This window comes from Ictalurus punctatus, chromosome 14 (genome assembly GCF_001660625.3).
Source record: "Ictalurus punctatus breed USDA103 chromosome 14, Coco_2.0, whole genome shotgun sequence".
In the NCBI taxonomy this organism is placed as follows: Eukaryota; Metazoa; Chordata; class Actinopteri; order Siluriformes; family Ictaluridae; genus Ictalurus; species Ictalurus punctatus.
This window is the reverse complement of record NC_030429.2, coordinates 21,568,618-21,856,975: the sequence shown is the minus strand read 5'-3', so window position 1 is coordinate 21,856,975 and position 288,358 is coordinate 21,568,618. Positions and strand designations below refer to the sequence as shown.

The window sequence follows — 288,358 nt, the reverse complement described above, 5'->3', positions numbered from 1 at the left end:
AGCCGCATAACCTGGAACACAGAGGACGGCCAATTTATATCCATTGTTGTGAGGTTATTCTCTTTCGTAATGAAGGAGACTGGATATATACTGGATATAGCTACTCACAATATGTAAGAAATAACTCCAATAGACCAACAATCTACTGCTTTACTGTAGGGCTTCTGTGCCAGGACCTCTGGAGCTAGTGATACAGAAGAAGAATACTCAATACTCAAGCATACAAATGCCAGTGAACAACAAAACGAACATCTGAAATATCTGACCTCATACTGCCACCTAGTGGCAGATTGTTTTCAATCTTACAGGAGGAAATGGTGCTACTACATTGGAGCAGAAAGAGTACAAGCTACAGCAAATGTTTGACAACCTCACCGACATATCCTGGAGTCCCACAGGCGGTGGACATGATGTCATTTGCTGCTCCTTCCATCTTTGACAGGCCAAAGTCACTAATCATTATTTTAGACTCATCATGAGGGTTGAAATATAACAAATTCTCTGGCTGACAGACAGAAGACAGAATGAAAGACAGATGAAATTCTCCTGTTGATAACAACTTTATGTAAGTACATCCCTTGAATTTCATTTCTTTTGCTAACCTTCAGATCTCTGTGGACTATGCCCAGTGAGTGGAGGTAGTTGACCGCATCCAGAACTTGTCTGATCAAAGCACTGGCGTCTTTTTCAGTATAGAAGCCCTTCTCGACAATTCGATCAAACAGTTCTCCTCCAGACACGCTGGAAAAGACAGAGGACGCAGATTTATTCCTGAATACAACGGAGCTTTCTCTAATAAAACAAGTCATCTATGGATCTGTTTGTAAAGTATGTACTACTTTAAACTATAATCCACATGACAACGGCTGACAATCCATCTTTAATGTATGGAGTGAAAAGCTCTACTCGTTTAAGCGACCTGCTTTTATACTCTTTAGTATAAAGTAATCAGTATTCTGATAAGTTTTGCAATTTATTCTCGAAGAGTAAAGAGTGAAGCTGGTCTTATGTTGCTGGTAAGAGGAACGCCTCTTCTAAGACTGAGGCATAAGTGGCCACTTTCATTATGCTCACAGCTGCATGATGAGGTACAGATGGTTGGGGCTTTCATAGATGTCCTCAAGAGCAACAATGTTCTCATGCTTGATCCTGAAGAAAGAAAACAATAAACCTGATCAGCTTGTGCTACTGTACATGCATTGCTCGGCACTCTAAATGTTTTCACAAGTGGGAGGTAACTGAAGAAGAATATTTGGTAACAGTTTACTTAAGAATAGGGATCTTATAGCTAAATTCACAGCAACTGACTGACATAATGACTGCTTAAATACTTAAAATATACATCTCCCAGGTGCTATGTGAACATGACATCAGAGTAAGAGTTCACAATCATTTCTTCGCCATATACATTTATATGTATTAGGAATTTTTCTTGGTGTTTGGTCAGAACATGATACATTCAACACACACACACACACACACACACACACACACACACGCACACGCACACACACACACACACACACACCAGAGTGACTGTTATGAATCAACCGATAAAGATTTTTATCCTTATCTTGCAAAAAACTTATTCATTAATTTTGACTAACAGCACATTCATGGCACTCAAAAAGCATATAATAGGTACTAGTATAATAGTACACAGTGCTTCACTAATGTAAATACACATTTGATTACTATTATAGCTGTTGAGGGAATTAAAATGATTCATTTGACATTTGGAATATGCACTTCTTGGTATTTCATAATAGTTTTTAATGCAAAAGGATAGATGACATAGACGTTTTCTCAGTGCTTCATAAATGTGCTGTTTGTGAAGGCAAAATGAGGTTAAAATGACAGATGCGACAGTCTCAAACAGTTGAATTATAATGGCATAATGGATTGAGGTTCTTCTCTGTTCTGTCATCTCACGGGATTTAAAATATGTTGTAATCATAGTTGGTACTTCAATTCAATTCAATTCAATTCAATTTTATCTGTATAGCGCTTTTAACAATGGACATTGTCTCAAAGCAGCTTTACAGAAACATATAAACACAGGATAGAGATTTTAAGTGTGTGAATTTATCCCTATTGAGCGAGCCGGTGGTGACGGTGGTGAGGAAAAACTCCCTAAGATGAAATGAGGAAGAAACCTTGAGAGGAACCGGACTCAGAAGGGAACCCATCCTCATCTGGGTCACGACGGATAGTGTGAAAGTTAAAGAAAGTTCAATATGGTGTTTATATGAAGTCTGTTTGTTGAACTAGTCCACTGTTCACTAAAGGAGACCCGAATGCAAAACTGAACGTTGTAATTGCAGTCTCAAGGCCATCGCAGCAACCGTAGTCCCAGCAACCACAGCGAGAACGTCCATGTGGAATTGAGGTCCAAAACTATTTCCATGGTACTTCAAGTGGTACCATCCTAAGCAATGCAGCCTTATATAACTGGACCGTGGTATACTAAAACAATCCTGAGTCCATGATAAAGCTAGTGTGCAATGACATCTTTAAGTGAAGAGTACTATTTTTATGAATAGTCCTCTTCCAAGTGAAGTGAAGCAGCACAGCTCAGTGTTTTCCTGGCCTGTCGTGTGTCTCGGTATTGTTTGTTCAGACACAAATTAGCAAGAGATGTTTACTGTGGCGTTTGTTTGTAATGACGAAGTGACTGTTGAAGTGGACAGAAACATCCAATTTACGATCCAAGTTAACGCCAGCAGTACGAATAAATCTACATGCATTATCTCGCACCACTGAAATGCCAGGAAACCTGCTGCGATAATAACTATGGAGTTTTTCAGGGTTAAAAAGTGGAATGTGTAAAAATCTGAAATAGGCTGGAGTTGACAACGGTTACTTTACACAGACCAAGCACAGCATCATCATAAGAGACCCGTGATCTGATACGGTTTATGGCTCACAGATCTCTGGTAAGGAATTGCCATCCAACATAGTCACATGCACCGTTATCTATTATACACGTTCATTCCCTGATGATGTTACCAATATGATATCTAAAACAGGAAAAAATGCTAGCATGTGTACAGACAGCTTGCATTGTACACACTAGAGGTCGACTGATTCGTCGTGATAGTTGCTGGAACTATCGGTTATACGCAAAAATCCACACCGATAGTTTTTCCCAGGTGCATCCGTTGTGCGAGAGCGGCTGAGAAGGGTCCGCTGTCATTATTATACAGTACAAGAGCGGCCTCTAGAGGCAACATAAAAACTATCACTGGAAAATTTTGTTGTGTTATTTGAAGTGTTTTTTATTCATTTTGGATGCCTCTTTTTATTTGTTATTTGGAGTGTTACTTTTTGGTTCAGTTTGGATGTATATCTTTTATTTACTTTAATATTTATTAATAGTTAAAATATATATATATATTTTTTTATTTTAAAAAGTACAGTACATTTTCATGGTGCAGTCAGTACTGTTTACTTATATTGTATGTTCCATGTATATTGTAATAAAGCTCATCAGTATTTTACTTTCAGCATTATGCTTTCATTCAGTATCAATTTTAAAAACTATCGATAAAATGATCGATTCAAACATAATGATCTCCATGGTAACGCCTGAGGTGTCATTATAGCTGAAAATAAATCTCCAAAGTTGGCTAAAATGCCCCAAATCCGTGGCCTCTTTATCAGGCACAGTAGATCACAGAAGCGCACAGCTGCCATCGTTACTACTGAAGAGCTCTTTTATAACATGGCATGTGTCAGTTGTTGTCCTCAGGTGCTATGAGGCACTTCACAAGTGCAGAGGATTCCAATTTTGGTAATGACTCACGCTCTCCATGAAAGAACGTCATCGCGTGATCAGTTGCAACAGCGCTTAACAAGTCAATTAATTTATATTATCATTAACGATTATTATTTTGGTCAGTTGAAATGGGGCACTGTGTTTAAAAAGGCATATTATTTCTGTGGGGTTCATGCATGTAGATATACATTTAATACCTTTAATACTCAAAAGTTAACCACACAGCCATTGTTTCGCTATGAATCCTTTCATATAAAAGGTAAAGGAGTCAAACAACCAGAAAATCTGCACTCCGAAGTCGAATCCTTCCAGCAAATGATCACTCCTAGCTTTCCCAAGTATAAAATAAATAAATAAAACTCTTAGGTTTGTCTGCGGATGCGTTGTAGCCCTACAGCACTACACGCACACTGTTTTGAGCAGCTGATCCCCGGCTGTCTGCATAGGCCCTCGTCTTGATCATAACCAGCCCTGCTCCTCTTTTACCATGACAACCATCAGGTTGGACTCGGGCGCAAACGTGTGTAGAATAGCGAGGTCTGCAGAGCAGGCAGCATGAGTCACTGCTGAGGGAGGGAAATGGGCTGTGTGCAGGAGAGCACCACGCAGGTTCCCAAATAATAATAATAATAATAATAATGATAATAATAATAATAATAATAAACAATTACCTGCTGCAGTGTTGTAACCCTACTGCACTACATGCACACAGTGAATGATAAGCTACCAGCTAATGACAATATGTATAAAGAATGCGGTCCTTCATGTGGCCATTGCAGACTGTTAATAGAAGGTGGAGGTGGTTTTGGAGGACGGCCTGACTCATCTCTAGCTCTTAGAGGAGAATGGAAGCAAGAGCTAGCGAAACCAATTATCACTTCCATTCTCCTTGGGGTTTATTTTTGTGCAAGGATTTTAATTGTTTATTGGAAAATCACGGTAGTGTTTGATCGTGTTGTGCTCTCTTTACGTACATGTTGAGCAATACTTACTTCCTGAGCACAGCGATTTCGTTCTCTATGCTGCTCTCTTTCCCCCTTAAAGCTTTCTTCGGGATGCATTTGACCGCATACATCTTCCCTGTGGCCCTCTCCTGAGCAAGAACCACTTCTGAGAACGCGCCACTGAGAAAGGATCAGATGGAAAGAAAGAAAAAAACCTTCAGTGTTGTATCTACTGTGTGTGTGTGTGTGTGTGTGTGTTCAGTTGCTCACATGTTCTTAAGTGATCTGCAGTGTACAGTCTCCAGCTAAGCCTTCCGTGGGGACTGAAAATCCTCAGTAATCCCTCAGACCATGCACAGTGAAACATGCACACCTGACTATCAGCACAAGGTCACAGGAGTGCAGGTCAGACCTCACAAAAGGCCACTGCTCTGTTCACTCGTGTGTGTTGTATGTCATGACACCAGCAAGCTTGGAATTCTTCACAGTTCAAAGGCAATTTCTGAGTGCCTAACAAAATATCCATCTACATTGCGTAAAATATATTCCAAGGGTCACCTGAGACATTGACAGGTATGGGTATACAGTATGGGTAATCAATGTGGAACTCGTGCTAAGAATAAATCCCAAAAGATGGGAGAAAATAGGATGAAAACAAAGTAGAAATTACGCAATTTGTAGATTAAATAAGTAATAAATCACAATGGGGTGAGTGCTTATAGGAAAATGATCAACAACAGTTGATGATTTTCCAATAAATGGACATTACTGGAAAATAACTGTGCGCTAATTGCATATAATAAAACAAATGTTTTATTCCTCTAACACCACAGCAATCTACAAACAATTACAATGTTTATACATTTACAGTTACATTTAATGGTGTGGAATTTCTACAAAACAAGTTTGTTTCCTGTTATGACAGATAGTAACAGACGTTCTCTTTTTTTCTCTTACTTTTAAACTTAATAAGACACAAATGTGTAGGCTTAGTGGTTAGGACGTTTGCCTCGGACGTCCAGGGAGTTCGCATGTTCTCCCGGTGCTTCGGGGGTTTCCTCCGGGTACTCCGGTTTCCTCATCCAGTCCAAAGACATGCGTTATAGTCTGATTGGCATTTCCAATTTCTCTGTAGTTTGTGAATGGTTGTGTGTACAACTGCCCTGCGATGGGTTCCCCCAGGCTCCCTCGCAACCTTTGGTGTTATAAGTGGATGGATGGATGGATGGATGGAAGACACAAATGTTCCACAATATGAAATGTAATGATAAACAAATAAAAACTAATCACATGGGTTGATGAGAAAATAATCAAGTAGTAACCGTCATTGATTATTATCCTATAACAGCAACTTAAAGAACATTACACATGGCCTTCTCTGACGGATTTTAAGAGCTCAGCAGGTCAACAGAAGCTGACCTTCACAAGCACAGGAGATGAAGTCAGACAGATTAAAGGGAAATTTAGCAGCTTTCCTCAGCAGCCACAATACTCTAACCCGGATTTCAGAACACAAGGAATAACGTATTTAACAAAATTATACTGTCAGCGGGGTTCATTGTAGCTTCAGATGAGGATTCATAGATGTACGCCTGCATATGTACATCATTAGCGAATTCAGCAGTAAAATCTTTAGAGTAATGTCTTCTTTAACAACCAAAAAACTGGCAGGCCTTTTCGGTCTGTGTATTTGTTTTAAACAGTAGTTTAATACTTTAATGACATGTTTTGAGTTTGCACGCGGTAAAATACAGCCCTGTGCAGAGTACAAATAAGAGCTGTCATTTGTAAGATATGATCACTTCATAGGACCTGTTCCTACAATAGACTGAGAGCATATCATTTTATTTATTTATTATTAATCAGCCAGCTTATACCGCTTATCGTAACTTTAAAGAGTCGCGAGGGAGCCTGGAGCCTATCCCAGGGGACTCAGGACACAAAGTGGGGGACACCCTGGATCTCACACCCAGGATCTCACACACAACAGACAATTTGGAAATGCCAGTCTGCCTACAACACGTCTTTGGACTGGGGGAGGAAATCGGAGTACCCAGAGGAAACCCCCACAGCACAGGAAGGACATGCAAATGTCGTGCACACAGGGCGGAGGTGGGATTCGAACCCCCACTAAGCCACCGTGCCCCCGCAGCTACAATATAAGATAGATATATGACAATAAGTAAGTAAATAAATAGTGTAAATTAAAATCCCCGAAAATGAAATCAGCTTTTATCCTTCTATCTTCATAACGTTATATTTATTTACCCCTTCTTATGATACATTTACATATACACTATAAGATCATATCTTTCTATCCAACCATTATCCAAACATTAAAACTACACAAACTCTAAGAAAGGTTTGCTGTTCATATAACTGCTGTTGGAATTTCAATGAGCTGTATAACTGGCACTAAAGGCTCTATTGTTTCATAAAAGTTGAATCAATTCCCCGATTTGTTTGAAACACAGAGGGAAAACATTGTTATTTTAGGATACGGAGCACAATAAAACTACAGGAAGCTTCCATCTGTTGTCTCTGTGAGCAATGTGTATCCCAGTATGTTATACTGAAAACAGTCGGTATCTTACTGCAGTGAAGTACAGTCAAGTAGTTTAAATGGGATCTGAAAATGAGAACCAGGAGAGAAGTTTACAATGCACTATAGTGTACAATATACTATTGAAGTGATACTGTGAAGTAATTTTTTTATTTTTATTTATCCCCATATACCTGTACTCCTGGTTTTCCCAATTCCCACCCGCAAGCTAGCAATTACGTTTATGCATGCTAGCTTGTGCTAAGAGATTTACACATGAACATGCTGTCTTTGTAGTGCTACTGGAGATTATACTGGCTGAAATATGAATTAATGCAAGATGTCCATATGAATTCAATCTCAATCTGTCCATGCTGTGTGTCACTGTCTGTCTGTATTGGGTTCGATAGGGTTGGGTTTGTGTGTGAAATAAGACATGCAACATAGTTTAATTACTCTTATAACAAGAGTAACAACAGTCTGAACACAAACCTGCATATAGAAACACACTACTTGTACTAGACATGCTGTAAACGCAGGTGCCTTCTGCTACCAGCATAAACATACGATTAGGATTAAAAATAACAATCTAAACATGTTGCAGGATTAAAAGCTACCCCGATTAAGCAGCACATTTCAACATGCCAGAGGACATGGATGAGGAGGAGGTGTGTAAGTGTGTACTGGATTGAGAATAGATTTCTGTTGAGTCACCACTGCAGGGAACAAATGAGCTATTTTTGACAGGCGGACAAAGTTAGCCACATGCTACACGGGCTTTGTGTTTTAATCTGGACAAGACCGGATACAGGACATTAGATATGAGCGAGCAAGCAATAAATCTTTTGGAATATCAGTAGTTGGATATTTTGCATTGTTGCACAGTGATGCCACTGGCTTCTGCCACAGTTTGCTGAATAATCAGACTGAAGTATCTTGTATAGGACGCATTAACTGCACAGGGTCTTATATAAGAGACGGGACTGGAAATCCTCAGGACATAATCCCGAGTTCAATCCAGAGTTCTGTTGGCTCTTTATGTAACTTATGTAATTGACTTTAGAAACATATGGCTACTTCTGTATTTATGAGGCTGTGAAATGAATGTTTCGAGGAGAAAGAGAGGGAGAGAACTCGTATAATTATAGACCTCACAGCTCTAAAGCTTCTCATGCATCAGCATGATTCTAATCCACATTGGAGGCGGCACAGTGGAGCAGAGAGGGGGTGGTGTGGTCGGACGGTGGTGGGTGACTGGTGAACGGTGATTCATAACTTGAAGACTCAATTAGCAATGAATGAGGTGGTGATTTCCTGGAAATGTTTTCAAGCTACAGAGTATAAGCAAAGCAACACGTGAAAATACTCTCCAGGAGATACATAACTCACTTCTCACAAGATATAGAATGTTTCTACACTGGGAAAGCACCCAGTTCTTGCCAAAATTTTTGCACACATTTCTTTTTCAAAAGAATTATGTCGTACACTCTTATTTTGGTCTTATTGGAATAAAGCCAGATGTATCTGAAGGCCAAGGCTGGAAGCCGTGTACATGTACATTAGAGGGATATTGCTGGATACTGGATAAATAAACGCATCCAAACAACTGAAAAGAGCAGAAGTGAGTTGTCAATTAGGTCGCTAAGCATAAATGCCTTTTCTAGATGACAGAAAACAGTGCATTAGGAGACACATTAGGAGAAGGAAATGCTAATCGGTTGAAGAAATGACCCTTCATAACACGCTTAATGATAACAGAGATTAATCTCGTTATTACTGATGGTTTTGTGCGTGTTAGGCACAGCCAGAAAAAAAATATTGTTCAGAATTTCGTCCTCATAAATGAAGCTACCTATTGAAATCTATCTACAAATGCGTACATATAATATATGGCGATATCTTTGTGGACACCTGACAATAACACCTCGTCCTGTCCTTGAATATCCCATTCCAAAACTATGGGCTTGGTTCCACCTTTGCCGCTATAACAGCCTCCACTCTTTTGGAAAGGCTTTCCACAGGGTTTTGTAATGTGGCTGTGGGGATTTGTGTTCATTCAGCTACAAGGCAAGGCGCTGATGTGAGGCAAAGGAGGCATGGGATGCCGTCTGTATTCCAGTTCATCCCAAAAGATGTTCAGTGGGGTTGAGGTCAGGGCTCTGTGCAGGCCACTCACTCTTCCACTCCAACCTTGGCAAACCACGTGTTCGTGGAGCTCGGTTTGTGCACAGGCGCATTGTCATGCTGGAACACGTGAACAGTGAAGAAAAAAAATACCAAGACATCCTATACAACTGAATGCGTCCAAATTTGAGGAAGGTCAGCGTATGGATGCGACGGTCAGGTGTCCACAAACTTATGGTTACAGGATACGGGATAGTGTACATTAGCCGTACGTATCTGATCTGATATTTACCATGATTTATTTACCATGCAATTCACAAATCTTTGGGAAAAAAAAGAAAAGGGGGGGGGGGAGAGAAAGCATGAATGGACTAAGTGAATCTAATGTCAGTCAAAATGTCAACAGTGATCCCAGGTGATCTCAATCACAATCAGTTTGGATGCTATGGAATTGATTTATTTTTTTCCCCCTTCTGCAAAATATCCTCCAACACTATGGATACACAGAGCTCTGAATGCATGAATGAACATCAAGTACTTGTGTACAGTGGAGCAAATGCCATCATGCAGGAAACAATCAGAATACAGAATAAACAATAATAATTGTTCATGCCAATAAATACATTTTAAAAATTATATATATATACAAATCTGAGTTCTGCCTTGAATCAGAGTGAGGGGCAGACTGAAGTGCTGACATTCCTCAAGTGTGCAATTAGTCACTGCACAACTGATGTGATATTTAGCTTAAAACCAGGTCTTATTGCTCAACTACGAATGAATGAATCCAAGCGCGTGCGGTGTGCAATGTGTACAATGTGTAAATGATGGTGATGCAGCAGTATTGAGCTACTCACGTCCCGAGAATCTCCTTCAACTCGAAAATCCTCTTGATGTCATCGACTTGCTTTTTCCACGAGCCCTTTCCCGAGCCTTCGTTTCCCTTGGCCATGGGTTCAACCGTGCGTAAAGAAATAACCTTGTTACCAAGTAGGAATACAACCACGGTGGTCTTACCCAGAGGAAAACGAAACGGTGAATGCAAGTCAGACAGTGTGTGCGTGTGCATGTGCGTGTGCATGTGCGTGTAGGTGTGCGGGTGTGTACGTGTATGTGCGTGTAGGTGCGCGCTCGCGTGTCTATCTCACAGCTGATTTACGCAGAGCCGCAAACCTGCACTAATCCAACCGACTGGCTCTGCTGCAGCTAATGCATGTTTTCACTCAGAGCAAACTATCTCTCTCTCTCTCTCTTTTGATCATCCACAATGCATTCGGGTGCACAAGAGGTGAAAAACACTCTCACACTTTTATTCCACACACTCTATTATGAAGGATCTGCATCCCAGGTGAAGGAGAAGCAAAAGCAAAGATCAAGACTGCAACAGGGGAGGAAGCTGTTAACTGCAATATACTACTGTACAGCACAATGTCAGTCTCCAGTACACGACCTGGCACACGTATTAAGGTTAGACACAAATAGAAGCTTAAGCATGAAGAACCAGTTGAGGAAATTACTCTTCTTCACTCTGACATTTAGTTTAGTGACAACAGATTCAACATGCAGTAGATACATAAAAATAAAAGAACAGGCAGAAATAATAATAATAATAATAATAATAATAATAATAATAATAATAATAATAATAATAAAAACTTGAACTTGATCAGAATTTAATCCTGATAACCAAAGCAGATAAAAGCTATGTACATATGCATGCATTCACTATTATATTTTGTGAAAAGTCTGTGGACACCTGAAAAAAACAACCTGTTCTTATGTTTATCTTTGAACGGAACAGCTGCCACTCTTCTGGGAAAGCTTTCCACTAGATTTTGGAGAGTAGCTGTGGGGATTTGCTGTGATCATTCAGCTACAAGAGCGTTAATGAGGTCAGGTTGATGCCAGGTGAGGAGGTCTGGGTGCGGTCGGTGTTCCAGATCATCCCAAAGGTGTTCAGTAGGGTTGAAGTCAGGACACTCGAGTTTTTCCGCTCCAAACTATATCGTCATGGAGCTTGGCTAGGCTAGATGAAGATTTCAACATGAGAATACTGTAAACTGATCTATACAGTGAAGCGTCATATACTGAGAATGAAGGCAAAAACAAAACAAAACAAAACAAAAACAAAGGTTGCTTTTACATTACCAACCTATTGATTTTTTTTCATGGACTTGTTCTAAATCCAAAAGATCTCTCACATCTGGACACCCACATCCGATCTTCATTCATCGGTTAATTCAAAAGTTTACATTTATATTTAGTGGTGGCTCAGCCATTGGGATATTTATATCAATAATACAAATACACTACATGGCCAAAATTAAGTGGACACCTGACTAATCACACTCATCTACAAGCCTTAACAGACATCCCTAGGGACAAGATTTGCACTGTCCCATGCTCACTCTGTGGACATTTTCAGATTAGGAGAAGCGGACAGGACAGCTAAAGGCAGGGTTGCCAGATTGGCCTTGATTTAAAAAAAAAAAAATGCTCCATGGTAGAAAAGATTTTGTTTTATAGCAAATAATCTGGTAAAGCAAATTAGACAGACAATGTGTCTATGATGTACAGAATTTCTATTGTAAGATACATTGTAAAGATTGGAAGAGGGATTATGGATTGGATAATGTCCACACATCAGAAATGTGTGTGAAATACTTGTTGCCCCATGTAAAGACTCCATTTTTGCAGTTGTGCTGGAGGCGGGAAAATTTCAACAGTCCAGAACATGGGGTCCAGGGGAAATTTTCTGGGATGCAGGGGTGTGGAAAATAAACCCATCTGGGGTTAATCCCATCAGGATTCCTGTCTCATTGGACTTCTGCATGCTACTTTGCTGCTCATGAGAAGTCAACACTGACGTGAGTATCAGGATTATACCTGCAGAGTATAAATGCACCAAAGACGCATTTGAACGCATTTTCAAATGCAAAAGATGCATTTGAAACAAATTTAAAGTGATGGCTCAAACCACTTCACAAGAGGTCTGAGAAGCATTTTAGCCATGTTATGCAAGTGTAAATGCAACTGTGATACACAAATGTCAAATTTGCTGTCCTGCACACACACACACACACACACACACACACACACACACACACACACACACACACACACAAAATAAATAAATCAATCAAGATTTTTGATGCAGCAACCATCTTATTTCATAAAACTAAAAATAAGGAATGACATTAGAGGTTATATGAGTAATATCACAACTGGATTTCAGTCTGTCTGACTGGAGGCACATTTAAATAAAAGTGTACTGTAAATGTATGTGGTTAAAATATTACCAGAACACAGTCTAGATAGAGGACTCATGATCAATGAAAAGATGTAAACAGGGTCCCTAGGGATCTGATCAATTAAATACATTTGAACTTCGCAATCCAAGATTCACCCTTGTTTTACTGGATAATCCCAGTGTAGACTTGTACCGTCTTAGAAATTCTGTGCTGAACCCAGGACTCTTTCACACAGTAAGACTGAACATAACCATCATTTCAACACACTTAGTTCTTTCTGTTTTTACTTTTCTACAGCTGTATACTGTAATGATTTACAATCCCAATAGCTGGTGTGTCCTACAGAAGAAGATGGGTTTCCTTTTGATTCTAGTTCCTCTCAAGGCTTCCTCCTCTTGACGTCTCGGAGAGTTTTCCCTCACCACTGTTGCTTCAGGTTTATGTATCAGGGATATAAATCTGCATCTAGATTCCTGTAAAGCTGCTTTGTGACTATTTATATTGCTAAAAGCACTTTATAGATTAAAATAAAATGAAGTTAAATTTTGAAGTTTGGTAAAAATGGTACAGAACAAAATGCTATCAACCCACCAAAGTAATGGCAAGCCAAAGGTTAGCACGCATGCAAGAGTTCTGCAAGAACTCTTTCCTTTGGCCATTGTTTTCCTTTTGTAACCCAAATCTGAACTACCAGGTATGCAAATGCTACAAGCAAGGTCACATAAAATCTTTTTTTTTTTTTTTTTTTTTGAGTGTTCAATTCCTATAAATCTGCAGTAATGGTACTCAAAGAACAGGGAAGAGGAGGTCATAAGTCAAAGTGTAGTCAATTACAGCTGAACTGCAGATTTGCTAAGAAAATGAAATACTGTAATTACAGAGTGCTTGTTCCCTGTACTGGTAGGTAAATGAATGTTAACCTACATGTCTCACAAGTAAAATATTTGAAACAAAACCCAGATTGTTCACAATTCCACTGCCAGTTTGTTTCGAACAATTTATAAATATAATACACATACTATATAATATTTATAACATAACAATTGGCTGCACCCAAAGAAATATACATTTGTATATTTCAAATATGTACATTTGTCTCTTATACTTGTTGGTGAACAGACGTTTCAGTGATCAGTCCATCTCTGCCGTTTTATTAGGCACATACATACTGTATATTATACAAAGGATAAACATCATGGCAGTGAAAATCTACATTCATTAAGAAGTGATGTAGCCCTTTCTTATGAAACACATATTATATATATGTGTGTAATATATATATATATATATATATATATATATATATATATATATATATATATATATATATATATATATATATATATATATATATATATATATCACACAGTACTGTGCAGAAGTCTTAGTCATCCTACTTTTTTTTGTACAAATTGTGTCATAGATATTTATTTTATGAATTCAGCAATATTGAGTCCATACAAAACCATTTTAGATTTCCAAACATTACTTTTCCAAAAAATAATCTTACAGATAAATATTTTGTATGTCAGCAAAGAAAGCAACATATTATGTAAGAGACCATTTTTCAAACAAAAGCATAAAGAAGGCTGCTGGGCTTTGCTGCAAAAATAAGAATCAAGTGTGACAGTCAAAGTCTCCAGAAGAACTGTGTGTCAGATTCTCCAAGACTCTCAGTAAAACATACCAGCTCATTTCTTTATAAAATTGCACAAATTGTACCTGGGACTACTATTTAAGGGGGGAAAAAGCAAAAGCGTTGTCACACCAAATACTGACTTTGTTTAGTTTATTACTGCTTACTGCATGTTATAGTAATTTTGACGCATTGGTGGGGAAAGAGCCGGAGCTTGTGGAGGAGGTGGAAAGGTACCGACTAGATATAGTTGGTCTCACCTCCACGCATAGCTCTGGAACAAAAATTCTTGATCGGGGGTGGTCTCTCTCCTACTCCGGAGTGGACCTATGTGAGCGGCCCCAGGCAGGTGTGGGGATACTCACAAGTCCCAGGCTGGGTGCCACACAGTTGGAGTTTGTCCCTGTAGACGACAGGGTCGCCTGGATGAGGCTTCGTGTCTTTGACTGCTGTCTATGCATATGCGCCAAACAGCAGCTCAGAGTATCCGGCCTTCTTGGAGAAGGTAGGTATGGTGCTCGATGGGGTGCAGCCTACCGACATTGTAGTCTTACTAGGAGACTTCAACGCACACGTAGGGAACGATGGAGATACTTGGAGGGGGAAGGGGTGATTGGGAAGAACGGCCTCTCCAATCTCAAGCTGAGCGGTGAGTTGTAATTGGACTTCTGTGCTAGTCCATAACAAACACCATGTTCAAGCCCAAGGATACTCATAAGTGTACTTGGTACCATAGCACCTTGCACCGAAGGTCAATAATTGACTTTATAGCTGGTGGCGAGTTGGATCCAACGAACAGGACGCCGACCAGATAGATCCGGGAGACACAAATGAGCAGCGAGGGTTGCTGGAAATGTCTAGCTGACGATGCTGTATCCCAACTGAGGCCAAGGACATTGAGTCTGAATAGACCTTATTCAAGACCTCAATTGTGGAGGCGGCCTCAACAAGCTGTGGCATGAAAGTGACTGGTGCCTGTCAAGGTGGCAACCCCAGGACCCACTGGTGGACACCGGCGGTGAGGGAAGCGGTCAAGTCGAAAAAGGAGGCCTTCCAAGCAATGCTTGGGCATAGGTCTCCGGAGTCGATTGAGAGGTATAGGATGGCCAAGAGGGCTGCAGCAGGGGAGGTCACCAGAGTGAAAGCTTGAATATGGGAGGAGTTTGGAGAGGCCATGGAGAATTATTATTGGATGGCTTCAAAGTTGCTATGGCAACCTATTCGGGCCTTACGAGGGGACAGCAGGACAGCACCCAAGCTGTTCTCAGCAAAAGTGGGGAAACACTGTCCACTAATGAGGAGATCTTTGAGAGGTGGAAGGAACACTTTGTGGAACTCCTCAACCTGGTGGACACACCCTCCAACAGTGATGGATAGCTCTGGCAAGATCAGCTCCATCGTTGTAGCTGAGGTTGGTGCTGTGGTCAAGGGCCTCTATGGCGGTAAAGCTGCAGGGGTAGACGAGATTCGTCTGGAGATGTTGAAAGCGCTAGCCAATGTTGGGGTGAAGTGGCTGACGCACCTCTTCAATGTTGCGTGGAAGGTGGGTTCAGTTCCACTGGATTGGCAAACTGGGGTGGTTGTCCCCATCTTCAAGAAAGGGGACCAGAGGGTGTATTCCAACTACAGAGGTATCACACTTCTCAGTCTCCCTGGTAAAGCCTATGCCAGAGTGCTGGAGATGAGAATTCTTCCCATAGTTGAACTTCGGATTCAGGAGGAACAATGTGGATTCCGTCCAGGCCGTGGAACAATGGACTTGCTCTTTGTCCATTTACAGATATTTGAGGGGGCATGGGATTATGCTAATCCAGTCTACATGTGTTTTGTGGCCTTGTAGAAGGCATATGGCCGTGTTCCACGGGTCTCGTGGGAGTTGTTGAGGGAGTATGGGGTACCGGGGCCGCTTATGCGTGCCATCCAGTCCTTTTAATACCAAAGCGAGAGCTGTGTCTGTATTCTCTGTGTTAAATTGAGCCGTTCAACATGGGTGCTGGACTCCGCCAAGGGTGTCTTGTCCTCACTCCTGTTTGTGATTTTCACGGACAGGATATCATGGCGCAGCCAAGGTAGAGACAGTATGCACTTTGGGGGTTTGGAGGTGGCATCACTGCTGTATGCAGGTGATGTTGTGCTTCTTGCCCCATCCGACTGTGATCTCCAACACACACTCGAGCATTTTGCTGCTGAGTTTGAAGTGGCTAGGATGAGGATCAGTAATCAGTCTGTGACTATGGTTCTCTCTCTGAAAATCGGTTAGAGTGGGAGCAGCTGCCTTTAGTGAAGGGATTTACGTATCTCGGGGTGTTGTTCATGAGTGATGGAAAAGGGGAGCATGAGATTGACAGGAGGATCACTACAGTATTGCGGGCACTGTGTCTGTCCGTGGTGGTGAAGCGGGAGCTGTGCCCTCAGACAAGACTCACGGTTTACACGTCAGTCTACCTCCCCATCCTCACCTATGGTCATGAATGTTGGGTAATGACCAAAAGGACGGGATTGCAAGTGCAAGCGACAGAAATGAGGCTTCTCCGCGGGGTTGCTGGACTAACCTTTAGGGACAGGGTGAGGAGTTCAGTAATCCAGGAAAACCTCGGAGTAGAGTCGCTGCTTCTCCGGATCAAGAGGAGCCAGTTCCGGTGGTTCGGGCATCAAGTAAGGATGCCACCCAGGAGGCTGCCTGTACAGCTCTACCGGGCACACCCCACAGAGCGGAGACCCCGAGGCCGACTCAGGACACACTGGAAGGATTATATCTCCCGGCTGGGCTGGGAACGCCTGGGAATCCCCTAGGAGGAGGTGGAATCTGTCGCTGGGGAAAGGGAAGTCTGGTCTGCCCTGCTTAGTATTCTGCCACCGCCACCCTCACCAGGACAAAAGGTGTAGAAAATGGATGGATGAATGTAGTACTTTTCTTTAATTTCTTTGCATGTGCCTTTCACACAGTACTGTGCGTGTGTGTGTGTGTGTAATATGTAATGATTCTACATTTATTATAAACATTTCACGTTCTCGGTATGTAAACTACAAGAAGTCATCCTCTTAACACTATATCTAAAAATTCCCCTTTTGCTCTACATCATTTGCCAGTATTCAAGAAACGACTTTTACACAGTACAGCATACATTACAGCCTTCATTGACTTTTTACTGTAGATCTGATCATCATCTTAATATCCTTAAAATATAAATTAAAACTCATTAAAAGAATGTCGACTGAAAAATGATAACAGAAAATTTGCAGGGAATAAAAATGTGGCACAGATGCTGCTTGGGAGAGGTGCTCTGTGGCAGCTGTACCGTACACCAGGTGCTGCACTGCACTGGGCAGAGTCAGGTTAGTCTTTTATGTGTATCAGGAGAAGGAGGCCGTAAGAATGGCCTCGTGCTGCTGATGGTGAAGAGTACTGATGCCCACAGCAGGGGCAGCCAGAGGAGGCCTACTGACCAATCGCAGCTAGGAAGAGAAAACAAACAAAATAGCCCATTACTTAAAACTGTCCTGAATATAGTCCAAAAGACGACACAAGTGGAATAACCAAGAGAAAAAATTGCGTATCCTCACCTTACAGGCAAGCTGTTTTTCAAAACGAGGAGACACAAAAAACCAGCATCCCATGTTCTGTGGCTCTTCTTGGCTCCAGATAAACTCTAAGTAGAAAATTGTGATAAGCTTTAAAAGTGGATTAGAAATGATCGAGCTACTGCACAAGCACAAATCCATATACTATGCATTACAGATAATGCCAGTCACACTTTTTCAGCTGGTACACTATATGGCCAAAAGTTTGTGGACACCTGAGAATCAAACCCATATGTGTGTTCCTTCTCCAAACTGTTGCCACAAACTTGGAAGGAGACAAGTGTCTAGAATGTCTCTGTATGCTGTAGCATTACAGTTTCCCTTCGCTGGAACTAAGAAGCCCAAACCTGTTCCAGCATGACGATGTGCACAAAGCAAGCTCCATGAAGACATCGTTTGCCAAGGATGGACTGGAAGAACTTGAGTACCCTACACAGAGCTCTGACATCAACCCCACTGACCACTTTTTGGGATGAACTGGAACATTGACTGCACCCCAGACCTCCTCACCTGACATCAGCCTGACCTCACTAATACTCCTGTAGCTGAACGAACACAGATCCCCACAGCCACGCTCCAAAATCTAGCCTTCCCAGAAGAGTGGAGGTTATTATAACAGCAAGTAATGCAATTAAGGTGAAACGTCACAGGTCAAGACAATTTGTGTTCATGTACGATCTGTGTTATACCAGCCAGTAACACACACCATCATGTCGTAAAATATATCAAACACTGGCTCAAACACTCCATCACGCAGTAACACATTGGTACGTCGCCATCATATGTGTCATGGATACTGTTGTTTATCATAGAAATTAACATATTACTTACAAAAAAGCAAACACAAAGACCTGTGTTTGAGGGAAACTTAAGGAAAAGGCTTTTTTTTTATATAACAGCATAATGGAATACAATATGTAAATCCTCTCATTGTTCTATTGATATCATAGCAAGACCTCACCTTTGGCATTGCTGTATCTGTGGAGCTCCTGCTGTAAGGCGTCTGTGGGGAAAGGGCAAAGCTCCTCTACTCTGATCAGTGCCGTGTTCTTACATGCCTCAGGCAGGGTCTCTCTTTGTTTTAGCAGTGCATAATAGTGCTTGCCTGAGCAAAGGAGCACTCTCTGCACACTAGTGCCACACATCAGAGAAAATGTCGAGATTATTACAGGATTACAGACAGATATGATTATTATTCAGCATTAGAGTTGAACATCAACAAAATGCGCTTCTTCATTGCACGGCTTACCTCTCAGGATTAACAGAGGTGTCGCCTATTACAGGCTTGAAAGAAGTTCCAGGTCCCATTTCCTCCAAGCTCGACACTGCCCCCTAGTGTTACACAGAATAACACAATCAAGTCAAGTGTGTTTTTATTGGCATTCCTCTTTATAGCTCGTATACACTGGAAAGAAATGTCGTTTCTCCAGGACCAGGGTGCAACACATAATACGCAAGACTTCATAGAGTGCAAATAAACAACAGTGTGAGATGAGTGCAGGACAATAACACAGAACATAGGCTGTAAACCAGTCTCTCCAGGATTTTGCGTTGTAGAAATGAATGCAAAATCAAGGAAACGCTGCAAAATACGGAGGAGCTTATGGCAGATTTTCAGCCGATTTGGGTCATGTGACGTCATCACAACATGCATTCAGCCAAAGCCCCCTAAGATTCACGCGAGTCGAACGTGAGTACAAAATCAAGCGTGTTTATGGGCTGGTAAACTATAAAGTAGGGTAGCAGTAAAACGTTTAGTCTTCCATAAAGTGTCTAATATGCTGGCATAAACTGAGCCACCAGTGAAAATAAACAGACTAAATATAAAACAGTGTGCTCAACATGCATCATGTTGGAGAACTCACAGAAAAACGCAACAGAGTTTTGGGTGAGGCCACAATGAGTGGTTTGCGGAAGTTTCGGATCATTTGTCTCCTCAACAGGTGGAAGTACTGAGCCGGAGTTGTCGGATTCACCACGGCCATATTGACTACGTCACCGTCGATGCCTTCCTCCTTACTGTCACAGAGCTGTTAGGGGAAGAAAAAGGGGCTTAATAATAACGATCAATAAAGCAGGACTTGTACTTGAACAGAATTCAGTGTAATAAACCGCTCACTTGTAAGAAACGCTCGATGCGGCAGGACGAGTGCTCGGGTCCGGCTCCGTCGTAGCCGTGTGGAAGCAGGATGACCATGCCGCTCTGCAGCAACCACTTTGCCTCACCTAGAAGAAGAAAAATCACTTTTTTACAACAGGATATACTGAAATGCGAAAACCTTGGCTGGAAATCACTAGTCTTTAATTGCTGAAGAAGTAGTAGTTATGCACTTCAGTAGAATTGTGTGTGGGCCTGGGAAAACACATATACATACACAGCAGCTCTGTAAACTAGAGGCTTGGACAAACTGAAACATTTTGCTCTTTTGCACAAGTAAGCTCCCAAAAAGCGTATTTAAAGATTTCATTCCGAATGCAGTGCAGGAGCATCACAGACATTTTGTGACGGCCAGTATCTAATTAGAAACAGAATCGATTCATCCAAGTTCTGCTTTGCTACGGCATGTGGCGATCCAACAGGAATAGCTACATGGAGAATCACAGATAGCTAGCAGGTTTTTGGTGGAATATATTTATGGCTTCCTAAATATTACGGCATATATTGCAGTCCCTCTACGATCGCAGAGATTAACACGGAAATCGAGAAAAACTCTGATGTTCGGAGGAGCTCGCGATTTTTCAAAATAACCGCAGATTTTCCGCAGGTTTGGGCCAAGACGAGTCACGTGACGTCATCACGACACGCATTCGCCCGATTCACATGCTTCGAATATGAGTACAGCTAAAAGGTCTCATTTACCAACAAACATCACTGCGAAAGACTAGCACTAAAAAAAATCCCGTACAGACTGACAGTGTGTCCAAGTATGTCTATAGGCACACAAAAAATAACCCAAAAAACAATTTTGGCCAAATTTTTCGTCCAACTTTTTTCCAGAATACAACCATGGTGACATCCGACTGGTTTTCTCAGGCTCCCGCACAGTTACAATAATAATTACTGAGATGTTGAAATTATTTTCATTATTATTATTATTATTATTACCTCCAGAGATAAAGGTGTCAAAGATGATTTGCGCTCCATTGAAGAAATCCCCGAACTGAGCTTCCCATATTGGCAGCAGTTTTGGCTGTTCAATACTCATCCCGTACTCAAAACCTAACACTGCCTCTTCAGACAGTGCACTGTTACACACCTGAAACAAAAACACACGTACAACTCATACACAATGTCCACACCACTGACGCAGTACTGAAAATACAAATAATTCACCGTTATTCATTGTAAAGTGACGAAAGGATAAACCGGGGTAAAAGGCTACTCGATCATTTAAATCACAATCAGGGTTGTTTTATCAGACTGCGCTAATCTGACCTCCAGATGGCCTTTTTGTTGAGGGTCAATGTGATTGAGAGGGATATACATGTCATTGGACTCCTGGCACACAACCATGGCATGACGCTGACTAAATGTACCACGGCCAACATCCTGGCCGCTTATCCGCACGTCGAAACCTGCATTAAAGCAAGCAGGAAGAGAAAAAAAAAAAAAAAAAAAAAAAAAAAAAAAAAAAAAACACGTTTGCATCACAAACAACCTGTAAAATCAATTAAAAAATGAAATAAAACTAATGAAAGGATTAAACCTTCACAAGAGTGTGCGTAGTTTGAAAGCCTCATTTACTGACGGAGACTGCTTACCCTGACAGAGAAGTGTGCCGAACGCCAGCGCCTCAGCAGTGGACCAGTCCAGTGCAGTTCCCGCTTCAAGTTTCTGCAGTCTCGACTGTGAAGTTCAACAGAAAAGCAGATTCAATCAATTGCCACCAAACTCCAGAGACACAAACAAATGTAGTTTTCAAACAAATATAGATTAAATCCTTATCTTTCCTATTATTATATAATAATAACAGAGTATAATAAAAGGACACTGTCATGTATGCAAATAATCGCTGTTTTATAATAGCTCTTAATAAATTTGCAGATCAGATAAACAACAGATAATTAATAAGAAGTACTGGGGAGTTTTTCATATAGCCTTTACTGTGAAGGTCCTGGTGGGACGCAGTAGCTTGGCGACTAGCACCTCCGGAGTTGGCCAAGGCCGCAGAACCACCTGATGGTTTATTTTCCCCCGGACCACCACACATATTTTAAATGATTTGGGCTTGAACCTAAAATGTCATTCCTTTCTGCAACTTCCTTCATGTGATTTGCATTTTCTTTCAAAACTATTTACAATGTTCAATGCAACAGACATGATCTTATGCCCATATACAATAAAACACAATAGAATAACAAGCGATTGCGCACAAGTTTGAAGAGTTTAAACCAATGTAATAGATTCAAATGGTAATATGTATAGATTTCTTTATGGACGTGTATCAAATGTAGCAAAAATGGCCTAAAGAAATTGGAAAAACAAAAATGGCCTAAACAAGTATGACACACAGAAGGAAATGTTAGAAGAGCTATAAAACCGCTACCTTTACATGCGTCTTCACAAGGTGACTGTGCACCTGGACCTCCTCAGGGATCTCCACTGACTTTGCTCCGACATACTGAAGCAACGGAACAGCCACGCCAGTGTCCCAGGCTGAAACTCTGTTCTGTGGCTCCATCAGATCTCCCCAGCGGCCCTGCAGGTTGGTGGGTGGGGGGCTATAGAAGGTCATGTTGGCCAGACGATCACTGAGCAAGGAGTAGTAGGCTGTTTTAATCTGACTGCGTTCTTCCTCAGTCATCAATCCCTCAGAGATCAGCTGGTCAGCGTAGGAATCAGGGACGCTCTTCCTTGAGCTACCAAATGGAGGATACCAGTTAGCAGATCATTATAATGTATTCGTGGCCCAAATAACTGAAGTCAGGACAGAGTGAGAAGCTCACCGGATGATTTTGTACATGGCAGGGTTTGTGAAAAATGGCTCGTCCAGTTCGTTGTGACCCCACTGCCGGTAACACAGCAGCTCCACTATAACGTCTTTCCTGAAGCGTCTTTGATACTCCACAGCTAACCGTGTGGCTCTGAGAACGTCTTCAGCATCATCGCCGTTTACATGGATCACAGCACAACCCACCATTTTACCTGAAAGAAACACCAAAGCAGGCTTATAGCATGCAGTCATCAGTGTGTAACCCATGTCTCACGAGTGTGTGGTACAGTAGAGTACAAGCAAAGCTAAATCCTAAGAATAACAATAATAATAATAATAATAATAATAATAATAATAATAATAATAATAATAATAATAATAATTCCTTAGCTTTATATAGCTCTTTTCTAGGCACTCAAAGCGCTTTTACATTGTATGGGGAGGGAATCTCCTCAACCACCACTGGTGTGTAGCATCCACCTGGATGATACACACAGCCAGCCATAGTGCGCCAGAACACCCACCACACACCAGCTATTGGTAGAGAGGAGAGGAGAGTGATGGAGCCAATTAAAGAATGGTGATTATTAGGGGGCCGTGATAGATAAGGGCAAATGGGGGAATTTTAATAACCACAGGGAGTCAGGACCTCGGATTAACGTCTCATCCGAAAGAGTGTATTAAATGTATTCTATTATTAGTGTAATAAAGTGCTTTGTTGTTGTTGTTTTTTAACACTTTCACTCCATTACCAATGGCTGAGATTCAATCCGATGCTTGACTACTACATTCAGTACATTCACTACCCTGCAAGTTACACCTTTTAATTTTAGGAGTTACTAAACACAAATAATCATAATCATAATCATATAAACGAAACTAAAACTACACAAAAGCCAATCCAGATATATTTCATGTGTAAATTCATACCCGGCTCTTACATACTAGCACATTTGACATGAATCGATTTACTTCTTGCTGCTTATTTCTTTAACCCAAGTCGATTCTGGGATGCTTTCTGTTTATTTCCCACATAGTACTCACTAAAGAATTTGTACTTCTTTTCACAACTGACATACATTTTTCTTCAAATCGACTGCACTACACATCATAGAGTTGGTCCTCAAACATACCAATATCACTGCAGTACAAGGACGAGCGGGCTCTCTCAGAGGGAGTGGTATAGCCCACTTGATTGTTCACAATAAGATGGATGCTTCCACCAACTCTGAAGTGAGGGAGATTTGACAGGGTGAATGTTTCTGGCACAATTCCTTGCCCTGAGAATGAGGCATCACCGTGAACCTGAAGACATAACAAGAGATAACAGAATTAGGGCTGCAAAATTTCATTTATTTAAAATAAAATCCACAAACTGAGTGTTACAAATATAAACTTCAGACTAAAACTTTACACAACTGTTTGTCCAGTTATATAAGACCAATACACACACACACACACACACACACACACACACACACACACCAGAATATACATTATTCATTTAGGACTGCAGTTTAATTCAGTGCTTTTTGTGCATCCATAAACAATAATGCATAAATATTTATATAATATAAACTAATATATAAGTTTATTTTATATAATAATATTTATGCATTACTTTTTATAAAAAATAACGTTGACAAACAGTAACTGAAGAAAGTCATTGTCGGTGACGTTGGGTATCTGCTAAAGCTAGCGGGGTCACATTAAGTGCGTTTGACGTCATGCGCCATCGACTAGGAAGCGGCTTATACTTCCGGTTAGTAAAAGAAACCACTAATGTTCCTTTGGAGATGATATTACCTTTCTAATATTCATACACTAAACGGCAGAGTACATAGTGCAAGTGTGCTGTACGTCATTTGGGACATGACTTTAGTATTTGCTCTTCGAAGCGTGTTTTTGGAACAGAAGTAACGTAATGAGTAAATCTCCCTCGTGCCGCACGCAGACCGACTAATCGATAATGAGATTCGTCGACAACGATTTTCATAATCGATTATTATCGATTAGTTTTTGCAGCTCTAAACAGAGCATTCATTAAGTGGGGATTTGACCTAAAACATACACTGCACACCGTTTAGCTTACATAGTCAAAGCCAAACGTTTACATACACCCAGGCTAAAGATATTCAATCGCCATTTTTTCACAACGAGTAACGGCTTTATCCTTGTCAGTGTCACAGAGGTTTCCGTTATTCATTTGTTTACAAGCAGACAAACAGAACTACCCAAGTTAGTCAGAAAATATTGTGGGCAAATGTAAACAATATTAACTGCTAAAGCAGGTGGGATTGGAGAGAATTCCTTTAGGAGTGGGCGGAAATGGGATTTGAAAAAAAAATACACATCTACCTCTTAGAAAAGAATAATCACTATGGTTTGTGTCTGTGTATTAAGGACTTAACCAGCTATCTAGCCTGCCACATTTTATTACGTTATGTTAGCTACCATTTTTAAAACTTAGTCAATTAGGTTTCTGGGCAACCAAAACATGGGGCTGGGTTAGCACGTTACAGCTTACACTGTGTGTGTCAAGTCTTCCTGCTTTTGATTCACATCGAGGGTATAGGACGTCGATCCCAGAAAGAGTTGATTCCCTGATAATACAAATACATTTACATTTATGGCATTTAGCAGACACCCTTGTCCAGAGTGACTTACATTTTATTTCATTCATACATCTGAGCAGTTGAGGGTTAAGGGTCTTGCTCAAGGGCCCAACGTAGGCAGCTTGGTAGTAATCAGTAGATCACCATCTTAACCACTGAGCTAACACTTTAACATTTTGGAGCGAGCAAGCAAAATGCATTCAGCATCTGAGTGTTTCAGAGACGGACAGTGGAAACACAGGCAAGTCCCTCTTCCAGCAACTGAGAGCAATGCTCAATGAAATATATGAGAGAGAGTCAAATGAAAACCTCCCCCCCTTCTCAAATTTTGCATTGTTTATTGTAAACAGGTGTCACAAATGTGAATCATGTTTCTACATTAACTCCATTTCGTTCAATGCACGTGGTCTAGCACTTAACAAGTGTCCAGATTCCTCTATTTAAAAAAAATAAATAAAAAATCGTCCTGCTGTGTGTGCACCATCTGTTGTACTTCTTCATCCAACAGGAAGGTCTTTCCACCCAGTGCCTCCTTTCGTGGTCCAAAAACAGGATGTTGCTGATGATTCATGTACATCTGTGTAGAGTCTGTTTCTCGAATTTACGTTGCACTTTTAAGCTTTTCATTTGACTCACCCTTGTAGGTGCAAAAAGTCGTGCAGAGACAGTAAATAAATAAATAAAACCCTACGGAATATGTTATTTTGGGTAAACTGGTCGATCTAAGCGCATGAGGATATTCTCATGCAATAACAGACTGTCAGAAAAATATCAGTAATACTGCATGCCAGTTAAGGACTTGTTATATTTTTATAGTATTTAAAAAAACAACAACACAATACTAATACTAACAATACTAATAATACTAACAGATCATCAAAATACTCATTAGTTACAGCTCTAGTATCCAGGCAGGTTTTCTTCCACATACAAGCTCAGTTATTATCCATCCATCCATCTTCTATACCGCTTTATCCTTTTCAGGGTCACGGGGAAACCTGGAGCCTATCCCAGGGCGCATCGGGCACGAGGCGGGGTACACCCTGGACAGGGTGCCAATCCATCGCAGGGCACAATCACACACACACTCTCACACCCATTCATACACTACGGACACTTTGGACTCGCCAATCAGCCTACCATGCATGTCTTTGGACTGGGGGAGGAAACCGGAGTACCCGGGGAGAACACGCAAACTCGGCACACACAGGGCCACGGCGGGAATCAAACCCCCAACCCTGGAGGTGTGAGGCGAACGTGCTAACCTTATTACATATTTTGTTGCAAGCTGAAACATCCCTTGACCTTATGAGCAGCGCCTTAGAGATCAGTCCATCTAAAATCCATAATATCTGGTGATTCCATACCATTTGGAATCATTTCTGCCAATATGTTACCTTTTTGTTCCTGCAGCTACAAACTGAGCTAAATTCATCGAAAATTTTAAAAACGCAAGGTGATGCCGCGACACAAGCCTTTATACAAAAGCTTCAATGGTACCTGCAAACAGATGACTTTGTCTCCAGGCCTAGCTTGGCTGTCGTTAGAATAATCCCCATCCTGTTTGACTTGTTGTCGGCCACGCGTTTTCCCCTGAGCCACCGGGTTAATGGCCTCCAAATGGGATGGGTTGGGTAGCATGGTCACGTGGAGGGGGTGGTCAGTGCCCATTTCCAGGTCCACAGAAGAGGTGAGGTGAGAGAGGACATCTCCGATGGCGGGAGAGTTCTCGGGAAATTCGCTGAGACCTCTCATTTTACGAAACATCAACTAGAGTAAAAAAAGAAAGAAAAGAAAGAAAGAAAGAAAGAAAAGTGGAGAATGCAAATGAGCCGGTGTTGGAAGTGACTCACAGGAGTAGAATATTATCTATCAATAAAGGGCACAAAACCGTGATCTGCTTCATTATTCGATTTCTGAAAACACGGCATAAAAAAGTGTAAAAGGGCTTACACACACACACACACACGCACACACGCACACACGCACACACGCACACACGCACACACGCACACACACATATCCTGCAGTATGATATTTTCACGAAATTTTCATGTAAAAACAATGTAAATATTAAACCTCACCATAACCAGGCAATGACACAGCTTTGAATATTTGGCCCACATTATATTTTGACTGGTTACTGACTTATGTAGAATATGATAGTCTTCATCTTCAATTCTTGCTTTTACGTGCTCTATCCTGCTATCAGGCCTCACATGAACAGGCGATTCGTTCATTTTCTATGCACTGTTTCACAACCATACGTTTCTAAAACCTTTCCCTTGGTTATTTCAAGGCTTTCAAGACCATTGGAGGCTAAATGTTATACAAATTACACCAATACAGCATCAGCATTATCAACCTCATCAGAATCGGTGTACGGGGAAAAACAAACAAACACGGGTTTAAAACAAGCCATTAACTAGAACACTGACAAGCCCTCAACAGGAAAGTTTGTTAAAGCCCTGAAAGATGTTACATTATCTCATAAAAGTGAGTACACCGCTCACATTTTTGTAAATATTTGATGATATCTTTTCATGTGACAGCACTGAAGAAATGACACTTTGCTACAATGTAAAGTAGTGAGTGTACAGCTTGTGTAACAGTGTAAATTTGCCGTACTTTCAAAATAACTCAACACACAGACATTAATGTCTAAACCGCTGGCAACAAAAGTGAGTACAATTTAGTTACAACAAAGAAGATAATGTTCTCTGAGCATTTACTGATAACAGATTCAGGAACGTGCTTTTTTTTTTTTTTAAATTAAAAAAAAAAATGCTGAGCTGGACTTCTGGTCTGGAGTCAAAATTTAAAAATCCATCGTTCTGTCAGGTTCTGTGTCATTTCTAAATATCCACTAAGATACCTCCAAATCACCACAAGTAGCCTAGGTGTTCTTTATTTCTCTTCATATTTCACAATATATTGCTGCCAGTCTATTGTTTGCTTCTGTTGTTAAAAGTGTAGTAAGAAATTCGATTTCTGGCTTGTGTGAAACAGAAGAACACAGCTAGGGTTAGATAATATAGCTGGCTCAGACCAACCAACCAATGAGGAATTTGTGAAATCTGCTTAAAAGATGTTTTACATGCCAATGACCCCCCCCCCCCCCCCCCCATTTTATTTTACACATCCAATCTTCTTCCTGCTGAAATAAGTTGAGAGACGTTTTGTACTTTATTATATCATCTCCCCGAGTAAAACTAATCCAGCTTGAATAGGGTTCGTTTTTTAAAATAGACTTTCCTTTTGTTTTTGTAGTCATAGTGATAAGCTGAACCGAGGCGTATCACTCTTTCATCATAATGTTTTGTTATGGGCCTCTAATCTCCTCCTGGGTTCGGTGAGCATGTTGACAGACTTTGCCCGCTGTGCATGCCGGCATGCTAACTCATCGAATTCACAACGAGTCGCAAACTTTCTCTACAGGACTAGGGTGTTTCACTGCTCTGCAACTGTGCTTACCAGGCATGTACTGTTTCACATATAAAACCATTTCCGGAGCAACATTTAACTTGGATTAAAACGGTTTCTTTAATACCTCTGATGGATCTTATTACACTTATTACACTTCAGGAAAAGAACAGTGAATTACCCGTGCATGTATATTTATACGTAGCTACACTGGAACTAGACAAAATGGGCCTGATACACCCAGGATGTTCTACAGCTTTTCTGGTCTCCAACATCACCATTATTATAAAACATTCTGTAACTACTCCCAGGAAAGAAACCGACAGAGCATTCAAACAAAAGTCCTCGCTGTTCCCATTTAAATGTAAAAACATTCCCGATTTACATATCCATGAGGCACTACTTTTACTAAGGTTTTAGCACCGTTACGTTTTTGCTGTCATGGAGCTCAACGGATCCTGTGTGTGGATGAACGGACAAGGACAGTGAGATATAGAACGAACGGTTAAAACATTCACATCCCTTCCTTCCACTGTTTTTACTCACCTCGGGTGGGAAACGCAGAAGTCCAGTAAGCAAGTTAAGGCGTCCACGGTGAGGCATTCCCATTACAACATCTCTTACGCCACCCTTTGCTGCTGAACGAAAAAGCTCAAAGAAAAATCCCATCATGCTCTCTGCTCCCTCTCCTCCGTACCGCTTCACTGTGGCAAACTTGGTGCCTAGAAAGTGGTCAAATTCCTATAATGACAAAAAAACAACAACGACAGAGTTGCAGTTTTTCATTTCACATCAATGCTATAATCAATCTCATATTTAACCATCCTTTTGAGACTTGATTTTCCAAATCAAACAACAGTGCCGGCGTTTCCTTTCTGACTAGAATAACACTAAACGCACCAATATGAGACAGGCAGGATCTCACAATGCAGAAAAATCCCCGATAGAAACGGTTCCATGGCCGCTGATTACATGGTCAATGCTCGTTTCTGATTGGCTGGCAGGTGTCATAACAGATCTGTTATGCTCATGAACAAAACATGTACAAGGCCTCCGTTTTGGTAAACAGCCATGATATAAGCAAGATAAGAAGTGTTCTATACTACTGCATCCAGCTGATATCAGCAAGCCCTGGCACGTTCTCTTTTATTTATATCCCAATGCCAGACTTACTACACATGCCAAATTGCCTTTAGTAATACACCTATAAAATATAAAAGTATGTCCAGCATTGATTTCGACTAGTCCTTAGTCATTCAATTCATTTTAGGGGTTGGGGTACAGACAGGACGTAGTGTGTGACCAATGTGTGTGAGACACTTATCAGCTACCCTGGGAACACAGGACTCAAGGCAGGAATACATTCTGGTTGGGATGCCAGTCTATCACAGGGCATCATACACACAGATATCGAGTGACCAATCCACCTACTGGCAGGTTTAATACATGGCATTAGGAAACCGGAGAACCCAGAGGAAACTCACATGGACACGTGGAGAACATGCACTGAAACTTCACGCACACAATAACTCCAGTTCAGGATTGACTTTATTTTGAGTAGTAAAATCTCCCCCTAAGGACCAAGAGGTGGTTACCCGAAGATGGCACACATGTCTGTGTCAATGTACGTCAAATTACACCAGTTTCACTGGGGAAAGTCAACCACGTGTGTCCTTGTAATTGTGATACATCTGTGTACTCTCAAATTATTCATTGAGGTCAAAACACAAGTCATGCATCCTAAATGCAAGCGTGGCCTGTCTGGATATCTGCAGTGAAACATAATACCAAACAGCTTACTATGCTCCACTACAAAGGCGTTTGAAAGCCTGTATTCACACTCTATTAGTGCACATACAGCATGTTTTCGAGTACAGAATTCAGCCTTTAGTATAATTTGCACCTGGCAAACTACTGTTTAAAGGAACAACTCGTTCGTAAATCTGAGTACTGTTTGACACAATGTCTGTTTCCATCTACCCAACCAACACGGAGACTGAAGAGTACAGCGTTCACCACAAAAGCTTTCCACACTTCCCTTCAAGCCTGCATTAGATCGGTGGAACGAGATACAACACGTTCTCCGAGCGGTCACCTCCGTGATCAGCACATTGTGATAAATCTAAAGGGAAGCTGAATAGAGCTATAATTATAGAGCTAAACAATACTACACTAATACTAGTGCTATCATTAGCAGTATATCTAGCTGGTAAAAACGAGCAATATGTTAAACGCTAACACAAACTAATCGGTGTACGAATGAGTTGATGGAACATTAGTAAGAAAAGTTTTATAGTAGAGGCTTCGATAGCATAAAGGGTCCATATTTCATTATGAATTGCGGAGGAGCGAATGAAGCAGCCAAAATTACATTTATAATACATTTATTTTCATATAGATTTTTTTTTCACGGCAGGCACAGCGGCTTAGTGGTTTAGCATGTCTGCCTCGCGTGTCCAGGGTTGGGGGGGTTCAAATTCCACCTCCACAATGTGTGCATGAAGTTTGCATGTCCTCCTCGTGCTTCGGTTCAGGAGGTTTCCTCCTCCCAGTCCAACGACATGCACTGAATTTCCAAATTGTCCGTTGTGTGTGAATGTGTGCGATTGTGCCCTGCGATGGGTTGCCACGCCATTCAGGGTGTCCCCCAGCTTATGCCCCAAGTTCCTTGGATAGGCTCCAAGCTCTGTCTCCAGTATAAGTGGTATGGAAAATGGATGGATTGTTTACCGTGAACAAATCTCCCTTGTTCTAATAAAATACACCAATTATAGGTTGCATGAATTGCGTCTACAAATCAGATAATTTCATCTTGGCTTTACAAGACTACGTGCCGTATTGGCATGTCTACCTGTGATTCCAGCATGAGTTTCGCCAGCTGCCTCCTCTCTTCAGCAGTGAAGCTCTCCTTCTTGAGCTCCTCAAAGCGATCCGTGAGCCACACGCTCTCCTCCAGACTCTGCAGCTGACTGGTCTCCACAGAGACCCTCCCGCAATAGGTGTCCTCCAAGTACGCAACCACCTCCTCCGTCCTGGCCTCCACTTTCCCAAAGTGCCTCAAACCTGCAGGAGGAACCATAAACCCAAGGCACACATTGACGCAAGAGCGCAACGCCAAGCTACGGTTATCAGGAATATTTTGCGACCTCGAGCTTTACATGACACGATCAGCACAAACAACTAAGTGAACGACAAAACGGTGCGTACCAGATGTTCTAAGGGTTCCTGGGAGGCTGCCATTGAGGATGCTGATCTCTGGTACTTTGTCCAGAAGAGGTGCATTGGGCATTAAAGGGTTAATTTTAGCAGCTTTGTGCCCATGTGTGCGATAGGCCTCCACCAACCGAGCCAGGCCATGGTCTGTTTACACAAAGCAAGTGCACAAACTAACATTAACTGTAAACAAGCTGTAAAGTCAGACATGCCATAATTATTTTCGAGAAGCACGTGATTACATCACACACTGACACTTATGTCATAATACAGAGCATATTAATAATAATAATAATAATAATAATAATAATAATAATAAAATGCATGCACAGTAAACAGCAGCTACATAAGATAATGTGCCTAATATGATCTAATATGATTAATGCTCGTTGGCATCTCGCATTGTTTGATGTCAGTGTGTAAATAAGTAAAGAGTAAGCCACCCTGACCTTGATTGAGACAGGAGTGTGTGTTCAGCAGCGCGTGCAGCTCTGCGTCCGGGTCCTCCGAGTTTCCTCTCCGCGGTCTGTACCCAAAAACTCCTCTCTCCGTGTGGTAGGAAGCTACTAACGGCGCCCTCGACACCGCCAACGAATATCTACTAACCTTATGTAAACTCTTTAGCATAACACCGGCAGACATTTTGACATGGAGTCCTTCAAAACAACGCGATACTGAGCCGTTTAAAGTCTGTACACGCTATAGGAAGCGGCCATAGGCATGAACGAGGGGCGGTGACAGATTCCTCGACTCCTATTGGCTGCATGAAGAGGGCAAATTTGGTAAGTCGTTGCTGATTGGATCACGGACTCACCTGATCAACCAATGGTCCATTCATGTCGGAAGCAAGCAATGGTATAGCAAGGTATTGGGGTGACATTTGACTAATTAAGCCTCGGGTAAAAGATACACTATACGGACAAAATTATGTGGGCCCCCTTACAGTACCATCCATGCTGAAAAACAACAACAACAACAAACAATAGAAACCCTCATAGAATTTATTTTAATGGCTATAATGGGAATTCTATTGGTTTTAATGGAAACCAATACATTTAATGATCCCTGTGGGTCTCTACTGGTAATTTGTTGCCTTCTACTGGTGGCATGTTATAGTCTAGTGGATACCATTAAGGACCAATAATGGTTAGCTGATGGTTTGTAATGGTATTTGTAGTGGAAACCATTAGACTTGCGGATGTCGTGGTTTCTAATGTCATGGTTTCTGTTGTTTTTTGTTTTGTTTTGTTTTCTTCAGCAGGGATCACAGAAATAAATGGCTGGGATACACTCCCCAAAATGTTGGAGGCACAATATTGTCTAGAACAGTGGTTAACAACCTTCTTCCTCGAGATCTACCTTCCTGCAGGTTTCATGTCCAACCAAAATCGAACACACCTGTTTTAGTTGATCAAGAGCTTCTTATAGCAGTGATTAGATGGTCGGGTGGGCACGATTATGGTTGGAGCTAAAGTCTTCAGGAAGGTAGAGCTCCAGGAACACGGTTGGTGACCACGGGTCTAGAATGTCTTTGTATGTTGTAGGTTTAAGATTTCACTTCACTTCATGACACTTTTGATCATGTGGTGTAATAGATATTATTTGATGGTGATGGTGATGTTTAATATACATTAAAGATGCAGTACCTGACTTTTCACACTTAAAACGACTAATAAATAAAACAACAAAATGAATTAATTATTGAATTGTCTCAATAAATACAACAATAATATAACATTTGGAAAAAAAAAGTCACAAAGCTCCTCTGTTGGTCTCCTGCCAGATTCACACCCTAGGAGCAATTTTTAGCATATCATTTTTTGGTAGCTGAGAAGAAGCCAGAGACCCTGGAGGAAACACAAACACACACACACACACACACACACACACACACACACACACAAAATGCAAAACCGAGAACATACAAAACTCCACGCAGACAATAACCTGAGCTCAGGATCAAACTGACTGAAACAGTAACAGTACCCATAACCCAACTCATAGTTATTACATAGGAGTAACAAATATATCTTATTATTAATTTAAAAATAATTAACTAAGAATTAAACAAAACTCTAAATACCACAAGAAAGTATTTTCAGTGCTTTTTAAAGAGTGTGCCAAGCTTGACTGATACAATGTGGCATTGTGTGGTATTCCCAAAGTGCCTCAGAGAGGCACAGTTCAGTAATAAGCATAGTAATAACAACATCATATTATCATATATTGTAATGTATTCAGAATGGTGCTAGTGTTTTAAGGGAAATATGTGTTTAATGTATAAGGTTTCATTTTATTCAGTTAATGTTTGGGAACTGTTATTAAATGTTAAGTGAGGAGGAGGCCCTGCCCCCATGTGTGTGTGAGGGGCTCTGGGGAGGGGGAGGAGATAGGAGTTCACCGCTGTTCAAGTGAGGTTCTCTGAAACAAGCCGGGTGTGTAAGCGTGGCTGTGGCTGACAACAACCTTAATAAACACCCTTGTTCAGAACAGAAGCCGCATCGTAGAGAGCAGAGAATGAGCACACAAATACAAACACAATGACATGTAACTATATATATATATATATATATATATATATATATATATATATATATATATACACACACACACATATTCATATATATATATATAGATATAGATATAGATATAGATATAGATAGATAGATAGATATATTGGTCACCCTAATCTGTGCCTATTACTGCCATGTGGTGCACACCTCATGTGTCTCTTGGATCTTTTCTTAAACTGTATAACTGTATGAAGAATGACTTCCATTTCCCAGGTTCTGCTTTTCTTCTAGCCACAACTCATAGTTGCACACTGATGTGACTGAAGGGACAGCTGATACTTGCTCCTAACACCAATTGCACAATGGTGGAAATGTTTCTAAATGTGGGCAGTGCAAGAACTGAATCAGTGTTCAACTTTAGCAATAAAAATCACTGCACTATAGTGGTGTGATGAAAGTCACTATCTCATCCAGAGCTATTACTCTGTGTTAAATACCTCTATTTGCTCATTCACTACATGGTTGGGAGTAATAAAAAAGGCATTGTAGTATTTAAAAAAAAAAATCAAACAAACACTACAGTCATGCTTGAAAGTTTGTGAACCCTTCAAGGTAGTAGTTATTTATTATTTTTCTTCTTCTTCTTCTTCTTATTATTATTATTATTATAGAGATATGGTGGGTTGCAAAAGTACTCAACTCCCTTTAAAGCCATCAGACTGTTACACAGATTGTTTCAGCCAGTATTTTTTTTTTAATTACAGACCAATATGCCTGCAAAGTAAAATTTGTAAGTCAATCATCAGCTTAAAATACCTAAAAAATGCTGCTTGCATACATATTCAACTCCTTCAGAATAGTACTTGGTAGAACCACCTTTTGTTGCAACAACAGCTTCAAGTCTGTTGGAGCAGGTTTCTCCCAGCTTTGCATACCATTTGAGTTCATGGCAGGATCTTGGCTCTATTCACATCCTGCCACCACATCTCAGTAGGATTCAGGTCAGAGCATTGGTTTGGCCATTCCATTACCCAGAACCTCTTCTTCTAAGCCAGTATCTTGTGGACATACATGAATATATAGGATTAGGATTGAGTTTGTACTCAACCTGAGTTTCCGAATTGACATTATTCCAAAGAATTCTTCGATATTTCTCAGAGTTCATGATTCCTTTAATGATGTCAAGTTGCCCCATAGAAGGACACTCCCACCACCATACTTGACAATAGGGATAAGGTTTTGTTGGTGGTAAGCTGTGTTGGCTCTTTGCCAACTTGAGCCCTCTTTGTATGCTCAGAGAATTCAGTTTTGTACTGATCTGTTCAGCAAACAGACTTCCAGATCGCTTCAGGTTTTTTCGAGGTGGTTTCTGGAAAACGTCTGCCTTTTTTGAAAGGATAGGGTTCTTCCAGGAGACACTTGATGTTATTTTCCGATTAACTCTGACCTCTTCATGACCTTTGGAGGAGGTCAATTTCTTGGCAAGGTTACAATAGTACTGAATGCCTTCTACTTGTATACTATTTGTCTAAAGGTGGATTTATGGAGTTCAAAGGTTTTTGAAATGGCTCTACAACCTTGTCCAGCTTGTTGAGCAACCATTACTTTTTTCTTAGCTCTTCTTATATGTCCTTCGTTTGAGGCATGATGGCATAGACTGCCCTGCATTCTTCCAATTATTTATGTTTGCTCCTCCCTAACATATCACCTCAGAACTTGTTTCATTTGTTAGCGTCCTTAATTGTTTAAAGCTCTGTCATCGACTCACGTGATCTTGCTTTACCTTGATGTACATAAGAAAACTGAGGGTTCTCTTATTTTCCCACCAGAACGATTTCTGTATACTATGTGTATTACTTTGCTGAGTGAACATTGTCTCTCAAAACACTCAAGATGTTAAACATTTACACTTTGCTTCAATTAGGGAGCGACACACCGATTAAAATTATTAACAGTCGTACAGAGAAGGTACAACATTAGCTTAAAGTTACTAAAATAAAATATAACATTGTAACAGTGTTCTGAGTTTGGGCAGCATGGAGACACACCATATCCAACACTATGGTTATTTCTGTCCAGGTCTGATTACAGATGACATCGGTATTGGAGTTTTCAGGAGCTTGGTGTTTACTACAAAAACAGGTAACATTCTAGCTTGCTTAATTAGTTTGCTCCAACAATTATTAAAACTATAATGAACTTTCCTTTACTTTCACACTATCCGTTGTGACCCAGATGAGGACGGGTTCCCTTCTGAGTCTGGTTCCGCTCAAGGTTTCTTCCTCAGATCATCTTAGGGAGTTTTTCCTCACCACCGTCGCCACCAGCTCGCTCGATAGGGATAAATTCACACACTTCAAATCTGTCTCCTGTGTTTATATGTTTCTGTAAAGCTGCTATGAGACAATGTCCATCGCTACACACGATATAAAAATAGAATTGAATTGAATTGTATATTCTCCAAATATTATTATTATAACTTTTGCTTGTATCTTTCTCATTTGTAAGTCGCTTTGGATAAAAGCGTCTGCTAAGTGAATAAATGTAAATAAATGTAAACTATGCTACAAAGGTCGGGCTTCCATATACCCAGGTTGATTGTGCTTTCAGTGCTTCTGCTTATACCACAGCGATTTGCCAATGACTGCAATGTTTATTTTAAAGAATGACCCTTCGCACAATTTAACTGTTTATAGTTAGATTTAATGCTGTGGAACGTCTGCGAGAATAGTTGGTTCTTGTTTTCATTGACATTATAGCAACCATAAAACCATATTCTCCTGAAGACTTACCCGTGCTGGGAATCTTTGCAAAGCACTGTAACTGTTACAAAGCGCTGACACTGGAGACTACTTCCATAAATGTGTCCTAACAAAAAAAACAAACAAACTTATAAGTCTTAGATTATGAGGGGTATCCAGTATACAAGTCCCTGTGAATGAAGTGTTGCTAGAAACAATAACATATCGGAAGAAACGCATTAATATTAACTATTCACGCTGTTGCCACGCCACATCACACTACATGTAAATAAATACTGTAAAACAAAGATGCCTTCAAAAATAATGCAATTACATTTCGTCTACATTAAAAAAAAAAACTTCTATAAATAGCAGTTAACAGCATTAAACTAAACAAAGTCAATATTTGGTGACAACGCGTTGTCTTTAAAAATGTATCAGTAGCGTCACGGATATTTTGTGCAGTTTTATAAGGAAATTGGCTGCTCAGTTTTACTAAGCATCTTGGAGAACCTGACACAGCTCTTCTGGAGACTGCAACTGTAAAACTTGGTTTCGCCACAATCGCACACACATTCACACACTACGGACAATTTGGAAATGCCAATCAACCTACAACGCATGTCTTTCGACTGCAGGAGTAAACCACCCTGAGGAAACCCCTGAAGGACTGGGAGAACATGCAAACTTCACTCAAACAGGGTGGAGACAGGATTCGAACCCCAACACCCGGAGGTACGTGGCAAACCTGTGAAAACATGCTAACATGCTAAAAAGGGGGCCTAGGATTTTTGCACAGTACTGGCCAAACATTTATGAACACCTGACCATCACACCTGTATGTGCTTGGTGAACATCCCATTCCAGATTGAGTCCTTTCTTTGCTTTTATATCATCCTCCACTCTTCTGGGAAGGCTTTCAAATAGATTTTGGAGTGTGGCTGTGGGGATTTGTGTTCATTCAGCCACAAGAGCATTAATGAGGTCAGGCAGTGATGTTGGGTGAGGAGGCCTGGTGTTCCATTTCATCCAAAAGGTGTTCAATGGGGTTGAGGTCAGGGTTCTGTGCAGAACATTAGAGTTCTTCCACTCATTCAGTTACAAGAGCAAGGGGGCGAGAAGGCCTGGTGCAGTTGTTATAACACGTTGGCATATTTGCTTAAAGGTTTCTTGATGCTCGGAAATTTATTCCAAATGGTGAATGATGTTAATGTTTCGTAGCCAGTGAGATTTCAGATAGCAGGAATGCTTATATTCCCTGAGGCATTAGGATACACTATCTGGAGGGAATAACAGAGGGACTTTGTACCCAAAGAAGCTACTAGTGGGTCATGTTCATGGTGCCATCTGTAGACCTGCAGAAATCACAGAGTACTTCTTTGAAGATGTATTAATGATATGCAGTGGTAACTCTTATTTCACACATGGCATGAGTAGAAGAAATAGTCTATTTGTTTGTTACAGCATCCAGAAAAGCCAATTAACAGTATAATGAGGAGAATGCAGACAGAAAAACAACCTGGTGGTATTATCAGTAGTGACCACTGCTGTACTCCCTTTTGGCCTATGGTTTGTTTGTTTGTTTGTTTGTTTGTTTGTTTCAGTTTGCTTCTGGAGGTCAGGGAGTATTTCATCCCCTGTATATGTTTCATGTGTTTTCTAAAAGCTTTTGTAGTACAGTGTGACAAAGGAAAAAATATAACAGGAAATCTAACACGACTGATATTAGTGCTGAGATATTATTATCTCAGTTATGCAAACAATAAACGTATTACAGAGTAGAACTATACATCAACATGGTCTGGTCTGTTGCAGTAAAAACATCACCCCCTATTAATACTGAAAATTATATTTTACTGACTCCATTTTAGACATTGGAGGGTGATGACAGCAGCCAAACCTGCTCTCAGCTGAGAATCTCCAGGCTTATATCAGGTGGTCCAAAGACAGTACAAACAGTGTTCTAACTTTGACTCATATGCTGGAATGAATAATTGTGTGGTTAAAAAAAAACGTAATGCACTGGAAATTAGAAAGAGGGCATTGATGTAACTATAGAAGTTGCTTATAAAAGACTGTAGTTCAAGATCAGTACCACGGACAGCAACATGACAAAATATATGTACACACCTGACCATCACACCCATATAGGCTCGATGAACATCCCATTCCAGTTTTATTAACTCTTTGCTGTTATAATAACCTCCACTCTTCTGGGAAGTCTTTCCACTAGATTTTGGAGCATGGCTGTGGGAATTTGTGGGTGTGGATTCATTCAGCTAAAAGAGCATTAGTGGGGTCAGGCACTGACGTTGGACGAGAAGGTCTGGGGTGCAGAGTTTCAATTCATCCCATAGATGTTCAGTGGGGTTGGGCATTCAGGGCTCTGTGCAAGACACTCAAGTTCTTCAAGTCCAACCTTGGTACACCATGACTTCATGGAGCTCGCTTTGTGCACAGGGACATTGTCATACTGGAACAGGTTTGGGCCACTCAGTTCCAGTGAAGGGAAACTGTAATGCTACAACATAAAAAGACATTCAATCCAACCTTGCGCTAACAGTTTGGGGAAGGAACACACGTGCGTGATGGACAGGTGTCCACATACTTTTGGCCAGATGGTGTATCTAGAATTTTTCCAAATCAACGATGACAGCTCCTGAAAACATCTCATCCACTGCAGTATTTTTTTCTATTTTGATTTTCACGCACCTGAAGTCAAGGAAGAGACACACACATGCATTTGTGGTTAGCAAAACATAAAATAAGTCTTACGCAATAGTACACAAGAAGAACTTAAATACAATGAGCTTAAATGAACAATGAGAACCACAGTAAGCAGAATCAGTGGGTCATAGTCCTTGTAAGGATCTTCCACTGACATTATTACACTCTAAAAAACTGGGTAAAAAAAAAACAACAAACCAAATTGAGTTATTTTTAGCCCAAACGGCTGGGTAAATATAGGACAGAACACATTTTGGGCAAAACTAACCTGTCAAGTTGCACACTCAGAAAGGGTGTGTTAATATCCTACACACTTATTGTGTTATTACTATTTCAACACATGTTGTGTTAAATACTCCAATACATGTGTTTAAAAAAAAGACCAACACAACATGTTAAATTATTGTCCAATCACACTGCTGACGTCATCATCCAACTCTAAACTCGCCTCAAAGTGAATGTTTCTTGCTTTGACCTTTTGATTGTGACAGTGGAGTCGGAGTCCTGAGGCGAGGAAATCAAACGAACACAGGTAAGTTAGCCTTCATCACTATTTAGCGTTAAAGCTGCTGAAAATGCCTGGCTGAGTTTGTGATGTTTCAGCAGGGAGCTCTCGAAAATATATTCACTGGAAAACAATAACTCGGCAAGGGATAATTAACTTTACCTATCGCTATGGCTTCAAAAGTGAATATCATGTACTGCTTCCTCAGTGTTGCTGTTACGCTACTAGTGTCATGTGTTTATGTTGGCTGTGAAATATGGACTGAGGTTATTATATAAATCTCTGGGTCTGGATCTCATCTGAGGCTCCGAGTTGGGGTTAGCTAGCTGGATGCTGTCACCAATCACAGTAGGGAAGAGTGATGCTAAAGTAGACGCTCACTTGCTAACTTTAGTTTAGCATACAGCTCGCGGTAATGTTAGACAATCCCATTCCCTTTTTGAAAGTTAACGATAACCTAGCATTACAGTTATTCACCATGATGTAATACAGAGAGTGGGTTAACGTTAACTACATTTAGGAGGTGTTTTGGACAAGGCAAGCTGTAGTATTAGCATTAGGAGAATGGGTTAGAGCCGTGTTTTTTCCTGTATTCGGTGAATGTTAATGCTGGGTAACAGGTGCAGACAGTCAGTGACTAACAGAACTTAGCTAGCTCAGTAATGTCGAGGCCAAAAGTTCTACACAAGGTTAACGTGAGAAAACGAGAGGATGGGGTTAGAGTAGGTTTTAATTAGAGATGCACTGATGTGTCGGCCGATACGTTTTGTACACGTATCAGCCAGGCAATTTTTCCCGCTATCGGCTATCGTACGATAGTTTATAAACCTCCGATGATCGGGGCCGATTATATCCTGTCGATCAAAAGAGGGCGGGAAAACACATCGATTTTGTGCTGTGTGTAAAGATGATGTCTCTCGTGTGGTATGACGACAAAACTGCAGTTTGTAATCTCTGTAATCTCAGCACTGATAAAATTTTACACTCGGCGCTGCAGCAGTGAAGCAGGAGTTTGATCAGAGATGTTTAAAACATCCAAAAACAGCAGAAAAACTGAGTAACCAACGTACAACCCAGTGGCCATTACAAACAAGTCTAACGAAGATAGCGGTGCATTTAATGTCATGTAAACTGACTGTTTTCACACATTTTTGCTTTTTTTAGTGTACAGTAATGGTTTCATGGATAGATATATTGATACGAACGTAGTTTCTCCAAATAAATCTAACAGTCCGCGCTGAGTTGATTTGACCCCAGGAGCTGGGCTGATGGGTCGGGGTCGGGGTGGGGGAGGGGTGCATTGATTCAACTGTCAGTGAAAACGACCCAGCCAATAACTCAACAGTTGGGTTACACAAAACTATCCAAGACTGAGAAAATAACCCAATTAAATAATGGCATGTGTAATGTTATGGTAGGTTCTTAAATAAAAGGTGCCATTTTCTTTTTCTTTAAAAAAAAAAAAAAAAAAAAAAAAAAAAAAAAAAAAAAGGCCTACATGTTAATACTATCATTGCTATTCTCGTGGGAACATAAAATTTGATCCTCAACGAGATATATATACACACACACACACACACACACACACATACACACACACGCTACGCGTGCGCAAACATTGCAAAGGGACGCGCAGGTTTACACAAACACGTATCAGCAGACTGTTGCGCTCAGTGAACGGAGGATTTAAAAAAAATGAAACATCTCCATTCGGCTGGTCTTCAACCCCAGCGATCTGTTCTTTGTGTATCGCCTCGATTCCTAACGTAGTTCCAGCGATCACGTGACCGGCGGCGCTCGACCTGCTGCGGGAGGCTGAAGACGCGTCGCGGTGCGCGTTGTGTGAACGCGTGAACGCACTGGTGTAACATTTCATTTGAACATTTTCATCAAATTCCATACGAGGCGCGGATCCTTATTATTATTATTATTATTATTATTATTATTATTATTATTATTATTGTTGTTGTTGTTGTTGTTGTTGTTCTTGGGACGGGTTGAGAACAGAGGACACCTGCTTTAGAGAGGAGGACGGCGGGATGATGGAGACGCGACGGCAGCACCGCCACAGTCACCTTGCGCCGAGACGAGCGCGCAGTGATGCACAGCGCCTGCAGATAACGCGCCTTCATCCTCACGTTACCGACTACACGGCACTGTAGAGCTCAGATGAGGTTCGCGTTTGCGACGCTCGGTTGTCCTGTTCAGCGGTGAGAATTCACGCTTCGGAATCTGCGCGCTGAAGACGAGACTGGCACCGTCACCATCAGCACATCCTTACAGGTGTTACCTGTGTTCAGAAGAGTCGTGTGCTTTGTTTTCTTTGCACGGCTCTGTAGATGCGTGTCTTGCATAAATACGAGCTGCGCTGGCCTGTTGGCATTCTCCTCCTCAGCCCTGTTTCCCGGTAGCCATGCCCGAGGTAGGTGGAAGATAATGCCCAGGGCGTCGCGATGGGCCACCACGGCGACGAGAAGGACCGCATTGTGATCAACGTGGGCGGCATCAAGCACCAGACGTACCGCGGCACGCTGCGCACGCTGCCCGGCACGCGGCTCTCGTGGCTCGCTGAGCCCGACGCAGCAAGTCACTTCGACTACGACGCGACGGCTGGTGAGTTCTTCTTCGATCGGCACCCGGTTGTCTTCGCGCACATCCTGAACTACTACCGCACGGGCAAGCTGCACTGCCCAGCGGATGTGTGCGGTCCGCTCTACGAGGAGGAGCTCGCCTTCTGGGGCATCGACGAGACGGACGTGGAGCCGTGCTGCTGGATGACCTACCGGCAGCACCGCGAGGCCGAGGAGGCGCTGGTGAGTTTCGGCGGCGGCGCGTTGCTCGATGGCGGTGGCGCACACGATGATACAGAGGCAGAAGGCGGCACGCACGAGGCGCCCGCCGAAGGGGACGAGGGAGCGGAAATGACGCGGCGCCTCGCGCACGGAGACTCGCCCGAAAGCCGCTCAGGCCGCTGGAGCCGATGGCAGAGGAAGATGTGGGCGCTCTTCGAGGACCCCTATTCCTCCAAATACGCGCGGGTGAGTGAGTGCAGGATGAGCGTAACGCTGCAGCGTTTATTATCGCGAGTATATAACATAACCTGCCTATACGGTATGTCTCATGATGACTGAGAAATAATAATAAAAAAAGAGCTGTATCTGTTCATCACAAGATCATTAATGCTGTTGCTTAGGCAACTTCCAGAGCTCCCACTTCAGTAGCCTGGTGAATGACCTTGAAGAGGAAAACATCACTATTTCACCCTCTTCTGCCTGCTTAACTGAGACACCTAGGCTCCATAATGTTCATATTAACACACCATGAACGGATGGAGATAACTCATGAATGTATGTCCATCTTCTGTTTATGTTCTCCACGAGTTCCTAATGAGTAATTCCGACTCTTTCCCACGCTCGTTCTTGCCTAGCGACTGTCAGTAGTTTCAGGGTTCCTTTATGTTCGTGGAAGCATGTTGCATTTTGTTTAAAACATTGCAAATAAGTCCGTTATATCTATCATTGTGAAGACAAGGTGCATTCTCTCTTGTCACCGAGCACTGTGCGTTTACTTTGATGTCCTAAAAGCTGCAAACTCCACCCATGAAACACACACACACACACACACACACACACACACACACACACACACACCAAAAGATAAGACTGGCCCATATCCAGCCACTCTTCGTACTATGATCCCAACAGCATTCTCACCGTGTAGCCAATAAGCTTCTAAGTAGGTCTGAATGTGATCACAGGTTTCACACAAGTTTTGGCAGTAAGGTTAAAACAGGTTAGGTGAAATAGGTTGTCTATGACCTAAAGGTCTGGCACAGGAAAAGTACAAGATGGCAGGTTTCCAAACCCAAAATGAGCAGGCTCTGTGAAAGAGCTGAAGGGCATCTAATCAAAAAGCCAGTGTGTGAGAAAGCCTTGACTCGATGCCTTGACTCGATGCCGTCGTAGCTCTGTGGTTGTTTTGGACTACTGATTGGAAGGGCATGAGTTCAAACCCCAGCCCTGCCAAGCTGCCACTGTTGGGCCCTTGAGCAAGGCCCAGTTGTATAAAAAAATAATGAGATAATTGTAAGTCGCTCTGAATAAGGGTGCCTGCCAAATGCTGTAATTTAATGCTGTAATGTACTGCTCGGAAGGTCATGAGTTCAAACCCCTGCACCACTAAACTGTCGCTGCTGGGCCCTTGAGCAAGACCCCGTAACCCTCAGCTACTCAGATTTATAAATGAGATAAATGAAAGTTGCTCTGGATAAGGGCATCTGCCAAAATTCCACCAACACACACACTGCTGTTTGCATCTGCTTCTGAAGGATAGTGCTGCTGAAAGGAGATGTTTTATTCATTTGGCTGTGACCAGGGTTATCCTTCTCCACTGCCGCGAGTTAGGCTGGACTGTGTATCTGCCATGGCTGAGAGCTGCTGGAGCTGCCGATCCCACCACCAAGAATGATGAACATCCCGATCACTAGTATGCTAATGAAGTTTCTTATGTCTAGAAATGACTAGACACTTACTAGAAGACAGCACTGCTCACTACTCAGTGTTGTGTGCCTACTATAAGGAACGTTTCACTGAACGCGAACTATGAAAAGTGACTTCAGTTAAGCTGTGGGCGCTATCAAACGCACAAGGGTTCGAATCTGGATATTTTGCGTTGCCGATTCTATTCATGGATCGTTTTAAGACCTTGCGTGGAGCGTGCTGTGCTGCAAGCATCTGTGTTAATGCTTTAGGGTCTTTTTCTCCGCATGAAGGAACTGGACTGGGTGTGTTTTTCCCGAGCCAATTGAATTGTGTGCGAGCTATTTTTAGTCTCCCTCCATCAAACTGTAGATCTTAATTGCATTACCACTTGACAACTCAATTACTTGCTGCAATCACTGCCGATGTATCTTTTTATCTCTACTTAAAGAATGGAAGCCTCAGAGGGATGTCTCCAGTGAGGTGTGAGACTCATTTGGGCAATCAAGAGATCAGGGAAGAAAAAAAATTCAGGAGCGTGGATTATGGATTGAGGAGCGTCCTTCAAGGCTCCAGTGGTGACTGGTGCTGTCCTGATTCCACTTAAAACTCTTCTGCTTCAGGCAGAGCTTAGATACTCTTCAAGTACATTCATTCATTTACTTGTTCATTCGTTCATCTTCAGTAACTACTTCATCCTGATCAGGGTTGATAATGGATCCTAGGGGCAATTTAGTATAGCCAGTCTACCTACCAGCATGATTTTGGGAGGTCGAAGGAAACCAGAGAACCTTGAAGAAATCCAAAAGGACACAGGAGAACTTGTGACACGCCACACAGAGAGGAACCTGAGCTCAGGATTGAACTGTGGACTGTGGAGCTGTGAGGCAGCAATGTTACACCATGCCGCCCTATCCGAGTACAATATCACAGTCATTTGTAGGACATACATTCAAGGGCCACTTTATTAGGAACCCCAAAGTAGGTAGGACTCACCTTTGCCCATGAAACATCCTCACTTTTTCTGTGACATTTTCTGCGTCCTAATTCGCCTACTATCCGTCCTAAACAGTATCCGAGATTAGAAATAGTGTGTCCCAAATTGTAGGATGTTGAAACGAGGATGCCAGAGGTACCCGGATGGTCAACTATTTCCGGTAGGTTTCCGAAGTGTGGATCCTTGCGCGATGGAGGAGAAGTTCGTGACAGTTTGCTTCGTCGAATTCAACCTGCGAACGTGGTGACAGGTGTAAATGAAATGTGGAAATATAAATCAATGGAACAAAAAAAATTCAGTGTGCGTAACTTGGCAACAACGTTCTCTTCCGTTACACGACGTGTTAGTGTGTCCCAGTACTTGCGTACTCTTTTGCTACACATTCATACGTATGTACTTTTTCTTCACAAAAAGAGTACACACTTTCAGTGCATAGTATATGTCGGCGAATCGGGACACAGCAATTGATTCTAAAATAGTGGACCATCTGGCACCATAAACAGTCAGAGTCACTGAGGTCTTTTTTCTCCCACTCTGATGTTTGATGTGAACATTAAGTGAAGCTTATAATGTGGATCTGCATAATGTTTTTTTTTTTTTTGCCTTGGGCTGCTGCCACTTGATTGGATAACTGAGCATGTGTACAGGTGTTCCTAATAAAATGGTCGGTGAGTGTATTTAATAGCTTTAATGTTCTGAATGAGCAAATATGTTTACATATCCTAAACTAGGATTATTTCAGCATGTTAATCATCATGTATGGCAAACGAAGTGGCCAACAATTGAACGCGTCGCCTGAGTATTTAAATCACATAAAATATTTGAGTAGTACTTTATTCACGGTTCATGGTTCCTTTCTGGAGACAGCTGTTCAGTAAAGAATGTTGATATGGTGAAACACTGAAAGAACAGTACTACACGTGTGTAGCTCAGGTACAACCGCTATGCTGTGACAGTAATGGAGAATGAAAGGTGGCCTGGAATGTGATATGTGTTAAAGACATTTGACGTTGTTTTCTGATGTCTGCTTCTCTGTGCTCGGATTTATAATATACACAAGGTGTATTTTAGGTACTTATAACACTTGTACAGATGTTTTATTGTAGATTCTGAGTACAGAGATCAGTCCATTGTTGGTTTTGGATGCACGTGTAGAGGCCAGCTGACTGTAAATGTGTGTCGAGAAGATGGTTGATTGAACTGTGGGCCTGAGTGTAGGCTTGTCCAGACTCGCTTTCTCAGTAATTATCCTCCCACATGTCATTCATTAGCCTGCATTGATGTGGTGTGTGTGTGTGTGTGTGTGTGGTGAGGGGGTAAACAATACTCAGTATTAACAGCACAACATCAGCCTACAGGAGGCTCCATTCTTCATATATCACATAACAAATACGTAAGTTAAGATGACGCATGCATGTAAGGCTTACTCATCATAGTAATTTGGTTCTATTTTGGGTCTATGACTACAAATGAGAACTGGATTATAGTAGCTAAATTGAGTTTTCTGAGACTCTAAGGCAGGGGTGGGCAATCTTATTCGGAAAGGGCGGGTGTGGGTGCAGGTTTTCATTCCAACCGAGTACAAGCCACACCTCAATCTATTGAAAGCCGAGATTAACCGATTAAACTGGTGGAATCAGGTGTGGCTCCTGATTGGTTGGAATGAAAACCTGCACCCACACCCGCCCTTTCCGGATAAGATTGCCCACCCCTGCTCTAAGGTGATTGTGCGCATGTTGATTGGATAAGGCAGATACACTATATGGCTAAAGTTATGTGGACACGTGACCAGACCAAGCATATGTGGTTCTTCCCCAAACTGTTGCCACAGAATAGGAGACACACAACTGCATGCATTAGCATTACATTTTTCCCATCACTGAAACTAAGAGGTGCAAACGTGTTCCAGCATGACAGTGCTCCTGTGAACACAGCGAGGTTCATAAAGATAAGATTTAGCAAGTTTGGAAGTGGAAGAATGCGAGTGGTCTACACGGAGCTCTGACCTCAACCCCACGATTTTACATTTATTCATTTAGCAGACTCTTTTTATCCAAAGCGACTTACAAATGAGGAAATGCAAGCAGAGAACAATATAAGTAGTGCTACTGTAGCATACAAGATTTTTCAATGAGTGCTAGAGGAGCAAAGTGCACAGAGTAGAGGTGTAAGAGCCAGTGTAAGTGCAGATTTGTTTTGAGTTAGGGGTTGGTTATGTGTTCATGTAAGAGGTGGATCTTTAGCCGGATTTTGAAGATAGTGACGGATTCTGCTGTCCGGATTGAGGTTTGAAGTTCATTCCACCACTGAGGGACAGTCAGTTTGAAGGTTCTGGAAAGGGACCTCGCTGAGTAGGCACTACCAGGCGTCGGTCGTTAACCGATCGCAGGTTGCGAGAGGGAACGTAAACCTGAAGGAGAGTGTTGAGGTATGGCGGTGCTGTTCCAGACAAGGTCTTGTAGAGTATGTGAGACCTTGAATTTGATATGGGCGGCTACAGGAAGCCGGTGGAGGGAGACGAAGAGGGGTGTGAAGTGGGTCCGTTTGGGCTGGTTGAAAACAAGGTGTGAATCCCAAATTTGACTTTTGGAATGACCTGGAACCACGACTGCGCACCACGTCTCCTCATCTGTGCTCAACAGCCACTTTCCAAAATCTAGTGGAAAGCCTTCCCAGAAGAGTGGAGGTTATGACAGCAGCAAATGGGGGTTGGGAGAACAACCTCTATATTAATGCCCATGGTTTTAAAAAGGGACGTTCAGTGGTCAGGTGTCCACATACTTTTGGCCATGTAGTGTACATTGAGATTAAAAGCACGTCAATCGTTAGCTAATAGAAAGGCACAAAGCCATTGAGAGGCCACTGATGGGACAACTAAAAACTAAATCAAGGTCATGAAATGCGCACAATCTTCAGACGCTACAGAATATATTGACATGTTTCCCAGAAGACAAAACAATAAGAATTTACACCGATCATCATGTTTAAAAGTTTACACCCCCCTGGATCTTCATGTATCGTATGTTATCTTCTTGAGCATCAGTGAATGTTTGCACCTTTTGTAATAGTCGTGTACGAGTCCCTCAGTCGTCCTCGGTGTGAAAAGATGGATCTCAACATCATATAGTCGCTGTTGGAAAGGAGTCAGAAATGCAGAAGATGCTGGAAAAGTAAAGAATGTGCAGGACCTGGAGGATTTTTCTGAAGAACAGTGGGCAGTTTAACTGCTCAGGACAAACAAGGGCCTCATGAACAGCTCTCACAAAACATAAACACAGTCGCTGATCATCCAGGTAACGACACACAGGATTAATAATCAAGTGTATTTAAACTTCTGAACTGGTTCATTTGTGTAAATTCAGTTATCATTGTGTCTTGTGGACTTTATGTAAACATCTGTTATCTGAAACAGTTTATTCGGGGCAGATCTAAATAAACAACAAAATGCAATTTTAATTATTCCACTTTTTTTCCCCCAATGATTCACATTTAGCAGATTCTGCAAGGGGTGTGTAAATTTATGAGCACAACTGTGCCATCATTTTGGTCAATCTGTATTTTTCTATTAAAGAACATGTGCACACTACTGTATGTAATAGACAAACAGTTCAACAGCAGCATGTCTCTGTAACACGATCCCATGCCGAAGTTCATTTTCATCTCAAATCTCTATCCATATCAGAAAATGATGAAGTCCTTTTACTTAAACCGAACTGGAATCTGCTTGTTGAGTCTATTCGGGAAATGTGTGCACATTTTCAACATATGAGAGCACACTTTATACAAAAACGAGGGTACAATTTTATTAATTCGGGGACAATTGCATTCAATGAAGAATAGAAACTAGAGAGAGAACACATTGCCGTGTGTTATCGCTCCGATTTCATGTACAAAACACGTAAAACGCATACAGTAGTCTAAATCTAATTTTGTTTACATTGAGAAAAAACTCCTCCTGATCTGGTTACAGCTTTCAGACTACTTATTTTGGCCAATAGAAGCTTTTTGAAGAACCAAAAAATCTGGGATCATGTCACACCGGCTAACTCAGTAGTCCATGTAGAAGAACGAAGCCTAGCTTCTGCTATTAATACATAACAAGTGAGACAAGCATTTCAGCCTAGAATGATGCTACAGCTCGAACACAGTGGAGCTTTAACATGGTTTAAATATCTGCAGCTGACTGTAGTGACCAGTGGTCTGGGCACGTTTGTATCGTTCTGCTTCGAAATGAAAAAAGAAACGCAAATGAGATGTTTTTTGGCTTTTAAAATTATAAATATCAGGCATATAAACAGCTCTTTGATAGTTTTTCCATCATTTCAGATTCATTCGTCAAACAATCTTGAATGACCCGGATGTGTATCAGTAATTACCGGGTAGATTAAAGATTGCTGTTAGTTCCTGATGTAGTGCCAATACGGTTTCAAAAATAACTGTAAAGACGGATGATACGGTGGGTGAAAAAATCAGCAGCATCCTGTTTCTTATATAAAAATGTACAGTGTACTGCAATGGGCATTTTTAAAAAAAATTCAAAATTCAAATTCAAAAATTTTTGGATTCATGGATATTTGATTTCTAAACTGTGGTGAAATGTGGGCAGAAACGATTCGAAAAAAAACATGACAAGATTTCATTATTTATACATATTGTAATTTTTTTAGTTTGTGCAGAAGAAAACAAAACAAAAATAAAACCAAAAGACTGTTCCCTCAGTTTCCCATTTTCATTTTGAAACAAAAACGAAAGAAAGAAAGAAAAAACGAAGGTACACAAAGGCGAATCGTAGGTAAGATGGCATTCGTATTTTACATCTTACAAAGCATCAGTCCATTAGCTGAGCATCTCGGAAGTGTCTGACCTGTGATCATACTTAGTAATTCATCAGAGCATTAAGGTAACACCTGCTGAGGTCACTGCGGTGGCACAGCAAGGCAAAGAGCACTGAGAGATATCATATGACAACCCAGACGTGCGTGATCAAATAGTTCCTGTCTCACAATGTGATGCATTAGATTATAAGGTAATATTAGATAAGGTGAGATCACTAAGTGCTTTTGAAACTATACACACACACACACACACACACACACACACACATGTGACTGCATAGCCAACTTTGATCTATTACCTAATGAAAACACTCTCAGATGCTTGAGTATGTCTGGGGGGGGTCAAAAGTTAACAAACAGTCAAATATATATCTAACACATGATGGGCACGATGAAACCGCTCTTATCGACTCACGAGATTGAATACCGGGCTCTATTTATGCTGATGGTCATTAAGGCACTCTTTTCTTACTGGAATCAATTATTCAAAGCATTTTCTAGTCAGTGTGGTTACCCTACTACGCCGAGCTGTCGATATCAGCATGTTTCACAGTAAAAGTTATTTATCCGGAGTTTGTCTGCTGTCTCTGTAACGCTCGTCATTATATAAATCTCTCCCTCCTTTCCTATGTCATTCCTTCGTGAATTCTTCTCCACTCTCTTTCCCCCTTCCATTCAGACTTCACTTAATGCTTTCTTCCCTTAATTCCAAAAATAGCATAATTCTCCTTTCCATCTTCCATTTTTTACACGCTCCTCCTGCTTTGACATATTCGATGACGGGCGTTCCTTTGAGTCCTTTTCCCCCAGCAGATTGCTCCTCTGCTTTTCTCTCTCTGTCGCTGTCTCTCTCTCTTCATGAGAAACCTATCATCTCCCTTGTCCTTCAGTATACACGTCCTTCATTTCCCCCTCCTCATTATTCCTGATTTTGCACTCCATTTCATCCCCCTCCTCCCCTTTTAAAATCTAATGCAGTTTTCTCTCTGGCTATTCGGTTCCACAGTGCCGCCTTACAGAGCCACACAAGTCAGTCTCAGAGCAAACGCAGGCTTCCCGCCCCAGTGCGCAGAGGAAGGTGATCCTAATGAGAAATGATAAAAGCCCTGTTTGTGTGTTTGTATGTGTGTATGTGTGTTTTCACGGTGGCTGAAACAAAATATCCCAGCTCCCCACAAATGACTAACAAAGCAGATCCAAGGAATTTCGTCTGTTTGATTAAGTACTGGGTGACCCAGATATAAAGCTCCTGTGAAGAGACAGAGAGACCTAGTGAGATGCAATATGCTGTGGAAAGACTTTCAAACAGAGCAGTGGAGAATGGCATACAGGAGAATAGCTGTGTAAATGTTTGCAGGCCAATCCAGCTCTTGGATGATCCATTAAACTTTAATAAATAATTCAATCAATAGCTAATGCTTGCCATTTTGTTGCCAATGGCATGTAAATACCGGAGAAAGATTAGAGACTACCATTCCCATCAGGCACTGCACCTCACCTGATCATGTCACATGACTTTATCTTTACACATGATCCACGTTTGGGGTTAATGATCGCTTACATATATATAAAGCGCTATTAAAAACAACTACCGTTGACCAATGTGCTGTACAATACAGTAAAACATAAATTACCGTCAAATACAATCAGACAGGCACAAAGTCACACATGTAAAACAAAAACAGAGCATATACAGTAGAGTATCACATCACAAATTGTAGGCCGGATCAAATAGAAATGTTTTTAGCTTAGATTTAAAAATGGGTAGTGTGGGTACAGTTCTAATTTGGATTGGCAGGCTGTTCCAACGTTTAGGAGTGGCTACGGCGAATGCACGATCACCCCTAGACTTTAACCTAAATTCTGGAAGAACTAAAAGGCTTTGATCGGCAGACCTAAGAGCTCTCACTGGGCGGTGATCTGTCAGCAGGTCAGAGAGTTAAAAACCAATAAGAGCATTTTAAAAACAAATCTATCATGAACAAGTAGCCATTGTAAAGACTGTAAAACAGGGGTAATATGCCTACGCGCATTATCTCGTGATGGTCTCCTGTTGCCGTTGTTATGTTGTCTAGTCCGTGTTATTTCTCTCTGCCCATAGTTCATAGTTCATGTTTTATGTATTTAGTTTATTGTGTTAGTTCTTGCGTTTTGTTTGATTAAATTCATACCTGCACTTGCATCCGTCTTCGCCGTCTGACAGCCAATGACAATCTAATAAAATTGACAGACTGCACAGCTTAACTTGCTTCTACAAGAATAAAATACAGTTCATTGGGGGGAAAAAAATACCTTAATTGATTTTACTTAATTCAAATGCGCGCATTGGCTCCATGTATATGAAATGAGTTACAGTGACTACGTTTACATGCACATCAGTATTCTGATATCAATCTGAATTTGACAAGATTCTAGTCACGTAAACGCTGCAATCCGATTGCCCGATTCAGATTAAGACAATATTCTGGTTCTCCAAATTCTGATTCCCGTCCCTGGAATATGCCTGGTTTAATTGGAAGTTTATTGCATGTAAACACCTTATTCAGATAATCCACTGAAAGGAAATATATGCTCGGAAAGGAAAAGCGCATGTGTAGCTCGACATACTTACAACAAGCATGCAGGAATATTCTGATGCCTGTACGAATAGAAACATCATATTCGGAATATTGCTGCATCCCGAGTATAGCCATCCATCCATCTTCTACCGCTTACTCCTTTTCAGGGTCACGGGGAACCTGGATCCTATCCCAGGAAGCATCGGGTACAAGACAGGGTACACCCTGGACAGGATGCCAGTCCATCGCAGGGCACAATCACACACACACACAATGGACACTTTAGACATGCCAATCAGCCTACCATGCATGTCTTTGGACTGGGGGAGGAAACCGGAGCACCCGGAGGAAACCCCCGCAGCACGGGGAGAACATGCAAACTCCGCACACACAGGGCCACGGTGGGAATCGAACCCCCCGAGCCTGGAGGTGTGAGGCGAACGTGTTAACCACTAAGCCACCGTGTGGTTATTGACAGAGTTTTCGTACAGCAAACATTATTTGATCATGTATTTTCAAATCCCTGGAATAAAAAGTGAACTCCACACAGTCACCCAAGCTCAGGATCAAGCCCAGGACCCTGGCATTGTGAGGCAGCAGCGTGGTCATGGTGCACGGTCACGCCACACACAGTTTAATCAAATTAATTTAGTACTACAGTCATTTCTTCCAGTCAGGATCAACATCCTTGTGAGATTTTATAATGTAATCGTATCACGTTAATACTAAGTAAATTGATCACGATCACGCTACATAATTCAAACTAGTAGATTCGATATGTGTTTAAATTAAATTTATATAAGCAATAAAACCGTGTTTTGGAAGACAGAGAAAATATATACATTGTAGTTTCTCCTAAATCTGACTGACTGTATGTTCCCTTGTTTTGAGCGTAGTGTTGTATTGGATGGTTTAGTATCACTGCCTCACTGCTCTAGGGTCCTGGATCGACCGTGAGCTCGAGTTACTGTCTGTGTAGAGTTTTCTCATGTTCTCCGTGTGTCCACATGGGTTTCCCCTATACGTATTCTCCGGTTTCCTTCTAACATGCCAGTAGGTGGATTGGTTTCACTGAATTGCCTCTGGGTGTGAATGAGTGTGTGATACCCTGTGATGGAGTGGCGTTCTATACAGGGTGTAATCCTGTCTCGCGCCCAGTGTTTTGGGACTGGCTCCAGTTCCACTGCGACCTTGACCAGGATAAAACCGTTAGTAAAGATCAATTAATGTCTTCATTAAGTCTTTGTTTAAATAGACTATGACTAGGTTGATGCTAAACTGAGAGGCAGTTTTATGGAAGCTTTGGTAAAGCTTGATAATAATGATGGTGTAAAGGTTTTGTACTCTCCGAAACTACCGGAACAGCAAGGGCAAGTCTATTTTTTTTTGCAATACATTGAAGACATCTGGGTTTGAGATCAAACGATGGATATGAGACGATAGATCAGAATTTCAGCTTTGATTTCCTGATATTTACATTTAGATGTGTTAAACAATTTAAAACATGGTACATTTTGTATCAGACCACACAATTTTAGGTGAGCAAAAGTATAGGAACAGATAGTTAAAGTAAATAACACTTAATATTTGGTTGCATATCCCTTGCTTGGAATAACTGCATTAAGCCTGCGACTCACTGACCTCACCAAACTGTTGCTTTTCCAGGCTTTTATTGCAGCTTCTTTCAGTTGTTTTTTGTTTCAGGGCTTCTCCCTTCAGTCTCCTCTTCAGGAGGTGGAATGCTGCTCAAATGGGTTAAGGTCTGGGGATTGACTTGGTCAGTTTAAACCCTTCCACTTTCCCTCTTGATAAAGTCCTTTGTTGAGTTGGTAGTGTGTTTCGGATCATTGTCTTGCTGCGTGATGAAGTTCCTCCTAATTAAATTGGATTCATTTCTCTGTAAATTAGCAGACTGAACGTTTCTGTAAACTTCTGAATTCATTCTGCTGCTACCATGACGAGTTACATCATCAATAAAGATTAGTGAGTGTGTTCCAGAAGCAGCCATGCAAGCCCAAGCCATGACACTACCTCCACCATGCTTCACAGATGAGCTTGTATGTTTTGGATCATGAGTAGATCCTTTCTTTCTCCACACTTTGGTCTTTCCATCACTTTGGTACAGGTTAATCTTGGTTCCAGAACTTTTGTGGCTCATCTCTGTATTTCTTTGTGAATTCCAGTCTGGCTTTCTGATTCTTACTGCTGATGAGTGGTTTTTGCAACTTGTTGTATGGCCTCTATATTTCTGCTCTTGAAGTCTTCTCATGATAACTTCACCCCTGTCCTGTGGAGGTTGTTGGTGATGTCACTGACTGTTGTTTTTGTATTTTTCTTCACAGCTCTCACAATGTTTCTGTCATCAACTGTTGTTGTTTTCCTTGGCCCACCTGTTCCATGTCTGGTTGTTCAATACACCAGTGGTTTCTTTCTTTATCAGGACAAACCAAATTGTTGTACTGGCTATGCCCAATGCTTGTGCAAAGGCTTTGATTGATTTTTGATTTTTGATTGATTTTTCTCAGCTTCAAAATGTCTCATCAGCCGTCCTCCAGGATGAATCAATGTGCCCTTGCTGACCTTGCCTTAGGCAGCCTGCAGTCTCCAGTGAGAGGGGCTTACAGATCAAATTAGCCCAGAGAGCTGGGTTGGCACCACTTTCTCCATTGTCCTTGGGCTCAAGTAGTGACCTTGAGCTTCAGTAGCACTAGAAGAAGGCGAACGGCTTAAGTGACACACTCCTGTTGACACGACAGTATTGTATGACTCATAGAGAAACTGAAGCAGCAACATTATCCTTCTGAATTCTGCTGAAATAGCTGTTTAGTGGCAATTAGTATTGCTATGATGGTGCGTTTTGTCCTTTTACTCCACTGTCCTCTTCTCAGTTTGCAGAATATGAAGTGGATTCGAGGATCTGCAGGTTATCAACATGCAGCTGATAACCTGTACACATATACAGTATAGTAGCATGGTGCAGGGAAGTGACAGTGCAGGGCAATAAGTGCAATACAACAGGAAGTGATGTATGAAATAGCTGAGAATTGTAAGTAAGGAAGCATACTGCTTACACTGACTCCCTGAATAAACCATTTGATGTAATTGATTCCAATTCAGAACTCTAACTCCTCTCCACACACACACACACACACACACACACACACACATTTCTTTGTTTGGTAATTTCTTTCTTCTCTTTTTTTCCCCCACACAGCGGGTGGCTTTTGCATCTCTGTTCTTTATCCTGGTGTCCATCACTACATTTTGTCTGGAGACTCACGAGGCATTTAACCCCATCATCAACCGCACAGAGATCGAAATGGTGGACAATGAAACCGTGGTGCATATTTACCCAGAGACCGAGACCATGGTGCAGCTCACATACGTCGAGGGAGTCTGTGTGATCTGGTTCACCTTTGAGTTTTTAATAAGAATCACTTTCTGCCCTGACAAACTCAAATTCATAAAAAACGCCCTCAACATCATCGATTTTGTGGCCATCCTGCCTTTCTACCTGGAAGTAGGACTGAGTGGCCTGTCCTCCAAAGCCGCAAAAGACGTGCTGGGGTTCCTGCGCGTTGTGCGCTTTGTCCGGATTCTGCGCATCTTCAAACTGACGCGGCACTTTGTTGGTCTGCGGGTGCTGGGACACACACTTCGTGCCAGTACCAATGAATTCATCCTTCTCATCATCTTCCTGGCCCTTGGTGTCCTCATATTTGCCACCATGATTTACTACGCAGAACGTATCGGAGCCAACCCTAACGATCCCCGTGCTAGTGAACACACACATTTCAAAAACATCCCCATTGGTTTCTGGTGGGCTGTGGTCACCATGACAACACTTGGCTACGGTGACATGTTTCCTCAGACGACGTCAGGCATGTTGGTGGGGGCGCTTTGTGCACTGGCTGGTGTGCTGACCATTGCCATGCCTGTGCCTGTGATTGTCAACAACTTCGGCATGTATTATTCTTTGGCAATGGCTAAACAAAAACTACCAAAAAAAAAGAACAAGCATATCCCACGGGCACACCAACTGGGGTCCCCCAACTACTGTAAGTCAGCCATTAACTCGCCAAGACCCAGCACTCACAGTGATACCTGCCCTCTGGCCCAGGAAGAAGTCTCTGAGATTAGATACCAAGGTAGGACATCCAATAACATACCTGATTCACAAAAAACAATTTACCAAGCAGTGAGTACATCAATAACAATGCAAAAACAACAACAAAAACAACAAAAATTGGCCATTGCATTACATACATTACTGTCATTATCAGTAATTTAATTATAATTTATTTTATTATGTAATTATAAAACTTTATGTGATTGTGAATTATGTGATGAAATTGTAGGAATAGTTTTGCACGTCAGAATATTTCAGACTATTGAATATTATTACATTATTATTATTTAGGATGCTACTTAAATATGATGCAAACACTTTCTTACATCTAAATCAACAACTGTATTTGTGTCTTGACTAGGGCTGGGTGATCTACTATACTATAATTATATTATTCATTTTTTATGTTTAACTTTTCTTTTACATTTTAAAAAATAATTACAAACTGAATGGAAGCAGCTGATGTGATGTAAAAAAAAAAACAACTTAAATCTTTACAATTGGAAAATGTAAATTTTTGGGATTTCTATTAATTTGTTTCTTTTTCGGTGATAAATGTTTATATATATATAAACATGTATATGTTATTGAGCATCTTGCAGAACCAGAAACGGTTCTTCTGGAGACTTTGACAGTCGCACTCGCTTCTTATTTTTGCAGCGAAACCCAGCAGCCTTCATTGTGTTTTTTTTGTCTGAAAAGTGGTCTCTTATATAATATACTGCTTTCTTTACTGACATACAAACATTTTTCTGTAACATTTCATTATGTGCTGGAAATCTGTTTGGGGAATCTAAAATGTTTTTGTACTGACTCGAAAATGTAGACGTCATAATTAAAAAAAAAAAAAAAAAAAAAATATATATATATATATATATATATATATATATATATATATATATATATATATCATCGGCTGAACCTGGGCCTATGTGGTTCTTATGTGATTTCCCAGCCTTATGTACAATTTAATATTTATAGATAGTGGGTAAAATGGTTAGTTGAAGATTTTGGAGAAAACCAACCACTTACCTGAATTTGTTTCATCTCATATGATGAAGCTTTGCAATTATGATCAAACTCTTCACCTTGAGCAATTCATTCAATAGATTTATGAAGAACTAATCAGTTCTGTCTTTCTCCGTTCGGTCGTTCGGTCACTGCATTTAACACCCCAGGTCTGTCAAATCATATTGCTGCCTCTGTCATGAGAGTTTTGTAATTGTTATATAGGCTCTTCGGGTCAGGATTATATACAGTAGGTATTCAGAACCAATATACAGTGATGTCCAAAAGTCTGAAAGCACTAGTGAAAATGTTTCTATTTTGCATTCTTTTCTAATTTAATACAACGATTTTAATTACAAATTATATCACTGACAACAACTGAGGTGAAAAGTAGAATCTTTGAAATGTTTACACGAATTCCAGAGTCTCTAGTATTTGGTACGTCCCCTTTTTGATTTAAAGACAGTGTGCACTTGAGCTCCACGGGTTTGTGCAAAACCTGATGATCCGGTTTAGGTCAAATCCATAGGATTTGAACACGTGCTTCAATAGAAGAGATTAGACATGAGGAAAATCTGACCACAATCCGACAAAAATCAATATCACACATTTGCTGACATTTAAATAGGGACCTAGAAATAGTGCAGAATCTTGAATATTAAATATTCAAGATATTGAATATTTACTTTCTTTGTTTTAAATATTTCAAAATTCTAGTTACAGTTTTAATGAAAAAACCCTCCAAGACCCAGATTTTCAATGTGGTCTCAGACTTGTGGACCCACTCTAGGTTCTATAACAAACCGGATTTGAAATGACGCAATGCATACAAGTTCAAAGTACAGACTGTCAGCTTTAATTCAAAGAAATGTAAGCATGACCAAGAGTGTCATACAGTTGACATTAAGCTTAACTTGACCTTCTAATTCTTCTGTTGCCACCTATGAGCTGTAACTTAGTGAATGCTATTAGATGAAAGATGTCTGTGTCCGACCCGGAAGTGTACTGTCTGTCTCTGTTTGTAATTGCAGATTTTAAAGTGAACGGAGAGCCGTCTAAAGCGGCCCTGGCCAACGAAGACTGTCCCCACATCGACCAGGCTGTATCGCCGGAGGAAGTTTTCAGCCCTGTAGACCGTGAGAGACCCTGTTTCCTGCTCACCTCTGCAGATCGGGGCAATCACATAGGGGCAAGAGTCAGGAAGGGTACGTAACCAGCCAGTCCCTGTTGACCATGTCTAGATTAGAAAGAGCACGCAAGGTGCTTACTGTGAAACGGAGCAGCTGTCGATCAAGACGGCTTTTTCACTGCAGATAGATTAACTAACTAGCAGTCTCACAATGCAGTCTATGCCTCGGCCCTTCAGACCTTGCTCAGACTGGCAGTACGACCTGTAGTAGTAACAGAAATAGCATTCTGTTGACACATTTGCTTTTCTCTTCTCTGACCTAACTCGTTTGTGACATGGAAAAGGTACGACAATTTACTGTTACGAACTACTAGGGTTGATTTTTTAAAATATATATTACATTACTTCCTCAAGCGGAGGTGCAGGTCTTCAATGTCAATAAGATTCGAAATCAAATCAAAACTGGTTGGTAATATTAGAATTTTATCAAATTCTTATTTGAAAACTGCAGTTCATTACAGGGACCTTAATAGATGATCTTGCCTGGTAACAAGTCATGCATGCAGATTTACTATGGCAGATGGAATTGGTGATGGTGAACCTCAGAGAGGTCCAGCATGGGGTATAAGGCATGTGGTCACATGACAAGAACACAGCCAGTGCAAGGCTCTTAGGCTACATTGACATTATATCCACATTATAGGCTTGTTGCTCAATTCCGATGTTTTGCTCAAATCCAATCTTCTTGCATCAGTGGTTCATTTGTAAATAAGCCTGGTTTCCTAATGTAGTCTGATCTTGACATTGTAAAAAAAAAAAAAGAAAAAAAAAAAAAAGGAAAAAAGTTCTCATTCTAATTTCATGGCCACATAGGACATGGATTTGAGTGGGAGAAGTGGATCAAAACTTTTCATTCATTCATTCATTCTCAATAGCCACTTTATCCTGATTAGAGTCTATCTCTGGAAAACTGGACGCAAGGCAGGAGTACACCAATGATGAGATGCCAGACTTATATCTAATTGGGTTAAAAAAAAAAAAAAATCTGGGTTTTTTTGTGTTCACACACAAAAAAATCTGAAGTATCAAATTTTGTGACATTTAGGCAAAACATCGGATTTCTGTCACTTAAACCCTGTAATGTTGTGGTGATCTTAGCTTTTAGCCTCAATGGTAATATAAACTACAGTGGTGCTTGAAAGTTTGTGAACCCTTTAGAAAATTATATATATAGCTGCATAAATATGACCTAAAATGTCATCAGATTTTCACACAAGTCCTAAAAGTAGATAAAGAGAACCCAATTAAACAAATAAGACACAAATATTATACTTGGGGATTTATTTATTGAGGAAAATGACCCAATATTATATATCTGTGAGTGGCAAAAGTATGTGAACCTTTGATTTCAGTATCTGGTGTGACCCCTTTGTGCAGCAATAACTGAAATGTAAAGGTTTCTGGTAACTGTGGATCAGGACTGTTGATTTGTGACCTAATGTTTCAATTATGAGTGCGTTATTTCATTCTGGAGAACTACATAACTCCAAAGATGTGACCAAAAGCTGACTCAGACCACTTCCTGTTTCTTGAGCAGGATGACTGATATTATACAGTTCCGCATTTGATGCCAAGGTGAGATCGTTTTCACTATGAAACACAGTCAGCTCTGATGTTAGGATATAATTGGAGCAGACAGAGGCTTGATCAGAAACATTTTTACAAAAGCCTTCTGGCTTGTCCACGTGATTGTTAGCAAACTGCAGAAGGGCAGCGATGTTCTTTTTGGAGATCAGTAGCTTCCTCCTTGCAACCCTGCCATGCACACCATTGTTGTTCAGTGTTCTCCTGATGTTGGATTCATGAACATTCGCCAATGTGAGAGAGACCTTTAGACGCTCAGAAATTAACCTGGGTTCTTTTGTGACCTCATGGACTATTACACGTCTTGCTCATGGACTAGATCTTTGTTGGTCTCCACTCCTGGGGAGGGAAACAATGGTGTTAAATTTCCTCCATTTGTACACAATCTGTCTGACTGTGGATTGGTGGAGTCCAAACTCTTTAGAGATGGTTTTGTAACCTTTTCCAGCCTGAGGAGCATCAACAATTCTTTTACTGACATCCTCAGAAATCTCCTTTGTTCATGCCATGATGCACTTCCACAAACATCTGTCATAAAGATCTGACTTTGATAGATCCCTGTTCTTTAAATAAAACAGGATGCTCACTCACACCCGATTGTCATCCCATTGATTGAAATCACTTGACTCTAATTTCACCTTCAAATTAAACTGATAATCCTAGAGGTTCACCTACTGTTACCACTCATAGATATGTAATATTGGATCATTTTCCTTAATAAATAAATGACCAAGTATAATATTTGTCTCTTTTGTTTAATTGGGTTCTCTTTATCTACTTTTAGGACTTGTGTGAAAATCTGATGATGTTTTAAGTCATATTTATGCAGAAATTTAGAAAATTCTACCACTGTAACTCACTGCAGAGCCAAACCAGCAATCCTCTAAGGTAAGGTGACCTAATGTTTCACTTATGAGTGTGTTATTTCATTCTGGAGATTCACATAACTCCAAAGATGTGACCAAAAGCTGACTCAGACCACTTCCTGTTGCTTGAGCAGGATGACTGCAATTATACCGTACCTCGTTTGATGCCAAGGTGAGATTGTTTTCACTGTGAAACACAGTCAGCTCTGATGTTAGGATATAATTGGAGCAGACAGAAGCTTGATCATTCCAGTGAAATCCACAGAACAGCACACTGAACAACTGTGATGTATTTATTTCTTTTTAAATGCACATCGTAAACAAAATGACACGTACACATACAAGAGGACTATTTTGCCCTGATTTTTTTTTCATTCTGAACTTTAATAGCCTGATAAGTTGGCATGTAGTTTCATCAAGCTGATGTGTCTGGCTGTGTTCTTTGGTGTCTCTTTAAAGCTGTGTTGTTATGGTTAGCACTGTGATACCACCCCGTGCATGCAGTAGACAGTCTAATGCATAACGCATAACACGCATGGAGGATGATGCGGTTGACTTGGTGAATGGTCACTGTCAACTGGCTCACCAAGAGCATAACTACATGACGGGTCTAACACACTAATGCACCCCAAGTGCTTAAATATGCTCTTAGTCATTAATATGCCCATGAACACACATTACACACTCACACACATGTCTGGAGTTTGAGACTGCACTTTGGTGTACTGAAAGCCCTTTCTCTCTTCAAATGAAGGTTATGAAAAGCCATGGAGCCATAGCAGCATGTCTGGAGGCGTGGCCTCAGTGTCGGCCCTCCCCTGCAGCCCGCCCTGTCTCATGCAGCAGGCCCACTCCCCCATCCCATCCATCCTGTAGCATGGACAAGCAAACTAACCAATCAGAGGCTCCGCTCTGCAGCGCTGCGCTGAGACGCCCGCCCACACTGTGTACCATCCGTCTCTCATCAGTTCTTCAGTATCACTTTCCCAGCATTCCCATCATCTTCTTCTTCTTCTGTCTCTGTCATCACTCTTCTGGTTTTCTTATAGTTCGGATTCTGTTCTCTCAAACATCTACTGACATTGTGTTCTTTTTCCCTACATAGTCTTCCTCTTCTTTCGTTTTCTCTTCTTCCTCCTCCTCCTCTCATCATGTCTTTTCTCCTGTCCTCTCTCCAGGCCCTGCACTTCCTTTTAATGCTTTCCCTTTCTCTATCTCACTATCCCTTCTTTCTCCCAACCCTCCCTTCCCCTCTTTCACTGTTTATAACGCTGTGGTTTTTCATCAGGTGCTATCGGACACCAGTTTGAAAAAGAAAGAAAAAAAAGAAAAGATAAAGACAAGACAATGACCTTTTCATATAGTATTTCATAAAGCATTCAGAAAATAGCCATGGAATAAAAACAGCTAGTAACACTAACCACTAACCATGATTATAGTGATGCACACAATCACCAACATAAAACTATGACTGAAGAAAACTCATTTGCATTGCATGCCTTGCATGGGAAACTGAGAAAACAAATGTAAGTCTAATGAAATCATGTAAGGAAAATATTTTGTTTTACATTTAACATCCAGAGCTTCTTTACAACACACACACACACACACACACACACACACACACAAGAAAACCACGAATGCAGATACAGTGTATTATCATTTAAGATGATAGAAATGACATGTAGCAATGAGGACATTTTCTTTTGCTGACATTTCTATATATTTTTTTTTTGCCTTTCCCCAAACCGTGAGCTTGTGTGCGTTTGAGCACGCGCCATATTTCTAACAGTAGCAGCGGTCAGTTCGACCATACAGTTTTCCTTTTTTGGAAGAAAAAAAAAAAGGACTAAAAAAAAATGCAACTAGTGTAATAATGCACTTTAACTTTGATAAGCATCATTTTGACGTTTCTTAAAAGAGCAGACTTGTTCGACTGTACTCCAAATCTGAAGGAAATTACAATACGTTTTTGAGTTTGGCGTTTATTTTTCATAAATTCAGTTTCATACCATGGTATTTTGGAGTAATATTTGTTGTTCTCTGTAGCAAATCAAACATAAAAAAAAAGCATTACGTAAGAATATGTGCACTTCGCAGAAAAAACAAACAAACAGCTAAATATGTATGTACGTTTGGAGTTATTTGGGGAAAGGTAAATGCATGCACTTTTATGCAAACTAAGAATTACCCTATGCGAATGACACTGTAAATAAAAACATTGCATGAAATAAATTTTGTATTGAATCCATGTTTGGACTCTGTTTTTATTTGACAGAACACACATGCACATCACTCTCGTTGCCTGGCAACAAGCTCCGCACCTCCATTACGATGGCTTCTCTTTGACCTTTCACCTCTTTCATTCGTCGAATTGTTCTACGGCGGTGGTACACGCTAAATTCCGAAGAGCCGTAGTTGTAGTAGTGGTGCGAGAGATGTGCCATTAGATCTCGTAAGAGGTCAGCGAGGTCAAAGAGGACGTGACCTTTAGGCGGTGTATGAAGAGAGAGAAAGCAGGAGCGGTCGACGACTTTGCCCTGCTTCATACGCTAGCATGACTCCTGAGCATGCGAGAAACTAATGTGTAACGTCCCGTGAACGTTCGGTTCACAAAGCATGTTGAGATGCGATAGACTTTCGTACCATGATATACGTCTGTGTACACTGCCGGTGTGGTGAATGCTACTTTATTATTTATTTATTTGACCAAGCATGGTTAAAAACTCATGACATTTCCCATGAGTCTTTGGCAAAGCAGATTTCCGCTAGTGTCCATTTCACTGCCTTGGTACGTCCTCACTGTGTCCGCTTGCATGGTTCGCTCCCCGTTCCCCTCCATCTGTCTTCTTTTTTCCCCCGTTGTGCTCGTTTGGTGTATTAATATGATTTCTTTCCTTGTTGTTTGTTGTTGTTGTTTTCTCTTCTTTATGTGTTTTTTAGAAGCCAAGCGAGCGAGCCGAAGCAGACAACCGACAGAGTCAGTGTGTGTTATGAACCATGGTGTGCCAACCACTATGTGTGTCAACCATAAAGCCACCTCTCCCACCTGATAGTCCTGTAGCGTGTGTCGTTACGCATGTGGATGTAAGTGCGTGTGGATGCCTTTGTACGAGTGCGCGCGCGCGCACTAGATTACGCAGCATTATTTCTGAGTGACAGACATGAACTCAGCATAGATGTAGCACAGAGACGCTGTTGTCGTTCAGCCGTATGTACCTGTGTTCCGTGACTGTTTATTTATTGTGCTGTTGAATTGTGTGAAGTGCCTATTGTTTTGTGTGTGTGTGTGTCGGTGTTGTATATAGTGCTTGTGTGTGCTGGTGCATCAAAAATGTGACTTTTTTTTGTTGTTGTTGTTTTAACTAGCAAATATTATGATTTTGCTGTGTTTTAATGTTGTGAAATGTCGCTCCAGTACTTTTGAAATAATTAGACACGTAGTCCGTGTAGGAAAAAAAAAAAAAAAAACATCGAATAAAGCATTTAGAGAAAGACTTTTGTTTTGTACTAACGTAGCGATTATATAGTAAACGCATCTGTCCGCACCTGTTCCTTCGTCTAGAATAGATAAACAGTTGGAAACCTAAGCTCGTCATTCTGCAGTTTAAAGTGAAGCGGATCATGGAATTTGGCTCACAAAACCACAGGACCAAACTCCGTAAGGAATTTTTATTTTTTTTTCCAACGACGCTGTAGTGTGTCCGGATTGTTCTATCTGTACGAATTACTTTTAGACGTTTTTCACCTAACAATCCAGCACAATAAACCATGAAGCGCTTCTGGTACGCTCGTTTACCTATGGTCAGAAAGGAAACAATACTGCGTCTTAGGTTCAGTCCAATGTTTATTTTTCATGTTTGTGGAAATGTACAATGCGCCTAGTTCTTTGGGACCAATCTGAAACACTGCCAATCACAACTTTTTGGGGATGTGGAGATCACACTGTAACTGTAACAATATGCTGGACTATTTGTACACCCAACACCACAAGAGCATATGTATGACATGTGTCAGTGATGAGATGTTTCAGAGTGCTGTTCGATCGACATACTGTAATAGTGCGAATAGTGATTCAAAACACAAGATGTTGTTTTCATTGATGGTTTGATTTGTTGAAGCAAATTTGTGTCTTTTTCCTGAGGAAGAAAAAAAAAATGACAACGATCAAACTGAACAGAAATAAAATGTGAATAAAGTGTGTTTTGTGTGTGTTGTGTTTCTCAGATTTAAAAAAAAAATTGAAAAAATTGTTGGAAGATGATAAGCCGGAAAAAAAAAAAAAAAAAGGTTAGCACGTTCGCCTCACACCTCCAGGGTAGGGGGTTCGATTCCCACCATGGCCCTGTGTGTGTGGAGTTCGCAGGTTCTCCCCGGGTACGCCGGTTTCCTCCCCCAGTCCAAAGACATGCATGGTACATGATTGGCGTGTCTGAAGTGTCCGTAGTGTATGAATGGGTGTGTGTGTGTGTGTGTGTGATTGTGCCCTGCGATGGACTGGCACCCTGTCCAGCGTGTACCCCGCCTCGTGCCCGATGCTCCCTGGGATAGGCTCCAGGTTCCCCGTGACCCTGAAAAGGATAAAGCGGTATAGAAGATGGATGAATGGATGGATATATAGTACAATAAATATAGAAAAAAATATTAGAAGATTATTATGGCACAAAAATGTAAATAGAATAAATTTATTATTATTATTATTTTTTTTTTTACACATTTGTTTCTTGGTTGTTTTTTTGTACCACTGCTGAGACTTCTCCAGAATTATGGCTGAAAATGGTGTATCTTTATATGGTTAAAGAATTTCATTTAGACATACACTGTATAGCCAAAAGTACACGGACACCTGAAACTCCATATGGGGTCTCTTTTTTTTTTTTTTTAAACATCCCATTCCAGATTTATTCCTCATGTGCTGTTATAATAAGCTCCGCTCTTCTGGGAAGTCTTTCGACTAGATTTTGGAGCGTGGCTGTGTGGATTTGTGTTCATTCAGCCACAAGAGCATTAGTGAGAACAAGCACTGATGTTAGATGAGGAGGTCTGGGGTGCAGTCGGCGTTTCAGTTCATCCCAAAGGTGTTCAGTGGAGGTGAGGTCAGGGCTCTGTGCAAGACACTCGAGTTCTTCTACATTAAACCTTGTCTTCACAAACCATGTCTTCACTGTGCACAGGGGCGTTGCCATGCTTGGACAGGTTTGGGCCTCTTAGTTCCAGTGAAGAGGAATTGTAATGCTAGAGAACATGTAAAGACATCCTATACAATTGTGTGCTTCCAAGTTTGTGGCAACAGTTTGGAGAAAGAGCGCATATGGCTGCGATGGTCAGGTGTCCACAAACTTTTGACCACTGTGTACATATTAACATTCAGCTCACTTTCCTGAGTCAGACTGTGGGAAGAAGTTAATGAGCGCACAGATAACATTTGAGTTTTTATTTCGGCTAATCATCAGTAAGACAGCTATGAAATATTCAATACCATGTGGAGACTGGAATAAATAAAAAATCAGGTTGGATGAAATCATTGTGCCAGATATGTTGCACTTCCCCCAGAAAAGTGTCAAAAGTGTCAAAATGTCCAAGTCTACCCTCACTGTAGGAGGTCGGATACTGGAGATTTAAAATGACATTTTTATGTAAATATGATGATAAACAGTCTATCATTAAATGTCAAGATCAATACAGAAGATATTTCAGATAATACATATATCTACTGTATTTGGTGACTGGAGTGGCTTTAGCATAAAATTGGTTGCATATACAGCGCTCTCCACTAATATTGGCACCCTTGGTAAATATGTGCAAAGAATGTGAAACCTTTTGATCTTTGATCTGAGAAAAAAAAAATAAAAAATCACAAAAATGATCTGCTCTGATGGATACCAAAACTATTGCAAACAAAACACAGATATATATATATATATATATATATATATAAAGATCAAAAGGTTAAACAATAAAGACAATTTTCCACAGCCTTCTTTACTCATATTTACCAAGGGTGCCAATATTATTGGAGGGCCCTGTATAAGTGATAGCAGCAGTAGATTGAAGAGATGACATCATTTCTGGCTTTCTGAAGTGCTTCCTGAGAAGATGTAATCCTGGGCTGCTGTAGTGATATAAATCACAGTGGAATATGTATGTGAAGATGAGAAAATGATGGAGTTATTAAAAGATGCTCGGTCATTTGAGTGTCGCCACTCGAGCAGTTCAGCAGACTAGAGAAAGAGAGAGAGAGAGGTGGGGGGGGCGTAGGGAGAGATTTAGAGAGAGAGGTAGAGAGAGAGAGGGGTGGGGGGAGTGAGAGAGATGTAGAGTGAGAGGTAGAGGGAGACGTAGAGAGAGAGAGGTAGAGAGAGAGGGGGGAGAGGGAGAGAGACGGAGAGAGAGATGTAGAGGGAGACGTAGAGAGAGGGGGGGAAGAGGGAGAGAGATGTAGAGAGAGAGGTAGAGGGAGACGCAGAGCGAGAGGGGGGGAAGAGGGAGACGCAGAGCGAGAGGGGGGGAAGAGGGAGAGAGACGTAGAGAGAGATGTAGAGAGAGAGGTAGAGAGAGACGTAGAGAGAGACGTGGGGGGGGGGAGAGAGGCGTAGAGAGAGAGATGTAGAGAGAGAGGTAGAGGGAGACGTAGAGAGAGAGGGGGGGGAGAGGGAGAGAGACGTAGAGAGAGAGAGATGTAGAGAGTGAGGTAGGGGGGGGGAGGGAGAGAGGTGTAGAGAGAGAGATGTAGAGAGAGAGGTAGAGGGAGACGTAGAGAGGGGGGGAGGGAGAGAGAGGTAGAGAGAGAGGTAGAGAGAGAGAGGGGGGAGAGAGGTGTAGAGAGAGAGGTAGAGGGAGACGTAGAGAGGGGGGGAGGGAGAGAGGCGTAGAGAGAGAGACGTAGAGAGAGATGTAGAGAGAGAGGTAGAGAGAGAGGTAGAGAGAGGGGGGGGGGGGAGAGAGGCGTAGAGAGAGAGATGTAGAGAGAGAGGTAGAGGGAGACGTAGAGAGGGGGGGGGAGACGTAGAGAGAGAGATGTAGAGAGAGAGGTAGAGGGAGACGTAGAGAGAGAGGTAGAGGGAGACGTAGAGAGAGAGGGGGGGGAGGGAGAGGCGTAGAGAGAGAGATGTAGAGAGAGAGGTAGAGGGAGACGTAGAGAGGGGGGGGGGGGCGTAGAGAGAGAGAGAGATGTAGAGAGAGAGGTAGAGGGAGACGTAGAGAGAGAAAGAGAGAGGTACAGTGAGGGAAAAAAGTATTTGATCCCCTGATGATTTTGTACCTTTGCCCACTGACCAAGAAATGATCCGTCTATAACTTTAATGGTAGATTTATTTGAACAGTGAGAGACAGAATAACAACAAGAAAATCCAGAAAAACGCACGTCAAAAATGTTATAAATTAATTTGCATTTTAATGAGGGAAATAAGTATTTGACCCCTCTGCAAAACATGACTTAGTACTTGGTGGCAAAACCCTTGTTGGCAATTACAGAGGTCAGACGTTTCTTGTAGTTGGCCACCAGGTTTGCACACATCTCAGGAGGGATTTTGTCCCACTCCTCTTTGCAGATCTTCTCCAAGTCATTAAGGTTTTGAGGCTGACGTTTGGCAACTCGAACCTTCAGCTCCCTCCACAGATTTTCTATGGGATTAAGGTCTGGAGACTGGCTAGGCAACTCCAGGACCTTAATGTGCTTCTTCTTGAGCCACTCCTGTGTTGCCTTGGCCGTGTGTTTTGGGTCATTGTCATGCTGGAATACCCATCCATGACCCATGTTCAATGCCCTGGCTGAGGGAAGGAGGTTCTCACCCAAGATTTGACGGTACATGGCCCCGTCCATCGTCCCTTTGATGCGGTGAAGTTGTCCTGTCCCCTTAGCAGAAAAACACCCCCAAAGCATAATGTTTCCACCTCCATGTTTGACGGTGAGGATGGTGTTCTTGGGGTCATAGGCAGAATTCCTCCTCCTCCAAACACGGCGAGTTGAGTTGATGCCAAAGAGTTCCATTTTGGTCTCATCTGACCACAACACGTTCACCCAGTTGTCCTCTGAATCATTCAGATGTTCAGTGGCAAACTTCAGACGGGCATGTATATGTGCTTTCTTGAGCAGGGGGACCTTGCGCACGCTGCAGGATTTCAGTCCTTCACGGCGTAGTGCGTTACCAATTGTTTTCTTGGTGACTATGGTCCCAGCTGCCTTGAGATCATTGACAAGATCCTCCTGCGTAGTTCTGGGCTGATTCCTCACTGTTCTCATGATCATTGCAACTCCACGAGGTGAGATCTTGCATGGAGCCCCAGGCCGAGGGAGATTGTCAGTTCTTTTGTGTTTATTCCATTTGCGAAGAATCGCACCAACTGTTGTCACCTTCTCACCAAGCTGCTTGGCAATGGTCTTGTAGCCCATTCCAGACTTGTGTAGGTCTACAATCTTCTCCCTGACATCCTTGGAGAGCTCTTTGGTCTTGGCCATGGTGGCCAAATACTTCTTTCCCTCACTGTAGAGAGAGAGAGAGAGAATGCAAGAGAAAGAGAGAGGGGGGAGAGAGCGCAAGAGACAGAGAGGTAGAGAGAGGGAGAGAGATAACGAGAGAGAGGTAGAGGGAGACCTAGAGAGAGAGGGGGGAAAGGGGAGTGGGGGGAGGGGGAGAGAGGTATAGAGAGAGAAAATGCAAGAGAAAGAGAGAGGGGGGAGAGAGCGCAAGAGATAGAGAGGTAGAGAGAAAGATTAGAGAGAGAACGAGAGAGAGAGATAGAGGGAGATGTAGGGAAAGGGGGGGAGGGGAGCGGGGGGAGTGAGAGAGAGGTAGAGAGACGTAGAGAGAGGTAGAGGGAGAAGTAGAGAGAGAGAGAGAGAGAGAAAGAGAGAGAGGGAGGCATAGAGAGAGAGAGAAAGGTAGAGGTAGAGAGAGAGAATGCAAGAGAAAGAGAGGGGGGGTGAGAGCACAAGAGAGAGAGGGGGGGAGGGGGGGGGGGGGAGTGAGAGAGAGACCGATATCCTTAAAGGGGTAAAAGAACAGGCACTCTAGACCATAACGATCTGATACGTGATCAGTTTCTTCACTTCTTTAAACAACTCTAAAAAATCATATAGATTCAGTAAAACTTTCTTCAAGCTCATTAACGGCTCTTTTATCAAGACGTCTTTGCGCATGCCGTGAGAAACAAAAGACAAACAAAGGAAACAAAGAGGACGTAAAAACCTTTCTAAATACTGTTCAGCTTTCAGTATCCTCACTGGTCTTCAAACAACAAAGTGCCAAGGAATGTCCTGCTCCACAGCCAATCAGGAGAGCTTTGGCTTTCTGGAGATCAGGGATTGGCTGCGGCTGGATGACATCACAAAGAGAACCATCTCCACACATTCCATGCTCATTCCAACCCCAGGAAAAGACCCGATTTCCTAAAAAGAGAGATCAAATCAAATGTCCAGCATAAAAATCTACATTTTTTGATGTCTTTTAGTACGAATATGTTTGCCTTAAGGTTATCTGTAAGCTAGTGTGCTCCAAAACAGGCAATATATGGAGGTTTTATATAATAGGTTTTTTCTCCGACACCATCTTGTGTCCTACTGAGAATAATCCCGGAAAACTGGTGTGAACATTGTGAAATACTCCGATCTGTGAAGTGCTATTAATGAGCTGAAGTCATACATTTCATCAAGTACTTAATATTCAGTGTACATGCCTCATTTATTCATTCATTCTTCATGCAAAAACATGCAAAAATCCGCTCACCCATCACAAAGCCAAACCCCGGAGCTTAGAACAGGAAGACTTCCTGCTGCACCGCCATGCCATGCAGACTGGTGGGTTTGTTAAATGGAGGAATCACCGCTGTCTATCAGTACACGCCCTTGCTCACAGCACTACCAGTCAGCCAATCAAATTTACCAAACCAGGAGAACAGAAAGGATCTGTTTTTGCTCCATGACTTCTTAATTAAATTAAACTTAGGTATTGGTTTGGCCTCCTGTTTAATTCTCAGTCTCTCTAAGACGTTTCCAAAAGAAACCCGACAACATTAGGAGTCTCTGCCATGTCATGCCCATAAAAAAAAAAAAAAAAAAAGGCTAAAAGTACCTAAAAATTGTATTGAAGAACGTAATAACTACCTAAAAAAAAATAAACATCAAATTTCTGAAAAGAACACAAAAAGAACTTCATACTTACAACCTACTTAGAATATCTATAAATTAGGTTACTCGACCGATCACTACTAAAACTCTGAGCACTCTGAGGGTCTGCTGTTGACTTGTCAGTCACGTTCATTACCTTTTCCTGATTGGCGCTTGGCTACAGCGTTCAGCCCTTTTCAGAGGACTTCCCAAACACAATTACGGAGCGCGTACCGTCCAATAAACATTGAGGTACGTTTCCTACTCAAAAAACACCCGGGATACACTCGTCGACTCCCAGTGTAACTGTGCATCGCTGGCGCATCTATGGACCTTCTCATGCAGGCTGCGCCGTCCACCAAAACCAGTTTGCATTAAATAAACCGTAAGAGATCGGACTTTCCGATTCGCGAAACAACCAAGAGTAACGAAGAATGTACAGCAGGCACACTTGTAAACATTTCATAGCGGCATTTTAATGAGATTTTAGTATGGCTCCTGTGCTACTGTTCCATCACATGAAAAAGCTGACCAAATTTCATCAACTCAAACGATAAAGCTCTTTAAAATGATGGCACTTTAGCACATAAACCTTTGCTGATGATCAGTTATAACAGTCTGCAGCTGCTGATGCAACATCATATGATCTGCGATCCTGGTATCTAACAATACACTCAGCAAAACCATACAAAACTGCTCACTACCAGATAGAAGAAGGAGGTAATCCACTGGGTCCATTCAGCAATTGAAGTAAATACACACACACGAGCCTTCACACAATCGGGTACTGCTTCTTTGGTTAGAATTAAACGAACTGAGAAGTATTTTACACATACGAATACAGAAATATAGCATGAGTATAGTAAATGCTTTTGAATAAGCTGTATCTGGTATCTAGTACTCTAGTAAATAACTATAATGATCCTCTTGTGATCGAATTCATCCAGTTGGTGGGCGTGGTCAAGCCTGCGCCACCATGGAAACACGTGTCGTGGTAACACTGTTGCATAACTGCCTCGTTGCCGTGGCAACCTGAAGTGAGCTTGCTTTTCTCAAGGGGAGACTAGTTTTTCTCAGATTTCTCACTCTCGGTATTCATTCCGAAAACACGAACCGCACAACAAACTAGCATCTAAAAATCACACTCGTCCGACAACAAAGCAAACAAAACGTTTGCTTATGGCTGTCTGTTCCAGTCGTTAAGCAAATGTACTGGTAGTAGCAGCTAAGCGGTTAAGTGTGAAAGGATTAAAAGCTCATTGGGAGAGCTTTACCAAATAAAAAGATTAGAGCACACTTCATTCAGCAACAGGGCAGCATTCGGTCACTGAAAGGAAGTGCATGGCTGTTGCCATAGCAACAAACATATAGACTATAGCAAAATAAGGCATAATATATACTCATCTTCAATAATAGAGCCAAAAAAAAAAACAAAAAAAAACAACAACATGTTTCTCCCTTACAGTCACATGAGAGATCCTTTTCACTGGACAGGCTAGTGAACTAATCTGTAATGAATACACTGTTTCTATGAGTAAAATCAGCTGAAAATCACTGATCCTTCCCATCCACACAAATTTCAGTAATATCTCAAAAATATGAAACTTTGAAATATGGTCCTATGGTATCTAAACAGCACACAAAAAGGTTGTATATATGCAATGAAACATGTTGCCATCTTATGAAACTATGAACTTGAGAGACACTCTGAAGCCTGGTCCTTTAATCCCAAATCTGAAACACTTCCTGGTTGACAGACGGACTTGGACGCCACCTCCATGACAACAAGCTGTTTGTACTTGAAAATAGTACAAAAGTAGTCCTTTCTGAGAGCAACATGGGGTGGGTGATATGACAAGAAATATCATAATATTAAAAGACATTTACAGTCCCCTCTGAAACTACTGGAACTGCGAGGCCAGTTCGTCTGTTTGCGCTATACACCAAAGACATGACACGAGAGTTTAGGATTCCAGCTTTGATTTCCTGGTATTTACATCTAGACGTGTTAAACATCTCCCTCTTTTTCCAGCTTCAAAATGGCTTACTTCTCTCCCATAGACAGCTCTCTGACCTTCATGTTAGTATATTCTTTTTAACAAGAAATGCAGTCTTCACAGGTGAAACTGAAGGATAAAACCGAGACTAGATGCTCCGAGCTAGTTATTGTGTAAACAGTCAGTCTAACAGGTCACACCCGTCAGTCACGTTCCAATATTTTTGCAAAACTGGGTGGTCTGATACAAACTGGTCTATGTTCCATGTCGTTTAACACATCTAAAAATAAATACCAGGAAATAAAAAGCTGAAATGATAAACTCTCTTCTTATTTTCATCTTTTAATCTCAAACCCAAATGTCTTCAGAATGCAGCAAAAAATAATAAATTGGATTGGCTTTCCGTTTTAGATGGGACTATATACGATACAAGATATACATCATGATAGATAGGTTGGTTAAAAAAAAAACTGCGACATTAAAAAATCTGAATTAAAATTATATATACATATTATATATACACATATATATATATATACATATTATATATATATATATATATATATATATATATATATATATATATATACATACATATATATACATATATATATATATATATATATATATATATATATATATATATATATATATATATATATATATATATATATATATATATACATATACATATATATACATATATACATATATATATATATATATATATATATATATATATATATATATATAATTTAATCAATGAAAATGTAATCATTATTTAATTTCACATCATGACTTTGACTTTTTATTGTAATATTAAATGAACACTGAACCAGGAATTTATTTTAAATTTTAACATAAAATTGTAAGATTGCAGTTGTTTGTTTGTTTTTTTGCAAATAAAATGGTTATAAAAAGATATTCCAATACCTACAAAATCTCAGAAAAGAAAAGTATCATATTGCCTCCCAGCTCTAAGAGCAACCCACAAAATACAGCTCTTCAACTTTAACTTGGTTAAAATAAATACCTACATCCAAACCACTTATTTTACACATTTATTATATATTTGATATTTTAATTGGGATTATTTTTCAAAGCACGCTATTCTTGCCAGTAGTGCAGCCACTTATAGTCCAAACGGGCACGATTGGCACTGCTCTTTGAGTAATAAAGTTAGGTTTCGTCTTTTCCCCATCAACCGTGGGCTTCTATTAGGGTGCATACCTTCTAAAATCTGCATACAACAAAATAGCCTGTACATTAAAGCCTACATTACCTCAAAATATTTTTTCAAAGCCTGTTTAAAAGCTCATATTGATTCTGGTCCTGGCTATTATCCATAGCTCTTTATTCATCCCAAGGTCAACCCAGGAAATCCAGACATCAACGTCTCTAAGGCCTACAATAAGCCATTATGCTGCATTTGACTAGCGGGTGTAACTCGTAATTCCGGACCTGTGACCAGGAAAAACCACAGAAAATGCCTCCTAAACTAGGAATCCCTACTCGAGAACTTGGGATGGTCTCCTCAGCTGTGATTTCATCAGAGTTCAGCAAGTGACGTAATACCAATAAGGAAAAGTAGCACCACTTACCTGTAAATACAGTATATCCACGTATTTGCTTTAGATAAATCAACATACAGGCATACTGACTATACAGCTCACTGTTTCGAGGAGGAAAATATACAGGGTGTCCCATAAGTCTCTATACCTAGGGGAAGTTAAGGCTTTTTAGCAAAATATCTTCCAAAAGTTTCATACTTATTTACGGACGTCCACCACCATCCACACAACCGACACGGTGCTGGCGAGCACGGTCCTCATTTGTATGGAGACTTTTGGGACACCCTGTACATCACAGTTAGCTGGCTTGATAGTTGCTAAAATGACGCAATTCTGAGCTTCAAATTCTCACTTCCGAAGCGAGACAAACACCAGCTGTGTTATCTCTTCACACCTCCATCACATCAGTGCTCTCAATGCTCAAATCAGGCTTTATTAAATTACAATATACCACTAACTGTTTAGACAAGCCATAATTCCAGGAAGACACGGAGTGCTTCTTTTTAACATTAACATTATGAAGTGACAAGATGCGACACTGCATGAACACGTGAGAGAAATGTACTCACCGACGATGGCAAGGTTGTGCTCCGAGCCACATGCAATCTGTATCCAGAAAAGAAAACAAACACAAAACGTGAAGGAGTCATGTTCATCTCACTGGATTTACAGGATGCGAACGACTGTTTACAAATCTCCAGGAGTGCCGCTATTAAAGATTTTTCTCTGTGTACTCATAGCAAAAAAGTTTATCTGTGTACACAAAATGTGCAATTTTACAATGAGAGATTTTTTTTTTGGGGGGGGTTAAATTAGCGCTACATTACTCTAAGGCTGTATACACGCTACCCGAATCCCATGACACGGAGTCAGTAATGAAAATTCTAACCCAAAACTTCAGATTTTTGTACCATTGCAAAGATATGTAATATATTCGAATCATTGCATCTTAACCGTTGTAAAGATGGCACAATAGTACTTTATCAGCCGATACCGTTACCCACCCAATATTATTTTCTTTTTAAAACCACTAAGATTAAAAATAATAACAATAATAATTTAACTAAAGCACTTTAAAAATATAGGGGAAAAAACACAATACTGCAGCTTTCACACACACAAAAAAATCCCCTTAACATTCCAGATAAAGTACAAAGCACAGTCAAGTGTGTATATATATATATATATATATATATATATATATATATATATATATATATAAATAAAGAAAAGCATCTACAGTTTCAAAAAGTACTTTTCCAAACCCACTTCCAAACTTTTCCATTGGTTGCAAGATTTGATCAAATTCCCCCCCCTCCCCCCCAAAAAAAAATCCTCTCCACCATTTTTACCGATATCAGTTGGTGCCATCTCTAATTAACTGTATTATTTTAATTTCCAGTTCTTTAAAAAAAAAAAAAATCTTCATTGTAAATCTACACTTATGAAAAAAAAAACAGAACATTATGGATAATTATTATGTAATAAGTAGCATAAAACTCTAACCCAGCACTGCATCTACCCCTGCTGTGAAATGTTTACACGTGCATGGTACAAAGCAAGTATAAGAAGAAAATGCGATGGTTTTAAAGGTTGTTGTTTTTGTTTTTTTTAAACACATTGTTCAGAATTTGAGGGAAGGCATGGAGAAGCTCTGTCCTGAAACCTGTCTGTTTTTCTTAACATCAGTTACACAACAGGCTGTCCTTTCGACAAGCACACAGCTTTACAAAGCACAGCAGAAAAAAAAAAACATCACTGTACGTGTGTGTGTGTGTGTGTGTGTGTGTGAGTGTGTGTGAGAGAGAGAGAGAGACAGACAGAGAGAACAAGAACGACTGTCTGGAAAAGCTGACCACTGGTTCTGCCACCCTCGAGCAATTTACATTAGTCGTAAATTCCTTATTCTCGTAACTACAACCATTTCCTGTTACCTTTTCTGTAATTATTCAATCATTTCTAATAGTTAGTGAACAATATGTTTTTCACCAAAAACCTGTTTGAGTCGCCTTCCTACTCTAGCCTCGTTTCCCGTCCCTCACCCGCCGTTAAAGGACACACGTGCACTTTGTCTGCAGTAATATTCAGATGTATGCTTTAAAAAGAAAAACTAATTCTTAAATGGTTTCAAACGCCGCTTGACAGATCTCGAAAAACCTTGAAAACACCACCTCGACGCCAGCTAGCTGTTTAACAAGGAGGCAAAGCAGATTCTTAAGCACCTGGAATCACTGGAAGGTCTTTTTTTTTGCGCCCGATAAGAACAAAGGTTATTTTGGTCACAAATGTAGATTCGCATAAATATTCATTCATAGAAGGGTGTGCCCGATGCTCCCTGGGATAGGCTCCAGGTTCCCCCGTGACCCTGAAAAGGATTAAGCGGTATAGAAGATGGATGGAGAAGAACCTTCTCCAATGTCACAGACTGTATGGTGATTCTCGCTTTGTGCTCCGACCTTAAACTTGAATAACCACTCGAACAAGCAGCAGGACAATGATCCAAAGCCATGCACTTTTTGCAGTCCCATGTCCTACTTACACTTGAGGTCAGAAGTTTACGTAGGCGTTGCAGAATCTGCAAAACGTTAATAATTTGTTCAAAATTGCATTTCGTTGTTTATTAAGTTCATAACAGATGTTTACATGAAGTCCACAAGACACAATAGTAACTGAATTTACACAAATGAACCAGTTCAAAAGTTCACACACACTCGATTCTTAATGCCGCGTGTGTCGTTACCCGAGGATTACCGGGGGATTTTTCTGAAGAACAGTGGGCAGTTTAACTGCTCAGGAATCATCCAGGTATCCGTTGATCATCCAGGTAACGACACACAGTACTTACAAATCAAGTGTGTGGAAACTTCTGAACTGGTTCATTTGTGTAAATTCAGTTATTATTGTGTCTTGTGAAATAGCTTATTCAGGACTAAATAAACAACAAAATGCAAGTTTAATCATCCTTCTTGTTTTGCTTTTTCTTTTAAATGAAAAAAAAAAAATTACCACAACTGTAGATATCTACCTCACCTCAGAAAACTGTGGTATGAGCGAAAGCACAGAATCCACATGCAGGGATCTTAATACATTCTTTAGGAAGGCAATGTCTTATGGTTACATTTATACTACATTTTTCTCCCACTTTATCAAGATAACTAAAGACGCATTTAAAAAAAAATAAATAACAAAGAAGGGTGTGAAAAGGACTCGTTTCAGAAGTGTCAAATAATTGTGACATCCATTCCAAGGGAAAAACAAAAGACATCTCTTGTGAAATGATTAAAATTGCTGCGATCACAATAGAGCATTGTACTGCTAATTAACCAGACACACAATTATAGTACATTTTATGCATTGTTATAGACAGTGATGCAGATTAACTGCACATATACCCAAATTCCAGAGGTGGTAGAAGTACAGAAACTCATTACTTAAGTAAAACCCCTAATTTCTCCATCTGGGGATTAATAAAGTATGATCTTATCTTAAAAGTGGAAACGCTATCAAGTCTATATAAATATAAAAACTTTAAATTATTGAATCAAGTTACATTTACTCAAAATCTGAACGGAAAAGTACAAGAAAGAACCACAAGTGTGAAGACATCGGTGCCTCAAATCATACACTGATTTTCTTAACAACAATAAATAAATGCACCAAAGAACCAAGAAATGTGAGCAAACATCAACTAACGCTAACTAATGAAAGCTAAAGCTCTGATGGTCAACTAACATGCATGCTAACACAAACCGGCTAGATAAATTTGTTTTGTTTGTCTTTTTTTAATGAAAGAATTCCTTAAAGCTAAGCACTTTTGCTTAAAATAGGCCTGGACTATCATCACCATGTGATTCTAGGTCTTCTCTCAGCAGGTTAGCCCTGAAGATGTCAACCACCTGCTTATTTATAGCTTTAGTAGGTAGTTCATTTAGGTTAAGACCAGTATACAGTGCCCTCCAATAATATTGGCACCCTTGGTAAATATAAGCAAAGACGGCTGTGACAGATTGTCTTCATTGTTGAACCTTTTTTTGATCTTGACCTGTAATCTGCATTATTTTATGCACTGCCATATGCTTGGCTGATGAGATGACTACATGACTACAGATGTGGCTTTCTACTGATAAAAAAAAAATTATATATATATATATATAATAAATCATCTGCCAAAAGAATGTACATTAAAGTAAATGTCTAGATGCAGATCTAAGCCACCACTTAGATGCAATAAATCGTCTTTCTTTTGGACGCCCTTGCTGGAGTTGATGCATGAGATCTTACATAAAGCCCCAGGCAAGGACTTTCAGACAAAATGCATTAAGGATGGAAACTTCGCATTTCAGCACTGTGCTCCCTCGCTGACTGTACATGCGTCCTGAGGGCCGATTGTGCACTCCCCGGTCTCTCTGCCTCTCGCTTTCATTAAGAACAGCACACTTCGCAGCACGTTACAGCACGTTCTGCCCTTCACCGTTCCCTTTCTCAACAGCACAGGCCGTACAAGAAGACATCACCGAAAAGGGACAGTGTAGAATCAGCAGCTTTTCAAGATTAAATATGATAAGGGATAAAACCACACAATGCAGGGGAAAAAAAATTAAGAAGGACGTGGCGTACAAAAACAAGTCAGATCAGGACAGCTGCCCAAATCTTTGAGTAAGAAGGGAATGCTGAACTACAGAGACAGGATGTGGACAGATCCAACTCTGAAATCTCAGCAGGAAATAAATGCGGCATGGCACATGTCATGCCAGTCTGAAACTCGCATTGTCTTGCTTCTTTGCCTTATTACACGCTGTACTTTTCTCCCTTACACACACAGACACACACACACACACACACACCATGAATCCTCAAATCTAGCTTCATTCACATTCAAGGTCTAAGACTGACACAGTTTAAATAAATGATGTTTAGACACACACCAACAGGCACACACCCACACACACACACACCATGTACCCTGAAATCTAGTTTCTATTCACACTCAAGGTCTAAGAGTGGCACAGTTTAAATAAATGATGTTTAGACACACACACACACACACACACACACACACACACAAGCACTCATACATGCATGCATGCATGCACACACATACACACACAGATGCTTATTCAATATCAGTAATGAGTGTATGCTAACGTTCTTTCCCTGAGAAGGACACAAACAACAACAACAAGCGAGTATTGTGTTTATTGTGTCTGCTTATGCACCTGTAAGCCACATTTTATATTTATAATCATTTCAGGAACTGAAACTCAAACTTTTCAACTGAATATTGGTTTACACACACACACACACACACACACACACACACACACACACACCATCTCCAAGGTTAGTGGTGACCTTCAATGACTGAATGCTCTGTCTCTGGGCAGGATGCAAGAAACAATGAAAATATTCACACTGACGTCGCCACCTGCTGGCTCTGTTTGCACACTACATCTTACAATGAGATACAAGACCATTGCCAATTAACCAGAGAATAATGAAACGCTATTTTAGCATGTTGCAACAGCTCTGTTAAAGCTCTGTTTAAATAGCATAAACATTTCCCTTTAACACCACTGAGAAACCCATACCTGAGTGGCTCCATGAAGTGTCCTGACCTCTGAAGGAAGACTTGATTCGGTACCGTCATTGACGGTCACTTGTCTCCCAAGCTGTCCATAACTGGCTCTTCCCCATGTAAGGACTCTCCCACTCTCTAAAAGTTAGATAGGCCTGGGATAAAATCAAACGTTGACAGTACGAGCCTTTTCAAATATCTGCTGGTTTCACTACAGCCTTACAAGCACTCTGCTTCCACCTGAACAGTTCTGTTTATTGGAAACTTTGTGCACTATATTGAACTATAACCACCTCTACCTAGAACAGCCTTATACAACACTGAGCTTACAGAGCTCAATGGCTGAAATAGGAGAAATTTGACAGGAGCATTAGCTTTGATGCCTGGAGTTGATGATAGATCATATATGACAAAATCTGGGCGTTATGGAAAAAGATCTTGAGTCATTCTGTCCAAAAGCAAAATGTTATGCAAATACAGTCCAAAATACAGGTAACACCATTTCTACCATCAAGGATGGTGGTGTTAGCATCATGGCAAAACAGAAATAATCCCTAGGGGGTGTTTTATTTATAACTACTGGGCACACAGAAATGATGTTTATGTGATCCCAATCATTTCCTTGTCTCACGATACCACTATACCAGGAAGTCACTTAATAAGTCAGAACCAGAGATTAGAAATCAATGACATCAAGATCCAAATAATGCACTCAGTGCATGTGTGATTACTGAACTTGCATTCATACCTGTTTGGGCGATTAGGTGTGTCCAGCCACTGTGTATAGCTGAAACGCTTTCTCCATTTAATAGGGACCGGTCTAAAGCTGTAGGCAGAGGGAGGAAGGTCTCTTTTCTACACAGCTGGCCATGTTTATTGCTGCCCCATAGGAACAAATCACCGGACACTAGACAAACAACAACCCGTGATTTTTTTCAATCCAAACATTGATATTAAAACTACATGAGTAGAACCTGTTCCAACACCACAAGGTTAGCTAGAATAATGGTTTATTGCTGTGAATGTACCGCCCGCTGCAATGAGACTAGAGATCACATGACCTGTGCGTGGTCAGGCTTATAGACGAGACATTTTAAATGGAGGTTTTGCCTATATCTCTATGGCCTGGTTTAGAGGAATATGAACAATCAGTCAAATTACGAAGACTGTTCTAATCAGGAATCAGGACCTCACCTGTCAAACAGGCACAGTGCGCAGAGCCTGCAGTCACACTCTTGGCAGGTACCTGGTCCAGCCCTACAGGTGAAGAAGCAAGGTTTAATGAGGTGTTTAGTGTTAGAGTTTCCTGCAAAATCGCCATAAAGTCCACCGTAAAGTCTACCTGTGACTAAGCAGGGCTCCTTGGAGCTGAGGTGGGCCGGGACAGGCTGAGGATTCAGTGCTCGTTTCGCTCGACTTAACAGACCTGTACCCCACTGATACACACCACCTGAACCTTCACATAAACAAATGGAAATACAAACAAATGGAGTGTGGAGGGAGCGAGGGAAGGATGAAAGAAAACACAGAACGCATCGTGCGTGTACCTGTTACTGCGAGTGCATGTCTAAGACCCGCTGTTACACTGATGACAGGTTCCCTTAAAGACTAACGAGAAAGACAAGACATGCGATAGAATCATTTTAACTGAGACAGATTACAAGGCTGGAAGTACAAACGCTAAACATGTACGGACTTTTTCAGTGGCATGCATAACCCATATAGAGCAAAAATAGCATGCTCTTACCGTGATTAGCAGAGGCTGCGCCGTGTATCGTGTCTGTGGCGAGACGCCCAACTGACCAAAAGCATTTGAGCCACATGCCAGGACATGTCCGTCATCTGCTAGATAAAGCACAACGTTTCATGTTGAAATTCTATCTAAGGATTTGTGATCATTTGATCCAATTCCGTTTTGAAAAGCTGGATTGTATCAGATCAGATGACATATTATCCAATCCGATCTACAGATGTGGGTCATTCCTTGTGGTATTAGTAGCAGTATCGAGTATCCGTTGATACAGTACCAATAACAGGGCTCTGAGTATCAAAAATAGAGAAAGTGGTATTGATGAATCCCTAGCAGTAGGCTCGTACAACACTGATTTTTATTTCTTGTGATTTACCATTGTAAAAATAAAAATAAAAAACTGCAATAAATTATATAACTGTCCAGAAGTGATGGTGTAAAAAAGACAGGGAAAAAAACGAGCACTTCCACTATTTCAAGTTTAAGGAGTGTAGGGGAAGGTGTAATTATATTACCATCAGCTGTGGAGGCAGAAATTGCTTGCTGGCAGAGGCAATCACAAAAAACAGTATGTTTTCAACATACATACAGTCCCCTCTGAAAGTATGGGAACGGCAAGGCCAATTCTCTTTTCTTTTTCTTTTTGCTATACACTCAATTGTGTTTGAGATCAAAAGATGAATATGAGACGACAGAGCGGAATTTCAGCTATCGTGTTCTGGTATTTACGTCTAGACGTGTTAAACGACTTCGAACATGGCGCCTTTTGTTTGAACCCAACCATTGTTGTTTTCAAAAATATTGGAACACGTGACTGGCAGGCGTTGCTCAAAGTAACAATGAATAGCTCTGAACATCTACAATTGGTCTGAGACCTGGGTTTCGCCTGTGAAGACCGCAGTTGCTGTTAAAAAGGATAAACCAATATGAAGGACAGAGAGCTGTCCTTCACGAGAAAAGCACGAGGGAAAATCAATCAGAGCCACTGCAAAAGAATAAAACAATTTGGAATGTCCTGAAAAAAAAAAGAAAAAAGAAAAAAAAGAATCCACTGGTGTGCTGAGCAACAGACATCGAATGGGTCGACCAAGGAAAACAACAACAGCTGATGACAGAAACTTTGTGAGAGCTGTGAAGAAAAACCCAAAATCAACAGTTAGTGACATCACCAACAACCTCCACAGGACAGGGTGAAGGTATCACAATCCACCGTTCGAAGAAGACTTCAAGAGCAGAAATATAGAGGCCATACCACAAGATGCAAAAACCACTCATCAGCAGTACGAATCAGAAAGCCTGATTGGAATTCACAAAGAAATACAGAGATGAGTCACAAAAGTTCTGGAACCAAGATTAACTTCTACTAAAGTGATGGAAAGGCCAAAGTGTGGAGAAAGAAAGGATCTGCTCACGATCCAAAACATACAAGCTCATCTGTGAAGCATGGTGGAGGTAGTGTCATGGCTTCTGGAACAGGCTCACTAACCTGTCCTGGTAATATAATACAACCGGAGTAAATGGCTCTAAACATCGTAGCAGTGTAAAATTGTGTAGGGACTATTAGATTGTTATATCACACAAACCTACCTAGTGGTAAATAAGTCAAAGCCTGTAAAGCCGGTGGTAAAGGTTTATCATGACATCAATTTGTAGATTACATCACCTGTAAGAATGATGGTGAAGTCCCAGCCACATGACACTTGCTGAACAGTCCTGGCACCAGGTAACTGGCAAAGCTGAAAGGTTATGACCTCTGACACATGGCCAAGTCCAAGCTGGCCTTTGTGATTCTGTCCACATACCAGCAGCTCCCCAGACTCTGCAGAAGAGAGAAAAATATGTCGTCATTTTTGCACCAAGAGCCCCTAGACCGATAACGATACTGTATAAACTCACCTACAAGCAAAACAACTGAGCAGAACCGCCAGCTCTAGCAACTTATTTGGGGTGTTATTAAAGCTGTTTGGGAACTTTATAGACAAGTGACAAAGGTAGCAACATTCTGAGAAGACTTCAGAAGCAGCCTTTAGAACAACACTAGCTGGGTATATGATTAAATCAACACGTTTAACCAACACCACCACGGACACATGCAAAATCCTAAAATGCAACAACATGCTTATTTACGGAAAAAATAAATAAATAATATTCCCATCTTTGATATAACATTCTAAAGCAGAAGTTCTCATTCATATATATATATATATATATATATATATATATATATATATATATATATATATATATATATATATATATATATATATATATATATATATTTCTGAATCCTATTTATAGTAATAACTACTTTGAACAAGAGAACTAGGCTGTAATATACTGTACTATTTTACGTGTAAAACACGTTGCATTACATGCGTCTTGCGATCTAAAAACATTCGCATAAGAATGATGTAAATTGGGACGATGGTCGAGTCTCATTATCCATGACATTGTTAAATCTCCGGCTCTCAGACACTCGCTGAACAGAGTAGACGCAGAAAGAGGTGAGAGTGCAGTGGGAAAGCAAGAGCTCGCGCTTGCAAGACTGTACTAAGTTGTTAAAGTTTGTCCAAAAAGTCGCTAGGTACTATGTTGTTTTTTTTTTTTGAAAAAAAAAAGTCGCTAAAAGGGTCTGAAAAGTCGCTAAATTGGCAACACTGGTCTGCACTGACAGCTAGATTAAAGGCAGGCTAAGCTCCGCCTCTCCCCAGCAAAAAGAAAATGCAGAGGGAGAGGGAACACGGGGTTTTTGATTTATGCACACTCTATTTGAAAAGCAATAAAATACACTGAGAACACAAATGATGTACTGTCTGTGTTTTCTTTTCTTGAAAACAATTTGCACCCCTCTTCCGATCTCTCTGCGCCCCTCTAGAGGGGCGCCCCTACCCACCCCCTCCGGTTGAGAACCACTGTTTTAAATATTAATGTATTTTATATAGGTTTTTAATGCATTCCAAGAATCTGTTATCAACTACAGAACAGGAAATAGTTGAAATGTAACATTTTTTTCTTTTCTCAAATAAATAAATATGTACATAGATACATAAATAAATCTCACTCACCAGTAATGAACGCTGAATGTCCACCTCCGCCGGTGATGGCCCGTAATGTTCTTGCTTCCTCTCCATATTCTGCACGCTGCGGCTTCACCTGATCTTCAGCGTTCTTTAGCCCCAGCTGCCCAAAACTGTTAGCGCCCTGACAGAGGCCACAGAGGAAACTGAGCAGGACTAAAACATGATTTTTCTGTATTCCAGATTACGACATTTCAATCTGTGCATAACAACCTAATATCAAGACTCAGAATCTGCGGCTCCCAAAATGCCATGCTCTGCTTTTAAAGCCCAGTATCTTTCCTATCATAGCCAAATGTATTGTACACAGCAGTATTAAAAATAATGCTTGGTGGGGGTGCTATAATGGATGATTGTGTGGTTTGGGTAATTCCAACAAGAATATGAATAGACTGATGTTGTATGACCTGGTGTATTGCATATGCCTGTAAATTTCCCACCAATTATGATGTATTAGTTTTTTTGTTTGTTTTTTAAATCTCTGAATGCAGTAATCAGGTTTTTCCAACTTTTCATGTTCATCCCCATACAGCAGCGCTAGTTCTTTCAAGTGGAAGTACTACAAAAATTTCCTCACGACATGACCGCACCTTTTGGGGTCTATCTTCAGTCCAATTAACCAAGATATATGTCTGTCAAACAAACAGCTCTGCTGACCAGCTACTTATAACAGTATTTACCTCAATCTTTAGCACATATCAAGCTCAGTATCTGGTCCTCACATGCTTCAAGCAGTCCACCACTGTACCTGTGCCTAAGAACAACAAACCATCATGTCTGAATGACTACCATCCTGTAGCTCTGCTGATCAAATGCTTTGAAAGACTACTGAAGGACTACATTGGCTTCTCCTTCCTCAGCTCGCATTCGAGTTCACCTACAAACCCAACAGAAGTACCAACGATGCCATCTCCCAACTGCTGCACTCCACCTTATACTATCCAGACATGAGGAGGAAGAACGATCTGAGACTGCTATTCATCCATCGACTACAATTCGGCCTGATTGTAGAGTACCTGAGCCTCACAACCAGCTTTCAATGTACATATGCATGACAGGAGCTAACTTCCTGGGTCCTCCCGTCTGCAGTGATCTGATCCCATCATGCTTAACGACACTTGAACAAATGTTTAAAAAGCAACACTCATCATTCAAAATATCCGTAAAAGGGCCATGTTCCTAGATCTTTTCTAAGATTTCTTTGCACACAAAACGAGATGACAGTTTTGCAAAGCGTTATGGCTTGAACAAATTGCCTCCTACGTATGTTATGCTTTATTGTCGTGTTGTTCACTACCCCAATCTTCTAGCCCTACATCTTACACTCCTTGCTTGGACCAGGCTAAGCAACAAGAGTAGGAGAAAGACGTTTAAATAATAAAATAAAATAAAAAATATAGTGTTGTAATTCGCGTCGTCTTCCCTGTGAAGTGATTAGTAGACTGTCTGAAGCTTACCCAGGTGTACAGTGTGCATTTTCTCGTCGATGTTTCCATTTGTTTTGGTGGGCGCAGAGTGATGACGTCACGCAACGGCTGACTGAAGAGTCTTCATGTTTGGTGTGGCGTGTTTGTGTTGAGGTTTTATTTTGTATTTATTTATTAATTAAAAGCGAATCGTAAACCAGGCAGTGTACGTGGTGATTAGTTCTAAATTGAAAGTCTATAATATCAGAATATGTTTCATTTCAGCAAATGACTTGAGTTTTTAAATTGATATGGAAACGAGGTAACTACACTAATCAGCCATAACATTAAAACCACTGACAGGTGACGTGAATAACACTGATTATCACGTTACAATGGCACCTGCCAAGGGGTAGGATATATTTATTAGCAAGTGAACAGTCAGATCTCGAAGTTGATGTGTTGGAAGCAGGAAAAATGGGCAAGCGTAAGGATCTGAGTGACTTTGACAAGGGCCAAATAGTGATGGTTAGACGACTGGGTTAGAGCATCTCCAAAACAGCAGGTCTTGTGTGGTGTTCCAGCTATGCAGTGGTTAGTACACACCAAAAGTGGTTCAAGGAAGGACAACCGGTGAACCAGTAACAGGGTCATGGGCGTTCAAGGGTCACTGATTCGTGTGGGGAGTGAAGGCTAGCCTGTCTGGTACGATCCAACAGAAGAGCTACTGTAGCACAAACTGCTATGATGGTTAATGCTGGTTATGATAGAAAGGTGTCAGAACACACAGTGCATCTCTTATAAATCTTGAAGGTGTCATTTCTCATCCTAGCTGATGAATGTATGCTACAGTATCTCAATCAAATGGACTTTAGTTTAGCATCCAATCAAGTTTATCAATGTAGAATAAAACTAAAAAGAATTGCATTAATTTGTCATCTGCTGTGACTTTCTCATGCTACACAATGTAGTTCGAGTTATTCGTGTGTGTTTGAACATGGATAATCCACCAGGCTGCAGTGTTGAACTTGAGGATGAGTGCTCCTGCCACTACCTCAGTGAAATGTTTCATATGCCAGACTAAGCAAATACTATAAAATACGATGTCCTCTTTCATTTCCTAGAAGGCATCCTAGAACTCATCTAATAATAAAAAAAAAAAACCATGTTGATGTAAATTTAGCTAATTTGCTAATATCAGCTGCCTATAGTTAACTTTTATATAATATTTAATATAAGCTATATTTAAGTTTTCAAGTTTTCAATGCCAGAGTAGACTGGCATCAATTCCAAAAGATAAACATAAATTGGCAAGGCAGCAAGTCAAATTCGAGCTAGTGGTTATTTGCAGGATATATTACTTCTGATCAATCTTTAGCAAACTTAGAGTTAGTCAAGCATATGCCCTGCTAATTTAAAGAGACTCAGTCTGTGAGACTGAATGATGTTTACAGGCAAAACAGAATTTTTACTGCACTCGCTGGTAGTTTGGTGTGCACTGTGCAGGCTTTGGTTCACTTTCAGGATGGCCATGTTCACCTGTTTTGGGATTTATACTCGCCGTGTCCAAACCATGTCTAATAAACTAGCCATGCACTGGATTTGTTCACTTTAATCTGCATTCTGCTTCACAGAAGCCTGTTTCCCAGCCTTAGTTCCAGCCTGGTTCCCAACAACGCTTTCTCAGCTTGGCTTCTTAGTCATCGCTGGGATGGACATTTCTTATCAGCAGCTTTTTTATGGCTGCAGCAATTGGGTCAGGACTCAGAATTATGGTCTAAATAAACCAGCCGATCGTGCTGTGTTTGCATCGGCATCACTGTAAAGTCTGGAAGTTTATTTCAAAACTAGATTGCTTCTCTAAGATGGTTAATGCCAAGGCAGCAGACACATTGCTAGTGTTTGTCCTTGGCTTTCAGGAAGTCTACATATTCTAAGCATGAGTGCAAGTCTTGTAGCATTGCTCTTTGGAGCCACTCATTAGAGCAGAAGCTGTGTATAGTGGAGCTGTGTATAGTGGAACTGTATATAAAAATCGCTAGTTCTCAAACACAGGGGATGTAGAAACTCAGGAACTAATTGCAGTTGAGGGAATATAAAGAGGGGTTAGTGGAGAAGACTTGGCTCCAACCCCAGTTTGTGTTAACAAACTGGTTAATGTAGAACTCCAGTTATGAGCAGCTTCTCAACACACTAGCAACGCTTAGCTACAGGACCATAGGTTGGTTAGTTAGTGAAGTGAGGGTAGATAAAGAGGAATCATTTAGAGAGTGCAGCAGGCTGGCCAATGGAACAAGCTCCATTGTAGACATGGCAAGCCGCTTAATTGTGTTAGGTGTTCGGAGGCTGTGGGACTGAATCCAATCCCCAGCTGAGGTCTTACTCAATATGTGGGAATCAAGAGAAATTCAACTCCAACTCCTGTATGTGTGTTAGAGGAACCTGGCTGACTTTGAAAGCTCGGTGTTGGAGAGTGCAGTATGGTGAGAGAGAACTGCTATATTGAGCAAACACGTATTTCGTATTTAGCTAACACAAAAATCGTATGTGGTGCAACATTATAATTGCATCCCAGCCAGACCTAGAAAGGCTGCATATGGATGACTGTATGCATAATTGTGATGACACTACATGGCTTGCATGGTACGTAATCCAAGCCGAATGCCATTTAACATCTGAAATCTAGAGTCAAGTGACTGATTTTGTGAATGAATTTTAGTCCATCTGCATGATCAGGACATTTGTGTAGCTAAACACCTGCTGATGGGAATCTCTGCCCAGCAGCCAATTGTCCAGATAAAGGTGTATGCACAGACTCTGCCATTGCAGGGGGCTTAAGACATCAAGACATCAACTCACACAGACTTATGAACAACAAAGATGACCCAAAGGGAAGGGGAACATCGATCTGCTGATCTCAGAGCATTTGATATGTGGAAATGCATCTCCAAGACCTACAGCCATGACCGGTCATCTTTGTTTACAACTCGCATGAGATGATGTCTAATTACATCTAATAGCACTTGCATTAAGAGGACCTTAAAAAAACCATGGTATACTTTCAGTAAAATAAATTTTGTGAGGGATGTCAGAAGCTGAAACCACTGCAGCAAGCTTATAAGTTCGCAAACTGTCTGTGGTTTCATTCTGGCTGTTGGTATCATATACAATGCAGTCAAACCTAACTAAAATAAAAACCTAATACAGAAACTGTATCACAGTTCTGACATCTTGGAATTGTGGAAATCCCATCAGTGGAATAAGATGGAATATTTCAACAGAAAAAGAACATTTAAAGCTTGAAATTTGAAAAAGAAATGTCTAGAAATAGGTTTAATAATCGTATATTTGGTTTTGTGATATATTATAATAGGAAATACTAGAGAGATTTGTCTACAGGGTGTCCCGAAACTCTCTATACTTCAGGGAAATGAACACTTTTTAGAGAAATGTCATCCAAAATTTGCTTAGTTTATACTTAGTTTGTATTATTCTTACAGTTATGCCCAAAAGTTTGCATACCCCTTGCAGAATCTGCTAAATCGTAATACTGTTACCAAAATAAGAGGGATCATAAAAATCCCATGTTGTTTTTTTATTTAGTCCTGTCCTGAATAAGCGATCTCACATAACAGATGTTTACCCATAGTCCACAAGATAAGAAGATAAAAATTACCCCGTTCAAAAGTTTACACACCCTTGATTATTAATCCTGTGTGTCGTTACCTGGATGATCAGCGACTGTGTTTATGTTTTGTGAGAGTTCTTCTTGAGTACCTTGTTTGTCCTGAGCAATTAAACTGCCCACTGTTCTTCAGACAAATCCTCCAGGTCCTGCACATTCTTTACTTTTCCAGCATCTTCTGCATATTTGACCCCTTTCCAACAGCAGCTATGTGATGTTCAGATCCGTCTTTTCACACCGAGGACAACTGAAGGACTCGTACACGACTATTACAAAAGGAGCAAACATTCACTGATGCTCAAGAAGGCAACACGATACATTAAGAGCCAGGGGGGTGTAAACTTTTGAACAGGTTGATCAGTGTAAATTGTTATTATTTAGTTTAAAGATCTTTTTTTTTTTTCATTTAGTACCGCCCATCAGACGGTAAATAAGATAGTTACATATCTCCCAGAAGACAAAATAATAACAATTTACACCGAGCACAACTGTATATATTTTTTCAGATAGCCTTTAAGAATACCTTTGACAAAAGAAGAACGTATTGAAATCGTTCTCATTCATGGCTGGATCAGGAAACATAGCAAGGACATCACACACGACACTGCTGCCAAACTTATTAACCAATTCAAAAAGACTGAAAGTGTTGAGGACCGAGAAGTGGACGTCCACCAACATCTACTGATGAAGACAACCGATATTGTGCTGGAAAACACGGTCCCCATATGTATAGAGACTTTTGGGACACCGCTGTATATATATTTTTTGCAGTAATGGCCTGTTTGCGTTGCATTTTTGAGATTCAGAAAGATACACACATACACACACACAGACACAGTGTGGCATTGTTACAAAAATAAGGAATTTTATTTAATGACCTCTTCCGCGACTAAATTCACATTCATCTAGCAGTTTAAAACCTGCATTGTATTGCAGAAGGACTGTTTTACATCACTCATTTGGTTAGCTAAGCATTCTTGACACTCACTTGTAAAAATGACCCTTAAATTAACATTGACATATTTACACAAATAGTTGTCATTCTAAACGAGTGCAAGCTCGGACTGTATTAGTAGACAAGAGATCAGACATGACAAACAGCAATGCGAGATAGAACATATATAAATGTAGGAACATAGTATATAATCATCAGGTTCAATTGAGTTCACAGAGACAAAACATTACACATGCTCGTCATTTCCCTCACAGAGAAAAAGCCAAAAAATTATACGAACGCTATGAGATATACAGTAAGCTCATAATAAAGAATAGAAAATATCATTACACAAAGGAGTTCAATGACTTTTACACAAAAAGCTGTAATCGCAAACGCATAACTCTGAGCAGAGCCACCATAACGTTATCACAATGACATGTCCGGAGAGAAAATAATAGTCATGTGCAACGAAAAATACATTTTCTTTAATATCCTTGCATAAACCTTCAACACTGAAAGTACAATTAACAGCAAGGTGCGTCATTTTAACGGCTTTTGCTTCTTCTTTTTTTTACACACATAGTTAACAACAACTCGTGGAATTTCCTGTGATTGCCTTGAAAAGAATATAATAATGCTGAAGCATTTTGAAAAGTCTTATATAAAGATATAAAGCGGAATATATATTTCTACGGGAACAGTTATTCAAACGCCGGAGTGTTTATTGAGTCTGTTCAGAGCGTCTCCCACGATGTCCAGCTCGTGTCTCAGCTCCTCCACCACACAGTTGATGCTGGTCGTGTCCTTCAGCACATCCACACTCTGAGTGTAGGGGTTATAACGCACCGTAAATGGTCGCTTGACTGTCTTTGCAAACTCCCTGAAAGATGAAATCAATCAGAGTAAAGCATATTGACAGCATATAGATGCAAAGAACAAGTCAATGAAATTCAGTAACGTCAAGTCCAATGACGGACGATTCACTGCGGGAAATGTATCCGACATTTGCTATTATAAGATATAAAATAAACCAAATATAAGATTATATAAACAGACATTTACAGATATATTGTACTGGCAGATGATTCTCCTAATATTAGCTGCCAAAAGGACAAGACTATAGATTGAATAATCTTATTTTTGGTTTATTGTAATCTTATAATAGCAAATACTAGGTATATTCAAGATATTTTCCCGTGCTAAGATTGCAAAGTCATTTCGTTTCAAAGTCTGTTTTAATCTCTGCATCCTGCATACCTCATTTGGACTTTGGCCACCTCGAAGCTCTCTGATATAAAATAGACCTCCTGGAATGTTGTTATAATGCACTCCTGTTTGCATGTGACTTTGGGGTCAAAGGGCATGATGCAGGCGTTCCCTGACAAAGCATGCTGGGAGAGAAATGTTCTAATTAGACAAGCAGCATGTGCAGGTACTGGAACATCACAACAGCGTATTTAAAGACAGCTTGAAGAGTTGTCAGTGTAAAATAGTTTGAAAAAATGTATAGCGATCATATACATTTGATCGCTAGGACGAGACAGACAGTGAATAAGTCAAATATTACCTTTAGCTCACTGATGGAGGACAGCAGGCCTGCACCATATGCTCTCAGCTTCCCTTCCTGCTTACAGAGTCCAAACTCCACGGTGAAGAAGTAACACTGCGTTCAAAGAGAACGTTCAATAAATATTCATCTCTAGACATGGTACTATTAACATTGAAAGGATTTGCATATACAAAGCGTGACATAAAATGATCCTTAAGTATCCATAACTAGGCTTTTTACTCACAGTGGCTAGTTTCTGAATTTCCTCATCGGATACCCCAAGTGATGCAAGTCCAATCTCCTGACTGAACTGTGCGAAGCTGGGCTCTGCCAGAAGAGGCACGTGACCCAGCAATTCATGACACGTGTCCCTGAAAAACACATTGTCTTTAGTGCTATTCTAAACTCATACCTTCCAGACATAGTAGGACTGTTGTTTGTAATATTTCGTCCTCAGCGCTATGTGAACTTTCTTTACTTGCTTAATCATTTCGAACATCTGGAACGTGTTGTAGCAGGTAAAACAGTTTAGAAACATTTGGCTGGCTTCTTAACTAACTTGATCATCTAAGACCTCAGCATTTACCACTGTAAAGTCTTTTTTAATCACGTCCTTGTCTCGACCGCCCACAGATTCTCATCACCGGTAACTCCCATGATCCTCTACCAGGTTTCTACCAGGTTCTTTCCTGATCTTACCCACTCTTTATCACCTGCACCGTCCCTAATTTATAGATTCGTTAGCATAGTCTCTTAGTCCAGTACTCTCAGCATCCTATATTTTGATCGTTCGTTTATTTTTTCACTTACTTGCAACTAAACCCTGCCTGACTTATTGACTGCTTTGTTCTAGTCTTTAATAATGTGTTTGCCAGTGGGCCGTGACTAAGTCCGAGTTCTGGTTTGCCAATTTCAGTAAACTTTACCCCAACTTAAATTCAATTTTAGTGCTTTCATGGTCAATATTTACATACTGAGATATTAAATGATGCCGTGTGTACTCACGGTTCAGGTGTGTAGAGAGGGTCTGAGCTATGACGGACGTACTGTGTGCAGTGGAACACACGGAAAGCCAGTCCTGCCAGGAAGTCTCTTGGGGAGAGATATCCTGCCACTGGTCTTATGGTGAACCCTGTACGCTCTGAAGATGCAATAATACAGTCAAAATATTTCCAAATAAACTGTGGACAAACTCTCTCTTTCTCTCTCTGTCTGTCTGTCTGTGTTTAACTGTAAATACATTTAAATAAAAGTTTCAGAGTGCAATGACGTCTGTCTCACCTTTCAGGAAGCATGAGATGTCCTCCAGCTGTGGGATGTTGTCCTCGCGATAGCCACAGTACTTGGTGAGCAGAGGTAAGTTTTTCAGATACTCGCGGCAGGCGTGAGTGGGGTAGAGATTATTGAGCTCTCGGAACACCACCCCCCATGTCTTCACCTCCTCCTCTGTAAACTCAATTCGGGGAATGGGGTTTCCGCTGGTAAACGGCGACAGGGCAAAAAAAACAAAACAAAAAAGATAGATGTGTATAGTTAATATCTTAGTTAGATTCTCAAATTGACTGCTCAGAGCATGTTGTTCATTTTTTTTATACCTGCAGCTCTGATCGCAGGTTTCTATTATTCATTCTAAGAGACTTGTATAGCAAATGCTCTATGTAATCTAAGCCTAATAATAAATGCATTTTCAAATCCATTATTTAACAAAGAAAACATATCATTGTTGATTTCTGATTCAGAATGCAGCAGCATGTCTCATCTTCAACCAGCCCAAGAGAACCCATGTCACACCCCTCTTCATCTCCCTCCACTGGCTTCCTGTAGCCGCCCGTATCAAATTTAAGGCCTTGATGCTCACGTACAAGACCGTGTCTGGATCAGCACCCTCCTACCTCAACTCTCTCCTGAAGGCTTACGTTCCCTCACGCAATCTGCGATCAATCAACGACCGACGATTAGTAGTGCCGACTCCTCATGACTCAAGGTCCCTTTCCAGAACCTTCACACTAACCGTCCCTCAGTGGTGGAATGAACTTCCAACCTCAATCCGGACCGCAGAATCTCTCACCATCTTCAAAACACAGCTAAAGACCCACCTCTTCCGTGAACATCTAACTAACCCCTAAAACGCCAACCCCACATTATCCTAAAAAAACCTTACTCTGGGTGTTACACCTCTTCTCAGCGTACTTTGCTTCTTCTGGAACTCAATTAACAGATCTTGTATGATAGCACTAGTTGTATTGTTCTCCGCTTGATATATCGCTTTGCTTGTATTTCCTCATTTGTAAGTCGCTTTGGATAAAAGCGTCCGCTAAATGAATAAACGTAAATGTAAATTTCTATCTGTAACGAAATCTTTAAGAGAAAGTGAGGGGATGAGAGCGATAAGAGGAGCTGAATTGTTTCAAGGACATTCTACAAATGTAACTGAAAAAGGATTTAAAAAAACAGTGATGACTTGTACTTCTTGAATACATTTTTTAAAAATTGTTATCCTTGGCAACTTGCTGTGGTATAAGAGTAATAAAACATGATGGGGAGTGGTGATTTAAGAAAATAATCAAATAGATCATATTAGTAAAGAATAAGACACGTCAGGATGTGCTGTTAGAGTAAATTATTTAATATATTATTAATCACACCACCCTGTCATTGGTTATTTCCCTATAACAGCATGCCTTGTTGTGTTTTACTCCTTACTTATCGTATATCTACTGTAAATACTTCTTACATTAAATACATTACAAAATAATCCTTATCAAGACACTCACTGCTTGTAACTCATAGCCAGATCTGCAAAATATTTTCTCCTTTTGCGGTAGACGTTGTCCTTAAATCCCTGCAGAACAGAAGGATGACAGTGAGGGGAGGAACACTCTAAAGACCGATGTCTAGTTACTCGTAGTCGTAGTAGGTAGATTTTGATATTAAAGCAGCAGAGGATCGATAAAATACCAACACAAGACAGGAGCTAAAACGTACAGCGCATTTATTCGTTTGTGTTATCGTTTAGCAAATCATGCTTCTGTGTCAACTGATTAACAATGTTTACCGGGTGATCTGCATCCAGATCCGAGCCATACATCAACACACGGTTCGCGCACTTATCCAGGTCAGAGATCTTCCTGGGGAACCAGGGGACATTTTCCATTTCTGTGAAAGAATAATCATTTTCATTTATATTCAGTGTACATGTGTGTAATTGTAAACAGTGTCTGAATGAAGATACTGGTTAAAAAAAAAAAAAAAAAACCTGTGAAAATATGTCTTTACAATTAGCCTATTTATTATATGTATGTTGGAGAAAATGTTAAGACTGATTTGAAGAATAAATCGCTTCATTTGTTCAGTGTCCAAGCGGTTGAGCCATTGGAAATGGTCTGTATTTATTTAGCGCTTTTTTAACCTTAGCGGCTCTACAAAGCGCTTTACACTGGTCCTCATTCGCCCATTCACCCATTCACACACACACTCACACACCAATGGTAGCAGAGCCGCCACGCAAGGCGCTAACTTGCCATTGGGAGCAACTTGGGGTTCAGTGTCTTGCCCAAGGACACTTCGGCATGTGGAGTCACGTGGGCCGGGAATCGAACCGCCAACCCTACGATTAGTGGACAACCCGCTCTACCACCTGAACCACGGCCGCCTGCAATTGGTCTGTATCGTTCTTAGTAATAATTAATCATATATTCAGTCATCAGTTTACACAAAATGATGTAAAATGGTTAGAAATTGTAAAGGGGTCCACATAAGTGTACAGTTCGGTCAGACTGTTTACTGTGCTGTTTGGCGTGCAGCCATGATTTCCGGTTCGTACCGCTCTCTTCCGGTAGGCGGTTGTCGGGTGCGTCCAGCTCGAGCACGTTGACGTGTTTACTCAGCAGCTGGATGACGTCACCGAGCTGCTCACGGTTACTGTCACAATCCACCAAGATCTCAAACTCCGAGTTGCGCCTCTTGGACTTTCGGGATTCGATGTGCACAAGGTTGACGTGGTTTTCCTGTTGAGTAGAAATCAAGATTCAAGAACGTTACTTGAATCTTTCTTTGCACGATGAAATCCTCATGGATGGTGCAGTAAAAAAAATAAATAATAATAATAATAATAATAATAATAATAAAGGACAAATAATGGTAAAAAATAAAAAGGAACAACAATATTTTTTAAGAAAATGTGCAAAATCTTGTGCAGATTCAAACCAGGGAGGAACATAGTATAAAAGTAAGAAATATAAAAGACGATCCGATATAAATAACAGTTGTGGTTTAAAAAAATTTATACAGTAAGCCTAAAAGTACGCTTGGTCATATCTGACAGGATAATTTTTTTAAATAATAAGGGTTGCAAAATGGACTTAAATAAGCATTTGAAGACGATGTTTTAATATTATTATTATTATTATTATTATTATTATTATTATTTTAGGGAAATAATTTAAATAGGCCTACGGATGTCAGATGCTTTTCTTGGTTTGAACTCTATCGTACAGTATGACCTAAGTAAGTATTAAAAACAGCGACGGAATAGGATTACCTGGAACAGTTTCAGTGCTTTGACGAGCCCCCCGACTTCATTCTTCAGTGTGAATACTATAGCTGCACGACCCTTTTCTCCAGACACACTCTTGTTATCTTTGTTTTCATCGATCTTAGAAAAGGTTGATTTGTTCATCTGGAAAAGACACCAAAACAAAACATTGTCTGTCTTTATTTGGTTTTATTCTGTTTTCTATTTTACTTTTATTTACTCTGTTCAGCACTTTGGTCAGCTTCACTGTGTTAAATCTGCTTTATAAATAAAATTTACTTACTTACTTACTTAATAAGTACTTATCTTTCTCTCTCTCTCTCTCTCTCTCTCTCTCTCTCTCTCAACAAGACAAAACGTGAAACCTAAATGATAATCAGTTCTAATAGGTTATTTACTCCACGTAGTTCTCCAATAAAATACTTTCGATAAAATACATAATGTTTTTATTTTCATATATTTACTTTACATTTTGAGTAGTCAGAATTTAGTGTCAGTACTCAGTGTTCAGCACCATTTAATTAATTCATTACATAGCCTAATAAATACTTGTCGTCATCTCTCTCTCTCTCTCTCTCTCTCTCTGTCTCTCTCCCTGTCTGTCTGTCTCTCTCTCCCTATGTCTCTCTCTCTGTGTCTGTCTCTACAAACAAGACAAGGCGTTGCCTAAATGATATTCAGTTTCAATAGGTTTCAATTTTCTGCACCTAGTCTTCCAGTAAAACACTTTCAAGAAAATAAATACCATTTCTTCTTTTTTTTTTTTTTACATTTTGAGTTGTCACACTACAGTATCAGTACTCAGGGTTCAGCACGACGGACAGAGCTCACTCACACGCTGAACAGTCTCCAACATGTTGATTATTTTCCTATTCTTTTAGTTTTATCAAGATATATGGAGATTTCAAAAAAATATATATATTTAAGATGAGACACACAATTCAGAAACACGCAGCTCAGGTACTGACCGCTGTAGAGCGCGCAAGCGCGAGCTGAAGCAGCTGTCTGTGCGCGCGCTGTCCCGTCTGTAGCGTTGAGAGCATGAGGTTCACTTTAACCAGCACGAGTCTCCTTACCTCAATCCCATTTGGAGTGCGAAGAAGGCTATTAATAACATCGGCTTACCTTAATCTTAACACGGATTGTGGTGCAATTAATCACTGTTCTTACGCGCATTGCATTTACGCATGCTCCTTAATAGTCCGGATAAAGTAGATTTGGCTGAGTTGATAGGTTCTGACTTTTTATTTATTTATTTATTTATTTATTTATTTATTTATTTTGTAAGTACCCTCACCTAACAGCCTAAATTGCCTCTCCTTTGTTTTTTTGTTGTTGTTGTTGTTTTTGTCTCTCTAAGTTTATCCCCTGCGCTTTGACACTTCCATGTTCCATGTGAACCACAGGGTCTCATCCTAAAATCTGATCTAGCCCAGTGGTCTCCAGCACTCTTCCTTGAGATCTACCTTCCTACAGGTTTCATCTCCAACCAAAATCTAACGCACCTGTAATTTAGATGATCAAGATCTCCCTAAGGCGATGATGAGATGGTCAGGTGGGCACGATTATGGTTGGAGCTCAAGTCTTCAGGAAGGGAGATCTCCAGGAACAGGGTTGGTGACCACTGGACTATAGCCTAATTACCCCCAAAGTAGGTTAATTCGACATCTCGAGTGAAATGTGATGAGTCGTCAGTGCTGTTTTGTTTCTCAATGCATCGACCTTCTTAAAACCTGACGCACGAGGGGTCTGGCCCCAGTGGCTCGGCTTAACGACTTTATTAAAGCTCGTGTCTGGTTAATAATTCGACCACACACACACACACACACACACCAATGCGTGCGTGAGACATCTCAGGACCTACACATCGACTTGAAACGTAAAAATACTGCTTAAGAATAAAGTAGAGTTGACTTTCACGGTGCGTAAAAACCAACGTTCACAAATTGCATCAGTGCGCACAAACCAACCAAGGCAACTCAAACCCGTGCACAAGTCGGACCGCGGCGGAGTCTCACCTCATTGTTAAGTTGCTTTTCTTCCAAACACAAGCCGAGGTTCATGGAGTCGAATGACCTTCCTCTGCGTGGTCCCTCGCTTCTGCTGGAGTACATAGTGAGTTGGCTTGGACGCGCGCTTTTTATTCGGACCCCTGGGTCAGTGTGTTACTCTGCAGGATGGAGTGATGCAGTGGAGGAGTGAACGATGCTACTTATGGACGCCAGTGAGGAGGGACAGGAGGATGGATGATAATCTTCCCCCGCATAGCGAATGGAAAAACAGCAGCACGCTTCACGTCATGGGCCACAAGACCCACGCCTTTGTGTGTTTGTGTGTGTGTGTTTGTGTGTGTGTGTTTGTGTGTGTGTGTGTGCATTTTTAATTTTCTCTTCATACACAAAATGCGTAGTGTAAACGCAGAGGATTTCGTCACCAAATGAGTAATGAGCCACATCAAGAAACAAACAAACAAACAACAACAACAATACAGTCACGAGGACAGGCTATAGAAAATTGCCATAATAGTCAAAACCCTCATATATTCTCTGAATGCATCCTGTGTGACTATAAAAACAAGACCATACAAGTCCTTTATCTGTTTAAAGAGAAATTTGTGTCCTGCTCCATAAAGGTGCAATAGTCAATATTTGTCATTTCTGACTAGTATAAGCAATGGAGACAATTATGGACAGTAGAAATTATTTTTTAAATAATAATAATAATAATAATAATAATAATAATAATAATAGTTTAAGCCATTTTCACAGAAAAGGTTGTACTACAAAGCCGGGGGAGGGTGCAGTTTGGTAACCTGCCTTCCGGTCCGGAATGGTTGTTTGTATGTGCATCCTCTTTACATCCTCTTCAATCATTGTGAGGAGAACTTTGTTAAGAGCAGGTGTATAGCCTGCTGTATGTCATGAGGTGTAACTTGGCTTTAAAGCAGTTGGATGTCCGAGTTCATTTGAAAGTGATGACATGTTCAACATAGGTGAAATACAGTGGGGTGGGGGTGGGGCTGGGGCTGGGGGGGGGGGGGGGGGGCTTTGTGTGCATTGGTGGAAATGGGGGCATGCATTATTAAAAAAGAATAATAATTCAAACATCATTCCACTCCACATATTTAACGGTTAGAGCACTAACTTCTGTTTTCCATCCTGACCTATAGTGGTGCTTGAAAGATTGTGATCCCTTTAGAATTTTCTATATATCTGCATGAATCAGATTTTCACACAAGTCCTAAAAGTAGACCATTTCCTCAGAAATCTCCTTTGCTCGTGCCATGATACACTTCCACAAACATGTGTTGTGAAGATCAGACTTTGACAGATCCCTGTTCTTTAAATAAAACAGGACGCTCACTCACTCACACCTGATTGTCATCCCATTGATTAAAAACACCAGACTCTAATTTCACCTTCAAATTAAACTGATAATCCTAGAGGTTCACCTACTGTTACCACTCACAGGTATGTAATAATGGATCAATAAATTTTCCTCAATAACTAAATCACCAAATATAATATTTGTGTCTCATTTGTTTAATTAGGTTCTCTTTATCTACTTTTAGGACTTGTGTGAAAATCTGATGTTGTCTGAGGTCATATTGATTTACATTTACGTTTATTCATTTAGCGGACGCTTTTATCCAAAGCGACTTACAAATGAGAAAATATAAGCAAAGCGATATATCAAGCAGAGAACAATACAAGTAGTGCTACCATACAAGATCTATTAATTGAGTTCCAGAAGAAGCAAAGTGCCAGAGTAAATTTTTATTTATTTATTTATTTATTTATTTTATGGGTTAGTTAGCTGTTCACGGAAGAGGTGGGTCTTTAGCTGTGTTTTGAAGATAGTGACAGATTCTGCGGTCCGGATTGAGGTTGGAAGTTCATTCCACCACTGAGGGACGGTTAGTGTGAAGGTTCTGGAAAGGGAGCTTGAGCCACGCTGAGTCGGCACTACTAAGCGTCGGTCATTACTCGATCACAGGTTGCGTGAGGGAACGTAAGCCTTCAGGAGAGTTGAGGTAGGAGGGTGCTGATCCAGACAAGGTCTTGTAGGTGAGCATCAAGGCCTTGAATTTGATGCGGGCGGCTACAGGAAGCCAGTGGAGGGAGATGAAGAGGGGTGTGACATGGGTTCTCTTGGGCTGGTTGAAGACGAGGCGTGCTGCTGCATTCTGAATCATTTGAAGGAGTTTGATGGAGCTGGCCAGGAGGCCCGAGAGTAGTGAGTTGCGGTAGTCCAGTTTTGAGATAACAAGAGCCTGGACTAGTATCTGTGTAGCCTGTTCGGTGAGGTAGGGTCTGATTTTCTTGATGTTGTACAGGATGAACCTACAGGACCGTGCATTGTTGAGATGTGGTCTGTACAACTGCATGGTCCTGGAGGTTTTTTATGGAGGTATCTGCTTTTTATGCAGATACATAGAAAATTCTAAAGAGTTCACAAACATTCAAGCACCACTGTACACAATTATTCCATAGGTACGGTAGGTTCATATTCATTTGTTTTGCAATGGTACATGTACGCTTATCCTACACCGGGAGCCTATCCCAGGGAACTCGGGCCACAGGGCGGGGGACACCCTGGACGGCTGGGCACAATCGCATACACACTCACACACCCATTCGCACACTACGCACAATTTAGAGATGCCAGTCAGTCTACAATGCATATTTTTTCCTACATATCAGAAATGTAACATTCAGTTTTAATATCACAGATACTGTACGTTTGACCATAATACTGTACATTTATGCATCTCTTGAAAAGAACAGTATTTCAAAATGTCCTTTGCTCATGTAAAGTGTCGTATAAAGAGCATTAAAATAAAAGATCTGATGGGGTAAAAGTGTGGTACAGGACAGTCAGTGTGACCCATTTGATCCAGACACTCTGATGCACCGTGCAAATGTGGGGCAGTAATTTTTCAGACGTGATGCACATGTAGGGTAAAAGGCTAAGAGGATTATGTCTCGTCTTCACTGTACCTTTGTGGCCACAGCTCCCCAAGGCTTCATGTCTAACATAGTGACACATATCACATAGATGCTTCGTTTCAGTAAGATGAACTACAATAAAGAGTGTTCAGAAATCATGATCTCTCTTTCCCTTGCAAAGTCCTTTATAGCAGATGGATTTTTTTGTTCATGTTCAGATTTAATGGTGGGATGTTTCTCAAGGAGCTAGGATCAGAGCGATGCTGTCAAGCTTCTATAGCATGTAGAGAGAGAGAAAGAGAGAGAGAGAGAGGTAGTCAAGAGCACTTCCTCATACAGAGGAAGGGGAAGAAACACTCTATTGGAAATAACAGTGTAAAAACCCGAAAGCGTGATTATAGCCTAGTCGGGATTTTCCATTCATTTTCCTCTTCACTGATGTTAGAGTCATCGGTATATATCGTCAGGTCAAAATCAATCATAATGATTGAAAAAAAAAATCATCGGAATGACAAAATTATACTCATCAATTGAAGGACCATGTAAACTGTGCATTTTAGATGTCATAATTGTCCAATGAAAAACATGTATCTCCAAAAAAAAAAAGAAAAAAAAAAGGCTTGACCATGAAAAACTCTTTCTCATGGGTATCATACAAAATAAGTACAAAATAATAACATTTAGACATATTTCAGTCAGTAAACTATGAATGGAGATTAACAGAGACTGGGATTACTATTTATTTATTTATTTTTATTAAAACCACCATCTGCATATACACTGAGATTTTAACTGCCGCATTTATCCTAATATTTATCAAGTGTATTGTCAAATGCATGAGTTGGCACTGTAAATCCCAAAGTTCTACCTTGATGAAAACACAATTTGGTTACTAGGAAAATATTTTCTTTAAAAAAATAAAAAAATAAAAAAATAAAAAAGCAATATCCTTCACATAACTGGCAGTTGACAAAATTGTCCCACATGTCAGCCTGTCTAAATGTGCACCAATTGTTCACTATCAGTTTTGTTAAACATGATTGGGACATTAACCCACGACTGTGTATACTGGTATATTTGCTTAATTTATTAAGGACTTAATTTTCCTTCAACACACAGATCCATCATCGTGAGCAAATAACACACTCACACAGAGCGTTAGTGATTAATATATCTGATAACTTGAAACACATATCAGCAAACAAACCTGAGCTGTATAATGAGACTCTGAAATAGCATTTATGGGCAAACACAGGGGTTTTCATCCGGTGGGGCGTGGCATTGGGGTTAGGATATAAAATATACCAAACCTATAAAAATACAAATCATGTTAAATATTAGACCATACATTTACATTATGAATCTTATCTTTTTTTTCCCAGTAAAGATATTGACTAATATTTAACATGAATTGTATTTTATAGGCTGTGTGGTAATTTTATAATCCTTTTGGGGCTTTTTTTTTTTTTTTTTTTAAATATAATAATTACAAATTTATGATTACATTACAACTGATGTTATCAGTGACCATCTAGGGTGTATTCCTGCCAGTGATCCTGGGATAAACTCCAGATCTACTGCTGCCCTGACCAGGATAAAGCAGTTACTGAATGTGAGTGAGTGAGTGAGTGAGTGAGTGATCATATTATCAGTCAGTCCACAGCTAAAGTAAATACTTAGATACAATGGTGCTTGAAATTTTGTGAACCCTTTAGAATTTTCTAGATATTTGCATAAATATGACCTAAAACATCATCAGATTTGCCCACAAGTCCTAAAAGCAGACAAACAGAACCGAGTTAAACAAATGAGACAAAAATATTATAACCGGTTATTTATTTATGAATGCCGATATATAGAAAATTCTGGGGTGCAGAAACTTTCAAGCCCCACTGCATTTCATTCAATCATTCACTGTCCTTTGGTAAGTGTTTTATCACTCTTGTAGACTGGATCTGATGTGCTACTCATGATAAAAACCTGCATATCTGGTGCATTAATAGTATTATGCTGCATGTGTGCACTTGTTTTACTGGAATTCTGGTTTTGAACACTGAATCTTATCTTACACCAGTTGTCCTGTGTACACAGGTTTTATATTGTTTTGAATGTTGCACTCTGACCATGATAACACAGTATCCCATTCCAGTGTACGGCCAAAAGTATGTGGACATCACATCCATATGTGAGTCTTCACCGAACTGTTACCACAAAGTTGGAAACACCCAATTGTATAGAATCTCTTTGTATGCTGTAGCTTAACAATTCAGAACTTCTAGGCCCAAACCTGTTCCAGCATGATAATGTTCCTGTGCACAAAGCGAGCTCAATGTGATGTGCCAAGGTTGGAGATGAAGAACTCGACTGGCCCCTGACCTCAACCCCACTGAACACCTTTGTGATGAACTGTAACACCGACTGCACTCCAGACCTCCTCACCCCAACATCAGTAACTGATCTCCGTAATAATCTTGTACCTGATTGAACACAAATCCCCACATCCACGCTCCAAAATCTAATGGAAAGCCTTCCTAGAATCGTGGAGGTTATTATAACAGCAAAGTGGAGACTGAATTTGGAACGGTATGTCCAACAAGCACATATTGATGTGATAATCAGGTGTCTTCATACTTTTGGCTATACACGTAGTGTACAGTACATATGAAGAAAATCTAACATTTGATTGGAGGATTCCCAGGAATTTGTAGCTGAATGTCTCATGCATGCCGACTACACCAACTACGTGCCAGACTTCACTAATGCTCTTGTAGCTGAATGGGCAAATCCCCCAAAGCCATGTTCTAAAATCTAATGGAAAGCCTTCCAAGAAGAGTGGAGCTTATTATAACCGCAAAGAGGGACTAAATCTGTACTGAAAAAAACAGATATGGGTGTGATAGTCAGGTGTCCACAAACCTTTGGCCATGTAGTGTATATAAGATAAAAACGATAAAAAGTGCATGACTTAACCTTACGCAGTGTTCCGAAAATAATGTGTGATGTTAATGCACAGTGCTACCGATGTGTATGTTTACAGTGTGCATACTGTCATGGGCAGTGTGTAAACCCTGATAAGACTCACCTGGCGGAAGGCAAACAAACTCGCATCAACATCAGAGAGCTACTGAAGGGTCTGGATTGGGGAGGAAAAGAGGATCAAAGCGCTATCCTCTGGGATCTGGAGAGACAGGATGTACTTTGGTGATGGACCTGATAAACACCAGGCCACATCTACAGGTACAGAGAGTGCTCTGTGTTCTTGTCTTTAATTAGGGATCTCTTAGTGTAAAGGAACAATTATGCTTTATGAACACCATGAGTGTCAATGTAGCTGCCTTTAATCGGCTGAAATGTACAGAGAAGAAATAACAGACAGTTCGTCATAGCTCGTCATCATGAGCAGTCAGTGATGGCATGGAATGCTCTTTCTGGTATCCGAACACTGATAATTAGGTTAAGATGCTGCTAGCCATTACATGCTGTGTGAGAATTAGAAATGTCATGTCATCTGACGCCTTTGTGTGTTTAGGTATAGGATTCGTACACCACTTGGTGTATGACAATTGGTCTCAAATTCATTTCTGATTACCGATATTTCAGTGCTGCTGGACCTGGAAATATCAATTCATATTTCAATTCTGGATATGAAGGATTTAAATATGAAGCCATCGATCCTGCAGTACACACGCAGTACTTGAGCCGTAATAGCAATAAACTAAAGTAAAATAATTTATTAGACGTATTAGCTCGGGCTTATTTCTCGCCCTCCCCTTTTTCTCTTCGCACAAAAGGAGCTCAGTGTTAATTAAAGACAGGGTAGGCTGACATTATGCAGCTTCTAGCCCTTTGTGCTGAAGAGGCTCTCTCCTGCTGTAGAGAAAGCGCCGTGTTATTGTCAGCTCAACGGTGCCCACTCATCTCATTACAGACTCACCTCATTACACAGGCTCATTTGGCAGACAACCAGTAAAAGACACAACAAAGCTCGATTCATCGGTGATCAACCCTAATACTGGGTCCAGCTTTAGGTAGCAGTCCTTGAAGCAAATCGCCAAATCTCATGATTCCAGCCAATTTAAGGGATACCTTTTGAAGATTATAACTGCGAATCGGAGTCATTTGAAAACCTACAGTTTAACCTGCAGCCTGGATGAAAAGCCAGCAAACTGCCCAAAGTTAGACCAAGATTATTGAATTATACTGATCAGCCATGACATTGAAACCACCTCCCGCCACCCCCGCCACCAAAACAAGCCCTGACCTGTCGAAGCATGGACTTCACAAGACGCTCGATCGGATTGAGATCTGGGGAATATGGAGGCCAATTCTTTGTCGTGTTCCTCAAAGCGTTCCTGAACAAATTGTGCAGTGTGGCAGGGAGCATTATCCTGCTGAAAGAGGCCACTGCCATTAGGCAATAACTTTGCCATGAAGGGGTGTACTTATAACCCCATACATAACAAACTGCGATGCACTGTGTGTTCTGACACCTTTCTATCAGAGCCAGAATGAACTTTTTCAATAATTTGTGCTACAGTAGCTCTTCTGTGTGATTGGACCAGACAGGCTAGCCTTCACTGCCCTTGTGCATCAATGAGTCTTGGGCGCCCATGACCCTGTCGCCGGTTCATTGATTGTCCTTCGTTGGACCGCTTTTGCTAGGTACTAACCACTGCATATTGGGAACACCCCACAAGACCTGCCGTTTTGAAGATGCTCTGACCCAGACGTCTAGCCATCCCAATTTATCCCTTGTTAAAGTCGCTCAGATCCTTATGGTTGCCCATTTTTCCTGCTTCCAACACATCGAGAATTGACCGTTCACTTGCTGCTTAATATATTTCACTCTTTGACCGGTGCCACTGAAATGAGATACTCAATGTTATTCACGTCACCTGTCTGTGGTTTTATTGAATAATTGTAATTGAATACAATTCCACATTATGTAACATCTAGACAACTATATGTCCACATTAGGGTGTCATTATATGTATATGATGTCTGTGCATTCGACAAAAACGTGACTCAGAAAAACCAAAGAAAATGCTCGCTCAACTCGGTAGGTATACAAGGGTATCAAAAAATTTGAATATGATGGAAAAGTCGATTTTTAATTTCAAAGGCATGATAATTCAGAAACCATACAGAGTCTTCAGAAACGTCATTCATGTACTGTATGTGTGTACAGGCGGCAAAGAAACGACGTCAACCAGACATAACATCTGTCTTGTTTCTGTTCATATTATTCAGAGGATTTAGACATGTGCCTAAGTAAGCGGTAGAAGATGGATGGATGGATGGGTTGTGTGGAGCCTGGAGCCTATCCCAGGGAACTCAGGGCACAAGGTGGGGGTTATCCTGGACAGGGTGCAAACACATCGTGGGGTACAATGGCACACACAAAGGATGATTTAGACATGCCAATCAGCCTACAAAGCTTGTCTTTGGACTGGGGGAGGAAACCAGAGTACCTAGAGAAATCCCCGAAAGCACGTGGAGAACATGCAAACTCCACCACACAGGGCGGAGGCAGGACTCAAACCTCCAACCCCTGACATGTGAGGCAAACGTGCTAACCGCTAAGCAACTGTCATTCATTATGAATCTGATAATTGTAAGCATTTACACATCACTCCGGTATTAGAGGAATAAAAAAAAAAAACACGCTGCTATTGGAAATGAATCAACCTCCGCTTTGTGGCGCAACACAACATCCTGTCATTGATTATTTTTCTATTACAGCATGCCAGCATGTTTTATTCCTTACTTTACATAGCGAAGGAGAGCAGTATGCACAAAAGAAATTTGATCTGCGGGTTTTTTAATTATTCTCCTGAAACAGACTCCGACTAAGTGGGAGGTCAATACAAGTGCATCTACATTTGCAATTTCTTTGCATGCCTAATATGGCCACTAATACCCACACACACACACACACACACACACGTGTCCACAATCTTCATTGTACATGAACTTATTTCCCTTATTACTTTCCATTACACAAGTCAGATATTTAACGAACGATTGCTTAAACACAAAAGAAACAGATGTATCTTCTCTGATGGGATTGTAGTTTGCTACCGAACAACCCAACGAGCATGACAAGAGCTTCCTTTAAATGAAGCTGATCACTCGTATCAATCCTGGAGATATGTCTCAGTGAACTTTCAGTGTTTTATCAAACCACTTGCACTCAATATCAGAAATGTAAGAAGAAATCTAAGCAAGAATCTAATCCTCAAAGAGGACAACAACAAACAAACAAACAAAAAAAACCCGTTAAAAAAAATAAATAAAACACAGACAGGAGCAATCAAAGGTGTGATGGCGTCAGCAGTCTATTCTGGGCCAACAGGAACAGAAGGATTCATGATGGTGACGGCGGCGGGGAAACTTTCATTGTGATACTGTTGACAGGAGATAGAGAAGCGCCGGCTGCAGGAAATGACAAAGCGACTCTGATTAGACGGAGTTACTAACGCTTTAATGAGACAGGTGAAAGGGGGGAGGAGGAGAGATTGGGAAAGGCACGATAAGAGAGTGTACGAGTAAGCAAGGGAGAGAGAGGAATGAATGGAACAGTGTACGTGCCAGGCAACATATATTTGTACACACATATGCCTCTTCAACCGCTTCGTATTGTCGACGCTCATGTATTTTTAATCACTGTATTGTTAGTCTTTTGAAACAGTTCCCAGGTAGACCTGTATGTTCAGGTCTGTTCATTTCAATGAGCTCCAGGGAGCAACCAGAAGAGTGCTACAAAATGTGTGCAAGTTCATGTGTTGCACATTTCTATGATCATGTATTCTTCCAAAAATAAATAAAATCCTTAGTGAAAATCCTTTATTTTTGGGTCTGATGATTGTGCCTCTATTACTTTTCAGATGGAACAATCAACAACAATAATAATAATAAAAAAAATACTCCAAATCCTTAGATTTATTTTATATGATTTATGCTATATGTGGTGTTCTGTTTAACTTGAATCTGTTGTTGTGGACCCTACCCATGAACCATTTCAGCTTAGGAACATCCATCAGCCTTTAATTATCTTTCGTTCCGTCTCTCCGTTCTTTGCTAGGGTTATTTTTTAAATTACATGTCCAGACACTAGTCACTTCTCATCAATCTACAAGCTCAGGAAGCACACATGCACCTCCAAACCTCTCAGGATCTCCAGCAGACATGGGCACCTTCACACTTAATCAACTCGAGCCAAGTAAGCCATGAAACGACGGCCACTCTCTGACCTTTCGGGCCAATTCAAAACCTAAAAATCATGCCTGTTAGATCAGCTTTAATACTAATAATATCAGCACGCAAGCATCATGACCGTGGTTTTGCTCAGATTGAGCCTTTGCTGCACGCATCCGCCAGGTCTTCCTCCTACACTCTGTATTTCCATGATAATTGAGGCGTTTGCTGCTCTGCACATCAATCCCAAGCGTTAATTAAAAAGCTGTTATATTCTTGCTGGCGTCACTGCCTAGATCTTGTGCGCAATGGTTTCCTATGGGGGGGGGGAATGGGGGGGGGGGTGAATGATGTCAAAATGTATATTACTTATTTAAATTTGGTTTTGCTTTGCTTAGATGGCATTCAGGGTGGGCTTCATCCTGTACACGAGACAACTTGAAAGACCAAGCCAATCAGAAAGCAAGTGACCAATTCTCAACTACTTTTCATCTTATGTCACGAAAATACTATTAAACGGAAGGACTGGTCGAATAATGAATGCATCTGCATATAAAATAGTTATAAGAAGAAGCATGATGCATAAAATCATGCAGATACAGCTTAAGAGCTTCAGTTAATGCTCACATCAGACATCAGACTGGGGGAAATATGAGCTCAGTGAATGTTAAAGCCTGGTTTGAGTAATTCAGAAAACACAGAATGGTGCGAAAAACAAAAAACATCCAGCAAGCAGAGGTTTTATGGGAGCAAACGCTTTGTTGATGAAAAAGGTTAAAAGAGAATGGACAGACTGATCCTATAGGAGGACTATAGTAACGCTCTGTACAATAAGCACTCTACAACCATGGTGAGCAGAAAAGCATCTCAGACCGCACAGCATGTCGAACCTTGAGGCAGACGAACTGTTCAATTCAATTCGATTGCAATTTTAACAACGGACGTTGTCAGAAAGGAGCTTTACAGAAATATATAAATTCGGGATATAAATTTTAAATGGATAAATGTATCCCTAACGAGCCAGAGGTGAAGGTGGCAAGGACAAAATCCATGAGACGACATGAGGAAGAAACCTTGAGAGGAACCAGACTCAAAAGGGAGCCCGTCCTCATCTGGGTGACACCGGATAGTGCGATTATGAATAATCCCCTTCTATAACGGTGTACTGCATGGTCAAAAAGTGCAAGTGTATAACCAGGAAATTCATTATAGTTTTCACATGAAGTCTGTTTTGTTGAACTTATCCAGTGTTCCCTGATGGAGACTTGAGTTCAGAACTGTTTCTGGCAACTCAAGTCCTAAATCTATCAAAGCACTTGTAGTCCTAAGCCACCATCCTGGTTTTTATGTTTACGATCTTATGGATTCATGTTTATCGATTCTACTTCTATCAGCCAGGTGGTGTTCTCCCCTCATCTTTAACAGCCAAGTTTACACCAGAAGCTCTTGACCTGAATCTATACATTATACATTGGGCTGCTGCCACATCATCGACTGATTGGATAGTTGCATGACAGCTGTAAAAGTATTTGTAATAAGGTGGATTAAGACTATAAATTTACAAGGTATAATTTTGATGCTCTATCTCCAAGAATAAGCAAGTGGCTATCTTGTCATACATCAAACCTGTAACAGTAATTTTAGAAACATTATTTTATTAAATAGGCTGACTGTCACAACAATGCGCACACACAAAAGACAATATAAACACAACAATTTCAGCATCTGAGAGTCAAATATTTGTTTCAGTCCATAACAAAACTGGACACCATATCTAAGAGTCCAGTTCTGTGCTGTAAGTTTAAAAGATGAAAAAATGTGCACGAGAGGATCTTCCTTCACCACAAACAGCTCCAACAGGCTCCCTGGCTCTCTTTATATATAAGGATCGAATCGGCATGTCTAATCCAAAATGGTGTAGTTTATGTTGGCTCTGGTTTAGGCTCGTTTGAGTCTGATGTGATGGAACACTCCTTCTTTATAACGTCTGCTAGTTTAGGCTCCACCTTGGTCAGTGTGGAAATGAAGCAGAGCACCTGCGCATAGAGAAAGAAAAAACTCTGAGGGAGGGAGGGAAGGATGGGATGGATGGAAGACAGTATGTGTATTAAATAACTCATGGATGGATGGATGAGTGGGAGGGTGGATGAGTGGGTGGATGGATGGATGGGAGGGTGGATGGATGGATGAGTGGGTGGATGGATGGATGGATGGGTGGATGGATGGATGGATGGGTGGATTGATGGATGGGTGGATTGATGGATGGGTGGATTGATGGATGGGAGGGTGGGTGGATGGATGCGTGAGAGGGTGGGTGGATGGATAGATGGATGGGTGGATGGATGGGTGGATGGATGGGTGGATGAAAGGATGAGTGGGAGGGTGGATGAATGGGTGGGTGGATGGGAGGGCGGATGGATGGATGGGTGGATGGATGGATGGATGGATGGATGGACGGACAGACTGGGTGTTGGACTCACAGATGTGTTGTGCTGTGGCAATAGTGTCTTTAACGCAGACACCCAGATCTTCTCGGTAAGCTGATCCATTTTCAGCAACTCTGACACAACTTCCTACAAGATCAGAATAAAATTAGCTGTTTACATTAAAAAAAAAACAACAACAACAAAAAAAACTTGTATAGTCAATGGCAAACAAAAATCCAATCCAAAATCCCTTTTAGTCATCTGGTGCAAGTCTATCGAAACACGTAACATAATCTTTCTGGTCCAACGACCCGTCACTTTAATGGGTCTAAATGCAAGCAATTTATAACACATTAAAAAAATAATTTCTAATTAAATATAAAGACAAAACTACATGTCCTAAGAGTTTATTTTAGAAAAAGAAAACGTATCAAATAGCAGCCTAGAGCATATAGTGCTTAAAATACCCAGTGTACGTCCTTATAGTGTGTGTATATGTGTATATATATATATGTGTGTGTGTGTGTGTGTGTGTGTGTGGGTGTGTATGTATATTATATATATATAAAAAAATATCTACTGAGATATTAAAGTGTTTTATTTTGAGGATGTTGGGTAGCCTACGAAACGTAAAATGTAGCCAAGATCAGCAAGAGCACTCCAGATAAATAAACGAAAGCAAATCGGACAAGTTTATGATAAAATGATCAGACTCCTTGTGGTTTCTATTTGTTCAAGAATTCAAATATCTACACCTTCTGTGGTTTGCGTGATAGATACTCAGACATGTAGCTCTAATGCTAATGATCATTCTGTCCATAAAAGGTATAAAATTACAGGCTAAACATTTAAATTCATTTAAACACTAAATGTTTTCAATAATTATTTGTTGAGAATAACCAAGCAAGAATGTTAGTGATATGAGGTCTGTAACCTATCCATACATTCTGTACATCTCACCATGGGCACATCTGTGAGCAGAGTAGAAAGCAACTCCGCTGCTATCTCAGCCAACACCTGGAGCTGTACGTCTCTTTCCCCGTCCGTCTTTCCGTCTGTTGGTCCGTTTCCCGACTCGTGATGACTCTCCTCCCCAAGCTGATTTTCATGATCAAAGTACAGGATGCGAAGAAGACTAGCCACCAACGCTGAACCTAAACACATTGGTGATATTAAAAGAGTGTGACACGTCTGGGGGGGGAGGGGGGGGTCTATTGAATGCGTGTGTCCTCACTGATGTTTGTCTGAAGGTTGGCGTATAAGGCAGAGAGCAGAGCGAGGGCAGGGGCCAGGAGTGCCTTCTGCTCCTGCAGGATGAGAGGAGGGTCGTCCGGCTGACACAGATCCTCACACACCACTTCACACACCACCTTCCATACTGAGACACCACACCCTCCATCAGAAACTGCACGTACATGCATAGTGAAAGAGGAGAGAGAGAGAGAGAGAGAGAGAGAGAGAGAGAGAGAGAGAGAGAGAGAGATATTAATCAGCTCTGTATTAAAGTTATATTTGGCAGAAACTCATCTACAATAAAACTGAATTGTCTTCAGGAGTACTGCTGTGTGTCAGTTGTCTAAAGTATAAAAATATAGATTTCCTATAGACAGATACTCCTGCATGAACTTGAAGAGTTAGTCTTGTTGCATCGTTTTGTCCTGTTGTCTGAATGTTTAGGGTTACAATGGTATACGATTTTCACGGTACAATGAGAACGCTCTCAGAAAATATCACGGTTTCATGGTATACGGCATTACCTTATTATTATTAATTATTATTATTATGTCACATGACCCTTAATGGAGTGAAAACAGAAGGTTTTGGTTGAACAAACACTATTAACTTGATTAAACACTATGCAACTTGAAACCAGTTTTGTATGTGTGTAAGGAACAGGACCTTAAAAAATCTCTCTCTCTAGCTCACTGTTTGCGATGAACAAATCAAACAAAAAGCAATTGAAATAGTTCAACACAACGAATGCTTCAAGTGGTTTCCCCAAATTCAACTGAAAATGCAACTTATAATGATTTCTCCAGTCTCAAAATTATTCAACCCCTTCATGGCAAGCATCTTTAGTACTTAGTAGAGAACCCATCCATCCATCCGTCCATCTTCTATACCGCTTATCCTTCCTTCAGCGTCACGGGGAAACCTGGAGCCTATCCCAGGGAGCATGGGGCACAAGGAGGGTTTACACCCTGGACAGGGTGCCAATCCATCACAGGGCACAATCACATACACACACCCATTCATACACTACAGACACCTTGGATATGCCAATCAGCCTACCATGCATGTCTTTGGACTGGGGGAGGAAACCAGAGATAGTATAGCACCATTTTGCTGTTATGACCTGCTGCAAACGAGATGCAGCGCTTCTGGCAGCGTTCCTGAAGAATCTTAGCTGATTACTCATGAGCAGTGGCCTCCAGTTCAGTAATATTCTCGGGTTTGCATGCTGTAACCGCCTTCTTCAAATCCCACCAGAGATCTTCTGAGGTATGCTTGGGATCATTGTCCTGTTGGAAGGTCCAATGACGCCCAAGCTTCAGCTTCCTCACAGACAGCATGACGTTTTCTCCTAGGATTTCCTGATACTCCAATGAATCCATCTTATCTTCCACACGCTGCAGGTTTCCGGTGCCAGAGGATGCAAAGCAGCCCCAGAGCATCACCGAGCCACCACCATGCTCTTTCTTCATTCTTCTTCCTCCAGACATACCGCTGATCCATCGTGCAGAAAAGCTTTGTTTCATTGCTCCATAGAACAGAATCCCAAAACTTCTGTGGCTTATTTATATGATTTTGAGCAACTTTTCTTGTGCTTTTAGGTCAGTAGTGGTGTATGTCTACAGAAGAATGAAAACCACAGGCATAGTTTATTGACTCTGGGAGGTGTAGTGTTACCGAAATATATGTTTTAGCTGACAACAGGAACTGTTCAGCCTGTTCAGTTTGAATCCTAAATTTGCCTTAGGGTAAATTTAAACACGAAGTGTAATCAATGTAATCAGTAATACAATCAGTAAGAAGATTACAGACAAGTAGCCTTAAGGGTGATTGCTTAGGCCTCTGCCGATTGGCCCAACAAAAAAGCTTACACGCTCACGTATTGTAGTTTGTGTCTGTTTGTGGTTTATATAAATAAGGATATATACACATAACAGCAGCCGATAGGCCAAGCTGCACAGCCCAGCAACGGTTCTGCAGAAATCTTTCTATTCAACGAGTTAATCTTAGCTCTCGTCACTGTGAAGTTAGCAAATTAATGCTACAGGAGCTAAAACGTCAGAGTGTTAGACAAAATGTACAATGTCATGCAGTGAATAAATGAGCTTATTTTCAATTCAGTAGCGTCACCTAGGTAAATGACGATCAGTCGAAATATCTTAGATTGTTATCTTGGCTCTGACTGGTCTACAGAAATAAAACACAGTCTATGGATTAGTAAAATAATGTCCACGATCTGCTGCTGTACAGCTTTTGTATGAGAGGAGCGGTTACATGATACATCATTCATGATTCATGTGGATGGCCTATTCAACTTGCAGAACTGTCACCACTGTAATATGCTTCGAGTGTTCGTTAAGTAGGGATTGGACAGCATGAAGAAGGAACTAATTCCATATTCCCTCTACACTATAAATGCTGTCCTTTTTTTGTACATATAAAGACTATTGGTTGACCGATTTTGCGGATTAATTCGGCACTGAAAAACGAATGCTGGAACTATCTGTTATCGGCAAAAATCCACACCGGTAGTCTTTCCCGGGTTGCATCCGGTGTTTGAATCCGCTGTTGTTATACACTACGATAGAGGCCTCTAGAGGTGAAATAAAAACCATCACTGACAAAATTTTGTTGTTATTTGAAGGGCTTTTTGATTCATTTTAGATGTCTCGGTCACTTTTTCGTTCACTTTGGATGTATATCTTTTATTTACTTTACTATTTACTCATAGTTAATAAATATGAATATTTATTTCATTTAAAAACATACAGTACATTTTCCCGGTACAGTCAGTACTGTTTATTTTTGTAATAAAGTTCAGCAATATTTTACTTTGCATGTGATGATTTCATTCAGTATCAATCGGTTGATCAAGCGGTTATCGGCACGAACTGCCCAACTTCGTTAACACTAAAATCCGCTATCAATCGACCTCTAATAAAGACATCGTGGACGTCACTGTTTGTTCCACGAGTTCGATTTTTGTGCTTCATTCAGCAGCCCAGGCTTTTACCATTCACTGGTAACCAAAACTAGGATGATAGAACCGACAAACCTTTTGCTGTGAAGCCTTCCCATTGACTACTGTAAATATAATGAAGGTAATAAATAAAGAGTCACATATGATGACACTTGCACCGGATCATCTGTACATATACAGTGGTATTTACACCATGAAGTCAAATCGAGTCTCACCGAGATTCTGCAGCCCTTCATCTACCGTAGTTAAGAGCTGAAGAGCATGCAGATACGCTTCAAGGGCCTTTGGACTCTCCTTCCTGAAAAACACACACACGTGTAAGTAATATCCTTCACATTCTACAATTTTATCTTTGGATGTCAAATTTCAAGTGAAAATTAAATAACTCCTGTAATATTCAAGCTTGGTCATGTCCAGCAAAGGGATTATCCACTTGACGTCGAAGGAAATAAAAATTTATTAACAAAATATGTTTTGTCTTTTTAGGTTTTACGTATCGATTAACACGATTAATTAGTGTCCAACCGAAGCTGTACAGCGGCCTCCAGTAATGCAGAAGCGACGTCCTGGTGTGTGTCCTTGTCCTGGTCACTCTCGCTAGATGGTCCAGACAGCCAGCTCTTCATCAGCTCCTCGTCCTCATCAAACAGCTTATCAACAAGCTCTCCTACCTTTATCAATAATTCCACTAATAAAAAAGAAAGAGAGAGAGAGAAAGAGAAACCACACAGAGGCACACACATACAAATATAACAAGATTAAACAAGATGAAAAATGTATTTAAACTTGTGTTTGACCAAGAAGACAACAATAGTTAGATCTCTTCTAGATGATTACCGTTAGTGGAACTGCGCATTATGAAGCAAAGGCTGTTGCACGTGGCCGTCTGCTGCTGTATCCTCTCCAGCCACAAGGGAGCGACATCAGCTTGAGAGACACAGGTCAGGAGAAGCCTGAAAAATAATACGAACTAAGGACAGTGGAAACCTGTGCACAAGGTGAAAATAAATGATGGTAGAACTACAAACTGGTACATGTACTAACCCAACAGGTCACACATATTTTTACATGAACTGGCTGGATAAATGTTAGAGGACAGTATGGCTACAGTCATATTACAAGCTTGTTGCCTTGACCGTTCAACATTGATGTTTGGAGCCACACATTCATTATAGTGAACAGACCTCGGCTATTAAATGATTTACATGACCATATTTTCAAAATCTAAATCCAATAAATCCCCAATCAAACTGCATGATTCTGTAACGTGCGTCCTCTTTGTGGTTAAATGACCTGCATGTATCGGGTATGTAACCAGCCAGGAAAGTGTCGCGAATCTGATTTCAAAATTTCACATTTTCAGTGTCATGTTTAAGTTAAAAAAAAACAGAACAAACAACAAAACAAAAAGAAAAGTAGGCACTCCTTGTAACACAGCCTGAGCTACATTAGTTACATTAACATTAGGTCTGTCAGAATTAGAGCTTTCTGAGGATTATATTGATAATAAATGAATGCATCAATTTTCTAACTTTCAATTAAACATAATTTTTTTAAAACATAATCAGTCCGTATGAGATTTTGTGTTTGTTTGTTTTTTTTGCTGAAAACTACTTGAACTGGTGAAATAGCAACTGTACAAAATTGTTTTGACGGTCTTTCGCAGTGATGAAAAGAGGCCTTTTAGCTGTAGTTATGGCGATGTACGTGAAACGAAGAGCGATTTGGCTGAATGTGCATTGCGATGATGTCATGTGAAGCGTCTCGGCCCAAATCTGAGGAATGTCGGCTGTAATTTAGAAAAAAAAAAATTGTACGTTTCGCCGAATATTGTAGACTTTGCTTGATTTTGGGTTAATTTCTGGAAGAACCAGAATATATATAGCAAAAATATTTATTTGCAGCATTTCATTCCACTAATACCACTTCAGAACGCTTAACTAGACTTCAGTAAATAACAGGTCACTAACTACAATACAACATTACTGACATTTATCAGATCATCTGGCACAGGATTCACCCATTACCAGGTGTTTATGTAAACCAAATGTAACACACTAATTAGCAAAGCGATGGTATTTTGTACTTTATTTTATTTATTTATTTACTGGATCTGCACACGTTTCAGAACTATATATACACACACACACCTTACCCGCATTTCTAACCAGACAAAATCAAAATAAAAGCAAAATAAAAATGCGCTGGTTGTCTCGCTAATTGAAAATATACTTAACTAGTTTGGCTTGCTCTGTGTGTGTGTGTGTGTGTGTGTGGGGTCAGGTGACTCCAAAGCTATGAGACTGACTTAGTTTTCTTTTCCTGGAATCAGTAAATCAACTCTTTTCTGTGAACCGAAAGCAGGATGGCGACTTGACACACATAATATGTATACTGTGTATGCTAAAATAGTTATGTACAAGCTTACGGATTCAAATAGCTTCACTACTTGCTGTCTAACAACGTTTAATGCACAAGCTTCATAACATGAGTTGTACGTTGAAACGAGAAAACATTGTTGCATGATCTAATCATTTACTCGAGATTATGTTCAGTCACTGTTACTGAATTGTGTCCAAAATAGCAAGGGTTAATGTTTTCTGGTAAGGCAAGAAAGAGGAATAAACATGACCATGACCCCCACGTATTGGAACAGCAAGGCCAATTATGTTGTTTTCGCTAGACACTGAATACATCTGAGTATCAAAAGATGAACAAGACGCCAGATCACAATTACAGCTTTCATTTCCTCATATTTACATCTAGATGTGTTAAACAACTTAGATCATTCTGCCTTATGTTTGCACCCGCCCGTAATCAAAAATATTGGAACACACGACTGGATAGGTGTGTGTTTCTGTCCAGGTGTGCCCTGATAAATTGTTTGTTTAAAGAATTAACAGCTCTGAATTTCTACTCTTGGTCTGAGCCCTGGATTTCAGTTCTGAAGACTGTTTGTTGTTCGAAAGGATAAACCAACATGAAGACCAGCGAGCTGTCTACGGGGAAAAAAAAGGATAAGCTAGTACACAGCTCAATACACAATGGTTAATACACAAGAATTAACCAGGGACATCAGGCTTCCACTGCTTTTCTCATTCTGACAAATGATTGAGTACAAATTGAAATATTCCTCATAGAAGTTTTTATTTTTATTTTTATAAAAGACAGGAGGGTTTCTCTGTTGTAATGCGCTCCGCCATTTCAAATCAAATGCATTTCTGGTCCAAATGTAATGACGTATCATGCCACCGCATGCTTCGTATCACAGTCTAACTAACTGATTGTAAAATTAAATGAAACCATTACAGCTATATCAGGTACAACCTACCTGTTATAATCGAGTCTTTAGCGAGTTTCTCACCTGCATGTCTCTAACAATGTGGGAGGATCACTGTCACCCAAAAGTAAGAGCAGCACAGCACTGGGGGGATAGATAGATAGATAGATAGATAAATAAATAAATATGTATATATAAAAAAAACTATCATTGAATCTTCACACTTTGGAGCTAGTATAAATGTTCAGTGTTTAAATGTATGGGTTTGAAGACTAAAAATGAAACTACTTGCTCGTACATAAGGAAGTTTACATACCCTAGTCCGTCATTCTGGCTAATGAACTCACACGTATCAGGGAAACAGGCCATATTTCCCAAAATTCCTACACAGATTTCCTGTAACAGAGGGTGTGGTTTTATCTGACAAACTATGGATAAATAAAACAAGCACATATTATACTGACTCCACTTCTGCTCTTTTTCTCTCTCCTCTTCTGATATCATTATAATATATTGTATACTAACATTATATTTTATGGAATATTGTGTAGGATTAGGCTTTTTTTTTTTTTTTAATTTATTGCTGGCTCATACAGTGACAGCAATGTACATGATACTAAGCTGGCTGCTTTATTAATATGTGTCTGAATTACTCCATATGAGAAATGGCATGTTTCTTTTAGTTTCACCTTCCCATGTTCAGGAAACCTGTGACGTTAGACTCTCTGCCATGTCACAGTTTACACAGGACAAGCTTGTAAAACGTGAGTGCAACTCTTATGTCGCAGAGCTCCAGCAACAAAGCAGTCAGTTAACTTAAAAATAAATAAATAATAATAATAATAATAATAATAAAATAATTTAAAAACATAGAGAAAGTGTATATAATGGAGAAAGTGTATACAATAAATACGCTATATTACTAATATAACGAGATCTGGAAGGAATAGCAACTGTAAACCTTAGGTGAAGTGTCGAGTCTGTATATTGCAGTAGGTGGAGTTTAGATGCCTGGCAATTTATTTGACTATAAAATGGTGCTTGAAAGTTTGTGAACCCTTTTTGACGTTCTATATCTCTGCATAAATATGACCTCAAGCATCGTCAGATTTTTTACAAAAGTCCTAAAAGTACTCAATTTAAAAAATGAGACACAAATATTATACTTAGTCACTTATTTATTGAGGAAAATCATCCAATATTACATATCTGTGACTGACAAAAAGTATGTCGATCAGTAGTGCACATCGGCTTGGAGGAGTTTTAGCCCGTTCCTCAGTACTGAACAGCTTCAACTCTGGGATGTTGGTGGGTTTCCTCACATGAACTACTTGCTTCAGGTTCTTCCACAATATTTCTATCGGATTAAGGTCAGGACTTTGACTCGGCCGTTCCAAAACATGAACTTTTCCTTAATAAATAAATGACCAAGTATATTAATTGTGTCTCATTTGTTTAATTGGGTTCTCTTTACCTACTTTTAGGACTTGTGTGAAAATCTGATGACGTTTTAAGTCATATTTAGGCAGATATATAGACAATTCTAAAGGTTTCACAAACTTTCAAGCACCCCTGTATGACTAACAGCACTAACAACTATTTCCTTAGTGCTCCTAGCACTCCAATCAAAATTTCGTGTTCCTCTTCTGTGTTTGTAAAAACACAACGGTAAATAACGACAGTCAAAATTTCTTTAAATACGAGAATATAATTAAGAACAATGGTCTTTTTCAAGCACGAGTTTTCAAAGCTAAACCAGGTTACGGACATCATTATCTCTAGATGAAGTGGCTGTATGTATTTTACAATGTGTACACACGGTGATGATGTACTTACAGTAAGGCGTGGATTACGTGACTTAGCAATTACTCCCAGCAGGATGTCTGGAGTTTTGAACTCCTGTAGAAAACCAGCCACGTCCTGAAGACAACAAAGACAGTGAACATCGTTGACAAGAACACAAACGAAACCCGAAATAACATCAGCGGATTAGTAAAGTGAGACCGAATTTGAAATTGTAACAAGTTGCTGCTCGTGATATAACTTAGAACAATGGCGTCTAGTGGGTTTTATTGTTATTCCGCCATATAACTTATATACACTGGTATGAAATGATTCTGGAGAACCATGGCGTGAGACGAGTGCTAATTATAGAACAAATACACAGGGCAGTGCACGCTTACCCAATTATCTTAGGAAGATTGTCCTGGTAGCAGCAGGATGGAGATAAAAAACTGGTCCTCATGTGCGTAACACATGCTTTTATCAGCTGACATACTGGTCACAGATATAACCCATGCACATAACATCTTGTCCTTGGCCAATACCATCCCCTACCCAGCCTACTGACTGTGTTCAGATGATGTGTGTACGTAGAATACTCGTAAAAATTGTCCACAGTTCAAATACTGAATATATAGTGCCTTGCAAAAGTATTCACCCTCCTAGGCGTTTTTCCTATTTTATTGCATTACAGCATGTAATTAAAATGGATTTTTATTTGGATTTCATGTAACGGGCATATGCAAAATGGTCCAAATTGGTGACATGAAATGGAAAAAAAAAACAACAACATAGCTTTAAAAAATGCTTTAAAAAAAATTAAAATTAAAAACGGAAAAGTGGCGTGTGCATATGTATTCACCCCTTTTGCTATGAAGCCCCTAAATAAGATCTGGTGCAACCGATTACCTTCAGAAGTCACATAATTAATTCAATAAAGTCCACGTGTGTGCAATCTGTGTCACGTGATCGCCTGTTCTGAAAGGCCCCAGAGTCTGTAACACCACTGAGCAAGGGGCACCATCAAGCAAGCAGCACCATGAAGACCAAAGAGTTCTCCAAACAGGTCAGGGACAAAGTTGTGGAGAAGTACAGATCAGGGTTGGGTTATAAAAAACGTTATATCAGAAACTTTGAATATCTCATAGAGCACCATTAAATTCATTATTAAAAAATGGAAAGAATATGGGACCACAATAAACCGACCAAGAGAGGACCATCCACCAAAACTCATGGACTAGGCAAGGAGGGCATTAATCAAAGAGGCAACAAAGAGACCAAATACAACCCTGGAGGAGCTGCGAAGCTCCACAGTGGAGATTGGAGTATCTGTCCATAGGACCACTTTAAGCCATACGGAAAAGCTTAGCTTTACGGAAGAGTGGCTAGAAAAATAACACTGCTTATATGTTTGCTGTTCACCAAAAGGCATGTGGGAGACTCCCCAAACATATGGAAGAAGGTACTATGGTCAGATGAGACTAAAATTGAGCTTTTTGGCCATCAAGGAAAACGCTATGTCTGGTGCAATCCCAACACCTATCATCACCCAGGGGACACCATCCCCCATGCTGTGGGGATGTTTTTCATTGGGAAATTGGTCAGAATCAAAGGAATGATGGATGGCGCTAAACACTGGGAAATTCTTGAGGGAAACCTGTTTCAGTCTTAAAGAGATTTGAGACTGCGACAGAAGTTCACGTTCCAGCAGGACAACGACCCTAAGCATACTGCTAAAGCAACACGCAAGTGGTTTATGGTTAAAGATTTTAATGTTTTGGAGTGGCCTAGTCAAAGCCCGGACCTCAATCCAGTTGAGAATCTGTGGTATGACTTAAAGCTTGCTGTACACCGGCGGAACGCATCCAAAAAAATACAAATACATCCATACAAACCTGCAAAAAACCCATCTTAATTCCAGGTTGTAAGGCAACAAAATAGGAAACATGCCAAGAGGGGTGAATACTTTCGCAAGGCACTGTATACAGTACATGATGTTAATTGTGATAAGGTTTACCTTATTCATGGCCATATCCCAAACTTTACACAGCTCCTCCTCAAGCTCATCAGACAGTTCTATCAGACCTTCTCCCTCTTCCGATTCTTGTTCGGTCACCATCTACATGAAGAAGAAGAAGAAGAAGAAAAAAGTATTCCTAAACCATTCTGCTATTAGATCACTAATAATTTCTTATACATGTGCCCTGAAAGTTCAATGAATACCTGTATAAGGCGAGTTAAGGTGCTAAAGAGCCAATGCTTGCTATATACAGTCTCTCCAATAGCATCATCTTCTTCATCAGTCCCATCAGGTCTGTCTGGAGGCGGCGAAGGGTTACGATCCATCTGTGGGGAGTCTTGGGGAGAAGACTGTCATGTTAGTATTCGCCTCTTCAGTGCAGTTCTCGTTACCAACCGAGAATATCGAATACGATAGCAGGTAAAACTGGTACTCTGTAGTGACATGTTTCATCACACACACATTCAGACAATTGTAATTGGAAATGCCAATCAGCCTACACTGCACGTCTTTGGACCGGGGGAAGAAACTAAAGTACATGGAGGTTTGAAACCCCTGAAGCACGGGGAGAACATGCAAACTCCGCCCACACAGGGCAGAGCCGGGAATCAAACCGCAAACTCTGGAGGGGTGAGGCAAACATCCAAACCTCTAAGACAATACTAAAGCAATACTAATCTAAACCAATTGCTTTATAATCCATACAAGCACTCCATACTGGTCCTGGAGAACACCCTGTCCTACATCAACTCAGGTAAAGCTGTTAATGACCTGATTAGCTTTATTAAATCAGGTGTATTGGGAGCAGGAAAAACATGTTTTCTACCTCATGCATTATAACGTCATAACCAACAGGCAGACATTTAGATTACATCCTGTGTTAAACCCACTCACACACACACACACACACACACACACACACACACACACACACACACACACACAGGCAGAGAGCGAGAGAGAGAGACAGACACACGCAAAGACAGAGAGAGAGAGAGAGAGAGAGAGAGAGAGAGAGAGAGAGAGAAAAACACAAACACACACACACAAACACACACACACACACAGACACACACCAAGAGAGAGAGACAGAGACACACAGACACAGACAGACAGAGAAACACAACCAACAAACAGACAGACAGACAGACAGACAGACAGACAGACAGACAGACAGACAGACAGACACACACACACACACACACACACACACACACACACACACACACACAGAGAGAGAGAGAGAGAGAGACAGACAGATATGTTTATCTACATTTGTGTAGGCAACAATAAACAAAAACATTACTCAAGTTAGCAGCCACTAATTTATTTTGAGAAAACATTTCAGCGCAAAATATTATGTGTTATTGTTTAGACAGCGCCTCACCCATTAACACGCTTTAATAAAGATTCCAGGCTTTCCAAAAAAACAACAACAACAAAAATACGTGGGTTTAATTCAGACTTCTGGTTTCATCCACATGCATTTCCGCGCCATACTTTCTTCTTCGTGGCTGCTGTTCTTCTGCTTCATGTTCCTCATTGTACTCAATGTTTATCGCCCTCTAGCGCAGGGATGTCTGAACTTCTCATAGTCTTTGTGGCGAGGCGGCGACAACGGAGTCTATTTCTGCGTCTCAATTCGCCTAAAAGTATCCTTGCTGAAAAAAACAACAACAATAGAAACAATCCCAGAAATTCAGCTAATCTTTAAAACATTACCATTATTGGTCTTTTATGGTATCCACTAGACATAACATTTGTTGACACCAAGGCAACAAATCACCATTAGAGACCTACAGAAACCATTACAGTTTCCATTAAAACCAATACAATTCCCATTATAACCATTGTTATAACGGTTATAATGGTATAATAACTATTGTACTCTTTTTTGTGAAGAAAAAGTACATTCTTTTGAATATGTACTTTAGCAAAAGAGTATCGCTGCATCCCAATTGGCCTATTATCCATCCTAAATAGTAAACAAGATTAGAATTAGTGTTTCCCAAATTGTAGTATGTTGAAATGAAGATCTTAAAGGCACCCGGATGGTATCTGTTTAAGTTTAGTGATGGTTTCGACGTAATGATCTATTGCTAGAATTGTAATTTAAGTTATGCTGCAGCATAAGATGTAACACTTTGGGACATGCAGTTATTGGAAAGTAATTATTAACTTCAGGCAGGGTCAGAACTGGGGCCAAATGTTTAGGGATGGCCACATTGTGAAAAATGTGTCGTGGTTAATAGATCACAAAGCTGAACATGCACTACATTAATTGTTAGCCTAATTACTAATCTCCATTATGTTATACTTCCATTCAGCCATAAACGGCTTGTCAGGTGGTGGGGACGGTTGCAGTTGCAGGTAAAGATGTTTATTATAAAACTGGCAATGGGGGTGGGGGGCAAGAAACTGAATGGGATCAAAAACCAGTATATCCAAACACACCAAGAATAAGGTTTGGTAAATCAGGCAAGAATACACTTAGAGTTACTTCAGAACTAACTGAATGTCCAGAGTCTGTATGTAGAAGGTTTGTGGATAATCTGAAGTAGGTGAGTGCAATCAGTAATCAGGTGACCGGGAAGTGACAGTGATTGTGTAAACTGGGGGTGTGTTTCAATCAGCTCCCTAGTTCAGTAGTTCAGGGCACTGATCAGGGAGTCGGCCATTTTAAGTGCAATCTCAATCCTTTCAGTTCACTGAAACGTTTGCTCCTTAAAAAAAAATCCCACAATGCACTGCAAAAACCAGGGAGCATCAACACTCACTATGTTCCCTTACTGGAAATGACGTCATGTTTTCTGAAGTCTCTCAACTCGAAAAAAAAAAATGGAGGATGAACTCTCAGCCAACTTCTTGTTTTAGCTCTCAAATGATTACAGTACTTATGTTATTGATTTTTAACTTTATTTGACATTCTATCTTTACGGTTTGTTTGAGTCTAACGACTTTTAAGTGTTTAATGATTTTTCTTTAAAAAAATCCACTAGATAGCGTATGATCCTGCTTGAAGTACCATGACAGAAATGTGTGTGATTAAGCTAACAAATTTATAGACAGTGTAATTATTCTTATTGGTAAAGTTTTACAACGTGAGTATGTAGTCAAATTGAGTTATCAGTGTCCCGGTGTGTAGTGAGACAGGATCCTTAACAGTGCCCGAACTCATTTACATGATATACTGATTCACTACCTAGGGAGCTAGGAAGCTGACTGAGACAGACCCTGGGTGTTGTAGCATGGGGTGGTCATGCTTCTAGGCCACAAGATGTTCTGGGAATTGGAGTTTGATGCAGACATGACACTGTTTCAACTTGAGTTAGACCATTTAATTTTATTGAGTTAAATATTTTGGTTTACAAGACAGCCTAAGTGCGTGTTGATTTCTGTATTACATTCCATGGTCCTAGGGTTAGGGTTAGGGTTAGGGTGGCCATGCCAGTGGCTTAGTAGTTAGCAGGTTTGCCCCATACCTCTAGGGATGGGGGTTTGAATCCTAACTCCAGTCTGTGTGCATGGAGTTCGCATGCTCCCCTCATGCTTCGGGGGTTTCCTCCTCCAGTCCAAAGACATGTGTTGTTGGCTGATTGACATTTCCAAATTGTCCATAGCGTGTGTGTGGATTGGTACCCTGTCCAGGGTGTCCTTGTGCCCCAACTTCCCTGGGATAGGCTCCCCTGCGACCTAGTGTAGCATAAGAACATACACACACACACACACACACACACACACACACAATAATAATTTGACACATATGAAACACTTTCTCATACAGACATTCTTACTTGTGCGTACATTTGAGTGTGTTTGTGTATGCAAGATGATTTTTCACTGCCCCTGGAGGCATTTCATTGTAACAGGATCAGCAAGGTTTTTTTATTTTTTTTATTTTTTATTTTTTTTAATGCACAGGGCATACTTGTCAGTATATGCAAAATTTTCCCAGATTGCTTACAATCAATACATACAATCACTGTAGAAAAAATGTGCCTACACTAACTCAAATAACCAGAGTAGGACACTGTAGAAAAATAGAAATACTGACACTGTTACCGCTAATCATTGATGAAAGAGAAAATCTCAGTTAAAATAATTCTTTACATCTTTACAGTTTGACAAGAATACGCGCTACAAAAATGACATCCGGACACACTGAAAATGTCCAATTTAGCTTAAATCAGAGTCTGAATGGATCATGCAAACACACTGTCTCACAGTGATGTTTATTTCCATCACCAGACACCACCATATCGTATTGAATCAGCTTATTGATGAGAGAGGTCAGAGGAGGATGGCCAGACTGATTTGAGCTGACAGGAAGGCTACAGCAACTCCGATAACCAAAGACATCGCCTGGTTATTTTCCAGTCTTCAACTGCCCAGTTTGGGTGAGCCCATGTCCACTGTAGCCTTAGATTTCTGTTCTTGGCTGACAGGAGTGAAAATCCAATGTGGTCTTCTGTTGATGTAGCTCCTCCACCTCAAGGTTTGCTATGTTGTGCATTCTGAGATGGTTTTCTACTCACCACAGTTATTCAGAGTGGTTGTTTGAATAAGCGTAGACTTCCTGTTAGCTAGAACCAGTCTAACCATTCTTCTCTGCCCTCTCTAATCAACAAGATGTTTCCACCCACAGAACCGCTGCTCACTGGATGTTTTTTGTTTGTTTGTTTGTTTTCCCACCTTTCTGTGTAAACACTGGAGACATGAAATGCTTGGAAAATCCCAGGAGATCAGTAGTTTCTATAATGTTCAAACCAGCCCATCTGGCACCACTAACCATGGAAAGGTCGGTCACTGAAAACATATTTTTTCCACATTCTAGTGTTTGATGTGAACATTAACTGAAGCTCTTCACCTGTACCTACATGATTTTATGCATTGTGTTGCTGCCACATGATTGGTAACTGCATATACTTATATTAAATTGTATATTGTATAATTGTAAAAGTTTTATGTGCCCTAGTTTTTTTTTTTAGTACAAACTATTTTATGACTTCTACATTATCAAGTCAGTACATAAACATTTTAAATTCCCAAACATTAGTTTTCCAGCACACAATTAACTGTTACAGAAATTTTTTTTGTATGTCATTAAAGAAAGCAGTATATTATATAAGAGGCCACTTTTCAGACACAAAACACAATGAAGGCTGCTGGGTTTTGCTGCAAAAATAAGAAGCGAGTGCGACAGTCAAAGTCTCCAGAAGAACCGTGTCTGCATTTCCCTTCTCATTTCCTACCTGACACTACAATTTTTTTTAAAAAGCAAAGTGTTTCAGACCAAATATTGACTTTGTTTCATTCATTAATGTTTACTGCTCTTTGTAGTATGTTTTTTTTAAATGCAGAAAACATTTAATTTCATTATTTTTGAAGGAATAATTGCTCAGAAACATTGCTTTGCATGTGCCTAAGATATTTTCACAGTACTATATATATATAAAATATGCAAGGAGAAATGGTTGCTAACAGGTGATCTATGCAAACATGCAGGTCTATTCAGCATGTCTACAGACTTTTGACGTCTCACAGTATTAATATTATTAGTTTACCTTGTCATTTGCTCTTCTGGGCATCCTCCCTTTGAAAATAGACATCTACAGAACAACTATGGGCTGGGACAGTGTGTGGATGTTTTTCTTGTGTAAATATGAACCTATTGCCCAGGTCAAGAAAGGCGATACCTGTGCTCAGATCAATCTGATATGCAGTGTTTGTCCTTGGAGGTGCATAGAAACAGCAGGGAAGCATGAAACCTATGATCAACATCTTAAAATGGCATAGCGGTAAACAATCCCTCAGATCTTGTAAAAGCTACAATCGGGTAGTGCCCATACACTACAAGTCTCCATACATAGGGGAAATTTATAAAATGTTTTCCAAAATTTGTCATACCTAGCTTACTGTATGTATGTATGTATGTATGTGTGTGTATATACATATATATATATATATATATATATATATATATATATATATATATATATATATATATATATACTGTATAGAGAGAGAGAGCGCGAGAGAGCATTCCCATTTTTTTTACCAAACGTACCTGTGATCTGATTATGTAACACCATTACATTGGATCTGTTACTCCCCAAGCCTGCTTTTGGGCTATATTAAGGGTGTTAAAGTCAGGGACTAGAAGGCCATAAAAATATAGCTTAGTGTTATTGACGATGTTCTGGCTTACAATAACTAAGTCTACAGCCTGTATACGATGCTTTAAATCTTTAGAGGAAGTAACATTAAGGGAGCATGTTTCTGGGTACAGGAATACCGAGGCATCCTACACTATATGTCTAAATGCATTGCATTTTATTCTTCAGTTGTACTGGAGCTGGAGATGAATTTATATTACTCGCCACGTTTTAAGCAAAGCCCTCCTTTATTTCTCATTCTGTCTCATTTATTGTATTTATTATACTATTCATGTAAAGTTACACAACAAAGAGGACACAAGATTATACACAGTAACACACAGTGTGTGTAGAACTTGTACTACAAGGTAATGACTTCTGCTGAATTTTGTGTAATTAGGCAGCTTAGTGTGAGACGCCTGAGGCTATTCTGATGCAAAGTTAACCAGAGGTTCTGCTCATTAACCCATAGCAGTGTGTATTTATGCAAGTAGCTTCAATTCCAGTCAACTCTGGTTAGCATTTGAACTTCCTATTTGGGATGCGTGCGTCAACTTCCTGTGTAAAGTGGCGTCAAGAGAAGTTGTGTAAAGGAACTGAGACAAGGACAGGAGCAGGATGTGATCGCTGTTAGCTGAGATAATGAGCCCCTTGTTTCCTGGCCAGACAGATGGCATCCAGAGCAGGGACACACCTACGCAATTATCAACATATTGATGTCGTTCATAGTCTATCGCACACATGGGTAAGGATCGTGACAGAAACCCAAGTCAAGAGAGTTGAGTAACCAGAAAGTCATTCTGAGTCATTTTAATTCGTCCAGAGAATAGTCCAGGTGATGTTGGGATGTAAGAAGACGGATCATAGTCCCTCATCTCCACATTTGTGCAACAATTTAGAGAATTTATTTTTTAAACTAGTTATATGTCTCTTTACAGTATATTGCTATATTTTAAAAGTTAGATCAAAAGTAAGAAGCATCACTTGCGGACAGGTGTGTGTGTATGTGCACTGCTGATTACACACATCCTTTACACACTTCCTTCATATGCTCAGATTAGTTAGAATCATCAAATCATTAAATATAATGGAATCTGTTCATTCCTTTTTAGTAAATCTTAGGAAATTACTGTGGGCTCAAATTAATTCCCTTTAAAACTTTAAGCACTGTGTGTGTGTGTGTGTGTGTGTGTGTGTGTGTGTGTGTGTGTGTGTGTGTGTGTGTGTGTGTGTGTGTGTGTTTTTGTGTGTGTGTATTTTACTTATTTGTTTTCATGATCAGTGTTGACTTAGTTTTATTGCTTAAAAATTCTGTTCTTCAGTGTGTACTCTGCCTTTTTCGCTCGTACACCTGCTAACAAAAAAATTAATTACTGTCGTGTTCGTTATTAGATTGATATTTTTACTCAACCATACAGTTTCAAAAATCTCTACATATGTAAATCAATTTAAAAACAAATAGTTTATCCTGTCATTATAGTAATGTAAGAAATGAAATTTTACTTCACATGTCAGTCAATCAGCCAAAACATGTTCGATGTCCTAAGTTTGAACTTTTGGTTCTGATGTTACACCATAAAATATAATGGAAACTAACAGCTACCAGTTTAGTATTGTGCAAACAATGGGTCTATACCATCACATACTTCCTTCAAACTGTGTTATTGCATAACTTGCTTATGAGATTTCTAATAATCAGAGATAGTTATCGTGGCGTTTTTATTTATTTATTTATTTATTTATTTATTTATTTTATTCTTTTTGGTTTTTTAAAATATAGGAAAACAAACTTTGGGCAATGAATCGGTCTCAGTTGATCGACCTGGGTATATTTAGTTAGCCGGTACATTTAACTGTATATTGTCATTTTTGTGCCATTTATTTGCAGTCTCAAGATGGCTTTTATGAAGCAGTCCATTTTAGAACAGAATAGAATATACAAGGTGTCTCAGAAGTCTTCACACATAGGGGAAATTAACACTTTTTTTTTTTTTTTTTAGCAAAATGTCTTCTTAAATATTTAATACTGTTTTAATACTTAATTTTTTTTTTCCAGATAGCCTTTAAGAATGCCTTTAACTAAAGAAGAACGTACTGAAATCCTTCTCAAGGCTGGATCGGGAGGCTGTCTCAAGGTTTCGATGGACTTTAACAGGAAACATGGCGAGCACATCACACATGAGACTGTTGCCAACTTTATTAACAAATTCACAAAGACTGGAAGTGTTGCGGACCGACCGAGAAGGGGACAATACAGCCGCAATACAAGAGCAACAGGGAAGACCCAAACTTAAGAGTTCGTTTGACTTTAGAAATGCAAAATAATGTGAAAACATATTTCTGAAAATCTATGAAACTGCGTTCATAATGGGGTTCAGCTGGACTAGACGCAACCAGGCCTGATTACTGCAAACCCTGTTCAATCACATCAACACCTAAATAGAACTTTTTCAACAGCATGAAGCTGGTTAAAAGGTCTTACCCAGTAACATGCTATGCCAAAGTTGAAAGAAATATCAGAAATGTTGAGGGAGAAGGTGATTGAAATGAATCAGTCTGGGAAGGGTTGCAAAGCTACTTCAAACTCTCTGGGACTCCAAAGAACCACACTGAGAGCCATTATCTCCAAATGGAAAAACTCAGCACAGTAGTGAACCTTCTCAGAAGAGGCCGACCTTCCAAAATTCCTCCTAAAGCACAGCAACGACTCATCCAGGATGTCGCAAAAGAGCCAAGGACACCATCAAAGGACCAAAGGCCTCTCTTGCATCAGTAAAGGTCACTGATCATGACTCCACTATCAGAAAGACACTGGAAGAAAATGGCATCCATGGACGTGTGGTGAGGTGAAAACCACTGCTAACCCAGAAGAACCTTTAGGCTCATCTGAATTTTGCCAAAAAACTTTTGGCAGAATGTTCTGTGGACTGGTGAGTCGATGTTTGGAGGACAGGGGTCCTTTACATCTGGTGTAAACCAAACACAGAATACCACAAAAAGATCATCATAACTACGGTCAAGCATGTTGGTGGAAGTGTGATGGTGTGGGGATGCTTTTATTGCTTCAGGGCCTGGGCCCTGATGTTTCCTCAATAATTGAGGGAAACATTCTTCTCTCTACCAGAAAATCCTAAAAGAGAATGTCCGGTCTTCAGTCCGTAAGCTGAAACTCAAAGACAAATGGATTCTGCAGCAAGACAATGATCCAAAGTGTAGGAGTAAGTCCTAGTCATAGAAGTAAGAAATAACGATAACCGTCTCCATATCATGGTTAAACTAAGCTGTGATAACTGATACAGTGCCCTCCACTAATATTGGCACCCTTGTCAAATATAGGAAAGAAGGCTGTGAAAAATTGTCTTTCAGTATTTTTTATAAACCTGTGTTTTGCTTGCATTTGTTTGATCTCCCTGACAGCAGAGTATTTTTTGTGAATTTTTTAAACAAAAGATCAAAAGGTTAAACAATAAAGACAATTTTTCACAGCCTTCTTTGTTCATATTTACCGAGGGTGCCAATATTAGTGGAGGGCCCTGTATCTGAGCTCACTTTTATGGAAAGAGTACAAATACCCAATTAAACAAATACTGAATTTGATTCTAAAATGCTATCCCCAATTAGGCATAACCTGATCAACAAAGTGCATGTTGATAAACTAATTGTTCTTATCACTGGCCTGAAGTTTAAATCTTACGATCTGTAAGCAACACTAAAATCCTCACACTAAACTTTAGGTATTCATGCAGCATGTTCATGCTCAGAATCTGAACCCACACACACACACACACACACACACACACATATATGTACGTGCAAATACACAATGGACCATTAAGATACCACTTTATTTGTCATGTCTCAATAAAAGTGATGTCGATTGAGGGTTCCTCCCAGAGAGGGAGGGTGGCATTTAGGACAGAGTAAAAGCAATATAAGGGGTCTGAGAGCTGGTAGAAGTAGCAGCACCTTTGCTTGACCTGAGGAGTGTGGACAGATCCACCCTCATTCCCACCATGGCGTGGAGTATATCTATACTCTGTTTTCTGGCCCTGGCTTTTACCTGTGGCCTCCAGGTGAACGCAGTGCGGGGTAAGAGATGATCAATGCTTTGAACAGTCTTGTAGCATCATATTGTAATATTTGTAATATACAAGTATACTTGTTTATCATAGTATACATTTACAACTATTTATACGATGTGTAACAGCACCAAATGACTCTTAAAACATGAACAATGTCCATAGGAAGTTTTTGAAAGTGTTATATGAAGAAGCACTGTTTCAGAAAGGTGTAAGAGTGTAAGGATATTTAGATTAAAACGCACACACACACACACACACACACACACACACACACACACACACACACACATAATGCATATTATGCATTGCATTAGAGAGTGCACCGTTTTACTCATTTTTTTGTTGATTTGCGTATATAAGAGGACAAGGGTTCTCGACAAATGCTGTACGTGCATTATGCCACAAATAAAGCTTTTTTCTTTATATTGTTCTAGTATATTAATGAAAACAATATATGCGTTTGCTTTGTTATGTTTATCGGTACCATTTCGTGTCACCTCAGCACAAAACCGAAAATATCATAAAGTAACGAGTAAGTAATAAAGAATGTAACAAGAAAATATAAAAATATGAGACGCAGGTCCAAAGAATTGCGTAAGAATTGCTTATTGTTGTTTTTTTCTAGTTTAAAATTAGAATTTTACTATGTATTAAAAGTCAATGAAAAAAAGTGAACTAAAATTCTCCTGAAGTTTCCTCATATAATAACCGGTATTTGATAGGATCGATCTTTCGCTACTGCGCATCCTGTTTGCAGCTGTAAAAGTTCATGTCTCATTGAACAACGGCACAGTGACACTGCACACATGGGTGACTAGGGGAAAATCTTTGGGGAGTTCTGTAGTGTCATGGGTCAACTGTTGAAGTTTACTCACTGGGGTAAAACCTTCAAAAATGAACAACTCCATTGTAACTCATTTCAAAATTTTGCTTAATGTCTTGTAATGCTTCTCCCCCCAGTGCGAAAGAGCAATCATGTCAGCAACATTTGCAGCATGTGGGGAAATTTCCACTTTAAAACATTCGATGGAGATGTCTTCCAGTTCCAAGGCACTTGTGAATATAACCTAGTCTCTGACTGCCATGGGCCTGTACAGGGTTTCTCTGTGCACGTGAAAAGAGCAGAGACCCCTGGGAATCCACAAATCATCAGAGTGCTGGTCACTATAGGAGACGTGGCCATTGGGCTCACCAAGAATATGGTTATGGTCAACGGCGAAATGTAAGACAACTAATTCTTAAAAGGAAATGCAACAATATCAGTGAACCGTTGTGTTGTTTTGTTATGGTTGAGAATTTTACTTTACTAACCCCCTGTGAGCTGAATAATCATTGCTTTTTGTCCCTCAACTCTTTCTTTCTTTCTTTCTGTATCTCACATTAGTGTAAAACTCCCACACTATGTAGCAGGGGTGATGCTTGAAGAGAACTCTATCTACATTAAACTTTACGCCAAACTGGGCCTCAGTGTCACATGGAACAAAGATGATGCTCTCACGGTAATATCACCATTAAAATGTCCACTTTGCCAGGAAAAAGATATCTACAATATATTCTCAAAGTAAAAAAAAAAAAAAAGTATTGTCATTTGAGATGAGAGAATAATTTATCAGCTGTACAACCTGTTAGTGAAAGTGCATTGGAAGGACAACATTACAAAAAAAAGTTATTTGAATCGTTTGCGCAACTCACAGAATGGTTGTTGAGTGATTTAGCATATTGCATTGACATAGCCTTATAAGGGCAAGTCCCTTTCTGATCATCACTTTTCCAAGAGCCAGAGTCAATTACTAAATTTACGTTAGCTGCTGTTGCATTTCAGCAGCTTATTAATTCATACAACATATACGCAAGCATAGTGAAAATGTTATGTGAATTTAATAGATTTGAATGCCAAAGATTTTAGAAGCTCATATGTCCCCAAGTTCAACCACATTAAACTAGGAGGAGAAACTAATGCAAAGTAATGGAGGTGAGGAAAAAGAGATGAAGAAAAATGCCTGAAGGTTGAAGGAGGAAACGCAGAAAAGTGTGCACTAGTTCAGTACAGAGCACTCAGTACCAGTACTATGACAGCCAGGTGTGTGTGTGTGTGTGTGTGTGTGTGTGTGTGTGTGTGTGTGTGTTTGTGTGTGTGTGTGTGTGTGTGTGTGTGTGTGTGTGTGTGTGTGTGCGTGTGTTTGTGTGTGTGTATTTTGGTAGGAACCTATCCCCACAATTATAGGAATATCTGATTATTTTTGACCTTGTGGGGACATTGGCTGGTCCCCACAAAGAAAACTGCTTTTCTAAGTAAACAAATAAATAAATAAATAAACAGCCCTGAAGCTGTAATAAAAAATAAAATTATATATATATATATATATATATATATATATATATATATATATATATATATATATATATATATATATATAAAAACTATAAGAGCTTGCTAAGGTAACGTTTAGGGATATGGATAGTATTAACTAGCTTCATTAATGATTATGTTAATGAAAGGTCCTCATACAGATATTAAGACAAATGTGTGCAAAGAAGCCATGTGAAAAGTTTACATTGTAAAAACTACTATATAAACCAAATACCTTTCCTTGCCTTTCTAAACCAGCTGGACCTGGACCCCAAATATTCTAACCATACCTGCGGACTCTGTGGAGATTTCAACGGGGTTCCTGTTTTAAACGAGTTCCTAAGTGATGGTGAGTTGCACCAAAGTGGCTTTATTAAAAATTCTGTTAACACAAACATACGATATATTACAGTATACAATATGAGCCAAGGAGGAAGAAGTCTTCTCTTCTCTTCTCTCAGCAAGTGTGCTGGAATAGTTGAATAGCTGAATAGATGCTTACATCATATTGTCTCACACAGGTCGTGTAACTGGCTTCATTGAGTTTGGCAACAAGCACAGGATCCACAACCCCAATAACTTCTGTGAAGACCCTTATGAAGAATTTGACAATGAAGAAAATTCGGTCGACAAGTGCCAATCTTTTGTAAGACGTAGAAAATTCTTCCAGCGGCATTTATTACTTTGAAATTACATATTGCACCATGAAAATGTGTCAAATATCAATTATGTTATTGAATCGTGTTTAACTAGTTTGTAATGTGTCCTACCGCCCTACTATTTTATCTTCGGTAAGATAGTTTAGGAAAAAGCTCATCATTTACATTAATTTGTTCACAAAATACTGGCTTAATTGGGTTGTCAGCTGTTTTACACAAACCACTTGAGGAAAGTGATGTTTGTGCTTGCCATATGTGCAGAGAGAAGACTGTTCCGAGCTGCTGGTGGATGAAACCTGGTCCTTGTGTAGGAATGTTTTGAGTCCAGAACCTTATGTCCAAGCTTGCACGACGGACAAGTGCAGGAGTCACCCAGGGGACACTGAGGAGACTACTCTCTGCAGCACCCTGTCCGAGTACTCGCGCCAGTGCTCCCATGCAGGGGGAAGTCCACCCAACTGGAGAACAGGAACCTTTTGTGGTAAAGACTTTAATACCGCTACCATTACTACCTTCAAATCCTCTGAAATAACTAACCCGGTTAGTCGCAACATACTGACCTGAGAGAATGCAGTCCTGTGTCCAATTATCATTGCTCAGCTTGTTTAAATACAGTCCTGACCCAAGCCGATTTTGATCTGATGCTGTGTTTTTTTTTACTCGCTTAGCTGTAACTTGCCCCTTTAACATGGAGTACTCTGAGAGCGGTTCGCCCTGTCTGGACACGTGCACACACACAGACACCAGCTCACTGTGTGAGGAACACAAGATGGATGGCTGCTTCTGCCCATCTGGTCAGTCACAACTATACACCCAAGTATACATACAAGTAGTCACATGACCAAAAATGAAGTCTTCTACCATTTATCTCATTCTAAAACGTGATTATGATTTTGGCTGCTGCAGGTACTGTGTTTGATGATATCTCTGAGAGAGGCTGTATCCCTCAGGAACAGTGCCAGTGTCAGTACCAAAAGAACGTGTTCAACCCTGGAGAGGTTCTAGCCAAGGGTGATGAAGAATGGTAAGTGCAATTTTGATTGGCATATACAAAATCATTTCAATTCTATTCTAATGCAATCGACATCACGTTCACATTTTAATCTACAACCGCACCATACCAAGTCATTACAGTTACGTTATTCATCCTGAAAGTGTATTGGTTTGTTGAGCTGCTGCAGACTGATAGCTCTGTGTGTCGTAGTGTGTGTCAACAGGGAAGGTGGATCTGCAAGAGTCTGTCTGTCCCAGGTGTGTGTGCTATGGAGGAGGGTTCCCATTTCACAACTTTTGATGGGAAAGAATTTACCTTCCATGGAAACTGCTATTATGTTCTTTCCAAAGTAAGTGAATTACCATGAATAAACATGCGAAACATGTCACCAGGGTTGTTGATACAACTCTCAGATTATTAAATGAAATCCACAATGTTTACGTTACATGCAATCGTTTCATCATGTAGGCTTTATCCAGAAACATTTCTATATTCATTCTTTAACTACATATAGTATATACCATCTTAACTTCTCACACAGATCTTGTTTACTCTGTGAGCCATTTAATTTGGCATTAACGTTTAAATTGCAATGTTTTCTATGTTCCTTTCTCTTTTCTGTAGGACTGTGTGGGCTCAAAGTTCACTATTTTGGGACAGCTTATTCCTTGCGTCGCCCAGCATACAGACACATGCCTGAAGTCAATTGCATTACTACTCAACAATGACAAGGGCAATGTGAGCATCAATTTTCCAATCTGTCAACCACTGATGCATGTCATCACACTATAATTGAAATTATGATAATAACACAAAAATCCACAAAATGTATAAACCGTACTGTTATGGGACATGCTATGTCCTGTCAAAAAGCCAAAAAACAGGTGATACTGACTAACTTGATGATGGATCTGTCTTCCTCAGGCCTTAATCTTCAAAGATGATGGCATAGTAAGGCACAACGGAGATGTAAAACTCCCTTACACCACTGGTAAGAATGATTTCATTACCGCATTTTAAGTCTGTACAATATGAGCAGTGTTAAATAAAAGAGTATATTCAACATGCAGTCTAATGCTTTGTGTAAATGTAATACTCACAGAGTAAAATAGTGATGTTGGTTTCTATAGTAACTGTTGTGTTCACTACTGGTGTTAATAGGGCCCTTATAACTAATAATTCACTTGGTACATATCCAAACACAGCACCGTTTGACCCATATTGTGTTCATATTGCTATATGCTGAATATTTCATGCTTGAAGCTGGAAATATGATATATAGCATCATTGCAGAGCAGCTGGATTTTTGTTGTGTTTGATGCGAAACTCCAACCCACACCTTTGTAAGACCTTTGGTTCTTTGTTTCCCAGCTGAATTCACCGTATTCAGACCATCGTCCTTCCACATCATGTTGCAGACCACTTTTGGGCTCCAGATCCAGGTGCAGCTGGTTCCACTCATGCAGGTCTACATCACCCTGGATAAGAGCTTCCACACCAAGACCTGTGGTGAGTGCTCATTTGTCATTTAATTATTAGATGAGTAAACAAGAAATTGGCAAACAAGTAGGTATAAGACAACATGACGACGTGATTGTCTAATTGTCTAATGTATGTAAGACCAACTCCAGTTTCAGGTTGAACATGCTGATATCACTGGGAGGGAAATTAACCTTGTCTTGAAACATTTTGCGCACTCGTAAACGCTTCCCTTCTCTCAATGCTGTGTTTTGGCGCAGGTCTGTGTGGAAACTTCAACTTGGTGCTGTCCGATGAACTGACGAGCCCACAAGGTGTTGTTGAAGGGACAGCCACATCCTTTGGGAATTCCTGGAAGGCTCAGTCCAACTGTCCTGACCGTACAGAGAGTCTTGATGATCCGTGCAGCTACAACATTGACAGTGGTGAGAAGACCTTTACTCAAACTTCAACATTCTCATGCTTTTCTCTCAAAAATTAAGTTACAGTAATGATAGACAAAATAACCCTTTATGAACCTGATTGTGGTATTACTAATGAAGATTTAACGATCTTTAGAGAGCTATGCAGAGCACTGGTGCTCCAAACTGAAGGAGAAGGAAGATGTGTTTGCCAAATGCCATTCTACTGTTAACCCAGAAAACTACTACAAGGTAACCTGAGCATTTTGGAACACTTTGCATTAAACGGACAACCTTAAAAAAACATTTCACTGCAAAACATTATCTTTGACCATATACAGAGGTGTAAATACTCAAGCTGCATTTGTGAGAAGAGCGAAGACTGCTTGTGTGCTGTTTTCTCCTCCTACGTTCGGGCATGCGCAGCAAAGGGGGTGTTCCTGCAAAGCTGGAGAGACACAGTGTGTGGTAGGAATCAACCTCTTTTATCAGTGTGTGCTAGCATGACAAAATATATGTCAAATATTGTTCAATAAGAGAAGAAACAGGAACAAAATGTAGTACTGTATTAACCCCTAAGAAACTACTATTAACTGCTAATGAATACTGGGTAATTACTCAGAAAGTGATAATCACATAATGGTTTGGTAGTTTGTAATGAACTAGGCAATAATTACATGTCTTGTATATCTTAATGGTTAGCACGTTTGGCTTGCATCTCCGGGGTGGTTTTAATCCCACCTCCGCCCTGTGTGTGCCTCCCAAAGCTTCGGGGGTTTCCTCTGTGTCCATAGACATGCATTGTAGGCTGATTGGCATTTTCAAATTGTCAGAAGTGTGTGATTATGCCCTGCAATGGGTTGGCACCCCATCCAGGGTGTCCCCCTTGTTGTGCCGTGATTTCCCTGGGATAGACTCAAGGCTCCCCCACGACCCTGTGTAGGAAAAGTGATATGGGAAATGAATGGATGGATATACATAAAAGATTAATGGTGTTATGATCACAGGAACGAGGGGACCCAGAAGCAGAACACAGACTCAAGGCGTGAAGGTTAACAGGTTTTATTTAGGAGGTACTCTAGGAGTGTGTGGGAAAGAAGTGGGGTAATTGTGTCAGTAGAGGTTGGGACTGCACTCGAAGCTGGAACGATCTGGCTGTGAGTGGCTGGAGAACTGGGGTTATATTCTCCACTGATTGGTGAGCTGATGAAGGACAGGTGTGCTCTATGATTACATCAGGGAGAGGCATGAAGTGGAGCGCTATGCCCAGACACACACGTACAAATACAAACAGAAACGAGGGGGAGGGAAGATCCTGGAAACATGGGGAAGGGGAAAAACAGGGAAACAGGGGAAAGGGGAAACACACGGGAGTCTTGGCCCAGACCATGTCAGATGAAACACAAGAACCTATTCTACTAAACGCTAGTGTTTTAGATTGAAAGCTCAATAGATAGGTAGATAGATACCGTATACACACGGTATATATAACGTTTATTAATAGCTAATAGTAGCTATGTGTGATTTATAGATCAGCATTTTACAGTGTTAGCAAATATTTACCTTATTTTCCTTGTGTGTCTTACAAATACAGAGAAATACACCAAAAGCTGCCCAGATTCCCAGACTTTCACCTACAAGCTTCAGCAATGCCAGCACACATGTGAGTCCCTTAGCTTGGAACGTCAGGGCTGCAGCACTGACTATGTGCCTGTGGATGGGTGCGCCTGTCCAGAGGGGCTCTATGAGAGTGAGGATGGTGTCTGTGTGCCCATGGACAAATGCCCCTGCTATTACAACGGAGCGCACATTAAACCTGGCAAGTCAATCAACGTCAACAACGAGCACTGGTAAGTAATTAGCATTCAGTCAGAAACATGACGTGTGTTAAACACATTGCAATTAAAGCAAAATACTTAACACTGTAACGTATGTGTTCTCTTAGTATTTGTACAAATGGAAAGCTTCAGTGCCAGTCCTGGAGGCCTCACAGTAAAGGTTAGTAAATTTACCTTTACGCAAGAATAAGTTGACAGAAATGAAATGAACACATTCCTACAGAGTTCCTTTTCCCCCCGTCAATTTTAAACAGAGCTAATAAAATGCTTTACGAGTACATATAAATTTTGCACACTTCTTAAACCTTTCTGTATCCCACAGAATGTCAGGCTCCAAAGGTCTTCTTTAACTGCAGTACAGCAGGGCCAGATCAGCATGGGTTAGAGTGTGCACAAACATGTGCACAAAAGAATGTTGATTGTGTGAGTATCCTACCGATGACTTCCAATCTGTAGTCACTTACTGCTTTTATCACAGGAGAAACAACACCACAGCTCTGTTTATGACACTGTTCATTTGTAAAACACCCAACTGAACACTGTAATTCCATATTTTGGATCAAATCTATTCATGCATACTAACTGTACACCTGTACCAATATTTATGGCTTTTAGCAGACACACTTATCCAGAGCTATGTACAATTATCTAATTTATATAACTGAGGGTTAAGGGATTCTTCCAATGTGGCCCTCGATGTTCACTGTCATGCATAGTTTATCTCCAACCCTAATCAAACACACCTGAACAAGCTAACCAAGGCCTTCAAGATTAGTAGAATATTACAGGCAGGTAAGTTTGGAGGTTGGAGCTAAACCTCACTGTTATCAATATCAAATGTATTAACATTTTAGACCTCATTGACAAGTATAAGCGATTGTTTGTCAATCATAAGCACAATTACTGTACAATACTGTTCGTTTTTTTTTCTTATTTCTATGCTTATATTATATCTGCTAATTTCTCAAAATGCATGAATAAAGTAGGCTTTTCCCCAGAAAAACCCATTTAAAAAATAAGTAAAATAAAAAACAAAAATAAAAAACAGCTGGTGCCAAATACATGCGGTAATCACTCAAAACAACAACAAAAAAGAACATTTAAAAACCTCCAAGCAACCAACTTTATAGTTATTGGACCACTTGAGATGGACTAACCCAGTGAAAAATTCTTTACATACTTGAATATACTATTTATGCACTTAAGTATGCTTAGCTTGCACACTATTCACTTTACTTTTCAAACATTTCATGATTTTATTGAGATGGTAGCAATTGTATTCACATAACACAAACAGTTAACTGCTGTCAGCTGACTAAAATCTGGAGAATCACTTACACATGTTCTTTTTCTTAAAAGTGTGGTTTTATCTTTTGATTTTGTGTCTCATTTCAGTATCTCGCAGAATGTGAGTCAGGATGTCAGTGTCCTGAAGGCCTGCTTGATGATGGTCGTGGTCACTGCGTTATGGAGCATCAGTGCCCTTGCAAACATGACAATCACTTTTATCCTTCAGGTTATGAAATCATAAACGGGTGTAACAAATGGTACGTTTGTAATGCATTATTCTCCAGTTGTTAAAATATTGGGTATACTATTTCAATATTAAAACGAGTGCACATAAGCTACAGCAAATGTCGGTATTGTGTGAATGTACAACCCCAGCATGAGTCTGCTTTATATTACTTTTATTTGTATTATTGTTAATCATAACGTTTTGTCAATTGTACTAAATGTTTCAGTAATGGTTAGTGATGAATTATTATGACAATAATAATCAATCTAAATTGTCTGTTTCCTAATTTCCTAGCACATGTACATATGGCAAGTGGGATTGTAACAAGGATAAATGCCCTGGAACTTGTGCCATCTATGGCAGTGGACATTACAACACTTTCGATAAGACAAGATTTAGTTTTAGTGGAGACTGCAGTTACATAGCTGTCCAGGTATCTATTGTTTCACTTTGTTTGCCAAATTTCTTTTACTACTTTCAGTATTTTGTTAACAGTCTGATACATTGATTAGAAATGCTAATCATAGGGGAATATCCCTACTGTGTCATAGCCATTTAATCGATTCAGCATGCATGAATACCCTGACGTCATATGGAAACCATATGGACTCTTTTGTTTTCTAATAATACTCATTTCCACTGCTTTAAAGGACAAGTGTGGAAATAAGACGGGGACATTTCATGTGATCACAGAGAACGTACCATGTGGGACAACAGGGACCACTTGTTCCAAAGCTGTTCGAATTGCATTGGGCGTAAGAACATCTTATTAATCAATTATAGTTTATACAGTACTGTGCAAAAGTCTTAGGCACCCATGTTTTTAATACATATTTTCCTCTAAATGTTAATTTTATGATCTGTGCATTATTGCCCATTGTGCAATACAATTCAATGTTGCAGATGGATGTTTGTATGTAAGTAAAGAAAGCAAGATATATATATATATATATATATATATATATATATATATATATATATATATATATATATATATTTTTTTTTATTATTTTTTTTTTAAAAACACTTTTCAGACAAAAAACATAATGTAAAAAAATTCTGCAAGATGCTTAACCCCCCCCCCCCCCCCATAGTATTAAGTACTATGCAGAAATGTTTAATTTGATCATTTCTGAGGGAATCTTTGCTTTACAGTATTTCTTTGAAATAGAAGGAAAAAATACTGAAGAAGAAATGAAAAAAAGAGAAGAAATTAATAAAAAATAATACAAGATTGAACAGTGTTATATGTGCTGTACTTACACTATGCTTTGTTTTGTTGTCCATCTCAACAGGAAACAAAGCTGGAGTTGAGAGATGGTGAAATTACAGATTATGGGGCTACAACTGGTAATTTCAATGTGAAAAATGTGGGTCTTTACCTGGTCATACAGACTGACATTGGCCTAACAGTGTTGTGGGACAAGAAAATGACAGTCCACATCATTCTTCAACCCCAGCATATGGTGAGTCAAAAATACTGAACCAAACTGAATTATTTGCTTTTAATTCACATATCACGTATCAACCCATGTTATTCTTATCACCATTTATAAGTTGGCTGGGTATACCTAATTGCTTTCCAGGGAGAGGTTTGCGGATTGTGCGGAAACTTCAATGGAAATGGCATGGATGACTTCACCACTCAAGGCTTGCATGTTTCCGATGTTCTAGAGTTTGCAAACAGCTGGAAAGTACGAAGCGAGTGCCCAGATGCTAAACCAGACTTTGATACTTGTTTGAAAACGCCTAACCGCCACACTTGGGCAGAAATGCAATGCAGCATCATTAAATCTGACACTTTCAAAGAGTGCCACAGTAAGGTACAGTCAAGCGAAGCTTATCTTTGCAAAGCCATTATTTAAATCACATCATTTTAAATGAGACAAGTTGTGGAGACATAGATATCATACAGACATTTGTTTGAATATATGTATGTGCAGGTGGAGTTGACCCCATATTTTGAAAGCTGTGTAAAAGACTCATGCGCATGTGACACTGGTGGGGACTGCGAGTGTTTCTGCACTGCTGTGGCAGCTTATGCACATGCCTGTAATGGAGCAGGAGTCTGTGTGGACTGGAGAACCCCACAGATCTGTCGTAAGCCTCCTCTCTTCTATAATATCCAATGCCTAGGTATCCAGTAATGGATGTCATATTTATAATTGACTGCTATTAGTGATTGAATACCATATACTGAAAGGTACATTTTAAGCAGTGTTCATACAACTGTATTTACTTTAATACAAAATGTATTTACTCCGCACATAATTTAAAAAAAAAAGAAAAAACATTAAAGAAAAGAATAACGATAGAGATAAAGAAATAATACTTTGCAGTGTTTCGAAACATAGTCCTAAACATAAACCGAAAACACTCGATTACTGTATATCACACAATGGAATATAATTGAGACAGTTATATTTTATAAACGTGTCAATCAGAATCAAGAGAGGTATACCATAAATCCATGGCACTACACAACATAGTTAAGTTTTACACAGATTAAGCTTTACAAAATCCTTATTGAGATGCTAAACTGATTTGTGTGTGTAACTTTCCCCCAAAAAGCTGTGTACTGTGACTACTACAATCACTATAATGAATGCGTATGGCACTACAGTGCCTGTCACACATGCTACAAAACCTGCGAAAACCCTGACGGCAGCTGCACCAACCCTTTAACTAACATGGAGGGTGAGTCGAGATACAATCCTGATTGATTAGCTGTACTCTGTCTGTATGATTTGCTTTTAAAACAGTAATGCTCTGTACCAATTCCAACGTAAATCCTAAGCTCCTGCATACTTGTGTTTTTCCCCTGCTCTAACCTGACTCAAAAAGATCAAGGCCATATCATACAAATGGCACGATTATGAGCAAAATAGTTTGTATTAAGCAAGGAGAAAGCAGTATACACTATGCTGAAAGTTGTTCTTTTATATAGGATGTTATCCCAGATGTCCCGAGGACAAGCCTTACTTTGATGAGAAAAATAAGATTTGTATTGATATATGTGATGGATGCATCATCAATGGAACGTATTATCATCCTGGGGAGCAAATACCATCTGAAATACCATGCTATTCACGGTATGATCAAGCACTGCTTCTATATATACATTTAACTTCTATATATACATTTAACACTGTATAAAAATGCATCCATGGCTGAATCAATATAAATTGTATATCCTTGTATTTTTTTTCCAGTTACTGTGATGATAATGGAAAGGAAATATATGTTCCCATAACTGGTAAGCACATATAATAAAATATACACTACTGGTCAAAAGTTTAGACACACACATTCTTTATTTTTATTTTATTTTTCCACATTTTAGAATAATAATAAAGTCATCAAAACTTTGGAATAATGTAGATGGGATGTATGGGAATTATGTTGTGATAAAAATCCAAAATAAATCTAAATAACATCTTCAAATTAGCATCTTCAGTGTGGACTGCCTTTTTGCCTAGAATTTCCAGAAATGTATTCTTGGCATTTTCTCGACCGATTTCTTGAGGAATTTCCCTGAGATGCTTTTTAAAGGAGTTCACACCTACGCTGGACTCTTACCGGCTGCTTTTCGGAATATTTCGCTCTGAGTCCTCCGTTTAAAAAAAAAAAAATTTTTTTGGTAAATAAAATGTTATTTTCTATTGAAAGAAATGAATATGTTCACTACAGTGAAATTATAACCCCCCCCCCCACACACACACATATCCTAGCTTGATAGAGAGCTAGGGCCAGAGCATAGTGTCAGCCATGATATGACTCCTACTTCCCCCTGAGTCACCACTGCCTAATTTATGCTACTTTAAGTCACTTACGATTAGCATACTCAATAACTGAGTCAACATGCATCTCAAAGCTCTCAGAACTGACATCTAACAGCTAACTTTAGATATTGTCCGTAGGTTTCTATTCTTTCATTACTGAATGTAATTTCTATTTTGTTGTACCAATTGTCTCATTCTTGTGCAATTTCAGTTGTGTAGAGTAACTAAATGCGCGCACCAAAGTCATGAAAAATTTCTTGAAATGCTGCATGCAAAAGTATCGGGTGCACCCAAGAAAATAGGACACACATAGTTATTCAGTGCCCTAACTGAATGAATATAAAATTAGTTTATTAAGTTTACTCTTATATCATCAGTGATAATACTTAATAAATGCACTTTGTCTCTTAAAGGGTGCTGCAGTTACAATGGAACACAATATAATGAGTCTGATGTCATATACAATGTAACGGACAACATGGGAACATGTTACTATGCTATATGCAAAAATAGCACTGTTATCAATGGCAGCTATCCCTGCCCCACACCACTACCATCAACGACAACCGAAAGCACCACCCAGAGCACAACAGGGCCCTCTACTACTACACACACTACCCATATCTCAACCACAACCTATACAGAAACCTCTACATCAACGCAAACTTCAACTTTAACACCTAGCACTGAAACAAGTACCCAATCAACAACTACTCCAGTAGAGACAACTACAGTCACTAAACCATGCATTCCTAAATGTGAATGGTCTGACTGGATTAACGTGGATAACCCAAAAACAGGAGGGGGAAATGATTTTGAGACATATGAAAATATCACTAAGAGTGGAAAGGAAATATGTGAACATCCAGAAGACATACAGTGTAGATGTTTACAAAGTCCTGATATGTCTTTGGAAGAATTTGTACAAGAAACAGGTCAGGTTGTTCAGTGTGATGTTTCATTTGGTTTAAAATGTGAAGAGGGGAAACAGACAGCAAGGCCATACAAATGTTTTGATTATGAAATTAGAGTACTCTGTTGTGAATGGTGTTCTACACCAACAACAACACCAACAACAACTACAACTCCTGTATCAAGTACAACAACTGAAGGAAGCACAACAATTCAAACTGGGTCAACATCTACCACTGGAACAACTACAAAACCAACAACTACTACAGTGGGGCCAACAACTACAACTCCAAAATCAAGTACAACTGAAGGAAGCACAACAATTCAAACTGGGTCAACATCTACCACTGGAACAACTACCCAACCAACAAGTACTCCGGTATTTACAACTGAATCAAGCACATCTCAGACGCCAGTAATAGTTACAAGGACATCTAATGTTGTAAATAGTTCCCCTCAAATCATTCTTAGTACAACTGAATCAACAACTGAATCAACAACTACCCAACCAACAACTACTCGAGTGGTGCCAACAACTACAACTCATGTGTCAAGTACAACAACTGAAGGAAGGACAACAATTCAAACTGGGTCAACATCTACCACTGGAACAACTACCCAACCAACAACTACTACAGTGGGGCCAACAACTACAACTCCTGTATCAAGTACAACAACTGAAGGAAGGACAACAATTCAAACCGGGTCAACATCTACCACTGGAACAACTACCCAACCAACAACTACTACAGTGGGGCCAACAACTACAACTCCTGGATCAAGTACAATAACTGAAGGAAGGACAACAATTCAAACTGGGTCAACATCTACCACAGAAACAACTACCCAACCAACAACTACTACAGTGGGGCCTACAACTACAACTCATGTATCAAGTACAACAACTGAAGGAAGCACAACAATTCAAACTGGGTCAACATCTACCACTGGAACAACTACCCAACCAACAACTACTACAGTGGGGCCAACAAGTACAACAGCTGAAGGTAGCACAACAATTCAAACTGGGTCAACATCTACCACTGGAACAACTACCCAACCAACAACTACTACAGTGGGGCCAACAACTCCAACTCCTGTATCAAGTACAACAACTGAAGGAAGGACAACAATTCAAACCGGGTCAACATCTACCACTGGAACAACTACCCAACCAACAACTACTACAGTGGGGCCAACAACTACAACTCCTGGATCAAGTACAATAACTGAAGGAAGGACAACAATTCAAACTGGGTCAACATCTACCACAGAAACAACTACCCAACCAACAACTACTACAGTGGGGCCAACAACTACAACTCCTGTATCAAGTACAACAGCTGAAGGAAGCACAACAATTCAAACTGGGTCAACATCTACCACTGGAACAACTACCCAACCAACAACTACTACAGTGGGGCCAACAACTACAACAACTGAAGGGCCCTCTACTACTACACACACTACCCATATCTCAACCGAAACCCATACAGAAACCTTTACATCAATGCATACTTCAACTTTAACACCTAGCACTGAAACAAGTACCCAATTAACAACTACTCCAGTGGAGACAACAACTACAGTCACTAAACCATGCATTCCTAAATGTGAATGGTCTGACTGGATTAACGTGGATAACCCAAAAACAGGAGGGGGAAATGATTTTGAGACATATGAAAATATCACTAAGAGTGGAAAGGAAATATGTGAACATCCAGAAGACATACAGTGTAGATGTTTACAAAGTCCTGATATGTCTTTGGAAGAATTTGTACAAGAAACAGGTCAGGTTGTTCAGTGTGATGTTTCATTTGGTTTAAAATGTGAAAAGAGGAAACAGACAGCAAGGCCATACAAATGTTTTGATTATGAAATTAGAGTACTCTGTTGTGAATGGTGTTCTACACCAACAACAACACCAACAACAACTACAACTCCTGTATCAAGTACAACAACTGAAGGAAGCACAACAGTTCAAACTGGGTCAACATCTACCACTGGAACAACTACAAAACCAACAACTACTACAGTGGGGCCAACAACTACAACTCCAAAATCAAGTACAACTGAAGGAAGCACAACAATTCAAACTGGGTCAACATCTACCACTGGAACAACTACCCAACCAACAAGTACTCTGGTATTTACAACTGAATCAAGCACATCTCAGACGCCAGTAATAGTTACAAGGACATCTAATGTTGTAAATAGTTCCCCTCAAATCATTCTTAGTACAACTGAATCAACAACTGAATCAACAACTACCCAACCAACAACTACTCGAGTGGTGCCAACAACTACAACTCATGTGTCAAGTACAACAACTGAAGGAAGGACAACAATTCAAACTGGGTCAACATCTACCACTGGAACAACTACCCAACCAACAACTACTACAGTGGGGCTGACAACTACAACTCCTGTATCAAGTACAACAACTGAAGGAAGCACAACAATTCAAACTGGGTCAACATCTACCACTGGAACAACTACCCAAACAACAACTATTACAGTGGGGCCAACAACTACAACTCCTGTATCAAGTACAACAACTGAAGGAAGCACAACAATTCAAACTGGGTCAACATCTACCACTGGAACAACTACCCAACCAACAACTACTACAGTGGGGCCAACAACTACAACTCCTGTATCAAGTACAACAACTGAAGGAAGCACAACAATTCAAACTGGGTCAACATCTACCACTGGAACAACTACCCAACCAACAACTACTACAGTGGGGCCAACAACTACAACTCCAAAATCAAGTACAACAACTGAAGGAAGCACAACAATTCAAACTGGGTCAACATCTACCACTGGAACAACTACCCAACCAACACCTACTACAGTGGGGCCAACAACTACAACAACTGAAGGTAGCACAACAATTCAAACTGGGCCAACATCTACCACTGGAACAACTACCCAACCAACAACTACTACAGTGGGGCCAACAACTACAACTCCTGTATCAAGTACAACAACTGAAGGAAGGACAACAATTCAAACCGGGTCAACATCTACCACTGGAACAACTACCCAACCAACAACTACTACAGTGGGGCCAACAACTACAACTCCTGGATCAAGTACAATAACTGAAGGAAGGACAACAATTCAAACTGGGTCAACATCTACCACAGAAACAACTACCCAACCAACAACTACTACAGTGGGGCCAACAACTACAACTCCAAAATCAAGTACAACAACTGAAGGAAGCACAACAATTCAAACTGGGTCAACATCTACCACTGGAACAACTACCCAACCAACACCTACTACAGTGGGGCCAAAAACTACAACAACTGAAGGTAGCACAACAATTCAAACTGGGCCAACATCTACCACTGGAACAACTACCCAACCAACAACTACTACAGTGGGGCCAACAACTACAACTCCTGTATCAAGTACAACAACTGAAGGAAGGACAACAATTCAAACCGGGTCAACATCTACCACTGGAACAACTACCCAACCAACAACTACTACAGTGGGGCCAACAACTACAACTCCTGGATCAAGTACAATAACTGAAGGAAGGACAACAATTCAAACTGGGTCAACATCTACCACAGAAACAACTACCCAACCAACAACTACTACAGTGGGGCCGACAACTACAACTCATGTATCAAGTACAACAACTGAAGGAAGCACAACAATTCAAACTGGGTCAACATCTACCACTGGAACAACTACCCAACCAACAACTACTACAGTGGGGCCAACAAGTACAACAGCTGAAGGTAGCACAACAATTCAAACTGGGTCAACATATACCACTGGAACAACTACCCAACCAACAACTACTACAGTGGGGCCAACAACTACAACTCCTGTATCAAGTACAACAACTGAAGGAAGCACAACAATTCAAACTGGGTCAACATCTACCACTGGAACAACTACCCAACCAACACCTACTACAGTGGGGCCAACAACTACAACAACTGAAGGTAGCACAACAATTCAAACTGGGCCAACATCTACCACTGGAACAACTACCCAACCAGCAACTACTACAGTGGGGCCAACAACTACAACTCCTGTATCAAGTACAACAACTGAAGGAAGGACAACAATTCAAACCGGGTCAACATCTACCACTGGAACAACTACCCAACCAACAACTACTACAGTGGGGCCAACAACTACAACTCCTGGATCAAGTACAATAACTGAAGGAAGGACAACAATTCAAACTGGGTCAACATCTACCACTGGAACAACTACCCAACCAACAACTACTACAGTGGGGCCAACAACTACAACTCCAAAATCAAGTACAACAACTGAAGGAAGCACAACAATTCAAACTGGGTCAACATCTACCACTGGAACAACTACCCAACCAACACCTACTACAGTGGGGCCAACAACTACAACAACTGAAGGTAGCACAACAATTCAAACTGGGCCAACATCTACCACTGGAACAACTACCCAACCAACAACTACTACAGTGGGGCCAACAACTACAACTCCTGTATCAAGTACAACAACTGAAGGAAGGACAACAATTCAAACCGGGTCAACATCTACCACTGGAACAACTACCCAACCAACAACTACTACAGTGGGGCCAACAACTACAACTCCTGGATCAAGTACAACAACTGAAGGAAGCACAACAATTCAAACTGGGTCAACATCTACCACTGGAACAACTACCCAACCAACACCTACTACAGTGGGGCCAACAAGTACAACAGCTGAAGGTAGCACAACAATTCAAACTGGGTCAACATCTACCACTGGAACAACTACCCAACCAACAACTACTACAGTGGGGCCAACAACTACAACTCCTGTATCAAGTACAACAACTGAAGGAAGCACAACAATTCAAACTGGGTCAACATCTACCACTGGAACAACTACCCAACCAACAACTACTACAGTGGGGCCAACAACTACAACTCCAAAATCAAGTACAACAACTGAAGGAAGCACAACAATTCAAACTGGGTCAACATCTACCACTGGAACAACTACCCAACCAACACCTACTACAGTGGGGCCAACAACTACAACAACTGAAGGTAGCACAACAATTCAAACTGGGCCAACATCTACCACTGGAACAACTACCCAACCAACAACTACTACAGTGGGGCCAACAACTACAACTCCTGTATCAAGTACAACAACTGAAGGAAGGACAACAATTCAAACCGGGTCAACATCTACCACTGGAACAACTACCCAACCAACAACTACTACAGTGGGGCCAACAACTACAACTCCTGTATCAAGTACAACAGCTGAAGGAAGCACAACAATTCAAACTGGGTCAACATCTACCACTGGAACAACTACCCAACCAACAACTACTACAGTGGGGCCAACAAGTACAACAGCTGAAGGTAGCACAACAATTCAAACTGGGTCAACATCTACCACTGGAACAACTACCCAACCAACAACTACTACAGTGGGGCCAACAACTACAACTCCTGTATCAAGTACAACAACTGAAGGAAGCACAACAATTCAAACTGGGTCAACATCTACCACTGGAACAACTACCAAAACAACAACTGCAACAACTGTCCTTACCCCAACCACAGAGTGTTTCTGCATAATAAATGGAACACATTATAGACCAGGTTGGAGATTTCTACTATTTATTTCTACTGTTCAAAAGCTTGTAAAGTATCAGAGTGTAATTTATCATGTAAAGCAATGTTTGTATTAATCAATTTTGTTTTCTTTTTTAAAATGAGCCTTACATGATTATTTTATGACATTTACCTCTTTTTCTCTTTTAATGTTCATTTTTATAGGTGCAACAATATTTGAAAATAAGTACATTGGCTCAGGTATATGCTTGACCATGATCTGTAAGGATAGTTGTGTAATACACAACACAACAGGAGTATGCCCAACAACAAAATCTCCAGTGACGCTAACAACAAAACCTCCGGTGACAACAACAAAACCTCCAGGGAAAAATTGCGAAGAATGGGGAGTAACTGTAAGTATAACACAGTGGCACACATACTGTAAATAATGTAGTGCATGATAAAGCCTTTTTAATTCACACTGATTGGATACCTCTCACAGATTTACTTCCTTGAATGTTTTTAATTACATACAGTAACTGAGCCTATTTGGCTGAATATGGCAGTATGTTTTTAATGGTGTTTAAAGGTCAGATTAAAATGGCAAGTACAATTTGTACCCTCACACCCAAAAAGAAGAAAACTTGCCAGACATTTCAACAATAGAAGTGTTAGACTTGGTTTGTATCTTTAACCAACTGTAATGGCACTGGATATTTGGGTAAAAAAAAAAAAAAAACAAAGGTTGTAAAATAACTCAGAAAAAGTTAAATAATAACAACTGTAGTAATGTATTTTGAGATCATTAGATTTTACAAAGGTCTGGATGGAAAGCATTTTTTTTTTTTTTTTTTAAATTTAGACTAAATTAAATTTAAACATTCATTCAACTGAGAATGCCAATATATTTTGTGAATATTTACATATCAATGTAACTAAACTGATATGTTGTTTGATAATGCATAGACCACTGTTAAAATATACTATATTTTCTGATGATAGGAAAACGAGACATTTACGATCTGTAATTGCACAATGGCCAGGTGCATTGAAAACAATACGATTGAGATTATCCCATATGAATGTAAACCTCTTGAAAACATCACTTGTTCAAATGGCAAAAAACCTGTGGAGGCGTATGATGAGTACTACTGCTGTAAAGAACGTGCTTGTGACTGTGAGTGAATTGCATGCACCCATCTAAAGTCCAAACACATGAATAATACACATATTAGTGAACTATTTCAAATTTATTCATACACTTTGCTTCCAAATTTAGATCATTATCTGAATGTTGACTAAATAAGGCCAGTGTCAAACCCCTTGCGTCCAATAATTTTTTTAAAAATAAATTTATCAAATAAATGAAAATGTACTATTTGAAATTTAAATATACTGAAGGAAATACAAGCAATAAAATCACTTTCTCTATTTCAGGCTTTTGTGAAGGCTGGGGTGATCCTCACTATATAACATTTGATGGACTGTTCTATAGTCATCAAGGAGCATGCACATATGTTTTAATGAAAGAAATCAAGCCTAAACACCACTTGACAATTTACATTGATAATGTCAATTGTGACCCCGAAGAGTCTGTGTCCTGCCCGAGATCTATCATTGTGTCCTACAACAATCTAATGATCACACTGAAAAACCACAACCTTATAGGAGCTGCCAAGCTGGAGGTGAGATTTAACACCTGAACATCTACACAAAAGTATATTATTGATTTTCTTACAGTCAAGAATAAGGAAATTATTTTCTGGAGTTTGGAATTGAATTGGTTATGCTCAGCAAGGTAACTGCTTAATTGCGGTTCATTTGTCCTACTTTTATCAATGCAGGCTTTATTAGAGCAGTCTGCTCTGACATTACCATTTACTAGAAATGGTGTGAACGTGGTGACCTCAGGGTTGAGCTTAATCCTAAGGATTCCACATCTGGGGGTTGTTGTGATGTTTGGAGTCACTGGTTTCAGTGTCGAACTGCCATTCCAGCATTTTGGGAACAACACTCAAGGACACTGTGGTATGGAAATATAATTGCAACTATTTTATAATAAAATATTTAAAAAGTTTAACTAAATGAAAAACTTATATCAAGAGATATATACTTATCTATTTACATTAAGCCTGGCATTAATAGCCATTCATGATTATTTTATTATATTGTTAAACATCATGTCAAATTATTACATAATTGCACAATATATGTATTATGGCAATGTCTAAATCTTGTACTTTTAATTCTCTCAGGTACCTGCAACAACATCAAGGAAGATGACTGCATGCTACCAGATGGAAAACTTGTAGATAGCTGTGCAGTAATGGCAGACCAATGGCAAGCTACAGAGCTGAACATAAACACAGAATGCAAACAACCACCAACAGAGAGGCCAGTAAAGCCATGTCCAATCAACCCAGTGTGTGAGCTTATGAAGAGCGAGTGAGTATTATATCCATTGTTCACTTTGCTAGGTTTCACTTTAAAAAATGAACACACATTTTTCTTTGTAAACTAAGTACAACTAAGTAAGAGGTGAAAATCATCTAATTTCTGATCAATTCAATTCTGTTTGCATTGATACCTGTTTACAACTTACCACAAGAGTCTAATAACTGGCACTGGACAAATCCAGGATCGTTATCAATTGATATATCATACTGCTCATTTTGTTAGCACCAAAACTGCAGTCTTTCACACAGCATATGCAACTTTTTTACAAGTTTGACTCACTTTCTTCCAGAGTGTTTAGCGAGTGTCATCCCCACGTCTCCCCTGAAAACTTCTTAACTGGCTGCCAGTTTGACAGTTGTCATATGACCAACCCAGCTGTAGTCTGCACCAGTCTTTGGACCTATGCAAGAGTTTGCTCAGAGTATGGTATCTGCATAAACTGGAGGAACCACACTGATCTATGCGGTAAGCCAACTGACCATATGCAGCAGGCCATTTTATGAACATGCATCAGCCCAATCTCATGAAAACATAGTGACAGAACACAAAATGCAAGTGAAAAAATAACAAGTATAAAATTTGTATTGTAAGATAATGTATTGATGCGCTCGAGGAGCTTGTTTGTCCATAACAAAATGTTATGTTGAATGTTAATTCCTCAGCTCCCGGTTGTCCAGCAGACAAAGTGTACCGAGCCTGTGGACCTCCTGAACCTCCAACCTGCAAAGACACGTGTGCATTTATATCTAATTTATTTTTCATTACTAATCACTAATAAATGTGTGTTTTACCACAATATACAGTACTAACCAATATACATATATCATCTAACTCATTGTACCTGAAGTGGCTGTGTATGTCACTAAGGACTAGTGATAAAGGTGGCTGATATGTGAATTCAGTCTGCATTTATATTCCTAATGTCAATGGGAGCACAACTATTAGGATGTATTCAGATAATGATGTAATTTCTGAAGGTTAAGTGTCTTTAATTATTTTTATTAAAAGGCCTGGAGACAATATTCTGAACATGACTACTGAGGGTTGTTTCTGTCCTGATGGCACGCAGCTCTTCAGTAAGGAGTCAGACGTGTGTGTTGACAAATGTGGTAAGTAATTAGTCTGTCTCTATAACCTGATCGCATGAGATAAGTATAGATTCACCTCCAGAGAAGGCAGATAATTTTCATGAGAGCACAGGTTTCAGTAGGTTTAGTTATTTTGTTTAAAAAAAATCCATTTACAACCAAGTCTAAATTTCTTGGCAGAGGCTACACTGCATTGTACAGTGGGTTTGGCTGCTGTTCCATGTATGCAGTGTCCATTTTTCATTCGGATGCTGTTTATGACCAAATATTTAGATTTTGGTCTCATCTGACCTTAAGATAAAACTGTAATTGTAGTTTCAAGTTCAGTTAATATTCATTTTGTGGGTTTCACAGAGGAAGGGCTTTGTCTGTACAACCTTCTCAAATAGCTTGGTATTATGGTGGCCACATCTGATAATCAATTTTGTAACTTGAAAAACCTTTTTAAACGAATAATTGATATATTTCTTTAACTGAAATGATTATTTCTATTGGATAAACAGCATAATAATACAATCCAGACACAGCATGCTGCCTAAAGGTCACGTTCAAGGATAAAACAAACATCACACTTCTACCATCTGTACTGTAAATATGTTAAATTAATTGTGAAGTTATGCCATGGTCAATTAAGTAGTAGTAGTAGTAGTAGTAGTAGTAGTAGTAGTAGTAGTAGCAGTAGTAGTAGTAATATAGTAATATCTGCCCCAATGTTTGATATCTCTCTGTCTTTGTAGGATGCTTGGACCCCTCTGGTCAAGGACGAGAGGTAAGTTCAGGTCCTTCTTGCTTAGGAAGTTAGTTAAAGCCACAACCCTTTCCATTTGTAACAACTATTCAGTAACACTGATTGATACTTTACCATGCTTTATTATATATATATATATATATATATATATATATATATATATATATATATATATATATATATATATATATATATTACATATTATCCTACTTGTTATGTCGTCATCATCAACTGGCCTATTGGTACTCTTGGTGTCTATCATCAAAATGTGTTCTCCTTGTTAGCCCAGGTCATTGGCCAAGCAAGGCATGAAGGCCATGACAACTACTAGAAATAATATATATGGGTAATTCTGCCTGGATGAATGGATGACCTCAAGAAGATATGGAAATATAAGATTTAGGATAGTGACTGCACTGTACATCTGTAGAACCAAATAATACATTAACATTGTCTGTGATTTTAAATGGCAGTTTGGAGAAAAGTTCCAGTATGGTTGCCAGGATTGTGTCTGTGATAAGGCATCTGCATCCATCAAGTGTAAACCAAAGCAGTGTTCAAACAACCAAATAACTTGCAGCGAGCCAGGATTTATTGTGGTCAATGCGACAGATCCGTCAGATGCCTGTTGCACTATTCTTACCTGCCGTAAGATAGCGTCATTATTTTTGTTATTGTTGTTGTTGCTTAATGTTTGCTTGTGATTCTTCTGTTGTATTATTGTTTGTTCTATCAAACACAGAAATCTTACATGCTTTTGGAGAATGAAATTCATTATGTAGTGTTTGTACGTAGACATGAGTCATAATGTAAGGGTTAGTTCTTCTTGTTTTGGTGAATTCTACTGCTGTCATTCACTGAAACCAGCAACATGGTATAGTGTAAATCCGTGTCTTACATTACTCCATGACTTTCTTGCACTTATTTCAGGCTGTGAGAGCAGCACCTGTCCCAGTATAAAGAATTGGTGTCCAATCGGCTTCGCTCCTGTAGCCAAAGTGCCTGAAGGGAAATGCTGCCCTGAATTCACATGCGGTATTAACACTAATGACAAATATGAATATCATTCAGCATGTCACACCATAATATCATAAATGTTTTTTGTAATATCTATTTACAATTGCATGGTTTGTTCTCGCAGAGCCAAAGAATGTCTGCGTACATAAAGGACTGGAGTATGAGGTAACTGAGAAAGAATACAGCATTGCTAAAAAGTCACACACAAACTGTGTGTTGCATGTATTGTAGCTATAACAACCATGTCCTCTATGAATAATTACATATTAAAACTCTCCATTCCAGCCTGGTACTTCAATCCCTGTGGTTGACTGCCAGAATTGTAGCTGCACCCATGATTTGGATCCGAATACACAACTGCGTAAGATCCGCTGTGTCGTAGTGACGTGCAATGAGAAGTGTGAACCAGTGAGTTTTGGTTATCTTTCTCCCACAGTCCATATAACAATTTGACCAAATGTGTTACTTCATTGATAAACTCTACGTGCACATGTTATAACTTTAATGAACTGCAGAACAATATCTGTTTTGGGAATTTATGCCTGGTCAGCAATGAAAGGAGTACGATATACATGGAGACATTGCGCAGAATGTTAATTCAGGGGGTTTAATGCTCAGAGATAACGATCATAAGGTTCTGAGTTTGAATCTTAAGACCTGTAGCAAACCACTGAGGGGTCCTTGGGCAAGTGCCTTAACACTCAGTTGCTAGGATTGTATCCTGCCTCTATAGAAGGTCACTCAGTGTAGAAGAAACTGCAGAATGAATAGATGTAAATGTTGTATTCCATCCCATACAGTATGGCCCATATTTTCATGATCATGTGCGAGAAATAAGTCACAGTGTTATAAATTCTTAATATTACCATGACCATCAGTGCAACTGCAAAAAAATCATCTGCCTAAAACACTTTGTGAAACTCAAACTCACGTTGTGTCTTTTCATGCAGTTTAATAGGGTTCACTCAAATCTGTGTGCGTTCCAGGGCATTGTATTTATATCGATTAATGCCTCATTTCTGTGATGGCAATCAATTTGGCAAGTCTAATATGGAACTATTTATTAACTATTAATTCTATTAATGAATCATAATTAATCTATTGATTAATCATTAATCATTGTGTCTATTAATTCTATTAATTACGAACGTCTCATATGTAGTAATGCATCAACTGATTCATATTTTACATGAGTTCAGTATTCCTATTCCTATTTGTCAAACTTCCTGACTGAAGGAAACGCTTTTTCTTGAGAGAGCAAAAAGATGGTTTTATCCTATACTGAGAAAGAGAGTACTGTCTAGTTATAGATTGGTCATTTGTACTCAATTTGTTTTTGTTTCTATTATGCAATTTCCCAATTTGTCTGCACGGGGAAAAAAGAAATATAAGTGAATGCCAAATATGTCATATTACATTCATATTCGACCTGTAACAAAAAAACAAAACAATCAATGCTCAAACAGTGTAACTGTCACAAACTAATGAATGTTTCTTTCTCTCAGGGATATAAGTATGTGGAATCAAACACTGCTGAATGCTGTGGAAAATGCGTAAAGATCAAATGTGTCCTTAACTACAACGGCACAATACACGTCTTGGAGGTAATGTTCAGAGAACTATTGAGGTGTAGGAAATAAATCATATGCAAACATTCTGAAAGTGTAAGTGCAAGTGTACAATTTATGCCTGTTTGTTAGGTCTGTAAAAACGATACTCTAAAACAAATGTGACTTCTAAGTTTTGCTTTTGTCGAGGAGTACTCTGTGAGATTTCATGTGTACTGGTCTGTGTGCAGAGTGGAAAAGAATGGACTCCATTACACAATCCCTGTGAAACGTTCACCTGCACAAAGACTAATGGAGAATATCTGGTTACTAAGTACAATATCCACTGCCCACCATTCAACCTCAACGATTGCCAGCCTGTAAGGGTCTCACACACACAAGACTATTAACTTTAAGTACTGGATTGTCGAAGAGATTATGTGCTTGCTTGAATAAAATGAACACATTATATAAAAATGACCAAATAGTACAATATATGTTCATTTGTGGGTGGATTTGTCCTGAGAATGAGCATGTAATGTTTCTCATAAATTCACACAAATTCCATATGTAATATAACCGGTTTGAGGTTAGTAATAATAATAAGGACTTTTACTGTCTATTATAGAACATTGTTGTATCATAATGGTCATTGTTGGAATTTATAGTACAGATTAGGAAAAGAAAATTGGGACGTTAAATATGTTTTTGTATAAGGACTGCTTATGGTTAATTGGTTTTACGATCATACAACAACACAAACGTTCTGGTGTGATCTTTATCTGCAGGGTACTGTGCTGCTTTCTGCTAACCGTTGCTGCAAAGAATGTGAGTAGCACTATACAATTACTGGACAACACCCAATAATTCAACAACTACAGTGGTTCAAGAAAATTATGGTATTGTGTGTGTGTGTTTTCAGGTGTGCCGAAGGACACTGGATGTAAAGTTCAGACCACTATTGATCACATCATTCACAACAACTGCTGGTCAAAGGTCAAGGTGGAACAAACACACTGTCAGGGACACTGTAACAGCTATAGCAAGTGAGTAAATGCTTTCTCTCTCTCTCTCTCTCTCTCTCTCTCTCTCTCTCTCTCTCTTTCTCACACACACACACACACGCAAGTAGAGTACACATATATACTTGTAATGTATCTATATATAAGGAATCGGATCACACTATAGGAAAATAAGACATGTCGAGGTGGTGTACAAAGTGAAACATTTTTTTATAACAGCAAATCCGAAAAAGTGTTATTCCACTTATACCAGAGTTATTTGCCAGTGATTACAATTTTAATTTATTATTGAACATGTTGTGCATTTTGACAGTTTATAGTTATATTTAATGTTGTGGCACATCCATGAGATGATTTCGTTCCTGTTAACACTTATGTTATAGCAGCTATAAACGCTATGAACAGACATTCCAGTCAGTCAGCTTGTCATTTTACAAAAACACACACACACACACACACACACACACACACACACACACACACACACACACACACACACACACACACACACACAAAAAGAATAAACTCTTCTATCTTTAAGACATCCACATACTGGGAAGCTTTACAAAGCGCTATGGCTGTTACATAACGCTCAGACCCGTGACTCCTAACAAAAAAATTCACCATATCAACTATACAAGTCCCATACAAGTCCCTGAGCTGTTACTATAGAAACAGTAACATATTAGAAAGAATGCATTAAAATAAACCTGACGTTCATGTTACAGAAGGAACCTCTGTCCCAGCCATGCAGCTAATACACACCTTCTGACCAATCAGCCCTGCTGAAAAAAAGCATAAAAGAAATCCTAATGGTATCCACTACAAATACCATTGCAAAACAATTAAACCATTACCATTATTTGTCTTTAATGGTATCCACTAGACATAACATGCCACCAATAGAAGACAACAAACTACCAGTAGAGTCCGACAGGGACCATTACAGTTTCCATTAAAACCAATACAATTCCCATTATAACCATTACAAATTCTAATGATTTCAGATCAATTCAACCATGCTCTTGTATTTCATATCTATCTGTTTGTCTGTCTGTGTGTTTCAGGTACAGTGATTTGGGCTCTTCGACTTGTAGCTGTTGCCAGGCGAGCCGCACCAGTAACCGTACAGTGAGTCTGGACTGCCAGAATGGACATTCAGTAACCCACACCTACTTCCATGTGGATGCGTGCAGCTGTGACCAGACTAAATGTCTAAGTGTCCAGGACACACAAACTCACAAAGGAGATACTCGCAAGAGACGTAGCTTCAGACACCCCTAAGGATGTGTTCTGTGACAACAATGTCATAGAAACAACAGTCACAAAGAACCTATACTGCATTTTTCTCTCAGATATTTAGAAAAGATTTCAAGTAGCTTTATTATGATTATTTTCAAAGGCGTCTTTTAAAGGACCAGATTGTCTTGCTTTTAATTCAGAAATACATATAGCTGTTTTAACAAAGTGCAATTTAAATGCAGTTTGTGTTTTCTCACTTGTGATCAATAAGACTATTTAATAAAAAGAAATAGCATACAAAACGCTTATTGTCTGAGACCTGTTTTAATCCAGCACACACAAAGCAGGCTTAAAGTAAACAATATGCTAATATCAGTGATCACTTCACTTTTTAAAATTCATGTGTTTACTGAGTGATAACTAACAAGTATTAAGTATAATGTTATAGAGCTTGATTAATTCATCCACTGGTAATATATGAAAATATCATTATTTCAGTATACACTGAATTATTTCATACGAACTGTAGACTCCTATAGCACCGAATTCTGAATTCACAAATACACATGGACATACATGCTTTTGTAAATTTCCCCTAGGGCATTAATAAAGTTTAATCAATCAATCAATTATAAGCCATAAATACATGACCATTTATTTTCTTCTGCTACAGAATAAACTTTTAACATTTGAGTGCATCATTCAGAAACTCAGCACATTTTGCCCTCAGCACACTATGAGACAAACAGAACCCTTTATACAAGCGTCAAAAAAGCTAATCATGCACAAGGGCAGGGAGGGTAACATTGCTGTCTCACAGCTCCAGTTTCCCCATTCTGATTTCAAGCTCAGGTTACTGTATGGATTGAGATTCATAGGTTCTCCAGTTTCCTCCCCCTTCCCAAAAACCTGCTGGCAGGTTATACTAAAATGAAAGTGTAAATGTGTGTGTGTGTGTGTTTGTGTGTGTTCGAGAGAGAGAGAGAGCGAGTGACTGGGAGTGGCTTAGTGGTTAACACGTTTGCCTCGCACCTCCGGGGTTGGTGGTTTTGAACCTTATCTGTGTGAGTTTGAATGTTCTCCCTGTGTTTTGGGGGTTTCCTCCGGGTACTCCGGTTTCCTCCCCCCGTCGAAAGACATGTATTGTAGGCTGTGTGGCATTTCCAAATTGTCTGTAGTGTGTGAATGGGTGTGCGAATGTCTATGTGCCCTGCGATGGGTTGGAATCCCGTCCAGGGTGTCCCCCACCTAGTGCCCGGAGTTCCATGGGATAGGCTCCAGGCTCCCCAACGACCCTGTGTAGGATAAGTGCTATGGAAAATGAATGGATGGATGCCAAAGTCTTTCAACATTAAAACCTGTGGCAGGTTTTTTCAAAGGCACACTACCAGAAACCAATTGACCGAGGGTGTTTGTTAGCTTATTTCTTTAGCATTTAGCTTGTGCAAAGGACCAACAACTGAAGCTCTGACGCTTTTGAGCTGGCACAGTTCTCTTGGTTTTTCTCTGCTTGCTCAGTGAGAGAGAGAGTTAAAATAAATAGTGCAGATAGGTATCTCACAGGTTTCAGGTGTGACACATTAATTATTCACATACACACCCAATGCAGTTTCCAACTAAACCACACGCTTATCCGCTATCAAATACTTTTGTATATTTATGGTCTGGTGATCCAGCGTACCATTGCCGCCTCACAGCTCCTGTATAATGGATCGATCCTGAGTTTGAGTTACTCTCCGAGTGGCGTTTGGCCTTTTCTCTCTGTGTCTATGTGAGTTACCTCTAGTTTCCTCGCATCTCCCAAAAAACATGCATGTAGATGGACTGGCTGCAATAAATTGCCCCAAGGTGGAAAGGCATGTTTGAATGTGTGTGTGCTTGGTGCCATGCAATACTATCGGTATCTCATCTATGCCGTCACAACCAGGGTTCCTGGAATAGGTTTCAGCTCTTCCTGTAAGCATAACTTCCTTATAGGAATCTTTATTCAGGTCCAGCAATTCTGTATCCATCTTCAGAGTTTAATCCCAGCACCATTGCAGGTCAGAACAGTCTGAAGGTCTGTGCTGAGTTTGGTGGTCATAGATTTAAAGCTCCAGGACTAGTTAGAGTAGGAAATCTTAGTTAAAATTTTAGGTTGAGATTTCCCCCATACAATGTAAAGCGCTTTGAGTGTCTAGAAAAGATCTATATAAACGCAAGTAATTAGTTAGTCTCATAAAAAAAAGTAAGAATAATAAATTTAAATAGCATTTCAGTAGGTTGGCTTGACAAAATAATGTCAGTGTTTCAGTCAGCTGTAGGGCTTACCAGAAATCATTTACCCTGTATTTACAGTACGTATTTCAGATGTTTTTCCCATTGATTACAAAGGTTATGCGAGAACATTAATTTCCCTGTATGTATGAATGATTAGTAGCTATGATCAGTGTTGCAAATAATATGTGAATACCACCAAAAAAAATGTTTTGTGTGAATGCTTGTCAATTTGCTCACAGCATAATGCTTACAAGTTAATGTAGCTCCCATAGATACATCCTGTGAGTCTCAGCGGTGAAGGACACAGTGCAAGGACAATGGTGTAAAACATAATGAGTGTACTTCTAACTTCTAAATCCTCAAACTGTACATCCTGCTGATTTATCATAGACTTTTTGTCACGGTCTGGGCTGGAGAATCTGTCTATCATTAGTCCTTTTCATATTCAGTTAAGAACCAAATATCAGAAACTGAAAAAATGGCTTGTTGTTTTTATTATTCATTTACAAATCCAAAATGAAAAAAAAAAAAGAATAATAAGTTGTACTGCTAAGTTAGCAGTGGTAGATCAGTGGTTAAGACAGTGGACAGTGGTCAGAAGGTCCTGAGTTTAAATCCCAGCTCTATCAACCTGTCACTGATAGACAGGCCCTTAAGCAAGGCCCTTAACCCTATTTATAATTTGAAATGAACAGTCTGTAAAACTTCTCTTGGCTCATTGCGATTCATTGATCTCTTAAACTTGAAGTTGAAATATGCTAACTTTCTAGAATAAAATTAATAAACTTTTATTCGGCACATAGACTACCTTACTGTGAACTGATATGAGTGGGTTTAATCGTCGGTCAGGGATTTGACATGTAGAGTCGGCGTACTCGATTCCGAAATCAGATCCGATTCCAATTATGAATGATCTCTGACTTGTCACGCACTCGGGTATATTTGACTGGCATAAAGTTGGCTTGATGGAGAACGTTCAATATTTGCGATTTAAGGGACTGTCTCGCTAGTTAAATACGACATTGGTATACACGGTTCAACTTCAGTGGAATTTGAAGAGAATGACTTACAGTCACAAAACCAACTGTAAAGTTGTTTACCAAACTGTAAACACCTTTTAGAGTTCTGATATTTATTCAAATCAATTGTCAAATCATATCTAAACATTGTGATATTTTTATACCATATGGATTCGTACACTAAATATACCATAATTTAAAGCTGAACAGCATTTGAAGAGAATGATATACAGTCACAAAACCAAGTGTCCAGTCTTCATGTAGTTGTCAGCTATGATGCACACCTTTTAGAGTTCTGATATTTAAATCAGCATTTACATATATTCTCTTTAAAATGCTGTAAACATATTCATAGTGTGGTTGTGGCATTAACGGAGTTTCATGTTTTCCACTAAAGTCAGTCCAGCCAACTGTGGTCTGAACCCTTGTGCTTTGAAGACTATCTGTCATGCTTGGAGACATGCTTTAAGTCATGTTAAGTCAAGTGCATCTGTTCTTAACCTGTTTACATTTGAAGAGCCACCTATGCTCACAGTAGTCTAAGCATTTGTCAGAGAATCATGCTGATTTTAAAGCAATAGTTCACCCAACAATGTAAATTTGCTGAAAATGTACTCACCCTCAGGCCATCCAAGAGGTAGAGGAATTTCTTTTTTCGTGGGAACAGATTTGGAGAAATGTAGCATTACATAACTAGAATGAGAGTTCAAGCTGATGAAAGAAATATCACAATAATCCACACGAATCCATCAAGGTGTTTTAACTTTAAACCGTTGCCATTATAATGCTATAATGATAATGGTAAATGGTCTGCACTTATATAGCGCTTTTATCCAAAGCGTTTTACACTGTGTCTCATTCACCCATTCACACACACACACTCACACACCAATGGTAGCAGAGCTGCCATGCAAGGTGCTAACTTGCCAGCGGGAGCAATTTGGGGTTCAGTGTCTTGCCCAAGAACACTTCGGTATGTGGAGTCACATGTGCTGGGAATCGAACCACCAACCCTACGATTAGAGAATTAGTGGACAACCCGCTCTACCACCTGAACATACAGCTATACAGCTTTTCCCCCACTGCTTCAATATTATGAGTGATTTTGTGTAGATTCACAAACATTAATACACATTAATATTATAATATTAATGTATATATGACCTCAACATTTTTAAGTTGATAAATCAATTACTTTAAGCCAAATACACTTAAATATAACAAGCTTGAGTTACATTTTTGTTATATTTAAGTGTATTTGGCTTAAAGAAATTGATTTATCAACTTAAAAATTTTGAGGGAATTAGTTTCCTTAAATTTTTTTTAATTAAATGAACTATCCGGTTTTACAGTGAATACGTTTAAGTTGAAATTCCAATTCAATATACTTTAATTTAAGTATGCTTCATTCTGTTAAGGATTACATATATTCAACTGTATGCTCTTACAATATACTAAGTATAATTTTTAAAAAATACAAAAAAGGATATTTTAGGTGTATTTCACTAAAGTGCATGAAAAAAAGTACTTCTAATATTCTTTACATATTTGAACTATACTAATTATGCGCCAAAGTATGTATTGTATTTCATTAGAATTAGTTTTAAATTAGGTTTTTATGATTTTGTAAGGGCAAATTATAACCCAAGTCTTTGTCACCATTCAGTTTCTTGGCTCTTTAAATAAATATTAGACAAGGAAGTCTAATGACTGCAGTTCAGTACTCCTACATTGGAAACAAACTTGTGTTAGTATAAGAGACTATATTAAGCTTGTTACACGCACTTGTGTTAAGTAAACCAGTTATCATTCACGCACAGTGTGACAAAGGATTACTTAAACCATGTTTGATATCAAACACAAGCTTCTATGTGTTAAATATTTATTTTTCATATAGTGACTGAACAACTACTAACAATGTTGGCTAAAGCTCCACCCTGATCAGCATTCAACCAGATCTGCATTGTGTATAAAAGCCATTCTCCTGTAGCAGAAGAACTGACAGGGGTTTGCACAGCATTTTAGAGCAGTGGTCTGGCATTAATTGTTCAAAGATGCCACAAATATGGCTGCTGGGTTGGCTTACAATATTAACTGGACTGCAGTCAACGCAGCAAACAGGTTGGAGAGGCTTATTTAATTTAGCGATTGTGTTCCTGTGTTTTAATTTATATTGGGTCTGATTGACTGCTAGTAATATTAATATTAATTAATATTTAGTACTTGAAAATCTAACTCTTCCAAAGTACGAATTATTTATGTAATTATGTCTTACTTTAACATTTGATGATATTATTGTCGTGATCAGCAACATTATTTATTTAATGTTATTTCACCATTTCAAAATTATTTCACTGTGTATATATATATATATATATATATATATATATATATATATATATATATATATATTTATATATATATAAATTATTTCTTGTGTGCACTTAAGAAATGGAACATTCCCACATCACTCCACTTATCAACTTATCCTGTAACTAGCCTATCTCTGTAGCATTCCACATCTTGTGGAATTTTATGTACATAAAATTTATGTGTTTTAAAGTATGTGATATGTTTAAATATGTTAAATATTTAACATATTTAATTACAGCTACAATGTCATAAGTAAAAATCATTTAATGTTAGTATAAAATTTGCCATGTACCATGAGCAGTGCTTCCTAGGGTTGACAAGGACCTGAAAGCAAATAAATCAACAGTATATGTATATCAATGTAACTTATTTAGTATATATTTTAACATATATTTTTGTCTGTCTGGTTTCTTTATCCTATCTGTATACAGAGGTATTTGTTTGTTGTTAACCTATCAGAGTTATTTGAATTATTTAGTCATTTGTGGTTTATTGATGATGATGTAATTTTGATCATTCTTCTCCTGGCACCTCCTGTACCTCCTGCAATAGGAATGAAGATGATGCAGATGACACCAGGTATGCAGTTCAATGTATATCATATGTGGAACTGTATTAATATACAGTAGTTAAGCTTAATTCTATTACTTAATTCTTGATAGACCGAGTTTTTGGAGAAAAAAAATCGGAGGTTAGAAAACTGAAAATGCAGATCACATTTTTAAGGACATAACACAAAAGGACATATCATGAACGGAGGATTTTAAAAAGAAACGAAAAGAAATACAAATATGATGTTGTATAAATGAGGAGATGGCAAGCATTCAAGTCAACATCTGATATAGAATTGAGTGAAACGTAGTTATAATTATAACAGTATTCACTACAAATGAGGCTCACAGTTCATCATTCAGCAATGTATAAAATAGCACTTTATCCAGCACATACTAATTTTTGAATGATGAACTAGAAGTACACCCAGAAAGCATGAACAGTTGCAGCTTACATTTACATTTATTCATTTAGCGGACGCTTTTATTCAAAGCGACATACAATTGAGAATATACAACCAAAGCGATATATCAAGCAGAGAACAATACAAGTAGTGCTACTATACAAGATCTATTAATTGAGTTCCAGAAGAAGCAAAGCGCACAGAGTAGAGGTGTAAGTGCCAGAGTAATTTATTTATTTATTTTAGGGTTTAGTTAGGTGTTCACGGAAGAGGTGGGTCTATAGCTGTTTTTTGAAGATGGTGAGAGATTCTGCGGTCCGGATTGAGGTTGGAAGTTCATTCCACCACTGAGGAACAGTTAGTTTGAATGTTCTTGAAAGGGACCTTGAACCATGCTGAGTAGGTACTACTAATTGATCCCAGATTGCGTGAGGGAACGTAAGCCTTCAGGAGAGAGTTGTGGTAGGAGGGTGCTGTTCCAGACAAGGTCTTGTAGGTGAGCATCAAGGCCTTGAGTTTGATGCAGGCGGATACAGGAAGCCATTGGAGGGAGATTAAGAGGGGGGTGTGACATGGGTTCTCTTGTGCTGGTATTTAGTATATATTTTAACATATATTTTGTCTGTCTGGTATCTTTATTCTATCTGTATACAGAGGTATTTGTTGTTTGTTGTTAACCTATCAGCGTTATTTGAATTATTTAGTCATTTGTGATTTATTGATGATGTAATTTTGATCATTCTTCTCCTGGCACTTCCTGTACCTCCTGCAATAGAAACGCCGATGACGCCGATGAAACCAGGTATGCAGTTCAATGTATATCATATATGGAACTGTATTGATATACAGTAGCTACACTATAGTTCAGAATTTTACCTACATAAAATTTCCTTAAGATAAGTAATGTCTTCAGTTAAGATGCTGTCTCCTCTGATCTCCCGCAAGAGAAAATAGAATGTTTCATAGACTTAATATATGGGCAATACTATGAGTTAATTAATAGTGTCATATTTATGTATTTATTATTGGCCTCCAATGATATTACATAGTTTTTTTCAGTGCAAGTACAGCACAAAACATGAATTTCAGCATGGCATATTGGGGTTATATCAAACTGTAAGACAGTGGCGCTGGATATAATATCACTCCAGAATAATGCACCAGCAACATATGCCCCTGTTTTACGGCAAGCTCAACCTTGCAAATGCAAATCTAGAGTAGCACGTGCTGTAAGTGTGTATAGTAACATCTCAGGTCTGAATAATGAAGTGGGTTTTAACTCGTCACTCTGAATATGACCCTTAGTGAGGTGTCTTTATATATACTGAATCATCTTTCTATTTTGTTTTCCTATACAGTGTCTATACAGACAAAAATCGAGATGGTCTCTAACAGTGCCATAGGTAAACATGTTTCTGTTTCCTCTAAAATTCCACTACTGTTGATTGTCAAATGCAATGCCAAACTTAACCCTAAAAAAATGTTGATAGGTACTGCTCATAATGGACAAGTTTGCAGTACTTGGGGAAACTTCCACTTTTCCACATTTGATGGAGATTTCTTCCAGTTGCCCTACACCTGCAACTACATCCTTACCACCATGTGTGACAGCACCCAGTCTGAGTTTAACATCCAAATGAGGAGGGAAAACATTGGTGAACGTCCTGAAATTACCGCTTTTACCATAAAGCTGGGAGGGATTGTAATTATGCTTCAACAAGGCAACATCACCGTGAACAATAAAGCGTGAGTATTTTTGTCACATTCCCATGATTACTCAATTCAAAGCCATACTTTCTTTATGTGGTGCTTAACATTTTCTTAAATATTTTTAAACAGATTGATCATCCCAGGCTATTATAGTGGAATTCGGATTGAGAGAATGACCAATTACATTAAAATCCAATCCAAGTTAGGACTGACAGTGTTTTGGGATGAACACAACGCTCTCTCGGTACAGTTTGAGTTTAATTTCACTAACATTACATGCAAGAGGCTTGATAAACTGTCAGCAGTAAGACTTTTTGAAACTAGGACAGTGTTTCATACAACAGTTAAGTTATTGTATTGAAAGTAGGAGGCAGCTTAATCCCTCATTTGCTCAGCTGTTCAAATATACTTGACAAATATACATGACTAAACATTTAAGTTCAATTTGCCAACGGTCTCAAAGCTTAAAAGCGAACACTGTTGAGAAATAGAGCAAAGAATGAAAGAAATTACGAAATTAAACACATTATATTGTCACATATTATAAATACAAACCAAGTTATAATATGATATTTTATTATAATATAATTGTAATAACAAGTAATGTAATCAAAAACCAGAACACAACTAGGTGATACTATTCCATACATTCACATGTGTAAACGTATATAAGCTTTATAACCCGTCTTTGTTTATGTCATCAGATTGAGATCTCCAAAAACTATAGGAATCAGACATGTGGACTTTGTGGGGACTTCAATGGCATCCTGGAGAATGAGTTCATTGAAAATGGTGAGCCAAATTAGTTGAAAATAATTAAGTCGAAAGCATAAAAAAAAACATAAAAACTATGCATATGTCCTGCATTGGTGTTGAGAAGAACACCTCATGGTGCCTTGTAGCTCACTCACTAATGAACACGTAACAGACAGTAAGGCCCATTTTACACCAGGCTCAGTAAGCATGTAGAACAACTACCTACATTAAATAGGGTGAATTCAGATTTATTGGGACATTTTTTGAATTTCTTGCCATTAGTCAAAAAAAAAAAACAACAACACACCAATACATGACACACATGAAGGTCCTGACTACACATGAAGGAAAAAAGTTTATATCATATTCTGAAGAAGCATAGCTTACTCTTTTGTCAGGAGTGATTGAAAACCATTTTTTAATGATGTTTGTTAAAATGGGACACATTTTCATTGGTTTAGGCCTTGACTTTCATCTACAATTTAATATGGCTGGACTCTCATTCAAATTCATCATCACAATATTCTAATACTATATGAACACTGTAGACTGAGTAAAATTGACTATGTACAAAGGTGTTGGCCTGAGGAACATTCAGAAATTCCTGAAAACTGCCTTGGGACATGTTTGGTAATTTCTGACGTCTTGAAAATGATGAAATTACAAACATATGCATATCATTTCAACTAAATGTATGTTTCTTTTATTACAGAAGTACATGTATTATGTATTATATATAAATCTTGACAATTTTGTAATTTATAGATTGGGACATACAGTACATACGATATATATAATGGGACAGTGTTGGGGCCTCCTTTGTAATTTTTTGTGTGTGTTTATTATTAGTGAAATCGAATAATAGAGTAGTTTTTAAATATTTTGTAGCCAAAGACATTTTAGCAGATATGATATTGGTTTCTGGTTGTTTTGTGAACATAATATTAAAGTCAAGTCAAGTTCAAGTGGTTTTATTGTCATTTCAAACATATACACTGGTACAGTACGCAGTGCTACATAAAACACACACGAACCACATGAGACGACACAGAACTAAATAAGAGCTACACATTCTCCATAAAGTGTATGTGCAAACATGTAGAGAAACTACTAAAACAGGACAATGGGCATAGTAAGAGACAGTGTAGCGCTGACCAGTACACAGTACTAGTGTGTAAGTGTCCGATATAACAGATATAACAGTGCAAAAGAATAACAATATAATTTAAAAATGCTGTGAAAGTAAACATACAGTAACATGCTATGACATAGTATTCAGCAGATTTCCTTATACCAAATATGGACATAGCAGTTATTGCAGTAGAAGCCAGGTAAAGAGTATAATAGTGAGAAGATATTTTCATAAATACATTAGCAGTAAAAAAAAAAAAAGGCATTCAATATTTGCACATTTCTGTATTGACTGTATTGACCCACTCTGTCTTTTCATTGAGCTGTTTATTTTATAAAAAACTTTCTCTGTAAGGATATAATTTTTGTTACCTAAATCATACAGTTTCATGCTTTAACTATAGTCATATCCACTTTTTAAATTCATTTTCTAGGCCAACTATTAACTCCTGAAGAATTTGGCTATAAATGGAAGATGGATCTACCCACTGAAACATGTGTGCAGACTGAGATCTATCCAAAGGATAACTGCCAGAAACAGGTATCGTTACAAGTTTTACTCCCAAGCCTAACTATTAACGTAGAATTTAAAATTCACTAATAATTGTTTTTATAACACTTATTCTCTCAAAAATGTTGATTGTTAGGTCATGAAGAGGCCTCCATAAGGGAGTAACTTATATATACATATATATATTTTAATCCTTCACAGACAAACACATGTCAGCACCTGCTTTACCATCCCGCATTTGAAAGCTGCCATAACTTGTTGCCCACAAATGTGTATTTGGAAGCGTGTCTTGAAGACCTGTGTCAGTGCAACAGCAGTCGGGATAGTTGCCTATGCGACACACTCTCAGAGTTCTCACGTCAGTGTGCGCATGCTGGGGGCACCCCAGCGAGCTGGAGATCTCACAAGTTCTGTGGTACGTCACTATAATAATTGAAATAACAATATATGAATGTAGGTATTATATACATTACAGTGGAGTAGTGAAAACTACGCTCTAGTTGAAACTCAAGAACAAGAAAGGAACGGTTTATCACAAATACCTCCATAGACACAGCAGTCAGTGATGGACAAATGCAAAGAAAACACAAGAAAGCCTGGACAATCATAGAGCAGAGCAAGTAGGTTTTGTGAATTACACTCAATAAGAGTCTTCATAGTCTAATAAAGCTGAAAGAAAACCTTCACGGCAGCTTCAAAGAAAGGGCAGGGGTCTCTCGCTAGCTCCATTTGTAGTCACAAGCTGTTACACAGATAGCTCCAGTGTGTATGTGAGATCTGACATGTGCATGAGGTGAGAAGAAATTGAATATTTTGTATTTATATCAGTTATATACATTGTACTGCCTCTGTATGGATTTGCGTACAAGAAGGGATGCAGATGATGCACACTGCCACTGGTGGTAAGGAGGGATTGAAATAGAACAATTATCTTTTAGGTGCTAATGTTGTTTATTTGTTTTTTCTCCTGTGTAGGAATAACATGTCCATTAAACATGGTGCACAGTGAGTGTGGGAGTCCATGTACAGACACCTGCTCAAACCAAGAGGGGATCCAACTCTGTGCAGATCACTGTGTGGATGGATGTGTCTGTCCACCTGGTACGACTTTGCTAGACTTTGCTCTTTCTCTTTCTCTTTCTCTTTCTCTCTCTCTCTCTCTCTCTCTCTCTCTCTCTCTCTCTCTCTCTCTCACACACACACACAGACACACACACACACACAGACACACACACATATCCTATAGGGCGCATGATCAAAAGTTTTCAACCAATCCTGTTATGACAAAGTTTGGTCTGGGTCACATGACTTGATTCAAATTATCTGAGATGGTTTAGTCAGCCTGACCAGGAACCATCATGGCTGCTCAAGGTGCAGGAGGTGCTGAGCGTGTGGTAAAACCGGCAAAACCAATGTGGTAAACCTGGTTAAACCATCTCAGGTAAATTGACCCAAGTCAGAAAACTTTTACTCATGCCCCCTACAAGTTACCAAAGACAACATACCTCTTTGCTATGTGTTTATTCAAGTGTGTCTGTCTGTTTAGAAAAAAAATGTAAACAATATGTAAGACCAGACCTCATCATTTTGGTTCAATTTCTTCATTAAGTAAAACACAGTTGATTTAGATGTTTTTAAACTTTAATAGGGTAACATATCCTCAGAGATACAACAAAATATACAATACAGCACACCAATGGCTTGAGCTGTTTACCATTAATAGTTGAGAAATTGGATTAATTTCTCATCCAGATGTACTTATAGTATTGGTTGGAGAAACCTAACGTGCCAGCATGCATTAAAAAAACTAAAATACGGCTAAATGCTAAGATCATCCAATTTAATTAATACTTATATTGGTAAGAATTTTTACTAATAAATGGTATATATTTTGATTATACCCTTATCATGCTAGAATTTTCCAGTTACCACAGCCAGTTCAGTAGATCACATAAATTCGCAATTATCTCTTTGTACAGGAACTGTGCTAGATGACATTAATAATACTGGCTGCATCCCTGTTGATGAATGTCCCTGCACCCATAATGGCAAAACCTATTCACCAGGACAATCATTTACAAGGACTTGTGAAGATTGGTAAATAAACACTGCTGCTGTGGTTTGGCTCAACTTGTATATATACTGTGTGTGTATATATATATATACACACACATATATATATATATATATATATATATATATATATATATATATATATATATATATATATATATATATATATATATATATATATAAAATATGGATTTTTTTGCTGTACACACCTCACACCCGACCATCACACCCCTATGCGTTCTGAACATACCATTCCAGATTAAATCCCTGCTTTGCTATTATAACGTCAATCCTTCCAGGAAGGAAGAGAGCATTACTGACTTCAGGCCTGAACTGATGTTGGGTGAGAAGGTCAGGGCTCTGTGCAGGACACTCAAGTTTTTCCACGCCAAACTTGGCAACCCATGTCTTCATGGAGCTCGCTTTGTGTACAGGGGCATTGTCATGCTGGAACATGTTTGGGTCTCTCAGTTCCAGTGAAAGGAAACTGTAATGATACAGCATACAAAGACGTACATACAGTATTTCCAACTTTGTGGCGACAGTTTGGGGAAGGAATACATATGGGTGTAATTGTCAGATGTCCACAAACCTTTGGCCATATAATTTATTTCTTGGATATACACTATATATATATTTTTCACTATAAATGTGTCTTTATTTTAATACCTGCTTCATTTTGTTTCAGTGTCTGTTCAGATGGGCGGTGGAATTGCATTACTCTGGACTGCTCTGGCACCTGCTCTTTGCTGGGAGGGTCTCATGTCATCACATATGACGGCAAAGCTTACAGCTTCCATGGAAACTGTGATTATGTTCTTTCAAAGGTCATTGCCACTAAGCCTATTTACAAACAAGAACTATCACTCACATATGAAAATACTGTCTGTAATGTTGTTGATCATGCAGAAGTTGTACATTGTGAGATGTTGACAAATAGTATTATAATTTACTATGCAGGCATAGCATTTTAAATATGTTTTTTTTTTTCATCTTTACAGCATAACAGTAGTGATATGACTGTGTTCGTGCATCTGGCACAGTGTGGGGTATCAGAGAGTGAAACATGTCTGACTTCTGTGAAATTCATCATCTCAGACTACCCTGTAAGTGCTTCAAATTATCAAAAAAAGTTTATGGCAGTACTAAATAAAAAACAACATGGGATTTTTATGATTCCTCTTATTTGGTTAACAGTATTAAGACTTAGCAGATTCTGCAAGGAGTATGCAAACTTTGGGCACAACTGTACATATGTTTAATAATATTTCTCAATTTCTGAAATACAGGTTACGATCACATCCACTGGCAATGTATTTCTAAACGATGTTGCAACCAAGCTTCCTGTTGTTACTAGTGAGTTTTTAGAAAGTCTTTTCTGCCTTATGATAAAAAAAAAGTCGTGGTTTGAACTTGTCTTTAATTATTACTACTATCTAAGTAGTGTTCTCTAACTTTTTTCAGATCAAGTGAAACTCTTCAAGCCTTCTACATTCTTTATTATTGCACAAACACCTAGCATTCAGATCATCGTTCAGCTCGTTCCAGTTATGCAGGTGTACTTGGAGGTCAGCTCAAAACAAAAGGGAACACTGAGCGGTAACTTTAACTTCTGAAACATTATAAATATCTTTCCTTTTTTTAATTGTTTAAATTTATTTATTTGTTTGTTTGTTTATTTACATGCTGAAAGCGTCCATGACTAAGACTAATAATGTTGTTCTGTCAGGTCTGTGTGGGAACTTTAATGACAAGCAAGCAGATGATTTTAAGGCAAAATCAGGTCTCATAGAGGGAACAGCCACAACCTTCGCCAGCACCTGGAAGACCACACTATGTCAAGATTTTAGTACTAGTCTCAATGACCCCTGTAGTATGAGTGTGGAAAAAGGTACACATCTAAAAACCTTACAAACATATCAGTGGATGACAAAACTTTTTTAAAAAGAGTGCCTGATAAAATGCTTTTAGATCTTTTATCCGATTTCAGTTTAAAATTCTCTTTCAGAGATGTATGCTATGGAATGGTGCCAGATGCTCAGGGATCCAGCTGGAGCGTTTGCTCCCTGTCATATTGAAATCAACCCGAAGGATTATATAAAGGTACGTTTTGACCTGTCAGTTGTTTTATGAAAAGTTAGTGACCACTTAAAGATACTAAATGCTCACTTGTATTGCTTTTTTTCCCTCTAGAGATGCAAGTACGATGCATGTGTTTGTGCCCATAGTGAGGACTGCATGTGTGCTGCTGTGTCTTCCTATGTTCATGCATGTGCTGCCAGAGGTGTAATGCTGAAGGGCTGGAGAGATATCATTTGCAGTAAGTGCACTTTTAGCATCTTTGAAAAAACAAATGATCGATGTTACACCATTGTTTGTTGCAATGTACCTTGTTTGGGAATAAAAAAATAAATAAAATGTATTTTTGTATAATCTTCATTTTTAGGTTAGTTTAGTTTTAGGTTATTTTTATTTTTTTATTTTTTTTTGGGGGGGGGGGGGGGTGTTTACTCGCAAAGATCAACATCCTAGAGAAACAAGCTAATAACTGTTTGGGTATGTTTGAAGAATGGATTACTTTGATAACTTTTATTGTATATTTGTGTTTTTTTTCTGGTTTTTTGTTGTTGTTGTTGTTTTTTAATAGGGTTTCTTTTAATTACCAGGACTTGCACATGAGATTATTTCAGTACACTTTTTAACTCCAGTACAAATAAAGTCAGTCCCTCCAGGATTTTGTGATCAAAGAAACAAACGTAAAATCAAGGAAACTCGGCGATATTCGGAGCAATTTTTCAGAATTACCGCAAATTTGCCGTGGATTTGAGCCAAGACACGTCATGTCATTCAGCCAAAGCCGTCTTCGATTCACATGTGTCGATCATGAGTAGAGCTAAAAGGTCTTAGTTATTAAACAAACATCACTGAAAGACCATGCATACAATTGCAATTTTGCCAATTGAAGATGCAAACAAAAAAAAAAACCTCTGCAAGTTGCATTGCAAACTTTGAAAAAAGCTGCAGCAAAATCAAGCATCACAAAAAAAACCCTGAATCCTGTACTTTATTGTAAAGTAACCAACAATCATATTTAACAGAGTAATGCTGACTTTTTTTGTGTGTGTGGTTCCCATACAACAAAAAACAAATCCAAATATGATAATGTTTTGTGCAGAAACGTTCACACAGAATTGTCCAGGCAATATGGAGTACTCCTATAACCAGACCAGCTGTAGGAAGTCCTGCCGCTCTCTTAGCGAAATTGACCATACTTGCTATCTGCCATATACACCTGTGGACGGTTGTGGCTGTGCCAAGAACACTTACCTCAATGACATGGGTGAATGTGTGCCTTCCTCTGACTGCCCCTGTTACGTCAACAATGAGATTGTGGCCCCCATGCAGGTCATCAGCAAGGCTGGAAGTACATGGTAAAAATGTGATTTTTTTTTTAAATAACAAAATAACATATATATATATATATATATATATATATATATATATATATATATATATATATATATATATATATATATATATATATATATATATATATATATATGTTATAGATCTATACAGTACTTAAAGCTTTTGATGACTTCATTGAGGATTAATCAGGAGTACCTGATTTTATCCTGCTTTTCCACAGCACTTGTAGACATGGCACACTACAATGCACTGGACCTAAGGAAATTACTAGTGAGCCTTAATTTCATATTTTTCTGCTTTCTACTAATCCAGTAACTTGGTTGTTTTTTTTTTTTTTTTTTTAATTGATCATGTTTCGTTGCATGTTTAATTTTGTATTAGCCTGCACAGCTCCTATGGTCTACTTCAACTGTTCACAAGCTGAACCTGGACAAAAAGGAACAGAGTGCCAGAATATCTGTGAGACCCTGGACTCAAATCCGTGTGTAAGTGAATCAACAGACACATGTTTCTGAATTAATACTGTACACGCAGTAGCTGGGTGTGTGGATGGATGTAAGGATAAATAGAGCATTGATCGTGACACCTTTACCCTTATTTTTTTATTTTATAGTTGATACCAGTCGACAAATTATCATAATGTCTTGTGCGTCAGTGCTTTAAGCGATACCTTTAATCAAATGGATACAAACAAATGTTTTCAAACCAAGAAGTCACATTTTTGAAAGAAGTCACATTTATTTTAAAATGTATTTTATGATGAATTCTGAGGTGATTTTTGTTCTGTTGTTTCGTTTAAATGACAAGTTTCCTTCAGTACCCATAATTCCATTCGATTATCTGTTGATAATGGTTTAGCTCTCGCTTCATCTCTACCTAAAGAGTCCTTTAGTCTGTCCAGCTCTCTCACTCTCTCCTCATCTTATACACTCTGCTCAAACAGATCAGGTTGCAAAGCTTCAACTTTCATGCTAATACCGCTATCAATGCCATCACACTCATCATCTCATAGATCACTAACCAGATGAGTGAGTGTCTGCTGAAACTCAGCACAACTGCGTCGTATATCTGAACTGCAATGTGGAAAAGCAAAATCTGACTGCTTATGTTTGAGACAGATGAAAATGTTTCTACTACTGAACACCATTACAACTGAGCTAGCAATTTCCCCTTGTGGTGTCATAGTGGGTGTGTATGTTGGGTGGATGTGTCATAATGCAATTAATACTGTCCCTCGTTTGGTTTATGCCACAGATGAGCACACAGTGTAAATCAGGGTGTGTATGTCCTGATGGTCTACTGGCTGATGGCCAAGGAGGGTGTGTGACAAAAGAGCAGTGTCCATGTTTTCATAATGGAGCATTTTACCAACCTGGAGAGACAGTAAAATCAGACTGCAACAACTGGTAAGAAATACCAATGCAGTGGATTTTCTTAATACTAATGAGATTATAAGGAATGGTGATGATGGTGTATGCTGTGTTAAATCCACACTTTACATAAGCCTAGGTGTCTATACATTTAATATATATATATATATATATATATGTATGTATGTATCATTTTGCATGAGCTTAACCAGAACATATATTATGGTCATTTCAGCACTTGTAAAAACAGGAAGTGGAGCTGCACAAAAAAGGAATGTAACAAAATATGTACTATTTACGGTGACAGTCATTACATTAGTTTTGATGGTAGGAGATATACTTTCAACGGCAACTGTGAATACACCCTGGCCCAGGTATGTTGTCTGTTATTTTGTACTTCCATCTGCTTTAAAATAAAACCCCGAAAATCTTAAAATGTTTATTAGAGACATATAATGATTTGGTGTGGTTGGAATATTGTAAGATTTGTCATTTTATGTACGCTCATAGTGTTTATCGTTTAGTTGGTATTCTGTGTTTGATTTGATAGGAAAATGGTATTTAAAATATATGCCAGGTTATCATATAAAGACCCCCACCCCCCCACACACACACACACTCTTCTTTTTTTTGGAACATTACATGTCTAATTTGAATAACCATTCATTTGAATATAGAACATATACTATGGTCATGAAGTCTAATATCTTTTTTTCAGTTAGAATACAAAATCCTCCATTCATGAAAAACATTGTGAAAGAACATTTCAGATGGCTGAGTATAGTTTCGTTAAGATCCTGTTTTGGTATTTTTTTTAAAATAATAATTGTCATTGATATTAAATGTCATACAGCCATGCCTAAGTGAAAGTTAAGTTGAAGAAAAAGCCTTTATTGGTCACATATACATTACAGCAAAATTCTTGCTTTTTGCCTATCCCAGCTAGTTGGGAAACATGGGTCAGACATGGTACAGCACCCCTGGAGCAGATAGAGTTAAGGGACTTAATCAGGGCCAAACAGTGGCAGCTTGGAAGTGCTGGGGCTTGAACCCCCAACCTGCTGATCAGTAACCCAGAATCTTAACTGTTGAGCCAGTGACTGGTGGTTGTAGTTGGCTTTGTAGAACGATTGATGCCATGGAGTATTTTCATGATGTACTATGTAACTACCACATTTAATGACAATGTGACAATGTGACAATCTTCACAGGACTACTGCGGCAACAGCAACAAGGGTTCATTCCGTATCATCACAGAGAATATCCCCTGTGGCACCACTGGAACCACCTGCGCAAAGTCTATTAAAATCTTTTTAGGGGTGAGGTTATCATTTATATATATACATCATAATCATCTTAACTAAATACAGTGGATATAAAAAAAAGTCTACACAGCCCTGTTAAAATTGCAGGTTTTTGTGATATAAAAAATGTTTGGGTTTTATAAAAATAAAATCCAAGATCTATCTTTTTCTACTGTAACAGATGTGTGTATACTTTTTATATCCACTGATTGCAGTATAATCTATTTTAATAATAATGAGTAGAATTTACTAATAACTGAGTATAAGTCTGTGCTGGACCTTTAATACTAGTCATTTGCAAGCCTGCTAGATCACTTTGAATAACCTTGAAATTTGAATTCATACAGAACAAACAGTTGCTACTGTCCGAGGAGAATATAAAATCTGTGCAATATGATAATAGCACAGTAATCCCTTATAAAATACATTCTGTGGGGATATACTTGGTTATTGAGGCTGAAAATAGTCTCACCCTGATTTGGGATAAGAAGACAAGTCTAATGGTCAAACTCGGGCCCTCGTTTAAGGCAAGTAGTAAAACACTTCATTCATGCCTATTCTTATGCACTGATTTATTGTTTAATTAATTATTTTATTTATATTTTTTATTCTCATTAATAATACATACTTTGCTCATTCTGCTTTGTATTTTTTCTCATCAATCTTTTCACAACATTAGGGTGAAGTGTGTGGACTTTGTGGCAATTATGATGGAGACTGGAATAATGATTTCATGACTCGTGGTGGTGAGGCAGTGGTTGAGCCAGCCGAATTTGGAAACAGCTGGAGAGTTTCTGCTACATGTCCCGAAGCCAGTGGTGTCCTCAGCCCCTGCAGTATGAGACCTTACCGGCAGGCCTGGGCCATAAGACAATGCAGCATTCTCAAGAGTGAAGTCTTTAGGAAATGTCACACAGAAGTAAGTAATTTACATTTGCATTTAGCAAACGTGACTTATAATGAGGATTGCTACCATTCCAAGATTTTTTCTAGAGCCGTTCTAGAGGAGCAAATGAGCGCAGGTATAAGTGCATTATTTTTATTTTAACGGGGGGAGAAGGGGACAAGTTAGGGGTCAGTTAAATGTTCAGGAAAGAGGTGGGTCTTTGGTCGTTTTTTGAAGAAAGTGACGGATTCTGCTGTCCAGATTGAGTTTGGAAGTTCATTCCACCACTGAGTAACAGTCAGTTTGGAGGTTCTGGAAAGGGACCTCATGCCTCGTTGAGTAGGCACTACTCCATAGTGTATGAATGAGTGTGTGAGTGTGTATGTGATTGTGCCCTGCGATGGACTGGCACCCTGTCCAGGGTGTACCCCACCTTGTGCCCGATGCTCCCTGGGATTGGCTCCAGGTTTCCCCGCGAACCTGAAGAATGAGTAAGCGATAGAAGATGGATGGATGGATGGATGGATGGATAAACACTTTGTCCTGATGTGCTCACACTTGTCAGCCAAGCACTTATTTCTGTTTGTCACAATTTTGCCCTTGCCTCTGTCCATCTGTGTCAGTGTGCATTACTGTGACTTGCCCTCTGCCTGTAATATTTATGATTGACCTTTTTTGGATCTCTGTATTAGCCTGATACCAGAATAAACTTTTCCAAATCCTGTTCTACAAATTTGAAACTTTTGTAGTTGTCTCAAAGCATGATCATGGATAGGAACTACTGCTTAAATTCTGTAATTCAATCTACTTTTTAATAATTGCACCCAGGTGGACCCAACACAATATTACGAGGCCTGTGTGCAAGACACATGTGCCTGTGATGCTGGTGGAGACTGTGAGTGTTTCTGCACTGCTGTGGCAGCCTATGCTGCAGAATGCAGTGGGAAAGGAGTATGCATAATGTGGAGGAGCCCAACCATTTGCCGTGAGTCTCAGCAAAGAAAAGAATTAGTCAATATATATATATATCTGAAAAATGAAGTACACCCCATGGAAATAGTTGGCTTTTTTTTTTTTTTTTTTTTTTTTTACATGTTTTGCATAATTGTGCACTAGTCTCTGACACTGGCTTGCTGGAATTTTTTTTACCACTCTTCCATGCAATATTCTTTCAGTTGCAAGGTGTTTGAGGGTTTTCTTGAATGTACTGCCTGTTTCAAATCCCCCCACAACATGTCAATGGGATTCAAATCCGGGCTTTCCGTAGGCCATACCATAACCCTATATTTCTTCTTTTTGAGCCATTCCTTGGTGGATTTGCTTGTGTGCTTAGGATAATTATCTTGTTGAAAGGTCCACTTTAACTTTCGGACAGATGGCCTCACATTATCTTCAAGCACTCTTTGATATGATGCAGAATTCACATTTGAATCAATGAATTCAAGCTGTCCAGTCCCTGAGGCAGCGAAGCAACCCCAAACCATAACATTTCCACCACCGTGCTTCACAGTTGGTATGAGGTGCTTCTCCAAACATGTCTCCTCTTACTGTGGCCAAACAACTCTATCTTTGATTTGTCCAGAGCACATTATTTCAAAAGGCCTGGTTTTTGCTTATATGCTCATTGGAAAACCGTTTTCTTGCCCTAATTTCTTTTTAGACAGCAAAGGCTTTTTCCTGGCACACCTCCCATGCAGGTCAAATCTCTTTCTGATTGTAGAAGCATGCACTTTGACACCAACAGTTGCAAGACTTACTAGCAGATCCTGTGATGGAATTCTGGAGTTCTTGGAGACTTCTTTTTGCATCACATGGTCTGCTCTTGGGCTGAATTTGCTGGGATGGCTGGTCCTGGACAAATTGGCAGTCATTTGAAATCTCAGCCAGTTGTAGATGAATTCCCTTACAATGGAATGATGTATTCGAATAATTTGGAGATCTTTTTAAATCCCTTGCCAGACTCATAGGCATCCACAGCCTTTTTTTTTCTGAAAACCTTACAGAACTCTTTAGATCTTGGCACGATGACACCATACACCTCAATATCAAAGAGAACACCAGACACTAGATATGAGAGGGTTTTAAATGAGGCAGGTTCCACCTGCACTCCCTAAGCAGGTTCTAATTACTGGCACACAATCTTGAACCCCTGATTCTAATTTTATGGATTTGAAGGTGTGATAATATTTTGTTAATGTAGATTCTGAAAATGTTTGCTTGCCCAAATATGTATAAAAAAAATACAAATCCATGGGGTGCCTTATACTTATTTTCTTCCACAGGCAGTCATTGCCCTTGATTTGACAAGTTGTTGACTAATCTATACCATTCCCACAGCATTGTTTTGTGACTACTATAACTTAAATGAAGGCTGCGAGTGGCACTACAAACCCTGTGGACAATCCTGCATGAAAACCTGCAAGAACCCCACAGGAGTATGCTACAGTGAAATTCCTCCATTAGAGGGTAAGGCTTTCCTGAATAATACTCCATCATACTTTATGTACTGCTGAGTACATTTAAACCTTTAACTACTAAATGTGATCCAGTTACTTGCTGTTAAAAGCAAACATTCTCGTGGAATCTTCTTCATATAAATAAAAACTTCTGAGTCTCAAGGTTTATTTGATGGTAAAAAGACATTAGACTTTTATTACAATAGTAACATGAGCCAAATCGGCCTGCAAAGCGACTCCCGAGCCCATCTTGACACACTATTTTATACCCCTCCAATACAAAGACTCTCTACAACCCATCCATCTCTTCTGTAAGAGTACGAAGGAGGTATTTTTGCAAAGTAACTCCAACCGATGCCCTTTAATCATTGGTGCATCCTCCCTAAAACAGGTGGCCTTATCAGTATGTACATATACTGTATTTTTCTAACTTCCCACTCATAAAGCTTGGCAAAAATAGTGGATACACGCTAAGGAATGACAGATAACAAGATAAAGAGCTAGGAAGAAAAACATAGAAACTGCAATGAGAAATGTGTGCTCAGTGATTCCCCACAAGCTGGAATTACATCAGCTTGTCCTGGTTTCTTTGATTAATACACATGAGTACTCTCTTATATCTTATACATTGATTATAGATGATTGGGTTATACTTTGATTAAAACACTCATATATTATCACAACATATTCATATGCTTAATATGTTTAAATGATGGTTTAACATTAAGTCATTAAGTGATTGTTAAGCCTTTGAGGGATTAAAACATTTCTTATCACTTTGATTATTTTAACTTCTAATTGGACCTGATGGATTACATAATAAACATATTTAAATCATAGTCTGATCAAAGAAATTCTTCTATTACATCATTTGCTTATAACTTATGGCTTGACATCATGAGAAATTTTCAGCAGGTTTTGTTTTGATGAAGCAAATATTGTCTTATCTTGCTATTGTGGATACAACAATTCTTGGCACATTTTTATAGAAAAAAAACCCTAAGAGTGTGTGTTAGGGGTCTAACCAAATACAAGTACATTACTTGGATTAAACAGATAGACTAATGCATCCTAAACAAATATGAATACAGATATAACAAAAATAGGCAGAGTATTCAGGGTTTTTTGAGGTCTGTATGTTTGTTTGCTTGTTTGTTTGGTTTAGAAAGACTGCCAGCTTTAGGGACTGGGAACCAAGATGAAAAAAAAATTCAAGAACAACTTGCTGACCGTCAAAACCCATAGAGTAGAAACCACAAAAAGTAGAAGACGTATTGTTCTGTTTTATTCTGTTTCTCAGGGAAACAAGATAACAGTTGTGCACATTTCTAATCTGTAGTATTTATCTGCAGTATACAGGCATTATATACAGAACCTAGCAACCCAAGTTGTGCCGTGCATTGAACAGCCTTTCTCTATGGGACTCTATGTAAAAATAAGCATAAAATATATATTTTTTTAATATCGAAAAAGTTGTGCATTCCTTGCATGTGTTTTTTGTCATTAATAAATGAGTTTTCTCCATCGTTATTAAAAGTATACATAAAAACCATATAGGTATTATATGAAATAAAACTTAAAGGATCGCATTTTGACCACCAGTCTTATCTTTCTGGAATGTAATTGAATGATTTGAAACATAGTTAGCTTGCATAATTAGCCACATTATGCAGAAAATAGAAAGCTTTCCAGAAAGGTCCACAGGGCATGTGGTTCAGGAGTTAAATAAAGTTATTCTCTGAAAATTTATGAATGTAGAATAGTTTGTTCAGCAGGAAAGAGATAGAGATATATCAAATATAAATAATAGCATTGCATTGTTTTTGTTGTTGTTGTTGTTGTTTGTTCATTTGTTTGTTTGTTTAAAACTTAAAGAACCAAAATCTTCCCTTAGGTTAACAGTTACATATTCTTAACCCTTTTAATTATGTAAGTAAGCTACTCTTATTATGTAGGGCTTCATATAAGGTATATCTTATATAAATGTGCATTTAACAATGTCAAAAATTGCCAACAGAAATTCAGATGAATTTAATTAAAGCCATTCAGTTTTGGCTACTATAGTCCTGGTTCCTGTTATTTCAAAGAATCACTAGCTATGAAATACAGTTCAAATCCCCAAATTCACCAGTTCCTCTTGATCACACCTAAAAGAAAAAACAAAAGAAAAAAGAAAAACCTAATGAGAATGATTACATTTCACCATAAAGCTTGACCATACTAATCACAATTATACAATAGGCAAAGGTATTTCATTTGTATAACCAGGGGTTAAACAGAAGAAACCTAAAAGATATCTATGATAAATTGGTTGCATAGCATTAAGTCACCTTGCACAGGAACAGTAGCTTTACAATATAATTTCTAACATGTTTTTTTTTAGCTTTACTTGCGGATTAAGTCACACAATTAATAGTTTAATAATTCAATCCCTCTTGAACAGTGTTATGCTGTAACCATTTTACTTTTATTGTCCATCCCAAATTGGTTAGGTTTATACTGATTTCTTGTTCTCAAATGCTATTGACTTTTTTGATAGGATGTTTTCCCCAGTGCCCTTCAGACAGGCCATACCTGGAGGAGGCAACAATGAAGTGTGTTGCAAGAAAGGAATGTGGCTGTTATGATGATGAAAGTAATACACACTACAGTGTGGGAGAAAGTATTCCAACAACCTTGAACTGCAATAAATGGTATATGTTTGGCAATTCTTATATGCATTTGCCTATAAACAAATCAAGTGAATGTTTGTAAATACCTTCTCATAAGAAGAATACCTTTATTTTTTCTGTTGTCCACAATTGAGAAAAGAGTGAACACATCAGATGTATTAAATATCATGCATACAATTATGCAAATTCGTCAGAATACTATGTTTACAGCTCTGTATGTGTCTGGCATTGTGGATAATTTTCTAACAGTCTAATGCTTGATCTGTTCTTCTTAAGATACTAAAATTGACAGAATATAGTGTAGTGTCCATTATGTAACATTCATTTGACATTCACACATTCTTTTCAAAGCTACTGTACTGCACAAGGTCCTTCTTGTAGCTACAGCAAAACAGGTCAGTATAATTTTTTTTTTATATCAATCACAGAGAATCTTGCTTTTCACTATTTAATAATTGCTGATTTGAAAGGACATGTATGTTTCTAACTTGTATCAACATTTGCTTGATTTAGATTGCTACTGTGAGTATAATGGTCAGAAATATGAAACTGGACAGATAATATACCACACAACAGATGGCGATGGAACATGTATCTCTGCTAGATGTGAGCAAAATGGAACAATTATCAGGAAAATGGACCCATGCACCACTACTCCTCCTACTCCTACTCCTACTTCTACTCCTACTCCTACTCCTACTATGTCTGCCACAATTTTTAATTTCACATCAACCAGTAAGTAGAAAATAGAAACAGAAAATTGCTTTAATTAAACAATAATCATAAATAATCCACACAATCATTGTGAAACCATAATCAATTATGAATGTTAAGTTAGTAATCTCTATGTTCAACAACAGTGGAAACATCGAGCACAACCACACAACCACCAGTTTCTTCAACAACAATACCGGGCACTACAGTAACTACAGTAATTTCATCAACCACAACAGAAACAGTTTCTACACCAACAGTGGAAACATCGAGCACAACCACACCAACAACTGATTGCCATCTTTGCCAATGGTCAGAGTGGTTAAACAACAACTATCCCTCTAGTACACGAGATGGAAAAGACATTGAATCTATATCTACATTTCGGAATTCAGGAAAAATTAGCTGCGAGAAACCGGACGAAATTCAGTGCAGGGCCACTCAATATAAAGACACGTCTTTATCAGACTTGGGCCAGAAGGTGATATGTAATGTTACTGTTGGTCTGATTTGTAATAACATAGATCAAGATGACTATCATTGTTTTGATTATGAAATACGGGTGAAATGCTGTGCTGAAATGTGCCCTCCCACAACAACAACAACAACAGTTAGTCCAAGTACCACATCTCAACCACCTGTTTCTTCAACAACAATACCAAGCACTACAGTAACTACTGTAATTCCACCAACCACAACAGAAACAGTTTCTACACCAACAGTGGAAACATCGAGCACAACCACACAACCATCAGTTTCTTCAACAACAATACCAGGCACTACAGTGACTACAGTAATTTCATCAACCACAACAGAAACAGTTTCTACACCAACAGTGGAAACATCGAGCACAACCACACCAACAACTGATTGCCATCTTTGCCAATGGTCAGAGTGGTTAAACAACAACTATCCCTCTAGTACACGAGATGGAAAAGACATTGAATCTATATCTACATTTCGGAATTCAGGAAAAATTAGCTGCGAGAAACCGGACGAAATTCAGTGCAGGGCCACTCAATATAAAGACACGTCTTTATCAGACTTGGGCCAGAAGGTGATATGTAATGTTACTGTTGGTCTGATTTGTAATAACATAGATCAAGATGACTATCATTGTTTTGATTATGAAATACGGGTGAAATGCTGTGCTGAAATGTGCCCTCCCACAACAACAACAACAACAGTTAGTCCAAGTACCACATCTCAACCACCTGTTTCTTCAACAACAATACCAAGCACTACAGTAACTACTGTAATTCCACCAACCACAACAGAAACAGTTTCTACACCAACAGTGGAAACATCGAGCACAACCACACAACCACCTGTTTCTTCAACAACAATACCAGGCACTACAGTGACTACAGTAATTCCACCAACCACAACAGAAACAGTTTCTACACCAACAGTGGAAACATCGAGCACAACCACACAACCACCAGTTTCTTCAACAACAATACCAGGCACTACAGTGACTACAGTAATTCCACCAACCACAACAGAAACAGTTTCTACAACAACAGTGGAAACATCGAGCACAACCACACAACCACCAGTTTCTTCAACAACAATACCAGGCACTACAGTGACTACAGTAATTTCATCAACCACAACAGAAACAGTTTCTACACCAACAGTGGAAACATCGAGCACAACCACACCAACAACTGATTGCCATCTTTGCCAATGGTCAGAGTGGTTAAACAACAACTATCCCTCTAGTACACGAGATGGAAAAGACATTGAATCTATATCTACATTTCGGAATTCAGGAAAAATTAGCTGCGAGAAACCGGACGAAATTCAGTGCAGGGCCACTCAATATAAAGACACGTCTTTATCAGACTTGGGCCAGAAGGTGATATGTAATGTTACTGTTGGTCTGATTTGTAATAACATAGATCAAGATGACTATCATTGTTTTGATTATGAAATACGGGTGAAATGCTGTGCTGAAATGTGCCCTCCCACAACAACAACAACAACAGTTAGTCCAAGTACCACATCTCAACCACCTGTTTCTTCAACAACAATACCAAGCACTACAGTAACTACTGTAATTCCACCAACCACAACAGAAACAGTTTCTACACCAACAGTGGAAACATCGAGCACAACCACACAACCACCAGTTTCTTCAACAACAATACCAGGCACTACAGTGACTACAGTAATTTCATCAACCACAACAGAAACAGTTTCTACACCAACAGTGGAAACATCGAGCACAACCACACCAACAACTGATTGCCATCTTTGCCAATGGTCAGAGTGGTTAAACAACAACTATCCCTCTAGTACACGAGATGGAAAAGACATTGAATCTATATCTACATTTCGGAATTCAGGAAAAATTAGCTGCGAGAAACCGGACGAAATTCAGTGCAGGGCCACTCAATATAAAGACACGTCTTTATCAGACTTGGGCCAGAAGGTGATATGTAATGTTACTGTTGGTCTGATTTGTAATAACATAGATCAAGATGACTATCATTGTTTTGATTATGAAATACGGGTGAAATGCTGTGCTGAAATGTGCCCTCCCACAACAACAACAACAACAACAGTTAGTCCAAGTACCACATCTCAACCACCTGTTTCTTCAACAACAATACCAAGCACTACAGTAACTACTGTAATTCCACCAACCACAACAGAAACAGTTTCTACACCAACAGTGGAAACATCGAGCACAACCACACAACCACCAGTTTCTTCAACAACAATACCAGGCACTACAGTGACTACAGTAATTCCACCAACCACAACAGAAACAGTTTCTACACCAACAGTGGAAACATCGAGCACAACCACACAACCACCAGTTTCTTCAACAACAATACCAAGCACTACAGTAACTACTGTAATTCCACCAACCACAACAGAAACAGTTTCTACACCAACAGTGGAAACATCGAGCACAACCACACAACCACCAGTTTCTTCAACAACAATACCAGGCACTACAGTGACTACAGTAATTTCATCAACCACAACAGAAACAGTTTCTACACCAACAGTGGAAACATCGAGCACAACCACACAACCACCAGTTTCTTCAACAACAATACCAGGCACTACAGTGACTACAGTAATTCCACCAACCACAACAGAAACAGTTTCTACACCAACAGTGGAAACATCGAGCACAACCACACAACCACCTGTTTCTTCAACAACAATACCAAGCACTACAGTAACTACTGTAATTCCACCAACCACAACAGAAACAGTTTCTACACCAACAGTGGAAACATCGAGCACAACCACACAACCACCAGTTTCTTCAACAACAATACCAGGCACTACAGTGACTACAGTAATTTCATCAACCACAACAGAAACAGTTTCTACACCAACAGTGGAAACATCGAGCACAACCACACCAACAACTGATTGCCATCTTTGCCAATGGTCAGAGTGGTTAAACAACAACTATCCCTCTAGTACACGAGATGGAAAAGACATTGAATCTATATCTACATTTCGGAATTCAGGAAAAATTAGCTGCGAGAAACCGGACGAAATTCAGTGCAGGGCCACTCAATATAAAGACACGTCTTTATCAGACTTGGGCCAGAAGGTGATATGTAATGTTACTGTTGGTCTGATTTGTAATAACATAGATCAAGATGACTATCATTGTTTTGATTATGAAATACGGGTGAAATGCTGTGCTGAAATGTGCCCTCCCACAACAACAACAACAACAGTTAATCCAAGTACCACATCTCAACCACCTGTTTCTTCAACAACAATACCAAGCACTACAGTAACTACTGTAATTCCACCAACCACAACAGAAACAGTTTCTACACCAACAGTGGAAACATCGAGCACAACCACACAACCACCAGTTTCTTCAACAACAATACCAGGCACTACAGTGACTACAGTAATTTCATCAACCACAACAGAAACAGTTTCTACACCAACAGTGGAAACATCGAGCACAACCACACCAACAACTGATTGCCATCTTTGCCAATGGTCAGAGTGGTTAAACAACAACTATCCCTCTAGTACACGAGATGGAAAAGACATTGAATCTATATCTACATTTCGGAATTCAGGAAAAATTAGCTGCGAGAAACCGGACGAAATTCAGTGCAGGGCCACTCAATATAAAGACACGTCTTTATCAGACTTGGGCCAGAAGGTGATATGTAATGTTACTGTTGGTCTGATTTGTAATAACATAGATCAAGATGACTATCATTGTTTTGATTATGAAATACGGGTGAAATGCTGTGCTGAAATGTGCCCTCCCACAACAACAACAACAACAGTTAGTCCAAGTACCACATCTCAACCACCTGTTTCTTCAACAACAATACCAAGCACTACAGTAACTACTGTAATTCCACCAACCACAACAGAAACAGTTTCTACACCAACAGTGGAAACATCGAGCACAACCACACAACCACCTGTTTCTTCAACAACAATACCAGGCACTACAGTAACTACTGTAATTCCACCAACCACAACAGAAACAGTTTCTACACCAACAGTGGAAACATCGAGCACAACCACACAACCACCTGTTTCTTCAACAACAATACCAGGCACTACAGTGACTACAGTAATTCCACCAACCACAACAGAAACAGTTTCTACACCAACAGTGGAAACATCGAGCACAACCACACAACCACCAGTTTCTTCAACAACAATACCGGGCACTACAGTGACTACTGTAATTCCACCAACCACAACAGAAACAGTTTCTACAACAACAGTGGAAACATCGAGCACAACCACACAACCACCAGTTTCTTCAACAACAATACCAGGCACTACAGTGACTACAGTAATTCCATCAACCACAACAGAAACAGTTTCTACACCAACAGTGGAAACATCGAGCACAACCACACAACCACCTGTTTCTTCAACAACAATACCATGCACTACAGTAACTACTGTAATTCCACCAACCACAACAGAAACAGTTTCTACACCAACAGTGGAAACATCGAGCACAACCACACAACCACCTGTTTCTTCAACAACAATACCAGGCACTACAGTGACTACAGTAATTCCACCAACCACAACAGAAACAGTTTCTACAACAACAGTGGAAACATCGAGCACAACCACACAACCACCAGTTTCTTCAACAACAATACCAGGCACTACAGTGACTACAGTAATTTCATCAACCACAACAGAAACAGTTTCTACACCAACAGTGGAAACATCGAGCACAACCACACCAACAACTGATTGCCATCTTTGCCAATGGTCAGAGTGGTTAAACAACAACTATCCCTCTAGTACACGAGATGGAAAAGACATTGAATCTATATCTACATTTCGGAATTCAGGAAAAATTAGCTGCGAGAAACCGGACGAAATTCAGTGCAGGGCCACTCAATATAAAGACACGTCTTTATCAGACTTGGGCCAGAAGGTGATATGTAATGTTACTGTTGGTCTGATTTGTAATAACATAGATCAAGATGACTATCATTGTTTTGATTATGAAATACGGGTGAAATGCTGTGCTGAAATGTGCCCTCCCACAACAACAACAACAACAGTTAGTCCAAGTACCACATCTCAACCACCTGTTTCTTCAACAACAATACCAAGCACTACAGTAACTACTGTAATTCCACCAACCACAACAGAAACAGTTTCTACACCAACAGTGGAAACATCGAGCACAACCACACAACCACCTGTTTCTTCAACAACAATACCAGGCACTACAGTGACTACTGTAATTCCACCAACCACAACAGAAACAGTTTCTACACCAACAGTGGAAACATCGAGCACAACCACACAACCACCTGTTTCTTCAACAACAATACCAGGCACTACAGTGACTACTGTAATTCCACCAACCACAACAGAAACAGTTTCTACAACAACAGTGGAAACATCGAGCACAACCACACAACCACCAGTTTCTTCAACAACAATACCAGGCACTACAGTGACTACAGTAATTTCATCAACCACAACAGAAACAGTTTCTACACCAACAGTGGAAACATCGAGCACAACCACACCAACAACTGATTGCCATCTTTGCCAATGGTCAGAGTGGTTAAACAACAACTATCCCTCTAGTACACGAGATGGAAAAGACATTGAATCTATATCTACATTTCGGAATTCAGGAAAAATTAGCTGCGAGAAACCGGACGAAATTCAGTGCAGGGCCACTCAATATAAAGACACGTCTTTATCAGACTTGGGCCAGAAGGTGATATGTAATGTTACTGTTGGTCTGATTTGTAATAACATAGAGCAAGATGACTATCATTGTTTTGATTATGAAATACGGGTGAAATGCTGTGCTGAAATGTGCCCGCCCACAACAACAACAACAACAGTTAGTCCAAGTACCACATCTCAACCACCTGTTTCTTCAACAACAATACCAAGCACTACAGTAACTACTGTAATTCCACCAACCACAACAGAAACAGTTTCTACACCAACAGTGGAAACATCGAGCACAACCACACAACCACCTGTTTCTTCAACAACAATACCAGGCACTACAGTGACTACTGTAATTCCACCAACCACAACAGTAACAGTTTCTACACCAACAGTGGAAACATCGAGCACAACCACACAACCACCAGTTTCTTCAACAACAATACCGGGCACTACAGTGACTACTGTAATTCCACCAACCACAACAGAAACAGTTTCTACACCAACAGTGGAAACATCGAGCACAACCACACAACCACCAGTTTCTTCAACAACAATACCGGGCACTACAGTAACTACTGTAATTCCACCAACCACAACAGAAACAGTTTCTACACCAACAGTGGAAACATCGAGCACAACCACACAAACACCTGTTTCTTCAACAACAATACCAAGCACTACAGTAACTACTGTAATTCCACCAACCACAACAGAAACAGTTTCTACACCAACAGTGGAAACATCGAGCACAACCACACAACCACCTGTTTCTTCAACAACAATACCAGGCACTACAGTGACTACAGTAATTCCACCAACCACAACAGAAACAGTTTCTACACCAACAGTGGAAACATCGAGCACAACCACACAACCACCTGTTTCTTCAACAACAATACCGGGCACTACATCACACCATGTGATAACTGGGGGCACTCGTTCAACTCAACCTCAGTGTTCCTGCCAATACATGGGCCACCAATTTTTGAACGGCGAGTACTATTTAAATTTTCAATATGTTTTACTTCATGCATGAGTTTCCATAGGTGGAAATTCTGCTGCACTTTTATTTACAAGGTTTTGTCATGATTTATTTATTTACTTTTTACCCCCAATTTGGTTATCTTGTCCATTCCCACTCACTTGGTAAGCTCTCCCCTCTCACACTACATCTACCCTTCTCTTAGATACATGCAGGTACTGCTCATGCAATGTCAAGTAGCTGCTAAACACACATGCCTAACTGCCCTCTTTCATGTACAAGGACTCACAGACATCCATGATTGGCTAGTCTTGCCTTGATTGTTAGGGGAGAGAGTAATGCCTTGTGGTCACAGATGGCTGTGACATCATGGGGATTCAACCTCACAACCTCCTGAAAATAAGACGAATGCTTTCTGTTGCACCACCCAGAGAATTACAATTGGAAAGAACATTTTTCTCTATTCTCTTTTTTCACTTCTATATACTGTATGACTAGTATGATACAAACATATAAAGGTATTATAAAGATTTGGTTGATTATTTCTGTATGTAATTAGTTAAGTGAAATACATTCCTAAATTCACTAGGCAAAATGGATTTGTTAATCATATTTTTTTTTTTTTTTTACCTCATTCTAGGGTCTGTCATGTATAACAAAACTGATGGAACAGGATGGTGTTTCATTGCTTATTGTGATTCAGAGTGTAACGTTTACAAGCAGTCAGTTCCGTGCCTTACTACACCAACTACACCATCTACTCTTACAACACCTTCTACAACATTTTCTACAAAACACCCTCCTATTACTTCTACCCCTTCTATCCCTAAGGATTGCACATACCTTAATCCACCAAGAAAGGTAATCTGAATACATAACATAACGCTATTAACTGTTTAAAGAACAAATATAATTATTTAAATTTTCTTTAAAGAAACTACAGTGAACAAGAGTTCCCACACCATTGCATATGGCTGCATCCTTGTAGACCAATTAATTATGCATTACAAAAGTAATGGTAAATATACAGACAAATTTGACACCTTTTTTATGTTGACGTATAAAAGCGATTTTTAGTATGATTAAAACACATGCAATGTAATCATGCTTTAATCAGGTAATCAGGTAATGAAAGAAGCAACATAGGAATAAAATTGTTCTCCAAGCATGCACCCAAAACCATAAACCATCATTCACTAACCAGGCCCAAACCAGGCATATTCATCAGTTAAAAGATATGCACTACAAATAACCAGAGGAGTCACAGAATTGCAAATATTGTATCTACTCTATATGTTTACTGTAAGCATTCTTCTTTTTCTTCTTCTTCCTACTCATCAATGACAGAATGGAGAAAGCTGGAAAAAAGACTGTAAAGATGAAATATGCACAGATGGCTCTGTTATCTCAAAACCTGTGCAATGTGTCAACTCAGATCTTCCTGTGCCAGTGTGTGAAAACACTCTCCCTCCTGTTAAGGTCTATGATGAGACCAGGTGTTGCTATCATTATGAATGCCAATGTAAGTTTAATCTTTTTCGTTTGTTTGTTTGTTTCTCCTGACTTTTTAGTCATCATTGCCAATCTCGAAAATACTGTAACTTCTAACTCTGAAATTCCAAATTTAAAACATACCACTTTAAACGGAAGTAAACTAAGTAAGTTGGTACACTGACTGCATTGTAACTCTTGTTCTTCAAAATTGCAGGCAAATGTTCCGGTTGGGGAGATCCACATTATGTCACTTTCGATGGGGAGTATTATGCTTTCCAAGGAAATTGCACATATGTTTTGGTCCAGGAAATCATCAAGAAGTACAATTTCTCTGTGCATATCAAGAACTATATGTGTGACACTGTCCAAAATTTGGCTTGTCCTGACTATTTGACTGTATACTATAAATCATATAAAATCGATTTGAAACAGACAAGAAACCCAACTGTGAATAAAGTGAGTGCACAGGGTTTGAAACTTAAAACTTTGAAGCATTAACATCATATAAAAATATGAGGATATTTCTCTGTCACATTTTATTGACCCTCAGGCACCATTTTACTTGTTTGCACTTTGGTGCTTTTAAACATTTAGAAATGAAATATAAGTTAAGGCTTGTTTTGTGGTCAAAAACTATTATCCATTAAAAAAAAAGGCAGAATTTATAACGAGTTTAAATGGTATAACTCAGCCCATTGCTGGGTTTGATAGTAGCTACTCTTTTTTAAAATCAAGATAACATTGAATGGCTTGGCCTTTCCAATTCAGTTTGTATTACCAAATCTGAAAGTGTTTATTAATCATTAGTTTGGTGTTCTAGTGTCTAGAAACATCTTTTCAATGAGGTTTTATGAATGACTGATTTTTTAAAGAGTTTTTGGCCAGTATGTAGATATAGACTAAAATAATTATCTATAACCTAAAATCATTTCTTTGTGTCAGATATATGTCAACGATGTGGAGAAGTCCAATGTTTACTCTAATGCAGACTTCACCATAACCACAACGGGTATTGCGATGACTCTAGATATTCCTGCTATCCAAGCACAGGTTACCTTCAAAGGCATGAACTTTGTAGTCAACCTTCCATTTTCCTTATTCCACAATAACACAGAAGGACAATGTGGTAAGTGAAACTACATCTCTTCAATATTCTATGCACAACATAATTTCTGTCGCAAGTGATATGATAGTAATTTATGTCACTATACGCTACGTCTCTTCTTTTGATTTAGTCCTGTTACCATTTTTAAACAGATTTATTAAATTTTTACTATGTATCTCGAAGGCAAATGTGACAACAACACATCAAATGACTGCAGACTGCCTAATGGAGCAACAGCCGAGTCATGTGAAGTAATGGCTCCTAAGTGGCAAGTGAATAAAACAAAGTGCCCCAATCCTCCCCCACCTCCCACAAAAACTCCTACAGCCAAGCCATGTCAACCAGCCATCTGCAATATCATCTTCAACAAGTAAATCACATTCGATATATATATTGTCCAAAACTGTCCGACACTAGCACTTCATGCTAGATTTTCATGCTACTGTCATATGTGATATTTTCATGCTGTAATACCATATAATGTTTATATTAAATCATATTTATATACAGTATCTCACAAAAGTGAGTACACCCCTCACATTTTTGTAAATATTTGATTATATCTTTTCATGTGACAACACTGAAGAAATGACACTTTGCTACAATGTAAAGTAGTGAGTGTACAGCTTGTGTAATGTCTAAACCGCTGACAACAAAAGTGAGTACACCCCTAAGTGAAAATGTCCAATTTGGGCCCAATTAGCCATTTTCCCTTCCCAGTGTCATGTGACTTGTTAGTGTTACAAGGTCTCAGGTGTGAATGGGGAGCAGGTGTGTTAAATATGGTGTCATCGCTCTCACACTCCCTCATACTGGTCACTCGAAGTTCAACATGGCACCTCATGGCAAGGAACTCTCTGAGGATCTGAAAAAAAGAATTGTTGCTCTACATAAAGATGGCCTAGGCTATAAGAAGATTGCCAAGACCCTGACACTGAGCTGCAGCACGGTGGCCAAGACCATACAGCGGTTTAACAGGACAGGTTCAACTCAGAACAGGTCTCGCCATGGTCGACCAAAGAAGTTGAGTGCACATCCTCAGCATCATATCCAGAGTTTGTCTTTGGGAAATATTCGTATGAGTGCTGCCAGCATTGCTGCAGAGGTTGAAGGGGTGGGGGTCAGCCTGTCAGTGCTCAGACCTTACGCCACACACTGCATCAAATTGGTCTGCACGGCTGTTGTCCCAGAAGGAAGCCTCTTCTAAAGATGATGCACAAGAAAGTCTGCAAACAGTTTGCTGAAGACAAGCAGACTAAGGACATGGATTACTGGAACCATGTCCTGTGGTCTGATGAGACCAAGATAAACTTATTTGGTTCAGATGGTGTCAAGCGTGTGTGGCGGCAACCAGGTGAGGAGTACAAAGACAAGTGTGTCTTGCCTACAGTCAAGCATGGTGGTGGGAGTGTCATGATCTGGGGCTGCATGAGTGCTGCCGGCACTGGGGAGCTACAGTTCATTGAGGGAACCATGAATGCCAACATGTACTGTGACATACTGAAGCAGAGCATGATCCCCTCCCTTCGGAGACTGGGCCGCAGGGCAGTATTCCAGCATTATAACGTCCCCAAACACACCTCCAAGAACACCACTGCTTTGCTAAAGAAGCTGAGGGTGAAGGTGATGGACTGGTCAAGCATGTCTCCAGACATAAACCCTATTGAGCATCTGTGGGGCAACCTCAAACGGAAGGTGGAGGAGCACAAGGTCTCTAACATCCACCAGCTCCGTGATGTCGTCATGGAGGAGTGGAAGAGGACTCCAGTGGCAACCTGTGAAGCTCTGGTGAACTCCATGCGCAAGAGGGTTAAGCCAGTGCTGGAAAATAATGGTGGCCACACAAAATATTGACACCTTGGGCCCAATTTGGACATTTTCATTTAGGGGTGTACTCACTTTTGTTGCCAGCGGTTTAGACATTAATGTCTGAGTGTTGAGTTATTTTGAGGGGACAGTAAATGTACACTGTTACACAAGCTGTCCACTCACTACTTTACATTGTAGCAACGTGTCATTTCTTCAGTGTTGTCACATGAAAAGATATCATCAAATATTTACAAAAATGTGAGCGGTGTACTCACTTTAGTGAGATACGTTTGTATCTTGTATTTTGTGTATATATTCATACATATAACACCATTCTTCTCAGATTTTATTCCAAAAGATCTGTGTTCAATTAGGTTTAGATTTGGTGACAGTGCTATATGACAGGCCATAGTAATATTATTTTAATGCTCGTTATACTATTCAGTGATCCTAGTATCCAGTGAACATTGTCATTCTGGTAGAGATCATTATGTTCAAAATATGTCAAAATTGCATTTGCCTAATTGAGCAAATAAAAACTGTCCATCATATAGAATTTTTGGAACATACTGTACAAATTGTAATAGTATAATAATATATATTAAATGATTAATTGTGGTGTACTTTGTCAATCTGAGTTCTCTGTAGATCTGTACCTTCAATTTGTATTCTTTTACAGAGTGTTTGAAAAGTGCCACAAACTCCTTAACCCAGAAATCTCCTACAAGGCATGTGTATACGATGTGTGCCATATGCAGAACGCCACTGGTTGTTCCAGCCTGGAGAATTACGCTCACATGTGTGCTGACGAATCTATATGTGTGGACTGGAGGGGCCTAACTAATGGAATGTGTGGTAAGGAATAGAAACGAAACTTGTCGTTCAAAACTGACTTCCAGGTTGATGTTGATTGTATTCATTTCTTTTGATAGCACCCAATTGTCCCAGCAATAAAGTTTACATGGCATGTGGGCCAAAGGTGGAAGGGACCTGCAATTCAAGGTAGTTAACTTATTACAATATTGAGATCATCATACCAGAGAATTATTTCAGTTTGTCTTTGACTTTATTGTCAATAATAACTTTTTTTTTTTTTTTTTGCTATGATACCAGGTTCAATGAAAAGTTTGTAAATTGCGAGTCATCTGAGTGTCTTCAAAATTTCCAAGAAGGATGCTTCTGCCCTAATGGAACCACCCTCTTTAACACTGTTTCAAATATATGCACAGCATTCTGTGGTAGGCAAATTTTATGTATAAATTTATAATTAATACAGTAACACTCTATGTCACATTTATGTACATTTTAACATGTTCAAAGGCCAATAGTCGAACATTGTTTTTTATTATAATAATAATAATAATAATAATAATAATAATAATAATAATAATAATAAATGTACCATTTATGTGTCTTAGGTTGTATAGGTTCTGATGGACTGCCCAAGCAGGTGAACCAGCTATTCAATTAAAAAAAAAATTGGGAGGGGGGGGTGGGGGGGGGGGGGGGTTGTGAAGTGACCAGAGTTGTTAAGGTATAAAAAAAATCAATTGATCAATAACATTTGCAGTTTTATATATAGCAACTTGGAGTGTGCTAGAAGGCTTTCAACCCATCTATCCATGGCTATATATATATATATTTATATTTATATTTATATTTATATTTATATTTATATTTGTGTGTGAATGCTCCGGCACTCAGCACGAGGGTGAAATAAATGACATCAACAAAACTGAATTTAAGATATTTCCACTTGTTAAGATGTATTTTTGGCAGTCTGTTAAGGTGTATTTTTTGCAGTGTTCACACACCGCCAATTAGAAATACAGTAAATAAAACATTTTAGAAATACAAGTATGATTTTCCATTCTCTTATCTTTCTGGTTCTTCTGCAGCCGGGAGAAAAATGGCGCTCACAATGTAATGATTGTACGTGCAGTAAAGAATCCATGGGTCCAGTGTGTGAACCGGTTTTGTGTCCAAAGCCAGAGAACTGTACCATAGCAGGCTATGAGCTTCAGACTGTGGATTGCTGTCAGAAGTGTGGTGAGTGAGCAGTACACCTTTTTTCATTATTTGTTTTCAGCAGCATTTTTTTTATTCTAATGTCCAAGTAGTTTTATCAGTTATATTTAAATCTAGAGGCAACAACATAAAGTAATTTGCTTATATCGCAGCCCTGTCAAACTCTTAAATCTGATTGGTCAATATTCCCTTAAACTGATCTCTCTCTCTCTCTCTCTCTCTCTCTCTCTCTCTCTCTCTCTCTCTCTCTCTCTCTCTCTCAGTGTGCAACTCTAATTTGTGCCCTGAAGCCTTCGTGGTATGCCCGGCTGGATTTCAGCCAGTACAAAACAAAACAAATAGTGACTGTTGCACCACTTTCTCTTGTGGTAAGTTTCAATATCACATCCTTTACTTCATTTTTAAAATAATTATTTGACTTAATGATTTAGCCTGTCCAAAAATGTTCTAGCAGTTTGCTAATAATAAAAACCTTCCTGTTTTTTTCCCCCCACCAGAACCCAAGTATGTGTGTGTCTTCAATGAAACTGAGTATTTGGTGAGATTTGTTACTTTTACTTTGCATGCCAACATGGTGGTGTACAATGTTATTAGTACTGTAGTGTATTGTACTATTTATTATGCATATGAAGTATTTTTGCTGTTTGTTTTTTTTTGGAGGGATTATAGCATGGGATATCGTTAAACCCTTTTACCCTTCTACTATAATCATCCTCATCAAACAATGATTTATTAGGACAATTTTACTGGGGCTTGTGTGTCAAATCACTGTCTGATGAGATAGATTACAGTAGATACGTCTGAAAATAGACTTTCTTATTCGTTGAACATTATTATTTACATCATTTGAATTATTATGTGTATTTGAGGATGAGGATGGCGTTTTACACATTAACAGGGTAGTAGTTTTTGATAGTGAAATGTGGCATTTGCAGAGCTACATAGCTATTGAAATGAATACTAGCTACACCCTCATAATGTCTTTTGAATTATAAAGAACTGTGAGATATTCTGCATCACTTTCACGTGAAGACAGCCTCCATCTTGGAATGATGAAACGTCGTCCTCTCTGTGCACTAATCAAGGCACATTGCGCAGCAGACATACAAAGTTATGTTTCCTGAGTACAGCATGCGCTAACATCTGTGCCGTAACATCCAATATATAAAACCTTGCAAATGTGTGCGGTAAAGACCAACTCGCCGCTTCACAAATATCCTGTAACGTGACTCCCTTAAAGAGTGCCCATGAAGCTGGCATTTCCTTTGTTGAGTGTGCACATAAACCAGCTGGGGGCATGAGACCCTTACTGGAATATGGCAAAGAAATTGCTTCTACTATCCAGTGTGTTAAAGCGCTGTTTGGAGATTGGCTTCTCCGTACATGGTTTCACCCAAGATATGAACAGCTGATCTCCTTCCCTGAACTTTTCAGCCCTTTCTGTGTAAATATACCGAGCATGCACTGGACATAATGCATTTAACCTTTGCTGGTCTGCTGAGGCAAAAGGTGGTGGATAAAAAGCTCTTAGTTCAAAGGGAACAATAATAAGGGATAAATGTAGGATCAATAGCACCCCTGCATTCCCAGGCATAAATTGCATTTTTGAAGTAATTTAATCATTTAGGGAGCTAGTTAGTTACTCATGAAAATGCTAATCAAACACACCTGCCTATGATTTTCAAGCAATTCTGAAGACTTTGGTTAAAAATTTTCAGGTTTGTTTGATTAGGGATGGAGTTAAACTCTCCAGGACAGCGCAGTGGCCCTATAGGACCGGAATTGCCTGTCCCTGGTTTATAAGCTAATTTCACACTTTCAGTAGTTTCTTCCAGTATATTGTCTGGTATTTGTGTAAACAAAACTTAATGAATTTGTTTTTGGGGGCTCTGAAGGACTAGGATTGGAGATGGTGGAGGGGGTAGGGGAGGGAATTTTGTAAAAATTCTTTTGGGGCCTGTGCCCCAGTAGTGATCAAACTTTAGAAAAACCTCTGGATTAAACAGTATCCCATCAGCCATGCTTTTATTTTAAGAATCTTTCATGGTAGTGAAAGTATTTCACTTTCTCTGTCAAGTATATTCAGGAGTTAAAAATGTAAAGAGATTGTATAGCGGACATATTGTAGACTATGTTTCTATTTCACAGCCTGGTGATAAAGTTCCATCCGACTCCTGTGAAGTCTGTGTTTGTGGTTCAACAGTGAACCCCAGCACTAGTCTTCTTAATACAGAATGCACTCCTATGTCCTGCAACAAAACCTGCCCCATGGTAATGTCCTTCAAATAAATACTGCTTAATAAATACTGCTTCACAAACTCATTAGAACATCAAGTGACACTTTCCAATGGCTTAAACTTACGTTTAAGATACGTTTAAGTATATATGTAGATATTGATTTTTGGGGGGAATATTGTTAATATATTCTTAATCAGCACATAATGTTATAGAGATTTACAGGTTATTATTAACTAGACATGGAACATGTATTATTATTAATTACAGATATAATGTAAACGTTGGTGTAATGTATTCCAAGATGTTTGGTTAGTCATGTCAAAAATGCTAGAAATATGTATTCACTATTTTACTACAGACATGTATATTAACCTGAAAATAGCCCTGCATGCAATTAATAATTAAATCATGGATTAAATGTTATTATTAATGTTTTACAGGGCTTTTCCTATGAAGCTGTACCAGGGCAGTGCTGTGGAATATGTGTACAGGAACAGTGTGTATATAACAATGCAGGTCCCCCCAGCACCATAATCACGATTGAGGTACGGCCAATGGGGCTGTGATTAGTATTTGAATTCTCTTACACACAAAGGCGATTACAACCCCAATTCCAAAAAAGTTGGGACAGTATGGAAAATGCTAATAAAAACAAAGAGGAGTGATTTGTAAATGTACTTTGACTTAAACAGAAAACGTATGGCAAGGTATTTCAACTGCATTGTTGAATCAGCTGCATTGTTTTTTGAAGATAAATGTTTATTTTTAAATTGACGCATGCAACATGTTCCAAAAATAGTTGGGACAGGGGCAATTTAGGACTAATAGCGATGTGACAAGTTGAAATAAGAAGGTGATGTGAAACAGGTGAGGTAAATGTCTATATAAGGAGCCTCCAAAAAAGGCCTAGTCCTTCAAGAGCAAGGATGGGTCGAGGCTCGCCAATCTGCCAGCAGATGCGTCAGCGAATAATCCAACACTTTGAGAACAACATTCCCCAACGACAAATCGGTCGGATTTTGGGCATTTCACCTTCTACAGTGCAGAATATACTTAAAAAATTCAAGGAATCCGGTCAAATCTTGGTGTGTAAAGGGTGAGGCCGAAAACCACTTCTGAATGTATGTGATCTCCGACCACTCAGACATCACTGTATTAAAAATCATCATGAGTCTGTAATGGAGATCCTGACATGGGCTCGGGAATACTTTGGTAAACCTTTGTCAGTCAACACCATTCGTCCACAAATGCAAGTTAAGGCTTTACTATGCAAAGCAGAAGACATACATCAACACTGTCCAGAAGCACCGCTGACTTCTCTGGGCTCGGTCTCATCTGAGATGGACAGTAGCACAGTGGTATCGTGTTTTGTGGTCCGACGAGTCAACACTTCAAATAGATTTTGGACAAATCAGCTGTCGTGTTCTCCAGGCCAAAGAAGAAAAGGACCATTCAAGCTGTTACCAGTGTCAGGTCCAAAAGCCTGCGTCTGTTATGGTATAGGGGCGTTTCAGTGCCCATGGCATGGGGGTAACTTGCACATCTGTGAGGGCACCATTAATGCAGAAAGATATGTACACATTTTGGAGCAACATATGCTGCCATCCAGAGCAGGACAACGCCAAACCACATTCTGCCCAGATTACAAGCACAGGGTTGCATAAGCAGAGACTGTGGGTGCGAGCATGGCTCCAACTGAGAATGTGTGGCGCATTATGAAGCGCAAAATAAGGAAACGAAGGCCCTGTACATTTGCGCAGCTGAAGAAATGCATAATAGATGAATGCAGAAAAATTCCACTTGCTAAACTTAACCAACTGGTGTCTTCAGCGTCCAAACGCTTAATAAGTGTTATTAAAAGAAAAGGTGATGTTACACAGTGGAAAACAGTCGACTGTCCCAACTTTTTCAGCGTGTGTTGCAGTCATCAGATTTGAAATGTGTGTGCATTTTCAAAAATAAATTCAATTCACAAAGTAAAACATCAAATAATGTGTTAACAATGTGTTTTCAATATAGTGCAGGGTGAAGCTTTTTAGAATTGGGGTTGTATGATTCTTGATTTTGGATTGTTTCCTCCTTGTATGTGTCCCATAATCTCTGAATATTTTCATCAGGTTGGACAGAGTTGGACTGATCAAAATGAACCGTGTGTGACCATCAATTGCACAAAAGTCAACGATGCATTTGTCTTGGTGAAGATACCCCCTTCATGTCCTGAGTATAATCCAGAAGTCTGCATTCCTGTACGTTTAGCACCTGTGGCTAACCTTGCCCTTACATCGTATACCAATGCTTAGTTATGGTTAATTGAATATTTTTTTTCATAACTATATGAACTATTAAGGAATTATTAGAATTATTAGAATTAGTATTTAAAAATGATTGACATTTTTTTGTGTCCTTTTTTAGGGCACAGAGCAAACCACAGCAAATGGATGTTGCAAAACATGTAAGATGATTAACATAATTTCTCTCCATTTTTCATCTCTTACCAGTATTACTTTATCACACAAACATTTCTCTTATACCACAGTGAATTGCCTTTAATAATGAACGACGCATCGTACTTTGTAACCATTTACAGTTACACTTAATGTTGTGGAATGTCCATAACACGAGTTAGTTCCTGTTATCACTTACATTATAACATAAACAGTCGTCCCTTCACCAGACTCTTATTTTTCTCTGTCTTGAAGTTAATTAGACAAAAAAAAAGCAACTTGTCATGTTACAGAGAAACTGGAAAGTCCTCTGTCCTGAAGACCCTCCCATGGTGGAAAACTTACTGAATTTTACAATGCACTGACACACTGTCATGTTTTCTTAATCCGTTTATTATTAGTCTTAGATAATGTAGATTGTCCTCCGTATAAGTCCCAGTGAACGAGTTGTTACTATAGAAACCGTAGAAACTGTATTAGTACAATTATCAATGTAATATTTATTTTTTATGTAATATGAATGTTTTATCAAACAAAGAACATTGTTCAGGCCCCTGTTTCAGAATATCAGCTACACTTTTATATAGAAATACACTAATATAATACAATATTTACAATGAAATCGTTTACTGCAACTTTATCTAAACCTTTCTGTCTTTTGTTTGATATGTGTCTTAATATGTATTTACAGTATGTATATGATGAACCTGAGTACATTTATCTGTATTTGACATTCAGGCCAGCAGCAAAACTGCCATGTGTTAAAGAACAGCACCTATTTGGAGGTTGACAACTGTATCTCCATCAATCCTGTGGAGATAACCTCCTGCGCTGGATCCTGTAACACCAGCTCAATGTGAGTTTGCTCACGTATAAACATGCACACGTCTTAAATATAGATATAGTAATAAGTAGAGAGACTAGAGTTAAATCAAGAGAAGATACAATAAGTAGGGACTTCACATTCACTGTATGCCAAGAAGTGAAGAATGATGGAGTTCTCTCACACACATACAGTACATCACACCATATACAGTCACATATTGACTTCGGTAGTGGTGGCTTAGCGGTTAAGGCTCTGGGTTACTGATCAGAAGGTCTGCCAAGCTGCCACTGTTGGGTCTTTGAGCAAGGCCCTTAACCCTCTGTGCTCCAGGGGCGCTGTATCATGGCTGACCCTGTGCTCTGACCCCAAAGAATTTCACAATGACCAAGATTCATTATCATTATACACAAAAACAGACTTTTTCAGCAATATTCTTCCTCTCTCCATTCATTTGACGGTCTGTTCTCCCTTCCTTGTGCAGATATTCAATGGCAGCGAACACCATGATGCACCACTGCTCCTGCTGTCAGGAGCTCAAAACCAGCTCCATTGAAGTGCAGCTGCGCTGTGCCAACGATCGCCTCAAGCCATACACCTACACTCACATCGAACAGTGTGGCTGCCATATCACAGAGTGCTCAGACTCAAAAGAATCTGGTTAAACGCTACATTCCACCATTACAGCTTACAGAATTGAAATAGAGCATGATATATTAAAGGATATAATCAATTAATTCCTTTGAGTAATGCCAGAAATATGTTTCGTGGCAAATATACTGTATGATTTTGTCAGCATGAGAACAGGGTTCTGTGTTTCGCCATCCACGTAAACATACATAGGACATAAACACTTTCTTATCCTGCATGCTTTGTATTTCTCTGGTGTTGATGGCTACATATACACTTTTTACAATCTAATTAATGATAATAAAAATGAATCCTATTGCAAGCAAACAAAAGGTGTGCTGGTTTGTCTGTTAATTATGAAGGTTCATATATTTTCATGTATTACCAAATACAATGGTGCTTGAAAGTTTGTTAGAATTTTCTATATATCTGCATACATTTGACCGAAAACATCATCAGATTTTCACACAAGTCCTAAAAGTAGACAAAGAGAACCCAGTTAAGCAAATGAGACAAAAATATTATACATGGTCATTTATTTATTGAGGAAAATGATCTAATATGACATTTCTAAGTGACAACAGTATGTGAACCTCTAGGATTCGCAGTTTAATTTGAAGGTGAAATTAGACGCAGGTGTTTTCAATGAATGGGATGACAGTCAGGTGTGAGTGAGCGCCCTGTTTTATTTAAAGAACAGGGATCTATCAAAGTCAGATCTTCTCAACACACGTTTGTGGAAATGTATCATGGCACGAAGATAGGAGATTCTCCAAAAAAGCATTGCTGATGCTCATCAGGCTGGAAAAGGTCACAAAACCATCTCTAAAGAGTTTGGACTCCACCAATTTACAGTCAGACAGATTGTGAACAAATTCGTTTCCCTCTTCAAGAGTGATCAACCAACAAAGATCACTCCAAGAGCAAGACGTGTAATAGTCCACAAGGTCACAAAGAAACCCAGGGTAACTTCTAAACAACTACAAACCACTCTCACATTGGCTAATTTTAATGTTTATGAGTCCACCATCAGGAGAACACTGAACAACAATGGTGTGCATGGCAGGGTTGCAAGGAGAAAAACACTGCTCTCCAAAAATAACATTGCTGCACTTCTGCAGCTTGCAGCATGGACGTATGGTCACCTTACAAAAGCATTTCAGAGAACAATTTGTGTTCATTTCTACCAAATTAACTTATTATTAACTTTTTATTATTAGACAATTTATTTGCGCATGCACCAGGAGGTTGCTCATATGAGCCAGGACTGGCAAGAAAGAACCAGAACTATAATCAAGCAGCTGTCTATATTGTGTCAAATGATTAATTTCTTTGGTTTTAAATGGAAAAAAAAAATTGTAATCCTGATAGTATTCGCATTTTTTATTTTACAAAAAAGGGAATACTAATGAGCGACAAAGAATGGTGGTGTGAATTGTTATTATTATGTTTAAAGATCTTGTTTTTTTCATTCAGTACTACCCTTCAGAAGCTACATATATTATATGTATATAGATAAATATATATAGATATTTACATGTTTCCCTGAAGACAAAATAATAAGAATTTACATCGATCATCCGGTTCAAAAGTTTACACCCCCCTGACTCTTACTGTATCGTGTTGAGTTCTTGAGCATCAGTGAACATTTGCACCTTTTGTAATAGTCGTGTACGAGTCCCTCAGTTGTCCTCAGTGTGAAAAGATGGATCTGAACATCATATAGTCGCTGTTGGAAAGGGGTCAAACATGCAGAAGAGGCTGGAAAAGTAAAGAAAGTGCAGGACCTTGAGGATTTTTCTGAAGAACAGGGGGTAGTTTAACTGCTCAGGACAAACAAGGGACTCATGAACAACTCTCACAAAACATAAACACAGTCACTGATCATCCAGGTAACGACACACAGGATTAAGAGTCAAGGGTGTGTAAACTTCTGAACTGGTTCATTTGTGTAAATTCAGTTATTACTACAACAAAATGCAATATTTATGATCTGTCTTGTTTATTTATTTATTTTTAATTTTGAAGATTCTGCCAGGCATATGTAAACTCATATGATCTCAACTGGTCATTTTGTGCATTGGTCTGAATGAAAATGCGATTTCTACTGTCTACCCAATCGTGCAGGGCTGTGTCGGTGCAAACAGATTAATTATGTATTCGTAGTGCGATTCAATGTTAGTCCACTAAGTCAGATAATCACTTAGTTGCACAAATTAATATAACTACGCTTGAGAAGTTTGCACATTTTGCACATGCAAACCTAATGCTGATTTTCAAAGGTTTCTTAAATTGGATTTAGGCAATTCAAAGCATATTGACAGTAGTGTTGGCTGTTGAATGCTTGATTTTGATTGGTCAGAAGGTGTTGATTAATGTTCTATAACAGCAGTTCTGCCAGAAGTGCTGGCTGTAATTCAAATCACAGGTTTATAATGTGGCATTGTTTAGAAGATAAAATGTGTGGAGTTTGAGTTTTGATAAAAGTTGAGTTTGAATGTCTTTAGCCTAGGTGTATGTAAACTTTTGGCGTCAGCTCTATATGCTTATGGTTTATCTGGTACTTTGGCAGGTGAAATGTTCATATGCATTCAATTAGAGGATGCCATGAATTTGAGGAATTCATCATCAGTTAGCATTTTTAACAACTGTGTTAAACAGAGTAAATAATGCAGCCTTAGCCAAATTATTCATTACCAAATATGTTGTATCTTTGATGTTGTATCTTTTTCTTTCTTGTTTTCACGTGCTCACAAAGTAATCTTCTCAGGATCTTAACATAACAAAGTTGTTTTCTTGTGATCGCAACTTGATTTTTTTTTGTGTACTCAACATAACAACATGGTGTTTTTTTTATCGTTCTGGAGGCAGCAAAAGCTTAGTGCAATCGTGTAGCATCATGGATGAACAGATTTGGTTTGACTTTTATCAGGGACTCACTCAAGCCTAAACAGCTGTCATACATCATAATAATGCCTGGCCTCTTAGGGCTTCTATAGAATTGGAGTGTACATGTTCATAAAACCCATCCATCCTCACATTTTCTCTACCGCTTATCATACACAGGGTCGCGGGGAGCCTGTAGCCTATCCCATGGGACTCGGGGCACATGGCGCAGTGTGTGTGACACACACACACACACACACACACACTACGGACTACAATCAGCCTACAGCACAAGTGTTTGGACTGGAGGAGGAAACCGGAGTACCCGGAGGAAACCCCTGAAGCACATGTATACTCTGCACACACACAGGGCAGAGGCGGTAATCAAACCCCCAACCCCAGACTGGAATAAAGTTGGTTTGACGGAAATGCGGAAATTAAGGGACCGTCTCTAAAGTTACATACGACATTGTTATACACGTTTCTAACTTCAATAGCATTTGAAGGGAATGACTTTCCGTCACAAAACCAACTGGAAAGTGTTCATCTAGGTGTCAGGAATGAGGCACACCTTATAGATTTTTGATATTTATCAAAATAAGATATTAAATCACATTTAAATTGGACATGAATTTCACTGCAGAATGGGCCCATACACAAAATATACCATTTTGTGTGTGTGTGTGTGTGTGTGTGTGTGTGTGTGTGTGTGTGTGTGTGTGTGTGTGTGTGTGTGTGTGTGTAAGAGAGTGAGTGAATGAAAGAGAGAGACTGAGAGAGAGGGTGAGAGAGTGAGAGAGAAACTAATTGATTACTGAGCAATGTAATAAGATTACTATGATCATTTTTCAGATTGAATGTCACCGCTGCAAGACGGGGTTTCATGTGGCATGCCTTTCTAAGTCAGAGAAGCAGTTCAAAAGGGCTCAAAAGGTTGACGGGAAGTGCTGCCTATGTAAATTATTTTGAATTCCTTTGGCACCCATCCACAGTCTAAACAGGTACAAAAACAGGTATAAAAATGTTTGGAAATATTAAAACATTCGTACATCATTTCTTTTCATTACTTCATTAATAGGACATTTTTTTAAAAATTATTATTATTTTTTTTTTTTTGAAGAAAACCATTCAATCCAGTACGGGCCATTTTGACCCCCTTTATGCATTTTGTGAAGGGTTTTTTGGTTCATGCATTGTAGGGTTAAATATCAAAAACCTAAAAGGTGTGCATCATACCTGACACCTAGGTGAACCCTTTCCAGTTGGTTGTGTGACTGTACATCATTCCCTTCAAATGCTAGTGAAGTTAGAATCGTGTATAACAATGTCGTATGTAACTTTAGAGACGGTCCCTTAATTTCCGCGAACATCGAACATCAATCAAACTTTCTTCCAGTCTACCCCAGAGGTGGGAGACAAACATGCTGACCACTAAACCATCCTGCCCCTTGCTTGGATATACTTGATATTGCACTTAGATTCGTATATTTATTAGTAGGGTTATATTATCTGTTCATATAATCTGTTCCATGTGTCAGCACAGCAAATGACTTTAATCATTTACCTATCAGTTATGAATTCATAATCTTATCTCTGACTGATTTGTTAGTGTTCAGAATATTGACAGATGTAACAAACAAATAAAGGAATAGAATTAAAACAGCTGGAGGTGTTTCGTGAACTGGACTTTAATTTTGAAGCGTGTACAGGACCGCTGTATCTTACTTCAACATCCACGGTGTCTCGGAGATGGAGGAAAAGTTGTGGCGTGCAGGGGCTGACCCGTGAAGCGCCGGTGTTCGTGGTGAATAACGCTGTAAATAGTATTTCAGTTGAGTTTACTTCAGTACCCACAGTATAAACATTGAGCTAACAGCTGTATTAACGGTGGAGCCACAGGCAAGTATATTCGGTGTCACCCGAATGTTTATCTCTTACACTGCTAGCCCGCTAACTTCACTCCGTCTCCATTGCGCTAGCTAGATGTCAGGTTGCTAACTTGGTTATAAACCGGTGTTTGTTTTAGTAATAAAGTTAGCTGGAGGAATACTAGCACATGAGTTATTTACATTCCCAGTCATTCCTCATTGTTTGTTAGTTAGCCCCTGCTCGAGTTAGCTAGTTCCGCAGCTAGCTTAGGTGACTGTCTGGAGCAGCTATCTGTGCATGGTGGATACATCTGTTTAACGTGTTTATTTATTTATTTATTTATTTATTTATTTATTTATTTATTTATTTATTTCTGTGTAAGAGATGAATTAGCTAGAGAGAGAGAACTACCAAGAAACCGAGCTCTGTTGTTTCTGTATTTGAGCTAGCTAGTAGTGATGTGTCGTTCATTCATGAATGATTCGTTCATTTTGAATGAATCTTTACTATGACTCGGGAACAACGAGTTGTCTCAGAGAGAGTGGGGACAGACAGACAGAGAGAGGGAGTGTGGGAGAGATCTTAATTATATTCTGCTGAAATGAACGAAATGACTTGGTGGGGTGGGGGGATTGGTTCATTTTGCTGAACGAGATTCAAAGATCCGAGTCAGTAAAATGATCCGAACTTCCCATCACTACTAGCTAGGTAGGTTTCCTAGATGATATCTACAGGGTTGCCAGGTCTCTGTGAAACGTTCACCCCCGATTACATCACAAAAATCACACACGCACACAAACCTGAAAGAGGGGGGAGAAAAGGCATTAAAATATTAAGCCAAGTCAAAAATTATTTATATAGCACATTTAAAGAGACAACAATGGTTGATCCAAAGTGCTGTACATAACATCATATATCATCACATTATATAACATGATAAGGCGAAGACTATTCCAGAGTTTTGGACCAAGCACAGAAAAGGTTCGATCGCCCTGTCTTAGTACGATGACGACAGTGGTGGAAGCTGATTGTGAGATCTTAGCGTTCTGGTAGGAGAGTAAGAGTGAAGAAGGTCAGTAGGGAGGTACTGTGGAGCAAGACCAGAATGAGCATTATATAATTCAATAAGAATTTAAATTCTGAACTTAACAGGGAGTCAGTCGCACCAGGATTTCTTTTTGTCATATGGCCCAGAATTATTGTACATCATTGAGACACTGCCTGCACTTACACTTTCCCTTTGTTCGCCATAGCCTATGCTTGCTGAAATTGATTAGATTCATTTCTGATTATTTGCTTTAAAACAATATCTTGCAGGTTCCAGACTATCTGTAAACTAGCCAAAAAAACAACAAACCTTAAATTAATTTTTTTTACAATAAAAAAAAACAACCTCTCCTGCATTTTTTTTTTATTGCAGTCATGGCAGCGGTGTCGGAGGAGGTGCTGCTGGTGGTGAAGAGGGTCCGGCAGAGAAAACAGGATGGTACACTTTACCTGATGACCGAGCGCATAGCCTGGGGCCCGGAAGGAAAAGATCGCTTCACCGTCAGCCACCCGTACGCCGACATCCGTTGTGAGTGACTCCTGAAGCTGACCAACATTTACCACTTTAACCCATCTTCAGATGCACAGCATGTGCTAGTACTTATATACAGTGTTTTAAAAAGCTTTTGCCTTGAACACACAGGTCAGAAGATCAGTCCAGATGGCAAAGCAAAGATCCAACTTCAATTGGTGTTACACACAGGAGAGAGCACCACCTTCCACTTTGCTAATGAAAGCACGGCTCTAAAGGACCGGGAGGCCGCCAAAGACCTGCTGCAGCAGCTCCTGCCCAAGTTTAAAAAGAAAGCGAACAAAGAACTAGAAGAGAAAAACAGGTGAGTCTCTCTTACCTCAGGTTAAAGAGAGGGAAAAACGGTCCAGGGCATGACTAGGGAGAAATCACCCTTAATTCCTGATTTACATTTAGCAAAGCAACTGGTGAGCTAAAACCCACAAAATGCAGACTAAAAAAAGCAGACGCATGGAAGCCTGTTTCTGACACAGGGGGGAAAAATGCAAGGGGTAATTGCGACTTTATATCTCAGAATTGAGACTGGATTTCTCACAGTTGTGAGTTTGTATCTCACAGTTCTGCCTTTTTTCTCAGAATTACGAGTTTACATCGCACAATTTTGACTTTATTTCTTGTAATTTAGACGTTCAATAGAAATATGACTAACTTCATATAACAAGTGTGTTTTCCTTGTCTTGACTAGCTGATGAGTTTTGTTCTTATACAGCTTGTTTGTAAAGAATGATTGTTGCTTCGTTGTCGCATTCTTTGTAACTCAATAAATGTCAAGTGGACGTCTAAATTGTGAGAACAAAACGGCAGAATTGCGGGAAATAAAGGCGCAATTCTGAGATATAAAGTCGCAATGACCTTTTTACATTTTTTCCTCCGCCATAGTAGAAATGGGCTCCCATACAAAAGAGCACCTCCTAAGCGTGCAGAAAATCTTGAAGTAATGCAGCTCAGCCATTGCAGCGCATCAGCTTCTACAGACACGGAGTAACTCCTCCTCCTTCCTCCTTTTATACGGCGCATTTCGGTTTTTTTTTCTTCCTAAATGAATGGCTAGGTTTATTTGTCTTAATGTATGGATTTGTTTTAGCTTGTTTTCTTTCAAGTTATTGTTTTGCGAAACAACTGAGATTCACAAGCTACTCGTTAAATTTGTGCCCGCAGTCGAATTTAAATTTGATATAATATTGCAGTAACACACATCAGTTATATGATTTGAAGCCAATCGTTCGAGATCGTACATACACGTTTTACATAGACGAGAACTTTAAAGAAGGTTAGTATGCTAGGAACCGAGCAGTCGATCGAACTGAGGCATATTTATCCACAGGATGACATTACCACTGTGTGACTTTGTGCCCTCAATAGGGGTGGGTGATATTTTTGTAATATCATATCGTGGTACTTGACATTTGTATGATGCATGATATGTTTCACAATATAGATTTGATAACCAGTTTTCTAGAGAGTATTGGAAGTGCTGTCTCAATTCATTTCATCCTTCTTCTCCCCCAGGATGCTGCAGGAGGATCCAGTACTGTTTCAGCTCTATAAAGACCTGGTAGTGAGTCAAGTCATCAGCGCAGAAGAATTTTGGGCCAATCGGCTGAAGTTAAGCTCTGTAGATCACTCCATATCCAACAATAAGCAGCAGGAAGTGGGAATATCAGCAGCTTTCCTGGTAAGCTCAAACACACAGCCAGGACTTTGTTGTCTATTAATGTCACTAGTTTGGTACAAAATGAGCCCTGAACTGTCCCCATGTACAGTTAGGGAATCGGTGTTCTAATGGGATTTTGCTATGATTACAGGCAGACATTAGACCACAGACTGACGGCTGTAACGGCCTGAGATACAACCTCACCTCTGACATCATCGAATCGATCTTCAGAACATACCCTGCAGGTGAGATGTTACCATGGTACATGAATTTAATTCTAAACCACCAGACTTGGGGCGATTGATGATGGTCCTTTTCTGACATTGTTGACGGTATTTTTATCCTACTGTAATGCGTTACACATGTCTGGCCACGCTCTCTTCAACGCCACAGGAGATAGCATCTTCAAAGGGCAACAGTTAAGGGACCCGATAGGACAATGGCATTTTACGCAAAAACTCTTACTCCTATAAACCGAAATAACATGGCTCCTTTAAATTCATAATTCTAGCTATTGCATTAAGACTGACCAGTATGACCAGTACTGTACTGACCAGCCTTTTGGTTTTGTGCAGTCAAACAGAAATATGCTGAAAATGTGCCTCACAGCATGACGGAAAAAGAGTTCTGGACGCGCTTCTTCCAGTCACACTACTTCCACAGAGATCGCATTAACACTGGGCAGCAGGATATTTTTTCGGAGTGTGCCAAACAGGATGAGAAGGGTAACGTCTATAAATTGTTTTGGAAACATGACACACTTAATATGTGAAAATGTGTGGATTTGGTCACTTCTCATACATTCCATTGGGCAGGTTTGAAGTCCATGGTTGTTCAAGGTGTTAAGAATCCCATGGTGGATCTGCAATCCCTGGAGGATAAAATATTAGATGAGGTAATGCTAGAAACAGTGCAACACTACATGAAAACCGTAACAATTTCCATGTTCGAATTTGGCTAACTTTGTTCCTTTTGTCTTCAGGGCTATGGCTCCTTAACGGTTCCCTCCACATCCAACTCCTGTAAAACGGTAAAAGAGAACAGCAACTCGGCCATCATTAAACGCTTCAACCATCACAGTGCCATGGTGTTGGCAGCTGGCCTACGCAGAGTGTGAGCATTCAGAGGAGTGTGTGGTGTTCAGTACCAGGCGAATGTTTATGCATCACCGTTCAAGTATATCGCCTTTCACTGTGCTTGTGAAACTCGGTTGTTTCACATTAATGACTTGAAAGAAAACAAGTTAAAACAAATCCATACATTACGACTCGTAGTGCTGGCTGAGAGGATCCCGAGAGTGTATGCGGCTGTCGTCAAGACCGTGTCATGCAACACTTTTGGTCATTGTATAGTTCCTAAAGCAGTCCCTCCAGGATTCTGCGATTTTGCGATCGCAGAAACGAACACAAAATCGAGCAAACTCTGCAATATTTGGAGGAGCTCGCGATTTTTCAAAATTACAGCAGATTTTCTACAGTTTCCGGCCGAGAAGCGTCATGTGACGCCATCACAGCGCGCATTCGGCGAAAGCCCTCTTCGATTCACGTGCGTCGAACATGGGCACAGCAGAAAAGTCTCATTTACCAACAAGCGTCACTGTGAAAGAACGCTCGAAACAATTTCGTGTGATTGCAGTTTTGCCAGTTCGAGTAGTTTCATGCAGAAAAAAGCACAAAAACCTCAGCATCACAAATTTTGGGAAAAGCCTCAGCAAAAATCAAGCGTTCACAAAAAAAACCTCTGCAAAGTCCTGTTCAGACAAAGCTAAACGTGCATTTGTTATACCAAGCAACATATTGACGATCATTTAATCTTCTGTGTACAGTGGGGGAAATAAGTATTGAACGTGTCATTTTTTTCAGTAAATATATTTCTAATGAGGTTATTGACATGAAATTTTCACCAGACATCAGTATTAACTCAAGAAATCCAAACATTACAGTCCATAAATGAAGTTATGTGTAATAAAGAGGAATGATGCAGGAAAAAGGTATTGAACACGCTAACTGAAATGTATTTAATAGTTAGTGGAGAAGCTTTTGTTTGTAATGACGCTTCAAGACGCTTCCTGTATGAAGAAATTAATGGGCCGCAGTATTCTGGTGTGATTTTGGCCCGTTCTTCTAAACATATTGTCTTTAAATCTTGTTCAGTTGGATTCGAGTCAGGTGATTGACTGGGCCATTCTAACACCTTGATTTATTTTCTCTGAAACCAATGGAGCGTTTCCTTTGCTGTATGTTTTGGATCGTTGTCCTGCTGGAAGTCCACCCACGTCTCATCTTCATCATCCTGGTGGATGGCAGCAGATCCTTCTCAAGAATCTCCTGGTAAAGGGCTCCATTCATCGTTCCTTCAATTATATGAAGTCTGCCAGTACCATGTGATGAAAAACAGCCCCACACCATGATGCTTCCACCTCCAGACTTCACTGTTGGTGTAGTGTTTTTAGGGTGATGTTCAGTGCCATTTCTTCTCCAAACATGGTGTGTAGTATGACGGCGAAAAAACTACATTTTGCTCTCGTCTGACCAGACCACACACTCCCAGTATTTTATAGGCTTGTCCAAATGAGTTGTAGCAAACTTTAAATGAGTTTAGACGTGTCTTTTCTTTAGTAATGGAGTCTTGTGGGGTGAGCGTGAGCAGTGGAGTGCATTGCCTATTTTTTTTCCCTCTGTGACTATGGTACCTGCTGCCTCCAAATGTTTCTGGAGCTCTTTCCGAGTGATCTTTGACTCTTGGGCTACTCTACTGACTATTCTTCTGACTCCCTGGTCAGAAATCTTACGAGGAGCTCCTGTGCGTGGTCGGTGGATGACAGAGTGATGTTGCTTATGTCCCCAATGGTGCTTACTGGAGGATTCAGAAGTTTTTAAATACATCTGTATCTGACTCCATCAATATGTTTCACAACAATAAGTCTGTGAAGGTCTTGGGAGAGCTCTGCTTTTACCCATCATGAGATGTTTCTTGTGTGACACCTTGGTAACGAAAAGCCTTTTTATAGACCATCAATTTACTCACCCAGCTGATATTAACTTGCACAGATTTGGGGTATAATTACTTATAAATTTCAGCTGGTTCCTTGCCTTACCTTGCCTCGGAGAACTGCTTTTTCTTAGCATGTTCAATATTTTTTTTTACCCCCGTGTCATTCCATTTTATTACACACAACTTTATTTATGGACTTTAGTCTTGTGAATTCTTTATATTTCTGGATTTCTTGAGTTAATACTGATGTCTGTGAATAACCTCATTGGAAATATATTTACTGGAAAAAAAAAAAACCACACACATTGACGCATTCAATGCTTATTTCCCTCACTGTACATGTACGACATGCAGAGGCAAGAGACAAAGCACTAGCGCAAGGGCGTCCGAACTTATCCGGAAAGGGCGGGTGTGGGTGCAGCTTTTCATTCCGACCAAGCAGGAGCCACACCTGATTCCACCTGTTTAATCAGTTGAGCTTAGCTTTCAATAGACACAGATGTGACTTCTGCTTGATTGGAATGAAAACCTGCATCCACACCGGATCTTTCTGGATAAGATCGGACACCCCTGCACTAGCGTGAGTTGTGTGTGTCTCAATTTTAGGCAAATCAGGCATGACAGCAAAGCAACAAATCCAAACCAGTGATTGGAATGAATCCTCTGACCAATAGCGTGCATGGTACCACTTTTTTTTTTTTTCTTTTTCCTCCCAGTTCCCCTCTCACAGCTTTAACAACATCAGTTCCTACACTTGTAAAAATACAAGAAAAACCATAAAATGGCAGTTTTATGTGTTATCCTCTCATATATGACCTCACATTAAATGTGTAAAGAGACATGAAGAAAAGTACAGCTTGGAAGGAAGTAGCAGAGATCATCAGTGCCCCTAGTCAGTGTATGTACAGTGAGCAATGAGTGTTTATTTCATTTCTGATTAGCTAAGGCATATAGTGATGCGCCTAATTAAACTCAGTGTTTATAGCGTGTGTATGTAGCTAGGAGAGTTAGTTCACAGTGCTAATCTGCTAACAAAGTTAATATGAAGCCAGGCTTGTAATGTACATCAAACCAATTTTCACACTTTTGTCCTTTTTTATTATTATTATTATTTATTTATTTTTTTTAAATGCTAAAATTAATTTAAAGACAAATAAATCATATACTGTAGTAAGTCATGTGCTTGTAAGGTACACGTTTTAGCTGCTACTCTTTCTCTTCAGAGCTAAAAATGCTGTACGGATGCTACGCGCCCACAAAGAGACAACAGGAACACAATTAACAGTTATGTCTTCTAGGAAATGTCTTCATTAAGCATCCGTTCATAGTTTTAATGTCTTCACTATTCTAAACTGTAATGAAAATGTGAGTGCGTGTTTCCAGAACTTCGACTTATTGCTGTGTATACATGTTTGTTTAGGTCTGTGTACCAACAAATTGTATCCAAACTTTAGTCTGTCTCTCTGTATACTGTCTGTGTCTCTGTATACAGGGAAGCAGCCAGTGACCAGGCCAGTGAGACAAGTGGCACAGATGGGAATTCCAGGGACTCGGACTGCTTTCAGCCGCCAATTAAAAAGGTTTATAATAAACCAGAGTGTGTGTATCATGTGGGATTGGGTGTTTGAATGTGTATGTATGTATGTACAGTCCCCTCTTAAACTAGACAGGTTTAGGATTTCAGCTTTTATTGTCCTGTATGTATAGCTAGATGTGTTAAACAACATAAAACGCAGAACCTTTTGTATCAGACCACACAATTTTTAGGTGAGCAAAAGTATAGGAACAGAAGCATTGAAGTATATGTAACGTAAATAACACTTAATATTTGCTTGCATATCCCTTGCTTGCAATAACTGTATCAAGCCTGCAACTTACTGACCTCACCAAACTGTTTTCTTCTTTTTGGGTTCTGCTTTTCCAGGCTTTTACCACAGCCTTTTTCAGTTCTTTTTTGTTTCAGGGCTTCTCCCTTCAGTCTCCTCTTCAGGAGGTGAAATGCTGCTCAACTGGGTCAAGGTCTGGGGATTGACTTTGCCAGTCTAAAACCTTCCACTTTTCCCCCCTGATAAAGTCCTTTGTTGAGTTGGTAGTGTGTTTTGGATCATTGTCTTGCTGCATGATGAAGTTCCTCCTGATTAATTTGGATACATTTCTCTGTAAATTTGAAGACGGGTTGTTTCTGTACATTTCTGAATTAATTCTGCTGCTACCATCACGAGTTACAGCATCAATAAAGATTAGTGAGAATGTTCCAGAAGCAGCCATGCAAACCCAAGCCATGACACTACCTCCACCATGCTTCACAGATGAGCTTGTATGTTTTGGATCATGAGCAGATCCTTTCTTTCTCCACACTTTTGCCTCTCCATCACTTTGGTAGAGGTTCATCTTAGTTCCAGAACTTTTGTGGCTCCTCTCTGTATTTCTTTGTGAATTCCAATCTGGCTTTCTGATTCTTACTGCTGATGAGTGGTTTTTGCATCTTATGGTATGACTACTATATTTCTGCTCTTGAAGCCTTCTTTGAATGGTAGATTGTGATAACTTCACTCCTGCCCTGTGGAGGTTGTTGGTGATGTCACTGACTCTTGTTTTTGGGTTTTTCTCCACAGCTCTCTCAAAGTTTCTGTCATCGACTGCTGTTGTTCTCCTTGGCCGAACCATTAAGTGTCTGTTGCTCAGTACACCAGTGGTTTCTTTCTTTTTCAGGACATTCCAGATTGTTATATCGACTATACCCAATGTTTCTGCAATGGCTCTGATTTGATTTTCCTTCTTTTCTCAGGTTCAAAATGGCTTGTTTTACTCCCATAGACAGCTCTCTGCTCTTCATGTTGGTTTATCCTTCTTAACAACAAATGTAGGCTTTACAAGTGAAACTGAAGGCTAAAACCAAGAATAGATGTTCAGAACCATTTATTGTTTACAGTCAATCTAACAGAGACACACCTGGGTAACAAGAAACACCGTCAGTCACGCGCTAGAATATTTTTTGCCTGTCTACAAATTGGGTGGTCTGATACAAACTGTGCTATGTTCTATATCATTTAACACATCTACATGTAAATACCAGGAAATAAACTCTTTTCTCATATTCATCTTTTGATCTCAAACCCAACTGTCTTCAGCCTACAGTAAAAAACAAATGAATTGTTCTTGCTGTTCCAATAGTTTCAGAGGGGACTGTATGAATTTCATTTTTGGTTGCTATTTACGGCTTCCAAGTTCCATAGTCATTTCCTATCGGACATGTAGTGATTTTTTTGTTTGTTTGTTTTGTTTGTCTTCCCAGGTGAAATTGCAAGAGGCTATTGAGTATGAGGACCTGGAGAATGAATCTGGGCCTAAAACAATTGCTCTGAATCTTAAGAAATCTGACCGGTACATTTAATCAAATCTTACCAAACATCAGTACTTGTCAAATATCATTAATATTACAGTTAGAGTAGTATTGCAAAAGTGCAGCTGAAAATCAGTCTCATCTGTGTGTGCGTGTCTTCTGATATTTTTAATATAACTATTCTTTATTACTGCACAGTACTGACAAAACGCTATATTGTGATTGTGTGAGACATTTGTCCGATTCATTTATTGGAGCAAGTGCTTCTATTGGTTGTAACTCCCTCAGAAATACTTCAGGAATGGCTAATATTCCAGGACACAATTTTTTTCATAATCTGTTAGAGTGGATATTTACATACTACAATAGTGCAAAGGCTAATATTGTAATAACACAAATAATTATACATGTATACTGCTTATTTGAAGTTTTTAAAATATATATTTTTTAAAACATCTCATCCCATCAATATCTATTTCACTCTATCGCTTTTTAGGTATTCCCATGGTCCTGTGCCCCTGCAGTCCCAGCACTACTCCACAAGTCAGGACATCATCAACTCAATCAGCTGCATTAGGGAGGAGATGAGCTGCTACAAACCCTGCCTTACTCAGGTATACTTAGTAGGTGTGGGTGGTTTGGTTGCTGGGAGAACTTTTTTCGTTTGTTTGTTTGTTTGTTTTTTTTGGGGGGGGTTGGCATAGTGCTATTAACATTTAAATCCTTTGTCAAAAATCCTTGTATGCAATATAAAATCACTTCAACATGCACAAAGGCTAGGTCATGTTTCTCAGACACTAAATGAGCTAAATAGGACTTGAACTTGATTCATGATAATGGAATGAGTGTTTAGCAGACATCTTTATCCAGAAGGCCTCACAGAAGTGCTTTGTAGTCTCCTTCAGTTACATATCCTCATGCTAGTTAAATAGGTCAGCCTAAGTCTAAGAATACAATTAAGTACAAACCCTTTTAGAGGGAAGTTAGTACAGAAAGAAAAAGAAAACACAGAAGTCATGGGATTCAAAACAAAACAAAAAACTAAGTGCCAATTCACATGCTTGGTGAAGAAGAGACAGTGACTCAGCTGTTTGGACAGCTGGTTCATTCCACCACCTGGGTGCCATTATAGAGATGAGCCTTGACGCTTGTCTTCTTTGTATCTTGAGGGATGGTGGGCCCAGTTGAGCTGTCCTAGAGGCTCGTGTGGCATAGGGTGTGATGGTGCATTCAAGTTGGTGGTGGCTGGTGGTTAGTTAGTTATAGTTACATTTATACAGCGCTTTTCTAGACACTAAAAGTGCTTTACATAGTATACATACAGCTATTTTTGGAGAGGGGAGTGATGTCAATTCAGAAATGGGGATTATTAGGGGGCCATGATGGAGAAGGGCAAATGAGGGAATTTCACCTGGACACCGGTGGTAGACCTCTACTCTTCTACGTTAAGTGTCATGGGATTTTTAATGACCACAGAGAGTCAGGACCTCGGTTTAACGTCTCATCCGAAAGACGGTGCTGTTTTTACAGTATATTGTCCTCATCACTATACTGGGCCATTAGGACCCTCACAGACCACTGGGTGAGTGCCCTCTGCTGGCCTCACCAATACCACTTCCAGCAGCCACCTTAGTTTTTCCCCCAGTAGGTCTCCCATCCAGGTACTAGAGGCTCGACTCTGCTTATCTTCAGTGGGAAATCAGTGAGATATGGCTCTGGCATCAGTGGAGGGAACACAACAATGGGGTAGCATGGGAGAACTTGGGGAGGTTGAAAACAAGTCTTGCAGCTGCATTTTGGATCAGTCGAATGGTATGCAGGGGAAGACCTGTCAGGATGAGAACCTGACACCCGAGTGGCTTCAGTGAATAGAAAAGGCCAGCTTATCCAGATGTACAGGCGAAACTGAATGACAATGTAAGGTTAGCAGTTTAAAGAGAGAAGGATAGTAGAGAACTACCCCATTGCCAGATGGTGGTATCTGAGAGTGCAGGGAGATGACCAGGTCTTGATGTGGGAATGCATCTCCTGGGATATACAGTGGCAAGAATAAGTATGTGAACCTTTTGGAATTTCATGGTTTTCTGAGTAAATTAGTCCTAAAATGTGATCTGATCTTCATCTAAGTCAAGGGTATTGACAAATATAATGTGTCTAAAATAATAACACAAAATAAATTCAGATCCCTCTCATGTCTTTATTGAACACACTCATTCAACATTCAAAATAGCAGTGGAAAATGTAAGTGAACTGTTAGAATTAACAACTGGTTGACCCCACCTCCCTTTGGCAGCAATAACCTCAACCAAGTGCTTCCTGTGTCTGTGGATCAGACCTGCACATCGTTCAGGAGGAATTTTAGCCCATGCTTCCTGGCAGAACTGCTTTAGCTCTGTCATATTCTTTGAAGGTCTCATGTGTATGGCTCTCTTCAAGTCATTCCATAGCATCTCTATTGGGTTGAGGTCTGGGCTCTGACTTGGCCACTCCAAAAGGTGGATTTTGTTTTTCGGAAGCCATTCTGTTGTGGACTTGTTCCAGTGTTTTGGGTCATTGTCCTGTTGCAGTTTCAACTTGCGTACAGATTTTCTCACATTATCCTGAAGAATTGTCTGATATACTTGGGAATTCATCTTCCCCTCAATGATTGCAAGCTGGCCAGGCCCTGATGCAGCAAAGCAGGCCCAAATCATGATGTTTCCTCTACTATACTTTACGGTTGGGATGATGTTTTCATGATGATATGCCGTGCCCTTTCTACACCAGATGTAGTACTGTGTGCTTTTTCCAAATAGTTCAATCTTAGTTTCATCAGTCCACAAAACATTTTGCCAATACCGCCGTGGAGTGTCAATGTGCTCTTTTGCAAACTTTAGGCGTGCAGCAATGTTCTTTTTAGTAAGAAGTGGCTTCCTTCATGGTGTCCTGCCATATATACCCTGCTTGTTCAATGTTTTACGTATTGTAGACTCATGAACAGAGATGTTAGCCAGTTCCAATGTTGCCTTCAAATCTTCGGCTGTCATTCGGGGCTGTTCTTTACCTCATTGATGAGTCTTCGTTGTGCTCTTGGTGTCATTTTGACTGGGCGCCCACTTCTTGGTAGAATAGCAACAGTCCCAAAGTGTCTCCATTTGTAGAATGTTTGCCTAACTGTATACTGGTGAATTTCTAAAGTCGTTGAAATCACTTTGTAACCCTTGCCAGCTTTATGTAAATCAACAATTCTTGATCGTAGATCCTCTGGTGTCTGCAGTATATAGTGGATATACCCGTTCAGCTTTACAGGATTTTTAATAATAAATGTAATAAAAGTTGTGAAACCAAACCAGGTGTTAATGTTTTTTACTAATCCCCATTCACATGTGATTGATTGGTCATTACACAGTTTTAACAACAGGTGTAATTTGAATCCTAAGAAACCTGATTTTGTGACCATTACTGTTCATATTGCTCACAGTGTCATTTCTTGGTGTCCTTTCAGGTGATGTCCAGCAGTGTGGCTAGTTTGGCTATTACAGCCCTTTCGCCTGGGGGGGTTTTAATGCAAGCTGGACACCAACAGACCATCAGTCGTGAGTTAAATATGCACTCGGTCTACAGTATCTTAGAACATTTACTACATAATTACTGCTACTTTGTAATCTTCTGTAATTTTTATCAGTGTTGGTGTATTTTTTTAATTTTTATTTATTTTTTTAATATTTGAATGGCATCCTCAGAAGTTCGACGCGTCCATTTCTTGTTTTGGGATTTAATAGGGTCCTTAATCCGCCCTTCATAGAAAGTCCTGTGGGATATTGACAAGGACCAGTGATAGAATTGAAAGATGCAAGGAACATGCAAAAACATAGATGATAAATGATATGGCCAAAAGTTTATGGACACCTGACGATCACACCCTTATGTTCTTGTTGAACATCCCATAATAGATGTATTCCCCTTTTCTGTTATAATAACATCCACTCTTTTGTTAAGGCCACTAGATTTTGGAGCGTGGCTGTGGGGATTTGTGCTCGTTCAGCAACAACCGCATTAGTGAGGTCAGGCACTGATGTCAGGTGAAAAGGCCTGGCGTGTAGTTGGCGTTCATATTCATCCTAAACGTGTCCAGGTTGAGGTCAGGGCTCTGTGCAGGACACTCGAGTTCTTCCAGTCCAACCTCGGTGAATAATGTCCTTACTTTTGCACAGGGATATCGTCATGCTGGAACATGTTTGGGCCTCTTAGTTCTAGTGAAGGGAAATTGTAATGCTACAGCATATAAACCCCTCCTAGACAATATGCTGCCAACTTTGTTGGACAGTTTGCGGATGGCTCACATGTGGCTATCGTGGTCAGGTCCGCAAACTTTTGGCCATAGAGTGTATCTTAGTTTGTATTTCATCATTAATTTATCTTGATGATTTAAGTCGTGTGTGTGTGTGTGTGTGTGTGTGTGTGTGTGTGTCTGTGTCTGTGTGTGTAGAGTTGGTACCCAGTGATGTTCAGAGTGAACTGAAGCACTTATACACAGCAGCAGGGGAGCTGCTACGGCACTTCTGGTCCTGTTTTCCAGTCAACACGCCCTTCCTGGAGGAGAAGGTACAGTTTTATCAGGGATTGCAGCAGCAATGCTTTACAAGTTGTTAAACCTAATTATACGGCTATTAAAATATACGTTAATAAAGGTGCCTTTACGTTGCTATGTTTTGACCGTTCTAGTTTGAGAAGGATGCAGTATACTTAGTCTGAGTTTAATTCGGTTAGACTATGCACGGCTATGTGGAATTATCATGCTTGTGGTGCATCAACTGATATTTTAACTCGTTTGAACAGATGCTACATTACACACAGTCATTAAAAAAACAAACGCACTAAAGGTTCTGTGTTTTACTGAGAATGGATTTGTGCAGTGATTGATCCAGTATTGTTGCCTACTTATTCACCAAGCACTTGAATTCGCCCTTTATTTAATTTATTAAGAATCCCTTGACTTGTGTGATTTCATTTCACTCTGTATAAGGGCGTATGCTAAATGATGTAAATGTTATATGTAGTGATTCATGGCATTGCATAATGAACATGAACACTAAGCTTCCAGTCTTAATTATATTTGTGCCTCTGCTAAGGTGGTTAAGATGCAGTCCAATCTGGAGAGATTCCAGTCATCCAAGCTCCACCCATTCCAAGAGAAGATCCAGCGGGAATACTTAAGTACCAATGTAAGCACTGAGATATATATATATATATAATATATTCCTGCCAGGGTCTAGTCTAGAACTGCTCAGCAATTTTCCACCAAAGAGCCAGTTGACATTGGACAGTTGGTTCCAGTAACAAAATAAGGCTTGTCTGGGTTATGGCGTCATATTTCATTGCCAAGATGACATGTTTTTATTTTGAATGTTTGTAGGATTTTTGTGGAATTATCACTGTAACCAACAGATGAACTGATTTTGGAATGAATCCAAACAGAGTCAAGGTCACAAGGTCGAATGTCTGATAGTTTTTCTGCAATAGCTTCCTTCCTGTTTGAAGTCTATTTTAGAGGCCGCCTGATGGTGGATTTTACCGATAACTAAGTTGGGCAGTACCTAACTGATAACTGCTTAATCAACCAATTAGTTCAAAGTAAAATATTGTTGAACCTTTTACAAAAATAAACGGTACTGACTGTACCAAGAAAATGTACTGAAAAAAAAACCTAGATAGATAGATATAGATATATATAAAACTGTTAATACATATGAAAGTAAATAAAAGATCCAAACTGAACTAAAAAGTAACCCTGCAAATAACAAATGAAAAAAGAGACGACCAAAATCAATCCACAAACACTTCAAATATCACAGCAAAATTCGTCAGCGATTAGTTTTTATTTCGCCTCTAGAGGCCGCTCTCGTACTGTATAACAACAGCGGTCAACCTCTAGTCAATCGGTCGACCTCTAGTCTGTTTTATTTTAACCTCTGGTCTATTTTATTTTAAGGGTATTTTTGGCGTACGGATTACGGAGGAGGCGTCCCTGTCCCTGTCGAGTTCTAGTTGTTTGGAGATAAATGTATATAGAAATAGCAATATACGTTATTGCAACTGTGATTCCAAAAAAAAAAGTCCTAAAAAAGCAAGCATTGCCTTTCAAACCAGCACTGCCGCATTGTCACAGGAAATGGGGTCTTGTGTTTAATCTGATGTCACTGGTTTTAAAGGTCATTTTACACAACTGCAGTGTGTGTATTTCCTGAAGTGTAATCACATGCCAGAGCTTTGAACTAAACCCTGCATACCACTCTAATAAACTGTATTTTTAAATGAGTCTTTAAAGATTTTTTTTTTCTTTTCCTACAGTATAATAGCAGATTATCATGTTTGTCCAATAAAAGTATAACTTTTTCTAGATGTAATTAAACAAGAATTAAACTGGTTCTTCAAATCTAGACTGTTATGCAAGCTTAATGCATTAAATGCATGCTGGATTCAGTGATATTTTTTCAGAGCATGGAGGTGTCTCGACTTGTCATGCCAAAGCAGGTTCTTTTCTTCTGGTTTGTGCCGTGAGCCCTGGGAGAAATGCTCCATTAATACAAGAACTGAAAATGACATTTGAAACAGAGGCACGCTTGCCACTGTTTCATAAGAAAGTTTCATAAGAATGCATAAAGCCGCACTATGGCTTAGGTGTTGAGATAAATGTGCTTTTTCTTTTATGTGCATGAAGCCAAGTAATTTTGACACGAGTAGTGTTCTTATGGTTGATTTACTTATTTTTTTGCAGCTGACCAGCCATCTAGAAGAGATGATCCAGGCCGCCTATAACAAGTTCCATGCCTGGCAGACGCGCCGTATGATGAGGAAAACCTGAGGGAAGAGAAACCGAGCCATTTGATGTACAAGAGGAGGACAATATAGGAGAAACTGGAAAGAGGGAGAGTGAAAAGACTCTCCTTTTAGACCAGCTAGGTTGCGCCACCTAGAGATGCAAGTGTTAGTGGGGTAAAACCCACTGTGCCTAGATGTACAGGACTCGGGTTTTCTCCAGATCAGTCCGTGTGGAGATGGACTACACTATTCATAACTGTAATTCCCCCCCCCCCCCCCCCCCTTCCCTTTGATCTTATTTTCTTTTCCCTGTTCTACTTTGTTCTTTTCTCTTATCTTCCCCTCCTCCTTTACCTTCATTGAGTATGTCTGGCTTCTTGGCTGGAATCAAAAATGCATTTGACAGTGTTGAATTTATGACCAAACTGTGGGTTTCATACCAGAGGAAGTATTCTCAGGAACTAAAAATGTTCAATGCAAATGACTTAGCGAGACGTTGGAGGGATTTTAAGTGGCACACAGCACAGGACTTTAAAATAAGGGGGGGATGTTTTATGACTGAAACCATGTCGGTGCAATGCAGTCTGATTTCTGTATACACTTGGTGTTCACTGGAAACCCAGAAGCCCAAGGCAGAGTGGTGATATGACTAAAGCAATACTGTATAAATTCTTTCAGTTGTGTATTACTGATGTGCAACTTACAAGTTGCACTACATTCTATGGCTATTTTAACTGCACTGAAAAGAAGTTTTTGGATGTTGGAGAAATAAAAGTCAGTAGGACTCCTGATGTGTTTGTGCGACTTTGTCATTCAAATCTTTCAGATTCACACACTCGATTTCAGTAACCGCTTTATCCTGGTCAGGAACACGGTGGATCCAGAGGATATCCCGGGAATACTGCGTGAGGCAGGAATACGTATGCGTCACACACACACACACTCATTCACAACTGGGGCAGTTTGTCTTTGTCAGTACACCTACCGGTATGTTTTGGAGAAATTTGAGGAAACCAGAGAACCAGCAGGAAACCCATACAGACTCCCCGTGCTTCAGGGGTTTCCTCTGGGTACTCCAGTTTCCTCCCCCAGTCCAAAGGCATGCATTGTAGGCTGATTGGAAATTCCAGGTTGTCTGTAGAGTGTGACTGTGCTCTGCATTGGGTTGGCACCCCATCCAAGGTGTCCCCTGCCTTGTGCCCTGAGTCCCCTGAGATAGGCTCCAGGCTCCCCACGACTCAGTGTAGGATAAGTGGTACAGAAAATGGATGGATGGTTGTCTGGTCACCATACCACGCACTGTTGTCTGCTAAATTCGCTAATCCACTGCTCTGGAGTTATAGTCAATTTTTCTTCCACACAACCAACCACTTGTTTCTCTTCTCTTCCCCCTAGTTAACCCTACACTATAGGCAACACTGCAACCTGTGTCTAAAATAGGCATCAGCTATGTGCTCACTGCGTCAGAATCGACCATCTTAAGGCCATGGTGTCTGACTCGTACATCCCCTATGTTCACTGTCTGACAATCCGTGTGTTAATACAGGACACTTGCCTTGCACATTTAGACCCTGTTTCAGAATCAAATCTGGCTTCAGTCCTGCAGACAGCTCGCTCATCGCATATGTCTACATCCAAAGATGACTTCTAGGCACAACAAGATTGTAAGCAAATTGATCACGTTGTGACAGGTATTCATGATTCAGGATCTGAGATGTACAGTTTAGACGCTCATGCTGTTTGACAGCGCACTCCATTTAGCCCAGAGGAGCATGAGGATATTGGGTCTATATCAATTGACCTTGGCAAGCTTTCAACGACGGGGAGCCTTCATAGGGTTCCTTTTTGATCTTACTGCATAGCCCTAAGGTGATATTTAGACTGGATACTGGCCATCTGATCCCTCAGACCAGAGGAAAGACAAGTCAAGACATGATTATGGAGTCCATGATGAATTGGGTTCGAGTGGCTTATGATTAAAGTTATTCCTCATGTCCTGTTTTTACACAAATCTGACAGATCCTAAGGCCGTAAACAGACTGTTAGAGTACAGGTTAAAATCCCAAAAGGCTCCATACCTACGGGACTACAGTATGTTTTCCAGCACCACGTCAGTTCTACCTTCATCAGTGGATGTTCGTGAACGTCCACTTCTCGGTTGGTTCGCAAAACTTCCATCTATCTATCCATCTATTATCCTACACAGGGTCACGGGGGACCTGGAGCCTATCCCAGGAAACTCTGGGCACAAGGAAGGGGACACTCTGGACGGGAGTCCAGCCATCGCACGGCAAAATCACACACACATTCACACGCTACAGACAATTTGGAAATCGCAATCAGCCTACAATGCACGTCTTTCTACCGGGGGAGAAACTGGAAACCTTCCAGTCTTTTTGAATTTGTTAATAAGTTTAGCAGCATTGTCATGTGTGATATGTTCGCCGTGTTTCCTGTTAAAGTCCATCGCAACCTTGCGACAGCTTCCTGATCCAGCCATGAGAATTATTTCAGTACGTTCTTCTTTTCTCAAAGGTGTTTTAAAGATTATCTGAAAAATTAAACATTTTGGAAGACATTTTGCTAAAAACTCTTAATTTTCCCTATGTATGGAGACTTTGGGGACACCCTGTATATGTATTTTATTACTATATATGTGTTCTGGGTTTTTTTTTTTTAATTTAATTTTATTTTTTATTTTAATCACCTTTTTATGTTTGGTATAGCTCTCCACACATTCCAGCAGTCACTACAAATACATACTCTGAGGCAAAACATGGGGCTTTGTGGTGTCCCATGTTATGTAAATGAAGAAATAATGATGTGGTCCACCAACATCTTAATCAATTATGACAACGGAGCATCTCTACTTGCCTGTAAATTCAAAATGGTGAAGTCCAGCTATGATGAGGACGACCCTGCTACCTAAAACATAATTAAATCAGAGATGATATACTATCTCAGTGACTGTGCAGGTTTTTCCTGCAAAATAGCACACGGTCAATACAGCCTGATCAATACTCATTAAAATTGCATTAACAGAGAGCTGCTATATGATCACTTATCCAGCTATAATGTCATAATTTAGGAAGTAAGTATTTTGCATGATTTTTATTTCCTTTAAACCTTATAATGTGATCAGTGGGCGGTCATGGCAGCTCAGTAATTGATGCTTAGGGTTGGTGTGAAAGAAAAGAAATGTTATTTGAGCTTATCTTTGTGATGCTACTAGGCTTAGTCTCTGGAGCATCTCATGTAGCAATCAATACAAACCAACCAAAGGTGCATAATGGACCGTATCACTCCCAGCTTTGTTTTTCCGCCTGTAGAGGCTCTAGAAATATATATACATATTTTATTATTATTATTATTATTGTAAATATCTTATTTTTAAGTTTCAGTGTCCAAGCAGTAGATTTGTACACACTACATTTTACTACATATTTCATCAATGTAGCACGACATGAGTGCTTTAGTTGGATTTTTCCAGTAAGTCCTGCTGCACATAGTGCGCTTTCATACATCACTATCACTACTCGGAAGTAGTGCCGGCTGATCTAGTGCTTCTGTTCCCCACCGCCTTTTCTGCTTTAAAAAAAAGCCTCCTGCGCTATGATTGGTCCCTGGCTTCTAAATGATGTATAACTAGCCAATCATATCTCAAGAAGGCGGGACTTTCAGGAATACCGAAGGGGAACAGGAAAATAAATAAATAAATAAATAAACAAATGAGGGAGTTGTAACTGAAGGGGATTTTTGTGTAAATGTGAAATTGGTAAATATTGAGTGCACAGCACTGTCGGAATTCCCCAAACAAGCCTCGGATATGAGTTAAGACCATCTTTATCCTGTGCTAAAAAGGTAGGAACTGCTTTCTGTGTAATTAATTGAGCAAGTAATTAAAGTAATGTGACAGCTGAGAGAGAGAGAGAGAAAGTTACTTCACTTTAGAGTTTATTAATCAGGTAACTTCATTGCGGTTTAAACATACAACCTGGGGGGAAATGTGATATAATATAATAATATAAATTTTAAAGAGAGAGAGAGAGAGAGAAAGAGAGAGAGAGTGAGTGTGTGTGTGTGTGTGTAGTCTGTAGTCTGTAAGTAGCCTAGCTAAATTAGCTGCTTGCTTTCACTCTGGTCTCGTGATGCTCAGTCATGCTGTTGGAAATGACTCCAATTATAGACTTATTTTACACATTAACCTCTGGTGCTGTCTCTAACGCCATGCAGGTGTTACAGTGTATTATCCTGCTGTAAATGTTTCCTCTGCGGTGTTTGGACCTTTTTGTAAGTTTGTAACGGGTCTTCCTGCGACTCAGTGTCGGAATGTGTTACATTTCCTCCCCCTTTTTTGTGCGTTGACTGTGCGTGTTTGTGTTTATTGTTTACAACACGGACACTGTCTTATTTTGTGTCAGTCTCTTTTATATACTAACATGTACAAGTACACTGTGTGTGTGTTTGTAAATCTTCTTCAGTCCAGTATGCTGTATTCGGACGTGTCTTCAAAAAGTTTCTGTGTAGTGCACTAGGTAGTGGAGGAGAGGGCGTGGCTTCCGACTACGTCATAGACTGGTCAAGAGGGTGTTAAAATGGAGTGTTAGGGTTTGAACATTTTACAAGTGTGATAACCAAGTCTGAAAAATATTTTTAGTTATTAAACAAGCATTAAAAATAAATAAATAAACAAACACATACACAATGATGGAGATGACAGTAAATGTTTATTGTAAGTAAGGAATTACACACTGTAACAGACTGCACGGTTATATGAAAATAGTCCAGGCTGAGGTGATGTGGTGCGGATTCCCTGAAGCGGACTGTTCTCGTATAACCGCGCAGTCTGGAGTGTGTTTTATTCCAGTCTTTTACAGGAACGTCGTGATTTTACGATCGCAGAAATGAACGCAAAATCAAGCAAATATCCAGAGGAGCTTGCAATTAAAAAAAAAAAATTATAAATTACCGCAGATTTTTGACAGTTTCGGGGCCGAGAAACGTCACGACGTCATCGACCGAAGCCCCCTTCGATTTTCGTGCGTCAAACATGAGTACAGCTAAAAAGTCCCGTTTTCTGACAAACGTCACTGTGAAAGAGCGTGCAAAACAATTTCGTGCGACTGCAGTTTCTCCAGTTCGAGTAGTTTTCCACAAAAAAACTCCGCAAACTTCATCATCGATTTGTATTAAAAAAGCCACAACGATCACACACACACAAAAAAACTTTGGCAAAATCCTGTACGGCCTGTTATTCCTCGTATACCGCGGCGATTTGTCAATGATCATGATGTCTGATTTATTAACGCACAACATGTCATGCTTTTTAACAGCTTCGAGTTGGAGATAATGCTGTAAAAACGTCCACGAAATAAGCGAGTTCCTGTTATCGCTTACACGATAAAAAAAAACTCGCTATGTCAGTGATTAAACGTTTTATTTTAACGTGTTTACAAAAAAAAACAAAACAATTTATTATTAGTCTTAGATTAGATTATGTGGAGTGTCATCCATACAAATCCCTGTGTTCGAGCTGTTACTAAATGGCAGAGGCCATAGCGTATTACAACTTGAACATTAATATTAAGTTTAAGCTTAACTGTCCGAGCCGTGCTGTTATACAGAAATACTGCACACCTTCAGACCAGATGAGATAGTTGTCACATAGTTGTTATAAGCTGAGGTACACACACACAGAGTGTATGAGGAAAGGCCATGTGTTGAGCAGGGGAAAAATTCTCACTAGCTAAAAAAAAAATTTGCTAGTTGTTTTATTTAATCATGGAAAGCTATTCCATGTTCGTCTGTTGTGTGTTTGATAGCCGTCGTGTATGATAAAGTTACGAACATACTAGGAGTGGCAGCAGAGGTAGCAGCAGGGTAACGTGTTTACAGCAGGAGGTAGTTACACAGACAAAGATCAGCACAGTCGACATTCCCCGTGCGGAGAAAGCCGAAGCTGCTGGACTGTGAGTATAGGGGGACGGGGTTGTGAAATGTTTGGTGAGTCGCAGACAGACATGGAAAGGATGAGAACAACTGGAGTAAGGAGTTTGATCTGGTCAGATGGGTAGGCTGTAACGAAGAACACGTTCAAGTTGGTATTATGATAAAGTCAACGGTGAGGTAACCATCCGATCATATACCACGACTAACCGTGAAATTGTAACACTGTTGTGTAATTCACTTAAGTGTATGAAATGGGTTCCCTCCCCCCATTGAAGATACTTTAATGGCTACATGAATGCAAAAAATTCAGCTTTTGTTAAAAGTGTCCAAAATTCAGTTGAGGTGTAAATTGTTATTGTCTTCTGGCAAACATGTATATATCTTATGTATCTTCTGGAGGGCAGTAGTAAATGAGGGAAAAAAAAAGATCTTTAAATAAAATAATAATTTACACTGATCATCCTGTTTTAAAGTTTACACCCCCCTCCCTGGATCTTCATGTATCGTGTTGTCTTCTTGAGCATCAGTGAACGTTTGGACCTTTTGTAATAGTCGTGTACGAGTCCCTCGGTCGTCCTCGGTGTGAAAAGACGGATCTGAACATCATATAGTCGCTGTTGGAAAGGGGTCAGATATGCAGAAGATGCTGGAAAAGTAAAGAATGTGCAGAACCTGGAGGATTTTTCTGAAGAACAGGGGGTAGTTTAACTGCTCAGGACAAACAAGGGACTCATGAACAACTCTCACAAAACATAAACACAGTCGCTGATCGTCCAGGTAACGACACACAGGAGTAATAATCAAGGGTGTGTAAACTTTTGAACGGGGTAATTTGTGTAAATTCAGTTATTATTGTGTCTATGTGGACTTTATGTAAACATCTGTTATGTGAATAGATTATTCAGGACAGAACTAAATAAACAACAAAATGCAATTATTATGATCCATCTTTATTATTATTATTATTATTATTATTATTATATATTAACATTTTGCAGATTCTGCAAGTCGTATGTAAACTTATGACCTCAACTGTACAGTAAGTTCTGGTCCTTTTCAATTTATCTACCTGATATGACAGCGAGCAGCTCAAAGTGAACATACAGTGCGAAAACTAAAGGCAGGGCTCTTCTGATACACCGGAAACTTCAGTTTTATTTAGTTTTTTGTTTTTTCTACCAACATTAAGTGTAAATGTAATGTGATACCTCTCATCATTTAATCCCCAGAGCTCATCAGGATGATTCCTGTGGTGCCCGAGTTGTTCACTCATGTCTTGACTGAGTTTGACAGTTTTGACCCTTTAATTTCTGCCCTGCGCCTCGATTCGGGGAGACTCAAGGTAACACAGGCACCTCACTCATTTTCTCTCATCTCTCAGCCGATGCAAAATCTATCAACTTTCTTCCAGTACGCTTTAACTGGTGTTAAGCCTCGCACTGTTGTCTTTTTTTTTTTCTTCTTCTTCTTTTTTTTATTTGTGACCAAAATTCCCTGGCACCTTCCACACACGGTTCAGTGTACCCTTTCTGTGAAGCAATAAAGAAAGTAGCTTATACTGTGACCAAAAACCAGGACTTATACGATATATAGATATGACAGATGGGTTTTAATATTTGGAATCCCTTAGCGAGGTGAATTACAGTTGCAGAGAAAACTGCTTTAACACTCCTTAAGGAATAAGGGACGCAGCTTAGTAGCGCTATTCTGGCTGGGGTTCATTTCAGGACCTAAAGCAGCAGTTATACGGCACATGAGTAGAATCCGGCCGGTGAATAAGCCTGTTTACTTGAATGGAAGAAGAAGAAGTATGCAAAAAAATGTAAAAAAAATAAAACATTAACTTCCTTTACTTGCTGATTTGTCATTCACCTCCTGTGATTTTGCGTGCATGTGAATGTTTATTCTGCAAATTCAGTAATCCTGAAAGCATGGGCCAATTAAAAAAAAAAATAAATAAATAAATAAATAAATCATGATCATTTAAAAAAAAATAAAAAATTTTAAACTTTCTGCCCTCATACATGAAATCACAGACACCAGTGATTGGTTAGTGTTGCTCTGATTGACAGGGGAGAGAGAGTAACGCTATCCCTCCTACCCAGAGACTGGGACATTGTGCTCCGTTTGCTCCCGGATGGCTGTAGCATCGTCTGGATTCCAATTCCTAATCTCCCAATGATGGGCCAAACTTTTCTGTCGCACCACTCGGGAGCCTGGCGAGAAGTTTTCAATTCTTCCCTGTCTCTTATTACTCTAAAACAATAAACTAGCCAGCTGGCTAAGGCCAGACAAAGATTTTTAAAAAATTAGTCAGATTCATATTGAGAATTACAGTTGTGGTTTTTTTTTTGTTTGTTTGTTTTGTTTTTTAAATATAGCTTTGAAATTATATGATTATTGACATGTATGTGATTTTGGTTGCATTTTACTAGAGTACAATGAGTATAATCAATCATTTGTGATACTATTTGTTAGATTTATATGAAGTATACTGTAATGGAAAAGAGAATTTTACACATTAAAAAAATTACATTTTATTTATATTTATATAAAATGTATGTATATATAAAATGTGTGTGTGTGTGTGTGTGTGTGTGTATGTATATGTGGGGGCACATTTGCCTCGAACTCCAGGGTTGGGGGGTGTTTGATTCCCACTGCTGCCCTGTGTGTGCGGCGTTTGCATATTCTCCCTGTGCTTTGGGGGTTTCCTCCAGACACTCCGGTTTCCTCCCCCAGTCCAAAGACATGCATGGTAGGCTGATTGGCATGTCCAAAGTGTCTGTAGTGTATGAATGTGTATGTGATTGTGCCCTGCAATGTGTCGGCTCCCCCTCCTCATGCCCGGAGTCCCCTGTGATAGGCTCCAGGCTCCCCACGACTCTGTCTAGGATAACCTGTACAGGAAAAGGATATAAAAACTTATATAAGCATCTGGTTTAATGCCTACCGTATATCATGTGCCCCCCCCCACCCCACCCCCAAGTTAACCCCTCAAGACCGAAAGTCTATCTTAGGCCAAATCTGCAGCCCTTATTTGTTTGTTTGTTTATCATGTTGACTGAAAATGTTTGTTAACCATTTATCTTGATAAGGATTTTATTGAGTTATACTGTAGTCTGCTGAGTCACGTACATTGATTAGACGCAAAGTTAAGTTTATAATTTGTCGTGTGTGTGTGTAGTGCACATGCCTTGCAGTATCACGGAAATGGCTTGCTCTTGGCACCTCAGCAGGAGGCCTGCACCTCATCCAGAGAGACGGATGGAAACAGAGACTTATCCTCTCCCACAAGGTTTCTGTTTGTCAGATGCTCCCTGAGATGTTCAGTATGCACATATTTATGGCCCTATGAGAAGTAATAGAATATGCTTCTTTTCCTCAGGAGGGTTCACTCACACATATAGCATGTTGCCCTCATGATGAAGACTTTATTGCTGTAGCAACAAGGTACTCCAACATACCCTGCCTTTTACGGACGATTGTGAATGTGCACATGCTTGATTAAGTGCTTATTAAGTGTGTGTGTGTGTGTGTCTGTCTCTCTGTCTCTTTCTAAGTGAGGGTCTTGTAGTGATTTGGGAGCTGCAGGTAGAGCGGCGAGGGCGTCCTGAGCGGGCCTGTGTATCATGGGAGCACCGTGGCCAGGCCATAACAGCTCTGTGCTGGGACACAGCAGCCTTACGAGTGTTTATTGGAGACGCAGCAGGGAAAGTGTCCTTTGTGCGTGCTGGTACCTCCAAACTCGGCAAGGTATGGTAGAGGGCAACTGTGCAGGCTTCAGATTCATACCAGAATCTTTTTTTTTTAATGTTAAGACTACTCTAATGGGTGAAAAATATAGACTTATTCTCATATCTTTAGCAGGTGTAAAAAAAAAAAAAAAAAAAAATTTACTCTGTGTGCGTACTTTGTGCAGGGTTCGGCATTTGTGATCTTCCCGGTTCAGACCATCACGACAGTTGACTCTCGCGTGGTGCAGTTGGGATACCTGGAGGGTCATCTGCTGGTCTCTTCTCTTAGCCGCTGCTACCTCTGTGACACCGACAGGGAGAAGTTCTGGCGAGTGGGGAACAAGGAGCGTGACGGAGAGTACGGAGCTTGTTTTTTGCCGCAGCATCAGACCGGATCGAGGACACCAGGCGCAGGCACTGCCCATCTCGTGTACTGTGCTCGGCCGGGCTCACGCATTTGGGAGGCCAACTTCAGCGGAGAGGTGCTCAGCACCCATCAGTTTAAGCAGTTGCTTGCCTGCCCTGCTCTGCCTCTCATCTCTTACAAGTATGTGGTTCAGAGAGTGTCTGTAATTCTGTTTGCTGAGTTAAAAAAACAAACAAAAAACCAGCATGTGGCATGTACAGTACCATAAGTATTTGCCCCCTCCTGATTTCCTCCACTATATGGTTTCAGATCCTCATACAAAATGTAAGATAAGACAAGGAGAACATGAGGATAAGACAGTTTTTAAATGTCATTTATTGAGCGAAAAAGTTTGTGCAACACCAAAATGCCTTGCTAAAATAAATTAGTTCTCATCTCAGATGCTTCCTATAACTGGACATCAGTCTTTCGCATCGCTGTGGAGGAATTTTGGCCTGCTCGTTAATTCAGCCACGTTGGAGGGCTTTTGAGCGTGAACTGCCCGTTTAAGGTCCTGCCACAGCATCTCAATGGGGTTGAAGTCAGGAGTTTGATGAGGCCACTCCTAAACCTTTATTTCGTTTCTTCTGAGCCATTCAGAGGTGGACTTTCACACGTGCTTCTCATCGTTGTCTTGCTGCATAACCAGACTGAGTTTAAGCTTCATGGTTGCATCGATGACGGGAAGTCACCCAGGCCCCGAAGCAGCAAAGCGTCCCCACACTACCACCACACTGCCACCACACTACCATCACCATGTCTGACTGTTGGTATGATGTTCCTGTTGTGGAGTATAGTATTAGCTTTACACCAGATGTAACGTTCCACTTTTGACTCATCAGTCCACAGACCATTATCCCAAAAGACTTATGGGTCATCAAAGTGTTTTCAGAGATGAGCCTTTGTGTTCCTCCTTTATTAGCAGTGGTTTTTGCCTTGTAGATCTCCGATGGATGTCAGTTTTTTTTGCATAGGGTCTCTTTCCAATAGTGGAATTAAGAACTTATCGCCTTATCTGTGTTGAGTGAGGCTTTTAGTTACTTTGATGTTTATCTGGGTCCTTTTCTGACTCCCCCTGGGGAAAAAAATCCTCGAGGAATTTTGGTAAGCCGGCCACTTCTGGGAACATTCTCCACTGTTCCAAGTTTTCTCCATTTGGAGATAATGGCTCGCGTTGTAGTTCACTGGAGTCCCAGCACCTTAGAAATGGCTTTCTGACCCTTTCCAGATATCTCAATATCTCAACATTTATTTGTTTATTTATTTATTTATTTTAATCTCTTCTGGAATTTCTTTTGATCACAGCAATAGCATGCTGCATGTTGAGACCTTTTAGCCCAGTTCACATTGCTGGAAAGGTTTTACTGAAGTGATCTTTAGATTCAGCAGGGCTGGGAGTAATCAAGTCTGGGTGTGTATATAGTCTAATTAAAATTGGGTTGACTAAAAAGGAGGCAGTTACTTTTTCACACAGGGCCAGTTAATGTTGGATAACGTTTTTTAATTTTTTTATTTTTTTCTTCCTTCATTTAATGAAATGATCATTTCAAACTGTATTTTTATGTTTACTCAGGTTGTCTTTGTCTTCTATTAAATTTTGTTTGAAGACCTGAAACAATCAAGTGTGACCGATTAAAAATAGAAGAAGAGGGGCAGGAGAGGGGCAATTCTTTTTCACAGCACTGTTGATTATTTTTGATTGAATGCTTAAATTGATAAGTAGATGATACATTAAAAAAAAAACAAAAGTTGCATTTGACATTTTTAGGATTGAGCCACATTATAACCCAGGTCAAAGGAGTCCTCAGTCCCTCACGTTTCCACGGCTACTTCACCTCAGGTAACTTGTGCAAGATCGCAGGACAAGCAAGTGTTTTGTGGGGGGGTGGGGGTACTACAATTTGACTAAGATTACAGTTTGATAGTTCTATAGGATAAATAAAAATTTGCAATTGTTGTTTCATTTATATAACCGTGTGTTTCAGTGATCATAACCTCCTGACATGGACAGACTCTGCCATTTATATCTTTACACCTCACAGTGGGCAGGTTTTGCTGTGGACCAAAATAAAAGGCAAGATGCATGACAGTAAAGTACGATATACAAAATAGGGCTTTTCATAATCTGATGTTTCCCACTGTACATCCCTAAACCCTGGGGTGCATCGTTCTTATTTGCATATTTGTACTGTCAACAACCATGACTGGATAAATACCGCACGCGATCGGTCTTGTCTCACGCATTCGTTTCATTAAAAAGAAACGCCGTCACATAAATCCTTCTTGGCCGTCCTCCTGAGACGCACGAAGGCAAGAAATATTTTTTCCCCCCCCTCAAACACCGTGTAACAATTTAATTTTGGTTCGAGGAAATGAGAGGCAGGCTTGCGATGACTCAAACGAGGCTCTTTATTTTACTTAACTTTTTTTATTTATTTTTTACTTTTGCTTTTCAACAATTTTATTTTATTGTGCACACACACACACACACACACACACACACACGAAAATTTCTCTCTCTGGCTTGTTACGGGAGGCCCCGAAAGCACAAACAGACACACGTAAGTAACCTCGGGCTAACAAGACACAGATGAGAATCTTTACGCGTTACCTGTCGGCTCGACCTGCCTTCTGTCTGTCCACAACTGACGCTAGGCCACGCCCCCGCCACCACACACTGCAATTACTCAAAAGGGCTTGTAACTTGCTGCTTCGGAGCAGGGTTTCATAACTCCGGGTCAAAAGAGGTGCTAACCCACCTTCTAAATTGCAAACGTGAAACGTTCCTCTACCCGGGGTTAAAAGCGGGGTTTCGAACGACGATAACCCGGGCTTAAGCGCAGTGTGAAAAGCCCTAATATGGTATAAACTTAACTGCACTCAGTTTGTTATTGAACCGCTACTTTCACCCTACTACAAAACTACTTTGAAAGTCCCAGTGTCGTCTCGCAGATTTAGTTAGGTTTGAATTCAATTTAATTTCCCAATTACCAGGCTTTTTATCATTTTGAGAAACTGATTTTACTTAAACCCAGATGCTTTGAATTCTTTCCCCTCTCTCTCTCTCTGTCTCTATTATATATGTTTATTAAATGCAGTCGTTTGTGTTTTCATAGAAGTGATTAAAATGTACTGTTACTGCCTGGAAACCCATCTTCTCAATTTTGCCCAACTTGCGCAGATATTGTAGACGTGGCAGTGTTTCGCAATGAGCTGTTTTGTCTCCATGGTGATGGGCATCTGTCTCACCTGCTGTTGATGCCTGTTGAACGCTGTGTGGAGAGACTGATGAAGCGAGAGAGCTGGACACTGGCTGCTACTGTCTGTTGCATGTTCCAGCACGCTATAGTAACATGCAGGGTACATACACACACACACACACACACACACACACGTGTTTGTAGTCACTTTTACTCATGCACACACTCTTAACACACGAATCAGGATAAGCTGTTCGTTACTCTCAGGTACTAGAAATTTGTTCTTGCACACGTCATTCTCTCTCCTTCTGTCTCTCTGTCGCTCTTTTTTTATTTACATCTTTCTCCCATAGGCAAGAAAGACCATCCCTATTGATCGCCTCGAACATCTCAAGGCCCAGCTGAACTCTACCTCCCAGGAGGAGCTGATTGGTCAGCTGGAGGCAGTAATCAGCAAGATGGAGCCTTTTGACTCTGCCTGTAGCAGTCGCAGAAGCAGCTTCTCCTCTCATGTGAGTGTATGTTTGAGTGTGTAGGAAATGTAGAACCAAACCACTCTCTAACATCTCCCTGATATTATTGTATATTTATAGTTGAGAAGACTGTGCGCTTTTTCATTACCGCAGGTTCTACTGGAGAAGTGAAATATTCTCATTATTATTTTACATATTGTCACGCAAAGGATTTTATTAGCGTCTGGTTTTTTTCTTTTTTTTGATCCTGCTGGCCTCCTAATGGATCATGTTAGAAAATTCTTACATTTAGTTTGTTTTGGGTTTTTTTAGCGTTCACAGCTTGCAAATTTTTACTTCGCAACGGATGCTGCAAAAAAAAAAAAAAAAAAAAAAGGACATCTCGGCAAGTAAAAATATCTGGAATATAGTCATGTTTACGTAGGGTATGGCTCAGTCAGCTTCCTAGTTCATTAGTCAGGGCAGTGATCAGAGAGTCTGCCTTTTTATGTCTCAATCGCAAAATCCTTCCAGTGCACAAGAACGTTCACTTCGTAAACAAAATCCCACAATGCAGCGCAAAAACCAGGGAGCATCCACGTTCCCTTAAAAAATGTAAAAAAAAAAAAAAATGTACGTAGCTTGTTATCGTTGTTGTAGCTCTCATGATTACTTACGCTAGCGATTTTTAACTCATTTTGCCGTTCTATATACGGTTTGTTTGAGTCGAACGACTTTGAAGTGTTTACTGATGTTTATTTATTCTTTAATCCACTAGCTAGTGTATGATCCTGCTCGAAGTACGTGACAGAAACGCACATGACTAAGCGAGCAAATTTATATGACGTATAAAACGTTTTCATTTTCGGTGACGTTTTACAGCACGAGTACGTAGTCATGTCGCCGGAAATTGAATCATCAGTCTCTCAACGCGTAGCGAGCCAGGGTCTTTAACTGTACCCGAACTCACGTACACGATATACTGATTCACGACCTACGGAGCTACGTAGCTGATCAAGACACACCCCTAATCTATTGCCAGACCATTTTGCTTCTTTCTAGAAATAAATACTTAGAATGATACAAAAGTATCTGCCAGTAGAACAAGACTATTCAAAGGTTTAAAATAGTTTTTTAAAAAAAAGTCAAGAAATAGGTTTAATAATCTTTAATATATATATAATTATATTTGGTTTCTTTTATTCTTATAGAATGAAATACTAGATCGATTTGACTCTATTCAAGATATTTTAACTTGGTAAGATGTCTTTTTTTTGCAGTGAAGGAAGGCAGTGTACGAATGTCAGGTATTCGTAATCAGTGATGTTGACAGAATCGTTTACACTTGAATGCAATGTTTATACTCGGATACATTGTTTTCCCCCCATTAGGAAAGCTTCAGTGTGCTGGACTGCGGCATCTACCGCGTCATCAGCCGTAGAGGCAGCCAGTCAGACGAGGACACCAGCTCCCTCCTTAGCCAGTCAATGCTGGAGGAGGAAAGGATGAAGGAGTTTAGCTTTGGTCAGGAGGAGGAGCAGGTGGAGCCTGGTAAGAGGGCAACCAAAGATCAGACACTGACAAAAATCATAGAAGATAATCTCTCTATGTAGGTTCTGCCTGACTGTGGTCTGATAAATGCAAGGCAGGGTCAAGGACCCTATAAGGAGTACAGTGTCTGATTGATTGATTGAGAAATTTTGACACCAGCTTGTTTACAACTGAGTAAATGAGATACATCGTAGGTTTGCACTTTGTACAGTATATCATAACTGTGAGTGAACGGTAAGAACATGTGAAATAAAATGAAAGTGAAAGAGGCTTAAAGGTCAATTTGTTGTTTATTTTAGCAGTGCGCCTGCTCTGATTCAGCTGGATCAGGACAAAAAGTTAAAGCAGGGCAGTGGATCCGCAGGACTGGAGCTGAGAACTACTGATTTATGACATGTGATTAAATAGACACGATCAGTGCAGGGGGATTTCAATATTGTTAGAAGATTGTTGAAGATGATGATGATGATGATGATGATAAAATAATTACAGATATAAATAATCTAAGAAAGTCAGTATTTTTCTTTCTGGCAGTTTTAACAAAATGACTGACGGCTTTTTTGCACTGAATTTGCTGTATGTTCTAAATAAACAGCTAAAAGTCATCAAAACCTGAAACCTGTTGTCTTGCACATAGTCATTGTCTGCGTTTTTGTACTATTTAAAAACAGTGTTGAATTTGACTTGTAAAACATGTTCTCAAGCCAGCAGTAGACCTTGCGTAACCTTCCATGGATGTTATCTTGAAGCTGTGCGTGAACAAACACCAGCAGTGGCATTAGTTGGGGGGGAAGGATATAAGATCAGAATCGAATGCAAAATCCCATACTAATGTTCTTTTAAGTTCATAGCAATGTTATGGCTTTTGTGCCATACCGTTTTCTTAATTTCTAATTTTCTTCATGCTTTTGTTTTCTTCTCTCTGTGCATTCCTTCTACTCCTCCCTTTTCTGTGTCTCTCCTGCCTTCTCGATATTTATTCTCGTCTTTTGGTCCAAACACCGTAATCAATTCCTTACGTCCGTGCTTCTCATTTGTTCACCCACGTACTCTTCCTATTCTGTCTGCCCCTCATCCCATATTCTCCTTCTTCATTTTCTATTCCTCGACATCCTGTTCTTCAGACCCCCAGTCATGTGTGCGTGCAGAGGGGGACAAATCCGATCTCTGCCTGCAGTTCCACCTCCCACTCTCATTCCGTCCAAAACCACCACTCATCGCACTGCAGGCTGTTAAAGACAGGTATCCTCTCTGAGTCAAACTCCAAAAAAAAGACAAAAAACTGCTGCATTGTTGGTGGTTTTTTTTTGTGTGTGTGGGGGGGTTTGGGTTTTTTTTTTTTTTTTTAACACTAGAATGCTAGGAGGCCAGGTGCGTACAGCCATATTAATCCCCCACACTGATGCACACAATAACTGATGTGATGGTGCTGTATAAATTGTGTCCACACAAACACACCATAGGATAGGTGAAAATCTGGTGCGCTCGTATAGTCCATCCATCCATACATCTTCTATACCGCTTATCCTTCTCAGGGTCGCGGGAAACCTGGAGCCTATCCCAGGGAGCATCGGGTACAAGGCGGGACAGGGTGCGCTCGTATAGTGGCACACTGAATCAAAAAGGAAAACGCATACACTTCCATATAGGAAAGATCAGCTTACGTCGCATAGCTAAAAGGGAAGCGAAACTAAACGAGGAACGCAAAACTCACTGATTCATGTGCACCTGGCCGGTACCAGACTTTTTCCCCTAGTCTAACTTCCCCTTTCAATAGGGCGGCTAGTTTTAAAAATAGCCTTCCCCTGTAGTGCAGTGTCGTTCTTTCATTTCGCATATCTGCCGCGAACGGTATGTTTGTTTAACCATACAGTCTGTCCTCTTATCAGTGAAATATGTGTAATCTTAGTTTAGAACAGTAATGATCATTGTGTCTATAGCTTCATGGCATTCCTTCCATGATTTATCTCGTATTTATTTAACGATAATACACTCTCACTTCTGTGTGTTAAGTCTGCATTTCTGTGTCTGTGTGCTTTTGTGGCTGTTATAAGTGTTTCAAGCTTTGTGAAGAAGACGACGGAAAAAATCAACAATCTGCAGATGAACTCTGACCTCTGGCCCCGACCGGACCATAGGGATGGTGGACAGGGAGAGGTCACACCCTCAGTGACTTCATGTACAGAAGAATTAGACAATGAGTAAGGTTTATTTATTTATTTTTCATTTTATAGTAAGTTTAATAGATGATATTTTTATCTCTGTCTTTCATGCTCTCATTTCATTTTCTCAGGGAGACTGGTGAGAAAGCCGAGAAGGAGTTACACGAGCTAAGGGCGGCAACGGGGAAAGCCATGTGAGTGATGATCAGATATAGTACGGAGTGTGTAAGTTGTCTTGGCACTTTGTTAGCCAACCTAAATATTGTGACACTTTATATGCACAATTTTCAATTATTGTGAGTTTAAAAAAACAAATGGGTGTAATTATCTCAAATTCCGATGTGGAAACCTACTGCATGTGCTGAAATCAGTGCAACTAGAGCGTTCTTCCTTTCTTTGTTTCACCATGTAGCTTACAGATCCAGGACCCTGTCGTTCTCTTGGATACCAGGTACTTGACCGAGGTGCTCCTAGAGTGGGTCCCTATTCTAGAAAGGGTCTTGGGTCCAGAGAACCCTACAAGCAGAGAGAGGGACAACTGGGAGATCAAGGAAGAGGAGAAGAAGAAGAGCTTGGAAATGGAAGACGATGACCCAGACAGACAGCCCTGTTCAGCTGACCGTGGAGTAGGATGCCAGACAGAATCGGAGCACACCTCAAACCTTGTAGAGGAAGAAAGCCTTACAGACAGTACTCTCAGCTCCACTGCTTTGTTTGCAGAATCTTCAGTAGCCATTGTAGCTCCAGTGGCGTACACCCTGCCTTTAGACCTCCTGGATGACCTCTCTCAACTCGCGTGCCTCTACTTGGACTTGGGCTGCCCAGGTGGAGCAGGTGACGGAGAGCTGGAAAGGGTTTGCGTGTTTCTGCGGAGGTTCTTTTTCCTGCTGGATAAGGAGAGAGTGAGGAAGATGTGCACTTTGAGGTTCAGGGAGCAACCAGACGTCCTAAATACCTACGTTGCTTGCATGCTAGGTGAGTGTTCTTTTTCTTTCCCCCCCAGTCGTCACTTTCAGTACACTCCCACTTTAACCAGCACTAGAGTAAGAGGTCTTGTTGGTAGTACATTATTCAATACACTCCTGGTTTCAGATTCTACATCATTTTACAGTAACTGGAATTTAAAAAGAAAAACTAATTCACCCACCATTTTATGAGCTCAATACCTGAGCACTCGGTTTAAATGTAAAGCCATGTGAATAGACCTTGATCTGTACGTATGCCAACTAGGGAAGTGATTGAGTATTCGAATATCCAGTTACCCTTTTCAGGCCCCGTTATAAGAAAAACACAACCACTATTCGGTTATTTGTTACGTTATCAACATGAGGTCCGTGAGAATCTATGAAAAAGAAAAGCAGCGTCTAGCAGTATGTCAATGCGGAGAGCAGCATTGTCATTTTGTGCAAGGTGTATATTGTGTAACGGGATGAAAATGCCGTGGGCAGATGTGAATGCCGTGGGCCTTCGACAGTAATACATTTCCAATTAAAGCTGCAAGCATCGTTGAACAGGCCATCGCACCCTGGTGCACGTTGGGGCAGCTTCCAGGGGAACGCCATTACATTATTTTAGCACTTCTGTGTTGTTAGGAGAGGAGTGTATCACGATGTAAATCATGTCATTTCCTGTTGTCGGTAGGTTTTCTTTAGATAATCTCTTGGAGGAGATCGTTAAAGTAAGACCGGCCCTTTGCGGATAAGATTGCACACCCCTGGTCTAAGCCCTCAAAAACGCGATTCATTTAAGAAAAAAAACGTGAACGAATACTAATAAACGGAGCAGATGCAATAGGGTCCTCGCACCACGAGTGCTCGGGCCCTAGTTATGTCCAGTACATCTCCAGTAAAACTTTGGCTCTAGTCACTCCTCTTCAACTTCAAGGAACATTGAGTCTGCACTAGGGCTGCAACTAACGATTAGTTTCATAATCGATTAGTTGGTCGGCAATTTTTTCGATTAATCGGATGGAGGGCAAACTTTCCGTACCAATTTTTTTCATTTATTAAAAATAAAATCCACAAACTGCGGGGTTACACGACTGAAAAGAATCCGATACACACACACAACAGAATATATATTATTCACTTAGGACTGTAGTTTAATTCTGTGCTTTTTGTGCATCCATAAACAATAATGCATAAATACTTATAATAGTATTAATGCATTACTTTTTATAAAAGGTAACATTGACAAACAGTAACTGAAGAAAGTTTTTGTCGGTGTCTCCGGGTATCTGCCAAAGCTAGCGGCGTCGTATTAAGTGTGTTTGATGTCATGCGCCGTCGACTAGGAAGCCATTTATATTTCCTGTTAGTAAAAAAATCCGCTAGTGTTCCTTTGGAGATGATCTTACCTTTCTAAAAGTCATACACTAGACGGTAGAGTACCCAGTGCATAGTGTAAGTGTGCTGTACGTCATTTGGGATGCAACTTTAGTATTTACTCTCCGAAGCATGTTTTTGGAACAGAAGTAACATAATAAGTAAACGCACCCCATTCCGCATGCAGACCAACTAATCGATAATGAGATTCATTTACAATCGATTTTAGCGATTAGTTGTTGCGGCTCTAGTCTGCAGATTGACCCCATTTTACTCCACTTGTGGCACGTCTCAAACACTCTGCAATGCTTCTTTACACCGTCCCCTGTTGCTGTTACAATAACCTCCACTCTTCCGGGAAGGCTTTCCACTAGATTTTGGAGTCACCATTGGTGAGGTCAGGCACTGATGCTGGGTGAGGAGGTCTGGGGTGCAGTCAGCGTTCCAGTTCATCCCAAAGGTGTTCAGTGGGGTTGAGGTCAGAGCTCAGTCGAGTTCTTCCACTCCATCCTTGGCAAACCATGTCTTCATGGAGATCATTTTGTGCACAGGGGCACTGTCATGCTGGAACAAGTTTGGGCCTCTTCGTTCCAGTGGAGGGAAATTTTAATTCTACAGTAAACACACATACATCCTACACAATTGTGTGCTTCCAGCTTTGTGGCAACAGTTTGGTGAAGAACTAGATATGGCTGTGATATCAGGTGTCCACATACTTTTGGCCGGGTTTCATGGAAATTTACATTTACGACATGGAAATGTATTTAACTAAACTCACACTAAACTGTGATCATATGAGATTTTTTTTTTTTAATTTGATGAGAGTAATTTGAAAAAGTAGTTCTAGCTTTCTGACATTCAGTACATTTCTGTTCGTTATTTCTCTCCGTCTTGTCGACCACACTCAGACATGTACTACCACTGACAGGAAGAACTTTAAGTGCAGTGGAAAGTGATACATGGTTCCTCCATGCTTAAATAGGCTTTTTCTCTCCCTCTCACCGCGGTTAACTGAATATCCGTTCTTTAACACTTCCTCTCCTTTAACACCTTCCTAGTGCTAACTGCACAGCCAGAAGTACTGCAATGTGATCATTTTAGAAGGTTCTAGAAACTTTTGTTTAATAATAATAATAATAATAATAATAATAATAATCCAGTCCAGTATTGCCTTTATTACCTTATATTATCTGTTTGAATAGAAGTAGTTTTAGAGAACAAAACTAACATTTGACATTATAGCGACACACTTATACGGTCTGTAGGCCGTCCTGCCAATTCATCTGAGCTACGCGCGTGTGTTCGCAGAGTTTACCCAGGCCAGTAAGGTGGTGGAAGTCATTCAGAAAGGAGATTTACTGAAGTCACTGCGCAGTCTGAGAGAGCTGCAGCCCTGGAACGCTCCAGTGCTCCTCACACACCTTTACAGGTCAGCTGTATACACACACACACACACACACACACACACACACGGTCTCTATATTCACCTTATATAAGAGTGCTCAGTATTTCCACGGGATATTGCTCTATTTTGTAAATCTGTGTTTCTTTTTATTTATTTCTTTTAAGCAGCAGGGTATTTTTGTTAATTAGCTGGTCATGTTGGTGCTGATTCTCCTTCCTTTTTGTTGTAGACTGTATGAGAAGCATGGGGAGATGGCCGTTCGGGCATACCCCCAGTTCTATCCTACAATCCTCCCCTCTGACATCAAAGCCATGGTCCAACCCAGTCACTTCTTGCCATACCTAGACAACCTGGTTCAGTCCCAAGCTGAAGAACAAAGGTATTCTTGATGCGATTACTATGTACTTTGGGGGTATATACAGTAATAGTGTCCTAATGCTGGTATAATATAAATATACCAATATTGCTCTTAGATTATACTGTTCCCATTCTTGATAATTAACTATAATAGCAGCTAGAAATTTACAAACATGTTGAAAATAAATATGAACTGTATGAAATATGAGCTGAAAATAAATATTTTATGGATACAGAGTAAATCCTTGAACACAAAAGGATTACTACACTTCGAACATATGACATACTGTAGATGGATGGATGGATGGATTGATGGATGCTGCTTCCGGGATCACATACTGTGACAGTACCTACTGCATTCGATTCAGTACCTACTGCTCGGCCATTGATACAGTACGTACTGATCGGTATATGTGTGTAGTATGAATACAATCCGGATATACTACATCTGCCATGTAGGCATTGTCATGTAACCTACAACTTCAAATGAGCCGACAAGCTGCGTCCCGCCATTTTTTTTTATCGGGACGGCTCTTCCGTGCCGGTCCCGACGCATTACGGGATAGCGCAGTGTCCACTGATTCCATACTGCAGAATCTCAGCAGAAGCAGCAGTAGGTCGTACGGGTATTTCTCACCTCCTGGTTTATGAATACTGAGAATTCGGACTTGCTACTCTTTTGGCGTACTGCTTTTCACCTACTGTATAGTGGGGCAGTAGGAACAAGAACAAGAAAGCCAAACTTGATATCTCTCTCTCTCTCTCTCTCTCTCTCTCTCTCTATCTCTCTCTCTGTCTCTCTGTCTCTCTCTCTGTCTCTCTGTCTCTCTCTCTGTCTCCAGACTCTCTTTCTTAGGGTCACTGCTTCAGCCTGAGACGCTACGACAAGTTTGGTTGGACCTAGCTCTCATCCATGATGCACCACGGAAAGATGATACGCTGACAGCTGATGGACAACCAAAGTACAAATATTCTTTGTGTGTTTCTCTATGCAACACCAAACTTGAAGCTGTTTAGCGAATCATTTCCAGTGTTCTTATAGAAATGTAACTGTGCAGAGTGCAGAGCATACACAGCACTGCTTTGCACATATTTCTACGATACCACTAAACATCGACTTCAGTGTAAAAGACTTGTCTTGTTGTCTAAGGTGGCACTCTCACTACTTCTGCTGGGGTTATGGACGCCTGCTGTCCTTGCTGATCCGCCTGCCTGCCGACTTAGACTCCAAACAGAAGATGATGGAGTCATGCAGACTTCATGGGTCAGTGTATTTCTCGCAAAGAAAGATGGAATTAATTCCGAACTACTAAAGAAAAACGGTGTTTATGAAAGCATACTTTTTTTTTTTTTTTTTTTTTTACTGCAAATGTTACAAGGAAAAGTTATTTCTGTGGGGTGTGTTGAGGATTTAAGTAAGTATAATTGTTTATGATGGAGGAGCTGTGGTGGTTAACAGCAGTGCGTTTTTTCTCACAGTTACTGGACAGGCTATCTCTACCTGTGCAAAGAGCTGCACCGGCGCACCGAGGCTTTCTCTGCCATCTGCAGATTAGATGATATGAGTCTACTGGAGGAACCCAGTGGTAAAGATCTGCGATACTTCTGAACCATAAGACTACTAGTTGGCTAGTTTCTCATGATGACATTATTATACAGCATGTACTGTATAAGACCATTGAGCCTGTTCCTAGACATATATTTATGATAGTTTCACTTGCAAAGATGTGACAGTTAGCTAAACTTTAGTATAACGTGTGAATTAAACCCATCACTGTTTAAGGACAGTGCCCCCTCTAGGTGATATCAAATCTCAACATGTTCATATTGATGATAAAAAGATTCAGCTCATGTGAGTATCTGTCGTCCAGTTACCCTCCTTCAGTTCTATGGTTTTATTCATCAGGGCCTAAATACCAAATCGTGTGGTCCTCACTAACTTCTATAAACAAACAAATAACCTCAGGTGACAACACAAAACACAACGGATTTCAATATGTAGTCATTTTTTTCCCCCAAAACGTAAACCGACATTCAAAAAACAGGTGAGGAAAAAAATAAGTGCACTCTTCCTACTTCCACATTCATCACAAGAGTAATTAGCAGCCAGGTGTTACTAATGAAATGCACAAGAAGTGCGACTACCTCTATAAAAGCAGAACATTTGGCAGTGCGAACACTTTTGGTGTTCTGGAGCACTCAGGTGTGGGTCGACTTCATGCCAAGAAGAAATGACATCAGCCATGACCTCAGAGAAGCTATTGTTGCTGCTCATTAATCTGAGAAGGGTTATAAGGCCATCTCCAAACAATTCGAACGTCACCATTCTACAGTGAGAAGGATTGTTTGAAAACGGAGAGCCTTCAAGACAGTTGCAAATCTTCTCGGGAGTGCGTGCCCCGGCAAATTCAGTTCAAGGTCAGACCATTTAATGCTCAGAGATATAAAGGCAAACCCAAGAGCTACATCATGTGACCTACAGACCCCTGTATCAGGAAAAAGACTGAACAAGTATGGCTTTCACTGAAGGTTGGTTATGAACATGCCCTTTCGCTCCAAAACGAATACGGCAGCGAATACTTCACGAAATTGCATCTGAACAAATCACAAAAGTGCTGGAGCAATATCCTTCAGACTGATGAAACCAAGGTGGATATGTTTGGGCATCATGCTCAGTGCCATATTTGGTGAAAACCAAACACAGTGTATCAGCAAAAACACTTCACACCAACTGTCAAGCAGGGTGATGGAGGGGTGAAGATTTGGGCTTGTTTTGCAGACACAGGTTCTAGGAAACCTACAGTCATCGACGCAACAATAAACTCCACTTTATACCAGAAAATTCTTGAGACAAATATGAGCCCACCTGTCCAGCAGCTTAAGCTGGGCCGAAATTGGGTCACGCAACCGATCAATGACCGCAAGCACACCAGCAAATCGACATCTGAATGGCTAAAGAAGAAATAAATCAAGGCGTTGGAATGGCCAAGTCCAGACCTCAACTCCATTGAGATGCTGTTGTGGGATCTTGATAGAGCTTTGCATAAACAAATGCCCTCAAACGTCAGTGAACTGAAGCAATGTTCTAAAGAAGTGTAGGCCAAAACGATGTGAGAGACCGATAAACTCCTACAGATAACGTTTCCTTCGAGTTATTTTTGCTAAAGCTGGTTCTACATGTTATTGAATTATAGGGTGTATTTTTTCCGCCCACCTGGTTCCCGAATGTTGCTTTAGTTTTTTGGGGGGAAAAATGACTACATATCGAAATCTTTTGTGTATTTATGTTGTCACTTGAGGTTATTTTGTTTATAGACGTTGGTGAGGACCACACAGTTGTTATTTAGGCCCTGATAAATAAAACCATAGAATTGACGGAGGGTGTTCTCCATCCCCCAACCCTGCCCCCAAAAAACCTTAACCTTCTTTTCTTGGTTGGCAACTGAACAAATATTCCAACTTGCCTAATGGTATTAAAAGAATATTAAAGTACATTTGTTAAACAGTGAACCGAAACAACCTTGTGCCAACGTGTTCCCAATTAGCAAATGGACTGCATGTGATGTTGCTGAGATGCAATTTGCACACATACCGGCTAGATGTGTTTGGGAGGATTTTAAAGTCAGGAAAAACGAAATGTCTTCTCTCTATATATTTCCTACGTGTCCTCCTGTTTTGAAATGTTGATTGTGTGGTTCTCTATAGGTATCGTTCCACAGACCATGGAAGAGTGGATGTTCCTGATTCAGCTTTGTCAACAGAGGAACCCCACGAGCCCTTCAACAGCCATTTCACTTCTTCCTTCTGACCCTACCGCCTGTCCGTCCACACCTAATACAATTAACGGCACCAGTGCCGATAGCTGTGTGGATAACACTAATGGTAAAGGCAACGATGATGGGCCCGTTGACCTGATCAACGGTTCGGCGGATTGGAGCAGCCGTATCAGTGTGGAGAAGTTGATACTGTGCCTGGCGCGGATTGTAGGGCCGGACCGGGCCCTAGCAGCGCTGCAGGAATGTGGGCTGAACTCGGAGCTGAACACTCACGCTACACTGGTGTGTGAGATCCTCAGAGTGGCAGAGAAGAGGCAGAGGTGAGGAGACAATGGTCTCGTGATTACCTCAGGGAGTCCAGATATTAATATTCAATAGGCTGTTTAGTGTTTTGATTTAGTGTTCACAGGCTGAACAAGTTCATCTTGCGTTCCAGAAAAGCGTGCTTGGAAAATACTTAATCTCGAATCCTGAATTAAATTGCTTGTTCTTAAAAAAAATAAAATAAATAAAAAACATTTACATAACCCAGTTCTGACTACGCTGAATCAGGATCACATGCATTCACAGTGGACTTCACTGCCCTCATCATTCGATTACTGGAAATGTCATCAGTTATGGCTTGCAGCTGAGAACATCTGCATGCAGAACAAGAGATTCGTGTGTGTACCAACATAATCTACTTATGTTTAAAAAAAAAAAAAAAAAAAAAAAGCGAGTCAGTGCATGATATTCTAACATCGTATTGTCTATTTATCTTGCATCCAGAAGGAGAGACCATGGAAGAGTTTTGGTGTTTTGCCTGCTTTATAACTTTCCAGAATTTATTGCTAATTAAGATGTAATTCAAGAAGTCAAATACAAAAAAATAACATGACTCGAACAGGTAGGATAATATTTATGGAATAGTTACTCTGGTCAATGATAAACAGGAAGAAAGAAAGTCCCAGAAAAAGTCCCAGAAAAGAGTACTGGTTCTCTACTGCCACCTTTTGGCCCTAAAATATGAAGGACTGGCCTGTGTGTGGTACACAATCCCTGGGCTTATCAGCGCCACCCCTGGACACGAGTGTAAATGCGATTATACTTTTTATTGTATGTACTGTATATTGTTTTTATGTATAACAATACAATACCAGCTCCCAAGTCCAGCAATATACCATTTTATGTGTCAATAATGATATTGCATCAGAGGTCTGTACATCGAACTGTAATTGCACATACAGTATAAGCATTAAAAAAAGGAATGATGTTATATTTACATCATTTTAGTTTACTCAAGAGGGGCCTGATAACTCCTTTTCCCTGAATCTCACCTCACACTAAAACACAAACCTTACGTTCTGGAGCAACCCCGCTCATCTCAAATGCCTTGTTTTTCTTTCATTCTTACTTCATTATTCTTACTTCTGAACATTTTACACTCTCCTCAGAGCTCTGATCCAGACCATGCTGGAGAGGTGCGATCGGTTCCTTTGGTCTCAGCAGGCCTAATGAAGAATCCTCTTCCCTGATCTGCTCATGACCTTACTGCAGCCCTGCAACCACCAGGACAGTAAAGACTGCCTGTACTCTTCTAGATTCTACACTACAGACTACATTTATGGCATTTGGCAGACACCCTTATCCAGAGCGACTTCCATTTACCTCATTTATACGACTGAGCAGTTGAGGGTTAAGGGCCTTGCTGAAGGGCCCAACAGTGGTAGCTTAGCAGTGCTGGGGCTTGAACTCCTGACCTTCTGATCAGCAACCCAGAGCCTTTAACCACTGAGGTACCACTGCCCACAGTCTACTTCATCATATCCCAGAGATCCTACTGTAGGTATATTAATCTCAGTGTTTGCCTGTTGGTCTGAATCCAGTTTTGCTTTTCACTACCAGCTGATTCAGTGTTGTTGTTGTTGTTGTTGTTGTTGTTGTTGTTGTTCAGATTGTAGTTTAGCACTCTTTGTGCTCCATATATGAGTTTTACTTTCAGATGCACTTTCTCAATGATACGTTAGCAATTATGCTAAATAGCTGTGTGTGATTTTTATATCCAGACCAACATGTTAGGCAAGTTTGTTTGCTAAACACTCTTGAAAAAAGAAAAAAAAAAAAGCGTTCAAATACGGTCTTCAGAAAGGAGTGAGTCGTATTTGTAAACCACGCACCAAACCTTTTATGAGTTATGTTTGTGTTTTGATGACATTAACATTTTTTTTTTGTTTGCTTGTTTAATAATAAATTGCAATATTATTTGCTTAAAGTTATTTATCTATTTAATTGAACGTTCTTTTAAAATATATGTGAACATTTTGTGGGTCTTAAAAACAAAAACTGGATACGAACAAATACCTTCTAGATGTTCAATAGACATTTTCATTTGAAGATTATGTAATAAAATAAGAGTATTGTATAAACTTTGCTTTGTTGTCGACTTGCAGCTATGGCAGCTGCAGCGACAATAATAAACATGTCTAACCTAAGAATGGTGAAATTCTTTATTTATTTGTGCTGCCTATGTGTTCGACCAGGAGTGTCCGATCTTACTCGGAAAGGGCGGGTGTGGGTGCAGGTTTTCATTCCAACCAAGCAGAAGCCACACCAGATTCCACCGTTTAATCAGTTAATCTCGGCTTTCAATAGACTCAGGTGTGACGTCTTGGTTGGAATGAAAACCTGCACCCACACCGGCCCTTTCCAGATAAGATTGGACTCCCCTGCATTAGACAGTGCGCTCAAAATTATTCGCGTCGACTAATGAATACTTGGGAAACAAATTCATTTATTTCTACTGAATTATTTTATTAAAGGATGTTCCTTTGGCAGTCACAATGAAAGTACAGTACTGTGAAAAAGTCTTAGGCACATGCAAAGAAATGCTGAAGAGCAAACATGCATTTAAAAAGAATTAAATGAAATGTTTCTAATTAAAAACAAATACTATAAAAGGATCAAACAAGAATAAATGAAAGCACGTAAATATTTGGTGTGACGACCCTTTGCTTAAATTTTTTTTTTTTAAATAACGTAGTCTCCGGTAGAATTAGTGCAGTTTTATAAGGAAATGAGCTGTAAGTGTTATTGAGCATCTTGCAGAACCAGACACGGTTCATCTGGAGACTTTGCTTCAAACCCAGCAGCCTTCATTGTGTTTTTTTTTTTTTTTTTTTCTTTCTGAAAAGTGTCTCTTATATAACATGCTTTATTTACTGACATACAAACATTTTTTCTGTAACATTTAATTTTGGTTTGAAAACTAATGTCGCGAAATCTAAAATGTTTCTTGAACTGACTCGATAATGTAGAAATCCTAAAATAAAAAAATGTATAACTATACGTTTGTACTAAAAAATAAAACAAAAAATAGGACGCCTAAGACTTTTGCACAGTTCTATATTTCATATAGTAGAGTAATAGAGTTATAGAGTAATGCTTATTGTACATATTAATGGGTCATTCCCCTATTAATTATATCTCCTAATATGTTTTGAAGGAAAATGACAGAAGGGGTAGGTATTTTTCCAGGCAGGTGTCTTGAGCTGTCACGGAGAAAAAGATCTCTAGGAAGCAAAAGGAAAGGGTGAGGAAATGAACACGCGTACAGTATGAAGATTCGATATAGCCTGCTGTACGAGGTCGCCTTGTTGAATTCTGATCATTCACAAATGATTAGTTCGTAACTTAATAACAATCGATGAAATGTCATCGTCCCTGCATTCTTCTTCTCTTCTTGTTGATGACTCTTCTCCCTGGCACGGCTTCAATCAGATCGAGCTCACGCACACCTGGAGAAGAGAGCACTGACAGTGAGAGGACTTGAAGAGAGAAAACAGAGAAGCCTTCTCGGTACTGATAAGAGAAAGGCTTCAAATTGGAAAGTGAGGACTGTGATGACGTCAGGGAGGGAAATTCTAGTTTGGGGCTTCTTTTAGGCTTTTTATTGTTCTAGCCGAGTAACTGCGTTTGACTCGAGGATTTCGAGCCAACTAAACTATACGCCTGCCTCGATGCCATGCAGAACCTACAGGGAAGTCAACCTGCTATGGTGTTTATGCAGTATTCCTTACGTGCGTTAACTCAGAATGGTCTTGTTCCAGATCACCAGTGTACTTGAATTCACTTGTGTTCATGCTAAAACACTAGATATATGCATAAAGAGGCTTAATGACACCTCTAGTTATAATAGAGCACTCGCCTCATCTTAAAATGTATTTGATTGGAGGAAAAGTGTTTGATTTGTGGCATAATTAGCAAAGAGTTAGACGTGTGTGCGGGTGTGTGTGGGGGTTCGGTATTGTTTGATGTGGGATTGTTGTCACCATGTGCACAGATAAGAGAATTCTGCACATACCGGATCAGCTCTAGCCAGAGTATAAAAGTCACAACCTTGGTGATGACCAATTATTTTAGAGGGTAACCCGTTCATATACAGGAACTGTTATCCATTTTGGTACTTCGTTGAGTATGGTGTATCCTAGCACACTGTAAACACGCTGAAATTTTGATTATTCAGACCGAAGTGGTAGAGTGATCAGTACTACAAATGGAGGTTGTTCATATGGTAAGTGTTAATTACACTATAGTGTGATGAAGGTGAATATAAAGCTTTTTACATTTTTTTTTTTAAGCTATCAATTCATGGAAGTGAATTTTTTGTCGTTGCTGTTGTAGATGCCTTTCTCTTCCTCTGCTCTGACACTCGTGATGTCTTTGCTGACCCTGTTTGCGTCTCAGTTTCCGGGCAAAAACATAACAGGTGGCACATGTTGGTTCTTTTTTTTTATTGTTTATTTTTTTATTTTATTATTTATTTATTTATTTTTTCTGAATTTGAAACGAGTGTTTATTGTTGAAGTATTGAAACTAATCAAATATACATTGTTGTGATTCAGGCGTGAGGTCAGTTCAGTCAATTCTGGAGAGCAATTCTACTCAAGGTAACCGAATTGTTTGAAAAGAAGCTTGAAAGTGTACTTAGTGTTTGGTTGCGCTGACTAGAATAGAAATTGAATATGATGTAATGATTATAATGATAGAATAGCATTAAATTGGAATTCACTTTAGACTCAATGAATTGCAAAAAAAAAAAAAAAAAAAGTCATGGTATCAAGTGAAAATATCTTGAATATAGTCAGATTTATGCAGTTCTTTACATACTGGTGGGGGGATGGTGGAGATGTGGTGCTGGGGGGGGGGGGGGGGTGTCATCCTTGAAATAGTCTTCTGTTAGCAGATAATTTTGTCCATTTATTTCTGGAATGAAATGATCGAAATTATCTGCCCATGGATTGGGGAAATTTAAAACTTAATCAGTCAAAATATCTCAGAATAAGTTTAATAATCTGGTATTTTATTCACGGTCGTCCTATAATAGGAAAATTCCAGATAAATTTGATGAAATTCAGGATAAAATGATCAGATAAAAGATCAAATGTTTGCAACGCCACCCTTGTGTAGTCTTAACGTTATGCATTCTTGCCTTATCCTAAGGGTCAAAAAATGACCCGCCTTCACTAAACTCCTAAAACACAGCAGCTTAACTGAATTATAAACCCTAAATCTATTGCTCATGAAGAAACAACCTGTCCTTCATCACGAACGTTGCGAATATCTGGGCTTTCCCTCTCTCCACGGTGCAGAAAGACGGCATTTAATCAGTGTTTTCTCCGGAAGGCCATTTTTGACCCTTAAGACAACACAAGGGTTGATTATTTACTTTTTTCAGGCCAAACATGCACATACCTTTTGTTTACAAGAAAATTCTCAAGGCAAAACTTTTAATTTAATCACGTAAAAAGTGGTAGAGTATGTAAACAGCAGATATGTGTGCAGTGTATGTGGGCTCCACGTTCATCCAGGAGGCTTTGAGGAAAGCCAGGGAGCTAACGGATGCTGCTTATGCACGGACTAATGAGAGGTCAGTTACAGTATTAAAGAGCTTGTGTTCGTTTGGCGTTTAAGTAGTGAAACATAATAGGAATAGATTATAATGTTTAAAATCTTCGAGTATGATGTGTTACTGTGCTCGTCCTCTCCCTCTGTCTCTCAGAGTGAAGATGTCTGTAAAAGAAGGTTCTTTTCGTCCCAGTGACCTGCTGGCTCAGTTTAAACAGATCGGCACTGGTACCAGAGCGCATATCAGAGCTGCGGAGCTGCTGGATAACACGGTGGAAGTCATCAGAGAGATGGTGTACACCCACACTATGGCTCAGCCTAAACATACTGGTATAGACGTTAACACAAATACACCATGGTTCAGCCTAATCATCTTAATATCTACATCAGTCCAGTCCAGTACTCTGTCAGCATGACCCTCACGTGAGTCCATCATGGCTTCTGTGTGTGTGTGTCTTAGAGCTTTTGAGCGTGGACGACGTGGAGACGTTGTTGGAAGCTACAGGGTGTTCGGCAGAGCTCAAGAGACCTGTGTGCAAAAGTAACTGCCTTTCAGAGCGCTACCGCACCATCACGGGCCATTGCAACAACAGGTACTCACTGAATATTGCAGCAGCAAAGACAAAAAACCCAGCAATAAGAGCTATACACTCACCGGCTCACTCACTTTAATAGGAACATCTGAAGACCTGCTTAGTCGTGCAGTTATCTAATCAGATAATCATGTGGCAGAAGCGCAATACATACAGTCATACAGATAATACCGTCAAAAGCTTCAGTTATTGTTCGCATCAAACATCAGAAATGGGAACAAAATGGGATCCGGCATGGTTTTTGGTGCTGGTTGGAGTATTTCAGAGACTGTTGCTCTCCTAGGATTTTCATACACGACTGTAAAGTCTGTAAAGTTTACACAGAATGGTATGATAAGCAAAACATCTAGTGAGTGACAGTTCTGTGGGCGGAAACGCCTTGCGGATGATAGAGGTCGGATTGGTTCAAGCTGACGGGTAGGCTACGGTAAATCAAATACCTACTCTTTACAACCCTCATGAGCAGAAAAGCATCTCGGAACTAACAACCTGCCGAACCTCGAGGTGAGATGCGATACGGTGCAGCAGCAGCAGAAGACCACTTCAGGTTCCAGTCCTGTCAGCTAATAACAGGAATCTGAACAGGAAGCCTCACTGAAACCGAGCAGTTTACAGATTACAAAAAAAAACATCACCTGCTCCAGCTGTCTAGTGAGCGTGTTCCCACTTTAGCCTCGGATTCAAAATACGTGTTCGTATTAAAGTGGCCGGTGAGTGTATATGCGTTTAAACACCTTTAACACCAGTTGTGTGATGGGTCTTTACTGCAGGCAGAATCCACTGCTGGGGGCAGCGAACACTCCGTATGCTCGCTGGCTTCCACCAGCATACGAAGATTTTCCCGGCACACCCAGAGGCTGGAACCCCCAGCACACCTACAGTAACTTTACACTGCCTCCAGTAAGACGTGTTTTATTAGTATATAGACTGCACAGTTCTATGGAAACACTTTCCACTTCTATTTATTTATTTATTTATTTATTTATTTTAATGTTTCTGATATTTACAACAATGCACAATAAACCTTTTTAGATTGAGTTATGGAATACAACGGTATCATATCATGTGACGATGATACATGCATCACTCTGTATATGGATTAATGACAAACCAGCATAAATGTGACTTTGTATGTTTTCGAAACCTTTGCTTATAGGATTGTAACGGGGATCGTTGTTCTAAATGAACAGTTTGCAATTTAGTCCCTAGTTTCTCCGTTAATATGTATTTTTTTTGTTCTATTTTCTTTTTGGTAAACACCTTCCCGGGATATGTGCAATGATGTTATGTAATATTAATATTAATATCATTAATATTAATATTAATTATATCAAATGAACAGCCTTTGAATGCACAAAAAAAAGGCATCTTGTATTTGATTCGTACACATTATTTAAACTCTCGTTATTAATGAATAGTCTGCAAGTTATTTTAGAGCCACTGAACTGTTTGGTTGTGATGGTGTCCGTGTAGGCTCGCGTCGTGTCGCAGGAGGTGTTGTACACCCAGAACGAGAAGATCTCTTTGGATTTGTCTCTGTCTCACTTACTGGTCGAGTGGGGGCAGTGGATTGACCATGATCTGTCACTGACACCTCAGAGCCCCAGTACGGCCTCGTTCAAGACCGGGGCGGACTGCACCCGTACCTGCAGCAGAGACACGCCATGTTTCCCCATACAGGTACACACACACACACACACACACACACGAGACATACTGTAGGGTTCAAATGTCTATTACAAACATTTCTTCATATCACTTGTTCTTGTTTGATGAACGTGATTGCATAGCAGCAGCACACACAGGACCATACTGAGTCAATATTAGATAAAAGCAGTCAACAAACACGTACGGTTTTAGAAACGTTTATTTGAAACCAAATATTTGTCATAGTCTTGGAAAGACCTTTTTGAAAGGTGTGCTATATTTTTCCTCAGAACTGCAGGCTATGCTGAATTGAAACGGGTTTCTCTTTTGCATGCTTCTCAACCGGAAATGAAAGCATTTTAAAGTCTGGAGTTACCTCCAAAACTGAAAAGAATGAAATTCCACTTAAAGATTTCATTCTGATATATATATATATTTTTATCACAAATGAAGTCTGGGGGGTTTCCTCCGGGTACTCCGGTTTCCTCCCCCAGTCCAAAGACATGCATGGTAGGCTGATTGGCGGGTCTAAAGTGTCTGTAGTGTATGAATGGGTGTGAGAGTGTGTGCGTGATTGTGCCCTGTGATGGATTGGCACCCTGTCCAGGGTGTACCCCGCCTTGTGCCCGATGCTCCCTGGGATAGGCTCCAGGTTTCCCCGTGACCCTGAAAAGGATAAGTGGTATAGAAGATGGATGGATGGATGGATGGATGGATGATGTCTGTTCACTACGGCATGTAGCAACACAACAACTTGATCAAAGAATGATCATTTGCTGTGCGAGAAACTCTCACACACTGTACATGTATTGTAGCAGTCAACACTTTCAACATCTTTTATGCAGACTGACTGGTTTTACCACCAGCTGGTTCCTTGCCCATCAGGATCTGTACAGGATGATAGTCCTGTGAAAGATTCAAAATAAATTCAAACAGTTCCATATGGATTTGGTGAATTTTATTTATGGTTTCTAAACCAAAGTAACCTTATTGTGGCCCAAAAACTATTTTTCATTCTGTTTGTTGGAATTCAGCAACATCTGAAGGGTTTTCCAGGCCACCACACACACGTGCACTGTACATCAAAACAACTGCAAAATATTGAGCAGACATGTTGTGAACAGGGTAATAATAATAATAATAATAATAATAATAATAGTAATAATAATAATAATAATACAGTTTTTAATCAAGATTTTCTGGAACAAATAAACACTGTCTTAATATGTGTTATATTCTAGAATATCTATCAACTGAGTAAAAATTGTGCTAGATTAAGGAAGATGAACAGTGCCCTCCAATAATATTGGCACCCTTGGTAAATATGAACAAAGAAGATCGTGCAAAATTGTCTTTATTGTTTAACTTGATCTTCTGTTAAAAAATAAAAATAAAAAATTCACGAAAATATGCTCTCAAACACAACACAGATCTATAAAATAAATAAATAAATCTTTGTTAAATATAGGTGTGCAACAATTATTGGCACCCCTATGAATTCATATGAGAAAAATATATTTGAACTATACCCCATTGATATTTGCCAATATCTCATTGATAGGATGTAAATAATTGTTGCACACCTATATTTAACAAAGACTTTTTTTGTTGTTGTTTTTTTTTTTAAATAAAGACAATTTCACAGCCTTCTTTGCTCATATTCACCAAGGGTGCCAATATTAGTGGAGGACACTGTATATGCACATTGCTTTACAAAGACAATAATAAAATCTTCGTCTCTCTCTCTCTCTCAGATCCCTCTCTCGGACCCCCGTCGTGGTGTTCAGAGCTGCATGCCATTTTTCCGCTCGGCTCCCGGCTGTGTAGATGCCTCTGTCGTGTGCCGTCACCGGGAGCAGCTGAACGCCATCACAGCCTTCGTAGATGCCAGTATGGTCTATGGCAGTTCAGACGAGTTCGCTCACTCTCTGCGTAATCTGTCCTCTTCTCTTGGCTTACTCACACACAACCAGCTGCATTCAGACCAGGGACTCGCCTACCTGCCATACCTGCCCCGCACACACACCCAACTGGACCCGTGTGCACCACGACAAGACTCCAACACAGGAAAGAACACAACGTCTATGGGCAACTTGACCTTCTGCTATCTGGCAGGTAGGTCATGATGGACAGGGAATTGTAGGATTCTGTTGTGCATTTTTTAGCTGTATGTGGTTTAATGGATATGACGCTACTGTTGTTAATCATGAGAAAAGAAAGTTAAATAAAGTTAGATTTTTTTTAAAAATTGTATGTTTCTTTGCACAGCTCATGAAAATCATGTCATGATTGAATCGGTCGACTCAGATTCATGACTGTAAATATATAGCTTTCTAAAATTCATTCTAAACCAACCAAATGAAAACCAACTGGCCAGTGATGGCCAAGGACGCCCATATTTAGGACTGACTAGAATTGTCCCATATTAATCAGTTTTAAGTCTGTGATGGTCTTATTTATATCGATTCCTTTTATTTATTATTTATGACGGTCTTCTTTTTTGCATAGTTAAAAAAGGTACACTCTGCCAGATGTTACTGAGACGTCTAGATCCTCTGTAACATCTTTGGCCTCACTGCGATAAGTCAGCAATGGACAAAGATAAGAGACATCAACTTGGAATATAAACCAAGTACTGGTCCACTTACTCCATAGCAAGCAGTTCGATCTGTGACTTATTACTAAACATTTGCGTCAGTGAATGTTAATTTGGTATATTATTATATTAGTTGGGCGCATCATTGGCAAACATGCTTTAGATCGCTTTGTCCTCCTCTGGTGTGTGTCTTTCAGGTGATTCTCGGGCTAATGAGCACTTGGGAATGATTGCTCTCCACACACTGTTTCTGAGAGAGCATAATCGATTAGCCAAGGAGCTGCACATGCTCAACCCCCACTGGAGCCCAGATACACTGTACCAAGAGGCCAGGAAAATCCTTGGAGCTGTCCATCAGGTTCAAGAAAAATATTTTGTAATTACACCAAATTTGTGTTAGATTTGAGTGCAATCTGGCTGAGAACTGGGAATTTCTATTCACTGCCATCTCAGGTCCTGACATGGGATCACTACTTGCCACATGTCCTGGGGCACGGAGCATATGCCAAACTCATGCCCCCCTATCAGGGTTATGACCCTGAGGTCGACCCCAGCATTACCAACGGCTTCTCCACCGCTGCCTTCCGCTTTGCCCATGTGACCGTACAACCCGTTGTGAACCGACTCGGACCTGGATATCACCTCGACCCTAAACATCCACCACTGCCTTTACACCACTCACTGTTTGCCTCCTGGAGGGTGGTAGAAGAAGGTGCATGATAAAAAAAAAAAAAAACACACTGACTTATAATACTTACAAACACACACAAATTTAGTCTCTCTGTGTGTCGCGTGTGGCACAGATCTATACACTTAAGCACAGTAATTGATTCCATCATATAGAGAATCAATTACTGTGCTTAAGTGTAAGTTAGACAAAAAATTGGTATGGCTGTATATTGTGAAAATGGAGCAAATATACATAGACAATAATAGAGAAGATACACTATATGGTCAAACATTTGTGGACACCTGACCAGCACATTCATACAGTAAGCGTTCTTTGCATAAACTGTTGTCACATAGTTGGAAGGACACAACTGTATAGAATGTTTTTATATGCTGTAGCTTTACAATTTCTCTTCACTGGAACTTCGAGGCCCAAACCTGTTCCAGCATCACAATGTCCCTTTGCACTAAGCAAGCTCCATGATGACATGATTTGCCAAGGTTCGTGGAAAAAAGGTCGTGTCCCTGACCTCAACCCCACTGAACACCTTTGGGACGAGCTGGAACGCCAACTGCGCCCCAGACTTCCTCAGCCAACATCACTAACGCTCTTGTAGCTGAATGAACACAAATCCCAACAGCCACGCTCCATGATCCAGAGGAAAGCCTTCCCAGAAGAGTGGAGAATATTGTCTGGAATGGGATGTTCAGCAAGCACATATGGGTGTGGTGGTCAGGTGTTTACATACTTTAAGCCATATAGTGGATCACAAATAGTGATATACTTCCACTTCTAGCTGGATTGCATTGCGGTATATTTAGTATTCTCTGTATCTTTAGGTGGTATAGATCCAGTGCTGCGGGGTTTGTTGTTATCCCCAGCCAAGCTCCAGGCTCCTGAGCAGATGATGGTGGAGGAGTTGACTGAAAGACTGTTCCAGGCTCACGGCGGGCTGCCGCTGGACCTCGGGGCTCTGAATTTGCAGAGGGGGCGTGATCATGGCCTGCCTGGTACTGTCTTTACCCTCGTTCTTTTTTCTACATGTGGTTTCCACATTACAGCAAAGTTCAAACAAACATTTCGGAATGAAGTTTTACACTGCATCAGTGCTGATCCTATTGTCATAATTGTTATTTTCACGTGTTTATTTCTCACTCCTTCTTCCCGCTCCCTCTATATGAAGGTTACGGTGCATGGCGAGAGTTTTGTGGCCTTTCCGTCCCTGCAAACGAATCTGATTTAATAGAAATTCTGGAGAACGTAGGCTTGGTGCGCAAGCTGCTGGCTCTGTATGGTACAGTCTGGAACATTGACGTGTGGGTGGGTGCTATCTCAGAGCCTGCACTGTCTGGAGGGAGAGTTGGGCCTCTGCTAGCCTGTCTGATAGCCAAACAGTTCCGCGCACTCCGCGATGGAGACAGGTGAGCCTGTAGTCATTGATCATTTCACATTTTTCTGTCTTAGCTGTCAACTTAAATAATCCAGGAGTGAATAACGTTTGTTTTCTTTTTTAAAACCCAAACAACTATGTTCAGAATTCGCATGAGAAATATACAGTGTCGAACAATACAATAAATACATTGATTGAATGGCCATATCTGTCTGACTCCGTGAGGTTCTGGTGGGAGCGAGAGGGTGTATTCAGCACTGCTCAGAGACGCTCACTGCGTACGGTATCTCTCTCTCGCATCATTTGTGACAACACGCACATCTGCCTGGTGCCCTCGGACCCGTTTGTACGGACGCTCCGGCCTGACAAGCTGCTACCCTGCACACACACAAACATCACACACCTTAATCTCTCTGCATGGAAGGAGCCAGACTCTGGTAGGAGAAAGAGACAGCATGTAGTCTACATTGTTATACATAGAGATTTCCAGTCATGGATACAAAAACGCTCAAATGTTCTTTCTTCAGACCCAGTGTGTGGCTCCATTCCGCGGCTGAAAGTGGGTTTCTCCGTGCTGTGCGATTCTGCAGTGCTTTACCAGTGTCCATCTGGCTATCTGCTTCACGGGGCCGCTCACATCACCTGTGATCCAAACACACGCCTGTGGACTCCACACCCACCCACCTGTCAGGGTTTGTTTGTGCATTGTTTTCAATTCATTCAGCTGAAGCATTTAAAAAAAAATAAATAAAACAAGGCAAGGGTAAGAACTATCTCTCGTTTTGTCTCAGATATAGACGAGTGCTTCAGTGGGCCTGTCTGTCCACCAAACCTGCTGTGTCACAACACCCCAGGTTCCTTCATTTGCACAGGTTTGCTTCGCACTCTTTATAGCCAAGTTTCCATCCACTCTTAGTGCTTTTCTGTTATCGACAAAGTGAAAGTGGGTAAAAATGTTTTGCGAAATTTGCTGTCACGTGCCGGTTTCCATCCAACTGGCCGTTTACCGATAAAATGGTGTGTGTGATGACATCATCCTTTAAAAAAAAACAAAAAAAACAATTGTCTCACGTTTTGGTGTATCACAAAAGAAATGTGCCCTTCAGCCATTTCCATGCATAATTTTGTGTATATCGCAAAGTGCGTGCCTTCTGTGTGTACATGTCCTCAATCTTTGTAAAATGGAGAGAGTACTGATTGAATTGAATTCAATGAAATTTCACAAATCATTGCAATGGTACGGAATATCAGCTGACGACGTCATAATGAAGCAGTTGTTCGTCTGATAGGGCTGCAAGTAACTGCCCTTATGCGATCAAGCCCATGGGTCTGGGAGGTAAGGGGTTGGAGAGACACTTCACAGAAAGTCTCCAGCTGCAACATTTTAGAATGAGATGCTGAGCTCATTAATTGTTCCTGATGTTGCGCCCATCGCAGATTGCCACTGACCCCCAGTTCCGAGCTGGCATCCTGCGCCGAGTACAGAGTAGTGGGTTGAAACTTTCGGGGTTAGTAAAACAACCATCCATCAACGTGCATATCCTGTGTGCATGGTTATTAAAGAACAATTATTGGTAAACATTTAAATGCGCTAAACCTTTTTTCACCTTACAAAAAATCCTTGGATGGAAACGTACTTTACGATGAAAGAAAACAGGAAAGAGAACAGATTTTACATGGAAGACTTGTTGTGGTGGTACATATTTATTTTAGTAATGCAGCTTCATTTTTAGATAGTTTACATCTTTTCCCAGAATCCACTACACTTGCTGCCAGCTCCATCGCTGCTGCAGTGATGACGGTGGTGGGAGGTGTTGCTGTGATGGCTCTAATACTGAGTTGCTATACAAGGTGGGGGTTTTGTTTTCCTTTAGCTTTGGTTTAAGCTTTAGTGGCTGTATTATACCAATCGAGGGATTCATTTATGATTTTGTTTTCCTGTTTATTTTTTCCTGTAGGTTTTTCATCAGAAAAGGGAGAGTCAGCAGGGCATGCTGTAATAAGAAACTTTGAAATGTCCATATTAAATTCGTCAGTGTTGCATTTCACCCCTCCTAACAACTAGGGGTGATGCGAAACATCTGGATGCCTCCTTTCATAGTGATGCACGGTGCAGTATTTGCAATAAATACCGCTGTCATGCAGCTCTCTTTGTTTTTCTTTACAAGCTTGAACTGTGTAGCTTTTACCCCTCACCTCTTCCCTGCCAGGTCAGTATCTCCCACAGCATTATCTCTAGAGATTATTGCACATCCCCTGCCACCTACTTTTCCATAACACATCCTGGATAAATTTTTACTGAATTTCTGCTAATCCACATCTGTATGGTTGAAGTTGGTTTTCTCGCCACAAAACAGACTTGTCTTTTCTCTTTACTTGAGTCTGATTTCCCCCGTAGTTCATGCTACACCCAAAGGTTAGCCACAAGAGCCTGTGTCTGAATCTCCAACTATGTGCTCACTGCCTCAGCATTGAGCATTTTATGGCTGTGGGTCTGAATCAGACATCATCTGTGATGACTGTGCGTCATTCCGATGTCAACACGGTGTGCTCAGCTTAGATCTAGATCCTGGTTTAGTGTTTAAGTTCTTCTTAATGGTTCTGAAACATCACATGTTGCACCACTCAGACAACTGGGCGCTCTCTGTTTGCATGGGCCCTTCCATTCTGACAGTATCACGGACAGAACCTGATCTGCTGTGGCTGTACAATGGTGTAGCAAATGCACTGTCAAGCGAGCAGGTACAACCAGGGGAGTGGTGTCAGCACCCAGAAGTGGTAGTGCAGATTTGGCAGGTGAACTTATTTGCCAATGCCAAGTCAACACATTGCAGCTCGCTGGGATAAAATGCTCTGGTCCATGATTCTTCTCATGTTGTGCAAAATTAATGAACTAGGTCAGAGTCCGAATATCGCCGAGATAGCAGCCGAGACCTTTGTTTCCAATATTGGTTTTGCTAGTGGTTAGAACACCCTGGAAGCTTTCAACCCAGGCAGATCTGCTATCCCAAATGGATGAAGAGATTTGCCAGGTCACTAGTGTCTGTGGGTCTGGTCTGTCCAGGATTCCTATAACTACTCCTGTATGCAAGAGCCCCTAGGTCACAGGACTTGTATGCCCTTAAGTAGAAACTGTTCTAGCAATGTCTACATCATTGGCTTGACCACTTTTTCATGCCCTAATATGCCTATGCAGGTCGCAGAATTGAAAATATGTCTCTGAAAACTGCATTCACATAGGCTAAAAGAGTTGGAGAGTTGATTAATCTGGTGATAAACTTGCCTTGCATGTGTTTGCGGCCAGAAGACTCTGGGGGGAACTTGTGGTACCGAAGGGCATGCCGCCCAACTTGAACTGAAGTTGAACTGTTCTTCCATCTGCCATGGAAGAAGGATGCAATATTATCCCTTGTGTAAACAGAGGTTGGTCCACTGGGTGGTTGAAATCTCAATACAGTAGATGCCCATCCCCTACTGTAATGTGCCATTCTATCAGGAGCATTTTCTCATCGGCGTAATTTAAAGGCGTGCCACTCCGGGAAGGCTGTGCTGCTATTACATCAGTATCACCTAGCACTTTCTTAAGTCAACAAGATTAACATCGCTTCTCCCAGTGGTGTGTGTGCGTTAGTCATCTCTGAACATCTTTTATGGTAGTCCTAAGATAAGTCCTGTTCCTCAAGATATTTTTGGCATACCTTATCCAGGTGTTTCCACACCCCTCCTAGCAATCAGGAAGGGTGAAATGGGACGCGAGTTACATATGCAACCGTGGTTCAACGAACCTCAGATAACGTACATGGTTCGTTGTCAATTCGAACCAGTGCTGGCTCGAAGACGTTTCAGATAATGACCGTTGTAAGTATTGAAAATATATTCATGCGTCACTACATGACTTTATTAGAAGGTCTCGGCCTGCATGCGCACTTGGAAAAGATTCACACCTCCCCTAGTGGTTATCTGGGGTTCATACAACCAGTTACATACCTAACTAGCGTTTACATACAGTATGCAAGCATGAATACGTATGGTATTTCAAGTAAAATGTCTGCAGTGACATGCCGTCTGTATACGATATCTGGTTAAACTCTAATTAATCTGTTCTTAACAAAGCAAGCCAACATGTTTACTCAACCAATCATACAGTATTTATTTGTTTTTGTATGTACATGCTGCAGGAGTGTGCTGTGTTGCTTTAAGTGCTGTCTTTGCCATGGTTTGGTAGATTAACCTCTGCCCTGGTAACCTGTTGTTTTCCTCCTTACCTTAACCCATATAAAAGACATTTTATAGCCAGGTTTACAGCCTACAGGTATCTCTGCCAGCCAATCTAAGTATCATTCAGTGCTGTGAAATAGGCCTTCTTCATCTTTGTCTATCCTACTCCCTTTATTTGAGTGAACTTCAGATGTGAACAGATCTAGAACAGATAACAGATATATTTTAAAATTAAATATCAACCTTACTATTACACCCCTAAGAAAAACCATGAAACATGGGTAGAACAGCGCAACGCCTGCACGGTCAGCATGGTGTGTTCATTCTGTCTCTTGAGTCCTACTTCACTCAGGTTCATAACTGCTCTCAACTAGAGATGTGTGCAAGAATGTTTTTTTTTTTTTAATCACCATGTGCAACTATTATTTTGTTTGTACATAACCATGAATTTAGTTTCACGCCCACAGGAGTAAAAACCTTCCACTCCTGTGACACATTTTTTTCTGTTGTATCCCACTACATCCGTCTACCTTTCTGGCAAGCTGTCTTGAGATTAAAAAAAAAAGTATGCACTAAGCATTAATATATGTGTATATAGTATACACTGTATCTGTTCAATCTGAATGATGAAATTAGAGCTTATGAATATCTGCTACGGTGAATGCAGATCTTGAATGCATCTTCATTCATACTCACTACTCAATGTTATATTGTAATATTTTATTGCAGTGTATTAATCCACTAGGCAAGGAGTTAAGCGTAAACATAAAGAAGAAAAAAAAAAAAGCACAAAATATTACCAAACGCAATACACTTTAATATTTGTGTATCACATGACAAGATCCTCCCTGACGTAACCAATACATCAATCCATGATCTTTAGGTTTGATACTGTGCTTAACGTGAATAGAGATTTATGAGCTATGCATAGATTTGCGCTGTGCCAATATTAAACAGAAATGCATTTTTCTCCAAGTCATTTTGATTGTCAAATCATGCAATTATTATTGTTAAAAGTTACAAAATAATTTAGACCCAAAGTCCCACCTAATTGTGTGTCTCAGTTTAGTAAAAAAATAAAACAATGATAGTAAAAGGCTTTAAATGCAAGCATTCACGCTCGTATAAATCGTGCAGATTTTGAATGATGAATTTATACCATCAAACACCATAATTATTATCAAGACGCTGAAGGAAATCTACTCTTTTGGACCCCAGGTCAAACTTTCATTATATGACTTCATACTGATTAAAATAAATCTGTTTCTGATTGCTTGAATTTCTCTTCATGTGCTCTTTTTTAAAATTCTAGTAAATACACACACTGAATATATTACAGCCCACAATCAGGCATCAACTGGCTCTATGGGAAGAACATCTATTATACAGGGCCCTCCACTAATATTGGCACGCTCTGTAAATATGAGCAAAGAAGGCTGTGAAAAATTGTCTTTATTGTTTAACCTATTGATCTTTTGTTAAAAAAAATGAACAAAAATAGTCTGCTCTCATGGATATCAAACAATTGCAATACAGGTTTATCCAAACAACATTTGTTAAATATAGGTATGCAACAATTATTGGCACCCCTATGAATTCATACGAGGAAAATATATTTGAAGTATATTCACATTTATATTTTACTTTTTTATTTTTTTTAAATCTCAGATCCCTTGCCATGTATTCTCCAACCTCATCAGGCATTATAGGAGAAGACTCAGAGCTGTTATCTTGGCAAAGGGAGGTAGCACAAAGTATTGACTAAAAGGGTGCCAATAATTGTTGCACACTATATTTAATTTTATATATATATATATATATATATATATATATATATATATATATATATATATATATATATATATATATATATATATATATATAAAAAACGGTGCCAATATTAGTGGAGGGCACTGTATTGTCTACTAAGCAATGTGTCTCAGGTAGCATTGACGTGTAGTGTGTCTTGGTATTGTACGCAAGTGAATCTGTGCTTGCTAAGGCAGAAGATGAACAGTGTGACATCTTATTGAGACTCTGCGTTGAACAGGTTCCAACTGTGAGGACCTAAAGTTCTGTAAACTGTATCTGCACCAACAAATAATCCAAAAAAAACAACAACATTATTAATCCCATATTTTGTTCCCCATTAGGAACTGTGTTATACGGAGTGTAGAGAGAGAGTGAAAAATCTCACTCCACTCCAATACTGATCATCAGCACAGAACTCCTTTCACAGATTTCCTCTGGGCTTTTAATGTAACGGTCACTGACACAATAACGGAGTGTATCTATGGGAAATCTTTTATCGAACTGCTGAGTGTAGAAAACTTGCCACAGAATCTGGGCGTCTTTTAGTTCACATCTGCAAAGAAGAACCCTAACTTGGCTACGGACATCTCCCGTCGCAAGCGCATCACCTCACAGAACATCTGCTCGGCTGCAGGCAGAGAGAGAGAGAGAGAGAGAGAGAGAGCGTTACTCCAGCATGTGAAACACTGTATATTGAGTCTGAAAACTGAAGTCTCTTAATCACAAGCATATGAAGGTGATTCATGCGAGACCCGTTTCGTCACTCACCGTCATGTCTGACCAGACCCTGCTGGATGTATCTGATATAAGTGAAGAAGTTACACACTGCTGTGATCTGGCGTCAGAGAAAGAAAGAAGTCAACACCTACGTACGCTGTCGAAATTAAAAAATGATCATGTTTACTACAAGTAGGAAGTATTTACTTCAGTCTGTGTGGAAAGTACAAAGATAGACAAGGAGAGGTTTGTACCCTAGCTCTGCTGGAGGGAGAGATGTAGTAATAATTCTCTTTATCTCCCAGTTTGATGCGATGCCGGCAGAGATGGGACATACCGCTCAGGGCACACTTCCTGAATCCGCACATAAGACACTTATTACCAATGCTGTCAAACATACAGTAGTCTACTAAACATCCAGTACACCACCATATGGGCAGGAAAATACATTTAAAACTACATTTAAGAAAATGTATAGAGTCCAACCAAAACCCAGGTTCTCCTCCCAACCAACAAGGTTAATTCTCTAGTGTTAAAGTCTAAAAATAACTAGTGCTGGTGTTATTTATGTCAGGCAGGGGTGTCCAAACTGTTTTCAGTAGGGGCCAGATTGAACCTCATTAAAACCAGTCACACTGCATTTTAGCTAACTGTGTTAACACAGTCTGCTGCCACCATCAGGTGAAAGGAAAAATTGCAACATGTTGACCAGCGGGCCACCTATCGCACTTTGTAACAGGGAAGCCATGGTCCAGTAAACATCTGTCTACAGGCCGCATTTGGCCCTGGGGGCCGGACTTTGGACACCCCTGATGTAAGGAATAAAACAAGAAAAACAAGAGTGTGCTGTTACAAGATGAAGCTTTGATTAGTGCAAAGTCCCCTGTCCTAAAGTTATAAACTGTTATATCAACTGTTATAAAGCTCTGACACTAGAGACTCCTTCCATAAATATGACATAATTGTCTCCTTGCAGAAACCGTCACCATATCAACGATGACAAATTTTTCCTTTGAAAATTACAACGCTTTTATTTTTAAAAATCCACGTACTGTTAGCCTCAGATTATGTGGCGCCACCACCGTATGAATCCCTGTTTAAACTGTTATTACAGAAATGTTAACGTTAGAACGAGTGATTTAACATAAACGTGGTTTGCCTCATAGCCAACACTACTGTCAGAATTTCTGTTACAGAAAATCATTCAACACCTTCTAACCAATCAGATTCGAGCAGTCAACCAACAGCTGTCGTATAAGAAGATATAACATCATGCTGTAATTTCATTGTTCAACTAAAAATGTGGTAATAAACTGAGTCACTAACACTTATCTGATCTTGTAGGTATCTTGGGTACTTTTCTAACCGACTAACGCGGAGTAGCTGCTTGGACATAAAACTATTTTTGGCACTGGTTATTGAATTACTCCTTTCATGTGTTACATAATAAGCAATAAAAATGTCTAAAGGTTTTTTTTTTGTTTTGTTTTTTTAAATGTCACGTTACTGTTCAAACTAATATTTAACAAACCTAAACACTGTGATACACATCATGTATTGTGGATATGTTTCCAAGTAGCTCGATACGACATTTTTATTATTACGGCGACAACTAGAGAATCCAGAGAGACAGTTCGGTAGAAACAAAATTCAATCCACAGCAGCACACCAAAAGATACATGAAAGGGAAAAGGCAAGAAGCTGAATTAAAACAGTGATTTGACGTGATAGGCTTCTAAAGTCACTTACGTCTCTACCGGTGCTCGGCAGCCACTGCAAAAACAACCCCATATCAAACTGTGATCAAACTCTGATTAAAAACATAGCCCCCAAATCATAATGCGATTTGCAAGCCCCATAATTAAACCCATGGTGTAAAATTATATATATATATTTATATATAAACACATCATGCAGAGCCCAGAAATGTTGCCATAACATCGTTTACATTGCACGACTCACTTGGGTCCTCCAAACTCAACAGTCGAGGCTTTGTCCGTGGATATTGCGGTCAAAGCAACCGGCTCAATAGTCAAAAAGTTATTCTCCACAGCATTCTGAACTGAATGAGACAGCTAGAGAAAGAGACAATGACATCTGTACCAGTCTTCTTTCTCACTGTATACAAATACAAGGAACACATATGCATACAAGCTTGAACAAACTTACTTCTGAGCACGTGAAAGAGAGACAGGGCCCAATGTCCTCTTTGTAGATTCGGCTCAGGAAGGCAGATGACCGATCCAGACTTGGTTTCTCTCTCCAAGACAAAAACTCGGCAAACAACATAGAGTCCAACTGTGAAGAACAATGAACATCATGATTTTATTTCAATTTATTTTTTTTGGAATTCCTCAGTTAATTAAACATAAATGTACTGCAATAGTGGTTAGCTAATTGCCGAACATTAATTATACCACAGTGTGGTTGAATCTCGATTCCGATTGGTCAAAAGATATCCGTTGCGTTTGTATAACCTCACGGCTCAGACAGCAGTTCTGGGTGGAACATGAACCATAGGGTTACATCAATGCCTTCATTGAAATACATCACTGTTTCTATAGTAACAGGGACTTGGTGAACGTTCCACATAATCCAAGAGTAATAATAAACAGATTTTTTTTAAGCATGTTGTCGTTTAACAAAGAATCATCGATGTGGTGAAGTTTTTTTTTTTTTTAACATTTAACATATCTCGAGTGTCACCGCTTTGCAACCGTAAAAGTTTCCCAGCATGTGAAAACCTTCAGGACACACAAGAAATCTTCAGTTTCTCAGTAAAAGGACAAATCTGTGTGTTTTGAGAGAGACAGAGATGCTTCTGTTTGGCATTCTTTGCTAAATGAATACAAACATTTTCAACTACAAATTATTTTATTCAATTCAAGATGTGTGTCTCAGTTATATACACCGTATATAACTTGCAGTGAAATGAAAACCTGTCCTACTCCGCATTAGACTGTGCCTTTAAATATTAAATGAAAATTTTAAAAATCTGAAATGAATAATAAATAATAATATGAAATATCTGTATAGGGATGTGCAAAACGGGATGCACAAAATATGCAGTTTGTTAAGTGTACATAATATGCAAGTATGTTACGTGTAGTAACAACATAAAAGTACGAAGTGCGGCGTGTCGATGGAGTGCAGAGTCACTGGAGAGATCTTATGGAGTTCTAAGGGATTTTTTAGCGCTGACATATCCGTGTTGAGGCGAGGTGTATGATAGCCTGAGAGTGGAAGCTCCTCCTGAGCCTCTCAGTTTTAACCATCAGACTACGGAAGCGCTTTGATTGCAGCAGGCTGAACAGACAGTTACCGCCCTGGGTAAAGTCCCTGCTGATTTGAGCAGTTCTTGTACTGCATCGCCTAGTGTAGATGTCATGCAGAGAGGGGAGAGCAGACCCGGAGATGCGCTCGGCTAAGTGCACCACTCTCTGCAGGGCTTTGCGGTTCTGGGTTGAGTAGTTATCAGCAATAACTTGAGTGAAAAGTTACATCTCAGAAATATTTACATGAATTGCAGAATTTCTTCTTATTTGACATTCGCTTTAATGACAGTTGTGCACTCCAGCTGGCATGGACTCATCACTGATCAAATCCATCCGAGCGTTGTCGGAAAACATGCTTCGCTGGAAGGAATAAATAAATCTCAAGGAAAATCTGACCTTTTCTACAAACGATTTAACACACATTTGCTTGAATATAAACCGTGACCTGGAAATAGTGCAAAACTTGAAAACCTAATATTCAAGATGTTATTAAAAATGATAAAAATGTTATTTCTCTGTTGTAAAATTTTACAAAGTCTAAAACTTTGTTTGCCGTCTTAGACTTTTGGACCCCGCTGTATATTCCGTGTGACCCGGTATATAGTTAGCATTCAAAACATACGCTCAATCACTGTGACTACGGAGCAATCTTATTCAAAGTCTTCTACATGTAGAGGAATGTAGGATTATTTAAGAAACGTATCTTGTAGCCCTACTGGCCAACTGTATAATATACGCCGACTCTCAATATGGCGACCAAAAAATGTCAGTATGAGTAAAACAGGCCGTGTTGAACTCTGTAGTCAAACTCTGTAGCTTCATTTTGATTCTACTTAGCACAACTAAGTATCTGAGCCCCATACCTGACAGTTACCTGGCAACAGTAAGCTCCTGCAGAGTCACACACTGAGCTGGACAAGACACAAAATAAGAGAGGAAAGAAGCATGAGCTGCAGACTGAGAGAAAGCGAGAGAGAGAGAGAGAGAGAGAGAGAGAGAGAGAGAACAAGAGTGGTGGAAGTAACAGAGAAAAGGAGAGAATTATAGGTGAAAGTTAAGGTCACAGCAAGACCTATGAAAATAAAAAAAATTACCTCTAGAGGAAACGCTAGTGAAAGCTGGATGATTTTGTAATTGCCTAATTCCTGCACCGTGACATAATACTGTCTGTCTATATACCTCTTTTTCTTCCCGGCTTATATGTGCGTTTTCACTGGGTGACTCTGATTGGAGCTGAGGCAGAGTAAGGGTGGCACTCTTGTGGCGTGTGTGTCCTCTGGACCCTGGGGACAGTAGCTGGGGGTGGAGCTGGCGGTTAGGGGAGGACGGGGTGGAGGTCAGCACGAGCGTCTTTAGCGCGGTCACTTCTGCCTGTAGCACATCAATCTGAGAGAGGGGGGACAAGAAAAAAAAGGTGAATAGCTGAGACTGATTTTAAGGATGGATTTACATATGTAGTAAAGTAAGACCCTACCTTGCCCTGTGCCTCTTTCAGTTGCTTTTCGGCAGTTGCCTGTTTGACATTGGCCTCCCGCACCATCTTGTGAGCCTCCTGGAGAAGTGATTTCAGGGCTCAGGTGAGTAACAGTAATATAGTTACATTAATACATTGATCAACTACTGAAAATTGGTATGTTCAGCCTCTCTCATTCCTGCTTTAAAAGGAACAAACAAAATAGGATTATACCACTGGCAGTCGCATACGATTATGTGCTATGATGCTGATGTTCCTATTCACCTCAAAGAGACTTGCAGTCAATTCCTCTAGTTCCTGCTCCAGCTGGTTTCTCAGATGAGACAGTCGCTCACATTCCTCCCCCTTTAGTTTCAACTCCTGCAGGCAATATTAACAAACCATTTATTGGACAGAATAGCTGACTGTTAAGATGGACCGTAGCTGCAGGGCCCATATTCATCGAAACTGCATGAGAAATTTAATCAGTTTCATCTCTGGCATATCTCTATGATCAAACAAAACTCATATGGTTAGAGGATGTGTAAATTTCCGCATAAGACCTGAAGAACAGTTCACACGTCATTTTCAGTACTCAAATCAAAGCTAGTTCCTAGACAACTTTATAGACTGAATATAGACTTACAGTCCCCTCCGAAAATATTGGAACGGCAAGACTGATTCTTTTGCTAGACACTGAAGACATTTGGGTTTGAAATCAAAAGATGAATATGGGACGATAGATCAGAATTTCAGCTTTCGTTTTCTGATAAGTACGTCTAGACGTGTTCAACGACTTAGAACATAACACCTGTTAGATTGACTGTTTAAGCAATTGGTAGCTCGGAATGTCTGCTGTTGGTTTGAGCCCTGTGTTTCGCCTATGAAGACTGCATTTGTTGTAAGGATAAACCAACATGAAGCCCAAAGAGCTGTCTATGGGAGAAAAGCAAGCCATTTTGATGCAGAGAAAAGATGGAAAATCCTCATAAAGAAAGAAACCACTGGTGTACTGAACAACCAGACATGGGACAGGTGGGCCAAGGAAAACAACAGCAGCTGATGACAGAAACATTGTGAGAGCTGTGGAGAAAAAACAAAAAACAACAGTTAGTGACATCACCAACAACCTCCACAGGGCAGGGGTGAAGTTATCATGATCCACCGTTTGAAGAAGACTTCGAGAGCAGAAATATAGAGGCCATACCACAAGATGCAAAAACCACTCATCAGCAGTAAGAATCAGAAAGCCAGACTGGAATTCGCAAAGAAATACAGAGAGGAGCCACAAAAGTTCTGGAACCAAGATTAACCTCTACCAAAGTGATGGAAAGGCCAAAGTGTGGAGAAAGAAAGGATCTGCTCATGATCCAAAACGTACAAGCTCATCTGTGAAGCATGGTGGAGGTAGTGTCATGGCTTGGGCTTGCATGGCTGCTTCTGGAACATTCTCACTAATCTTTATTGATGCTGTAACTCATGATGGCAGCAGCAGAATAAATTCAGAAGTTTACAGAAATGTTCAGTCTGCTAATTTACAAAGAAATGCATCTAATCTAATTGGGAGGAAATTGGAAAGTGGAAGGTTTTAGACTGACCAAGTCAATCACCAGACCTTAACCCAGTTGAGCAGCATTCCACCTCCTGAAGACGAGACTGAAGGGAGAAATCTTGTTGAAATATTGATATGTTGACCGATCTAAAACAAATAGTTGTGTATATATAGTACGACTCATTTAAACGAAAAAAAAGTGCTACTTTATTTACTGCCGATGCTGCGTGCCGCCATATTGATTTGACGTCACTCTCTGAACTTGGAGGAATTCGGAGTGGAGGGAGCATTTCTTTGCTGGTCAGAGGGAGGGAATTACGAGTTACGTTCTCTAGTCAAATGTAGCATAATGTCTTGAAACTCTCCGTATCCATTTATAAGTAAAAGAGTTTAATTTAATTTGATCTTGTGTAACCACTTTATCCTGGGCAGACTGGCTGTTGATTCAGAGCGGATTCAAAGCACGGCAAAGCAGGACCAGACTATCCCAGGGCGTGTGGAAAGATTTGTTTCTCAAATGCTCTACTATCCGATATTTACAATTTCTTTCCAACGCGTCTCTTAAAATTTTACGTAAGCACATCTTGCCACATCTCATCACATATTTCAAGTGCTAAACACAGGAATAGCAGGAAGATGTACAGTAAGAAACGTTTAGTCTGTCTGGAGGGAAAAATAACGTTTGTAAATATTTATGTACTAATCAATACTTAAATTTCCCCCATATATTTTCCTTCTATTCCTGTGCTCAGCATTGAAACAGCGTAGTGAGATAAAAATGAAACGTACGCTGTATGAAGTAATGAAATAAAATAAAAAACCATGGGCTGCAGTAGAATCAAACATGATATGGTGATACGGATGAGAACGAGAGTGATGCACCTTCTGCGCCTCGTCCAGCTGCTCTCTGAGGAACTCCGTGCCTTTCTCTCTAATCTCTATAGAAGAGCTCCGTAGACGAGACACGCTGTAGGCTTCTCGTCTCTGAGCTTCTGCTTCGTCCTGGAGCATCGTGTCCCCTCGGCCTTCTCCAGACTCTGTGCCAGGTTCCAGCTCTGCCTCTAGGTCTATCAACCTGCAGAGACAAACAGCACATGACACCACTTTTGTCTTGTCATGTCATGTCATGTTTGTAACCAACACTTTGATTCAAGATGAACTACTAGTAGGCCTAGTTTATTTACACTTCATAAATATATGAACGCAATGTGGGTGTACCTGTGTGTTTACAAAATAGGTCACAACATGAAACAACTTATTTATTTCTACGAATGCCCACAAACCAAAAACACTTAAACCATAAACCTTGTTTAGTCTTAAAACAGCCAGAGTATTCTTGGAAAATATGTTGAATGGTAACTAGACCGGAAATCCACACCCTTACCCCGACGCTGTTTGACAGAAGCATCCGCTTCAAACTGCTACAAAACTGCTACAAAAAAACAATAAATAACCAAAACAAAACAGCCGTTTGAAGTCTTTTCCTCAATAGTATCCACAAACGAACTTCTTTAGAATAGGTTAGCTTTTAAAATAAATAAATAAATAAAAATACGCCCAGAGTCTTGAAGCGCAAACACAACAAACTCGTATAAGGTTCCAGAAGGTGTTTTGATTTCTCACTCCGAGACACGGAGCAGGAATAGTTTAGGTGGTTAGTCCAGCTGGAGCCGGTCACATGACCCTCGGGCGTCGCTCAGATTCCGAAAGCAGTGACGAACGCGCTCAGAAACCTACAGATTGGCCACGCCCACAAAGGTGTGTGACGCAATGACGCTATATTTGCATTTGAACGGGGCGTGGCCTAAATCTGAAGGAATTTTTTTTCTTTTTCTTTTTTGCACACAGACTGTAGCGACCCAGAGATTGAAATGCCAGCACTGTCAGCACGGTTCTGACTCTGACTCCTACAACCCCTGCTGGAAAAAAAACAATAACAAAAAACAAAACAATAGAAACCCTCATAGAATTTGTACTGGTTTTAATGGAAACTGTAATGGTCCCTGTGGGTCTCTACTGCGAATTTGTTGCCTTCTACTGGTGGCACGGTACAGTATGTCTAGTGGATACGTCCTTCTATGTAATGGAAACCATTTGGTAATGATCTTAATGGTTAACAGCTAATGGTATTTGTAGTGGAAAATTTTTTATGTGAATTTCTGTGATGGTTTTTATTGTTTTTTGTTTCTTTGTTTGTTTTTTCAGCAGGGAGTTCATAATTCTCAACTTGAAATGTGCATGGGACACACTATTTGTTTGCAGTATTTTCTCATGAATTTAGTTGGCTCTATTTCACAAAATACAAATAAACTAGGAGTCTAATTTAAACCACCGCCACCACAAACTTCTTACACTATATGGCCAAACATTTGTCGAGACTGTGCTTGTTGAAAATCCCATTCCCGATTTAGTTCCCACTTTGCTGTTATAATAAGCTCCATTCTTCAAGGAAGGCTTTCCATTAGATTTTGGAGCGTGGCCGTGGGGATTTGTGATCTTTCAGCTACAAGAACATTAGTGAGAACAAGCACTGATGTTAGATGAGGAGGTCTGGTGTGCGGTCGGTGTTCCAGTTCATCCCAACGGTGTTTAGCGGGGTTGATTTCAGGGCTCTGTGCAGGACACTCGAGTTCTTCCACTCCAACGCTTTGTGCACAGGGGAACAGATTTGAGCCCCTTAGTTTCAGTAAAGAGAATTTCCTAATGCTACAGCATACAAAGACATTCTAGACAATTCTGTGCTTCAGACTTTGTAGCAACAGTTTGATGGACTTTTACTCCACTGGCAATGTACAAGTTGCTACAAAGTTGCAAGTTGTCCGTTTCAGGTTTTTAACTTTCAAGCCTCTCAATGAGGCACCACAGCATTTATCAGTGCCATTCAATTCCTTGAGTATTTACTATATTTCACCACTAATTGTTTTGCACAGTGTTCTTGGGTAACTGGAACAGCACTTTTTTTATTTATTTTTTTTAAAGAAAATGTTATTATTTAATTATTAATTTAGCTAGCCTAACCACTTTTTCTTGGTCAAGGCCGTGGTGGATCCAGAGGCTATACCATAAAATACTGTGCGCAACACAGGATTACACCCTGTAACAGACTCAAATGTTATAATTTTTTAATAACAATAAGAATTATTATATTATTATTTGTAGGCGGTGGAAATTCTCCAATAAAATTCCATTTTATTCATTCTTACCTCAAACTTTGAGCTATGTTGTCTATGTCTGTAATGCATAACCACAGATTCTCTCCACTAAATAAGGAGTCCCTTTTTGAAAATAAAAAATAATACCGATTTAGATATTAACATACAAATATCTTTCATTGAAAGCATTCTACATGTTCTGACCCAACACCTGTGCATCGTTATTATGTGATTTTTGTTTCTCAATACATGTAAACATTTCAAAATACTTGACTTTGGTAATCACACTTATTTAACATGTGCACTACACTGAGATAAAACTGATGTAGTCTGAGACTTCATTTAATAGCAATACTAAAAAGCTAGGGTTATCCTTGCATCGTAAATAATTTTGCATTCACCAAAACATACTTTCCAACAGGACATTCCTCTTTTTTAGCTCTGCTATGCTTGCTCTGCTGGTGACCTGAAGAATCCACTTTCCCAAAAAATGCATGGGAGGAGTACAGTGCTATTCCTTTGCTGCCAGTCACCAGGAGTTCATATCCAGGGCTAGGTGTGGATACTGCTGGAGGAGAAGACGAAATGCACACAGTGTGGATTCCCTCAAAAGCATCCATCTTCCAGGGAGAGCTAAGAAAACCATGCCTCCATGGTTCTTAAGTGTCTTCCTGTACCTGGATATGACAAAAGACCTAGAAAGTGATTTGTCTTTTCACAGTAAAAGATGACAACGTGATCACTCTGTACTAATGTCTTTTAGAGCTGTCCAGAAGTATCAAACCACTCCCAGATATATATTTTTCTCACACTTCAATGCTAAGTTACAAGTGCCTTTTTAAATATGTGTGGTTTACACTGTTTGTGTGTGGTCAACTTCTCCAGAACACTGCGTGCAAATGTGTAAGTGCTTGAACAATAAATAATAGTTATAGTCCATATAAAGTTACAGTCAGGTCCATAGTAATTGGACAATTGACTGATTCATAATTTCATGGCCAGGTGTGGTCTGTTTCCTTGTTATTTCATGACAAATTAAGAAGATAAAAGGTCTGGAGATGAGTCCAAGCATTGAATTTGCATTTGGTAGCTGTTTTTGGGAACTCTCAATATGTTTGTCAAGCATGCTGGAGGAAGTGTTATGGCATGGGCATGTATTGCTGCCAATGGAAGTGAGTGACTGGTGTTTATGGTGGGTCAGTGCTGGTAGACTGCAGACATGGCTATTAATCTATTGATTAGCATTGTCTAAAGATTTGAGAAAGGGAATGACAAATTTCAATCAGATCTGTCCTTGTCTAGTCAAAATAGGCAAATGTTAAATGGTTGAGCTTAACTGCCAGAGTTTTAGCAAATGTTTATGGTCACAGTTCAAAGGCCTATTGGGTTAACGTCAGCCATTTCATTGTCCCAACTTAACACTAGCCCAGTGTTGGCAGGGTTGTTATGAAAACTGCTCCTTTGCTAACAACAGCCCAACCATGTGTACGTACAGCCACCCAAAGATAGTCAGTGGGCCAGTGTCAGTTTGTTACCTGAGTAAGCACTTATTTCAGTGGGACCCTTTTCATTTTTGAGACTGGCTTCATTCAGTGATGGTGTGACTGGTCTTTATTGCTGTAACCCACATGAAAAATTACTATAGTATTTTAGAGTAAAATGTAGTAGAATTCCTGTAGTAAATACTATAGTGATTTTGAACCTTACTATAGTAAAAATACTGTAGTAAATTGCAGTGAATTGTGGTAATGGAAACACTTTAAAATACAGATCCGTCATTAATGATTAACTACACAGGAAGAAATGAATAATGCGGTATTAACTTTCTAGTAACTGCTATTAACTAACTAGAAACTCTGATTAACATATTAGTAAGTAATAGCGCTCAGATGAACGCGGTAGTTCACTATTAGCTCATCAATAACTACTATTTCTTTCATGCCTCCTGGAAAACTCCTAGTTATTGATCGTTTCTTAGTAGTTCTCCAGGAGGCTTGAAAGAAATAGTAGTTATTGATGAGCTAATAGTGAACTACCGCGTTCATCTGTGCGCTATTACTTACTAATATGTTAATCACAGTATTTTTTCATGTGGGAATTCTTAGAATAAAGGTTAAAATAGATGTTTTAGTCTGTTGGTCTTTGTCATAGTGTACATACTGTACATACTGTACACTAAACATCACTAGCTGTGTATACTGCACAGTAATAGTCTGTACTCCACTGCTTTGGATTTTATTAAAGTAAAATGTGTGGTATAATACTAATACAGTACATGTGCTGATGTGAAGTCTGTAACAAGCCTTTTGTTGCCCTAAAGCTCATCTTTTGCACATTTGCGGGCAAATAAGGTGAAGAATTTTCCATAGCAACCATGCTTTCACAGATGGTGTACTTGAGGTCATGGTCTGTTTCTGATTTGTCCTACACTACCCACCCCCCCACCCCCCACCCCCCCACGCACACACACACACTTGAGAGCAGGTTAATCTTTGTCTGTGGTTTCCGTAGTTGTCTTTACTAAACTGTAACTGTCTGTTCTTTAGACTCACTTACCTGTAACTTGTAGTGTACTATTTGAACATAAATGTTTCTGCATTTTCTGTACTCACAGGTTAAGGAATTTCCTGTGCTCATGTGGTTTGCAAATTTGGCAATCATTTCTCCCTCCTGCTTAGGATGTTTTAGACTTCTTTGGGCCTCATGATATCAATCTATGAGCAAACATAAAACCCTGAGACTATGACTAATGCTGAACACACCTGAACACAGAACTAACTGTAAGTTCCAGAAGTCTATCTAAATGTTTTTGGTGCTCTAAAATAAAGTGAGGATGATTATGTAAATGTCATACTGCAATTGTTTGTTTTGTTTTTGTTTGTTTGTAACAATAGCAACAGTGTGAGCAAATTAAAGAGTATGCCACTAGAATTTGCTTTAAAGGATCTCTTCTGCTGGTTTTCTCCATGCTAGCCCATGAGACATTATAGTATATCCATACAATTTTTTTTGTATATACATATATATAAATTGAACTTGTCTTACCTAGCAATGAACAGTGGTGGTATATGGATCATTCAGTAGTATAACAGTGGACTAAGTGGGACAACAGAGCTTATTTGGAAGTCCTCCTTTGGTTTCTCCAGTATGAACAATGGTGAATTCGCACTCACAGAAACTCTGCTCTTAGGCAGATGAAGTCCAGGTTGCCAGATTGGAGCACAATCACGATGCAAATTCACGCCCTCCATTCACTAGAAAATCCACTCAGAATATCATATCACACAGGAAATCTGGATTATAACACAATTCAAATCTTGTAACCACATAATCAAATCACAGAAACACAATAACCCCATGTATCTTTAAGACATGCATTCACCGGCCACTTAAATAGGAACACCTCCATACCTGCTCATTCATGCATCAGACAATCATGCAGGTACAGGTACAGTGCACTGTGTTAACACTGTTGCGTGTGAAAAATCCCAGATCAACAGTTAAATATATATATATATATATATATATATATATATATATATATATATATATATATATATATATATAAATGAAATACTCAAACCAACCCATCTGGCACCAACAACCGTGCCACAGTCACAGAGATCACATTTTCCCCCGTTCTGACCTTTAATGTGAACATTAGCTGAAGCTCTTGACCTGTATCTGCATGATTTTATGCATTGTACTGCTAGCACATAATTGGCTAATTGGATAATTGTATGAATGTGTTCCCAATAAAGTGGCTGGTGAGTGTATGGTCAAATCTAATTTGATCCATTAATCTGATTCTGCTAAAAAAAAAAAAAAAAAAAAAAAAACCCCAAGAGGTCACTTGTGTATAAGCAGCTGGTAGGTTATATTAGGTTGTTTGGTTACATTTTGCAGTGTTTGTCCTTCCGGCATCCGTTGTTTTATTTCATTGTGTCTTTGTATCAAGGTTGTGGCTGTCAACTGTCCAGAGTCAGATTCTTCTCTCAATATCTAGCTTTATGCTGGTTTCGACTAAAGGTACTATACTGTATTTTGCAACACAACCACTTGCCAATACAATTTGCAGTGCCTTTGTCTTTATTAAATCTGTGAAATAGGTCCAAGATATAGATTATACTTGGCTTTAAATCTGTATTTGGGTTATATTTTATTTCAAATGTTAACGCATAGCAGGTTTAACCTAGAACCTATTGCCACATTGTTTTTTTTATTTATTTAGTTAGTCTGCTAGTATGCCTACTGCATGTCTTCTAGCCTAGTTACAATTAGTTTCGGACAATTTAATAGCGATTTTCACTATTTTGGCTGTTTTGAAACTTGAAATCTTAACAAACTCAGTGCTTTCCCGCCAAAGACACACTTAAAAAACATTTGAAAACTAGTGCAACACGGGATGTTTTGTAAATAAATATATAGGCAACATTATAGACAGGTAAGTGGACACACCTCCTTATCCTGATTGGCTGGATGTTGATAGTCCACATCCA

The 288,358-nt window shown here is 39.7% G+C and overlaps 12 protein-coding genes and 1 long non-coding RNA gene across 30 annotated transcripts in view; 6 read left to right on the top strand and 7 right to left on the bottom strand.

The window, feature by feature from the left end:
• The window catches only part of camk1db (calcium/calmodulin-dependent protein kinase 1Db), a 14,002-nt gene extending 3,456 nt beyond the window's left edge, over positions 1-10,546 (bottom strand). The window contains exons 1-7 of the mRNA XM_017486138.3: positions 10,246-10,546; positions 4,771-4,902; positions 1,075-1,149; positions 603-741; positions 376-505; positions 109-184; positions 1-11 (exon numbers count right to left, since the gene is read on the bottom strand). The exon at positions 1-11 is cut by the window's left edge and continues 102 nt beyond it. Coding sequence (XP_017341627.3) covers positions 1-11; positions 109-184; positions 376-505; positions 603-741; positions 1,075-1,149; positions 4,771-4,902; positions 10,246-10,469 — 787 coding nt within the window. The 5' untranslated portion in view covers positions 10,470-10,546. The remainder of the gene's footprint in view (positions 12-108; positions 185-375; positions 506-602; positions 742-1,074; positions 1,150-4,770; positions 4,903-10,245) is intronic.
• A 2,941-nt stretch (positions 10,547-13,487) lies between these two features.
• Positions 13,488-32,890, bottom strand: dhtkd1 (dehydrogenase E1 and transketolase domain containing 1). Its single transcript, XM_017485892.3, has 17 exons — positions 32,492-32,890; positions 32,037-32,189; positions 31,681-31,892; positions 29,376-29,570; positions 26,907-27,176; positions 23,925-24,096; positions 22,805-23,003; positions 22,405-22,717; positions 21,620-21,704; positions 21,294-21,433; positions 20,964-21,114; positions 19,977-20,083; positions 19,723-19,887; positions 19,107-19,189; positions 18,819-18,988; positions 17,840-17,925; positions 13,488-17,731 (listed from the first exon to the last, which is right to left on the bottom strand). The coding sequence occupies exons 1-17, from the start codon at positions 32,682-32,684 to the stop codon at positions 17,630-17,632; spliced, it is 2,796 nt and encodes a 931-aa protein (XP_017341381.1). The 5' UTR covers positions 32,685-32,890; the 3' UTR covers positions 13,488-17,629.
• A 1,826-nt stretch (positions 32,891-34,716) lies between these two features.
• On the bottom strand, positions 34,717-42,888 carry LOC124628863 (uncharacterized). Of its 3 annotated transcripts, none has more exons than XR_008397842.1 (4): positions 42,819-42,888; positions 39,905-40,008; positions 37,348-39,817; positions 34,717-35,613 (listed from the first exon to the last, which is right to left on the bottom strand). It is a non-coding gene; the product is annotated as an uncharacterized LOC124628863 (long non-coding RNA). The 3 variants fall into 3 exon arrangements; XR_006983605.2 differs by having other exon boundaries at positions 34,717-37,423; positions 38,133-39,817; XR_008397841.1 differs by having other exon boundaries at positions 34,717-39,817.
• Positions 42,530-66,491, top strand: kcnc1b (potassium voltage-gated channel, Shaw-related subfamily, member 1b). Of its 2 annotated transcripts, none has more exons than XM_017486064.3 (4): positions 42,530-43,566; positions 56,611-57,544; positions 59,565-59,738; positions 65,116-66,491. In XM_017486064.3, exons 1-4 carry the CDS (start codon positions 42,982-42,984, stop codon positions 65,223-65,225), a joined length of 1,803 nt encoding a protein of 600 aa, XP_017341553.1. In that variant the 5' UTR covers positions 42,530-42,981; the 3' UTR covers positions 65,226-66,491. The 2 variants fall into 2 exon arrangements, with proteins under 2 accessions (XP_017341553.1, XP_017341552.1); XM_017486063.2 differs by lacking the exon at positions 65,116-66,491 and adding an exon at positions 62,927-64,423.
• sergef (secretion regulating guanine nucleotide exchange factor) lies at positions 66,002-87,813 on the bottom strand. Of its 7 annotated transcripts, none has more exons than XM_047159881.2 (12): positions 87,705-87,813; positions 86,236-86,371; positions 84,834-84,989; positions 83,168-83,262; positions 82,968-83,028; positions 82,763-82,876; positions 82,615-82,677; positions 82,169-82,327; positions 81,434-81,558; positions 76,415-76,451; positions 71,361-71,560; positions 66,002-66,743 (listed from the first exon to the last, which is right to left on the bottom strand). In XM_047159881.2, the coding sequence occupies exons 1-11, from the start codon at positions 87,741-87,743 to the stop codon at positions 71,376-71,378; spliced, it is 1,170 nt and encodes a 389-aa protein (XP_047015837.1). In that variant the 5' UTR covers positions 87,744-87,813; the 3' UTR covers positions 66,002-66,743; positions 71,361-71,375. The 7 variants fall into 7 exon arrangements, 4 of the variants coding, with proteins under 4 accessions (XP_047015837.1, XP_053541688.1, XP_053541689.1 ...); XM_053685713.1 differs by lacking the exon at positions 66,002-66,743 and adding an exon at positions 69,466-70,766; XM_053685714.1 differs by lacking the exon at positions 66,002-66,743 and adding an exon at positions 69,466-70,655.
• Positions 87,814-92,178: 4,365 nt separating this feature from the next.
• tph1a (tryptophan hydroxylase 1 (tryptophan 5-monooxygenase) a) lies at positions 92,179-100,652 on the bottom strand. The gene is made up of 11 exons (XM_017484635.3): positions 100,377-100,652; positions 98,365-98,502; positions 97,648-97,831; positions 96,880-96,980; positions 96,599-96,666; positions 95,106-95,302; positions 94,830-94,965; positions 94,069-94,195; positions 93,843-93,938; positions 93,533-93,666; positions 92,179-93,155 (listed from the first exon to the last, which is right to left on the bottom strand). Exons 1-11 carry the CDS (start codon positions 100,470-100,472, stop codon positions 92,981-92,983), a joined length of 1,452 nt encoding a protein of 483 aa, XP_017340124.1. The 5' UTR covers positions 100,473-100,652; the 3' UTR covers positions 92,179-92,980.
• Positions 100,653-112,142: 11,490 nt separating this feature from the next.
• On the bottom strand, positions 112,143-125,771 carry saal1 (serum amyloid A-like 1). The gene is made up of 13 exons (XM_017486247.3): positions 125,613-125,771; positions 124,429-124,562; positions 124,223-124,324; positions 122,260-122,343; positions 120,740-120,819; positions 120,508-120,567; positions 117,981-118,096; positions 117,669-117,831; positions 117,359-117,441; positions 114,165-114,335; positions 113,891-114,084; positions 112,985-113,077; positions 112,143-112,540 (listed from the first exon to the last, which is right to left on the bottom strand). The coding sequence occupies exons 1-13, from the start codon at positions 125,614-125,616 to the stop codon at positions 112,427-112,429; spliced, it is 1,398 nt and encodes a 465-aa protein (XP_017341736.1). The 5' UTR covers positions 125,617-125,771; the 3' UTR covers positions 112,143-112,426.
• An 8,554-nt stretch (positions 125,772-134,325) lies between these two features.
• Positions 134,326-163,398, top strand: LOC108274764 (mucin-2). The gene is made up of 46 exons (XM_053685554.1): positions 134,326-134,469; positions 135,423-135,684; positions 135,847-135,961; positions 137,071-137,161; positions 137,334-137,458; positions 137,733-137,952; positions 138,140-138,265; positions 138,378-138,495; positions 138,676-138,814; positions 139,090-139,203; positions 139,390-139,456; positions 139,837-139,974; positions 140,205-140,369; positions 140,503-140,597; positions 140,687-140,813; positions 141,940-142,195; positions 142,291-142,343; positions 142,506-142,606; positions 143,579-143,730; positions 143,994-144,132; positions 144,350-144,454; positions 144,995-145,165; positions 145,286-145,522; positions 145,643-145,799; positions 146,271-146,396; positions 146,647-146,791; positions 146,912-146,955; positions 147,895-154,020; positions 154,198-154,388; positions 154,978-155,152; positions 155,413-155,660; positions 155,820-156,003; positions 156,231-156,420; positions 156,722-156,897; positions 157,095-157,164; positions 157,441-157,541; positions 158,258-158,289; positions 158,742-158,916; positions 159,199-159,303; positions 159,410-159,450; positions 159,571-159,693; positions 160,791-160,889; positions 161,084-161,212; positions 161,621-161,660; positions 161,755-161,878; positions 162,922-163,398. Exons 1-46 carry the CDS (start codon positions 134,394-134,396, stop codon positions 163,136-163,138), a joined length of 12,210 nt encoding a protein of 4,069 aa, XP_053541529.1. The 5' UTR covers positions 134,326-134,393; the 3' UTR covers positions 163,139-163,398.
• A 4,979-nt stretch (positions 163,399-168,377) lies between these two features.
• On the top strand, positions 168,378-208,788 carry LOC108274765 (mucin-2). The gene is made up of 50 exons (XM_053685553.1): positions 168,378-168,495; positions 169,300-169,326; positions 170,478-170,504; positions 171,061-171,105; positions 171,193-171,448; positions 171,542-171,656; positions 172,117-172,204; positions 173,734-173,840; positions 174,012-174,225; positions 174,786-174,911; positions 175,790-175,907; positions 176,572-176,710; positions 176,885-176,989; positions 177,173-177,239; positions 177,348-177,482; positions 177,613-177,774; positions 177,892-177,986; positions 178,077-178,203; positions 179,059-179,314; positions 179,533-179,582; positions 179,694-179,797; positions 180,567-180,718; positions 180,918-181,056; positions 181,894-182,001; positions 182,334-182,513; positions 182,666-182,905; positions 183,701-183,857; positions 185,210-185,338; positions 187,868-188,021; positions 188,352-188,395; positions 188,514-188,735; positions 188,861-195,895; positions 196,526-196,746; positions 197,233-197,407; positions 197,594-197,835; positions 198,322-198,505; positions 198,668-198,854; positions 200,973-201,148; positions 201,226-201,295; positions 201,407-201,531; positions 201,712-201,743; positions 202,192-202,342; positions 202,585-202,689; positions 202,819-202,859; positions 204,470-204,592; positions 205,000-205,104; positions 206,677-206,805; positions 206,972-207,011; positions 207,742-207,859; positions 208,311-208,788. Exons 1-50 carry the CDS (start codon positions 168,429-168,431, stop codon positions 208,489-208,491), a joined length of 13,395 nt encoding a protein of 4,464 aa, XP_053541528.1. The 5' UTR covers positions 168,378-168,428; the 3' UTR covers positions 208,492-208,788.
• A 4,250-nt stretch (positions 208,789-213,038) lies between these two features.
• Positions 213,039-230,373, top strand: gtf2h1 (general transcription factor IIH, polypeptide 1). The gene is made up of 15 exons (XM_017485103.3): positions 213,039-213,241; positions 214,632-214,787; positions 214,902-215,094; positions 216,300-216,465; positions 216,596-216,689; positions 217,020-217,169; positions 217,260-217,339; positions 217,427-217,557; positions 220,931-221,018; positions 222,734-222,822; positions 223,278-223,395; positions 226,266-226,356; positions 227,250-227,365; positions 227,893-227,985; positions 229,539-230,373. Exons 2-15 carry the CDS (start codon positions 214,634-214,636, stop codon positions 229,623-229,625), a joined length of 1,650 nt encoding a protein of 549 aa, XP_017340592.1. The 5' UTR covers positions 213,039-213,241; positions 214,632-214,633; the 3' UTR covers positions 229,626-230,373.
• A 2,912-nt stretch (positions 230,374-233,285) lies between these two features.
• hps5 (HPS5 biogenesis of lysosomal organelles complex 2 subunit 2) lies at positions 233,286-257,375 on the top strand. Of its 4 annotated transcripts, XM_053685514.1 has the most exons (23): positions 233,287-233,443; positions 235,405-235,551; positions 236,761-236,873; positions 238,719-238,829; positions 238,920-238,984; positions 239,095-239,287; positions 239,454-239,815; positions 241,443-241,514; positions 241,660-241,748; positions 242,856-243,034; positions 243,228-243,386; positions 244,718-244,877; positions 246,002-246,119; positions 246,932-247,078; positions 247,171-247,233; positions 247,452-248,014; positions 250,672-250,792; positions 250,998-251,147; positions 251,968-252,087; positions 252,276-252,389; positions 252,605-252,711; positions 254,831-255,221; positions 256,335-257,375. In XM_053685514.1, the coding sequence occupies exons 3-23, from the start codon at positions 236,772-236,774 to the stop codon at positions 256,393-256,395; spliced, it is 3,447 nt and encodes a 1,148-aa protein (XP_053541489.1). In that variant the 5' UTR covers positions 233,287-233,443; positions 235,405-235,551; positions 236,761-236,771; the 3' UTR covers positions 256,396-257,375. The 4 variants fall into 4 exon arrangements, with proteins under 4 accessions (XP_017340973.1, XP_053541489.1, XP_017340975.1 ...); XM_017485484.3 differs by lacking the exon at positions 235,405-235,551 and having other exon boundaries at positions 233,286-233,443; XM_017485486.3 differs by lacking the exons at positions 233,287-233,443; positions 235,405-235,551 and adding an exon at positions 233,527-233,547.
• Positions 257,376-260,711: 3,336 nt separating this feature from the next.
• epx (eosinophil peroxidase) lies at positions 260,712-269,887 on the top strand. Its single transcript, XM_053685938.1, has 16 exons — positions 260,712-260,806; positions 260,939-261,077; positions 261,175-261,377; positions 262,148-262,390; positions 262,534-262,537; positions 262,851-263,057; positions 264,812-265,139; positions 265,818-265,978; positions 266,074-266,332; positions 267,130-267,300; positions 267,474-267,711; positions 267,906-268,117; positions 268,208-268,372; positions 268,472-268,552; positions 269,435-269,531; positions 269,639-269,887. Exons 1-16 carry the CDS (start codon positions 260,712-260,714, stop codon positions 269,691-269,693), a joined length of 2,658 nt encoding a protein of 885 aa, XP_053541913.1. The 3' UTR covers positions 269,694-269,887.
• A 2,716-nt stretch (positions 269,888-272,603) lies between these two features.
• On the bottom strand, positions 272,604-287,041 carry rab3il1 (RAB3A interacting protein (rabin3)-like 1). Of its 6 annotated transcripts, XM_053685517.1 has the most exons (13): positions 286,905-287,041; positions 286,472-286,573; positions 284,271-284,536; positions 281,590-281,782; positions 279,441-279,536; positions 279,177-279,254; positions 278,882-279,088; positions 276,597-276,725; positions 276,390-276,502; positions 276,177-276,200; positions 274,682-274,781; positions 274,479-274,545; positions 272,604-274,338 (listed from the first exon to the last, which is right to left on the bottom strand). In XM_053685517.1, the coding sequence occupies exons 3-13, from the start codon at positions 284,477-284,479 to the stop codon at positions 274,253-274,255; spliced, it is 1,302 nt and encodes a 433-aa protein (XP_053541492.1). In that variant the 5' UTR covers positions 284,480-284,536; positions 286,472-286,573; positions 286,905-287,041; the 3' UTR covers positions 272,604-274,252. The 6 variants fall into 6 exon arrangements, with proteins under 6 accessions (XP_053541492.1, XP_053541491.1, XP_053541493.1 ...); XM_053685516.1 differs by lacking the exon at positions 286,472-286,573 and having other exon boundaries at positions 286,905-287,039; XM_053685518.1 differs by lacking the exons at positions 276,177-276,200; positions 286,472-286,573 and having other exon boundaries at positions 286,905-287,039.
• Between the last annotated feature and the right edge of the window lie 1,317 nt (positions 287,042-288,358).

Coding starts and splice junctions, on each gene's coding strand:
- hps5 (XM_017485484.3), top strand. CDS start 236,772: ATGATTCCTGTGGTGCCCGAGTTGTTCACTCATGTCTTGACTGAGTTT. Junction 247,079..247,170: donor ACAGAAGAATTAGACAATGA/GTAAGGTTTATT, acceptor TCATTTTCTCAG/GGAGACTGGTGAGAAAGCCG. Junction 251,148..251,967: donor TCCCAAGCTGAAGAACAAAG/GTATTCTTGATG, acceptor CTCTGTCTCCAG/ACTCTCTTTCTTAGGGTCAC.
- saal1 (XM_017486247.3), bottom strand. Junction 113,078..113,890: donor TGCTCACAGATGTGCCCATG/GTGAGATGTACA, acceptor CTGATCTTGTAG/GAAGTTGTGTCAGAGTTGCT. Junction 112,541..112,984: donor TGCCACAGCACAACACATCT/GTGAGTCCAACA, acceptor CTCTATGCGCAG/GTGCTCTGCTTCATTTCCAC.
- rab3il1 (XM_053685517.1), bottom strand. CDS start 284,479: ATGGATGCTTTTGAGGGAATCCACACTGTGTGCATTTCGTCTTCTCCT. Junction 281,783..284,270: donor GAGGAATGTCCTGTTGGAAA/GTATGTTTTGGT, acceptor TTGTCTCTGCAG/GTTGATAGACCTAGAGGCAG. Junction 274,782..276,176: donor TGCCGAGCACCGGTAGAGAC/GTAAGTGACTTT, acceptor GTGCGGATTCAG/GAAGTGTGCCCTGAGCGGTA.
- dhtkd1 (XM_017485892.3), bottom strand. CDS start 32,684: ATGTCTGCCGGTGTTATGCTAAAGAGTTTACATAAGGTTAGTAGATAT. Junction 27,177..29,375: donor TTCTGCGTTTCCCACCCGAG/GTGAGTAAAAAC, acceptor TTTTTACTCTAG/TTGATGTTTCGTAAAATGAG. Junction 19,888..19,976: donor GCATCGAGCGTTTCTTACAA/GTGAGCGGTTTA, acceptor TTCCCCTAACAG/CTCTGTGACAGTAAGGAGGA.
- tph1a (XM_017484635.3), bottom strand. CDS start 100,472: ATGTACTCCAGCAGAAGCGAGGGACCACGCAGAGGAAGGTCATTCGAC. Junction 98,503..100,376: donor AAAAGCAACTTAACAATGAG/GTGAGACTCCGC, acceptor TGTCTTTTCCAG/ATGAACAAATCAACCTTTTC. Junction 97,832..98,364: donor AAGCACTGAAACTGTTCCAG/GTAATCCTATTC, acceptor TCTACTCAACAG/GAAAACCACGTCAACCTTGT.
- sergef (XM_047159881.2), bottom strand. CDS start 87,743: ATGGAAACATCGACGAGAAAATGCACACTGTACACCTGG. Junction 82,678..82,762: donor GGAGCCCTGCTTAGTCACAG/GTAGACTTTACG, acceptor CTTCACCTGTAG/GGCTGGACCAGGTACCTGCC. Junction 81,559..82,168: donor ACACCTAATCGCCCAAACAG/GTATGAATGCAA, acceptor TCTAACTTTTAG/AGAGTGGGAGAGTCCTTACA.
- epx (XM_053685938.1), top strand. CDS start 260,712: ATGTGTGCAGTGTATGTGGGCTCCACGTTCATCCAGGAGGCTTTGAGG. Junction 265,140..265,817: donor GACCTTCTGCTATCTGGCAG/GTAGGTCATGAT, acceptor TGTGTCTTTCAG/GTGATTCTCGGGCTAATGAG. Junction 266,333..267,129: donor CTGGAGGGTGGTAGAAGAAG/GTGCATGATAAA, acceptor CTGTATCTTTAG/GTGGTATAGATCCAGTGCTG.
- kcnc1b (XM_017486063.2), top strand. CDS start 42,982: ATGGGCCACCACGGCGACGAGAAGGACCGCATTGTGATCAACGTGGGC. Junction 43,567..56,610: donor ATTCCTCCAAATACGCGCGG/GTGAGTGAGTGC, acceptor TCCCCCACACAG/CGGGTGGCTTTTGCATCTCT. Junction 57,545..59,564: donor CTCTGAGATTAGATACCAAG/GTAGGACATCCA, acceptor TTGTAATTGCAG/ATTTTAAAGTGAACGGAGAG.
- gtf2h1 (XM_017485103.3), top strand. CDS start 214,634: ATGGCAGCGGTGTCGGAGGAGGTGCTGCTGGTGGTGAAGAGGGTCCGG. Junction 222,823..223,277: donor AATCTTAAGAAATCTGACCG/GTACATTTAATC, acceptor ATCGCTTTTTAG/GTATTCCCATGGTCCTGTGC. Junction 226,357..227,249: donor ACACCAACAGACCATCAGTC/GTGAGTTAAATA, acceptor CTGTGTGTGTAG/AGTTGGTACCCAGTGATGTT.
- LOC108274764 (XM_053685554.1), top strand. CDS start 134,394: ATGGCGTGGAGTATATCTATACTCTGTTTTCTGGCCCTGGCTTTTACC. Junction 146,956..147,894: donor AATATATGTTCCCATAACTG/GTAAGCACATAT, acceptor TGTCTCTTAAAG/GGTGCTGCAGTTACAATGGA. Junction 156,004..156,230: donor CAACACTCAAGGACACTGTG/GTATGGAAATAT, acceptor TAATTCTCTCAG/GTACCTGCAACAACATCAAG.
- LOC108274765 (XM_053685553.1), top strand. CDS start 168,429: ATGCCACAAATATGGCTGCTGGGTTGGCTTACAATATTAACTGGACTG. Junction 188,396..188,513: donor TTGTAGCTACAGCAAAACAG/GTCAGTATAATT, acceptor TGCTTGATTTAG/ATTGCTACTGTGAGTATAAT. Junction 196,747..197,232: donor ACCTTAATCCACCAAGAAAG/GTAATCTGAATA, acceptor CATCAATGACAG/AATGGAGAAAGCTGGAAAAA.